This window comes from Labrus mixtus, chromosome 18 (genome assembly GCF_963584025.1).
Source record: "Labrus mixtus chromosome 18, fLabMix1.1, whole genome shotgun sequence".
Lineage (NCBI taxonomy): Eukaryota > Metazoa > Chordata > Actinopteri > Labriformes > Labridae > Labrus > Labrus mixtus.
Window position 1 is genome coordinate 16,079,770 of NC_083629.1, and position 271,949 is coordinate 16,351,718.

The 271,949-nt window shown below is 40.0% G+C and overlaps 9 protein-coding genes and 1 long non-coding RNA gene across 16 annotated transcripts; 3 read left to right on the plus strand and 7 right to left on the minus strand.

The window, feature by feature from the left end:
• Positions 1 to 206: 206 nt before the first annotated feature.
• On the plus strand, positions 207 to 16,733 carry keap1a (kelch-like ECH-associated protein 1a). 2 transcript variants are annotated; one of them, XM_061062600.1, is made up of 12 exons: positions 207 to 548; positions 6,582 to 7,491; positions 8,459 to 8,658; positions 8,945 to 9,101; positions 9,697 to 9,789; positions 9,970 to 10,116; positions 10,264 to 10,370; positions 12,187 to 12,316; positions 12,580 to 12,776; positions 14,747 to 14,952; positions 15,602 to 15,778; positions 16,523 to 16,733. In XM_061062600.1, the coding sequence occupies exons 2-12, from the start codon at positions 7,279 to 7,281 to the stop codon at positions 16,699 to 16,701; spliced, it is 1,806 nt and encodes a 601-aa protein (XP_060918583.1). In that variant the 5' UTR covers positions 207 to 548; positions 6,582 to 7,278; the 3' UTR covers positions 16,702 to 16,733. The 2 variants fall into 2 exon arrangements, with proteins under 2 accessions (XP_060918583.1, XP_060918584.1); XM_061062601.1 differs by lacking the exon at positions 207 to 548 and adding an exon at positions 5,281 to 5,299.
• Positions 16,734 to 42,750: 26,017 nt separating this feature from the next.
• zgc:110158 (uncharacterized protein LOC553590 homolog) lies at positions 42,751 to 80,950 on the plus strand. Of its 5 annotated transcripts, none has more exons than XM_061063884.1 (18): positions 42,751 to 43,005; positions 51,436 to 51,508; positions 52,196 to 52,257; positions 57,427 to 57,511; positions 69,583 to 69,672; positions 72,428 to 72,511; positions 73,610 to 73,669; positions 73,767 to 73,833; positions 74,177 to 74,241; positions 74,534 to 74,595; positions 74,719 to 74,764; positions 75,076 to 75,111; positions 75,236 to 75,326; positions 75,515 to 75,585; positions 76,287 to 76,365; positions 76,467 to 76,495; positions 76,636 to 76,737; positions 77,777 to 80,950. In XM_061063884.1, exons 1-18 carry the CDS (start codon positions 42,950 to 42,952, stop codon positions 77,804 to 77,806), a joined length of 1,188 nt encoding a protein of 395 aa, XP_060919867.1. In that variant the 5' UTR covers positions 42,751 to 42,949; the 3' UTR covers positions 77,807 to 80,950. The 5 variants fall into 5 exon arrangements, with proteins under 5 accessions (XP_060919867.1, XP_060919871.1, XP_060919870.1 ...); XM_061063887.1 differs by having other exon boundaries at positions 42,752 to 43,005; positions 75,236 to 75,287; XM_061063885.1 differs by having other exon boundaries at positions 42,753 to 43,005; positions 75,236 to 75,290.
• A 2,595-nt stretch (positions 80,951 to 83,545) lies between these two features.
• Positions 83,546 to 85,642, minus strand: LOC132993407 (psychosine receptor-like). The gene is made up of 2 exons (XM_061063241.1): positions 85,486 to 85,642; positions 83,546 to 84,804 (listed from the first exon to the last, which is right to left on the minus strand). Coding segments are annotated over exons 1-2 (981 nt in total). The 5' UTR covers positions 85,488 to 85,642; the 3' UTR covers positions 83,546 to 83,825.
• An 822-nt stretch (positions 85,643 to 86,464) lies between these two features.
• Positions 86,465 to 87,953, minus strand: LOC132993574 (ovarian cancer G-protein coupled receptor 1-like). The gene is made up of 2 exons (XM_061063477.1): positions 86,852 to 87,953; positions 86,465 to 86,820 (listed from the first exon to the last, which is right to left on the minus strand). Exon 1 carries the CDS (start codon positions 87,855 to 87,857, stop codon positions 86,895 to 86,897), a length of 963 nt encoding a protein of 320 aa, XP_060919460.1. The 5' UTR covers positions 87,858 to 87,953; the 3' UTR covers positions 86,465 to 86,820; positions 86,852 to 86,894.
• A 1,703-nt stretch (positions 87,954 to 89,656) lies between these two features.
• On the minus strand, positions 89,657 to 95,705 carry LOC132992924 (B2 bradykinin receptor-like). 2 transcript variants are annotated; one of them, XM_061062510.1, is made up of 3 exons: positions 95,649 to 95,705; positions 93,419 to 93,532; positions 89,657 to 92,455 (listed from the first exon to the last, which is right to left on the minus strand). In XM_061062510.1, the coding sequence occupies exons 2-3, from the start codon at positions 93,436 to 93,438 to the stop codon at positions 91,468 to 91,470; spliced, it is 1,008 nt and encodes a 335-aa protein (XP_060918493.1). In that variant the 5' UTR covers positions 93,439 to 93,532; positions 95,649 to 95,705; the 3' UTR covers positions 89,657 to 91,467. The 2 variants fall into 2 exon arrangements, with proteins under 2 accessions (XP_060918493.1, XP_060918492.1); XM_061062509.1 differs by lacking the exon at positions 95,649 to 95,705 and adding an exon at positions 94,037 to 94,128.
• A 911-nt stretch (positions 95,706 to 96,616) lies between these two features.
• Positions 96,617 to 99,698, minus strand: bdkrb1 (bradykinin receptor B1). Its single transcript, XM_061062508.1, has 2 exons — positions 99,540 to 99,698; positions 96,617 to 98,902 (listed from the first exon to the last, which is right to left on the minus strand). Exons 1-2 carry the CDS (start codon positions 99,561 to 99,563, stop codon positions 97,808 to 97,810), a joined length of 1,119 nt encoding a protein of 372 aa, XP_060918491.1. The 5' UTR covers positions 99,564 to 99,698; the 3' UTR covers positions 96,617 to 97,807.
• A 3,112-nt stretch (positions 99,699 to 102,810) lies between these two features.
• Positions 102,811 to 105,520, minus strand: bdkrb2 (bradykinin receptor B2). The gene is made up of 2 exons (XM_061063143.1): positions 105,364 to 105,520; positions 102,811 to 104,135 (listed from the first exon to the last, which is right to left on the minus strand). The coding sequence occupies exons 1-2, from the start codon at positions 105,402 to 105,404 to the stop codon at positions 103,088 to 103,090; spliced, it is 1,089 nt and encodes a 362-aa protein (XP_060919126.1). The 5' UTR covers positions 105,405 to 105,520; the 3' UTR covers positions 102,811 to 103,087.
• On the plus strand, positions 105,512 to 106,071 carry LOC132993347 (uncharacterized). Its single transcript, XR_009676456.1, has 2 exons — positions 105,512 to 105,740; positions 105,874 to 106,071. It is a non-coding gene; the product is annotated as an uncharacterized LOC132993347 (long non-coding RNA).
• Positions 106,072 to 126,062: 19,991 nt separating this feature from the next.
• LOC132993478 (uncharacterized protein C14orf132) lies at positions 126,063 to 158,652 on the minus strand. Its single transcript, XM_061063346.1, has 2 exons — positions 158,294 to 158,652; positions 126,063 to 128,319 (listed from the first exon to the last, which is right to left on the minus strand). The coding sequence occupies exons 1-2, from the start codon at positions 158,318 to 158,320 to the stop codon at positions 128,083 to 128,085; spliced, it is 264 nt and encodes an 87-aa protein (XP_060919329.1). The 5' UTR covers positions 158,321 to 158,652; the 3' UTR covers positions 126,063 to 128,082.
• Positions 158,653 to 191,080: 32,428 nt separating this feature from the next.
• LOC132993436 (protein TUNAR-like) lies at positions 191,081 to 201,399 on the minus strand. Its single transcript, XM_061063283.1, has 2 exons — positions 200,618 to 201,399; positions 191,081 to 194,469 (listed from the first exon to the last, which is right to left on the minus strand). Exons 1-2 carry the CDS (start codon positions 200,687 to 200,689, stop codon positions 194,284 to 194,286), a joined length of 258 nt encoding a protein of 85 aa, XP_060919266.1. The 5' UTR covers positions 200,690 to 201,399; the 3' UTR covers positions 191,081 to 194,283.
• Positions 201,400 to 271,949: the final 70,550 nt, after the last annotated feature.

Genomic DNA, 271,949 nt, shown 5'->3' on the forward strand with positions numbered 1-271,949 from the left:
GTTCTGGTGTCATAAAAGGATGTACTGTTCCATGATAGATAGGATTATCAACCTCAGGCGTGATGATTCATCGGGACAAAACTGAAATAGGGCAGATCGAAAGCCGGTTTGAGTTTTCCCTCCATGAATCATCGATCAAACTTCACAGGAACTGATGGATTTCCTTTTCAGTCAATCTCCCCAGTGTGTGGGCGTGTGTTTTGTTTGGACGCGTACAGGGAAGACTTTCTCGACTTGACAATGCGCTAGTGTGTTTTCAGCTGTGTAACAGTTATATAATGCCCGCTTAACGCCGTCCTCCCCTGGCCGAGGTTCAGTTTCAGTTTGAGGAATGCTGCTCCTGACTTGTTGCCATATAGGTCTCTGTACATGCGTATTACCCTCATAGTGTAGGCTGTTTGCGAGTTTGCACAGTCATGTTGGTGTAGAAACCCCCCCCCCTTCCCCCTTCCCCTCCCAAACACCCAGCGGACCTGGACGAGTTACGCACCACCGCGAGTGTTTTCTGTACGGGGGTGAAAACAGCTGTCGTGTAAACGCGGACTTTGGTGAGTAAATCTGAACATTTTAAAGTTTAAGTAGGCTACACTGTAACGCGCTACATTGACGCACCCTTTGTTGTGGGGGGAAAAAAACCCACAGAAATACTCGAACATGGTTGTCGTCAGCAGAACTCGTGACATTTGTTATGTTACTTCTTTAGCATTTCGCCGTGATAGCAAGAAGGCTATTTCTCTCAACGATACGCTAACATATCCGGAAGTTTCAGAATAGTGTCGACCATTCAGGTTCCTCCGCAGAGCTCAGATTCATACGAGGGGTTCACATTTGTGCTCATTGGATCTTTTGTGTCTGGTTGCTTTAACACATTGAGCTGAGTGATGAGTGGAGCTAACTGTGAGGTAGTTTTGGCACAGTTTAAGCTGCTTTCAGTCATTTGCTACGATATAAAAAGTCCACTGTCAAATGTTGTCATCGGTTGTCAAAGTTAGGTTTTCTATTATTCCCCCCCCCACATTATATCTCGTTTGAGTAGCTATTTGATATTCCTCAAAAACAACAATCGAGGATAACGATTTGTTTCTAGGATTTTTTTTTAAATTTTATTTTGAAAAATGCATGAATCGATTAGGCTTACTCAAAAATGTTATCATAATGGAAATGATAGTATTCTGCAGCTCTGGAAGTATCGTAGTAGTACACAGTAACAGTTGTCTTTAATACGTTTCTTAAGACTTAGTAGGGTAGTTTTTTTTCTGCCTAAAAATACCAACCCCAAAAAAATTCAGTTCACCATCATTTTGGTAACTTTTGATTGATATTGAAATCAAAATGATTATTTTTGCTAATTGATTTTTACAACATCTGCATCACATCATTGACCAAACTCTTTAACACTCAACCATCCTGAACACTTTGATAAACAAGCAAAAAAGAAATTAAATATAAATATTTAATATACATTTATTTGAAATAAATAATGGTAGGCTATATAATCATAATAATATAATCCAAAAAATAAATACCCCAAAAAACAATGAACTGTTTTTTTTAAGGTAGTTGTGATGTACTTGTGTTGCCAAAATATAACAACAAACAGTTTAAAACATTTAGCACACCTGACACAACAAGCACAACAACACATGCTGTTAGCTCCATACAACATACAATTTGATAGCGATAAAGATGCATAATTTGTCAATGAACTAAAATTGGAAATATATGGTAATATCCTTCATTATCAACGAAGAAGAGGAGAAAATAGCTGCCTCGTGCCTTAAACCAAGGAAAGCATATTTTAATTGTGTGTGTGTGTGTGTGTGTGTGCGCGCGTGTGTGTGCAGACCAAAATAAACACAAGCAATAACAATAACAGCAACATGTTGCAATCAGCATTCTGCATGTTCAGGGTTTCTGACAACATATTTGCTTTAGGTCACAGTAGGGTGTGCTTGGCTGTTTCAAGATCAACACAGTGCTTTCATTTATAATTACAAACATATTACATTGCTTACACAGTAAGACTCCCATGAAGTGTTTTCTGTTGTATAATGAAAGGGCCCTTGGCATCTTCAACCTCTGATCCCAGTCAGCGTTGGCTCAGCAGTTTAAGGATGAAACAGCAGAAGAGCTTGTGTCACAGCTGTTACAAAACTTCACCAAAGACGTGTTGTCATTACACCTCAGCACTTTTTACAGAACATTTTTTAAAGGTTAATCGAGGGCATCTTGGTGAAGACGCCACAGTCCTGTATGTCATATACGCTCAGGTTTATGCTGACTGCTCGGACTAATGTTCACAGACTGCCGTGCTGTGCTGTGCTGTCTCCCATCTGCCGGCAGTAACAGTCTGTAAATGGTTAACTCTCCTTCTTCAGCCTCCTGTTGTTCCTTATATAAATCTGCCATATAGGCTAGGGCTGCGACCTATGAAAAACAAACACTCTTGATGCTAAAATCATCAATTAAAATGACTCTGTTTATTTGGGGTTTCAGAAATGTCATTTTCAGAACCGCAAACTGTTTAAATCATCCAAAAGCTGACTCATTTTAACAAATGTGACCTCTTTAATCTGTTCTTCCTTCTCAGCTCTAGAAGGCCAAATTTGACAAAACTAAACAGTTCAACAACCTGCAGTCATGGACCTTGTCATTGCAGTGATTTCATAGAGATCTAAAGCAATACTTCATACAGTAACAAGCTCTGCTCCCTTTTATTTATTGAGTAATTCACTATAACTCCCCTTAAATCCTGATCAGGGGAGTAGCGTAGGCTTATATTTCAAAAAACAAAGGCCCTTTATTGAACAGACGTGCTGAATGAATAAGTCAGGCTTCCTTTCTCTCATTCCCTCCTCTTGACTGGTCCTCCCTCCTAAATGTTCCCTTATCTTACTACAGCCATTTCCCTCCTCTCGTACATTGTTTTTCTCTCCCTCAAAACCTCTTTTTTTCCTGTGTTACCCCCCCCCCCCCCCTTTCCACCTCTCACACTTTTAGTCATATGACTGACTGCAGGGTGAGAGGTGAGGGAGCTTGAGGCTGAACAGATTTGATTGTGCAACTCTGCAAAGCCTTTAGACCAAACTTTCATTAACCGTCTTGTGGCCGCTCAGTAAAACACGTAACAGGCAAAAAACAGTATCTGATGAAAGCTGGCAGGCAGGAAAAGCTAATTAAAACCACCAGTTACAGTAAGTAGTTGGAGTGGTCGGAGTGGTTTTATTACGAGATGGATCAGGTATTTTTGTCTTTAATGCTTAAAATGAACCTATTGCGATTTATTCCACGGTGTAGAAAGTGACGCAGTGAAATGCAGAGATTTCATGTTTGCTTGGTGTCCAATGGCTTTGCCTTGTTGTAATGTGTTTAGAGATCTATACAAGAAATATTTGTTTCAATAATCTGCATCTCATGCCAAAGAAACCTTCTTTAAATTATTTTCAAATATTCCAAACTATTTAAAAAAAAAATGGACTGATCTACACTGTAAAAACAATTTAGTCACGGTAACTTATAATTCATTGTCAGCTTAACTAGAAGTGTGTGTCAATGTTGTGATAACTCAATATTTAGTGTTCATGTCATCACAGCTCATTTTCAGGTTCTTCTAACTCGCACAAATGAATCAATTTGAATTAAGAATATCAGTCAAAAGGACAACAGCTAGTGGTGTGCGATATGACGATCTTAGATCATGAAGGATTTTAACGTGCTGACGATCTGCCAAAGCAGGGAGATCGTAGAACCGGGCTAATGTGTTTATTCTCTCATGCTGCAGTTTATGCTCTGACATAGACGCGTCTCCCCCTCCCTTTTTTTGCTCCGCAGCAGTGAAAACGAAAACGAAACTTAAGAGTAAAGTCCGCAAAAACAACTCCATCCCGGTTATATGCAACTGTTGTGATATTTTTCCAAACTGACACGGCGTGAGCAACAGTTAACTTATCTGCATAGTTTGCACAGTTAAGGTTAGATCGCACGACGCAAGACACCGTTCAACGAGCCGGAGAGACGTTAACAGTCTGCAGAGAGACAGACGGGGCGGAGCTCAGACAGTCCGTCAGTGATGGTGGGAGATAACACCCCGGTGTTTAAAATGTTGCTGTCGGTGTTTTCTGCTCTCTCTCTCAGTTTTTATCAAGTTATTATCAAGCGTCTCCGCCAGTAGCTCACCTGTTGTGATAACCGAACTTATAGGGATTAGGCTAAACGACGTTACACGTTGTGTGCAGCAGGCAGGTGAGAGTGAGTAACCATGGTGACTGTCTGTCTGTCTGTCTGTCAATCAACAATGTCCCGCCCCCTCTCTGAATTAAACTCTTCTTTCAGTAAAACTTACTTTGATCACGTGTTACAGAATGAACTATGTATTATGTTTGATTATATATAAACAGTGCGCCTCTTATACTTGATTCAAGTCGTTTTATGTTGGTCTTCAGAGGAACATAACCTTTTGGCCATCGCTGTTTTCTCCTGCTTCAGTGTCTTTCTGCTGAGCTAAGCTAACCTTTCTTGGCCGGGACTCAAATAGACACACGTGGATAGTATGAATCTTGCATTAGACACCTGACGGAAAAGCTTATTAAAAAAATATGAACCTAGTCTTTTGAAAATCCTACGCTGATATCTGATTTTATTGTATTTACGATCTATTTCTTATCGTTACTGGTCACAGGAATCAGTCAGGCTCTTTTCATTAGTTTATATTAGCCTGTATGCTAACAGCTGAGAGTATTACAGTTGTACCGAGGGGCTTATTAATTGAAGGAATCTAATGAGACTCTTAATTAGCTCTTTATTGGAGACAGGTGCACCATTTCAACCTATATACAGTAATTACATTCAACTTAATTACTGAGCCTTTGTTGTCTACAGTCACCTCATTAGAATGATAAAGATCTTTCAATGAAACTGTCAAAAACACATCTTCATTCACTGATACTGTTTCTTTACTCACAGTTAGTAACTCAAGAATGATTGGGGATTAATGGAGAAATACAGTCCTTGACATCTGAGATGTTGAAATACCAAATCCTCTAACTTGTTGATTTGTTTCCTTTTAATGTAACTGCTCTGCTTTTTCATCCGAGTCATGTTATAGTCATGTATTTGTTCTTTCATTTAGCTACGGTCAAACTGGTTCAGTCAATATTCAAATGAGCTGGAATGGCGACTCCTGCCTGCTCCGTCACGAGGGAGTGGTTTTGCTACATGCACAGAAAATAAGTGTGGACATAGAAGTAGTAAGAATTGAGGAAACATTGGAGTGTTTGGTCCGAGGCAGCTTCTGAGTCAGGTAGGACTTAATTCATGCCTCTTGTTGCTTTAAGTACTTTGAACGTGTGTTCTCTTTATGTTAATCAGCTGGCTGCCGTCTCATTCCCTTCTCTCTACCAGGTAACAAACCAACTCAATGTTTGATGTTCTGTCACCTGAGGCAGTAACTGCCAACTACCCAAAAATGGGTTGAGACAATTTCTCAACTTTCCCAATTTGATCTTTTTCCATTTCCTTTGTACTTAACTAAAAGTTAAGAAACAGTACTGTAAGAATCCAAATCAAACTTGTGACCCTATCTCAGATGAATAATTACACGGTATTATTGGTAAGAAGCCTAGACTGTATTAAACATGGAGTTGTTGTGAAGCCGAACGATGGCGGTTGCCATATTGGAAATGCTATCAGAGCTGAGGCAGCCTTAAACACTTTTTTGCACTTGTACGTCGGCTTCATTTTTTCAACACCTGCTCAGTAAATTGGCAGGTTTTATTCTTTTTTATTATTAACTTGTCCAACAGAGAGAATGCTTGCAAGCGAACTGGTTCAGATATCACCGATTCTACCGGTCGAAAGCCTCTGCATTTTTCTAAAAAGCTCCACGACCAGAAACATGGTAAAACTAGGATAAAGATTGAAGATGCTTTTGAAAAATGGAGAGAGGTTAGACCGAAGTTTAGCTGGCTAAACACTGAAGCTTCAGTGTCTGTGACATGGCAACCATCGTGCACATCAACTCTAGTGAAGAGGGGAGACTGCTCTCTCTCCAAAGTTTTGTATTTGGACCGAAGAACCCATTTTAAACGCTACATGTCAGAGTTACTGCTCCTTTAAGTCCCACAGCTCTGTCCATGGAGTGATTGCCCTGTTTCCTTAGAGGCGACACCCAGTAGCAGACAGGATTGCATACTGGAAGTGAGAATATAAGAAAAATACAAATACTCATTGTGGCATTATTCTACAGTTTATTCTTTCTCCAGTGAATACTACCTCATGATAACAAGGTTATCCTTTCTATTTGTTAAAGTTGTGTACATAACAAGCCTCCAAGCTAAAAAAAGATCTATTCAAACAGCTCATTAGCCACGAGCTTTGGGGAAACCTGTAGCATAAAGCAGAGATGTTCTATCTTTTCTATTTCAGATGCAAGGAAGTGAAACTTGACGATGACACGCACGCACACACATCCGCACACCAGTGAAAAATAAAATATTCACATGTTGCCATAAAAAAATGTTTTAATCCACTAAAGGTCTGTAAAGAATATCAACTTAATATTTTTCTCTTTTCTTTTTTTGAAGGATAAGCATCAAGAAAGGAAGCGGTCAAAGAACATTCCTGCCAGGAATACATCACAGTGTGCTCTTTCACACATCTGCCAACCACTTCCTCTTTTCCTGTGACTCTCTAAAGTGCAGAGGACTCTGACATTTCAGAATGGATTACTTTGAAAACCCTGAAACCCGTCGAAACGGGACAAACAACCATTCGGCGCTCGTGGTTTGACCCGTGCCGTGCGGGGGGGAAACTATCTAGTCCCGATTCAAACGGCATGAAGGCAGCCATGTTGGAGCCTGGATCTGTGGACGGGGGACGAATCAGCAAGGTTTTTTATCGACTATATTTCTGCAGACAAACACGTGAGCTGGACATATTTTATGTTGCATCTGGCTTTGTCACTGGACTATTTGCTCTGCCAGCTGGCTGTGAGTGGGATCACAGACAAATAGTACCATTAAACTGTTCTCTTCCCTAACTTCTTGGGAAATGCGGTGTTGTTGTTGAAAATATTTTTGAGTTACAATTGAGAAGAAATGGAGGAGCTAAGGACATATGCACATTGTAGCTTTTACATGAACAATTTAAAGACCGAAGGAGTTTCCTCTTAAAAATCCTTCCTCCAATGGGATAAGTGGTAAACACATATTGAACTATAAAGGACTTAAATCTAAAAAGGTTGATCCCGAAAGAAGGGTACTCCGCCACCTCTCTCCCAGGATGCATTGCCAGTCGAGGAAGAAACGCCCCACGCGTGACTCAGATTTCTCAGCCATCGCGGTGCCCTCCATGCACGGCTCCGGCTGTCTTGACTACACGGTCGAGACTCACGCTTCCAGATCCCTCCGAGTGATGGAGGAGTTCCGACAGCACGAGATGTTGTGTGATCTGGTGCTACATGTGACACACAAGGATAGGACGGTGGACTTCAAGGTGAGACACCCTCGAGGAATAAATCAGAGCTCGGCTTTTGTTTCATCTTTTACTTTACAAAGTTAGAAGGTTAGCAGACAATTGCTTATGTGAAGATATTAAAAGTGGATGGGAAACTAGTAGTAGAAAAATCTTGATAGTAGTTAATTACTTCTCTTTTTCTACTAACAATCTGGATGTATTTTTAAACTATATCATTGAACTGATACAAAATGATTAAACTTTATACATTTCCATTACGGTCTGAGACATGCATTTAAGGATGATATAGCATTAGCTAGCATTTGTTAACCTTGTCTTGGCAGCTGACATGCTTAAAAAGTTGCTATGACTTCTACAGTATACAGTACAAGAACATAATTATTAATTTAAAGTTGACCTATTAGGCTGATCCCCAGTTTTAAAACTTACATATAGCGTTACAATGCTGGACGACCATACTAAATGTGGGCGACGTTTCAGATCGTGAGGTAAATCCGAGATGAAACCACGCATTTTACGAGACTCTGTAAGCCGCAGGAAACTTCTTGCATACGCTGTCTTCTCCAAGCACCTGAGAGCAAGCCCTCCCCTGGCAGCCCTGCAGCGATCTTCCCATATAGGATGTATGATAGAGTGGACACAGCATCGGAAGCGGAGCCCCGTTCATTTGTGCATGACGCATCGAAAAAAGGCAGAGTTCCGAGTCTAAAAGTACCAGCATCTTCTGCGTTACTTTGAGCCATTTACCATTGAGCATGCTCACTTGGCGTCCCAGTCCCGTAGCTCTGATCTGCCATCATAATGTCACCTGAAATATCTCTAATTTCTTTAATTGCATTTGACAACTTTTAGGTCCTACATTCTAAAAGGCGTTATTTTAGTGTTCGTATTGGGGAGTTCAGGTACCTCCAAAAAAAAAAAAAAAAGAATCCCCTGATTTATAAATGTCTCTTCCTACTAAATAAATCAATGTCTCTTGTTCCAGGTGCACAGGGTGGTCCTGGCCTCCTGCAGCCCTTACTTCAGAGCCATGTTTACCAGCAGCTTCAAAGAGTGTCGAGCCTCCGAGGTCACACTGCGCGATGTCTGCCCCCAGGTGGTTGGAAGACTCATTGACTTTGCATACACTGGCAACATCACCGTGGGAGAGACGTGTGTGTTGCATGTTCTTTTGGCTGCAATGAGGTAAACATCCAGTGTTGAAAGATATTTGGTAGAAATAATATACCGGAGTATGATGTGATTTGATTGTGATGAGAGGATCTCTGAGCTTGTAATGCATGACAAATTTCTGTGCAAACAAACTATTAAGTCTTATCTTATCTTAACTTAACACAGCTGAAACCTAAATTCAGACACAGATTTATATTCCGTATTTGAAAACTCTTTTTATTTTAAATGTTTTAAGAGTTAAATGCATTACATTTAAAAAAGGAATACACCCTTTCTTTTCTTTTCTTTTTTATAAAAGGTATCAAATGGAGGATGTATCCAAGGCATGCTGTGATTTTCTCATTAAGCACCTCGAGCCTGCTAATGTCATCGGCATCGCTCGCTTTGCCGAGGAGATCGGCTGCACAGAGCTGCAACTGCGAAGCCGAGAGTATATCAACACACACTTCAATGAGGTGCGATGCAAAAAAAAAAAAAAGAACTAATCAAGTCCACCAATTTGTGAATGCTTATGTGAACTACAGGAGATATCTTGAGCGGAAGCTGAGTTTTTTTTTTTTTTTTTTTTTTTTCTCACATGATAAAAATGCCTGCACTTTAAAGGTGGGAGTTGAACCTGCAGCCTCTCTATATAAAGTACGCATGCTTTACTCACCGAGCTAATCCCTGTAAAAGGCTTTTATTAAAACACAATTCAGAAAAAGACACATCAGTCTGAATATGTCTGTAATGATAGACACGTATAAGCCAGATCATGCTGTCTGATATGATGCACATGGTCCAGTTCTGAAATCTGGACATCACATTACATTACAGCTGCTAACTGACTTTACTGTCTCAAGGACTGTTTTGCACTTTTGTTGCATCCACGTATCAGTAACAGAACATTCACATCATTTTTTTTTTTGTTAATTTAAAATTCATTGTTACATTTGTGTCTGTGTCTGTGTCCGGGTCTCTCATCTGTAATGTCTGGCTCTAACATTAATATAAATATGCAATAGTCAGTAAGCCTTTATCTGACTATACTGTGGTGTATTGTTTTCCTAGGTGACCAAAGAGGATGAGTTCTTCAGCCTCTCTCACTGCCAGCTGCTTGAGCTCATCAGTCAGGACAGTCTCAAGGTGCTCTGCGAGTCTGAGGTGTGTGGCATGAAGCAGACTAATTGAAACATGACTGAAAAGGAATGCTAGAAAGATTTTTTTTTTTTTGTCATTTCACCAAAGTTTCAACATAGGTTAAAAATGGAAGACATACTATTTGTCAAAGAGAATATCTGTATGTGCATAACAAACTTCACTGCTGTGTCTGAATTCTGTCAGGTGTATAAGGCGTGTACGGACTGGGTCCGCTGGGATACGGAGGGTCGAGCTCAATATCTTCATGCCCTCCTGAATGCCGTTCATATCTACGCTCTGCCTCCAAAGTTCCTGAAGAACCAGCTTCTGTCCTGCCCCATCCTCAGCAAGGTGAAACACAGTCGAGCATTATGTTTTCTTGATATGGAAATGAATGGTCACATGACATTTGGTCACACAAGCATTAACTGTTCTTTTACTAATAACAAAAAAAAGAAATATTCATTGTTAATTTTCTGCACTTTCTTTTAACTCCAGGCCAACTCCTGTAAGGACTTCCTGTCTAAAATCTTCCAGGATATGACTCTGAGGAAGCTGCCTCCTGCTCCAAACCGAGGAACTCAACTCATCTATGTGGCTGGCGGGTAGTTATCTCATTAGTTGTATTTCTAACATGTATCCCCCACGATCAATGGCTACCCATTTATTGTAAGCAAAACGTTAAAACAAACTTTATGGGACCTTTTTTTAAAAATATTGATTATCAGTGAGGGATAATGAGATTTTTTTTTTAAAATGTGCTGGTTAGTTTAATGCTCTGATGTCCATACACATAAATGGTTAAGCTGTGTTCACAGCACCACTAATAAAACACAGCATTTGTGTTTTTCCTACAAAAGAAACATGGCAGTGACTTGCCCTGTTTTTGGTGTCATGTCAAAATCAAAGCATCTAAGGCCTCCAGAAAATTGTCCCTACCTGCCACCCAGTGGCTGAAAGGAGGCCAACCACTGCACGTTTACAAAGGTTCCCTGCTTCTTGGGAGGGACTCTACTATTTTAAGTCTTTTATTTAGAGTGAGATTCTGTTCATCAACATACCGTCTGCCATAAGTCAAGGATGTTTTCTATCCAGAGCCAGCTTTGAACTGACATTAATATGTGTCACTTGTACACTTTTGATTTTGACTACAGAAAATTTGAATTGTGCTTAACTAAAAATGTACGGAAACCCCAAGCAGAGATGCATCCATATATTTTATGTACTCTGTTGTTGTGATTAGGAGTAACATCATATTGTTTTCCTGGCTGCTTGACTTACTTATCTCATATCTCCAGAGTTGCTAAAGCACAAAGCAAACGCAGAAATCGGTGTAACTTCCCTCATTATTGTGGGATATGGCAGCATGGCATGTTGTGGTCTGGCCTATCAGAGTGACCAGTCTAATGTCTTCTAGATCACTAAAAAGGATCCTGCTATCAAGAGAAAACAAGCTTTGTTATCTGGTATCTGTTATGGTGGGAAAAAACAGCCTTTTTACCTTAAGACAAATCAGTCAAGATCTCAAGAAAACAGCTGAAATGACCTTGTCATCAAAGGAAAATATGCGTTGTGTCTGTGGAATGCGATATTAATAAGTTGAGATCTTGAAAAAAGTCATTAGTCATTATTAGGGTTGGATTTTTGGGGCCGATACCAATATTACTAAGAGTAAAATTCTGATACCGATATATCGGCTGATATCTTTCTTAGATCTAATTGATCTTCAATCTTTAAATATAGATATGGATACACACATTTATAATTTTGATCCCTCAAATGCACTAATCACACACTTGTGGAAAAGATATATTATGAAGACAAGATGATCACTCAGCTAGAAAGTAACTGTGCATGTACGTGCATCACCGCTTGACTCTCTGGAGAGTGATAATGCTTGTTGTAATCCATAAATCACACACTGCTGGTGAAAGAGATCTTCTATTTTAATGCAATAAAACTCAAATAAAACGATTTACGACTGGTGAATAAATCTAGTAATATCGGCACATATCAGAAAATTAGCCGATCCAGATTGTCACTTGATTAGCTAATATCGGCCAATATTATCAGCCGGCCGATAAATCGATCGGGCTCTACTCATGACAGGAGAATGCTTAGGGGTTGGTCCTGTTATCTTTTTTCGGCAGGAGGGTGTTTGGACCTGTGAAAGCAGCGTAACACATTTAGATAATTCAGTATTAGTAAGCACAGATGTAAACAGAGTGTGCAGTGGACTTCTAAAAGGGGCAGGAGTCTTCAGTTTCACATGAACACATCTTTGCTGCTGAATTTCAAGCCCCTCTGACTGCATATTAAGCGATTTAGCTTTTCCTCACCGTGTACTCTATATGTGTTTTGCATGTCAAATCGAGAGAACATTAAGTGTAACGTACATACCGTTTGCTTATCTCTGTGCAGATACCAGCAGCATTCACTGGCCTCCATGGACGCTTATGATCCCAGGAGGAATGTCTGGCTGAAACTGGCAGACATGGGGTCTCCATGCAGTGGCCTGGGAGCCTGTGCGCTGTTTGGACTGCTCTACACTGTAGGTTACACAAGTGATGTAATACAACCAAAGAAATGTCATTATTACGGTCCTGAATGGCTCTAAAAGACTGGAAAAAGATCGCAAATCCACCAGAACAGCACTTTCCTTTGAATATTTGACAGTTGATGTAGTTATCATTTCCCCCACTTTCGCTTTCTCACTCGTCTCCTTCTGTCTGGCAGTCCAGCGCGGCCTTGTGTTTTGTTTTGAGACATTTAAAAAAAGATCAGCTCTAAATCCTTCTCGTGCTGTAAATCCAGGTCGGGGGCAGGAACCTTTCGCTTCAAACCAACACTGAGTCAAGCTCTCTGTGCTGCTACAACCCAATGACCAACCAGTGGAGCCAGCGAGCCTCCCTCAACATCCCCAGGAACAGGGTCGGCGTGGGAGTGGTGGACAGCTGCATCTACGCTGTCGGAGGCTCCCAGGGCTCCACGCATCACAACACGGTGGAGAGGTGAGGCTTTGCTGACGCTTGTGTCTGTGTGTGTGTGTGTGGAGGAGTTCTTCACTCAACCAGACACTCCTGAAGTAATTTGACTGAATGACATCGTATTCAGTAGGATGAATGTAACGAGTACAGATCTCCCTCAGTGCATTCACCTGAGCGTAACTTTGCATAATGGCACGAGAGGGCTGAAGTGAAAAGCCTCCATTCAACTTAAAGAGCAGTCGAGAAGTTTGCAGGTTTTCCTCTTAACCTAATTAGACAACAACAACAACACACACTGCTCTAAAAATATGTTGAAACACACATCCCAAGAATGTCGATCCCCTTGGGAATGCTTTTCTCCCACTGCGGTCAAGGAGGAGTTTTACCTAATATGCTTTAAAATCAGTTTTAATCAAATAAATTCAAACAATATACTGATCGCTTGCTTCACTTCATATTAGAATTACCATCCTTCAAATGTAACCTCAGTCCTTTACTTGTATTTAACGGTATAGATGCTATACACAGGAGGATTATTTTTATTATCAGAAGTCATCAGACGCCACTTTGAAGTCTTTTCACGAGAAGCTGCTGAATATTAAGAAAGCTGATCAAAGTATTGAGATGGAAATTCAACGCGAAACACGTCAGAGGAGATCAGAGCAGTTTCCGGCAACAACTGTTGGCAGAAATGTCTCATGAGGACGCTTCCTAATTTAATCCAAGCAACATGTAAGCGATTCAACAGGAAGTGACGGCCTCTTCTGCTTTTTCTTCTAATATACAGTTTTATATTTTATCATTGCAATTTGCCTTGCGGTGGTTTCACGGTTTACAACGCACCCTCGGGTCTCCACACAGTGACCCATGGAGTGACATGCTCAAGGGCACCCTGCCAGTGTTTTAGGGGCTGCTGGTGTAATATCAGACGCCTTCCTATCATCAGTGTAGAGTGTGACTACACCTCAACACACAATCATTTTAATCATTAACCAGACAGATAACAGCCTGCCTTATCTAGTGAGCTCTTCCTTTATTTGCTTTGAACAGTCGAACAAGAGGTTTTCAAGATGTATCTGTGTGTAAAACACGGATCTACAGCTAAAAGAAAACTAGATTAGTTTAGCATAGCTTAGCATAAAAACAAAGGCCAAACGAGTCAGGCTGACTCTGTCCAAAGGTAGTAAATACAAATGCCAGGAACACACGTGGTATTTCTTTTATTTAAGCTGCGCAAACACTGAAGTGTACAAAATGTTCCGTTCCAGGTAGGTCAAGCCCGCGGGCAAATTGTGTTCCAACATAAAACCATATATTTATTTTTTAAAATAGTTTTCAGAGCCCTGTTTTTGAGCAGATTGAAAGGAGACTTAGAGTTTGTGAGCTCCAGATTTCTGGTTGGCAGATTTTTTTTTGCAACCTTTAGGCACGCTGGTTACCGGCTGCCTTCAGTCTGCTATACTAAGTTAAGTTAAGCTAATCTACGTGAAGCAAAGCTAACGGTCTCCATGCTATGGCTTAATTGACGGGTATGAAAATGGCATCACTCTTGTCATCTGACTCTCAGTAAGAAAGTGAAAAAACATATTAAATATGAAATCCTACCTCACAGTTTGATAGGATTTACTTGACCTTACACCTTTAAAACGTCCAAGGCGTTATGGGCCCAGGGTAAAAACTTAACCAACTAAGTATTTATCAGCTGTTGGACTACAGTATAATGTAGTCTTCTCTCAGCCGTGGCACGGTCTCTTTGGCTTCAAATTAAAGCTCGTCAATAGTTGCCAAACATGGTTGCCAGCTTATCCTAATCCACTTAAAGTTGACCGGCTCGTGTAGATTGAGGAGGTTGCTCACACGGCCGCTGCCCTCTGAATGCTGTAGAGTTTGCAGTGGTCATACTCTCCCCTTTGGTTGTTTTAACTGACTAATCAGAAAAAGTTACTTCGACATGTCTGTGGTTTATCACTTCGTTGACTCAGTTACGTTTGCAGATGGGACCCCGAGTCTAACCGCTGGTCCTTTGTGTGCCCGATGTCTGTGGCTCGTCTGGGTGCTGGAGTGGCGGCCTGTGGGGGGGTCCTATATGTGGTGGGGGGATACGACGGGCAGAACCGCTGGAACACTGCTGAGAAATACCAGCCTGACACCAACACCTGGCACCAGCTGGCACCCATGAGCACTATACGCAGTGGACTAGGTGAGGGCGTGTGTGTGTGTGTGTGTGTGTGTGTGTGTGTGTGTGTGTGTGTGTGTGTGTGTGTGTGTGTGTGTGTGTGTGTGTGTGTGTGTGTGTGTGTGTGTGTGTGTGTGTGTGTGTGTGTGTGTGTGTGTGTGTGTGTGTGTGTGTGTGTGTGTGTGTGTGTGTGTGTGTGTGTGTGTGTGTGTGTGTGTGTGTGTGTGTGTGTGTGTGTGTGTGTGTGCGCGCGCACTCCTGTCTGTATTATAAGAACAACTTTAGGACCTGATGATGTTTCCACTTCTTTAGGATGATTTGGAAAATAATTTTCAGTTTCTTATGATCTGTGAATTAATTTATGTTTTCTCTCTAAACATCTAAATAGGTGAGTTCTTGTCATCCTACTGACTGCATCCACTAAATCAACACATCTTGAAACTAACTGATAAACATGTTATTCATGGAGTCGCCACTGCACCCAGCCAAGACATAGTACTGTTGAAAATACGTTTTATTTTGTTGTCTTAATATGTCTTTAGAGTCAGATATTATAACCTCAGACAGAAAGGTCAAAACCCCTGTTTTTATTCTTTATGCTAAGCATAGCAACATGGCTGCTGTTTCCACTAACATGTCCTTTACACTTAGTTTTTTTTGTCTGTCTCTACAGGATTGGTGTGTGTGAACTCCTACCTGTACGCAGTAGGAGGGTATGACGGGCAGAACCAGCTGTGCACTGTTGAGCGCTACAATATAGCCAGGAACCAGTGGGAGCCCAGGGCCTCCATGCAGTACTGCCGCAGTGCTTATGGAGTCACCGTCCACCAGGGCTGCATCTTTGTCCTGGGTCAGTCAAATCATTCTTTTTTTTTTAAATGTCGGCTCGGGGCCCAGGTGGCTTATGGTTAGGTCGCACCTCATGTTACGCTACAGAGTCCTCCAAGTGGGCAGCCTGTGTTAAAATCCGATCCTCAGTTTTTCTTTCTGCATGTCATTCCCAACTCTCTCCCCAGTTTCCTACTCTATCCACTGTCCTCTCAAACAAAGGCATAAATGCCCAAAAATAAAACTTTAAAGAAAAAATAAGGCTCAAACATAAATTAAATATAAGGTCACACATATTATGAAAAATAAAGTTTAACATTTAAAATTTGGCCCTGGCCTGTCGACAAACCAGTTATGAGAGAAGTCCATCCTCTCCGTCTTTTACCTGCTCCAATTCTCAGAAAATGAGTGCCCAAACAGGCCGTTTGGAGATTTTCCCTTCATGACATCACAAAGGGCAGTAACCCCTCCCCCAGGTGGGTGACACTCCCACAGCTAGGTGTTTATTCTGCCTTCTCACCTTATTACACGATTGGGCATGGTGCAAAAAAGCCCGAGCCACACAAGCCCTTCCAGAGAGGGGGCGTGGTCGAACACAGCTCATTGCATTTAAAGCTACAGACACAGCCTGTGGTTAATTCAACTCAAATGATTAATAGAAAGTTCAATTAGCCTTTTAAAAATGACTATACCGATCCATTTATAAATAGATATATTGAATGGATCAAACACAGAATGATTTAAGTTTTGTTTTGTGTCTATCCAGGAGGTTTTAACCAGCACGGCTTCCTGTCCAGCGTTGAGTGTTACTGTCCCGAGACAAATGAATGGACGCGTGTCACAGACATGCCTGTCGGACGCAGCGGGATGGGTGTCGCTGTTACCATGGAGCCCTGTCCCGGCAGCCTGCCAGAACAAGAGGAGGACGAGGACGGAGCCACATAGGAAGAAAACTGCGCAAACGTCAACAGTTTTTTTTTTTTTTTTAAACGGTCGTAAGTGGTGCTGCTTTTCATCAGAAGGGTGTTTAGTGCATTGAGAAATAAATAAAAAAAATCACTAAAATATCAAAACTTGAACTTGGATCTCATTTGAATCTCACTTCGGAGTCCTCCAACAACAGTTCGTATGAACCCAATGACGAGAAAGGATCAGATCTCTACATGGGCTGTGGAACAAACTATGCAAGAACAAAGACAAAAACTGGAAGCAAGACGGTAACTTTCCAATGGAAAACGGTGCTATTGCAGAAATCTGAAAAACTGGTACTATTTAAAAGAAGAAAGTTCTAATTTTATTCCACAGCTGTATGTAATCTTAAGTGTTCAGTTTTAATTTTACACATTGAACTTTTAAAGACATCCAGTGTTGCAAACTTTAATTCTTCTGCGTGTTATATGTCTACCTCTGTCCGTGTCTGAATTAGCACTTTTCGAATGTGTTCATTCATTATATTGTGCCAATGGAGTTTCACTCAAAACTGCCATTTTTTTTTTTTCGATGTCATTGATTTTTTTTTTCCACGGGTGCACGCACTGTATTAGTATTTTATGTTTTGAAAAATAAAGTTAATCAAGTGTGTTAATGATAGAAATTTCATTTTTCCTCATGAACACTTTTGTTAGTTTTGTTTGTTTGTGTTCTTTCTCACCTCTTGTGGTGTCAGGGATTAGGAACCAGCCACGGATGTGCTTTGTTCATGTATGCAACAGCTCATGCACTGCCACTAGATGGTGGAATAAGTCCAAAAACAGATTTATGCCTCAACATTACGATGTTTTTTTTTTGTTTTTTTTTTCTTTGTTAAAAAAATTAAAAAAATAAAAAAATCAAGAGAACTCCAGCAACACTGACAGTAAAAGAAAAAGGCCTCCAAATCTGCTCACTAAAGCATAATAATTGATTAGATCTGTTTGGGTACAGAATGCTTGTCCAGAGAGTGATTAAAGATTTAACGTCAGTCTTCATTCCAGCAGTCCTGGAGAAACACGGAGGAGACTGGAGTCACTATTGTTAGTCACAAACTGCATGCATCACTTGTGTGTTTACTAATCTCTCTCTCTCTTTCTATCTCTCTCTCTCTCTCTGCACTGTTGTTCTCCATCTCCTCCATGGCTCAACTGCAATTATCCCAGCAGGACGCCAAAGAAGACAGAGCCATTATTCAAATTCAGAGCCCTGAGTTGCCTCATCATGTCGTGATCTCTGACAGAGAGGAGAGTAGCGGAGAAGAAAGAAATGTTTGCTTTCTGGCTTTTAGAATAATACACAGGCACTTGATGGTGTTCATATGTTTGTCTCCCTTTTAAAGGATCTCAGATTTCACACTCGAGGACATAAAGTGCAAGGTGTGTTCATTATTGACAGAGCAACCTGTTGGGCGATGATGATGACAGAACAGGAGATGTTGCAGAACAGAGCTCTGGTCGTGTGCGTTGAAGGGCCCCGGAGACAAAACGAGGGCTCTTACTCACTACTTAAGAGCCGAAAAAAAAACGAGAGCGAGTGACTCACACGGCGGACGCGTGACGCAAGCATCTCGCACACGTCCGCACGCGGATGCGCAAATACTTGTGTGTCCGTACACAAACCCATTTGTTCATGCGAGTGTGCGCCGGAGACAAAGCCGACTGTCTTTCTCGTTCGCGGGCTCTGGAAACAGATTTGCCACTGCCTTCGTTGTCTCGAGAGGAGGAGAGAGGAGTACAGAAAGAGATGTAGCACTGTACAGCGCAGAGATTCGCCTTCCGTAGAGAATCAGTGGAAGAAAATCAGCACACGTGCAGATGTGGCTTTTGTACAAGTACATCTTTTGCATGCTTGCTGCGCTAATGCCGAGCAGTTACACAACCCCCGGATGGAGCTGTTGGAGGAGAGAGAGCGGTCCTGTGACGGAGCAGGAGAGGTGCAGGGACTCAGAAACGCTCCTGCCTTCTATGAAATCTATAATTTTTTTTTTGTTATTCTCCTTTCGTTGGAACACTTCCACTTAAGCATTTTGGTGCACGGGTGTTTCTCATGTTTGGGCCTGAGATTTGAAAGTGCCCAAAATACTTCTGCATGTGTACTGACAAGAACTAGGTAGAGATCATATTTCTCCAGCATCAGCTGCTCTGCACTGGCTCCCTGTAAATTCTAAAAAAAAATCCTTCTTCTCACTGACGAGGCTCTCAATATTCAGTCACCATCACGTCTTATAGACTTTATCATGGCCTGTTACCTCTCTTGAACATTGTGCTCCCAGAATGCCCTCACGTGGTACCTCAAGTCTCTAAAGTAGTATGGGAGGTAGAGCCATCATTATTAAACTTCTCCTGTTGAATTATCGGGTCTGGAGGCGGACACCCTCTCTACTTTTAAGAGTGGGATGTAAACTTTCTCTCTTGATTAAACCTGCACTGAGGCCTACCCTCGCCTTGCCTTGGACCAGCCTCTTGTTATGCCGCTATAGGCTTAGACTGCCGAGGCGCTCGTCACACCAAGCTTCTGTCGCTTCCCTTCCTCTTCTCTATTTGTATCCATCCATATCCAACACATGCGTGTGAGTAACGTCATATCTTTCCTGACGTTGTCGTGCTCTCTCGTTTGAAGAATATTCCAAAAAAAAAAGGCTGATCTAACCATTAATCATTACATAACACGACTACAAACTACGCCGCGCATTGAAAAGTTCATGCCAGGATTAAAGAGTCTGCAGGAGCTTAGAAATACTGTAAGGGACTAACAATATGTTGTAACACAGGAGCTATCAAGTCTGCACAAGTCTTTTCACAGGGCGGAGGGGGCCTGGCGGGGCCGAAGCTGCCTATTCTATCAGTTAGAATTACAATAAAGCTTATCCTGTTGGATATGGCTTATTCTGCCTTATTCAGGTCTGTATGCGGGCGGGAGGTTGAATCCAGCCTCTATAGGATCTGAAGAGGTGGGAGGGGTGGGGTGGGGGGGGCTTTAATGCCCTATAGCCAGATTTGTGTAGGTGTGACCTTGGGAAGTGATGACCTCATCAACATCCATGCCTGCAAAGCTAATCTGTTACATTCTGAAGGATGCTCCTGCGATGGAGCCACCCATGAAGGTGACATTGGTGAATGGTGCTGGTGGCGTGGAAACACACCCTTCAACGAGACACGTGCAAACACATTCAAATGAAGATGACATACGCGCGGATGCAAGGGAGTACTGTACCATGCATGCAAATACCGCACACATGCAAGCCATGTGTTACATGAACACAACGATTCACAGGATACGGTCGTGGCGGAGGGCTGTAACTACATGAAAGTTGCTGTTAAAACCCTCTGTTGGCATCGGTTGATCACACAGATGACTGCAGCAGGTGTTGCCACACATTGGAGGTTAAAGGTCAGACTGCTTTCTCTAATCTGACCCTAAATCACGACCATTGTTCTGCTCGGTGGCCAATACATGAAAGTCATCAATGTCATTTATTTTTCCTGGAAATAACTTTCTATTTTTTTTTTTTTTGTATGCAGTTGTTTTACTCACATCTGCAGCACAGGTCTGACTCAGAGTTCCCAATGATGCAGAGATGACACTGTCAGTTGATAAAAGGTAGAGGAGCATCCTTGCCCTTGAGCAAGGCACCTCCGGTCCATGCAGTGAAGCAACAGAAGGCCGACCGGGGAAAGATGTCATGAGTGAGTAAGGGGAGTATGCAATAATATTCTCAGTCAGTTCCCTGCATTGGGTGATTTAAAAATAGATGTCTTTGTCTTCCAGATGTTGAAATCTTACACAGGATTCACACAGGTATAAGTGCACGCGCAAACATTCATGCGCAAGACGTCACATAACCCTATCTTGAGCGTCATGTAAAGCTTTAAGTGTCAGGCTCATTTACAACATCTGCAGGAGGTTTGTCAGAGCATGACTTCAAAAACTGACACGTTCCAAATGAAATGCCATTTCTATAATATGAAATGTAAAAACAAAGGAATATTCGCTCACAGAACAAACGATACAAGATAACAAACTAAGTATTTAGGACTAATGCGTTCCCTTAGATGCTTACAATGTCTCTTCTGCACTCTTTCTTGACTTCAGTGACCTTCTACCTCCAAAGATAATCAATAATCGTCATGGATCCCTCTCTCATACCTACCTGTGGACAGTGGCATATAGTTTGATTGTGAAATGTCTGCACACTATTTCACAACTACACTTGTAAATATGCAAAGAGACTGCTGTTATTTTCGTTAGTGATCGGAGCCTGCCTGTTGTGGGCATGTAGTGCGGCCGACTGGTCTGTGTGTTCACTTCAACTGTGTTTCTCTCAGACTCGGAGGAAAGCATGAGTGGACGGTTTCAAGCTCCCCTCTCGCTGAATTGATTCTACTATGGGTCCTCCAGAAACACAGCGCCGAGAGACGGGGGAGGTGTACTTTAAACTATACCATATGTGCACACTCTTTGAGACATTAAAGACGTTATATAGCACGAATTCAGGTGTTTAATATTATGACACGATGTGTGCTTCGGCTGAAACGCAACCATTTGCTAGCAACGCCCGTTTTCGTGAAAATGCACGTTTCCAGCTCCCCCTGTACCCAAAGATAGTATATTCCACAATTTATTCCAGGGAAAGACTGACAGTTTTTTGGGTCATGAAGCAGCTGTTCAAGTCAGTGGTTCGCCCTCCCTCCGCAAGAATAAGGAATTAGTACATTTCAAATTAGATAACGACAAGCGTTGGTGCAAGAAGAGAAAAAGTATGACATTGTGTCCGTGGCTCTAAATAACCCATTTAAATATGAAGAAAAAAAAATGTTTTTATACTCTAAACAAATAAACATTTTTATAACGGTGCATTTTAAGCACATTAACATGAACAATGTTGTTTGTGTTGTCTATATTTTGCAGTTGTTTTAGTGCAGTAGGGTTAAATTTCTTTTTAAATTCTTGTGATATTACAGGTGGGGAACTAAGATCTCCGTAGCACACACACTTAACATTGACACACACACACACACACACACACACACACTTCAGCAGACCTACTGTTGATAGTGGAGTTGAACAATGGGAGAATTATCGCTGACCCCTCTTCATTACATCCGGTTAACCGTAGTTTGTGCCCCAGCAATCAATCAGCTTTCAATATAGGTCTCATTTAAAGTTTTCATTCTGACCCCTCTGTCGTTCATACACTAATAAAACATCATACCAGATTTGGCTACTTTAAAAAAAAAATAATAATAATACATTTAATTACTGTTTCATCTCTTATTGCCAAACATTTCAAATGTGTGCATAGATGATCCGCCATCCATTTGTCTGCTTTAACCTTAATACCATGTGTGAAAAAATATTCCTTGTACGCATTCTGAAGGGAGAGACTGAATTTGTGCATAGTGCTGCATGTGTGTACTGCCGATTGTTTTTGTGCACGTGTGTGTGTGTGTGTGTGTGTGTGTGTGTGTGTGTGTGTGTGTGTGTGTGTGTGTGTGCGCGCGTGCGCATGCAACATGGGTCAAGCCCCTTGGAAACAGCAGCAGAGGTCCTCTGCTTTTAAGTGGATTAAAACTCCAGCACAATCCCCAGGGCCAGCAGGCATTGGACAGACTGGGTGTAGTTTAGATGAGGATTTAAGACTGATTATCTCTCATGCTGCCTTTGTTTTTACTGCTACTGTTGCGTATATTGGTAATACTGTACAGTGCATGGAACTCTGTATGCTGCACATACAAGCAGTGAGACAGGTAAAAGCAAAAACAGTGTGGGGGTGGGGGGGGGGGGGGGGATATTATTTAAATTAAAAAAAAATCTGTGTTGAATCTTTTGCTGCGTTTTAAGCCAGGTCCACTTTGAACATCAGCTGTAAGAAACTTTGTCGTGGTGCCCAAGAGGAAAGATTCCTCCGCTCTGAATGTATACCTGCAGAGTGTTTATGTTTAGTCTGCCGAACATGCAGCGTGTCTTATCTGCGCTACACTATTTAAGCTCCTGTTATGGTTTCCCTGAGACCCAGTGCGTCACTCCCACTCTTCTTGCAGTGTGTCAGCACCAATTAACCAGGTCAATATTTCTGTGCTCCAGTTGTTGCAGTAGTGACTCTGATACAGAACACACTTCTGACTTTAATGTCTCATAATAATAAAAAGTCTGTTGATGCAGCGTTGTACAGTTAGCAGTCTAGCGCTTCCTTATACAATTTGAATCAGTATTTTCCTAATTTGAAGCAAAAGCCTGGAATCCTTAATTAGTATGTCAAATGCACTGTTTAAAATACTATGATAAAAACCCTTCTATAATTACATTTTCACGATGTAGGCAACATTTTCCTAAACGTAACGTCTCACAATTTGAGGCATCTCAAATGTTTTTCCAAGCGATATATTTGTTCTGACCTCAGCCTTGTTTTTTTTCGTTTTTTGTGACCCCTCATGATCTTCATAACCTTTGTAATCTTCTTAGGATTTATGCGGCTTTGAGGCAATGGAACAAATGAAATGATCCAGCTTTTTTCACTGCCACACGTGTTGGGACAGAGAAATAGCTTGTTGTTATGAAGTGAGCATCCCCAGGTCTTCAGACGATAATGAAGCAAATGAAGTCGTACATTTTATAGTAGGATGCTTTGTATTCAGTGTGGCTCTGCTGCCAGAAATCACATTATCTTCTCTGTCTCCGTCTCTCTTTCTTTTCCTTGCTACTGTCCACAGTATACAACCGCATGATGCTGTAAAATTAAGTCAATGAAGTAAACAGCAGTGCTCAGCGCTTGTTTTGTGTTTGTTGCTTTTTAAATAAAGCATCGGAATATTTCTTGGACATTGGCACAAGTGGTGCTTTCACACTTGCACAAACCTCCTGAAAATGTCCTGAAATTTTCATGGTGAGCTCAGTGGCGATTCTAGAGCCTGTTGGGACCCCAGGCAAGAAATAATTGGGCGCCCTGCAACCCACATTTATCCCCTTTATGTCTGCCATTGTCTTCACGCTTAATCCTCTTCCTCTATTTTCCTGTTTCTGTTTTCTCTTCTATAGACAGATAATTCCTCTTAATTTTTCTTGGTTGACTTTCATTGACAAACTCTGGTTTTTCAAAATATGTAATCCATGCAACACTCAGCAGGGCCACGAGAGTGAGTGCTGTCTGGCGGGGCCCCCTTAGGGAGGTTTCCTACTGTCATTGCAAAATTTGCACGTTTTTTGCCGCTGCTGTGGTTAAAAGTTTGTGAGCCCCCTACTGGTCGGGGGCCCCTAAGCAGCTGCCTGCCTTGCCTGTTGACAAGAAGCACCTCCGGGTGAGCTGAATGCATCACAAAATACTCACTGCTAGCCAGTCTGAGGGGGTGACGACTTGCACATCCTACAACGGGCGCACAACGACAGTGCAATCTCTGTGCACAAACTGAAACTGCTTAAATATTTGTTACTGTCCATATGTTCCTCTCTGCCCTTTTGTTGATACCATCAATGTGTTGGACTACACATGGCTCTGATAAACGTGGCATTATAATTATAAAAATGGCATTATAGCGTCAGACTCTGTTGCTTCATCTGCCCAAATTCATCTCGTTCTTTTTGGGCCGCATGCCGTGCCTCCTCAGACCCCCCTCTCACATCCTACAGGGTTAGCCTATCGCTGTGAAGTTCATGTGGGAACCAGCAAGTCAAGGGCCCTTTCCGAATAGCCACAGTTCAGTAGGCAGTACGTACTTTTCAGTAGGGAGTTTCAGGATACTGAACTTTAGTGGTCATTTCGAGTATGCATTTTTTGGGTCCACCTCAATATACTGAACATTTCAGCATGGATACTAACTTCCGGGTTTTATGCAGTATGGATCTGCCTACTGTGCGTGCCTACTGAATAGTAGGTACTAAACAGTATACAGCATGGATAGTAGGTACTGCCTACTGCCTACTGACAGACTGAGTAGGTACTTGGCAATTCGGATACAGCCAAGCAGATTTCAGTGGCAGCCTGTGTATATGTGAAAACGTAGGTTTTTGTTGACGTCTAAGCATTGGATTCAAACAGTAGTGTTCATATTAGAGAATAAAATACATAAAATACTGGCAGATAAATGCCAGTTTGTCTATGATATGTGTCCTTGTATCCCCCCCCCCCCCCCCCCCCGTATATCAAGGGACAGCTGTTTTTTTTTAAATTAAATTTACATGTCTTTTCTTGTTGTTCTTTCAGGGAAATTAAACAAAGCTTAATGTTCTCAAGCTCACAATGTCTATCTAATTCCTCATTATAATTCATATTGAAGATGAATGGAGGGAAGTTTTCTTGTATGGTGATTGGTGTTCACAGTAGCGTCTGGCCTGTGGATTGGCTGGAAACCATTACCTGGATGTCTACCTCCAAGTGTATTCTACCAGAAAAAACATGAAACTATCATTTGGTTCATGTTAATGCTGCTGTTGTGATGTTGGCTAAATGACATCCCGTAACATTTCATTGATTTTCAGCTAATGTGTCTGAATAATTCCATGTGGGATGAGCCATGTAAATGACCAGACACGAAAAATAAATATTCATTCATTCATTCATTCATTTATCCATCAGAATGATGGCATTTTCCTATAACTAGCCCAACTGCTTCCCTCCAACAGTGTTACTGCTTACTTGGTTGATTTGGGCAGTAAAACATTTACTTGTAGGAAAAGATTGAGCAGAAAGTCCTACACTGTCTTAACACACCTAAGTGCTCCGTGCCAGAATGTTCTTCTGCTTTGCACATTTTCACTTCAGTGAAAAATGCAGATGTGCTAGAATAACATGTTCTATGTTGATCAATGTTGTCATTTGCAATTAGATACTCTGGTAAAAACTAAGCTCTTACGTAAATGTAATTTCTGTTATCATTCCTAAGATTGAAGTTATGGTTCTTTTGGTGAAACATTGTTTGAAAGATAAAATTTCAAACAGTAACACATCATTCAACCAATAAATCAATCATTATTTGTGTAGCTCGAATTCATAACAAGTGTTATCTCGAGACGCTTTACAAAAGAGGCTATGGGATAATATGCTTGTAGGATTTGTCCTTTGTATTCCTCGCCTTCCTATTGTCCACACTTCCTTGCCACTGAGGTGGAGTTTGCAGCAGGCTGAGTATGAACGAGGATATGAATGTGTATGAATGGATTAGCCGATGGAAACTTTACAAAGCAACCTCTGACATCTGTATGTGAATGGGTTGGTGTGACCTGCGCAGTAAAATCACTTTGAGTAGTCAGAAGACTAAAAATCTCTGTACAAGCTCCAGTCTGACGACAGTATCAGATAAATAAGGAATGTTTTGAACTACACAATGCTACTCAATAGGTGTCCCATACTGGCATAACTAATGGTCAAAGTGAGTATAATCTAGTATCTGTGTTACTGTGGATTAAATGTGATTGAAACATGTTGGTTTGGCTGCACTCCCAAGATTGAAGATTAAAAATATTTAGATAAGAAAATCGTGTGTGTTCAATGGCTTTAAAGATCGAAATACATTATCCTTACATACCCGTTTCTTGCATGTGATCTTTCTTGCCAAATTGCAAGTTAGCTCGAGGTGGCTAACTAGCTGCAGCAAGATGCCGCCTTCAGTATCAGTTATGACGAGGGAAATGTTTGACAAGTACTGTGTGGTTTAAGGATGGATACGTTTTCTCTAGAGTAAGTGTAGAATTACAATCAATGCACAGTGACCCTATGCACAAAATGCTGTTGTAATGCCAGCAATCATTGCCGCCCCCCCTACCCCCATTCAAGCAGTTTGATAAGGCATCATTTCCAGAGTAGTTGTTTCATTGTTACACCCACAAAGACACTGATTGGACAGACCCTAAACCTGACCCTGACCCTCACCCCAACCACGAGCAGTCATTTCTCTGTCAGCTATTGTCACACGTCGAGCATTCAAGTGCAATCAATTGCAAGAAATGGTGAAATGGTGAAAAACCCAAATGTTCCTCTGATACCCAAAGAAAATGTTCCTACATTGTTTAAGACTCAACTTTTGTGTCAAACATATTACATTTAGTCACGCAGTCAATTTATCTTTGATCTTTTGGCCACATATTCTTCTTCTTCTTCCATTATTTGGTCCGGCACATTCAACAGTCTTTAAGATTTCTCCCAGTGTTATGTTTCCATTAAGGCATCGTCTTCTCCAGCTGACTGGTGAATGACACCTTCACTTTAAATTCATTAGCTTATTGTATATGTGCAATATTTCCCCAATCCCTTTAGAATCATTCTGATTAAGGATTCCAACTTCACTGTTTATATGGAAGTGAAATAAAGTCATCCAATTAAGACGTGCATATGCATGCATCAAGCGTTTAGTCCGGAAAAAAAACAAAAAAAACATCTGCTCGCTCCCTCGGTGTGCACCAGAGATTCCATTCTCCTCCTCTCTCTCGTGTTGGTGTCTTTGGATGTTTGAATTTTTTATTCTTCATTCAACTTTCATAACCTCGTTTGAACAACATAGCGTTGCTAGCCGTTTGACCATCGACACTTTCCACAATCCCGAGTTCTTATAAAAGTAAAGCAAAAAAAGTTTTTCTTCACCATGTTTCTACACATTCCCATGAATACAGAAAAAAATCAAACTAGTCAAGTGGGGCAGACAACCAATGAGAAGCGATCACATCAGGTGTTTGGATGGATATTGAGCCGTATAACAAACAAACCACACCACCCCTCTCAACTGGAATTAAATTGTACGGGCCGCATCAAACCAGCTTCTTGTGATTAGAGTGTGCACATGAAGCATTTGTATTCTCATCAGGCCATCACTCTGATTATTTGTGGTCCATGCGAACATAGCAACTGTGACGGAACTCAGCCTCAAACTCTCCTTCTTACACATCTGGTTTCCTTGGACACTTGTGGTTGCCTAGGAATTATGTTTTACACGGTGGTGACATCACTCTACACCCCCCCCCCCCCCCCCCCCCCCCCCCCCCCCCCCCCCCCCCCACCACCCCAGATCCTCAGCGTTAATGCGGCTCTAGAAAAGCAGGTTTAAGTGGCCGGAACATGATCAATTTCAATGTCTGCCAAATAGCATTTTGCGATGAAAACGCTTCAAATTTTGTTCAAAAACCAGTTCTTACACTGGTCCCTTGTCGGTGGAAAAGCCTCAGGGGTAAAATGAGATCAGGCCCCACAGAACCCCACTGTGTGAGTGCGTGTGTTTAGGTGTGTGTGTACCTGCATGAACATGTGTGCATATCTTTTAGTGTGTGTGTATGTAAGTGTGTATTATGAATTTTTGTGTGTTGTGGATGAAAGTGCCTGTACAGCGTGTGTGTGAGTGTGTGTGTGTGTGTGTGTGTGTGTGTGTGTGTGTGTGTGTGTGTGTGTGTGTCTACTCCAGCCAGCCTCTAATGGGGATCATGTGTGGAGTCAGCAGCGCAGACACACAAAAACATGCTTACACCCACCCCCTATGCACGGTCCGCATTAACAGGCACACACACACACACACACACACACACACACACACACACACACACACACACACACACACACACACACACACACACACATATATGCACGTCAAGACACACTCACAGTGTGCCTCAGTCAGCGAGTTAAGAACAACTCCTTGGGGAGATAAAGCACCAGTTTCTATGTGTGTGTAAACGTGTGTGTGTGTGTGTGTGTGTGTGTGTGGGTTTGTGCGTGGCGGAACACACTCTCTGTTTCAGAAGGATGGGGGTTTGGTTGTGGTGGTGGGGGTGGGAAGGCAGCGGGGGATGGGAGGTAACGAGAGGAAGGGGGGGTAAAGAGAGAAAGGAGAAAGATATGGGCAGTGAGCACAGGCAAAAGGATGGAAGGGGTGTGTGCATGCGTGAGTCAGTGTGTATGTGTGGGCAAGCAGGGAAATAAAGGAGAGCGAGTAGAGAGGGAGAGAAAGTAGGAGATCGACAGGGAGGATAGAGAGAAATGCTGAGAAAAGAGAGAGAGAGAGAGAAAGAGAGAGGTTGAGGGGCCCGGCGCAGGGAGGGAGAAGAGGCCCTGTAGTTTCAGCCGAGGGGTGAGACAGTCAACAACACATGTATCCAAGCCTTCAGACAAACCTCTTCATCCACGACAATAGCAGAGATCCAGAGCGGTGACTCTCACAAACGTTCCCCACATGTTTTGAACCCTCAGTACGTCCTCTTTTGGCATTTCTGTGCAATTCTAAGGATGTAAGTGTTTGGGTTGACCCCTAGAAGAGTAAGTGTTGCAATGTTATGACGCTCTGAAAATACTGTGATTTATTGGGGGTCTGATAAATTCACACTCTCTGAATCAAAAACAGTCAGCCAAACATCATCAATGTTGAAAACAGTGCCAGTAGAACGTTTTTTTTTTTCAATAACTAATGTTTGAGTAGGACTTAAAACTTTGCTGCAAACACAACGTTGGGCATCCAAAAAGTCTACCCCCATTGCTTTCAGAAATGAAAGCACTGTACAATGTTTATGGCATGCAACAATGTTTAGGATTCTCCAAAAACATTAGTTTAACTTAAGATTTAGTTATGATATTATCCTATAAATTACACACATTCTCCTTCCTTGTCAAACTCTGGCATCTACATTAGCCACAAAGTAACTGTGATTGGTGTGTTAAGCTAGCAGCTTATGGCCTCGAGCCATTAGCCTCAAGCAGAGTTGAGACTGCAAAAGTCTGGTTCTATATACCGACAGATTGTGTTTCATTATCAAACTGGTAGTCTTCACACCAAAATGATGCTGACTTCACTTGAGGCAATGCATCAGTTCATTCGTCCATCCATTTTTTTCCTCCTGTCTGAGGTCATGTTGCGGGGGCAGCAGGCGAAGTAAGTCGTTGTCTGGACTGTCTTCCTGCCGTTCCTCTTGTAAAATTTCCGCAAGAAGTTTTGGGTGAGCACCAGGAAATATTCTGGAAGATTCAACGGTGCCCATCTGTTACCATCTTTTTGCACAAAGGTCTACTGGAGCTGCTTCATATTCTTTTTATGTTCATTCCACTCATTTGTTGATACTGGGAATGTGTCCAGTTTGCATTGATATAATGGCAAAAGCTGTTGTCACAGTGTATAAGTGTGTTGCTTTGGCCTTATTATGACAGACAAACTCACCAATGTCTTCAACCTCTCCTTACATTGTTTTTTAAGTGGATGCTGTCAGTTGGATTTACATACATGAGCCTTGATGCTTCAGCCCATTAGACCTTAGAAACCTGTAGTGGTGAACCACAGGGCTAGGAGGCTTGTTCAACATCCAGTTCATATTTCTTCTGGTAAAACATAGTTAAACTGCTACAGGTTCAACAAAAAAACACTCTTATCTTAAACAGCTGACCAATTTTCCTCTTATATGATCATATTGAAAATGTTCCACATCATCTGCAGCCATCTTGGTTGTTTACAAAAGCCGATCAATAGAACCTAAACCTGCCCAATATTTGAAATACTTTGTGTTAAAAAAAAGTCAGCTTTTTATCAGGATAAAACTAAACGAAGTACGTTCAGGCATGGCAAAGCACCTTTTTCTGGGCATTTATAGTGAGGTGTAATTATCGACATCTAATGAGGACCCCATTACAGTTGGTACTTTCTGCTGGTTCTTGTGTTTAATCGCTGCCTGTTCACTCTCATTTTCAGTGTTGTCTGTGCGTCAGCATAAGTCACTTGGTTATTCATAATTTGAGTGTTGTACTTGATTCTTTCTACATGTTTTGTTGTCAATAATGATTCTGCAAACACAACATTACCTTGACCTTTCAAGCTTAGTATTAGTTATCGCAACAGGTGATCGCTTTCGCTATGTGATGAGTAACTTGTATAACAGTGGTATCTTGTTTTGTGTTCATTGGAGACATATTTAGAATCAAAGCCAATTGTACATACCTCTGAACTTGCTGTAGCACTAATTTATTTATGTTATTATGACTTCTTGATATATATCAATTTTATACTCTCTATTGGAACCACACACATTGTCAGTTAGCATCTGGGACAAATTGAAATCTGAATCAGGATGTATGAAATTGACTGGAGTAAATAAACTTGAGCTCATAGATTTTTCTGGTTCCTGTGTCACAGATGCTTCAAGTGTCTGACTCCTTTGAAATGGCCGTAATTATCAGGTGTTTCAGACACTAAGGAATTAAGAGAAGGAAATTGTTGGAATGGGAAGTTGAAGTGGCTAAAAGTATTTTGTTAACAGACATCTCTTCCCAATTAACCACTTTGTTTGTGCTTATTAAGAAAATATATATTTCTTAACTTTGAAAACACAAGGCATTCACAAGATAGCTATTAAATCATGAACACACTTACAGTAGCAGTTGTTAATACATTGAGAAATGTTACAACACTTCTAACTACAAGACTGCCGGCCATGGTCATGAGAGAACACATTGTACTCAATCTTAGAAGGTGACAGCAACACGGCATCTGAAATTACTCTGTGAGTTAAAAAAAAAAAAAATCACATCTGTAGACTGTCTGTGCAGCCAATTATACCACCACACTCATGTTCGTGTCTCTGACAAAAAAAAAAAAAAAAAGGTCTTACAACTGTTCAAACGTTTTCAAGAAAACTTGCAATCTGGATCCAATTTGACATCCTAGTCAACATATGTGTCTGTCGCAAGCTCTCAGGTCAAACGTAAATAAAAGGCTGTGAGCACTTTATGTTTTGAATTCTTGACAAAAAAGAAAAAGACAAAAAGGAAATTGCCACATTACTGAATCCATAGCAAATGTTTTTCTTGTGCTTATATGGTGTAAAGAATGAAGTGTAGCCATCATTTTCAGAGAAAAAAAATATCCCTTCGTATTTTTTTCACAAATGAAAACAGTTGTTTCTATTTGCTTCCCAGGTGGACTGATCCAGTGGTTTGGTACTGATTGCATGTAGTGTCAGATTAAAGCACTAGATTTGTTTTCACATGAAAATAGTGTAAAGATAGATGAGATCAGTTCTAAACCAGAGATGGGTCACACAAACACACTAAAAATCAACAATAACTAATTAATTTACCATCATTTAGGTGAACATAACCTTATGTATGACTCACATTAAACGAAGAATACATCATAATTTTTATATCTTATCTTAATGATACTGAACATAATGTGAAAAGAAATCACACACCAAAAGTCAACATTGACTCAGTTACTATGCGGGCAACATACTGTAACAACCGTTAAATAAATATAACACAACTAACATAACATAACTAACATGACATACATTACATGTAAAAACCACAACAACAACAGAAGGTAACAAAAATAAGGTGACAAACCCAACATACCACACATAACATAATGAACATTACGTAATGTAACACCACCTAACTTAACATTACATAACTCAACACTACATAACGTAACACTATGTAACATAAACCTACATTATGTAACACAATGTAATGTAACACCAAATGATGTAACCCTACATAATGTAACCCTACATAATGTAACACTACATAATATAACACAATGTAATGTTATACAATGTAGTGTAACTCTACATTATGTAACATTACGTAATGTAACACAGTATAATGTAACGGTGCGTAATATAAAACAATGTAATGTAACACTAAATTATGTAACACTACATAATGTAACACAATGTAATATAACACAATGTAATGTAACACAATGTAGTGTAACTTTACATTATGTAACATTACGTAATGTAACACAGTATAATGTAACGATGCGTAATATAAAACAATGTAATGTAACACTAAATTATGTAACACTACATAATGTAACACAATGTAATATAACACAATAGAATGTAACACTACATAACTTAACACTATGAAACATAACATTATGTAACCTAACACTACGTAACATGAAACAACACTATGTAACGTTACAATGCATAGCGTTACACAATGTAACGCAACGCAACACAATGTAACGCAACACAGTGTAACGCAACACAGTGTAACGCAACACAATGTAACGCAACACAGTGTAACGCAACACAGTGTAACGCAACACAGTGTAACGCAACACAGTGTAACGCAACACAGTGTAACGCAACACAGTGTAACGCAACACAGTGTAACGCAACACAGTGTAACGCAACACAATGTAACGCAACACAATGTAACGCAACACAATGTAACGCAACACAGTGTAACGCAACACAGTGTAACGCAACGCAACACAACACAACCTAACACAACACAACCTAACACAACACAACGTAACTCAACACTTTGTAGTACTCAGAACTGCTATACACAAGTGCTTTGGAAAAAGATGCTTGATGCAGCACTTTCTCTCTAGATGGCTGCATGCTTCTAGAAGTGTTGCCTTTATCATCCATTTTTTAAAATAATTTTCTGTAGCAACCCTGTCACTGGCACTAGAGGAAAAACAACCAGCCCATCACAAGGGAATCTGTGTGTTAATCAAGATTATTCACCCTGTACGTGTAAAACATGTTTCCAAAGTATGGAACTTTTCCTTTGATGACATGTATTATATATTGCAAGATTCCACAGGTAATCCACATAACTAGAGGTAAACAGGCTTTAACTGTGATTAATTATCTTCTTGGTTTTCCAGGCTCAAATTAGTTTTGATTCTCTAAAAGGCTGAATAAGGTAACCAACATGACTGTGTCTGATACTGACATACCGTGTGTGTGATTATTTTCTGTGTGTGTATGCGTGTGTTTCTATGTGTCACTCCCAAAAGGCATGTCGCTGTCAACCCAGGGAACTTGTGTGTCTGACTGTAAGTTCACAGTACTGCCCTGTCAGAAATAGGCCGGGTTAGGTTAGAAAGTGTTTCATAAGCTTAGACTGACCTCTTTACTCTGTGCTTCTCTCGCTCTCTCTCTCTCTCTCTCTCTCTCTCTGCCTCCCCCACTCCCTCTTCTCCCCCTCTCTTTCTCTCGGTGTCGCTGTCTCCCTCTAACCCAAACATTAAAACAGTCAATACACAAATCCTATTCCTTCATGACAACACACACACCGATAACCAAAACCTACACACCTTTTTCTCTTCTCTGCTGAACATCCCAAGTTATTCAAAAAAATCCCATTCTTATTTTTAATCTTTAAAAAAGTCTCCTTCTCATTAAGATGTCCTGCATACTATTTTCTAATGGCTGTTGCAAGAGTATCTTACTTACTAAAGTGACTGTGCAGGCGACTGAAAGACTTGAATGTGAATGACCCAATACAGTTTATTTGTAAAATATTAAGGTTCATTAATGTGCATGAGTGTCTGTTCATGTGTGCAGTTGCCTGTCTTCAAATGCAAGTGTGTGTAGGTGTGTGTGTTTGAGCATTTAATTGCATGCATGTGTCTCTGTGCTTGTCTCCGTCATCCATTTGACTACCATCTGAATCTGTGGCACGTACAGCAGAGCTACTAAACAGCCGATAGACAGACAGGAGAAAGAAAAAAAGAGAAAGGAGGAGCAGAGAGGGGGGGTGAGAAGGAGTGAAGAAGTAGTGGAGAGAACAAGTTGGGTGGAAGGAGGAGGGAAGAGGGGGAGAGATGAGGACAGAGAGCAGAGGAAGAGAGACAGGCAGAGAGACAGTCAGCATGAGAGAGTTAGACAAATAGAGATACAGCAAGAGAGAGAGACAGGCTCAGGGAAGGAGGGGGGTGGGGGTGGGGGGGGAGGTTGGGGGGGCAGCATACAGAGGGAGGCAGTCTGTGGTCTTCCAAGCAGCAGCAACAGCAGCAGCAGCAGTAAAAATAGGGGAGAAGAAAAACAACGATGGCTTGGAAGATTAAATTCCTGTAAGAATAGGAAGTACGGAGAGAGGGAAGGGCCGAACGTAATGATGGTGATGGAAGTTCTTGATGCCGCCTCGGTAAAGGTCCTGATTATGGTACTTGGTATTAAAAGGAAAAATGCAAACAGAAATGTTCAAAAGGAGGCCATGAAAAGAACAAATGAAGGATGGTTGCATGGCTACATTAATTTGAATTTTTTATTTCAAATTTTTTGACCAAGCGGAAACCTCCGGTAATGAAAAATGAAGCCAATGAGGAAGTGCAAAATCCTGCAGTTTGCAATTGTCCGCTTAAGGCTGGCTCAAAGTTAGGCTGAGACAGCATTTCCAGTGTGGCGGCTGCTGCCGATGAGCCTCCGGAGCCCCCTGCCGTAACAGATGGCTGACGTCACTCAGGCTTCGTCCAGTAATATCTACAGTGTATGCTATTGATACATGCTATTGATACTTTCTGTCGGGGTTTTGTTGTTAGTGGTTGGGTGTCTCTTCCGTGGGTTGTCATGGTTTTCTGTTGTGGTTTGGGTTCCTATGTTTTGTTGTTATGTTTTCTTCTGCATTGTCAAAGCACTTTGTAAAACCTTGATTTTAAAAAGCGCTACACAGTCCCATACGCAACCAACGGCAAATCACTGTGTGTTCTGGTAATGCAGCATTACGTTGTTTTTTTTTTTGTTTTTTTTTAGCAATTGAAGCTCTGTGGATCAGACCACACCGACCAGTCTTTGCTCTCCCCAGGCATCTATTAGCCCTGGGGACCCATTACATTGTCCTTGGTTCATTGGTTTTCCTTCCCTGGACCACTTTTGGTAGGTACTGAGCCCTACAACTCAGGAACATCTTACCAGAGCTGCTTCAGAGCTTCACCTCATGTGTCAGTGGTCATAATGTTATGACTGATTGGTGTATATACAGTCATGCCAATGCACACACTCACACACCAAGCAGACACAAATAAAACAACCCTGCAGTTTGCAAACCAGTGGGGACGGTCATGGTGGCCTCGTCCACTTCTCTTAGAAGTCTAAAAACATAGTCATGCTGTGTCACTTTCTTAGAAAGTTCATGAGAAACTTACCAAGAACCAGGGATCATGATATTTCTTTCCGAATCTCTCTCCTCTAAAGTGTTTTTTTTCTTGAGTTAATGCACAATTTTGCATCATCTGGTCAGACTTGTTCCTATTCATGCCTATATTTTATGTAATTGTCTCATAGAGAAATTAATTTTCTGTCATTTGAATACACCTTAGAGTCATATATTTCAAGGGAATGAGAACAAGAGAATGATCTTTTGTTAAATGGCTGAATCGATGCTTTACTGTATTTTTACAGTGTTGATGCCCCATAATCAGACACTGCCTCTATAAGTGTTCTATGTTTTACAACACTATTTGGCATTGACACAGGCAGAAGTCACGTGTAAAACAAGCAGATTCATTGTGTTCCCTGTCAGCCCCCAGCATTATATCCTTATATAGTGCCAGAACGTATGTTGTGTTTTCAGTATAGGCGGCACACCTCAACAGGAAAAACATGTTTTCTGCTCCTACAATAAGACAGTGCTGTCTTTAGATGCACTGTATGTGGCAAGTTACAGCACATTGCCTCCAATTTGGCAAAGGACTTCTAGGAAATCTAGAAAAATGACTCAATGGAGTACAAGCTTGTTACCAGGTCACCCCAGGTAGCAAATGTCTACGGGTTGTGACAGGTTCTACTGATGATTGAACTTGACTTCTTCTTCCCTTAGAGGTCAAACTTAATCCAGAAGTTGTTGTAATGGAAGATTTAGAGGGCAGTAGGAGAAAACCAACCAAAACCTGTTGAAAAAAAAAACAAGTTTCTCTCAAGCCCCGTTACCACTAAGCAGTTCGGTTTGGTTCGGTACAGTTTGGTACAGTAAACCCTGAACTTGCTTGCGTTTCCACAGCCAACCGTATGCGGTATTGTAAGCCAGATGGAGATAGCCGCGTCAGCTATGTAATAGTCTGACATCATAACAGTCCAACACATTGTGGCCAGCTATTAATTAAGTTAAGCATTCAAGAAGAACAGGGACACAGTAAACAAGGGACCCTTTAGGGTTGGATTGGTACCCATGGCACCCCAACAGAAGGGTACCAAAAAAGTAGGACGGTATGGATCCCTTATTCTCCTTCCATTCCCAATTTTTGACGGTGGAAACGCCAATGAAGTGATTTCATGTGGTATATTGAGACAGATGTATGTGTTTGAGAGGGGAGTAGGGGAGCGATGGCCGTCGTCTTTAAGGCTGGTCTGGAAGGTTGATCAGAGATCGGGGCGAAGGGAGACACCGAGTAGGGGTTCAGTCTCGGGCCCACACTGTACCTGGAATAAGAGAGAGACATGGGAGAGGCATGCACTACATTGAATAGGAAGGGGTGAGGAAGGACGGTAAATGGACGAGAGGGAGGGAAGGGAGGGTGGGTTGAAGGTTGTGGTTAGGTGACCAGGTATAAGTAGGATTGTCAGGTTATTGAAGGTGTGGTGTAGGCGCGGCCCTGCTCCCGAACCAAAGTTAATACATCTAAAACTTTCTTTTATCATCCCACAACCCAACATTTTTATTTTGAGACCCCCTTAATTTATTGCTATCCTTGAAAGAAGCAACCTCTCTGCTGACTCATCATGCTGTCAAAGTGTGTGGATGAATGTTTATATTAACAACCTGACTAAAGACAGAATAATAATCATTTTTATTCACTTCTTCGTGGTGCGATGGATAACAAACTCCCCAAATGTGGACACTGCTCTTACAACTTCTCATGTCCTGAAACAATGGTTTGGATTTCAGCTTCACATTGACATGAAGCAAACCTCTTTTTTTTTGTGTGTTTTTTTTTACATTACCCCTAACTTCAGCGGGAAAGCCTGTTAGAATACAGAGGAGGGGATAGGAAGGAAGTGTTTGCTGAGTGCTTGGAATGGGTCCCACATCTATCTAAGAAGCCAATGAGCTCTGATAGAGAAACTCCAACAAACCGACTGATTGGCACTGCAAAGGATGCCATTCAATTAGAAATGAACATGTGAATGGGAAAGCTTCTGAGAGGGATCTGGAGTGATGAAAAATACAGGTTTGCCATGATTGAGCTCAAACCTGTTTTGGGAATTGCTCGTGTGTATGTGCGTGCTTGTGTGTTTGTGTGTGTGTGTGTGTGTGTGTGTGTGTGTGTGTGTGTGAGAGAGCACACTCTCTCCCTGATAGGATGGGGCTTCGTTAGGGTAATTACAGCTTTGCTATGTAAATAAGCCTGTCATGGAGGAGAGAGACACACCCACCTCTTTTTCAGACCCAATTAACCTAACTCCCCTGGAATTTTCATACCTTACAATCTTCAGCACACACACACACACACACACGCATGCACACACAAAATCAATTCCAGGACTTTGAAACACTTTATTAAATTGCAAATATACTTATTCCATGCGTTTGCACATCCCCCATCCACAACCACAACCACAGAGCCAGTGCGAGACACATGGCTGTGAAGTGAATGTGTCCCAAGTTTAAGAACTAAACTACCGCTACCCAGGTGGTATCGAAATGCACAAGGCATCACCGGGGGCTAACTGGCTGCTGGGCCCGTGGTAAGCAGCATCTATCATCTGAGCCACTGATGAATGTCTGTCCTGAGTGTCTCTGTTGCGTAGTGAGGGGAGCACAGAGTGCACGAAATGACTCATGGTGGTGGTGGTGGAAGGAGAAATAAGGAAAAGGGAGGAGGAGGAGGAGGAGGAGTGAGAGAAGCGAGGCTGGAAAGAAGGGCATAAGGGAGAGCGAACAGGGAAGGAGGAAGCTGCAGGAGTATGATGATGAAGAACGAGCAGACAGAAGATAAAGACAGAGAAAAAAGCTGAAGTTGGAATAGGCTTCATCACTGTAAGCATAGACATGCAATGGAGAAGAGAGGAAAAGCGGGTGCAGAGAAAGAAGAAAAAAAAAGAAGGTGAGGTGTAGCGTCAGAGTAAGCAGAGGAAGGAGAAGTGTGAGGATCGAGACGCATGAACAAAAGCAGGACACAGAATAAGAGGAGGATCGGGAAAGAAGGAAGGCTAGGAAGGGGGGAGGAGGGGAAGGAGGTGGAGGAGGAGGAGGGGGGGGGGGAGAGAGAGAGACAGAGATAGAGATGAGGGATGTGGGAGCAGGAGGAAGAACAGAGGGAGATAGTAGCAGGAAAGTGGGTCAGAGGAGCGGACGAGGATGTTGGAAGAGGAGGAAGAACAGAGTGATGAGGCAAGTTGGAGAGAGAGAGAGGGGGGAGAGGGAGAAGAGGGATGGAGAGGGGGGTCGTAATGAAGTTTGGTAGGAAGGACCACCAGGTGAAGACACTTGAATTATTAACCTTAACAATTTTCATCTTACAGGTCAACTATTATCATTCATACAATTTGTGTTTGTACGTTTCTAAAAACTCTATGCAGAAAGGATACTTACACGTTTGGCATTAACGCACCATGAACCACATCTAATGAAGCTGGTTGATACTTTAACCATATCAAACACATTTCTTGACATATATTACAAGATGTCAGGATATTTCAGCGGAGATTTGAGTGAATTATTTAAAGCAGATCCGGGGTCAGTTAACATAACTCTCATACATTATTTACACAGTTCAACCTACAAGGAATAATGGCTCTAAATCAGTTCCACGTGATTTCACTCCCCAGGAATGAAATTGTAACATATTCACCCAAACGCACATTTTAAGTCATTTTCCAGAAAATTGTCAGGAAAAAAAAAAAACAACAACAATGGTGCACCTCCATCTACAACAAATTATACTGGTAGGCCTCTGTGGAAGATGAAGCTATGGTAATGCATTTACAGGAGTGTAAGTAAAACCTCAAACTGTGGGGGGAAAAAAAGAAACAACTTGCTACTTCTTTTTCTTTATTTTCTTAATATGAGGAAGCAAACCAGTTTCAATTGCAATACAGACACCAATTGTACTCAAGTGGAACAAGGGGGTTGTGGATTTAGAGCAGGAAGTAAAATTTAAGATCCTAAAGAATTGCTCACAAGTGTGCCCAGGTTATAAAGGTTTTTTTTAAATTATTATTTAATATGCACTTGAAACTGTTCAATTAGAAAGCATGCCAGTTCACTCACTGTTATTTAAAACAATCACACAGGGTTTGTGTTAAATAAAGTAGTCAAGTAGTCAAGACCACACTAACCGAGACCAAGACATGGTAGACAAGGCAGGCTGAGACCGAGACAATACCAAGACCATAAATATCAATGACGAATCATAATCCAGTGTGCGTCACTCACTTAGACCGTGACACCAGGAAGGTTGCGGTTGTAACCCGGGGGATAAAAAAATCGAACTAAAAATGGATTGAAGTCATTTGTTCTGTTTGAAACGGCTCACAGTAATGACACGCAAAAAATATTCTATCAGTGGTGGTCTTGATGGTCTTGATTTAAAATCTGGAGTCTACCCAGTCTGAGGCCGAGCGAAGGCCGAGTAAAAATGCTTTCAATTCCGAGACGAGACCTTCAAAAAGTAGGTCTTGGGACTGGTCTTGATACCGAGACCGGTTTTGTGTACCACTACACAGGGTACAAAGGGCAACACAACGCGACAAATACATCACTGACGTAAAACTGACAACTGCTGTTGGAATGGTTAGGTGAAGGACAGATGGAAAGGTTGAACAAGGGGAAGCTCAAAGATGTAGCACTTTTCTGCTCATCTGCATTTGATAAAGGAAAGGAAACATCATAAAAAAGACAACAAGTGCCCGGAGATTCTTCTTATGTTTATTGTGTGTGAGGGAGGAAGAGCTGGCGACCCTGGGGATCACTGGTTACTCAGATCAATACTGCATCTACGATCAGGCAGTGATAGATTTTGTTTTCCAGAGCTTAAAAGATACGTACACCATCACCTTCCTTCTTTCTCTCATCCTCTTTCTTTCACAATAAGACAAATGAATCGAAGACATTTCTTTATATCTTAATGCTTTATTTCTCCTGTCCATCGTCAGATTTCTCACATTTTAGCAAATTGTGAAAACACAACTTTTTGGCAAACAAAAGAGCTGGCCTCTTCCTGACCTGTCATTATATATCATTTTGAATGTTCATATTTTGTCACACAACTTTGCAATCATGAAATAGTCATTTGATTGACAGCACAGTAGAGGAGAAAGTGTGTTGTTTGTCGGAGATTTTTTGCTGGGGATATTATGAACTGCATCCAATCACTTTGTTGCTCATCCAGTTTTCTGTCATCATCCACAGAAAATGTACAACAACCGAAATGTAGGTGAAGTTTAAGTTACATTTAAAGGTTGTCATCTCTTAAAATAATAATGACCAGCAAACCAGTTGCTCAATCTCTGGAACAACCAAAAACGCAGGAAAACAGCAAACTCCTCGCAATTTGATTCATTTGTGAATTAATTAAGATGGCAATGTTGATTACACTTAGTTAAACAAAAATAAAAGGCGATCAGTTTTATAATGTTTTTGCTCCATATCTATATTGCATTTTCCAGTTTATCTTTATGACTTTACATTACACACATTTGTTCAGCGAAATCCAATTCTTGCTGTTTGTACAAATAGAGCCCCTGTTCCTCTTCTTTCTCTTTCGTCTTACTCCTCTGCTCATCATGACGTGTTTGTATTCTCATGTAAAAAAAAAAAAAAAAAACAAGCTCAACCACACTCACACAGATTGACTCTCTCTCTCTCTCTCTCTCTCTCTCTCTCTCTCTCTCTCTGTCTCTTGCACTGACACACAGACACATCCACACGCACACACAAATGCATGCGTTGTCCACACATACATCCACCGGCGCGTGCGCACAAACACACATGAACACAGACAGTCAGCTGTGCCCTTCCCACAGCAAGTAGCACGAAAACAGAACACACTGCTTGTCCCTGCCTCACACACAAACCGCACGCACACACTGACACACACACACATACACACACACACATACACACACGTATACACACAAACCCTGCAACTGCCCTCTACACACTCTTAAAGGGACATGATGCACATTCAAACATTGCTACAGAGAACGAACAGCACATCTGAACACCTCGTAAACATAAAGGATAAGGCCGATTATCATGAATCATAATAGGAGGATTGAATGTTGTGTGATTATGAACAACATACTGGCAAACTACCGAGGATTAATATGAGCGTTGTGTCATTTGTTTGTATTGTTCGGGAGTGGCAGGCAGATAAGGATTATATCACTATTAAAGGAGCTGGATCGTTTTAAATTCTGACGTTTACAAAAAACAACAACCGTATGCTCGCGTGACACTGCAAGCACTTTTAAACTAACAGCTAATCAGATCCAGTATTCATAGTTTGGATGAAATGTGCATTGATAGTTTGAAGTAGAGGAGATCGTAGGAGTAACTGACCAGCAAATAGGTTCACATCTCAATTAAATGTCTTCATTGAGATTATGGAAATGGTAGGATCATCCTGAAAATCATGTTGCTCTACGTTCGCTCTTAGGTTAAAAGGGGAATTTTTATTGAACAACAAAACATCATTTAGAACCTGGATAGGTCAGCTAACACAAGAATGTTTAAGCTCATGAGTCAATTTACCTTTTTCTTTGGGCTTTGGGTCCTTGTTTGGGAACCGATGGCACTAAATTGCACGAAACCCAGTAAAGTTACTTACAGCCTCCTATTAGGGATTATATAATCAGGTCACTAATTACCTCAAGCAGCTGTGTGCCCAAGTTATTGGAGGGTCAGGGGTGAAAGTTAATGGGAGGCACCTCTATTCTGTACAGAGCAAGGGTCACCCTTTATAGTTGTCCCAATGTCCCGCTGCAGGACAGGTACTTGCGCTGAAAAAGGGGCACTTCACGTCTCACACAGATTTACCAAGGTTGACATTTGGACCACTTAGGAGTCCTTTTGGTTTGACATTGCTACACAAACATTTAAATGTGCAATTTGGATATGCTTCTTGCCAATAAATACAAGTTTCAGAAATGTAATATGAATCTGTATTCCTAATTTGGCTCTTCACATTACCACAAATGCAGAGTGAGGCCTGAACTTGAAGGCATCCAGGAGAGAACTTGAACTTGAGCGAAGTCGACTAAAAACTAAGACACTGTACCTTTAAGAAGCCCCCACCGTCGCACAACGGGGGGGGCGTGAGCTGAATCCAGGAACAGCGATTGAAAAAAAAAAAAGCTCCACCAGTGGACGGTTTCAAGTTCCCCCCGGCTGAAACCCTGCCTGATTTGTGGGCAATGTTGGGGATGTAGAAAAAAAGGAAACCGGAGCAAAGAGAGCGCAAGGGAGAAATAGGGAGACAACACTAACTGGGTAGCTATGGAGATAGTAGGTTTTCCTGGTAGCTTTCTTTGACAGGTGTCGAGTGGGATAAATTAAAGTATCAGAACAACTTCCAAGATGTACGGCAAGGGTAAAGGAGCTGTGGTCCCCTCCGATAGCCAAGCAAGAGAAAAGTAAGTAAATTATTGCACTGTCACAACACAGAGAGCGAGCCAAGAAGAATGTGCTAGGTAGCTAAACTTGCTAACTGATGTAAACTTAAACAGGGGGCACACGGGTTCAGCAAGCTGTTTTTGCGAACATGCATGCCACAAAAGTGATGTTTTTCTAGTCCTGTTGTTGTGTTTTGCTACTTTGCGTGCCTAGTTGGCTCTTTCATCACCCCCCAACTACAACAGGCATGGCTGCTAAGTTAGCTGAAGCTGTTAGCTCCACAACCAGTTTCACTCTTTTCTTTCTCTCTCAATGCAAGCAACAAAAAAAACTAACTGGGAGTGTTGAGCGACTAGAGTTGCAATACTTCTACGAGGAGGGAGAGTTGCTGCACGTGTTTCCAGTAACAATGCATAGAAAATGTGCACTCAGTGCTGAATTGTCTGTGAGGGAGCATACATGGGGATCCCTCTTCGGTTCCATCTCTTCCCCCAGTGTTTTGGGAACAATGCATTTGTGGAGTGACGCTCGGCATTTGTAGCTAGCTGGCTTTTTTGTGTCGCCCCGGTGGAGCGGCGTGTTAAAAATAGAATACAGCTGTTTGGGGGGGCTTTGTCACAGAATGGCTCAGGAACGCGTTCTAGAATGTCCCCCCGCGTTCCATTCTGATACTGTTCCACCGCACACGGGAACCCTGGGCTCTTGTGTTCGAGCCGCCGCTACGAGCTCCGCGCTGCGCCTCTCAACTTTTGTGGCCCGTACCGATTTTCCCAAAGTCACCCGAGTGTTTTTTAAAACATGTTCTGGATATAAACCGCTTGCCAATGCCACACAAGCGTGCTAAAATTGCCTCTTTTTTTTTTTTTTTTTTAATTAAATGGTTTCCTTTCCACTCGTTTTGTCCGAAGCTTAGGTGGTGTTAGCTTGGGGAGCTTGTAGCCCTCCAATCCCTTTGTCTGCATGCCTCCGTCTCGCAGCCTGTTGTTCGCTCAGGAGATAACATACCGCACGTTCACCAACCAACACTTTAAGATAGTCTGCAGAGAATTCAGGTGAAACTCAAGATATTAATTGGAGACATTTTTTAAACATTAAATGCAGTTTTCTGCAGGGAACATGCTTTGCTGGTGGCGCAAGCTAACCACACAGTTGCAGCCCTTTTTTTTATTAAACTTTGTTAGATGTGCTTTGTGTGAGGCTCTATGGGTGTTTTGATGGGAGTTCCTGTTTAACTACGACTGAATTACCTAACAGGTGGATTTATTCTCCTTCACCTGGATGGGCTTTTTGACACCAGCGAATGCTCACTCCCTGGCTGCTTGGACCAGTCAGCATTTAGGGTGCTGAAGTGGGACAGAGTTGTCAGAGACACATGTGTATGTTTGCGTTAAGATCAGCAGGCGCCTCATTACCTTCAAGCCCACACCTCGCTGTGCTGTGTGATGATCCCATATTCTCCATCCCTTCTCTATGCATTGCTCTTCTAATGTCTGTCTTCATCCGCCTCCCCTAACTCTCACTTCCCATCCTTTCCCAGCCGCTCCTCCAAGTCCTCATTCCCCGCTTCACTGTTGAATTATTGAGACAGACTGAAGCAGCTGCTCTCAGCTTTGCGTCAGAGTTAAGAGAGACAGAAGAGGAAGGAAGGCGACAAGGAGAGAGAGGGATGGTGGGCAGACTCATCCATGTTTAAAGACGAGGGTTTTGTCGGGCATCCTCGGGTAGGATGTCAGGTGTGCTGGGTGGTATATGTGAGGGACAGTTTTTCACCCTGTGGGGAGCACATGTATGCACGCACTGACGTCCAAGAGGCAAGAGGGTATGAAGAACAGAAAGGTCAGGAGGTCACCTCAAATGGTCTTTTTAATTTCAGGAGAAGATAAGTGAGATTATAAATCAAAAGCAAGTTGTAAAAACGTGTGCCACCACTGTACTGTACTAACTCAAAAAATGTGGGTTGAATGGTAACGTTCAACCTTCTGAAATTAACTTCATATTCTGGCTGTCAAAAACACAGATGTCCTCTTTCCTCCCCTTAATGACTTAATAGCTCCTCTGATGACTGGTACCATCTACTTGTTTGTGTCAAAAAGTGGGACATACCCACTCTTATGTTCCAGTCAAAACACAGTTCTATCCCCATATCCCCCCCCCCCCACTATATAGCTCTTCTGTCTCCTCCTCCTTCTCCTCCAACTCAAAATTGTCTTCCTGTTCTGTGAGCAAGCTTCTGAGCTTTAATAATGCAGTAGGCCAGGTGCACGCACACGCAGCCCCTTTCGCATCCCACACAAAAAGACACATACACACACCACACATTAAAATTTCATTGAAGGCCTCTTGGGTTGGGGGGGGGGGGTGTTCTGCGGTGTGATCCTCCTATCATCCCCAGACATAAGACCAACTCCTAAACTATTCCCTACTAGTAAAACTCCTACAAGGGGCTTCACATGTGTTAAGCAAGCTAGTAACCCTGGAGTTTACAGAGCGATGTTAACAGTGTCAACATTTGAAGCGCTAACTCTCTGCATCCTGAACCTTCCTGCAAGTCTTTTCCCCGCTTTTTCAATACTGTTAACATCAGTACACATGCAGAGGAAATAGAGGGATTAATGTTAAAAGTGTAGAGGTAAAACTTGTCTGCTCTGTGTAGGTGTGTGTGTGTGTGTGTCCCAAAGACAAGCTTGACCTGCGAGTGGCAGTGACTTACACTCTACACCAGCGGTCACAGAGAGCTTTGTGACCTACAAATTGGTAGGAGCCTCTGAAAGTGGTCAGATTCCCCTGGCTAGAGTGGTCAAGAGTGTGTGTGTGTGTGTGTCTTAACAGTACTGCAGTCTTGAGTCTCTTAAGAGCACCGGCTGAACAACAACTGTTCTGTCCCTATGCCTGTGTTAAAATCAGCACGTGGCTCCAGCCACGATGTGTTTATGCTGTCAGATATGTTACTGTTGTGAAGTGTGTGATACATGTATTTAGAGCTGGACAATAGGAGTGCAAATGTTTGTTCATGTGGATGTCTGCCTGCTCATGTACGTTTTCTTATCTGGGTTGCTATCTGCAAGAAGGGAACTCCCTCGGCTATTTATTACCTTCTGAGCAGGATAGCTTGCTGTAGGGAGACAAATGCATTTAACATTGAGATTTTAACCGCTCTTATACAAGAGCCACAGGTCTACTCAAACCATGTTCAACCTGTGATTGACCCGGTCATAGCATAAGACTTATACAACTCTTTAATCTGTGTGGTCCACATTTTTCAGCAAGACTGTCTGCAGCTGTGCTTCAGGTCATACTACAGAGAAACTTTACAATTACATACAACTTTATTCCAAATGCACAAAGTATAGTCTAGATATCTGGATGGCCCTTTTTACACTTGGCCATTTTTGGCATTTTCAACAAGTATGGAGAATAAAAAAAAATAATTTCAAATAAAGTTGTTGTGGTACAGATCCCAGTATCAGCACCCCCCAAAATGAAACTGTACTCACCCCAAAGTTTCCTTCTCGCTGCTACAAAACAGTATCAGACGACACAGCAAGTTGCACTGCTCTGCCACTGTGGATGAATTACTATGGCTGCCACTGGCAACTATACCTTTTTTCAAGCAGGGAAAAGCAACTGAACCAGACAATTTTTCATGTGATGACAATAAACAACAACAGTGTGGTGCTAGTGGAGAATATAATGTTTGTCAAAACAGTATGATGTAGAAGTTTCAGCTTATAAGTGATTGTTTCTCTGATGTCAGGGTGAGTGGCAATGGGTTGCAAGCCAAATTTCAGCAAACATGAGCTTAGCTTGTCCGACAGGGCTCTGCCTGTTTTAAGGTTAGGATGCCTTCAGTCAGTGTTTTTCAGTGACAAGCAGAGTTCAGGCAAAGGTCTCCATGCAGATATGTTTTTATAGTTTTCAGTGATACTTTTTCAGTTATGACTGCCAGCTGAAGTGGGTTTTAAAGCACAGCGTCATCCTTCATTATTTACTTGAACGTGTTACGAAGAGTTATACTTCAGCCAGGCAGACAACATTGAGAGCACATGATCACATCATCCTTTAGGTACAGAAAATAGCACTCTTTAAAAGCTGTCACATCACTATTGAATCAGTCATTGGGAGCTGGTTGGTAAAAATAGGAAACAGAACTGCTATTGGGAAGACAATACTGCAATTCATTAAACAGACTCTTTTATCCAAAGTGACGTACATCAAAGAGTAAGTACAACACAAGTAAGGATCTAGACAGGAGGAAACAACGTCAGAAAGTGCAAATGAACAGCTTTGAATTTGATTGGACACTCAGGTGCTGACAGGCAATGCACAGAGGCGGAGCCCAACACCGACAGCTGTTCTTGAGACTTCTAATAATTATCAAAACCATCGTCGTCATCATTATGGTCCTCATTAATATCATGTGTTCATGAAAGAGCTGGGTCTTCAGCTTTTTCTTAAAGGTGCAAAGGGTCTCTGGATCAAATGGACTTCGGAGGTTCGTTCAACCACCAGGGGGCGACAGAGGAGAAGAGTCGTTAGAGACTCAGAATGCTGCCGCGAGGGTTAGATCAGACATTTTCATTGGCTGAGTGTAGTGGGTGGGAGTGTAGACCTGGATGATGGAGTTTAGGTAAGGAGGAGCTATTTTATTTTAAAATCTCAACATCTTTATTTTTAAAAACCAATAACTGCATTGATCTTCTTGAACAAAACCTAGTTCAGTATAGTGTCAACATAAAGCTTGGCCCGGGTCTGACACTGCTTGTTGACGTATACATCCACTGGGTCAGTCATATAGGGGGTTAACCGTGTGTGAAGATCAGCTGAAGTCTAGGATGTCTCTTTCATTGTTGTGTATGGGATGTGGGGAACAGCCTTGAAATTTTATCTGGAGTTGTGTCTGAATTATGAGCTTTGTCATACATTTGTCATATGTACAAAATAAAACAACATTCAGCATTAGTGTGTACCCTTAGTGTGTGAAGAACTGATTGCTAAGCTAAGCAGAGCTGTTCTTGTGTCACGGCACAAAAAGTTTGGATTTAAAATCTTTGGCCATGTTAAAAACACGTTGCATCATAAATTCCTTAAGGCACATGTATTTAAATGCGCCAGCTGTCATCCCTTCTGCTGTTATGATGTTAGAAAATAACTCCTGTGTTGTGTCTACGTGAGGGACAATGTGTGATCATGTAGTGACCATCGTCTCCAACCTTCTGTTATCATCCATTTGCCTATTCGTTCCTCTTACAGACTACATTTGCATACTAACAATGCATAAATTAGTCTTTTGCATTACATTATTATTAAGAACAGGTCGTGCACAGATAGTATCTCCATCATAACACACCACAGCCGTTGTTGCTGTTGCTCCCATATGCAGCCCGATGGCTGATTCACAGCATTCAGCAGAAAGAGGAACTATATAAATAAATTAGTTTTCTTGACCCTCATACTGCAAGTCTGGAGTGCAGTAATATGTCCCATGTGAACATGTATTTATTGCCATTATTCATAGCTACACACACACTTAAGTTTAGAGCACTAACTCAATAGACTTATAGCATTTATAGCCTGAAGTGACACTTAAATCTGCGTTAGTTAAAACTTAGCAGTGACATAAAGGATGGATGATGGATTAAAAAACACTTACTTCTAAAATATGAAATCTAAACACAATTTCAGAACCACAGAATTTGGAAAATAACTTCTGATCATAACTTGTTTTTGTAATTTTAAATAATCTTAATTGTTTATGTAATGAGTTCATCAGCTAATTTTTTAGACAATTAGTTTCTCTATTGCCTCCAGGAAGAGCTGCACATTTCACTTTTGATAAATGGGAGTTTTTAATTCTACTTCAGAAATGACTGAAATAATACCCAATGTTGTTGCCATCTCAACTTCTTATTTTTTTGTTGTAGTGTTCAATTGTTTGACTCAAGTTTGAATTCTTTCATTGTTTGAGTTCCTTTTATAAATAAGCAGAATCTGAAGAAGTTGTAATGTTCTACCTAGAGGCAGCCTGAGGTTTCAGCCAGTGGTTGAGCATGTAAGCAGCATGATAATTCAAATATATATATATATATATATATATATATATATATATTTTTTTTTTTTAAATATTCGTCAGGGAAAATTCAGAGCAGCTTTCACAACAGACTCCATTAAGCTTCTTTTAAACATTGTGATAGTTACTTTGAACTCATCAGAACCCCTATCCAAACTTTTTTTTTCTTCAATAAATGATCAGAAAAGTCTAAAAGAAGATGTCTGAGTTGTCCCCACGTTCAGCCACAGACAGCATTGGGAAAGCAAATGAGCTGCTTATGGTTAAAAAAAACCAAAACTGCACAACAGCCTTATTATCCAAAAACCATGTTTCGTTGATCATTTCATTGACTAATGATGGGGACAATGACACTGAGCTACTGGCCCTCTCATTAGGACCTTATTGGCCTGTCAGAGGACTGTCTACTCTGGGCATGCGGGCCACTGTCATATCCACGCTGCCGGTCGATTGATGGTCCATTAACAGCCTATTAAACAGGACTAAGTGACGGAGTTGGAGTACAATGTTGGGCCAATGGGGGTTTCCCCACTCCACAGCATGGTTCTTGTGTGTGCTAATAGACCCTGGTGGATTGCTGTTCTCATGTGTAATAGCAGTGATTTAAAAAAAAAAGTCTGTCTGGAGCGTTTAAAAAAAATTGAAAAAAAAGAAGTGGAGAATCCTGTTGTACCAAGTGCTTTTCTGTCAGTATCTGGTGTGTTCAGTCATATTCTTGTTTTATTAAGACGGCTCTGTAGGTGATTCTTTAGCTTCAGGTAGGATAAAAGGACTTTGGCTGCTTGTATGATGTGATGTGGAAGAACACCACAGATGTGATGCTCAGATCATATAGCAACTTTATTCACAACATTTACAGGAACCCAAAAACCTTCAATCACATTTCAAGGGCTCGGACCTGAAGCCAGTTGTCGTTTGTGCCGTGGTTGTAGTTTCTAAACCTTATAAAGTCCCTGCATCTGAGGTTACACCTAAGAGCATCCCTTTGTATCAGTGTGACGTTAACTGTTGTGATGGTTGCTCAACACAAGCATTGCGACTGAAACAACTTGTGCACAGCTGTCATTTATACTGCAGGGAGTAGTTCTTTTTGTTTCAGTTATGTTTAAATAAGATGAATGACCAACATACTTGTATATGGTAAAAAAACAACAGCAACCTTTTCCATTATTTGCTAACTGATTGATTCAGGGTTCCTGACTTCCCTGCAGTTTTCAGTCACTTTTGTAACCTCATCTTTTTAAGAATACATTCAAACACCTTTGTAACACATAAAAAAGTGTGACTTTGATTTGGAAAGCAAACGCTTGATGATAATTTCTTTTATCTGTTGTTGGTCTTTAGAACCTCATCTTCACCTTTTTTTTAAGTTTGGTTGAAACTTAAACATTAAACAGCTGCTCGACTCTTTTAGATATTTTTGGCTGCTTACTTGAAGTGTCTACTTGTAAATGAAGTGGTATACCCAAATGCAGTAAAGCTTCAAAATAGGGAGCATTGAAATGAAATTGGTTCGGTTTCTACCAGGATGACGATCAGAATTGATTGTTGATGTAGTGAATTGAAACAATAAATTCCTCATTGCAGGCTAAACTGCCTGGGAACGCCTGGGAACGCCTGAGGTCTTTTGCTTGCAGAGCGGTTCCAGCAGTGCATACATATATCAGGATGAACTGGGCGGGCGAAAACGTTACACATCTGTATTTCCTCCCACCATCCAAATAGAGAGGCACAAAATTTGTTATTTATGGAATTTTTGTGCACTCGTTTTATTTCAGCAGAGCATTAACGTCTTATAACTTATTGTCTCTTCCCTCTATTTACAACAAAATAACGAAAAGTTGTACCACCCCCAATTTCAGGGAGCCAAAGACCAGGCCATCACCCCTAACAGATCGACCTGGGGGGAACACTGCTCATGCACCTGACATTTCTTCAGACATACAGTACATTTTCTCATATAAACATCTCAAAAGATACAAAGACAAGTACATATTACTTTACTCTGTTTCTATGTGTGTAGTGTAGTTGGGAGCTAGTTTTTAATGACAACAAACCAGAGAACTAGAAATCATGTAGTTTTTCTGGGCCCGCATCAACTGTTGACGCCGGTGGCTGTAAATCAATACGTTTTCCAACCATTTTGAGATATAAACATAGTGGACATCAGCTGCATCTGCAAGCATTTTTTTCAGCTTTACAACTAACTTTTAGATAAAGATTTTTCCTCGAGATTAATAAAAGTCTGTCTTATTTTATTTTCTCTCAGATGAGGTGTCAGAAATGCAACATGTCAGTCTAATGGGAAAATAGAAAGAGTCTGACTTGGGAGGTGATGAAGCTGAATGTGGTAAACTAAGAGATGTTTTTCTTCCTCTTTCAGGTTAGCGTTATATGTGTACGAGTACCTGCTACATGTGGGAGCACAGAAGTCCGCACAGACCTTCCTGTCCGAGGTAAGATGGCACCATGACTCCAACGAGTTTGAAGCATGTTTAATGTTTGTCTAGATCAGAGAAGAAAAAACTAAAATATCTCCAGCAATTAAACCCTACGCATGTCACATGGGCCTTGATGACCTATGAGTGGACGGCAGTAAAAACTGGGATTTTATTGCAGTAGTGGATGCTCACAACAACTTGTATCATCGGTGCAAACATGCTGAACAAGATGACCGAGTGTTAGGTGCTGCATCAATATTTGAAAAGGAAATCCGGTAAAGTTACAGCAGATCATGCACACTGTCTGCCACAGAGAATCTTTAGTGTAAAACCAACTGATGCAGCATGGAAACACAATGTTGTTAAACCAATACTTTTCACGTTCTAAAAAAAACAGCCTGTTTGGTTCCAGACAAGCGAATAATAGTTTACAATTGAGCTATAATTACAATCAAAGACACTTAAGATGTAACAGAAAAATAACGGAGAAGCAGGACAGAGACACAACAGAAGGACAGCAGTCAGGAAGATGGAGATTGACAGAGCAGGAAAGATGCCTATCTTCACGTCCGAGGCCATTGACAGTTTGAGACAGACTGATTATATGTTCTTAACCTCTGGACCTGCAGACATAATCCTCTCACTCTCTAGTGGCTGCAAGTGACTTTTCTCCTCTCTCTCGTCTCCTCCCGTCTCCTTCAGATTCGATGGGAGAAGAATATTACATTAGGGGAGCCTCCGGGATTCCTGCATTCATGGTGGTGGTGAGTGTCACATTCACTTTTTTTTTTTTCCCTGTATGAAGAGAGCTTGTATTGTCTTGTTTTTTTTGATAATGTATGTATTTCCATTTTATTTGCTATGGTGTTACACTAGTGTTTGTACAGAGTGTGATCCCGTCCCATACAAAGACTCGTAGAGCTCTAGTTTCAATCCTGACCTGACATCATTCATCATTCTCAAAATCACAAACAGGAGCTTCATTTCAAAGTCAGTGTCTGGTTAAGAACACAATACAGCAGAACTCCTTTTGTTAAGGAACTTAAAACAAACACAATAGAAATAAAACTATGAAAACACAACATAAAATATGTACAATAGGAATAATGGAAAATCATTTTTTATGTAGTAATGAATAAGATGATGGCTGTGTCTATGTTATCATTAGTCCTTTTTTTTCATCGATGATTAAAAAACGACCTCCATAGACGGGCCTATGAGCAGAGCCTCTGCCTTGGGGTTGACCAGACTCAGAGGGCGTGATCCCTCCCTCCCCTCTCCCCTCCTCCAGCTCTCCATCCTTCACCCCATGTTCCTGAAACAATAGATCCAGATGGTTAGGGAATGGACCCCCACCCTAAATTCTATGTCCCCCTCCCCCTCCTCACCCTCTCGTCACCCTTTGTGTGCCCCCCCACCTCCCACTTTTCTTCTTTGTTCATGTGGAAGAGGGATTCTTAGCAGATTAACCCTTTACATTCCATCTTCCTTTGTGCCACCTCTCTATCCGCTGTCTTCCTCCTCCCCCTTCTCCTGTCATTTTTGCCCCTGGCTAAGATTTGACCTTTAAGGTCATCACCCTTAACCGTGATCTGCAGTTTCACTTGTTTTTTCTTAGGGTAACTGTTGTTTTTAACTGTAATATTCAACTTTTCCTGTAGCTAAAGGTCAATTGTAAGATATCATACCCATCTTTATGCCATTTTTAAACTCTCAAACTTTGACCTGACAGTAGACTAATTCCAGTGAAGAAGATATTCTGTCAGAGAGTACACTGTAACATTTGTATACAAAGAACTTACATTTTCAAAGGAGATCTTTTTATGTAGAAAAACACTTTCCACTAGTTTCCCACTTAAGACATTTTCTGTCACATTCCAACAAGAAAACAAATCAGAATCTGTCCAAAAGGTGACTTCTTCTTCCCAATGAAAATTCCTTCTCTGATTCAGCAGTTAGGTATGCTAGCTTTCCAAAATTAACTTGATGCCACAGATTGTACACATTGGCAAAATAATAACAGGGGTTGACATTAAGTCAAATTTGCCAGTCGTCGCCCAGGAACATTAGGCCTACTTTTGATTTGAAAAATGACAGTCACCAATTTACTCTTGAACCATTCTGATGCAAAAGTAAAGTACAACTTTTATTTAATTAATTGAGCTCTAATTATATCAAATATTTTGTATTTTTCTTATATTTATGTGCTCATGTTTATTCACCATGCTGGTAACTGTAAGAGTCTACTTAATCTGACTGATATTAATATGAGGCTGTGATAGAGCTGGAATTGATCACTTTTCTCTCCTTCTTTCTTCTCTGTGAGAAACTCTTCATCCTTAGATCTTTACATTAGGAGCTCTCTTAAGGGCTAAGATGCTTTGTGAATAACTTTTATCTTTACATGGATCTAGTCTTTAACTTTAAGGGGAAATTGTGTTCCAGCTGTCTGTCACTGTGGCTGAAACTTTTCTCCGTTCTGTTTTCGATATGCCCTGCTGTCACTCTCGACTCTTCCGGTGATTTTTTTCCCCCTTTGAATGCTGATTTAAGCCCGGCTTTTGTCAGGATTGCAGAGCAGTTCATATTACGTTTTTATTGATCCCGGGATCTGTGGACTGATTCTTCTTTTATGTAAAGATCGGTTACCGACTCAAATCTGTGAATCTTTATACCCCCCTCCAATAGATCCTATAGTTATCGCCATGAAAAGACATGTCAATAAGTGTTACAATACGACTGTTATATGTTTTTAGGACGCACTAGGCAATCGCACCGTGCCCACGCGTACCACTTCCTCAGCCCTGGCACGGTTGGAAGAGGTGTACTTCGCACAGGTACACAACATAAAGTGTAATTGATCCCAGCCTTCTGTTATCTTTGAACGCAAAGAATGTAAAAACCACCGCCAGGGGGCTTTCAATTAAAACAATAACAAAAGATGGCGTCAAGGCTAGCGGGGAATCATGGGAGTCCTCTCTGCTACTCCCTCAAGTTAAGCTCCTTCAAGAAAATTACAGCACTCTACAGAACTGTACCACTGGATTCATAATAGATTCACTGTGTTGCTGAAGGACACTATTGTGAATTTAGTTCTGTACATATTACAAAGGAACACATATTTAAAAAGCGGTGTGTTAAATTACAGAATTGTAAATATAGCCTTAAATGCACTTAAAAAAGTACAATGTCTAGTGTAACTTTTCACCTCAGGGGGTTAGTTCTGCTGAGTCTGAGAAATGAGCGTCAGGCCGGGAAAGCACCATCAGCAATATTAGACCAAGGGCATGTTTTAATAAAAAGAAACTGAATGAACAGAATAGTAATATTTAGAATCCAGGGTAAAACTAGAGAACAAGTTTGATCGCCCTTTTCTGTTAAGGCTTTAAATCTAGATGTAACTTCTGTCTCTGCACAGATAGGAGTTATAATAGAATTTACACATGTTAAATGATGGCTTATTTGAGGCTCATACTAATGGAGTGTGGCCTTTTGAATAAAAGCTTTTATATCTCTAAATTAAACAGAATTTATGCGTTTGGATTCAGGCAAACCTGTCCAGTTTTATCATGAAGGAAACTACTTCTCATCTTCTCTTTAAGACTCACAAACTTAGATATCTGTTTGGGTGTCCAGAACGAAACCTTAGCATTCTTATCATGGGATAAGATGACTTTGTCATTTTGTCTTGGGACTGTACTACGCCTCCCAAATTACTCATGCAGTGCAGAGGTGCATGAATTGTGTTTTGGATTCAACAGGATGAGTGCTGCAGATTGCTAGGACATGTGAATCTGCTGCCTGATTAGTCCCATTGTTCTCCATGTTGATGTTTCACCAGGATTATAGCACTTTCTTTAATCAATACACACAAACCGATTCAATAAAGACCTCTGAGACAGGCTGCACACACGCAGTAAGCATTGACATTTGATATTTGTATGTTTGTGTTTCTAAACTGGCAATGTTCAAATAGTCTGAAACAAAAGCTTGTATGGAAGAAGGTTATTTATGCTTCTTTAAAGCTGTTGTGACTTAATTTACGAGTATTCACACAGTGGAAACCCCCACTCCAAAAGTACAACTACTGGTGCGTTCTTCACATGGGGTAGCATAAAATCACAACATAGCAGCGAGTCTCACCCAATGTTCCAGATGTTGGCCAAATGTCGTTGTCCTGCACTTCTGGTGTGGATCAACCAGTTTGAAATGGCTCCGCCACTCACCTTTATCAAAATTGTGGAGGACAATCTTCCATAAAACAGGCCTGTTTGGTCTTGCTCTCCATTCTCCTTTCTGAAACCTGCTCTGTCATTTCTCCTACATTTCTTCTGTACAAAACATGTTGCTCACTTGAGTCTTGCCATTATTCATATGATGTTTGTCAATGAATCTGTACAGTGAGAAAAAGTATGACTCAGCCATCATTGTTTCGATAGCATTGGTGCTGCCATCGCTTATTTCTTTTTAGAAAGAGTAGCACACAAGTGAAGAACATATACAGACATCAATCTTACCACAATTTTTTTTCTTCTATAAACATAATGTTGTCGACGGGGAGCAAACAGTGGTAACTTACGGAAACCATGCAGGCACTTAAAAGACTTACCATCCAAGCTTTATAATCAGTCACTAATGTTGAAGCAGTGGTCCTGCAAGATCACAAAAGTTGTCTGTAGCAATACGAACAGTCTTGAACAGTTTAGTTTACACTTGACAAATTCTTTGAGAATTGAAGGGAGTCGATATATTTAGGAGTTGGTTCCTGAATACTGGAAAGAATGGATGGCTGACAGTGATTGAATTCACTTTAGTGGATGGGACATTTTACCATTTAAAAAATATTATTAATAAAGATTATACATTTATCATCTGTCTTAAATTAAAAAAACGCAAAAGAAAAAAGTTTGTGATGAATTATGTTTGGAGTGAAATTCAACTTATTTGACCAAAACTCTCTGTAAAAAAAAAAAAGATGTCAAATGGTTCCTGCTGACTTAGTCCAGAAATGAGCAGTTGGAATCAATGTTTTGTATATATCTCTGAAGGAATGAATAAGTAGAGTAATATCTATAAACCAATTTAAGTGACATTTCTCTCACTTTGTTGGTCGGAAGGTACTTCGAACCAGACTTTTCTCCAAGGAACATTCTCTTCATTTTGGGTCCAGAAAAATGACTGAAGTGGTTGTTAAAATGTCTCTTTGGAATAACCCTCTGAATTTTGTGTGAATATGCTGAGGTTCTTCTGAGAAGCACATACATCCTACCGCAGTGTCATTTAAGGGGACAGTGTAAATGAGCGTCCAGGGGAAGCCACTAGCACAATGGCTCCAAAGTGAATTGTATCAAATACAATAGCACATTCTTTTACTTTTACCGGGATCTGATCTTTTTTCAAAAAGTCTGTATATCCACAGAGCCTACTACCAGAGTAGCGGAATCATTATGAAAGGACAAAGGTGTATTTGTGACGGCTTCTTTAAGGCGCTGTTGCGGAATTGCAATCTGAAAAGGTCTTATGAGTGTGTCGGGATGAAATGATGAGAAGATGCACTCACAATGACGCCATCTCCAAACCAACGCTTCTACAAGAGGCTATCTTAAAGCTCGAGTGTAGCCTTACTTTTGTCCTCACAGCAATGTTTAGGGTTCCGAAATAGAAGCAGTCAATGCATGTATGAATATGTAAGTGTGTGAGTGTATGTGGGTTTTGAGTGAGTGCGAGGTTGATTGAGGGGGGCGTTGTGTCTGGCATTGTGCCCCTCTAACTGTGATGCTCAAGTGTGTAAGAGTCGGTTTAAGAGCGCTGGGGAGATAGTGAGAGTGTGTGAATGGCTTATGAATAGCTGTTGTACATTTGCCTCTATTGCTCTGTGTAGTAACCTTTGGCCTCTCCTCTGTCTTCCCATGCCCCTCCACCCTCCATTTCAGTGTATTCTGGGATTTGTATTGTGCGGCTCCAGACCGAAGGGAGACATGCGAACACTCCAGCGAGGCCAAGGCCTTCCATGACTATGTAAGTGACGGACCGGCTCTGCAGCCACTTCTTTTTCTTTTTAAAGCATTCTGTCTTTACGCACTGTGGGATCAGGTGTTTGTTTGTCCTCTCAGGACACACGTACCCACCGTACATACTCTAACACAGAGGTCAAGTGTGTATGGAGGAACTTGAAGTGGGACTCATAGCAGAGGATAATGTGCAGGACAAGGACATTAGGACAGAGAATATAATGATACGCTACATGTTCCACTAACAATTACAAACACCATCTGATTTCAAACTAGCAAAAGCTTTTCTTATTAAGTTAATGTGCTGATGATGTTCTTGATCGTTTAATTGATTGATTGGTGTACAAATTGTAAAAAAAAAAAAAAAGTCTGGCACTCCAATCTTAAAACAGTTAAAAACAGAAACCATGTAGGTATGGAATTTAAGCTTGACTTTTTTTTGTGTGTTTTGTGAGCTAACTGTTAAATCAAGCTGGAAGAGTAGTAGCATACGAAGAAGAGCTTCTGGTTGCTGAAGTGGCACCAGCAAGTAGACAGAAATAAAAAATAAATCTATGACACAGGGAAAAAAGTTAAATAAAGGCAAAGCTGAAAACATGTAACATATTTAGAAACCGAAGTGTAAGGTTTGGATGCTTTTTCTTCTTTTGGTTTTGGACTGTTCGTTGAACAGTAGAAGCAACTTAAGAACATTCAGGCTCAAGAAACATTCATTGAGCATGCTTATATTTTAAAGACAAAATGATTTTCCTCTCCTTTCACAGTCTCATCAAACCTGACTTGTAATAGAAACATTATTTTCAAATCTGAAATGTGATGTATAGTTGATGTAGCCACTTTGGTTTATTCTGCAATCCAGTTTTGATTTGAATTCTATCATTAAATATTGCACGAGTTTCCAGTGTGATATGTTTAGGTTTATATCGTGACCTTCAGCTCTTATTATTTCTAGAAATATATATACAATATATATGTGTGTGTGTATATATATATATATATATATATATATATATATATATATTCTGTTGATGGCCCTGAAGAAAAGAATATCCACCATCATTGGGTATTGGCCACCATTGCCATGGAGATGAAGCTAGTCAGTGTTGTTGCATGTTCAATAACAGGTTGTTGTTGTCGCAGTTAGGACTGAAAAACGGCTTCATAAATGCTGAAATAATCCAGAAAGACCCATATGTGGAAGTCAACAGATTTAATCTGCAGATTGTGTTAACAGTTTTCTCAACAGCGTAAGCTTTGTGCCTCATGTCACAGAATTTGTCTCTTAGCACAATGTATCATGGGAATTGTAGTTAAATTTATACAATGAGTTTTTTTTTGCGTACACATGATTTTCCCAGTCTGTAGAGCTGAATACAAATGTCACTTCTGGAGACTGAAATGGTTTCTTCATGGATCATTTGATCAATTTACATTTTGATCGACATCACTTTACTTGAAAGAGAATTAGAAAATGTTCATGATTTTGATATAAAATTGTGGTTAACTGTGCATTCTTTGCAAATTTGAAAAATGATTTGATGCTTTGCGGTGCTTGAAGGAGAAATTCCTCTTCCTCCCTGTCCTGCTGCTATCAGAGGTCATAAGTCAGGGGTTAAGGGTCAGATATGGAGCAGCCTTTCTGGAGTTTGTAGGGATTCAGTGTCTTGATGGAGGACACTTCAGTGGGGCAGATGCCTGCTGCCAAATGGACTCAGGTCCAGGTATAATAACAGCTCCACTGTACTGCCTAATAACACTGTAAATAAGTGTAACTGTATCCACTTGTGTTTAAATGTCGTGTTGTGATTGACACTGTGCGTCTGTCTTCAGCCTGTCCTCTCTGGCCAAGACAGTGTGGCATTGTGTGTGTGTGTGTGTGTTTGTGTGTGTGCTGTATAGTGTGGGGAGATAATGGAATAGAGTTCTAATCCGATAATCCCAGCACTGGGCCGAGGCTAAGCCAGGGATTTGTGTGTGTGTGTGTGTGTGCGTGTGTGTGTGTGTGTGTGTGTATGTGTGTGTGTATATGTGTGTATGTGTGTGTATTTTTGGACGGGGGCATCTTTGGCAACCAGCCCGTAGAGGGAGGGTGGAGGGGCTCTCACCCTCAGTGCCAGAGTGCCAGTTAACCCTGTGTGTGTGTACATAAATGTAGATGGGTGTGTGCTACATGGTTGCTTGCTGTCAGTGATAAAGCGAAGGAGACAGGAGCGGTTTAATTTTGGCTCCAGCCCCCCGAGGCGAGTCTCTGAGCACAGGTCCTTTTTCTACTGCTTTCAAAAGAAGGAGACGGTTTGAGACATTGGAAGGAAAAAAAAAAAAAACAATATTTCACCTCACCTCAAAGTTTCTCGGTCCTTTGAGGATAGCAAGATTGCAAGCCAGCATTATACATGCATTATCACTGCTTCCTCTCCTGGGTGCAGGGACCCATCAAAGGTTTATGGGTACAGTAAAAGCTACTTTTACCCCAAGTTCTGACACCTTGGATTGACTCTGTTTTGGATTTATGTGGATTTTAGCTTCAGGTTGAGCTTGGACATACACATCTACAGTAGTTGCTTTAAGATCTATTTCACCAAAGAGGCCGGCAGTCTGATAGTTTATGTTTGGAGAGCAGATAGTCCATTTGCAGTCTTCTTGTTTGTGTTGATTATGTTCACGGATTGTAATCAATACAAAAAGTTAATTTGGTTTGTTCTTGATGTTCTCTAGCTTCTTTAACTTTCACCAGCATGTACCTTGTCTGACGCTGGCATTATTATATTTGTATGACATTAGTAAAACATCATGTTTGATTTGAATCATTTTGCTGCTTTAATGAGCTGCTTTTGATTATTCATGGAGTAAGTATTTGATCCACATGAGTTTCTTAGTTTTCTGAAAGGTATGTCATAACACTTATATTTCTATTTGATGTGAGGTGTGTGTTAGGGAGGTGGAGTGGAGGCTTTTTCAAAGTTTTTTAGGATTTCCCTCATGAGTCAGTGTGGTGATCAGTGATTTAGGCACCAGGTGATGATATGAACCTTCATCGCACTCTTTCAAAATGTGGCCTTTGCTTGTATCTTCTTGTTTTCAGTATACCTAATATCCTTCTTAAAACGGATCATTACAGGTGATCCACCCACCTTAACATTTGTTGTAATATCCGAGCCTGCCTTCCAAGACCAAAAAAAAATATGAAAATGACTATATCTGATTGGCCAACATCCGTCACTTATCCATTTACAGCTCATTCGCTCTAGGGGTTGTCATCGTTGAAATAAACAAGTGGTGCTAATGCTGACGTTGGATGCCATAGATTAATTGTAGAACAAGAGGCTGCAACAAAAGAGTTAACAGCTTGTGTCATGTAAATCACCAAAATTAGGGCTGCAATTTATTCAAATGATTAATTAGCCATTTTTCATGATGAATGAATTTATTAAGTATATGAGATGCTGAAAAAGTAAAAGGAACATTACATTTTCCAAAAGCCTAAATGGACATCTCCACATTGCACGTTTTGACCAGCCAACAGTCGAGCACCCAAAGGCCCCTAATGAACGATAAAGGTAGAAGAAACCATCTCTGTTACGTGAAAAAAGCCTGAGCAAGCAGAAGGTTCACACCTTTGAGTGATTTAATAACTTTAAACAATTAATCAATATCATTAATAGTTTGCAATTTCTTTTAGATCGACTTCTTGCAGCAGCTCGATTGCAAATGTTTGAATGGCCCCGTCGCTCATAACTCTTTCTCTACACACCTGCCCATGTTTCTCACTTCCTTCACACTCCTTCCCCACTTTCTTGCTGCATGTGGTTTCTCTTCAACACCCCCACATCTACTTCTTCTTTCCTCCCCTTCTTGACTTCCACTTTCTTTATTATATCTCTTACTCTCTCCTCCGCCCAACACAGCAGTCTGTCTGCCCCTTCGCATCTCACTCTTCTTATCGCGCCTTCCTTCCCCCACTCTCTCTCTCTCTCTCTCGCTCTCTTTCTCTCTCTCTCTCTATCGTCTCCCTGACTTCCCCTCCCTTCTTTCCCTCCCGCCCCCCTTCACCACCATTACTTCCTCTGCTCCCGAGAGAAGATTGATTGGCTAATCTAGCTGTTTACCCACAATGCCTAGTAGTGCCGTGAAGGAGAGGGCAGTGAAGACACAACCAAATGACGGTTAAGGTATTTGAAAATAGAGCTGAGTGTGCAGATGTAAAAACAGAGAGAGGAGAAAGAGAAAATGAGTGCTTTAAACGTGTCTCTAAAACCATATTTAAAACCAGCATATACATTATGAATATTGCTATCTTTACTTATACGTTCATGTTCTTTTAAACACACTACAATGTTTGTTTCCACACGATAAATCAAGGATGAATCATCTTCTTTGCAATAAAAATCAAAACGAGCTCTTATTTCTCCCACATAGTTTCTGCCCTAAAGCTCTGCCTTGCATTATCAATGCAATGGAATGGAAAAAGTGAAAAGTAGCTCCATTAAAGTTGATAATTAGCTGGGTAATAAAGTTAGAAAAACCGCAATACATGTGTAAACATGAGCGAAGGTTGTAGTCTGTCTTTTGGGAATTTGAGCCTGGAAAGGTAACGTGAACCTGCAGTGAATCAGACAGAAGAAGAGCATCTTCTCACAGTTAGAAATGCTTGAACGGTAAAATAAATGAATGAATGTGTATATCACCATGACGGTTCAGAGAGGCCCTTACAGGTATAGCTGAGTGAATCATTATGTATTTGTTTGACATACATGATAACCTCTTAATACTCATAAGTTGTCAAATTCATTTATGACACTGCTTATATAAAAACGTATATCAATGCCAAAGCCGTTAACTTGATTATGTAAATAATACATGTAAATATTTTGGCCTGAACTATTTAAATCAAGGTAGTGATATCTAGTAGTAAATATCTATGAAGATAGATCTGAGAAAGATATCGACCGATACCTTGATATCAGATTTTTTTTCTCTCCCCAATCTTGATATCGGTAATAGACCCCCAAAATCCCACATTGGTCAGGCCCTATTGTCAACTAATACAGAGTAGCTCTTCTGAGACCTGTGTAATTGAAAAAATATAAAAATATTTTATGTACAAAATACTTATTGCCAGCATTTGGCCAGTGTTGACAAACTCTTCGCTCTACTAGCACTGCGCTGTTGTTATGTTAGCATTAAGCTACTTCCCCAAATGCTGCCCCCTAACATTAAAACAGAGGTAGAGGGAGGGGAAAGGTTCAGGTTTAGAGTTGGGATTGACCTCCTGACTCTGAGTCACCTGTTTTCATCATCTTCTAAATATACATGTACAAGAAGGAGAGATATAACATCAGCATCTCTGCCTTAAGTGTTAATTGAAGTTATGTTATTAGTTTTCCTCCGGCTCCTCATCTTCTCTTTCATCCCGTCTTCCTCCTCTCGGGAGTGTTGGCTAAGTGGATGTTGTGTCTGCAGCTTGTATTAGTGCTGTCATCCCGTGTGTGTGTGTGTGTGTTTGCGTGTGTGTGTGTGTTACTGTGTGCATCAATCTGTCTGTCTGGTTCAGTACTGCTACCTTGGCAGCAGCTTTAGGGGGAGCATGTGTGTGTTTGTGTTTACTGTGCCAGTTTCGAGGACCAGCTGGGCTTTCAGAGAATGTGTGTGTGTGTGTGTGTGTGTGTGTGTGTGTGTCTGTGTGTGTTTCATTTGTTTGTCAGACATGTTGGTAAGAGTTGCAGCCGTATCCTGTTGCTCCAGAGTGAAACACACTGTTTTGACGGGGCTAATGAATTAGCAAGATCACTGCAGTCAGCTATTTTTCGACCCATCTCCACACCCTCGTGCTCCTCCATCGTTACTCCTTCACCTCCCCCTCTCCTCCCTTTTTGCCTGCCTCTCTCTGCACGCTAAGGACACCAGGTCAAGGAGACAGTGATGAGGTACATATCAGTGTGAACCAGAATGTAGATTAGTAGCCTCTCCAGGCAGGGACACACATAAATACACGCACACACAGATACATTCCCTGTCTTTTTTCCTACCTATCCCCTTCTCTCCACCCAGTGTTTATGTCTCTGTCTTTATCCCTGTGAAAGGTATCAGGCGGAGGTCAATAATGTGTTGAGCACTATTGATCTGTCCGGTAGGTCCTATGGGTGAGGCAGAGGGAGAAGGAAATGGAGAGGGAGGGATCAATGCTATTCTGTAGAGCACATCTACGTACTGTACCCTACCGACCAATCAGATCATTAGTCTTTTGTTCTGTGATGGATTATTCATCAACATGGTGGGATTGTACTAAGGAGGAAAAGCAAGACCCGCATGCTGTCCTCACAGAGGGTAACGACTGGATCAAGGCTGCTAAGTTATAACATTTTGTTGTGAAGATGTAATGGTAGTTCTTCAGGGGAATAAAGCTGAGAACTGTGAGTGTTGGAAAGAAATTTCACAACACTTCTCGTAGTGGAGTATTTGTTTTGGTCATTGTATAATCTTTAAAGATTTTTATTTTTGGGCATTTTCTGCCTTTTATTAGAGAGACAGGACAGTGGATAGAGTCGGAAATCAGGGGACATGCGGGGAAAGGAGCCACAGGTCGGATTTGAACGCGGGACCACAGCCTCCACACATGGGGCGCATGCTCTAACCACTGCACCACCAGCGCCCCCATTGTATAATCTGTGAACAAAGATATGACTGCTCCAGCTTCTCTAAATTCCTTAAAATTGTAATTACTGCTAATGAGACTGTTTTTTTTTTTCTTTGTGAAGCAGCATCGTCTTTTCTGCTTGTAAGCATGCTCCTCACTAGGAATGTGTGCTAACATCGCCAGCCTTCAGTCCTTCTTCAGGATCAACTTCCACATGCCAGTGTACTCATTCTTACATTCAATATACCAGAGTAACCTGACACAGCCTACATGCATTTAAATCTCAATTTTCTACATCAAAATACTGCCAGAATGTACCTGTTCACTTTGCTTGTTTACATCTGGGCAGTAGAACCACAAGAGAATTCTCACTAACCCAGGCTACAGCCAGTCTATGGCAACCGCCCCAGCTCAGTGCAGCTTTTAAGCCTTAAGTGAGATCTCAACCTGCTTTATACAGATCAAACCTGGAGAAAGACGGATACATCATCAGGATGTCTTTGCCTGTCCGTTTGTATCTGTGATACTTTTATTCTAACTGATTTTTAGACTAATATTTCTTTCATGATTATTTGGTCTGAAATGCAACTGAATACACTGGAAGAATGCACATCATCATCCCCAAACCAGATATCTGAGGTCCAACCATCACTCTTAAACTCAAAGTAAAAAAGGAACTAAACAATTCAAATCTTTATAAATGATAAATCCCTTACCATTGTTGTTGCCGTTTCATTTCCTTTCAGTCAACCTGTAGAGCAGGGGTCTCCAATCTTTTTTCATCTGAGAGCTACTGGCCAAGGGCTACTTGCATCAAATCGCTTGCATTTATTTACATAGCTCAGCTGAATTAAGCTACTGTTTGTACATGTGTGAAATTGCAATAAGCCAATGCTTATCAATGATCTTAAATTCACATCAATGTCCAAGAAAACATTAGTACTTCATACTTGTTTTTATGGGCCAAATATATGAATAGTGGGAAGAGGTGCATTTACCGTCGTCAGATTTTAATTTTAATTTTTAACACAGTCGGTCAACCTATAGGCGAGCTACTGAAAACCTACCAGTAGCTCCCAAGCTACCTGTTGAAGACCCCTGCTGTAGAGTAACAAAGTTATTTTAGTGGTTGATAATCAAGTTAAGTTGTCAAACCACGATTCCTGTTGAATGTTTTATTGCTTACAGACAGTATGGGGATTGTGTCTGTCACATTTGAGAAACATTGCCACAATCAGCATCATCTTAAATATACCTTGCAAGAGATTTTTACTGAATATATTTTGTGTAGATAGTTAGTTATTGAAGACATTTTAGTTGGTTATCAAATACATTCATTACAAACAGGACCAAACGCTCTGCCTCTACAGGTTGAATGAATTAAAGGATGTTAACACATATAATCTTTACTTACTTTATGTTTGCCAAAGGAAATAATTTGTCTTATATACACAGCCAATTAAATATCATCTTGGTTAGTCATCCAATAGGTAGTTTGTCCTGATAGCATTAGGAGATAATATCTAATTATAGTTTGAGTTTTTCAAAACAACACAGGTTTCCATAGGTACAGAGAATGATGATGATTTTTACACATGAAAAAATGCTGAAGTGATCAGTTCTCCATCAAGAACTACTGAAGCCGCCTCACCCATGAGCTACATTTCCAGTCTTTAGTCCAGATACTTTAGAATTCATGGCCAGGTAACTTAAAAACGGAACCAATTTGATTTCTGTCTAAATGTGGCTCTGAGATGCTTTGCCTCTGTGTTTGTGTAACGCTGCTGAGGAGAGCCATTAAAATATGGTTCACAGTTTAAACAGTGTAAATATTCCCAGACATTTGAGAATGTGTCCCGTGGGTTTCGTTGAACTTTCAGCCCGCTTCAATGAAAGAAACATATTCTTCTCCTGCCTGCTGCACGTCAGGCATTGAAGCCCTTTCAAATTCTGCTGCCACCCAGAGCTTCTCCTGCACACTTGTTCATTTACAGATGTTCTTCTCCATACATTCAGCTTGGAAATGAATAATTCAACCCAACTTAAAGAACACATGTTCATTATACTTACTAATTGGCTCAGCAATGAAGTCTGTTGTGGATTGGACTGTCTGCTAGGTTTTCTAAGGTGTCTGTTCTCAAACCTGCATTTTCTCCTGAATAAGCAGCCATCGTTTACCTGCACTAATGTCAACAAGACATATCTGTACATTGACCGAACAGAAATGCTGATTCAGAGAGGGTGGGTTTTGTGAAAATGATTCTTGAGAGTCCTTCTGAGAAGCGGGTAAAAATGCAACGGTAGATATATGCGTCTCTATGGGCACCACAATAATAACGAAAACAGAACTGTTGAATCCTTTTTTGTGTTTCCCCAGGCTAGTTGGTTTTGATAAAAAACCGACTGAATACTAAATCTACCTTTGCTGGTGGCAACTGCACTCGCTGTGCTTTTAACTTGCTTTCAATTTCGGTCAGCAAATTGTGTAACGCTAAAGCAGATAGTAGATCATTAACAGTCTATAGCAATATCGTGAACAAGTGATTGATTGTGAACACAAATCTCCCTCCTGGAACCGTTTTCTTCTTAGTTATTTTTTCTCCTCCTCTGCCTCTTTCTTGTATTTTCTAACTCATTCTCCCTCTCTCTTGCTTCTTCAGATTCTCGCTCTGTGTCTTTCTCTTGCGTCTTCTTATTTTCTCTCTCTCTCTCTCTCTCTCTCTCTCTATCTGCGCTCCTGGAGCGGGGGATGCCAGGGGGACAGAGTGCAGATAGGACCTGTCTCCATGGCAACAGCTTCTGCAAGCTGCTGACATCCTACTGGGGGGGGGGGGGGGGGTTGATGGGAAGGAATAGTACAGGGGTTGGGGCAAGGGGAAGGTGTATGTGTGTCTATCTCTGTGTGTGTGCGTGCGTGCGTGCGTGCCAGAGAAATAAGTGAGGGGGGTCACGAAGAGGAGAAAAGATGGAGAGAAAAGTGTGCAAGAATAGGAGAAGAAGTGAGAGGCAGGGAGGAGAGAAAGAGGCAGCCGACCCTGCTTCTTCCCCAGGGACTCAGTGGCCTGCTCATGTTCACTAGCAGAATTAGCATAAAGATGGGGGGAGGTGTGTGTCAGTGTGTGTTTGTGATTTTTCAGTTAATGTGTGCGTTGGTTTCACAAAGGAGAAGAAGGGCAGCGGGTGTGTTTGTGTACATGCGTGTAATTGGCAGAATGCGTCGTTGTCCAAGCATACAGTATTTGTCACATGGATGTTGTATGTTATCGGGTGTGTGCGCTGATGGAACTGCGTGTGTGTATCTGTGTTTGTGAGAACCCCTCCCTCCCCTGGGTCTTAGCCCCCCCTGCCCCCCTCCTCCTCCTCCTCCCTGTTCTGGTCCTGTAGCCTGCGGTTCTCCCCTGTCTGCCTCTCTGTACTGAAGGGTTGCACTTTATGAGCCTGTGATGCAACTCTTTGTGTGTCTCTGTTTGTGTGTGTGTGAGATGTTTGCGCGTTGGTGTGCTTGCGTGCATGTGTGTGTTTGTTCCGGCGTGCTTATGTAAGCACTCTGAACACGCGTCTCCATCTATGTGTGTTGACAAGAATACAGTTATATCATATTTAACTCCCGGGCTGAATCATTCAGCCCCTCTCCTCTAGCGTAGATTCTGCTTTAGTTTTTCCATATTGTCTGACAGACAAGGAGGAGACTGGAAACAGAGAAATTGATGATGAATGTGGTGATCATAAAACCAAAAGTTGTCCTCACAAGGTTTAAATACCAGTTGTTGATTTGATTTCAGACATATTTGCTCTTTGGGCTTCCTAGAGGTTGCCCTGATCTGGTTTTTCTTCTTTTTTTGGGCTACTCAATCCTGAGCTGGAATGGTTTGTGCAGGCTCAAGCTTAGAAGTGGCTTTCTGAGTGCTGTTTACACGTCATTTTGCAAACTAGAGAAACACTTTAATACCTGTACTGTTTTTGAACGATTTCACCTAACTGGATGTCAGAGCAGAGTATCACTTGTTCAATTCATTCAGGCATAAAGAAAAAAATGTCCACGCTTCTGAGTCGATCGACTTTACTTGAGCCAGTACTTATCTATTCAAGTTTGCACAAATCTCTCCTGCACTCAAGAGTCAGGACAGCTCTTTTCAAAAAGAGTCCAATACTCCAAGTATAAGCAAATTCAAAGACAGGAGTAAATTTGCTTTAAATAGTGTGTTCTTAAAACTGTGAAATAGTGAATTATGAACTGAAAATAAAACAAGTTTAAAGTTGTCCTTATTTTTAAGTACCATATAATAGGTAAGAAACACTACAGACTCAGCTTATTTGCTGATTACTTCTTACTATATAGTGACTCCTTTGATTGTCTTAGAATATTTGATATCTATATATCAAGATATAATGAAATTAGTCAAAACATTGTAATTTAAGAAGTGCTTACCAATACTATAAATCTTATGATCAGGGCTTTGTATTGTTCCAAAGAGGGTTAGGGTTAGATGAAGTAAGGTGTCACATTTTATGATTTGCATACAACAAAATAATATCAGACTTCTATGGAAACCGGGTATTTGTCAGGGTTATACCTCAACTTGTTAGGGTGCAATCACATGAGGCAATCAGCCCAGTGCCCAGGCACATTCCACACCCGAAGTCCAGTTTGTTGGACCAGTGTGAGTGCTCCGTACTGTGCTCAAGCATGGTACACTTTCTTGGCCCTGGCGCAGCTGGAAGAGCGCAAGCACAGGTATGCATGTGGACATGACATGTAATCGAGAAATGTTCACTGCGTTGTTCTCCATTGCGCTGACTCTGACTCTTCTATGATGTAAAGCCACGTGTGTGTCGTCGAATTAAGAAGTGATGAAGTATGTACAAGAGGTAACCTTGCTCAGGCCCGGTTAGGTCTGGAGCAATGTGAGTGCAGGCCACCGGGGGAGGGAGGACAGTCGTGAGCTGGCACAGTGCGGAGCAACTGAGCCTAGTGTGAGTGTGATCTTAGAAGGGCAAAAAAATTGAACAGATCTTTGTTTTTTCTGTAAGAGATTAACCATAACAACGGGAGATCCTAAACGTTTATGAGCTTTAAACTGAAAAACAAAAAAACAACAGATCTCATTGGTCAGTGCAGTAAGTACTTTTCTTCTTTCCTGAATGTCTAGTCTTGTAGGCCGGACTCTTTTAGAAATTATAACGATGATAATCTGTCCTTCCTTCTCTCTCTACCACAGAGATGAGTGCACAGTTTATGGTTTGTAATGGAGACACTTTCTGAATTAACCTTTAAACTGTAGAGGAGAGGGGGGGGGGGGGCAGGAGTTTGTAGTGATTGCAGGCGCAGACACTGCCCCCTGTAGTCATTTGCTGGCTAGTGCATCGAGACATGCACAAACATTTCTGTGGGGTACACCATGCTTTAATCATCATGCTTTAATCATCATGTTTGTGTGTTTCAGAGTGCAGCGGCAGCACCCAGCCCTGTGATGGGCAACATGCCCCCCAATGACGCCATGCCAGGTGGTCCCATGCCCCCAGGATTCTTCCAGGTATGCTTTACCTCTTCTATCACCGTCCCTTACACTCCTCCATCTCTCTTCATTCTCTCCAAAAGTCATTTTTCTGTCCCTTATCTCCACCAATGTATCCATTGCTAACTCTCTGGAGTAAAGGAAGTACACTTCCTTTGCTTTTTACAGCTTTGTGATGATGAGTTTTGGAGCTAATATGTTTCTTTGAATTGTTTATTACAACAGAAAAATGTAGTTTCTCTTTTTCCTAAACATAAAATAACCAACTTTGTAGTGAGGTGTTTTTCACCAGTCCCAATACGTTTTTGTATTATTGTTTGAACTGTCATGATTGATAGAAAGTCTGTTGTTCAACAGTGACAGCATGTATACAGTTAGTCAGACATATACCGATCATTAAGTGGTTGTTAACTTCAATAGTATTGTAAGATATATCATCAGACATCGAGCATTTGTAGTTTCCTGGTAATTAAGTGAAGTTTGATCAGATGACACCTCCATTCCAACTCTCCCACTTGTTTTTCCTTCTTCCTACATTTTTCAAAACATCATTTATTCCGCTCTTGATATTTACACCCACCAGAGCCTCTGATGCTCATGTCGTTTATTCATCTGCGGCTCGCCCTCGCCGAGCTTCTGTTTGTCCGATTCATGATTCAGCCGTCCCCGTTTTTTCATCCTCTCTCCGCTCCTCCGTCTCCATCTCCGTCTCCGTCTCTGACCCGTCTCGGCTCTGTGAAGGGAAAGGTTTTAGTGTGGGAGATGGCTGTCTGAAGAGTGAAGAGAATGAGACACACAAACACATGCACAGGCTGTCACAAAAAAACACACATATACACACACATACACACATCCTCTGTGATGCAGTGGTGTGATGGACAGCACTGGCATTTGGCAGGAGGCACGATAAGGTGGTGGAGGAGAGCAGAAGAGAGGGGAGAAGTGAGTAACAGGATGGAGAGGGATGAGGACAAGTGAGAAGAAGAAGAGAGGGAAATGTGAAAGATCAGTGCCACCAAGATTGTGGCCCAGTGTTTGTTGCTGTGGCGACCTACCACTCCATTGTTTGCTTACTGATCACGAGGAGGGGGGGGGGGTTGTATTACCAAGGGGAAGGGTGAGGAGGAAAAAGCGTGAGTAGAGATGCATAGAAATGCTATTTATAACATTAGGTGAGATTGGGAGAGGGTTTTTGTGTGTGTGTGTGTGTGTGTGTGTGTGTGTGTGTGTGTGTGTGTGCATGGTTGTGTGTGAGTGTGTGTGTGTGTGTGTGAGATGGGTTCACCGGACACTAGTATAATGGGAACTTTGTTCTCTGCAGCTATGGTTTGTGCTTCGAGGTCATGTACGACCTTGGTTGGTTTTCAGTAGTCTCATTATGATTTTGAGGTTTCAGACACCTTATCAATACGTTTCATACTTTACTCTCATAAATATAAACCCGAATTTAATAAGAGACGTAGCGGCCTCTAGTGGTCAAGGATTTTGATACAATAACTTTTTCCAGATATGTTGGAATTCATGAACTATTGGCTCAAACACTAATTACAAATGACAAATAAGGCAACAATTTTCTCTTCAGTTTTCCCCTTAAAAACAAACACCATGGTTCATATGCTTGGATACTGTAGTAGTAAGAAACCCTCATGAGTAAAACAAGGAAGCTTTTAACATTGAGTAGATTAATCTTGTTAGTATTTAAAAACTTCTTAAACAATCAGTGTGTTTAATTTACTGAATCAGTAGTAAAACAAGTGAAACAATTGGATCAGATGTCAGTCTGAAAAGTCTGATTATCAAAACAACACTTAACTAGTCAGTCCTCTTTTTGTTAAGTTATTTAACTTTGTTATAATTCATACAGTTTTTTATTTGTTTGTAAACAGTAAACTAATCATTAGTTGCAGCCCTGGGCTCGGCATCAAATGCCAGTTTTGCTAATTGACAATGTTTGAAACTCAGTGCTCACAAAGGTCATTTGCAGACATTTGATACTCAGCCTCACACTTATGTTCTACATTTCTATCTGTAGTCATTCGTTGAGCTCAAACTGAACACATGCTTGCTCTTGCTAACTTAATGTAAAAAGTGAAACCCACTGAAGCAAATCCTGACCGCTAGAGCAGATACATGACAAGAGAAATGGTTGCAGAGTTATTTATTAGGGGTCATTCACCTCTTGTCTTAGTGTGAAATGTCAGCAGTAACACAGCAGTGTGCCCAGAGAGCCGGCGTTGTTTTTACACATTGTAACTTTAAAGGAGCCTCACAATAATCTGGAAGAATTTAAGCTTGTTTTTTTTTTGGCATTGAGGTTTTAAGTCAACAGTAGTGCCTGTCCTGCTGCTGCTGCTGCCACTGCTGCTTCTGCTTGTCCATTGCAGCGATTCTTCTGCAACACTGCCCCCATGTGGCTGACAGGGAACCTACATTTTGTTCTCTGACTCAAGGGTCCAGAGGATCACGTCTTAGTTAAGTTACACTGCTTGTTTGGGCAAAATAGTCAGATTCAGACTGTTATCCTGTTGTGCTTTGGCTTTTAATTCTGTGCTTCATCTCTACGAGTTACATTATTTGAACTGAAGATTTCCCCAGCTTTACCTTCTCCTTGCTTCTCTTATTCTTCCTCAACCTTGAGACCCCCCCTAAAGGTCCCACCACTGTCTTCCTCTTTCTCATGACTCTGATCGGGTAACTTCTCCAGGTGTAAACCCCACTCTCCCCCCACCTCTTTGGGCCCTCCCCTCTCTGATATCGCTCTTCTTTCTTAAAGGGACCACCCGGCTCTCAGCAGTCCCCCCACGCACAGCCCCCCCCACACAACCCCAGCAACCCCATGATGGGACCCCACGGTCAGGTAAGATGCAAACACTTTCTCTCAAACACCCCTCTCTCTTTCATTGCCCCCCTCCCCTCGCCCACACACAATCTCTCCTTCCTTTCCATTCACTAACTCGCACACTTCCTCCTCTCCTTCACCTCCTACCCTCAAGCTCGGGTAGCTCCTGTTATGCTGTGCCTAACCCCTCGTAGACCCCTCAAGTCTCCAGCTTCCTTTTTTTTATGAAAGCTGAGCATCATGAGGCAGCAGGGCCCGCTCCTCACCGAGGTTCAGCGTCGGCTGTGTGGGATGAATAATTCACTCCTCGCCCCGCCCCCGGAGCAGCTTGTGGGGGGTTGCACGCTTATCTGCTCCTCCACTCTTTTAACACACACACTCTGCTCTGCCTGCTTACTTCTTCTTGTGCATTATGAATAAAACAGGGGACCGGCATTACGGATATATCACATATATGTACGATATGGGTAGGTTAGTGGAGAGAGTACTGACGTATTTACGCATATTTTAATTCTCAGGCTTGGTATGTGTTTCAACACTTATTCAGAACAGTAGCTACACATGACACATCGGGAGGAAAAGCCTCTGCCTATTAGCTGCGGCTGCCCGGCTCTTCATTCATGTGGTTTCTGGTTTCAGTCCGGTGTGTGAGAGAATGTGGACATGCTTTCTCTAAGGTTTTGGACAGTGTTGTTGGCCTGAGGTGTCTCTAACTACGCCAGGCAGACCACAGGCCGAATCAGCTTACACCACAGTGAGAACAGGCAGGGAGCTGTGTGAGCCATGTCTTGACACACACACAGAGACTGACACACACACACACAAATCCTTGCTTTGAGTGTGTGTTTAAGCATGCATTCATGATCTAATTAAACACAGACTTTAGTGTATTTTTTGTGTGTTATCAGTCGGATGTGTTGATGGATTTCCTTCAGTGTCATTCATTCTCCCACCCCATCGTGTCCGGCTGTGTATCCTCAGTGCTGCCCCTGTTTGAGGGCTCCAGGATGAATCAATAATGAAAATGTTTTTGTTTGTCTGTGTCCCTTTTCTCCCCACATGTTTCACCCCCATCAACCCCTTATCTCCCTCTCTTTCCCCCCTCTCTCTCTGCAGCCCTTCATGTCACCACGGTATCCAGGTGGACCCCGTCCCTCACTTCGAATGCCAAATCAGGTACTAATGCAGTGTGTTTTCCCCTTTTTTTAAAAAATTTTTATGGCATAAGGGGAGTCAGTATTTTAACCATATCCCATGTCTGTTTTCCTCTCAGCCTCCAGGGGGAATCCCTGGATCTCAGCCTCTCCTGCCAAACAGTTTAGACCCGACAAGACCGCAAGGTAAAACATTTTACAGAAAATAAAGTTTCTGATTATCATCATTTGAAGGATTATGATTGTTTCAGAATACTTGAAATCTTTTTTTTGTTGACATTTCTTACAAGATAAATGAATAAATTAAAGATTAATACCATGATTAACATCCACCCTTTATAGTTAAGTGTGTGTGTCGGGCTCCTGAAGGGGGTCTGTTGTGGTTTAAGTCATCTGAATAGAGCATTGTCTGTGACACGTCTTAACTCCTGCTTTAAAGAGAGCAGCTACATCAGGACTTAGACCAGCATTGGTGTGTCCTGTGCAGTGTGTAGTTATCAGAGTTTGACCCTGGTGTTTGCTCTTGCAGGACATCCTAACATGGGTGGACCAATGAGGATGAATCCTCCTCGAGGAATGGCCATGGGCCCACAGGTACGAACAGAAATGACACAAACAGATGTATTATAATTTTAGTAGAATAGAATAGAATAGAACTTTATTTGTCCACAAAGTGGAAAATTAGCTTTTAATGTTTAAATGTCGATGTAAATCTTTCTGCTCTTATAAACTTAAAATGTATCCTTTTGTTGAATTGCAATTTCTTCATGCTTGTATCGTTATAGTCCAGTGATTTTATGTGTCATACTTATTTATACTATATTTATATGTCATATTTAACTATCAAAATCTTACAAAAAAGTTCTAACAATGTATCTTTTTTCAGAATTATGGAGGTATGAGGCCTCCTCCTAACTCCATGGGCGGCCCGATGCCAGGAATGAACATGTAAGTTACAACATCTTTAATTTTTCTAATGAAACAAAATGACTTTCGATCAGGGTTTTGGTGCGCATTAAACCATGCTTTTTTATCCTTAATGTCTTCTTCCTTCTCTTCTCTTTGCCTCAGGGGTCCTGGAGGAAGAGGGCCTTGGCCAGGACCTAACGCTAACTCTGTAAGTCATAAACCTTTATCCTTCTGTACATGAACATGTACACTGAAGGTGAAAGAAACACTTTTAATGCAATGAAAAACTTCTCAGCTGCTCAGAAAACTGTTGGCCTTTTGGAAACTTAAATTTGAAGTCTTTGTATAACTATCAAGATAACAGTGTGAACATTTAAGGTACTTCTTGCATCAATCTGATTGTATAAGCTATGATAGATTTAATTGATTTGTGAAGATTTACGCACATGTTGTCCCCCCTGTACAGGTTCACATTCCTCTGACTCCATCTAATGATCTTTTTCCCCTTCGTTCCTACAGATAGCCTACTCCTCCTCATCTCCAGGAAACTATGTGGTGAGTTCAAATCTATCAACACCAAAGAAGCTCTCCTGCAATCCTGCAAACCACCTCACATTAAGCTGATGTATTAATGTCCTGACCATGAAAACGTTAACCTCAATCATGTATTGTTCCCCAGGGTCCTCCAGGAGGAGGAGGTCCACCTGGAACTCCCATCATGCCCAGCCCAGGTGGTGCGTCACCTAACTATGTCCCCAGCGCAAACACTTGTAATAAAAACAACTCCATCTCTCCGCACTAACCAAGCATGAACGTGTCCCCTCACCAACCAAACAATGTTATTTTTGAATATTTTCATTTTTCACCTTTATATTGTACATAACTCATAAAGTATTTGCATGATAAGAGTCGTTCCCTGTATTATGATGTCACTAAAGGTTATTTTTTTTCACCTTAGATTCGACTAACTCAAGTGAAAACATCTACACGATGATGAATCCCATCGGACCAGGAGGCAACAGACCCAACGTGAGTCTCTCATCACATTAGAGTTAAAGCTCCTTTTATGAGTTTTTAACTACTAAAAAAAAGGCTGAAATGAACCTGATGCCAATTAAGATTGATTAGTTCTATATGGTTATTTTCAATGCCTGGAACAAGTGCAGCCTGGTCAGTGCCAGATGAGACGATTGCAGCACAACCCCTTTGCTGAAACAGCCTTTGTTTACGTTTTCCACTGCAAACATTCTCAGTGAGTTGTATGTATGTACAGGACATATCATCAAATAATTTTGAAGTACAGCTTTGTGCACAGGGGTCATCAAAATTGATGCACATCAAAAGTTTCTCACAACAAAATATTTTCACCTAAAAACATTTTATTTTGAAGGTTTCACTTTTCCAGGTTCAGACTCTGCATAGTCGGCTTAAAACCATTGCAGCTGTTGTTCTAATTGAAATTGCACAACCTTGCCCAAAAGATTGAACCCAGCTCAAACAGGCTCTGTAGCCACATGACTGGGCACCCGTAGAACTCGGCGTTAGAGAAACATAATGGTCCCATGCTGAGCTCAGCAAGAACAGAGTGGAAATGAGCCAGGGAGAGTAAATTAAGTAATCTCTTCTTCACCCTCAGCTGAAAATAGCATGGCTGTATCAAAGAGGTCAAACATGAGAAAGTAACGTGTGAGTCATTTGTAAGGTTGGTTTGCGCTGCGTCTTTGTTCCAGTTCCCTATGGGACCCGGGCCTGACGGGCCAATGGGAGCGATGGGAGCCATGGAGCCACACCACATGAATGGATCACTAGGTGGGTTTTAACACAGTGCTGTTTCATAAGAGTGAACTAGAACAGTGCTTTATTTAGGATTAAGATTAATGAAAAACAACCCTCTCTGTTCCCCCCCTCAGGGTCTGGGGATATGGACGGGTTGCCAAAGGTGAGTTACTCGATCCCTTTTTTTTTTTTTTAGCTGAGTGATTTTATAAAGGAGAAAATAAAGAGAGTTCACTTTGCACAACATTAAACGTTCTGTTTTTAAGAAGCCTTCTCATCAGTCTTGTTCTTCTTTACATCCAGAGCTCCCCAAATAACATGGGGGGCATGAACAACCCCCCCGGGACGCCGAGAGATGACGGCGAAATGGGCGGCAACTTCTTGAACCCATTCCAAAGCGAAAGTGTGAGTAGAGCGAGTGGTTGACATCTCACAACCCTTAACAGTTATCCTTGATGTCCATACATAAACCAGTGGGTAAATGCAAGCAGAGGGTTAATGATGCTCTGATCAATCTGTGCCATGTCACCTTTTTTTTTTTTTGTTTAATCGTTTTTTTAACTGCAAGGTTAGCAAAGCGCTTCAGATTAATCAAGGTGGCAGTGTAGTCGCAGTTGGGTACCTGTTTTTTGGTTCTTCACCAATTTTGCTTATATCAAGTAAAAAAAAAATCTCTCTACCTGAGCTGCAGTCTGTGCACTGCCTACATGTAATGCACTTCCTAGTGTTCTGCTTGCATTGTAACCGCTTACTAATCACTTAGAAGTTCATTGTTCACCCTCTGTATCAAAGATTCTTTAAGAAACACAGAATGTTTACGGACATGTTTCACATCTGGACTACTTTCATGGGAAATTTAGATATACTAAACAAAGTAATGCTTAGTATCTTAGTTGAGTTTTGAAGTAAATACCGGTTTATGGGTGTGAGGGTTGGGGGTCGGGGAGTCTGTTGATTGTATGGTGTACATATTGATGGTCTATTACCCTCCAACTGGAGAGCCACAGAGTGCACAGACTGGATCTTTTACATTTTTTGATTTTCCTGATCAGCAGCAGAGCTGGGAGATATTAAACATTTTAAAGACGAGCAAAGATACTTTTCTAATGAAAATCATTTATTCTAAAAGAACTAAAGGATTCCACATGTAAACAAAATGCTTACTGCTGTTGTGGAACATTGTGTTATAGAAATCAGAAAAAACTTCAAATTTAAATCTGACAGTGTAGTCCACGTTTGTATTAAATATGCTCTGCTGTCTGTGTTGAGGTTGAACATCCAGCCTTTATTATCACTAATGGGATTACTTGAGCCTTTGCCAGTATCTGTCTGTGCCTCGGTAGCTCTGCAGCGCTGGGTGTGGGCGCCCTGTGGTGTTTAAAGGTGGTCAGTGACACATCCACTCATCTGTGCCCTCCTGCTCTTTCCCTCTCTCTCTTTTCAGTATTCACCCAACATGACGATGAGTGTGTGATTTTATTTTTCCTCTTTTTTGTACTTTTGTTCTTTTTACCTTCCCTATTTTTGACTCCCTGCACCTGATTTTTTTTTTTTTCTTCTTCAATTCAATCCGTATTTTTCCCGGGATTGGACCACCTCCCCTCCTGACTTACACACACACACACACACACACACACACACACACACATCCTTTGCCTCCTGAATCCTCCACATCCTCCACGGGATCCACAATTCCCCTGCTCCTCTCCCCCCTCCCCCCAACCCCCCACCCCCCCCCTCACTCGGGACCCTACGGCCACGCAGACCTCTGGGACAGCCCTTGAGCATGCTGGGACTCTAATTAAGACGGGCCCTCCTGGAGCCTGCAAGATGGCCGCCGCTCTGAACAGGAAGCAGTCGCAGAGCAACAGGAAGGGCCTCCTCTCTGACTCCGGCCCCAGCCTCCCTGGCTTCCTGTCAGGTTCTAGACAATGAGCGAAGGGGAGGAGGACAAACAGAGAGAAAGGTAGAGAGGAGACTGATAAGACAGCCCTCCACAGTGCTGGATCTTTTTAGCCGCTGCCTGGAAGCTTCTCAACAACCACTTTGGACTTTTGAAAAACTGTTGTCTCTTTTTTGTTTTTGTCATTCTCCTCCCGATGGATTCAGTTGTGGGTCAGACAAACGGACCCGTTTACCCTCCATGTTGTTTCTGTGTGTACATTTTTTTGAACAGAGGTGTTGTGATGATCAGTGAACTTTTTTTTTTTTTCATTTTTGTGTATGTATTGTATCATTGCTATTTTTATTATTGTATTGTTATTAATGCTATTTTTATGATCATTTTAAGATTAGGGTCTAATTTGTGTTGTTTCTAAGGGCACATTGTTATGATGAAGACGGCATACGTGCACACAAGTCCGAAATAAACCTGCTGTGACATGCGGCTCCACGTAAACACAGTGCCCCCTGCAGGTAACCCATCACGGTACTAATTGATCGTCCCTTTTCGTTTATCTCAAAGTTTTTTTTTGTTTTTTTTTAACCAGTTCAAATTCTTAACTTCCAAACCAGAAGACGAAGAAGAAGCAGCTCCTGTTTTTAGTAGCTTCCATGCAGTGATATGCACAGCTCTATTTATTTATGTACTTAAAATTTGTCTCATGACTCGTTGTTACCTTTTTTTTTTTTTTTTTAAGTGTTATCCCTGGGTTGTTGTTTTTTTCTTAACTGCAGAACTAGTAGCAAGTGTGTAAATATGCAGATCCAGACAGCCGCGTCTCAGCCTCTCCGTCTGACAGCGTTAGACTCCTTTTTGACCCCACCTCATGCTGCTCCAACTACAGCCACCCACTTGGCTTGATGTTCACTCCAACGTGTAGTTAGGCAATGTTTACAATCTGCCGACCTTAATGAACTCTTGGATTGTCTCTGGTAACTAAGAAGTCCTCAACACACTGTGATGTATGTCTGTACTTTATGGAAATTTGCTTTCACGCACCGGTCAGTTTAGCTCCCAGACTTTAGTTGTCATACATACAGTACATGCAGCGGTCGCTTCTGGGGAAGGACTTCAGGCTCTCTGCTGACTTGTTTAACGTGGGAGCAGAGCAGGACAGGAAGTATCAAAGCATTGCTCTGTTGCTCTGTAACTTATGCCCCCTCTCCCCCCCCCCCTCCCCCCTTCTTCTTTGCTCATCAAGACCTCCGTCCTCCCTTTCCTCTCCTCACAGACGGGCCAGAATCCACACACAATCACACAACCCTCTGATTGTTTTTGTACAACCCCTCCATCTTTTGATTTCATTGTGTTGTAAATACTGTAAAATGCATTTTGATATCATTGACATGTTTTGATATTTTTCAGATCACGACGACAGTTGATCAGAAAAAAAGGCAGATTCGGGGCGACTGTGTGTATTTGTGCAGAGATGGTGTGTCTTTTACTCAAGAAATGATATGAATGATGACAAACACAAACTGGAGCTGCTATAGACTATTATGCTATTTCTTCTCATCACAGACAAAAAAAAAAAAGAAAGAGGGTGGGCTTAATTGTGCATCAGAGAGGATGAGGAAGGGATCTTTTTTAAGTGTTTTTGAACGCCTTTTAGGGAACTCGCTGTCACACACATTTCCTTGAGAAATCGTATAAATTAAACAGGAGTCTTGTCCAACCCCCCCCCCCCCCTCCCCCGTCTCTGTTGTTGGTAAATTATTAGCGAGGTGGCCAGAAAGCCTCGAAAAGGCTTATTTTCATCATTTGACAGGGATTTTGGAAGGAGAGAATGAAAGAGGCCAGTCTTTCCCAAAATAAATCTCCTTTCCTTCTGCCTCAGACGGATTTTTTTTTTTCTGCTCTCATGCTCGACAGCAAGAAAGAAACAGAAAGCAGGACACACAGGACGCTGTCTCTCAATCTGACACACCAGGGACCAGAGTACTATACAATACTTAACTATGAAGGATTTTTTTTTTTTTTTTTTACTATTTAAGATGGGGAGGGAGAAATGTTTTTGAGAACGTGAGGAGAAAAAATATCGGACAAATTTGTTCTAATTGGTAAAAAAAAAAAAAGAGAGGTAAATAGAGCAGGGACAGGCGTTTCTTTCATTTTGACTTTGAACAGCTGTGGTATAAAATGCAGTGGAACTTCTATCTTTCTGTCCTGTAAGTACAGCCGTCACAACGTTGATCATTTCTGTATTTCTATTGTGCTGATGTATAATACTGTAACATTCAGGGGAAGGGAGGGTTAAGAGGAATATCTTTTTTGTTTGTTGAGGGGAGTAAAGTTTTTCTGTTCAGTTCCTCACTTTTCCTCTGATGACAAAGCAGTATTGAATATGAGGCAGTCTATCCTTGGGGGGTTGCTTTGTATCTCATGTTAGGGTAGTTTCAGATCCTAAATGTCTCGTGTAGTAAAAAAAGAAAAAGAAAAAAAAAAGAGGTTCCTTCTTCGTATGTTTCTTTATATTGTAAAGTTTCTTTAGACAAAAAAATTGTTGCTTATTGGAAAAAAAGGTGGGAAAACTGCATTGATAATGTAATTTTTTTTTTTTTATTTTGGTTTCGTTTTCAATTTTCATCAAGTTGTCAGTCGTTTTTGCCTGTGTCCCCCTTGTTGTAGATACATATTAAAAACAAATAAAATGACTTCACTCCTTTTGCCATGAAATCTGCACTTTTTTAACCGGGTTTTAGACCTTGATTTGACTCCTTCAATGTTCTACTCCCAGCTGGTCTGCAGAGTGATGGACTTCTTGTGATCAGGATCATGGAATAGATTCTTCGTTACATTTCATAGACCAAAGGAAGAATTCACAAATGTGTTCTGTAGATCTAAAGTGTACCGGCATCCTGGAAGTCATTGCTACATATTACTAAAATACAGATTCAATTAACTCTTTGAGGACCTGATTGAAAAACAAGGAGTCAAAAAAAAAACATCTGAAGGATTAGGTTGAAAAATGATTTACAATGCAGTGAGGAATAAAAAAAATAATTTAATGGAATTAAAAGTATTTCTGTAGATTGTCAACAGTGTGTTGTTGTTCCTTTCCTAAACGGAAATGATGTTATCATTTAGACCAGTGGTTCTCTGCTTTGTCTGGTCTTGTCTCAGGACCCACCCCCAACTCCTTCATACAAAATTGCAACCCAAATTTCTGATATTTTTCAACCAATCAGATTCCTTAAATGAAAATGCGCAGTTTGGATCTCAGAAGGTTCAAAACACGCGACGGAACAAAGAAATGTTCAAACATGTTTAAAAAGCGAGTCATTGACTGTTTGACACTTTATTTTGCCAGGCACACCTTCACCACGACCCTCTGAAAACGGCTCCGCAAACCACTTCTGGGTCCCGACCCACCAGCTGAGAACAACTACTTTAGACCCCTTTACACAAACAGTTGTCCAACTGTCCACTTCCTTTCATGAGCATCGGAGCACTGGAAAAAGAAAAGTGTTCAGGAGACTACAGGTATTAATGGTGTTCATACCACACACACACAAATACACATCTGTTGTAAATAAGAGTACTGCATTGAAACGGACATATTTTAAAACAGGGGAATATCTTTAAAGCAAATTTATTAAAGGAAAGAGAACTGTTCAATTTTATTTTTTTTAAACTCTACCACTGCTTTTTAAATAAACTTTTATCTTTCTTTTATCTGGTTTACATTCGTCAAGCGGAGCTTTTTTTTTATTCTCATGACTGCAAATAGTTTCTTGTTCCATCATTTGTCTTTTTTCTTGGCACTATTTACCGATAATAAACTATTTCAGTTGTGTTAATAGCCTACTGTTTATTGTAGGCTACTCTTATTGGCGTAACACTGGACTTGTTTTTGGACGCAACATGAGCGCCCTCTACTGGGGCCCCTGCAGACTCGCACCCCATGATGTGTTGAAAGAATATGCTTTTTGTGTTTTAAACACGTTTTTCTTGGTGAAAGTGCTCAATCCCTTATGCAGCGATTTTAAATTTTCACTAGAATAATTTTGGGTCATGTACTTTGCTCACTAAATCCTAGCTTCATAATGATTCTCTGTGGTTTAGCAAACACAGTTAATGAAATTATTTCTGTCCTTTAGTCATTTCTGGATTCATTTCAGGAATTTAGTTTCATAAAAACATATTTATGCATAAACCTTTAAAGCCCTGCTGAAAGAATGTTGTGTAAACAAAAACATCTTTAGAAATAATACAAACCAAAGGAAATAACGCTGATGAAAATGCACGTAAACTGAAAGATGTAGCTGTAGAATGAGCTACACTATACCTGACAAAATGAGCTACCCTGCATAAAAGACTGAGTTACCATACCTGAAAGTTTAAACTAGCCTTCATGACTGTTTGAGCTGCCCTGTCTGATATAAAGAGCGACTCTACATGTTCGAATGAGCTACCAGATGTCATGTCAGATGTCAGTGTCAGATTGACCAACCCTGTCTGACAGACAGAACGAGAAACCCTGCCTGACAGTTCATGCTACCCTGCGTGATACAACAAGCGACCCTATATGCCAGAATGAACTACCCTCCCCCTGAATGAGCTACCTTGCCTGACAAAATGAGCTACCTTGCGTGATCATTTGAGCTGCCCTGTCTGACAGACTAAGACCTCCTTCCTGTGTCAGTTTGAGTTATCCTTGCCGACACTTTGAGCCACCCTCTCGGACAGTTTGACCTACCCCGACGGACAGAAAGAGCTATACCCTTCCTGAAAGAATAAGCTACCCTACATGTCTGGAAAAACTACCCTGAAAATGGAAAGAAAAACCAAGTCTAAACCTAACAAATGTTAGTATTAGAGTTAAATTATCCAAATGCTGACACTTATATGCAGTACTTTAGTTCCTTGTTCTGTGTTTGTTTACCAATTCAAATGTTATACTCATGCTCATCTTATCATTTAAACTGCAACATCATATCCATTTTTAGTTTCAGCTATACACATGGACATAGACTAGAGCCCGACCAATTAATCGGCCAGCCGATGTCTATATTTATCTCTACAGATCGAAAATAGATCTAAGAAAGACATCGGTCAATATATCGGTACCAGATTTTTTTGTCTGCCTAATATCGGTATCGGACCCAAAATTCCCATGTCGGTCGGGCCCTAGAATAGACGTGTTTATGAAAACTCTGGAGCCTATTCATGGTTTGGGTCTCTAATTACAATCGACTGACAGTTAATGTAACTGTTGTTTCATTTATCATACTTAGTTTAACTGGAAAGAAAATGCCCAGGAGACATCAATGTCTTACACAGAAGTATTTATTGAAGCTTGGAGATTAAAAAGCAAAGTGTTTCCTGCATTAAGAAGATTCTTCGCTCGTTTCAGTTTATTTGCAGTAATGGACTTTTTTTTTTTATCCAGATCTGACCACAGTCATCAACTCTAAGTATCTTACTCACTCTAAAATGTAAAACACATCGGCAACTTTAATTTACACATTTGCTCTTGGACAGCTCTTTCGCAGTGTCTGTGAATGTGTTGTGAAAAGCAGTTCTACATTTGACTTGTACTTTATTTAACCTACACCACACCTTCATCTTTGTTCCTCTTCTTTATCTGGAACAGGAGAACAAACTGATTTACATTTTTTTTCCCTGTTCTAGTAATAAAGCAATAAAGGAGAGGGTCTGCGAGGCAGTTGAGGCTTGAGACAGCTACGCTGATCTTGTATGGATAGAGGAACCATGCTAGATACCGGCAGTCATTCACAAACGCACGCACAAGCATTATGATGTGGACAGGTCCGAAGAACAACACAATGCAGAGCAGGATGACCGTCAGCAGCTTTGACACCTGTTTACGTTCCTGTTCCTCTGTGGACTGGTTGGTTTTCAACGCCTCACAGAGCCCCCTGGTGAAGAACACGACGAGGACAACGGGACAAATGAAGCCCAGGAAGAAGCGCGCTAGATTAGCCCGAAACATGCTCTCTGACAATGGGCGGAATATATCAAAGCACTGAGGAAACTTGCTGTCCTCATAATAGGAGTCCTCCCAGGTGATGGTTGCAGCATTGAAACAGACCACCAGCACCCAAATGGCAATGCTGACCCCCACTGCAGTTTCGACTTTCCTCAAGAAAGTGTACTTAAATGGGTGAACCACCGCCAGGTAGCGGTCAAAAGCAATGCAGCAGAGGAGAGCATCGCTGGTGTAGAAGTTGGTGTAGAGAGAGTAGACGGACAGCACACAAACGTAGCCTCCATGAGCCCACACTCCTCTCCACAGGAAGTCCAGCCACAATGAAAGGCCGATGGAGAAGGTCAGGTCACTCAACGCCAGGTTGAAAAGATACACGCCGAGCTCGTTTTTCTGTCTAATGTGCTGCAAGGACACGTAGAGGGAGAAAGCGTTGGACGGGATGGCAGTGATGATGGTAGCCACATAGAACACCAGGAAAGGCTTCCTCCTGGACGAGCTGTCGACTGAGTAGAAGTCTGAATGATTGGTGGCCACGGTTAAGTTCTCCATTGCAGACGTGGTCGTCATGTGATCACACCTTAAGGAGAACAAAATAAAGGAAAAATGAAGAAATACAATGATAATAACAGATTATTATTATTTTTTTTAATTAAAGGGCCAATGCACTCATTTTTCAGCCTTGAAATGTGATCAATGATTCCCACTTTGGAGGTAGCTATTTGATGTCTGAAATGAAAACCTGATGTCAAATTAGAAAGATACTTCACCACATCTATTTAATCACAAGACAGGTGCATTGGAGAGTTGTGCGTTTTTTCACATTTCAAATATGATAAATATTGCCCCTTAGTGGAGACCAGTTGTATTATTAGAATTCTGGACAGAAGTTGAGAAAGCGTTAATGATTATCTTTGAGTGAAATGAACAGCTTGAAGCAGGAAATGACCAGAATCTATGTACAGGAAGCTTTAAAGTCTGCTGATATCTGAAGCCAATTACAATGACATGGAAACAACAAAATCCACCTAAACTTAAACAAAGTTCACAACATTAGAAGTAAGTTCAGACATTGAAAAATAACCATAAGCATTTAGAGAAGACAAACAAAAAATGGATCAAGTAGAGTTGTAATACTCGAAAATGATCTTAGTCTCATGACCGGTCTCGAGACAACTTTTTGCTGTCTAACCTAAACCATTAACAACTACAACTTCCACTCAGGATGGAGTCAGATGAACTGATACGAAGGTCTACTTACATTTATTCAGTTTAGTTCTCGCTCCTTGTTCTTCCCACAAAATGCATCATTGTTAACATACAAAGAAGCAGAGGGAGTTCATTCTTTGGCTGCCACATCAGTTTGTTAAAAGGAACAGGAAGAGTCAGAAGCTGCCTCCTCGTCCTCCCTGATCACCACACGTTATTTACTGGGTGACAGGCCACGGGCGGAAACAAACTTCCTGTGTCACAGAATCGTACAGCAGATTTAATTGACTGTCTAAACAAGACTGCCTGTCTCTCTGTTTGATGTGTCAATAAAGACAGACAGTATAAGTAATGCTTATTCTAATCAGATAAAGGGGATACTTATCTGCTTGTCTCATTGTTTCCATAGGGTAGTTATATTGTTGTAGCTGGTCCTTAGTGCTGCTGGTGGATACGCACAGAGCTGCCATGGAGGAGTTTTTTTTTTCATGGTTAAAAAACAGAATAAAAATCAATACTGATGCCTCTGTATGAGCTACGAAAGCAAACAAGTCTATCAGCAACAATATTGATTATTTGTTCATTGGTATTTCTAAATGCCTGTAGGTGTCAGACTCAGTATATTTAACATTTTACTTTTTCCACAGCAAAGATTCGCAGTGAGTGATACGCCTCACTGGTCAAACGAAACACATGTACAGGACAATATCAGCAAAGCGAAAAGACATATAGAGATTGACGTTTAAAGTCTAGCTGGATAATATTTTTTTCAAGAAGATTCAAAGTGATGGTCGCTGTTATTATTCATTCCTATACTGGTCATAGAGAGACATTTCTAATATAAAGGACGGGGGACAACATCGACAGTCTTTGTTTTTGTAAACAGAACGTTTAAGGTTTCAGGAGAGTTAGACATCAAATAGATACAGTGACAGACTCGCCGTCTTTTTTTCTGCTACATATACCTTATTTTACAACCCTTCTGAGGCAACACAAACACCGTCTAAGCTAACAAAAGAGGGCTCTTGCAATAAAAGGATCAATCAGTCTTTATTAATATAGCACCTTTCATACAAATCAACTGCAATTCAGAGTGCACACATGAACAGAACACATAAGGCAATAGTACAAGAGAAAGACAAACCATAGGAGGCTTATTTAAATGCATCGTTAACAGTGACTCAATCAAAGTTTATCAAGATACACAATAACTAGGATGTCATTTGTACAACACATTGTCTACACACAGGAGCAAAAGTTAAGTTTCAGAAGTGATTGGGTCCAAAATGAAAATGGAATAAAACATTATTGAAAAAAATTGTTGAATTTACATATAATCATCACCATTATAATGCAAGTAAAAATGTATCAGTATATAACAAACTTACTATGTCACTGTATTGGCGGTAGGATACTACACAGTTTGAAATATTGATTTGGTTAAAATGAACAATGGAGTTTTTAGGAAATTGTCTGAATTGCACTCGAGCTCTCAAACAACTTACTATTCTTCCAAACTCCCCTCCCTTTCTCCACGGCTTTTCTGATCTCTTTTTGAGCGCTCTCACTGATCAAGCAGTATATGATAGGGTCTAGTGAACTGTTGATGGTTGTCGTGGCAACACTGACCAGGTAGGGATCTCTGAGCCTTGCTGCCCAGACGCAGGCCCCCGGCTCCAGCACGGCCCTGAGCAGCATGACTGTCTGGAAAGGCAGAAAGGACACTATGTAGGTCAGCAGTAGAAACAAGAGCAGCACGCCCACTTTCCTGCGCTCCCCTTCCAGGATGGACGGGCTTTGACGGAGGGATTTCATGATCTGCTGGAAACAGAAGGCCATGATGAAGACAGGCACCAGGAAGCCCAGGACGACTCTTGTGAGGTAGTGGTCAGCATCTTTAAGCGTCATGGGTACCGGCTCTTGACAAAGCAAGCTCGAGGAGAAGGTTCGCAGTGCCCCCGTGTGGTGGAGTAAGATAATGTGGATGCAAATTTCAGAAGTCCAAACAGCAATGCTCACGTACACCGCGGTCCGTCTCTCCCGGACCCAGTTGAAGTGGAGAGGATAAACCACGGCAAGGTAGCGATCAACAGAGATGCAGCAAAGGAGGCCTGAGCCCACATAAAAGCTGTTGTACATGATCACAGACACCACACCGCACAGACTCTCATCCACAGGCTTCCGCAGGGCCAGCTCGATCCAAACGGGCAGAGAGATAGTGTAGAGCAGGTCAGAGATGGACAGGTTCAATAAGTACACTGCCATGCTGTTTCCATTTCTTATCAGCATCCAGGCCACATACAGAGACAGGCAGTTCGCTGGAAATCCCACGATGAAGAACAGAGAATAAGCAGTTGGATACATGTTCCTTTCCACCGAGGACACCACAGTACAGTTTGTCTTGTTGAAAAAAGCTGCATCCATTGATAGTGATGGTGTCCAAACCCCCGAATGCTTTCGGTAAATGGAGAGCTTTCTGTTTTGTTAGAAAACGAGATAGGATCAGCAATGCAAATACTTTCCAGCAAAACATGCTTGGCAGCGTTACAAATAAAAATAGCATCGGGTGTATTTGTTTAATTTGTGCATCGTTGAAAGTCATCGCAGGAACTTCCAAAGGTGAAACACTGTTTACCATTCAGTAAAAGTAGTGTACTGTGTTGTTATCCATAATAATGGATATTGATATTCTTCTGGCATTAATGAGTAAGTTTTGTCCCTATACGTCTGATGATCAAAGCATTGCAATCCTTTTTTCCCTGTTACCAATGTGTGAACTAATTCCCTTTGCTTTTGTCTATTTTAATATCAGTATACTCAGGGATTACAGCTTCCAAATAATTATAAGTATTGATGTAGGTTTTCAAGCTGCGATCAAATGTCAAAGTAAGAAAGATCAACACACTTCGCTCGAATCAATCATTGGTCATGTGTTTTTTTATTTGTGGTTTTTAAAGAAAGTTTAAATTCAAAAGCAATTCAATAAATGGTGGGCTTTAATTTCCATTTCATCAAAAATGTAGTGTTTTGTGGTTCTAACAGCACAATACAAAGCACACTGCACAAACAGTTCTGTGGTAAACACATGAACACATGAATATGGCTCGGTGTGAATAAACAAAGCTGTGACTCTGATCTCCTCTGTGAACATTGAAACTGTCACAGTACCTGCTCCATGACTTCAGTTTGTGTGAGGTGTGTGTGTTTTATTTAACGGCAGTGGAGTATTTTTGTGTGAGTGCTGAGTCATTGGTGTGTTTTTCTTCTCCCCTCCGCCCCTCCACGCCGTCCTCTCCCCTCTGCTCACCTGCAGTGGATCTGCCATCAACACACCTGCCCGCAGTCAGCTTCACCTCCAAGCACCCTGCGCCGCCAAACACTCACCAGTCCGTGCTGCTGGACCGCTGTGCCTTTCAAGGACCTTCTTCTGCTCATTCTGCCTCACTGCCAACAAAGCCTGCCAGACAGCCACCTCACCCATGCAACCCATGTTATTTTTGACACCTGGTCAGCGGCATTCATGACAGAAACAGTATTTTATCAAATTAGTGATGCACTTCTTTAATGTTACCCACGATGAGAACCTTAATTCTTCTGACTGTGGACTTTTGTTTTGTTCTTCTAAAACTACAGCTGTTGTAGCCATTACATATTGCTCCCGGATCTTAAATGGAGGCCATGGAGGTTAGCAAAAAAAAAAAAAAATCATGGTTCATCCTATTTTTAAGCAACAATGACCACATTTTATTTAACACCTACATACTCACCATTACTTCTTAAAGCAAAAAAAAAACAAACAAAAAACACACATTTTATTTATTGTTGCCTCAGTAAAATGTTTCAAAATGTAAACCCCCCTCTTCTTAAAAAGATATGAGCCTTATTTTTCTGTAATGTTACCGACGTAAGCGGGCCCCAACTACAACAACTTGTAAACCAACTTATTTCAGTCAGGCAGAGGGAGCTAACAGTAATGATAACATTTTTACATGATGATTTAAATCATATCCAGGGAGGGCCCATTCCCTGTGCCTTTTAGGGGCCCAGACATTTCTGCAGGACAATGGTACATTGATGCCCATTAGGCATTACAGGCACTACACAGAGTTCATTAACAGTCACACTTTTCACAGTAGAAAACAGGATGAAAGTGTGTGTGGCACTACTCTTCGGGAGAATGTGATTGCATACAAATGTGTATTTGTAAAAAGCAACAGGTTGCATTTTGGTTTTTAAAAATTTAATATCACAAGACAGCCGTTGTAGTACAATGTGAAAGAGCAGAGAAAAAAAACACAGTTCCACACAGGCACAGATACACTCAGGAACATCTTACCATGAAAGAGTCATACCAAGGGGTTAACCACAAACATTAAGCTTCTTTCCTAATCTTTCCTCCATTAGTTCCATTAACTTCTGCAAAAAAAAACATCTATTGGTGCTGTTTAATTATGTAGCAGTGGCATTATTGTGTTACGTTTGAAAAGCTTATTATGATGGAACCCAAGAAGCAGATCCGGCAATAAGAGTCTTTCACCAGAGAAAGTATTCCCAAAGACAAAAAAAAAAAAAATGTAAACAGGAAAGAGGATTGTTGCAAAGAGTCAAATCTAATCTCCCATTAGACCCTTGATTGATTCTGGTCATGTTTAAGACATTATCAGATACATTAAAACCTCAACTCTTGTCCATCACAGAGTGAAGATTAGACTCTAAGGAAAACAGTGTGACATAGCAGAATTCACAAGTGTTATAGTCTTTATGCTGTTAGAATAATATGCAATCCAGGAGCAGTAAACATCTAAAAAGGAATAACAAACCAAACCAAACGTTGCTTAGCTTGTGCAGGCCTCTATTTGTAGTTTACTCTTGTTCTTCAATATATTTTTAACATGAAGTACAAGGCAAAATCTGCAACATTTGCTGTCGTCAATTATAACTGCATGAGACTGTTTGTAATAACTCAATAAGATCTGGATCTCTTTCAAAACTAGATCGCTTCTGTTTTTCACCCTTATTTTCAACAAGATTTTTCGTGTGAAAACAGCAACATGCTGAGAAAATCAGGGAGTTGCACAATTCTTACACAGCAGCCACGGACACCTTACTACAAAATACAGTGTAGCACAATTCATGCAATGTAATGGCAAAAAAAACAAACATGATTACATTCTATAATTTACTTTAAATTACAGCAATGGTAATATACATTAAGATAGTTGGCATGCACATAATATGAGCACTATTGGTAGTGCTCATATTATGGAAAAAATGCTTTAGTTTATGAAGCGTTTTTTCCTTGACTTGTATTTGCATGTCATTAAGTGTTAGCCACTATTCCTGATTAGCGGCTAACAGTTAATAGCATGCATGCCATTTTTCAAGACGAGCTTCCATTTGTCTACAGTCTATTATTTCAGGAAATATGGTACTCCGGCAACTTAATAGTAATATGCATATAATCCAATATACCACAAAAAAATGATTTTTGTAATCACAAAAGTTCAACTCAATGGCGAGGAGATCACACGAGGAAGACTAGTGGGTCAAAACATTGGGCCTCATTCACTAACAGCGCGTACGCACAAATATGTATATATGTTAAAATCGGCTAGTGTGTGGCCAGCTTAAGCCCACAGACACACCGATGTTTTTCTCCTTTTGGGGCCATCTCCTAAAAAATTAAGTGTCTCCATCTCATCGCACTCATCCTGATACACCAATCGGACGTCCCTATATGGAGAGATGGGGGCGTGGTAGTATGCTGATTGCAGGTTGCGGGCACGCCTGTGGATTTAGAATGATTCTGATTCACTAACTGATTTTGCGTATGCACTCATTTTATGCGCATTCACTTTTTTGTGTCAATACGCAAGTGTGCAGGTTTGCCTTCTTGTCTTGCTTCTGTTTTTGAAATGCCCTGCAACTATGAGATGTGCATATAAAAGGCCTTCTTCCGCTTCTTAGCTTTCTTCTTCTTTTTTGCCTCCTTGTTCTTTAAAAATGAAGCCATAGCTTCTTGAACACATTGCAATCATGTGGATGAATTTGAGACATCCTGAGTGTTCATACTTCTCAACACTTCTGAGCTTGTATAGTCGACGCTTAAAGTCACAGGGCTCCATTGACCGAACAGCTCCTTGGCTTTTTCACGGAAGTTCTTTCCTACGATGACGTACAGGACAGGGTTGAGAACACTGTTGAAGAAGCCTAAGTAGAGAAAGATCATCCTGTAGGTGCCTACAGCTGTTTGGACATCTAACTGTTTTAAGACTTCAACAAATTCTACGGTCCTAACCAGGTGGAATGGCAACCAGCAGATCAGGAACGCGATGAGGACTGCGAGCACCAGTGTGGTCGCCTTCTGCTCTGTTTTCTGGGAGTTTAAGCGTGCATTCAGACCTCGGATTATCTTGTAGGTGCAGAAGGAAATAATGAAAATGGGAATGATGAAGATGAACAGAGATATAATCCCCTCATGGAGCAGATATGCAGTGCAGGTTGGAAGTTCAAAAGCGCATAATGTATTATTACCGTAATCAACTAACTTTCGGTATATTAGCATGGGGATACTCAAAAGCAAACCAAAAACCCAAACCAGCAGACAGCCAAGTTTAGCAAATTTTGGCCTACGCATTCCTGTACAGGACAGTGGGTGCACCAGAGCGACGGAGCGATCTATGCTAATCAGAACGAGGAAGTAGATGCTGCAGAAGGTGTTCATGGTGATGGAAAGGCTAACCAGTTTACACATGGGACCGTTAAAGGGCCAGTCGTAGTCTTTGATTACATAGGCCGCCCAGAAGGGCAAACAAGCAACCAAAAAAAGGTCAGCAGCAGCCAGATTGCTTAAATAGATCTCAGCCACAGTGCATGCCTTCTTGTGGAAGCAGAAAACCGTCAGGATAAACACATTTAACACAATCCCAAAGATGGCAATGAGCAGAATGTACACAGGAATCGCAGCCTTGAGCCATTCGGGTTCATCTGTGGAATTTTGCTCTCCATTTGGAGTTGCATTGCTGTAATTACCAGGTGGACTGTGGAAAGAGACAAGGAAATACAAACAGGAAATACAATGTTATGGTCAACTTAAAATATTTCTTCTAACTCTGTTATAATTGTAATGTGTAACGCTCAGGGAAAATCAATTCACACATGTCACACATGTGAGTCATACTGAATATTGAGTGAGTGCTGTGTAGAGTAAAATATTGAATACTGGAAAAAGGCCAAATCTAAGCTTATCATTTTTACAATGATCTTCAAAATCATTCATAATAATAAGGCAGTCATTGCGTATGAATTTGGAATACCTGAGAATTTAACCTGGTCCTGACTTGTTTTTGGATATTGACTCATGTTATTTGTATAAAAAGTTCATCCAATTTACTTGAATAGATGGGACAAATTTTAAATACTTTCACAAAGGTTTTTTTTTTTTTTATCACTTTATTTTATGTTTTCAAACTGAAACATTTGTGTTATCTATTAAATTGCCAAAGACACAATTTTAAAAGCAGTTTCCCACTTGTGAGCATGTGCACTACAATGTTGTTTTTACTTTTAAGCACCGTCTTCACATTTTACTCTCTATTCTACATTAATGTAGATCATTATGAACAGTGACAGAGTGCTAAATGCTAGTCGTTTTGATCTCCATCTGGCAGAGCAACATCCGTCACTCAACATGTTGACACAATTATGACAGCACAGTTGAAGTAGTTCAAATGTAACAATTCAAAACCCTTTTGCAAAGTCTAAATATCACCCTGTTCTGTTATTTGTTCCCCACAATACATAGATATAACATGACATTCATTCATACTTATAAAACGTACATAAAGTGTCATTCACAGACATTGTAATAAAGCAGAGAATATGATGTATGGTGAAAATGTTGATCAAAGTCATACTCTTCCTTTTTGAGTAATTGTTATATAATGACAAATACAAAATACAAATCCAATAGAACTGTAACATACCTGGTTTGCAGAAGACTCATTTTTCTTACAGACCTCCAGGCTTAGTTCTCGATCCACAGATGTACCGCACAGATCAGCTGCAACAGTCCGCTGTCGGTCTCTGACTCTCCCTCTCTTAAAGGAGATGATTTAGAATTGATGTGAGTCTAATCACATCACAGTTCCCACACAGATAAAGTATCAGCTGCTACGGTCCTCTGTCGGTCTCTGACTCGCCCTCTCTTAAAGGAGAACTGATTTAGAAGTGATATCAGACTAATCATTGGAAACCACAGTTCCCGTTCTACGTTCAAGACCATTTCAGATGTTTTTTTTTAAATAAAATGTCCCACTTGCCAGTCTTGCGCGCTGCCGAAAGTGAAAAGATTTTCTACTTGCGCGCATCGCCCTGTGACTTCACCTCCGCGCGTCCAATAGGAGGGGAGCTCAGATCACAGCAAACTGTGTCTCACTTTACTGAGCTTTGGTTTATCGGCAAGAAAGATCTGGTTTGAGAAGATATTTCCAACAGTTTGGGCGTATCAGAGGCCTGTGCTACGAAGCAGGATTTGGGCTCGGCGAGGTAACTTCAGGGTTAGCCCTGAGTTTTGAGTCCTGCAAAGGTCGTTCACTTCTTACCTGGGTATATCGCCACGGTAACTTACGCTGAACACCTAACCTGCTCGGGAGCATGTGAACCTGTGAAAATCTCCGCCCACTGACCAATCAGATCTTTTGATCGTGGAGCTCTCGGAGCTGATCGAGAGGGTGGAGGACACTTCATGTGTCCCGTATAATTTTCCTTGAAATAGTCTGTAAAGTTAATGGTTATTTTTTACTGATATCCTTCATCAAATTAAGCCTAAAGTCTAAAGTCTATCCTTCAGACACTTAAAAAGCACCAGAGCCCTTTAGTTGTGTATTTAAGATGTAAAATTATGAGTAGCCTTCTTATGGCTTTGAATTAGGCTATATCTTCATATGTGTAGTGTCTAAGTGCCACTGTTTGTTATCATTAGAGCTGCAGCTGAAATAGAACATCTAGGAGTCAGAGCAACACATTCAATTAAGCGAAAAAAAAACAAAAACAGGAGTGATAATCGTCAGTTCTAAGGTGAACTAATGATGGGAATAAAATATAATAAGCTGTAGTTTGCACATTAATACTCGCTGATTTCAATTATTTTATCTGCCAATTCCTGCATTTGTTCCTGCAGCTGTATAACTTCAGCCTGTTTGTCTTAAACGTCTTGATGTCATTAATAGAATTTGTTGAGTTTTTTTTTTAGATATGACCATCTGCTGACGGCACGCAGTTATGATTGATTGTGATTGGTTATGTGAAGCATATACTCCACATCTTTGATGTGAACGTGCTCTTGGAAACTCTGGGTTTACCTATCAGGTCGATAACCAGCTTCGTACGCACGATCTCTTATGTGGAGCCAGATAACCCAAAGATACCCAAAGACACCCTGGGTATGTTGAACTAGCATCGTAGTGTAAGCCCCAGGTGTGTTTCAAACAGAGCAGTAATGTGCGTCGTTTTAGCCCCGCAGCTCCTGGAGGAACCGAAACTACCCCCAAGCCCTGATGTGCCTTGATCATTTCATGAACACACTTCCCTCTTTTTCTCCCCCTCCACAGTAGAAGAAAAAATCGGGGTTTCTTTCTCAATAGGCCTACACATGGCTGCGGCAGAAGATACTTTCCCGAGAGACTTTCCCGGCTATTGTTTCGGTAACCTCTGCTCTGCGCCCTGCTCCGCGGCGAGCTCAGCGCGCACCGCGTCAGATCCGAAAGGCCCTTCAACCCCGTTTCTCTGGTTCTATCCCCAGCAGACTGTAGAGATCACGCGACAACTTCTCTCAGAGTCATGGCATGTACTTGTCAGCAACAGCTTGTCAGCCAGACACAAAAAGTAAGATTGGCGATGGTAAAACGCGCAGCACAGCTCCAGCCCCGTAGTTGGTCAGCCAGCAAAGGGGGAGCTTACAGTACTTTTACAATATGATCAAGGTCAGAAAAATAAAGTCCACTAATACAAATGTGTGGATAGCTAGATAGATAGATCCTTTATTAATCCCGAGGGAACTTCAAAAAGTATTAAACACAAATGACAACCCATCAACAGCCACAAAACATGACAAGACTACTTATGTCACTTTATATGCACTTTGATTTGGCTAAAGTTACTTTAATGGCTAAGTATTAGGCTACAAGAAGTCACGACGCTGTTTTTAGTACTTACCGTATTTGAGATCATCAGCCAGTGAAGGGGGACGGAGCAGACAATCTCAGATTTCTATAGTTACCACCACCGCCACACGAGGGCGCTGATGTCACACAAAAGAGGAGCCGTGCATAGTTGGAGATAAAAGATACAACTGTCTTTTAAATCTATATCTCAGAGGAATGAGATCACAAGACAACTTTACAGAAAATTAAAGGGACACTGAGTGAACACAACAATACATTTTGACGAACTTCAATAATCTACAATAAGCCTGTAACACACGGCGCTTCTCTTTATTTAATGTTGACTTTCTGGTGTATGATTAATTTAAATCACTCCTTGCAATTTCCTTTAGCAGAAGGATTTTGTCCAATGTAAGTCTAAGGGTTAGTACAACACAAGCATTGTTTTTTTTTATAGCCTAAAAAAATGTACATTTTTGAGAAATTTTGGTTGCAGAAACTGCAAGTGGCAACCTCTGGTGTGACACATAAAGCCGATGTGAGAGTTCAAAAATGTCGGCCAGTAAAGAGAAACTGTGATTTCAGTTCTTCTGCTTATCATGTCCATTGTCCCTGTTTGTGTCAATTTACTTTTACAATGAGCATGATGAACATGAACATGTTAACATCCTGCTACAAAATCATTTTGGTCTAATTACTTTCAGCACAGCAGTGCTTTTTAGATCAGTGCTTATATCCATGATGCTAACCTGCAAACAATGAAATGCTTTCATGCTTATGTTTGGCTTGCATGATAATCTCCATGTTCACCATCTTAGGTGTAGCATGTTAGCATGCTAGCGTGATAAGATTGTCTGATTGACTGTACTTTGTGCAGCTCAAACTGATATAATAGGCATATATATAGTATATATATATTTTAGTTTCCCTTAATAAAGTCACAGTATCAACAAAGCTCTGAGCACCACTACAGGGAACGTCAGAAGAACATTAGAATAAAAAGGTTTAATCGTTAATCAAAGTTAACCATCTGTCTGTCACCTTGCAGCATACACATTAAACGTTTCATTAGTTTATACATTGTGACTTTCAGAAGATATAATTTACTCCCAGCCTTACAAAAGAAAAAACACAATTCATCTTTCTTTTTACTTAAAACATGTCCCTAAAATTAAGTAGATCATGCTGGTCATTTTATTCAAAGTTATCTAAAGACATACAGACAATTGTCTTTACATCAAATGCTAACTTGACCTGCTAATCACTAAAAGCATACTTCTTTGAAACTTTGTATGTTTATATTTCTTTTTTTAATATTGACGACATAGTTTTTAACGTCAGCACTATTACAATTCTACAATTCACTTAGCAGACACTGAGAAAAAAAGGAACCAATGTCAGTACAAACGATCAGCTTTGAGTCCGACTGGACACACAGATGCTGACAGGCAATGCACAGAGGCGGAGCCCAACATCGACGGACAGTTCTTGATAACTCTAATCAATTTAGAAACCATCTTAAAAACATCGTTATCAAACAAAACCATCGTCAACATCATCATCATCATCAATAATATCCAAACCATCGTCATCATCATCATTAAGGGCGTAGGTATTCATGAGAGAGCTGGCGCTTAAGCTTTTTCTTAAAGGTGCAGAGGGACTCTGTAGATCGAATGGAGTTTGGTAGTTTGTTCCACCACCATAGAAATTGTGGTAGGTAGACTATAGAAAACTAGCTTTAAAAATGCAGAAACATCTGCATATGTCCACTACATAGATGCTTTGTTTTAATATGGTGTAGGCTGTGTGATGTACACAAAGTGCATGTGGAGACCGTTCTCCCACGTTAACCCCATGCAAAGTGTTTTGTGGATTATAAACAAAGAATGACAATGAAGAAGAACACTAAGGTAACAGCTGAAAAGGATTCAGACACATTCTTTTTGACAGCAGGGAAAGAAGTGTTCTGTTATACGTTATATACAGTATGTAATTTCAAATAAGACATGATCTCATTTCGAGGAACTTAATAACAAGGTTGCTTTACTCTCAGCAATTATTACTAATAAGGCCTTACAAGGAATTACAAGGAATTCAGGCCTTTTTTGAGGTTGTAGTAGTTTTAAGGCAATTGATTTATCTGGAGTTGACATTAAGAGTAATAATAAGATATAATCGTAATAAGTTAGACAAAACCACTCCATTGCGTTAAAAAATCACCACAGGCTTAATCTGCTCCGGTCTGTTGATGTAGGTGGACACGACTGAGCGTTGGAATGTGGTCATATCTGACCCTCTGCGAGTGTGTCTAGTCCTCCTGTAGATGGCGCTAACTTTCCTCCTAAAGTACTGCCCTGAGAAGACGTACAGCAGTGGATTGAGGGTGCTGTTGAGAAAGGCCAGGTACACTGAAACCTGGCCTCCTATATCCAGCGTGTGGAACCACAGCTCCTCATCCACCACTTGGATGTCACAGAGTATGTCGAGGAAGGTGAACACTTGGAAGGGACCCCAACAAATCAGGAATAGTAGTGTGACGGCATACACCAGCAGTGTGGCCTTTGTGTCTTTAATGTCGTGAAAAGCTACACGCTCCCTCCGCTGAGCCAAACGTATGATTATTCTCCCGCTGCAGATCACAATGACCAGGACAGGCAGGACAAAGCCCACCACGTTCATCAGAATCTGATGGGCCAGCTTCAAGGAGCTGCGGTGACTATATTCCAGTACACAGGCTGTCGTTTTATACTCCTCCAAGAAGATTACCTTTCTGTGAACCATGGTGGGAGTGCTCAATATGAACCCAAGTATCCACAGGATGAAGCAGATGACCTTGGCGTAGAGCGTCCGTCTCAGCCGTCTTGCCTTCATGGTTCTAACTATAGCCAGGTAGCGGTCCACACTAATCATCACAAGGGTGTAAATGCTTGTGTAGATATTTACAACGATGACGGAGTTGACCATTTTGCATAAGAAATCCCCGTAAGGCCAGTTGTATTGGTTGAGGATGCTCATCGCCCAGAAGGGGAGGCTACACAGGAGGATAAAGTCAGCCAGCGCCAGGTTACTCAGGTAGATCTCTGCTACAGTCAGTCGATCCCTGTGGGCGAAGAAAACCCCCAGGACGAAGCTGTTGAAGACGAGGCCTAGCAGGGAGAGGGTGAAGATGTACGGGGGGATGATGGTGTGGACCATATCCCAGTCAGCTGCGATTGGAGACTCTGATGCGTTGGGTGGCAGAGGCGCACTGCTGTTGTCAGACCACAGCGTTGCCATGAGTACAAGCTTGACTTCCTCCATGTACTGGAAAACAAAGAATACACATAGTTCTTCATTAAATTTCTATTTTTGATCGCAGTCTGTGACTAATTGATGATCTGTGAAGCATATTATGTCCAGTTTACAGTATTTCTTTCAGTCCCTCTGAACCTTCGTCAAGTGTGTTCAGATGGACTGAAACGTTGTGATTTTTTTCCTAGTAACTTGTTGGTGATGCCAAGCAAGACTAGTGTGCAGGATTTTTTTCTTTTCAATGTGATAGTTTGGTGTCCTACGCACCTACTTCATGAGATAATTGGATGTGCCAGCACCTCCTTTAAAAGATTATTACACACAATAAAACGTGTTTTAAAATGATAAATCAACGATAAAAATGTTGCCAGTGACCTGTTTACAGGCTCTGAATTCCACTGAAGAAAACTGGAAACCATAGCAAGTATTTCATAAACAGTTTATTATTATAGTAGGTCTGAACTTTTGGTTTATTGTATCCATGCATCTAAATCATTTCATGGCAATTATAATATAAAGGCTGGAATCCACCTTCATTATTTCTCAATGTTCTGAGTTCAGGACTACACATCATAAGACTATATCATACCTTTTTTGTACGCCTGAAAAAAAAACAAAAAAAACAGGCCGTATGATGAAAAGTTCTTACCTTGTATTGAGTGAAAATGTTCATCCTATATGGTCAAAATGCTACTGAAAGGAGGAGAGAGGAAGGCAGAACTGCGAGGAGCCTTTTTGTATACACTTCCCTCTTCTTCCACACCCTCGTACAAGTAGCTGAATCTATCAACTTGTTTATGAAAGCGTCAAGTTAAAGCCCATGCTCATGCAACGGGACACTGCAATGCACACAGTGTTTTTACATGATCATAACAACATTCCTCGAGGTTGAAGTTCATGCTCTGGTGCAGTTGATATGAATGTGGAACACATGGTAGTTATTTATACAATTAACAGGATCATACGTATCCCTTGTATGCCTTTTTCCGGTCAATGATACTAGAACACATCAAGACACATTAAAGCGGTTTTCACTTACGTACTCCTGAAAATATCTCGATCATTCCAGGAAGACTGCTCTGGAGATTCTCCTGACCTGGTGCTATAATGCACATAATGCACCTCACAGTGGGAGACTATCCCTGTCAGACATTAGGGGGTGGGGGGGGAGGGGGGGTCTGCCGAGGTAAGATGTGACGTAAAAAAAACAAAACGATGCGGAAATAGCGGCCAAAGCAACGGAATCTGCTTTAAGACGCTATAATGAGAATATTTGCCTTTATATCAATGCTATGTGTAGTCCAATGGAATGACAACATCAACACAAGAGCAGAGAACAACATACTGGCTAACTGAAATCACACTGCAGCTGCTGTGGTGTTGGCCTACAGAAGAAGCTGCAGCACCTTCCTTCTTATTCTCTGGTGAGTTGAGGAATTTGAAGCTCAGGAAGCCGTATAGAGTTTTCTGCAAGTGTAAAAGCCCTAGAAGATATTCTGAGAGGAAATCTGGCTTTTACTCATCCTTGTCATGATTTGTCCTTGTTTGGATTTATACTTGGTTAATTTCGGTGCTTAGAATTCATTTCCTGTTTTATTTTTTATTCATCCCTCGTGTTGCTTTAATCCCTGTGTAATCTCTGGCATCATTTCTAGTGCTGCTTGTTTTGTCATTTCTTATCCTCGTGTTTCTCTTTTCCCTGTGTTTGTGTGTGTGTGTGTGTGTGTGTGTGTGTGTGTGTGTGTGCATTTCTAGTCTCGTCTTTGGTGTTTCCTGTCTTATTTTGTAATTCTTGTCCCCAGTTTTCTTCTCTTGTCTTACTTCCTGTCTAGTTTCCCGCCGCTCTGATTGCCCTGATTGTCTTCACCTGTGTCGTTAGTCTTTCTTATTCATTTCATATTCTAATATCAATTCCTTTATTTTATACCACTCTGTTGTACAGGAGCAACGGTAACATTAGTTAGACGAATGATCCCTCGGTACACTGGGCTCCTTATCTACCATCTAAGGCTAAACCAGCACCCCAACCCAACACTAAAACTCTGATGCAACACTAAAATTTACTAAAATGTACTTTTTCCCAGAAATATCACTCTTGAGATCTAAACAACAAAAACATGTAGCATTTTGCATCACAACAGATGACTGCACAGTTTAACCTTTTTTTTTTTTTTTTTTTAGCTTTCTTGATGAAGAAGGAATAATATTGTTATTACAGCTTGTCTTGCAGTCTTGTCTCGAAGACTTGAAAAATAAAAGAAAGAAGGCATTTGTGTTCAAAAAAATCCTTAAAGGATGTTAAGAAGAAAAATGCTATTGTTCGTTTTTTTTGCTGGAAACTTGCCTCTGTGGGTGAAGATGGACTTGAACTCGCTGTATTCTCATTTTATTTAGTTAAATAAAAATTGGCCAAGACCAGACTTTCCTTTTTTTTGCAGTTTCCTGCAGCATGGGTTAGATTAAACACGTACCCACAATCACATATACAGGAAAGGATTCAATGAGCTGTAACTAGGCTACATCCAAGGTAGCTCCCTGGTCGCCAATGGGTAATGCATATGCATAAGTACACCCAGAGGTGATGTCACATTGATGAGCAAATGAACAAAGCCACAACAATTTGAAGGTACACTGTCACGCTGATGCTTTTTCTCATCCTTTGGTTGCTCCGAAGGACTCGGTGTCTTTGCTTCAGACTTGTGAGTTGTTTCTCATGACAGCAACAGCAGGTGTCTTTAATGCCTTGATAAAAAGCAAACACTCGCATCATTGGGCTGTTGCTTCGTCCTACATCTCCAAGTCGTCCTTTTGATGTCAGGTCCCTCCGAAAAAAAATCTCCTGCTGTGAGGTGCATGGACAACTGAGACAGATTTCAGTGGCAGGCTATTCTCCAAATTCCAAGAAATGTTCTGGAGTTCATTTGTAAAAAAAAGGCTATTGAAAGACATAAGAAATTAAGCATTGACTCTAGGCCAAACTTGAAAATAAACCAATTTAAAACAAAAACTTTTAACTACTTCCTTTAGTAATCACAATTTGGTTTTAATAATTAGACTAGAAGAAAAAACACAGAAGATAAATAACCTATTGTATAGGCATAATGACTCCTTAAAAAGTGCAAGTTTAACTTCCATTTTACTGTTAATTTTGTGATGCATTGTGCAAAAATCTGAAAGGCAGACTAAAAAACATGAGGCTGAATTATATATTTTCGGAATGCATTTCACCATTTGAGGTGACTTTGTCTGCTTGCATGTTTTTTTGTTCCACAACAATTTTCAGCCTTGGCATTGGTGGCAGAGCATGACTCCTCACAAAGATTTCCTGTTTGGCTCGACATGCCTCTTTTTTCGGGACAACTAGGGGTGTACACTCGCCCACAGCCCACAATGAGTCAACACTGGGCCATTAAATTATGGTGGTGTGGGTTGAACTGTATAATGAGACGACCCATGCCCATGCAGCCAACAAAAAGGAGCATGTTTGTGTGTCACCGCTGGAAACTCTTTGACAGAATCCTGTTTTTAACCCCGCAGACGATGAGTCAGAAACACCAGAAAACACTTAGCAAGCAGTTGTCGGGGCTTTCTTCTGGTTCGGGTTTTTGTTCTCGACTTGCATTATTAAATGCATTATAAAGATTCAACGAGACATCCATTCAAACCATGTGTATATTTTATTTGACAGCTATTTATAGTCTGAGTAATTAGCAAGCGCAGACAGAGTATGAAAACTGTACAAACCTGTGGAATCAATATAGTGATATCATCATTTTTAACAGGAGACTATGCTGTACTAATCAACCACATGTAAGAGAACTATCTTAAGGAGAGAAAAAAAGTTGCACGTGGCAAGGTATTCCAGCTTATAGGTATATAGGTATTTAAAATGGTTAAGACAGTTACACGTTCGTTAGCAGTCTGTAACACCTTCTCCATGGGCACAGCCATTCAAGGCTTGTGAATCTCTACATTGATCTTTTTTCTTGTATATATACATGAAACAGGATTTTAACTTTTTTAAGGCAACACATCACAGATTGATTTGGGGAACAATGATTTGGTCAAATCAAACCATTACATGTACTTCAATTCAAATCATGAATTGAGCCTATCATTTGAGTCATTTACGTCAGTGCAGAACTGCATAGAGACGATAGCATCAGAAGTCCATATTTGCCTTCAAGGGCAATCATGTCATACCAAAGTCTTCAGTGTAGAGGACTGGTTTGACCTTGTGGACTCGAAGGTCGTCACTCTTTTAATGTTCCATTGTTTGAAGAGTTCTAGGGCTTTTTTCCGGAAGTTTTTCCCAACAATGACGTAGAGGATGGGGTTGAGGACACTGTTGAAAAAGGCTAAGTAGGTGAACATCTGGTTGCAAATGTCAAGGACATCCTCGAGGTGGCACCCTACCAAGCCAACGGCACGGACCATCATATCCACAGTGGCAACCACATGGAAGGGCACCCAACAGATCAGGAACGCCAAAAGGACCGCCAACACCAGTGTGGTGGCTTTTTGCTCTGTTTTCTCAGCATTGAACCTCTCCATTGCCTGCATCTTCAAAGCTTGAATAATTTTAACAGTGCAGAATGTGATTATCGAAATTGGGACAATGAAGCTGAAAATGACCAACATCACATCAAAGCCAATCTGTAGGTAGGGAACATGTTTTGGGTAGTCCAGAAAGCATGCATGTACGTCATACTCAGGGAAATGTTCTACTTTCCTGAAGACGAGAGTAGGGACACAGAGCAGTAACCCAAACCCCCACACGAGCAGACAGCCCAGTTTGGCATACTTTGGCCTACGCATTCTGCCATGGGACATTGTATGCACCAGTGCCACATAGCGATCCATGCCTACAAGAACAAGGAAGTAGATGCTGCAGTAGGCGTTCATCTTAATGCCAAGGTTGATGACTTTGCACAAAAACAGACCAAAGGGCCAGTCGAACCCATTGGAGATATTCACAGCCCAGAAAGGCAAACAACACATCAGAACGAGGTCGGCAGCAGCCAGGTTGCTCAGGTAGATCTCAGCAACAGTGCAGGCCTTCTTGTGCAAGCAGAAAACTATCAGGACAAACACGTTAAAAACAATCCCCAGCACGGTGATGAATGCAATGTACACCGGCTGCCAGCTGTAGAGCCACTCCCAGGCATCTGAATCTAAGCATCCAGTGCCATTGGTGATGTTTTGGTCTCCATATGAGGCTGGGGTGATGTAGTCAGCAGGGACGCTGTCAGGAATAAAACAAAGAATTAAAACTTTATTTTAGAGCAACCGTTTTATATTCTGACATTTCAGCTGGTTAGCCTATAGTTCCATTCAAATTTCTAAACAGCATGCTCACAGGATGTACTATCATACCCAGGGTATCAGTACAGTGCACAGCACTGTGCACTGCAGTGCTCCTATAACTATTAAACAGTTAAAGAAAGCATTTTGTAAATCTGTCAGTGAATATTTGCATTTCATATTCTGTAAGCAACTGTCTTATTTCTGTTGAGATTGTTTTGGTCCATATCACCCATCAGGGTAAATACTCCTTTTTTGGGTCATGCAACTTATTTAGCCTTTGCTATAACCAATTCTGCCAATGCAATTTCTTTTCAAGCAGTAAACTTGGTAGTAAGCACAATGACATAAGCCATAACAACAACATGAATTAGTTATTTATTTGGAATTACCCTTAACAAACATCTGATAATGAGCTGAGCTCTTAATGCAAACCGCACACCTGAACATGTGTAACTCTGGCCATGTTTACTTTAGAAGGAAAGAAAAATCTAATTTGATGTGCCACTGCAACTTTGAAGCAGCAGCTCTTGCATATGCATCATCCCATAGATCCAGATATCCAATGTCAACTGCTTATCATGTTCCAATAATGAGCAACAGACTGGACTGGGCTCTGTTCACTCTATTTTCCCTTAGGGGTTTAATTTTGGACTTTGCAATATAACTTACCTTCTACACCAACAACAAGACTCACAAAGAAAATGTTGAATTTAGAAACAATAAGCTGTCTTTTAACTATATACTTGTGAGCTAATAATCAAGACAATTAAAATGGTATTTTTAATAAATTGCCTTAATGTAAAAGATTTATTGTTTATGCACCAAAAAACTTCTGACTTAAAAGTAATACACATGTTTTAAAAAATGGAGAGGTTGTTAAAAGACAGATCTCTATTGGTAGATAAGTTATGGTTTATCATACTGAGGTGTTTTTTTAGCTTTATTTAACCATGAATATTTACTGTAACAAGCATTATCATAATGTATACTAGTTTATAACTCTCTTTCCACAAAAAATACAAAACCACAAAGACTTCTGTACATTGCTGTTTCATATCTAATGAATATGAAACTCAAAACATCTGTAAGTTGTCATTCTTAAAGTTTTGTAAAAGAAATCATATGAAATATTGAGAACATATTAACCAAATGCAGCTCATACATACCTTGTAGGTGGAAGATTCATTCCTTCTGAGTTATTCCACATGTGAGATCCCCAGATGCCTGGCTATACTGCTCGAGTGCTGTCCCTTGCTCTACTGACTCTGTGTCTGACTCGCTCTCTTAGAGGAAACTGTAATTATAGTGATGTCAGCCAAAGGGCCAAACTTCAGTCTGAATCCTCTGCTTCTCCCTCTTCTGTTTGTCCTCTTAGTTAGATCACAGACCGCATGTGTGTTTATCATCTTGTTTTGTTAATGTTTACTTCCTTGTAGTTTTATGATTTACTGAAGACATTTTATAGCATTAAAGCACCAGCTTAAGTTAGACAAGTGTTGTTGTAAAGCTATATCTGTATTAAGCCTTAATTGGTTGAAACAAAGTATATCGTTTTGGTCTTGGTATCAATACAATGTAAGATGTAAGGAATTTAAGTTAGAAGAAGTAATGGTGATAACAATAATTTCAAATTAGTTTCCCATCATATCTGTTTCTTATGAGCTCTGTCATTGTAGGTTCTCAGCTTTAGAGTGGGGTGGATATGCACTAATTGTGGACTGGGATGATAGCCACTTAATGTGAAAGAGCTGCTAATGCACTGCTTACAGTGCATTAGCCAACAAATTAACCATTTATCCATTGGACTGTATTTATTTCAAGTTTCTTGTTTCTGGTAATGTTCTGTTTGAGTCGTGAATAAAGAAAATAATTTTCGGCTTCTGATCAGGACTCTGTTACGCAATAAAACGGAAGGTTATAATTGAACATCTGACACCAGTGCCACCTTTTCACACGTCTGTTTACCTTGTGATCACTCTGAATGACAATAAAATGAATGCATGGAAGAGTATTTGCTACCTGGGTGGCGGCAAATTGGGATCCAATATAATGAATGAATGAATCAAATATGAGCTTGGTTAGCCTAAAAAGCTGGCAAGCCACGAGCATTCCAATTTCAAACTTTCACTGGTTTTCAAGTTCTAACCATCACGACACCAACACTGACCTACCAGCGTGGAACAAATAGATTGTTGATTTGCTTAAGATTGGACTGTGTGACAGCAGCCGTTGTGAATTCTGTACTCCCCTTCTTTCTCCCCATACCATCTACCTGGTTTACCGCCTCCAAGAGAGATATTATACAAGTTGTTGACGATGTTCACACCATTGAATTCCATTGTTTGCGTGGGCCAAGACTTATCATAAACTAAGAGTTTTTTCCATCTTATACCAAACCATCTGGGTTGGCAAAAGTCTGGAGAATTGTTGCAGAATGTACAAAAGCCAGGGCAGAAAATGTCCCAACACATACAGTAAGAACCTGGCCTTTCACGTTTGGTGTGACGATTTTCCTGTTTGTTTTCATCGTGAGTGGGTTTTAATTCCTCATGTCTGACTCACCCGAAATCACAGGACTGGACTCCAAGCAATGATTAGCATCATGTAAGCAACTGGACAACTGATGAAGTGTCTAATAAGAGGCCTGTCCTGCCGTCTCCTAACCTAATGTAGGAAAAGATGACTTTATGGAACTACTGCAGTCTCTGCGATGAGTCTTGTGCTCCAACATGAAAGTACTTTGAGTCTGAAACATTTTCTCTAGTCTCATAAGCACAGCTGTGTTCTTATCTCCTTGTCTTCACTTGTTCTTTGACTTGTCTGTGCTGGTACATCAGCTCTTTCTTTCTCTCCCCACTGCCCCTGCCTCAGATTCCAGATGTGTGGATTCTTATCTTCATTGGTCAGCAGACGGGATCAACATAGAGAATGTGTTGTCGGATTTAATCAGGTGATCCAGTTTTGGTTTTGATGGATCAAAGCGCCATTATAAAATGTTTGGGTTGTATTGGGATACTGTCACTCCAAAAAAAAAAGAGGAATGTCTTGATCGAAGAAGGAGGTTCAATTTAGAGTAGATTTTAGATAAAAACTGGTATCAAACTTTTGAATTTGGTTTTCTTGTTGTTTTATATTCTTAATGTATTTAAATCAATATCAAGGGGCTCAGGACCTTTTCATTGCCACCTGTTTCTTGAATTCTTCCTCATTCCATCCTTCATAGATGCTTATCTGAATCCAAACTTTCTGTACATCATTCCACCATTGCCTTGCATATGGCTTCATCAATTTTGTCCCCAAAAAGAGGTCCTAGGGTGTCGGACTGTACAGTTTTTTTTTCATTGAAGCAAATTTGTGATTTATATAACTGAATTAGTTTTTTCCTTCAAAAATTGAAAAAAAAAAGTTGCAAATCAAACAATTCACGTTTTCTGCATTGTTTTTATGTGGCACACTGGTCTTCCGTTGATACTCTCTTGCTCTCCTGTATTGTGTAAAAAAGACCCCCATCCCTCCCCCCTGGTGATGTCAAAATTAACCATAAATTGACCTAATATACCAAATTAAGATTAATGACAAAAATAATACAATAAGCTTTGCAATATTGTACACAAATGACATCTGAGTAGGGGTCTGGTGGCGCAATCATCAAACCCGTTACCGGTTCTTATGTCAACACTGAGATCCTTATTCATCTTAGAAACAGCAGTTGTATGAATAACAAGGCTGTTTGGTGTACATTAAGCTCTCACAGCACACTTAAACACGAAGAGCCCAGAGGCCATTTTCCAGTTAGCATTGATTAGAGTAGACAGAGGGTTTTAATGCCATCATCTTGTGAAAAATGATCTGGTTTGTAATACTCACATGATTACCATGAGGTAAAAGCATGACCATGATGAAGACATTTTCTTTAAATAATGTTGTAATGTTGAAATTCTGTATTTTCACTTCCTGTCAAGTGAACATCACTGTTTGTTTTCTACTTCAGTTTTCAGGGCCATTTAAAAAAACAGCCTTTTTACAGAAACTAAGACTCACATGAACAGATAAACAGACCACCCTCAGATGAAACTAACCAACATTTTGATCATTATTCATTTTGATCAGAAAAATCTCCTCCAGGAGATCTATGGAACCAAGAAATGGCAGCTTTTATTTTGTTGCTACCTTTAGGGCTGAACATTGACTTTTGGCCTAAATAACATGGTATAGCATAAATGATCACAAGAGTAACAAAAGGACAGTATTTTCTTCACTTACACACACCTGAACAAGGAACTACTCTCTAAGAGGCACACCCCCTGCCCTCTTCTTTACAGATCACAAAGAGAAGCTCCTGCTCCTCGTTTACAGACAATCAAAACAAAGTAAGCTAATAACTTATTTAGTATATTTAGAATAACGTTTCATAGAAATATTAACTTTCTACCGTTTACTTATCTAGAATGAAAAAGACTGTTCTTTATAATCAAACACCCCCCTGTATTCCATCCAACATGGTTCTGTCTAACCCCCCTCCTGTATAAACCTCAATGGATCCTTTCACCTCTTGTTTGGCATTTGGACCCATGACCAGCAGGTAACATCATATCTGAATGAACAAGTGCTTTGGTTATTTTAAAATGAATACAATTAATCAATTTATTATTCATTGTGTACACTGTAAAAACAAAATAGTCGTTATAACTTAAAGAAGTTAGTGCCCGGGCTGCCTTAAAATTTTAAGTTAACTGAACTTAAAAAGATAATTTGAGATACATTTGTGATTATTCCAAAGAAATAACATTTTCTAGTCAAATAAACTTGACATCAAGTCAGTTGTACTTAAGGCAAAATGGTCTATCAATTTCTTTTGACTTGAAATCAAAAATTTAAAATACTTTAACAATAGTTGTATCCACCTAAAATATTGAGAGAAATGAATTCATCAATTTAAATTGAATATATATTTTTATTTTAGTCAATTAAAATCAGTTTAGTTTATACATTTCTAGTGATTCTCTTTGCTTTTGTGGAAAAAGGAGGTGAAGAGAATGAAGGGGGGAAACATATACGCATTTTAGCAAACTGACATTAGCATTAAGCCAAAAGCAAACATGAAGTGCATCCTAAAGTTCAGCTAAATCTAATTTAAGGGTTCAACTGTCGAGTTTAGACCAATCAAGTGGCTTTGGTCTCATTTAAAAATGCAATTTTATCATGAGATCCAATCTTTTATTTTCCAGACAGTGATACTCTCAACTGTTTGTATTCATATAGGAAGATTGGTGATAAAATATGTGAGTCATAGGCCACTTTATTTAGCTAATTCCAACTACTAAGCCTCATCTTAGCTAGCTGAATTTCAAAGGGAGGTATTTGTCACGTATAAGGTTTATTTATCAGCATCTCAACCTCCACGAGTGATCTATGGCTCAGGAGATCGTTCAACTCCTGTTATGTCTTCTCAAAGTAACCATTAATATTTACAGTCTTCACTTAGCCGCCATTCTTTCTCATTTTCATTTAGCTGCCATTCAAAGAGTGTATGCATGTAGGGAATTGGATAATGATAATAATTCCCTGCTTTTGAATTGTTTAGGAACTAAAAAAACACATATGAACAGAGGTGCTTAAAAACAAAAAGGTTTCCTGAAAATAAGACGACAAAGTAAGGCTGTGGCTGATTAACTAGCAGCTATAATCAGTTTATACTAAATTTGATTACTGCAGATCATTAGCTAATTGTTAGGCATTTAGAGAAGTGAGCATCTTCATTTGAATAAACTCCTCAGCCTTAATGAGTAAAGACTTCTCCATTGTCCCTTTAAAGAAGAAACAGACACAGCTGAGCATTTTCCAGTCAAGTTTATTTCATCTTTGAGAGAAATAAAAAGTCTATAACATTTTTCATGTCAAAACTTTTTTTTAGCTTTTAAAAATACTTTACTCTTTACTACCACATTTCCAACCGCAACACTGTTTTCAGAATGAGTTTAATTCATGCAGCGACACACTCATGGATGGAATGATCGAAAGAAATGAACACATCCACACACACTCACTCTCTTCTACTTTCATACACAATAAAAAGGATAAGAGCACACTCTGAAAATGTTTACTATGCTAATCTGTTCTTATTTCTGAGGACTTTTTTTTTTATAGAAAACAAATCACCATAACAACACAAAACAATGAAAACAAATGCAACAAAAATATACAATATAATCATAATGATCATAAAATGAATAAAAAAAACCCCACCAGATATTTATATCAAAAGCACTTTGTGACATCATAAATAGGGCTATATGATATATTAATAAAATGAAGAGTAGAAAAGGATTAAATATATAAATATCTAGGTGGTAGTGGCCAATAGCAGAGTGAGACAAGGAAAGAAAAGAAACACAGCTGAATGTATAGTGGCTAATACACATAAGTCTCAGGGTGTCAGATTCACTTTTTCGCTCTCAAACACAAACACAAATCTGGGCTGCAAATCCAAATCTGCAAATGTGACAAATGTACGAACACTGAGCTGTATGGAAATACTGATTATTTACTTCTAGTATGAATTTTGTGTTCAAAGCACAAACCCTTCAAATTTAACTGAACGTTAACCAAAGCAGCCATCATCAATGAACAGTTTTGCTTTTTACTGTGAATTGGAGTATGGAGCTGAGGAGAGGTAGATCATTTAACTACATAATTAAAAAGAGATAGGGGAATACTTTTGAGGGACTTTTTTAAAAATCCATATTTATCAAGGGCGTGACCAGAGCTGTGGCCATGGGTGTCAAGGCCCCCCTCAGAAATATGATTAGCCACCCCTGGTGCCACCCCAAAATTCTTAAATTGCAAATTATCTTACTTGCAATGAACTACCTGACAATCTGTCAGGACCAAAACAAGTTAATGGGCTGGAGTTTGCATGCACTTTTTTAAGTACTTTAAATTGTGAAATTGAAGATACAATGATTTCAGTGTCATTAAAAAAGTTTCGCTAATGTTGCCATTATCTCGTTTTACATAATAAGATGTGATCAGTGAAATTGGAAAGGGTAAATAATTGATATTTATTTGTGTGAGTTTGTCACATATCACACTTCAGGCCACCCCTGTATAAGTCAGTGTCACAGTTGGGCCACCCCAGTCAAAAAAGTCTGGACACGCCCCTGATATTTGTACAAGGATCTGAAATCTAAGATACACTATGTTTAAGATGAAGCTTTACACTGATGACCTTTCACTCGTGTATGTGTAAAGATTTAAAACTAGTAAAAAAATAAAAAATATAAATAGCATTACCATTACAGCCAGCCTCCAAGTTCAACCCAACAGAAATAATTTATCAAATAATTTATTCATGTCAAACTCAGGAAAGAAGATAACTATGCCTGTATACACCCCTTGCACACACTCATGCGAGAGACTTTCTCCTACATTGTCAAATGTTTGATGAAATGAGGAACTTCTATTTTAACAAGTTTAACTCTGTCATCACAATTTTCTTTCAACATAGTCCTTTTCCCCTTTCATTTTTCTGAAGTTTCATGTTTATGTTTCTGTCTTCTTTGCTCTGTCTATGGTTCTCCAAATATTCTGAAGGATAATATACTAAATAACTTAAAAATCAATAAAGCAATGAATTCTTTATCATTAGTGTGTACTTATAGAGACGACTCCTGCGATCCAGAATTTCTCTTCTCCAATAAATTCTTGCAGAATGTTGATTTATAGGATCATGAATAAATGTTTGATAAGCATCACTAAACAGCCAATGAATAACAGCCTATGAAGTGATCCATCTAAATGAACTTAAGTATTTGAATATGTTCAGATAGAAACGTCATCTATAAAGCTATTGGTTATCTAATTGAAACCTTTCCATAATAATGGAATTATAATTAAATTTTGATGTAAAAACCGAGGCGGGTATTAAAACAATGTCTGCTCTGATGTTTTTGGACTGCAGTGTAATTAGTGCATGCATTCTGAAGGCAGATAAAATATAAGCAAAACATAAAACAAAGCAAAAACTATGATGAAATGTCAACCCAAACAACTGAGAAAGTTTTTATTCTGGCACTTGTAATTTCTGCACTTCTGATGATTTTTCGTTCCATGTTGTTGTTGTTTTGTCAAATTCTTTTGAGCCTGAAAAATCTTTTGCCAAGAGAAAAATAAATGAAACAAAAAGCGGTAACCGTAGTGACTTTGCTGTGTGTGTTTTTTTTTTTTAACTGACTGTTGTTTCTATCTGCTCATGTTTGTGTTGTTCAGGACTTGTCTGGACAGGCGGAGAACTACATTTGAAGTCCATTTGTGTGTCTTGTCCATAGACTGTAAATATGGTCTTGTCTGGGGTTTTTTTTGTGGTCAAGAAGAGTTTTGTTCAAAACAACTAAATCAAACCTCCAGTGTTGACAGTTAGGTGGTCTGTGTCCAAACAATGCATTGTTCCTGTAAAGCCAAGCTGTGGTTATGTTTGATTTGATCATCTCAATTGTACAAGTCTAAACACAAGTTTATAAAACTAACTAGCAAGATGGGGGAAGTGAAAGTTTATTTTTTTGGACAATGCTTTTATAGGCTACATTTCACAGTATAAAACAACCATGTCCATTTAGCCTCGTCCTCATGCTCAACTCTTTAAAACTTCATGGCTTACTCTGCCTCTAAAGTTATTAATCATTTCATAAGGTCCTTCAGTAATCAAGCCAGACTTCAACTCTGTCTGACAGCTGCTATTAGTTATGTCTCAGTGGTGTGTAATGAGCTATGTAAAACAATGTCTGGACGAGGGGGCGGTGAAGCATGCTCCTCTTTGAAAATACTCCGCTCATTTCCTGTCTCTTTCTGCCTGTCTCTTCAGGTTTTTTTTTTTTTTTTTTTTTCCAGCCTGTGAGCTCCATTTCTCTACGCTGGTCCCGCCTCCAGTGCCTGTTTCATAACTCCTCGCAGACCGGACCCATCAGGGCACAGCTACTCTGGTAAAGTTAAGATTTTGTTTTGACAGCTGTATCGTAAATCAGAGCGTCTGAAAGTAGAGTGAGACCGAGTGAGGGACTAGAAGAAATGGTGTCAAACCAGTCTGACGCTGGTTGTGGCCTCAGGCGTCGGCTCTGAAACCACTAATGCAACTTTGACGAGCACTGGGTGTTACCACTAATACCGCTGAGGGGTGGAACACGCAACAATTTCCACAGAAATCAAAGTAGAATAAAATATAAAACCCAGGTCTGATGCCAAGAAGTTCCTGCCAGAAATTGGAAACACCGACAAATATTATTGTATTTTCTGTCAAAGTGATGCGAGGATGAAACATGCTATGGATGCCATTTAGTTCCCTGATGTGTCATTTTTATCGTCCTTGAGAAAGCCAAACAAGAGAGTAAAATAACAGATTCACTAACACATCCCCTTGTCTTATTTATAAACCAGCCATCACAAGACATTATGCAACACATGGCTGCAACCGCAGTCCCGACGTCTGTTTTCTGAATTCTGTGATTTAAACGTCAGCAGGATTAAAAAAAAAAAAAAAAACACACTCTCAAAAAAATGTGGTGTAGCTAAAAAAACGTAGTCAAAACAACAGAAAACTTGCCATTTATGGTAAAATAAACATGTTTATGTTGGGGCCGTGGATGCAGTTTAGAGAACAGAATGAGAGGTAAACTATGAGGGAGAGAGCCCCGTGACGAGGTCACTATTAGATCATTCAGTCCCTCACGGGGTACAAATGGGGAAAACATGGTGCTGGAGCTTAACTTGCATAACTTCCAGGTGTGCGTCAACATCTTCATCTTCAATTGTGAAATTGAAAAACTTCCCAATATTATGAATCACATAAACTACTGCAAGTTAAAAAAAAAAAAAAGAAGGTTTGCCCAAGTTTCATTTTGTGTCTCCACATGTTACTGTGATGACGAGTGACAGACTACATTGCCAATGTGAGCCTCTGAGGGGAAAACGAGACCACTGCTTGTTTCACAGAATGGCTTGTGACAGTTGGGTGACTTGCAGAGAGTTGAGTGACTGTGTGCCACTAACTTGTCTCCTCTAGACCCCTGAAACATCTCCAGAAGGAGAACATCAGAAGCCTCATAGAATAAAGAAATAATAAAGGGAGCTATGTTGTTTGAAATGTCACTCTTTGAATCCTCATTGAAGCAGTTAGGAGGCCGCTTCATTATATAAAAAAACCTATTTGAAAATGTTTAATATGGAGCCCTCTGCTGGTTGAGAAATAGAAGTGTTCTGAGCCTATATGAACTCAAATAGATGACTTATAAGAATTGTTTCTTTTGAAATAAACATTCATGTACACACAAAATGTAACTTGAGTCTATGTAACTATTATTAAAACATATGAGTCTACTAAAGTAGTTGGTTGATGTTGATTTTCTGATCTTTGACCATTTACCTCTCTTGGCCTTTATAATCTGATGACACATTGCAGGTAGTCACTCTGTGCTTGACATCAGATATGAGGTGTCTGTACTTGACCTGAGTGTTTCCATGTATTCTCCTCCTACTTTAAGGACCAGCTTGTCTCGGGTTTTCCTTATTGTATGTTTATTGGAGTACAAGTATAGTACAAATAAAATCAAAAAACAAAATTTCCTTCACAACTGTGCAAGAATTAATCTCCTTTAATATATTTTTTTTACAGCAATAAGAACATTTTTACAGTAAGAACTTTTACATTTTGAGGTCGTAAAACACATTTGATTGTAATTTATAGCGTAGGTAATGTTTACAATGCAGATCACTTACATTTTCCTCCTATTAAGTCACTCATAAATGACCTTTCAGTGACATGACTCATAAATAACCAGGTAGATAGGGAAAAATGTTTCTGCGTAGGCTCGAGATGACAGAGATCAGCATCGATCAATCTCCGCTCTGCTCCGAGAGAACACCTGTCACACATTCATCACCTCACAGAGAAATGGACAGAGAGTTTCCACTGTTAATCCCGATCCTTTTCCTTTCCATTCTCTTACATTTTTTCTCTTCTCAATCATCCTGTCGTCTTCTGTCAGCTTGTGCATCCGTTTCTTCACTCGCGCTCGCTCTCTGTTCTATCATGGCCCCTCCATTAGCCCCACGGAGAGGTTTCAACTTTAAATTTGGCCGGCGACCGGGGAAGGGAGACACGGCCAATTGGAGCAACTGAAGTGATACATGTCAGTCTCCATGGTGACAGGCTGCATGTTCTGCATGCTGATATCCAATCATATGCAATGAAGTGACAGAGCTGTGACAGTGGTCTGCTGAGGGATGGGAGGTTTATTCGTTGGACTTTTTCTGAGACCTAAATTAAATATTGCTGCACAGACCAGGTGCCTGCTTACAGGTCTAACATCATGTCTGCTTTTTGTTAAGGATAGAGAGGTTTGTTTGACTTCCAACTATTTCTTTGTAGCGATATTTATACGTTATATCTTTGCAGAAATACATCTCCACAACTGTTGGATTGATTAGCCTAAAATTGCTGTGTCCAAATGTGACAGATCTTATTGCAGGGCTGTCGACTCACCTTGTTTCAATATGAATCCAACTCTGAATAATGACAGACTCATTTTTTTTTTTGCAAAATTTTTTGTAAGGCTCATCTCTATAAACATACACTGTGTTTGAAATAGAATCTATGATGGATGGGAACTTGGGTGTCACACGTGAACAAGTCTATAAACAGTCGTGTTGAAAGTGAGCGGCAGTAGCTTGGTCCCTAGGGACTTGGGTTGGGAACCGAGGGGTTCATGTCCTGATGCAAACCATAATATGGAAGTTGTTCTGGTAGCTGGAAAGGTGCCAGGGCACTTCCCAAGTACTGCTGAGGTGCCCTTGAGCAAGGCACTGAACCATCAACCGCTCTGGTGCACTCGCTGTGTAGCAGTGTGTAGCAGCCCCACTCTGACATCTCTCCATTAATATGTCCACAGATCCTGTTTGTCCATGTGTGTGATTCGGGCCTATGTGTGTGAGGAGCATGTCTCTCAATAACACAGTGTAAAACCAGAATTTCCCTCAGGGATTAATAAAGTAAAAAAAAAAAAGACAAACTTAACAGCTGAATTGCAATCCTAAAACTCATGGGCAATCATCAGATAACAATTGAACTTGTTGTTATTCTCCATAAATTAAGTAAAGAGGACAATGTTAATGAGTTCATCAGCACAATAAAAAAAAAAAAAAACACTGTCACTGTCTCGCCAGATGCCGATGATGATCTCATCGCTGTTGCACTCTTAAAACAAGCTTTTAAAAATGGGCAGGGGATCACTAATAAAGAAAATCAATAGTAATAAAAAAGTCAACAAATATTTAATGATAGTTAATGAATAAATCCATGTTTGCTAAATTAAGGAAGCTTTGGAAAAAACAGACTAAAAATATAATCGCATGAATTTCACTGATATATAACATTCTGAGTCTATTACGACAATAATTCAATGTAATAAATCTGAAATACTGTTTTTAATAAAAATTTACCCATATGTATACATCATATGTATTTTAAATATATGTATTTCATTATATTTGTCATGGTCCTTGTAGGAGCCATGTTTATGAAGTGCAAACACAAATTGTTCCAGCAGGTGTCACCTTTAGGTTAAGGTGAAACTCTATGTAGGTAGGAACTATCACTGGGGTGTCAGGTGTTGCTAGACGGGGAGCAATTACACTTTTTAAAGGGATCATCTTTGTCTTTTTTTTCACCTGGGTTCAATATTCCCCTCTGACAAAATAACTGGCCCCAGTTTGGCCCCTCAGTAAAAGTGGTCTAGAACACCACTGCTCATACTGCTTACACGCTGTGCATGAACAAACAGGAGCAGGAATAAGAAAAAAGCATAATAACTGCCCCTTTAACAAATGAAAAACAAACAGTATACATTTGAGGCAGATATAGCTCTAATGAGTGAATCTTTCATTTACAACTCGGTACAGGGCTTTAATCCTCCGAACCATGGTGTGAGTGTGCTGGGCCTGGCTGAGAGGCTACTTGTGTCTTCATTTTGAGCAAAGGTGCATTTTAAAACACTAGGAAGCTAAAAAATCTGTGCATCTTTTTCTGTTGCAATAGCACGAAGCAAACCCAAGCTGATATGTCAGGATGAATCGATGCTAAATACTGTCGAGGAATGATTGATCAGCTGAAGAACAGGTGAGGAGGAGGATAAGCAGACACTGCTGACACACACACATAGAACAGATATGAGAAAAGGAGCAAATGAGTGTGAGGGAAGATTAGAAGAACCTGAGGAAAAGCACAGATAGATACTTCCAGCCATGACGTTAAAATAGTCAATGAATCTATATGTGCACCCCTTTGATAGACAATGAAGTGTAAAAGAAATAGTAATAGTAAGCTTTCTATGTAAGCGATCTCACTCAGGACAGAAGTAGGCAGGGCTAAATCCATCCTGTTCAATGGGCATCTTCCTCATAAATGATCTCTTACGAAGGATGTTTTCTATAAGAGATGACAGGCGCAGATAGATCTGTCCTCCAGGCCTCATCGAAAAAGTGTTTGCACAAGTGTGTGTGTTTGTTTGTGTTTGCTTGTGTGTGCGGATGTGTGTGTGTGTGTGTGTGTGTGTGTGTGTGTGTGTGTGTGTGTGTGTGTGTGTGTGTGTGTGTGTGTGTGTGTGTGTTAGAGAGCAAGAGACTAGTCATCCACTCAACAGCTTTACTAAATCAAAAGAATAGGGCTCCTGCCTTGTGGATGACGGGTGAAGCTGAGCTCCCATCATGGTGTTACAGTAATGAAGCATTTTCAGCGAGGCGGCGGCAGCAGCATCAGGGGGCGGTGGAGCTCCAGGGATCACATTAAAAACTCTCTGTTCTCTGTCATACTTGGCACCCTGTTTACCATCCCTCCTTATTGGAGAAAGAAAAGTGAGATTGTTTTTTAAAAACATTTTTTAACCTACATCTTGAATCCTAATGACAACTACAGTAAGCTTTCAAATACACCTCTGTTTTAAAGGGAAATGAACAAATTCATCTCATTTGATTGGTCAACTGCTCGGAGTCAATTTTTGTGCTATGAAATTGTCAATTTCATAGTACATACCATGGCATGTACCATAGTACATGTGCCATAGTGCATACTATAGTACATACCATGGCATGTACCATAGTACATACCATGGCATGTACCATAGTACATGTACCATAGTGCATAACATGGCATGTACCATAGTACATGTGCCATAGTGCATACTATAGTACATACCATGGCATGTACCATAGTACATACCATGGCATGTACCATAGTACATGTACCATAGTGCATAACATGGCATGTACCATAGTACATACCATGGCATGTGCCATAGTACATACCATAGTACATACCATGACATGTACCATAGTACATGTACCATAGTACATACCATAGTACATACCATGACATGTACCATAGTACATGTACCATAGTACATACCATAGTACATACCATGACATGTACCATAGTACATGTACCATAGTACATACCATAGTACATACCATGGCATGTACCATGTAAGTACCATGTTGTCCTAGCTGTAAGGCTGATAAAAAGGGCCATTGCTATGTAACAGAACATATTATGTGAGGTACTATGGTATTTCCACGAGAGAGTGGGTGCGCTTCAAGCAAACATAGACGCAGTGTAGGGCGGGCTGTGATTTTGAAGCGTTTCTGTATAAGTAATTTCAAAGTAAAAGCTATCTAGTGCTTCATACATGGATAGGTAACAATTTTTGCTGTCTTGTTTTAAAGTAAAAGACCAAGGTCCAGACCTCGTCCAGGTGTCCTCATAGCTGGTTACGGCCATGGTATTTATGAAGCCTATACATGTACTATGGTACTGTCAAAAATACCATGGTTGTACACCAGTAATACCCTGGTACATGTACTATAGTACCCCTATGGTAGAGTACCATGGTGAACTTTCTTATGGTTGACGCCTACACGGCTTATCTTGTTTAATCGTTCTGATTAGTCAGAGTAGTAGTTGATACTCTGTGAGCTCCTCTTTACAGTATGGGTTTTAGATAAGTACACATTTGACATTTGACACCTGTGAGCAGCATCATTACAGGCTTGAGCTTGTGGGTGTATTTGTTGGTGAGAAAGACGGAAGGAAAGAAAAAGAAGACAGAAACAAGCAAAATTGAGCTTTAGAAATGGAAGCCAGAAGCCAAAGGTGGTACTAAATTTATTACACCCTGCTGTTGCCATGGTAGCAACACATTTTGAATCAATTTCTTCCCCACCAACCACTTTTTAGTCCTCTTATGTGTTATGAAGAGGCGATCCCACAATGCCAGTTGGGGAAATTTCTGTTAGTGTTTTGACAGCTGTCAGTTTTCTGACATATCAGACCAGAGAATAAAACCCCTCCGTGCTTGTGCGCTGTAGACATCCATCATTGTAATGTCAGAGTCGATTACAGATGATGCAAAGACAGCATAATTTATGTTGTGCTCTGATACCTTGTGCCAAATGGACGCCCTTTTTAATCAGAGTTGAACAAATGGTTTTGAGTGAAGGCAGTCTGTTGATCTTTTGAGAACAAGCTCTCTTTCTTTGTGTCTGAAAGTGACTTCAAGCTGGAAACAATCTGATCAAAAGCTCAGCATTGACTCGGTTAACAACCTTATCCTATGAGGCAGAAAACATCAACATGAAGAAAAGTCATGCATTTCCTCCCTCTATCATAGTCTGCTGCCAATAAGCTCATCTACTTTTGGATATGCATTAAACTTTTAGCTCCAGCTTTTTGATTCACAAGCCTTTAGGCTATATCCTGAACCCTTGTTACACCACTTTAATGCCTCTAATATCATTTTAGGGCCTAAAATAGACCAAATACCCTTTTAAGTCATTGTTCAACATTTGGGTCAGCGCTGTAGGTGTCAATGCTAATGCTTAAGCTAAAATATGTGAAAGTATAATGTAGTTTGTAGCAGTCCAGATAACAGAGTAGACATTTTTTGCTTAAATGTAATAGGTAGATTTCTATGACAATGTTTAAATTAAAATATCGGGAGTGGAGTAGCAGAGTAGCAGAGAGGACTCCCATGATTCCTCGCCAGCCTGGAGGTCATCTTTTGTTATTGTAGTATCAATTAAGAGCCGCCTGGCAGCGGAATCTAGATATTGTGTCTTTTATTTAATCTACTTCCAAATAAATTGATAAATTAAATAATTTTAACCGTTAACAAATCTTTTTTTTTTTTTTTTTAAAGAAAACACATATAAAGAAAAACGCGTCTTTGAATTAAACCTATCCACCTCTCCTTTGTTATCTTAGATTTTTGTATATTTGATAGTCTAGTGTTACTTTTATTTTGTTCAGTAACGGTAGAGTAATGAGAGAAAAAAGCCTGTCCTAACAGCAAATGAAGCAAGTGAGCATCTGTCACAAAAATCTGCACAATTTTACTTTTTCCTGTTCGATTGCCCTGACAGTTTTTTTTTTCCACAATTCCCCATTTCTAGTTTCCTCTCTGTTGCTCGTATAGACATGGACGTGAAACGAAGCAAGAGGGGGCACTTCAAAGCACTGGCACTAGCTTTTCTTACTCAACAGGGCCCGTTAGCTTGTTTGACAAATGCAGCTAGTGGTGCATTTCTTACACACATATCCACGTTGAAATGTAGTGCTTTGACTTGTGTCAACACCCCAACAAAATCTTTTTTGTGTTGTTCAGTTACGAGCCTCTGAGTGTCGGGATTTGAGTAAGCACCTCATCAATACAAAGCACAACCCTTATGTTTGTCTGTTGACAAGGAGAAACAGAAACTCACAGAGCAGCAAATTAAATATTTTACGTCTGGTACGTTTTGACTTCTCATGTGTATTCAAATACTTGTCACAGGCCGTGATCTTTAGCTGCAAAAAACATACAACAAAATGAGTAAACACTTCAATATAACATTTATAAAAAACACATAGTTTTTTATAATGAAGCTGTAAACACATTAGATTTTTAAGTGCTGGTTTAAGAACATCATTTTTTTCCTCCAGGTTCTCAGTCCAAAGACATACCAGGTTATCTGAGGTCTAACTGACCTGACACCTTAAAGGTGTGAATGTGAATGTGAGAGTGAGAATGATTTTCTATCTTTGTGTCAGTATCCTGTCCACATGTACTCCGTCTCTGGCTGAATGTCAGCTATGATCAGCTCCAGCTCCTTGTGCCCTTCTAAGGATATTTGGGTACAGCTAATGAAAGTCTACATTTTTTGTAGCTGTTGGACTTATTGTAAGAACAGACTGTCCAAGATGTCTTTGCCCCAGCTTTTTCATTGAGCTTCTTCAGTGTTTGGACAATTGTTTATTTTTTGAGGCGGCCACTGCACATGTTTCATTAATGTTGTTTGCTTTTTCCCATGAAGAAGAAAATGGGCCATCGAGATGACAGGATTGGTTCATTTAAGTGACCCACGTGACCTTTAAGGGGACATTTTATGAAAAATCCACTTTTACAGTGTTTTTGAACATATATTTGGGTAACCTGATTGTCTACTGACCCACAAAAAGTGAAATAAATCCACCCAGTCCTTTGTTTCTGCATAAGTCTAACAACACAGAGAAAAATGCTCCATTTCAAATGTGCTCTCCTTGTGATGTCACAGTGGGATTCTGGTAAAAAAAAAATACCCTCCCCTCCTGTGTTTTTTTCCGGCAGCCCTGTTTTTCCAAGGGGGCGCGCTGACGAGTTGCCATGGAAGCTTAAAGCTGAACTTGTGTCGGCACACCCCGCGGGGAGAGGGGGTTTCATCGCATTTAAAGAGACACACACCAAAACAGAACGTTCTGAGAGAGCTGGTTTATACAGGGTCACAAACCTCCTCTCGTGTTTGATTCATGTTTTATTTTGACCAAAGCACAGCACAGATGTTTAATTTAGACCCGGGACTGTTTTTAATGGTACAAAAGGGGTACAACATGTCCTCTTTAATATGCGACTTTCAGGGCAACTTTTCAGATCAAAACAATGCTTTCTTCAGACACACCTTCATCTCTCAGCTCTCCCCTCCCCTCCTTTCTCTACACCTGCTCCTTCCTGCTTCACTTTCTGGGTTCTGTAAGGCCGAGACAGCAGCAGATGAGTGCTACATGTAATAAACATCTGAAAATCAATTTCAAACAATGATATATATCTCAAATTTGATTAAGGCATAATATTGTCTTTTTAGGCCATAGAAAGTTGTTTTTGGTTTAAATAGTCTGTTGGTTCGCCTTCAGTTATTCTCTTGCAATGACATTTCATTATTATGCCTCTAGTTTAGCTCCAGCTTCCTTAAATGAGCGAGGCTTTAGTCTTCCCTCACGTGGTGGCAGGGCTAACGGTTTGGGAGGTAGGGGTATATTTTGCTTGAACAAGAATTTTAAACTAGTAAAGCTAAGAGAGTAAGGTACACTGAGACATTGACTATATTGTGTCTTTTTTGTATTAATTTCTGCATGATTCTGTCTTTATCGATGGATAAGCGGAACTTTACGATACTTGAAAAGTGTTATACAAAAACACTAACATACTATTAGCACAAATTCTGAACTCCCTTCCTGCGATTACCACACATTAACTCAAATAACAGTGATAATAAATAGATGCTAATGTAGAAGGCTGGGAATAAAAATAGTACCACACTGTCTCTGCAGAAACAGTTGTTCAAGAGAAACTTGGTATGTATCGGCATACCCAGCACCTCATCACCCAGCTGTCACTCTCTGCTGGACAGAGGTTTGGCATGAAATGTTACATCCTGTGAGACTGGGGGGGGGGGGGGGCAGCAGAGGAGACGTAAGGCAACCTCACTTTACAACGTTTCTCCTCCTCACCTCTCTTTTCTTCTCTTCTTTTCTTTCAGACTGATTAATCTCATCCTGCTTTTAAATAAATTACATTAGATATTACGCACTGGAAAACCCAGCTTCATCATGTACAGAACATAATCTTGGACACGGTAGATTTCTCTTAAAGCATCACCTGAAAATCTTGTAATTAGCATGCATTAGCATAGATTAGCATAGGCAAGGTCAATAGTTATCACTTTCATCATGCTCCCTCAGAGGGAGACTCCCTTGCCTCTAGGATTCAGTTGCTGTATTGACACTTAAATGAATTTTTTTTTAGAATTGAGTTGCTGGACAGGAAAGCTGTGACAAGCAGTGGGCAGCAGTAGCTCAGTCTGTAGGGACTTGGGTTGGGAACCAAAGGGTCACTGGTTCAGGTCCCAGTGGGGACCAAATATGGAAGTTGGTCTGGTAGCTGGAGAGGTGCCAGATCACTTCCTGAGCAGTGCCCTCCCCACCACCAGCTCAGGAGCGCCCGCTGTGGGCAGCTCCGTCACTCTGACATCTCTCCATTAGTGCATGTCCATAGGATCCTGTGTGTACATTTCAGCCTGTGTGTGTGTTGCATGATAAACAGAGTGTAAAAACAGAATTTCCCCTTGCGGTGATCAATAAAAGTAAAATCTTAAATCTGAAACAGAAGGCAGGTTTCAGGGTAGCTGATCCAAATATTATCAAACTTGTCAGTGTTGAAAGGATTGATGTGGGCTATAAGGCAGTGTAAAGATTGAGCAGTAGAGTTTACTAGATTAGTGGGGATTTATTATTGGTTTGACATGATTTCACCTTAATCAGAAACTTGTGGGAGTAAGTATGACAGCTATAAAAAGAAAAAGCAGCTGTGATGCAGTAAAAGTGTTAAAGGCAAGAACTTGGTTATGGTCAAACATTAGATTATGTCATTTCTGATCCAGTAACAGTTACTTTAGCATTCATTTTTGCAAAACAACCTTGAGAAATAGTTATGAGGAACTTAATGAAGTTTTGAAGCTCCCGTTGACAGAAGTAATATGCTAGGAGTTACATCGGTTTTGATCAAGCTTACAAGCATATATGTTTTCACAGCATTAAAATACATTATGCCAACTTCTTTGATACAGTCATACTTTATTATTTTTAACTGAGTTGTTTAAAGGATTCATTGTGATTTGGTCATTTATGTTTATTTGTGGCTATTTCAGATAAATCCATGTAATATCATGATGGTCTATAGAGAACATAGCAGCTTTCACATTCTTTATTTAACTTAACACTATACATTCTGCTGCTCAGCAGTCATAATTTGTTGATAAATCACAAGTTAATAATATTGACAAATGATGTCATGTTATGTCTGCATGATATTATATTAACAGCAAGACATAGCCTGGAAGCAAATACTGTTTAATTAGCCATATTCTCTGTTACAAGCCTCGCCTTTAAAGTATTTTGTAAGTAAAATAAACTTGCTAAATGCTGAGTAGGAGGAAAAGTACATATCCACGATCAGTTTTATATCCAAAACCAGCAATTCTTTGTGTGCCGCCAGCTTGGAGGACTCTAGCCTTCGTACATGGAGTGGGACGTACCCAATTAGGCCGTCAGTGCCCCGTCCATTCAAGTTATACTGCTTTTTAAGTCACTGTTGATCCTGCCTCGAATGTGCCTGCTTATTATTCTCTACTTGCTTTCTTTCAGCTAAACGTTATAGTCACTGTGGAAATTAGCAAGGGAACATTTTTTAAATGTAAAAGGCTTAGTCAGAATCTGACAGCAGCACCAAGAATAAAGAATAATTATATTAAAAATATTTTTCTTTGCTGATGACAGTGGCCGCCATCAACATTAATTGTAGACTGTTTCATAAAGAGTTGAACACTTCTTGTATTAAGTCAGGTAGGCTACGTAATCTTAGCATATTGATTTAGCCATGCAAGCGTCTCAGCTCTAGGGACTGCAGTGTTAAGTCAGCCATCTCGTTACTTGTTGGTTCCACTGTTTCTGTCCAGACTGAAACATCTCAGGAATTATTGGGTGATTGCATTAAAACTGTGTACAAAAGTTGATGTTCCACAGAAGATTGCATTGCTCCACTTACCCTTCTCCCCTTTCCCCCATAGGGGTTCATATTTTTAGAGTAATGTCTCAGCAACTGAGGAAAAGGATCTCTGCAATATGTAGCACAGATGGTGCCAGGTGCAGTGGTGGGCTTAATAATAAAACCACAACTTTCAAGAAAATCCATGTTCCCTTCAGGATGAATTGTGATAAATTTGAGTGTCCTGTTAATTTTACTTTGACTTTTGTGCTACTTTACAAATGTCTGATTTCAAACTAAGAAAATGAATGAAGATGAAGCTTAAATTTAGCCTGTGAGCACTATCATTGTGAAGATAATAGCATGGTGATGTCAGCACTCAGTCAAAAGCGTGCTGTGCCTGAGTGCAATCTCATAACCTCACATTTAGATTTGACAGGTAAAAAAGTGGAGCGCATCTTATCAATAAATGTAGATACATGTATCAACTGACATAAAGTAAGTACTTTTCTTTTGTAAATATCCTGCACGTCCAGAAGTAGAAAAGACTGTTTTATATGACACACAGTCCCAGTTTAGAAAAAAAGAGTTTGAAACAGAGGGAGGAGGAGGAGGGCTGCAGGGATCCACTAAATCCAGGTGGTTTTAAAAAAAACAACTTGTGTCTGTGTCAGGATAACAAATGGGGCCATTTCAGCTTAGCATCAATCTCACCTGAGTTCTCAGCAGCGACTGTTGTTGCCTGTCAGTCGGTTCACCTCACCAGGAGCAACGCCAGGTGATTCAGGCGGAGAGAAAAGATGGAGCTAAAAACACCTTCTCGCATGATCAAGCACTGCGTACAAAAGCCTAAAAAAAAAAAAAAGTTTGTGTTTCGCCAAGAACGTGTCCAGTGAATCATTCTTCATTTGACACTCGGGTCCAGAGGAACTGAGTATGAATCCTGATGTGGACAAGTTAGCTTCTTTTGGCGATAGACACAAAACTGAATGTTCATTCATACAGAAATTTTAATAGTATATATCTTTACAAAAGGAGCATTGTGTATGTGGATTACAACATGTCTACATACAGTATTTCTACATCAACCATTTATTAAAAACAACAGGCTTGAAAAGTCCTTATTTAAACATTTGAAATGATAAGAATAGAGATAAGTGTATGTCTATTTCTCCTTACTGTAAATTGGCACAGCTGACAAAGTGAGCTACTATGGTAACTCCGTGTTTGAACATTTGCATTGTTAAAGTGTTTACAGGACAGCTCGATATATGTCCACCTAAAGCACATTGATGCTACCTTCTACATCCCATGAGAAGCAACAGAAAGTATTGAAATAAAGCTTCCTCTATAATTCTGTCTTTCCATATAGATGATCAGGTAAAGAAAGATAAGCTGACAGAAATGTAAAAACAGTATTTGCTGACCTTCAATGCATATTCAAAAAGGCTTTAACATTGTTATCAACTCTGGTACGTGTGCTGCTTTCTTAATTGAAACAGTGTAAGCAAAAGCACAAATAACATTCAAAGGCTACCAGACGCAATATGTGTGTAAATTGCCGTGTTGTGTTTTCTGTGATTTCTAATGCTCGGTATAAAGAGCATAAAACGCATCCGTGGCTGCAGGTTAATGCCTGAGTCTCAGAGTAGAAAGTCATTGCTCCCAATTAGAAGAAGGATTAGTTGCCATGGAGACGGCTGCCTCCAGATTCTACGGTAACAGAAAACCAAATGACTGAAAAGAGACATATTTAGAGGGGCAGCTCATTTAAAAGTAAGGCCTCCTTTCCCGCTCAGCATTCACAAGTATGTTCACTATTAGAGGTCCGACACATCTACCATCACATATTTGTAATATCAGGATCTTTTACACCTTCTGTTGCTGACAATATGATGTCTGAGTGACTAATACTTTACAATCTGTATTTAAAACAAACTACAAACAATAATCAGGTGCAGGAAGTAAAGTAGGCTACGTCATATGGCCTTTAAATTTGTGCTTTAATCGTATTAAGTAAGCATGTGTAGATAATATCCAAACAGAACTAAACATACCATGACATTACACTTTATTTTTCAATAACCCCAATAACAAGAAACCCTTTCATTTCAGCTGGGTGACTTAGTTTTGCATTATATCTAACAGCAAGGTCACCACCCATAGTGTATAATTGAGTAAGGATTGGATAAGCCATCTTTATTAGATTTTAAACGTGTATTTCAATGATAGTCAGTCCATAAAATTGTTTAGTAACACAATATAGAGCTTAAGGTTCAGCGCCCATACTGTGTTTCATTCACAAATGAGTCCTTAAATGAGCTCCAACATGGTGCGCCTCAGGTCTGCCTTGCATGAAAGTAATCCCAGTACTTTCTAAATGTTTTAACATTCAGCGTCTCTATTCAGCCGCATAATTAAACAGCTCTGCCCTAAATTGCTTTGAAACTATCTGGTGGAGGTTTAGGATGGCCTGGATCAACCCGAATCTTAAGCCCCATTTAGTCTCTGTTCCCATCTCTGCATTACAAGTGAGGGTGTTGTCTGAGGAGAAAACATGGAAACAAACTTAAGCTGAAAAAAAAACAAAAACAGAAAATCAAAAAAAAAAGGTTGATTTGATTCTTGCTTGCAGGCGCAGGTTTAATGTTTCTGTTTTTAACTAAAGAGCTGTTGTACACAGAGGCCTCTCCTCTAACTCCCACATGTAGCATCCAATCCATCCGATCCAGCGTTTGATGCCAACATATGCAGCCAAGTCACAGTCTCTCCCTGTGATGAAGTAGAGGTCCATATGTCATTGTCGCGTTCCACAACTTCCACACTCTAAGGGGGCCAAAAGTGATCTAAAAAGCCAGGTGAAAGGGAGAGAGAGAAAGAAAGAGAGAGAGAGAGAGAGACATAGAGCAAGTTTGCGTGGTTGTCTACAAAGCCTGGCCGTGCGCCTGGGTCCAGAAATCTGCGAAGAGCAGAACATGTAGGTGTGCATTTGTCTTTGTTTGCATCTGTTCATCAGAAAGTGCAAGCGTAGACAATCCCAACCACAACAATGTTTCCGATAGTGGCGATTATGGCAATCCACAGCCAGATGGCATCGCTGGACATGGACTGCGACTCATCCGGCTGTCCGTGTACTGACGCGGCCGAGGCGGCGGCGTTGACGCTGGCCGACGAGTTGAAGAGGGAGTGTTCGCCGCTGTAGTCGTCATTGGGTGACGAGTCCATGAAGGCTCCCGTCATGACAGGGATCTAAAAGAGAGAAAGTTCAAAGTTAATATACGTCTCGGAGATGCTTCTACTGTGAGATAACAGAATTTGTGTGTAAATGGTGAATGGACTTGAGCTTGTATAGCGCTTTTCGAGTCTTTTGACTACTTAGAGTAGTCAAAAGACTCGAATCGATTCTCCCACTGATGGCAGAGGATGCTATGTGAAGTGACCTTCAGCCAAAGCAGCGAGAGCAGCTTTGTGTTTAGCGTCTTGCCGAAGGACGCATCGGACATGTGGCTGCATGGAGCTGACATGTGGATGAAATCCCGGACCTTCAGGTTGCGAGACGACCCACTCTACACGTTGGTAGGTGTGTATAAGCACCTTGGAGGACTTAACTTTTCGAAATGTAAAACGTAGTTTAATCACTTAGGTTTAAGGAAACAAATTGTCCAGTCACTCTGACCAATCTTACACATTTGTGTTCCATTTCCTCAGTTTGTCGAGACAGTTCTTCTCAGAAAGTTCCCGAACAAGTTGCTAAAAAAAATCAACTTGCAGGGCTTCCTATATTGACTCTTTAAAAAAACAGTAGAAGAGCAAAGGGACTGAATTCTAACTTTCATCATTATGGAAATGAACAACATACACTGCTTTGCTTCAGTACAGCCTCATGGAGCCGCTGGCGTCCTGATCGTGTTTTCAATGACTGCATTTTTTAAAAGTCTTCGCTTGCTCCAAAAGGACTGCCCATTTTAGCTAGATGAAAACATACACATCATTTAAATGTCCCTGATTAGTGTGTCAAACCTTCAAGAAAAGCTTGCCATTCATGACAATCACAGCACGCCAGCCTTGTTCCTATCGGTCATGCATTAGCAAATCTGAGCGCTATAAGATACAACTGCGTCACGACATCATTAGGAAATAGTTACAAGGTTTCTCACACAGGCATGCAGGGTCCCACTTTGTCTCACACACCTCTGCGTGTGTGTGTGTGTGTGTGTGTGCATGTGTGTGTATTTAGGAAGCAGAGCTTGATTAACATGGAATGAATATTTCAGATGTGGAAAGTGAATATGATTTATTGCTTGGGACAATCAGAGGCCTGTGCAGGTTTGCCATTAGAGCAAACTGAATGCTCTTATGTGTGTGTGAGTATATTTTTCATGTGTGTGACTCCATATCCGGCTGTTTAAAAAGGAAATGCATGAGAAACCAGTATCAAGCTCGGTATGGGAGGAACGCTCTGCTGAAGATACTGAAAAAAAACAATGCTAAAAATACCTTGCAGGGATTTTGAACACTCGCACACAATGAAATTCTCTCTTGCTTGCTCATTTGCTAACCTCCCCCATATCTCTCTCATGCACACACAGGCTTGTGCCATAGATGTTAACATGCGCACACACACTTCAGGTTATCCCTTGCACCATAAAAAGACAGTATACAGAAAACTGTGCTGCTCTCCATTCATTGGCCCCTGGTGGTTAATAATGACATGACACATCCTGTGGAGCGCCTGCTGTTCACATGAGCATGATGGAGGCAGACAGGCATGCATGAAGTCCAGAAACCTTGATCTCCCTGCCCCCCACTCAGTCACAGTATCTGCTGATTCCTTCTGATGCATATACTGTATGTACTTCTAGTCAAAGTTAACATTAACAAAAAGGCGGATTCATATCAAAAAGTGATTCGCACATCACATGAGGGTGCAAGGCAAGCAAAAATAATTATTGTTTTAAAAAATGTACACACTATTTACACTGTACCAAAAACCCTTATGACTGCACAAACATTATCAAAAACAACCATTCTTATAGACATTTGAGTATTATAATAAAAGAATAACAATGAAAGGTTCAACAACCAGAGGTCACGCATAAAAACATTTTGGGGGTTAGACTCTTGCAATCTAGTGGGAACAGAAGCGCAATATGCTTATCAAAGTAAAATCATCATGGCTGCCATTTCTGACAAAACAGTCCATCACAAAACAAAAGTGAATAAGGCAAAAAAAATATAAATTTTTCACCCAATATTTACTTGGCCAATAGGTTACCCCGTGCACAGCCTATCCGTTCTGAGGTGCGCAACATGGTTCTCCTGTAGCTACAGGCAAAGCGCGTTGTTCGCTTGGTACATTGTTGGAAGAATCAGACAGTTCGCAAAGTTTAGGCATTGAGTGCTATAATTAGTTTCACACTGATACCCTAATTTGCCAAATAGTAAAATAATTTAAATTTGCCCTTACAAGGGGATCCTTTTACCCCCCATAAACAGCCTTTTGTTCAAAGATAAAACTTTGATTTTTAAATTTTCAGGCCGTACTTGTAGTTACAATCTCAGTTTTGTAAAGTGAATACCAATCTCAGATTTTTTTTTGGGTGTACTTGTTGCACAGAGAAACTCATTTGATCCCTCTCATCGTCGTACTAAAGATTTAACTTCTCTCTTTAAAAAACAACAACAATGCGATCTCTAGTCACCACGATGTTGACCTTATCTTGCATTCAAATCGGCATCTAGCTAATCTAAGGCTGAGTTGGACCATAACTAAACCTCTCAACCCTTTCTGCATTCTTTATATTTATATTTTATTTATGAGAATCTCATTGTTCACAGGAGTGAGCTGTTTGCATAAACGGGGAAGTGTACCGGATAAAATGAAGTGAATTCTGGGAATGTGCACAAAAATATGCTAAAAGTTTGAGTCTAAATATTTGATTACCGTGGTTCACTATTCTTCGGCAGAGATGGTGTACTTATGTGCACACATGTAGAGCTGTGTTTCAAAAACATTAAAGTAGAATATCATCCCATTATTCAAGGGGCTTGCTCCTCGATCCCTAGCTCCCACAACTCCCAGGTGGATCAAGCGCGAGTAGAAAAACAGCATGTGGTTAAGGACTAATGGAAAGGAAGGAAATAGAGATCTTGAGGAGGAGCATCTCAATGCATCTGAGCACTTAAATGAGCAGTGAAGGTCATCCCCTAAGCATTACTGACAGTAAACACATGCTTGTTGACATATATGGATGAGCCTTTTCAGTAATGACATCATACGTCAGACCAAAGTTTCCTGGAAACAAGACTCACCTCTGCAGCATTAACGTATACTACTGTCTAAATTTCTTCAACAAGCACATATACACAAAAACTTAGAACAAAATTAATTAAATATGCGTTTTAATTGACCTGAAACTCTCAAAGTATTGGCTCAGATTCTAATCATTAGTTGGTTTCTTGAGATTCACCCATTCGCGTTAAGCTTTGTATCATTAGAAACCTGGTAGTATTTTGAATGGTCGTGCATCCCGCCCTCATTTTCCCCTGAGACGGGAAAGCTCTGTATTTCTTGTCTGAAAAGGAGCCTCCGATGACGCAAAAATCGTAATTTTGCGTCACAAGAGTGAAAACAACTTTTCTTTACCAAATGGCTCATGATTGGTCAAAAACAATGGTTTCTTGTTTTTCCTCTGTTGTCATCGGCAGCACTGTTACAGCTAATCTCTGTTAACTCTTATTTAGCAGTGCTGCTAGCAGTCAAGCGGCTACCCCCCATTTTTGAAAAATGCAGACAATGCAGGAGTCTAAACAAAATTGCAATTCCATGACTGTCCAATAGTGTTGTAGTACTCAAGTCAGGGCTTGGACTCGAGTTCAACGTGAGTGACCATATTCCAGACTTGAGTATTTACTGCAATCGGCTTGGAAGATAGAGAGGAGGACTCAAGTTTATTTTCTGACAAAGACTGCATTATTGTTTTTTGGAAGATTTTGGTTTAAAATCCTATAATGATTTTTTCTGATTAGAGCAAGGGCTGACATGCATGTTCTCCTCACTACACGCTCACGTGGTCGCTCGTTTAGCAACAGTTGGCGATCAAGTTTAAAATTGTTAGTAATAGCATTTCTAGACACGCAGTGATCCCACAGTGGCAGAAATGAGCACTGCTTTATGTGTAGTTGAAATCCCCAGTTAAGCCAACAGGCCAGAACCTAATGTTAATAAATGAGATATATCTCCAACACAGAAGATTCCACACAGTCATTCAAGGTTCACACAGTGAAACAGCAGTCTTCTTTATGAATCCTGAGCTCTCACCAGGTCTGTGTTCAAAATCTTATTTTAGATGCTTCAAGTTCATTCAGTCCTCTCTGGAGAGTTTCCTCTGTCTGGTCCAATTATAACAGTTAAAAACAGATTTGAGTTCTGCAGCTTAAATATCCCAGGATATCAGTACACACAAGAAAACATTGCTGTAGACAGCCTTTCAGATTTAAAAAAAGTAAATAGTTGAAAACATTCATACATCAATATAACAAAACACAATTTTGGTTGAAAGTTTGCATAGCATAACATAATTTATAATAATTTAGTGACAACTTGACTGTGTTTTACAATATCACCGTGAACTCTCTGAGTTAATATCAATGTAAACTCAGAGAGGTTTTTGTATAGGTCTATCAACCCACTTTAATGGCTTAAAGGAAGTATGTGCAACTCCTTAATCCAGTAAATGTCGCCCTTTAGCCAAACATGAAACCTAAACAAACTGCTGTTTGGCTGCACCTCCGCTCTCCTCCAGTGACACACCTCCAACCCCCCTGCCCTCACGTTCGCACTAAGGAGTCAATCGCAAGCAGCGGACAAAATAGTTCTTTGCTTGAGCTACAATTGCCTGTGGCCTGTATTGTTGTGTTAGCGGACTAATGTTAGCACACTTAAGTGAGCTCGTAGCTTCACATTGAGTGTAAATTTACACGGAATGACCATGATCTAAATACACTCACGTGATATTCAAATAATCAGTGAGTGCGTTATTCTTCTTTTCTCTAGACCTTCACTAAAACAGCTTCTATAGGCAACAGGAGGAGCCGGCTGGCCATCCCACCCACGTAAACCTGATGTAAACATGGCTCCTAAAAAAAAAGGCCAGCAAGACAGTCATGACTCAGAGAGAGACATTTACTAGGATATACTTGATTTCTCCTACAGTATGTATTAAATTGTAAATTGTCACACATTCTTCCTTTAAATGCAACAGGTAAATAAATAGAGGAATACGAGTGAACAGAGCAGGATTAATAAGGGTAAATAACTGTTTCCTTCCGTGATGTGATATCATCAGGAAAGCAACGTCCCTCTTTTAACCAGAACCTGATAAATCTCCTGCCTTCTGTATTTCACACCTTCTTGGCTTTGAGAGATGCCTACAACCTGTTCAATACTCCACACCGTAAAACCTCAATCTATAGCAGACGATTCAGTGAAGTTCCTTTCACTGTATTCCACCTGCTCTGCTCTCACAGCTTTGATTTATTCGCCCCAGCTGTTCCAAGAGCTGTGCCATCTACACGGATGATCACAGTAATTGTGAAATAGAATGGGCTGTAATTGCCTCCTGTGGGATGTCTCCACCAGTAAGTGCTTCATGAAACAGCTTTAGGAACAAACAAGCAAAAACCCTGAATTGATGTCTTTGGATAGTTGGAAAACCGAAATAAAATCCTGACCACAAAGGCACACGGCCCGATGAAACAAAATTAGAGGGAACAAGTTGGTTTTCTGCAAGCTGGTCTTAAATCTTAGTCAATACTTGTGTCCTTCTGGAGAAAAATCTTCAAGGTGTACTCGAACAAACTGCATCGGAGTAAACAGGCACAGGGGCGGACCCCTGCTGGGTAAAGAATGGACTTTGAGTTTGTCATCACACGAACAATCGATGAAACCAAAACACTGTTGATTTGTTCAACTGCCTCGACCAGCTCCTCTCCATTACCACTTCACTGCTCAGATGGGTGCTATAGTGAGTGTCACACTTATCTCTTGTCCGAGGTCACACTGCGCCCATTTTCCTCGTAACTGTTGGAGTCTGTTGACATTTTCTACTGCAGAGGAATATAGCCGACCACTAATGACAACGCTTGGCATATCAGAATCAGGTATTTAACAGAGTCGTGTGGTGAAACGATATAAAAGCACCTGTATTATCCATACTGAGTATGAAGTCAGAGGAAAATAGCTGCAATGTGAGTGATGAACATCATGTCAACTTTGTTTTTTTCCAAATTCTAAAGGACTTCGTCTTGAATCACACTGATTCCGGGACATTGACGGACTTCCTTAAAGGAAGCTACAGATTACACATGAAGTGACATGTTTTCATATTTGATGTCTGTATTGGGTTTTAATATAAACAAGATACAGAGCTCTTAAAAAAGAAAGAAAGAGAGGAAGGCTTTTCAGTGACATGATTGGTCCTGTTGAGAGTTGAGTTCTCACTCCTGGCCTGGATACAAACTTTTCACAGCACCACAGAGAAGTATTAATGTCTTATAGATCGGCTGTATCTGTTTTGTTTTTTTCATCAGTGCCGTCCGGGCTCCCCTGTCGAGGGATATCAGCGCTATAGCAGAGACTTTGGGGAAATTAACTGCAGCTCATTTATATTGGAATACGTTTTTGATTCCTGAAGCAGTTTTCTGAAAAGCTCTACCCTTTTGAGTTTTTTCCACTCTCTGGACATCAACATGATTCAAAAAATTGAAATTGTTTAAATTATTCAGTTGAATATATATTCATAACACACATATTTATTTGCAGCAATATGCTCCCTGTTTCATATACTTCGTTGGAAAAGCTTCTTTTTTGCAAAGATGTTTTTGTGTCATTTTTGTCTTTATTAGATAGAACTGAAGAGAAACAGGAAACGGAAAGGAGAGAGCGATGGATGACATGCAGCAAAGGTCAGAGGCCGGATTCAAACCGAATGCCAATGCAAGGAGGGCCACAGCCTTTGTACATGGGTCGCGCAACATAACCACTAGGCCATCCATCGCCCTTTGGAAAGGACTCCAAACATTTTGTTGCCATATCAACACAGTGAGTTGTTTTCATAACATCAAATGTCATTTAAAAACAGTATTTCACTCCTTTACTCAAATACACTGCATGGTTTGAAAATTTAAGGGCAATGAATTCACTTAGGAGCTATGAAAGTATCTTCTTAAACACATCACACTAAAAAATTAATAGCCCTGATTCAAAGCAGCCACTTTGACTCATCTCAGCTCTTTATGAGAATACTGAGTTGCCCAGCTCCAGTAAGCCATAAAAGTGAAATTAAGCCAAGATACCCTGATACCAGGGACCTGTAACTGAAGCAGCATTCAGCCATCATAATGTAATCATTCACACCTGTGCTTTTCAAACTATCATATGTCAAAACCCCACTCTGAAACATGGCTGATGATGTAAGTCTTTTGTCAGCCAGCAGTGGCAGCGCACAGAGCCTCATTCACAACAGCATCAGCCAGTGAAACACACACAGATTTAATTACACACAGATGTTTCTTGACGTTCGGACGAGCTCACCGCCTCCTGCTCAATCACTTCCCTGCTGCCACAGGTGTGTCGCAGCATGTTGATTAAAACATCTCTGATTAAACGTGTAGTGTGAGGGTTTCATAACGGCTAACTGCATGACAGCACAGTTGGTAAAAAGACAGCATCGCATTTTTATAATCTGTAATAAAAATCCAGAATAATATCTAACTGAGAAATCAAGGCGTCGGAGTGATGACATAAGTCAGTTTGGTTAATTGTGGAGACATGATGACATGATGTTCAGTCTTCTGTTTGTCACCACAGTGCTTTGGTACCACAGTGGTGATTGTAAGGGACACACTGAACAAAATATCCCATATTTAATTCACGAGTGGACTTGACGTGATATAAATAACTCATTTAAAAAAAAAAAAGAATACACAACATTCAGATGGTTGATGCTTGCCTGATTTTTTTTGCCAGGTGTACATGATTATTCTTTTCCATTGAAGACTTAAATTAATAAAAACAGAAATTATTAGTCTGGGCATTATAAAAAGGAGTAGGCTAATTTCAGACAAAGCCTTACATTGTGCAATTTACCTTTAGCAGAGCTGTTTGAGCTCTGTGCTCAGCTGTACGCTGGAAGTGACCGCTAAAATTAACCAAAAATTACATCGTTCACAAAATCTATCAAAGACATTTTGTTACACCAGCTTAGATGGGTCACTTGTGACTTTCTCTGTCTTACAGGATTCATCACTTGTGAGCTAAAGTTAGCAACAGTTAGCTTGCATCTTAGCTGACCACTCCACAACATGTGTTGGAGAAACACAGATTTTTAACTTTAAACTGCTTTAAAAAGTGTTTACCAGTCTTTCTAATGTGGTCAGTCTGTTTAGGAGAGGTAGGAATCTCCTTGCAGGAATTTGTCTCCATGTAAAAAGCTTATAACAATGAACACGAAAGAATCAAAACCTGAAAACAAGCTAACACTGTCTGATACGCGAACAAGAATGCATGCAGACCCTCCTGATTCCCTGACCATTGGCTCACAATGCAAGTCGTAATGCTCATTTCTGATTACTTGCTCGGATCAGATTTTTTTTGTTCCACCGTTTATGTTACTTTTTCAATGTGAACTAACCCACATGCTGAAAAGAACAACTACAAACACGTCACGCGCAGCACATGTAAGCCCTCCTCTCGCTCCCGCGCTGCCAGTGAGTGATGTCAAAGACGCATTCATTCTGACCTGGCTTTCAGACTGCATTGCTAAAGATCCGGCCTGTATCTGATTTGAATCCACATATGAAAGTGGCCAAAATCGGATTTGAAAAGATTAGATTCCATGTGACTTGTAAAAGAAATTAGATCTGAGTCACACAGGAGCCAAAAAATCAGATTCAGATCACTTTAGCCTGCAGTGTGAACGCTCCGTCAGACCTCTGTTTCAGAGTACGTCTCACCAGCGCTCATTGTTGCTAGGCTACGAAAGTTAACTTCTGTTTCCCTCAGTAATGTCCGTGAGGTGTGTTTTAGATAGCTCTGTGTGCTTAATATTTGCTTTAATTCAAGGAAATGTCACCGAAAAACATTAAAACAATGTAAAGGAGTCATGTCATCAGCTGCAGCTCTACACCTGGAAAAAGTACTCTCAAAAAGGCGAGTCATGCTAGCGTCTCATTCACCATTGTTGTTGACAAAGCTGATGTTGTTAGTGCCGCCCTATCTTGATTCTGATTGGTCGGTGAGGGAGAAGTGACATTAATGAGCGTGACCTGGTTCCAAAAGTTTAACTGTTTTCATCTGTGAGTGCTGTGAGTGCAGCAACAAAGAACAGCTGACACCGAGGGTGTTTTTGCACTCAGGGTGCTGAGCGCTGAAAACACAGAACTTTTATATCGAAAACGAGCACTACCTGCGCAAAAAGCGCTGTCTCTGGACACAGATACTTATTCAGTGTTTTAACCACTTGAGATCACCTGGACTGTTTGTTTTTGAGAGGAGGAGACCTCTGTAAATGACTTAGCTACCAGTAAAAACCTTGGGACCACTAAAGGGTCATCTTGAGACTAATATTGTAAAGTTTATAGTCTGCCATGCTGTTGCTCCTGCACCACTCTATACACAATGACACTGCTGAAAACAAAGTTCAGAAATGTGGCTCACAAAAATGGAGTTGACTCAGGGTCCTTTGGTTACACACACCTCAAATTTCCCCAAGGGCCTTTAACAAATGAAGTGGGCTACTGAGAAGGTGTCCTGTATAACCTACTTCTTGCTCATGTTTGGACACCCCCAGTTCAAGGAAATAAATTAAATGGGATACGAGTGTCGAGGATTAGGTGCTATCATGTAAGTCTGTGGTCTGCAAAAAAAAAAGCCAATCCCTTCTATCAGCCACTTAGTACAAAACAATACATTAGGTCTGAACCTTGCCATGCTCTAACATATTGACCTTGTCCTGCCATTAATCTTCAGTGAGATTTCCAGAGGTTTTCAGTAGGCTTGTTCACCCGCACAGAAGTGGTGACACCTCTAGTTTCAAAGCCTGGCTCCTGCTGGTCAGATTTACAGCTGTGCTCTTATCGATTTTACCCGCCTCTGGAGCCCAGCAGCATTTTTTAATAAATCTCAGATCTCAGCAGAACAAGTGAAGCACAAAGTGATCCTCGCTTGACACCCTGGTCAGTCTGTCAGTGCAGTGGAAAATGTGCAGCACAGGAGAGATTTTCTTTTATTATATCATGAATGAATGGATCACCTTCATGGTTCCTTTCTTGCTAGTGTATTTGAAATACACTAAAACCTAAATATAATTTTCTATGTATGCTATCTGCATTTAGAGCCAATCAGTTCTGTTAAACAAGTGCAGGGAGGACTGCATTTTCATGTCTGGAACTGTGTGTCACTGATGTTGCTTGAGCTTAAAACTCAAGATGAAAGTAAACATCTATGAAACATTAAAATCCGCAAACAAAGAGGGATTTCTCAGTCCTGCCAAAAATAAAAATAAAAAGTGAGATGGAGACAAGATATTAAAGTGATGCAAAATAAAAAAATAGACGAAAGAGAAGACACAGTTGCTACTGTCTGCGAGTGAAATCCTAAAAAAAAACTACCTAGCCATTGCAACTGTCAGCACATTTAGAATAAAGATGGAGAGACATCAAAGACAGAGGAGGAGGAATAAGTGGAGCAGGAAAATTAAAAGACTGAAGATTTTATCTGTAATCTTCCAGATGATGCTCTGACTCCAAAGCATTTTCTCCCCCAAAACGGGTTTAAAAAAAGATCAAATCTATTTAATTGTCTGTGTGATAATTGGGATGTACAAGTCCTAAGGTTTAAGATTAGACAGCAGAAATTCTATTTACACTCTATTCATTCATCATCAGCACAGCAAAACTTCAACCTCAAAATTCTATTATTTCCATTAACTGTGTCCAAACTTCTCAGTGCTGAGCTCTAACCTTTTTTTTTTTTTTTAGTTTAGATAAGTTTAAAATATCAAGTAAATGTGTTATATTCGAGTGTTCAGGCTGAAGCAGATGGGTAAATGTCTTGGTTTCAGTAGCCAAAATGGCTTTGGCACCCAGGGTTGAAAACAGGGCTACAGTTGAAAGTGTGAAAATAGACTGTGGTCAGCACTAAACCTTCACGTGGGAGAATTCTCCCCTCGGGGGGCTTCTACTTGAACTTACCAACCGGAAGACTGTTTGTGTCATGTGTGACACCAGTAGTCAAGGTCATTTCATTTTAGCCTTCTTTAAAAAAACAAGTTACCAAGTTGTATTGCTTCCAAAATCAATGCAAACTGTATCTGATACTTAAGCTCAATGTTGATAGTTGAAGAGCTGCAGTGTGATGGTTCCACCGGGGTCCAAATAGACTGTTATTTCTTTCCTTAAAGTTCATATATTCAACAAGTTTAAATAAGTCTCAGAGGTCCTCAAAACATGTTGCTTGCCAAAATCCAATCCTGTATTTGAGCATGTTTATTAACCCCTCTATTTCAGCCCTGCTCAGTTTCTGTGTCTGTAGCTTTAAATGCAAATGAGCTGTGTTCGACCACGCCCCTCTGGAAGGGCTTGGGTAGTAGCTTCTTGCACCACACCCTGTTGTTTACTGTGAGAAGGCAGATTTAAAGGACAAAACAAACACCTAGCTGTGGGAGTGTCACCCACCTGGGGGAGGGGTAACTGCCCTTTGTGATGTCACAAAGGGAAAATCGCCTCACGGCCCGCTTGAGCACTCATTTTCTGAAAAGTGGAGCAGGCAAAAGAAGGAGAGGCTGGCCATTTCTCAAAATTGGGGGTTTTGTAGACAGGGAAGGGACAAATTTAAGTGTTGGACAATCATGTTAAAGTGTATTTTTCATAATATGTGAACTTTAAGGTCAGCTAGTAAAAAATACAGGCACGTACAATGACATCAATTTAGTAGCACTTTTCCAGAGTGCTTGTTGGGGACAATCATTTTGGCTCTTCACCAGAAGGTTAGTAATTAAATGTACATAAGTGAGTTTGCTTTTATGGCTTTATTTGAGGGAGAAACTGCAGTGTAGAAAACTGGCAGTTTGCTTTATTTTCAAAATGCTTCATTTACAATGCTTAATTCCTGAACTAAAATATGTATTATTTTAATTTTGCTGTTTTTAATTAAATCAATGAACCTTTCACACCTTTATTTTGGTAAAAATCCCGGCTGACTGGTCCCGTGAATAATTCACAGGACAGATATTTTAAATATGCACATACTGGATGATTATGTGCAGCATGGGTTTTCATGGTGCACATAATCAGATAATCAGATATTTCTTGCCGCATGTGCAATGCAGCACCCCTTCAGAATCTCAATGCACAGCTTGGCTCATGTATTTTACATTGTGAGCATTTTCACTTAAAACACACCCGGCAGAGTCACGTGTTAGGCTTTTCATGATGAGCGACACTGGCAGCTGCTAGCTATGACGGGCCCCCGTGGAAGACTGAAGACTTTGCTCCCACTTGTGCCAAGAAAAACATAGTCATGTAAGCCTATGATGAAATGTTGTATCAGACAACGTTCTGAGTTACAAATGAATCCTGACCGTCTTCATTCATTACAAAGACTTTACTTTGCATGTCAATTCTTATTCAATTTATTGTTAGCTTGCAGCTCGTTGAGTGGTTATATATAAAATACTCACATGATTTACTCCTTGACTAAACATTCCTAATGCAGAATACAGGTTTTCAATAAGTGTGCAGGTGTTTGTAAAACTTTCCATTTATTTTCTTGCTGAAAATGGATCTATAGTACATCTATCTTACCATAAAGATGCATTTTGATGCATTTAAATGAATGAGGTTCGACTTGTTAAATCCAAATCTTCTTTTGTAGCAGAAAATGTTAAAATCTTACATAACAGTTTAATCAGGCATATTTTTTCAATAGCAGACGATTGGTTACGTAAAGGTGTAGTATATAAGAGGAGCTGTTCACTAGTTTTAGAAACCAAATAAGCTGCCTTGGTGAAAGTCAAACATTACCAATGCTCTCTATGTAACTGGTGCCAACGTCAGCTGCCCCCTTCGGCTCCATCCATGCCTGCTACGTCTCTGTGCAATACTGAGAAATCTCCAGCGAAGACGTGGAAGCACTTAATTGAATCTCCACTCATGTAAGACTCGGTTCAGAGCGAGGAGCAGCAGGGGTGGCCCTGCTTTGCTCCCACTCTAATTACAGAAAAGGCAGAAGCACCTCATTCCACTTTGATATCTGAAGCATAAAGCAGACAGCATTGAAAAACAAGGAATAAAACGTCTTTTACAACTATCTTATACGTAAGGAGTGTCTTTTTCTCAGAGTCGCAGTAGCTCAGTCATTCACTGTGGCTCTCTGGGTTCATGTGTACACATCCTTTAGATTACTGCCATTTGTGAATAACCATTAGTCGAGATAATCATCTTGACAAATTGGGATGTTGTTCTAATCGCCCTCATGGTGAGCCACTCTGGAGATAAGAACCCTCTCGTTTTTGTTCCACAATTGACAAAATCTCTTGTTTTTGCTACTAACTAACAGGACAAGAGAACATTTTAAAGAGTTAAAAAAAAATTCAATTCATCGCCTATAATACAGGAAAAATAAATACATTTCAAGGACCAATATGAAAGATATCTACTGAATTAAATCATAAAATGACCTTACTATATCATCACTTTTAGGAAAAGTGCAGGCTTTTCTGACAACAATGCAGCAGCCAGTATGTCCTCCTTCTAAGTTTCGATTCCAGTCAGGAATGGACTGCATTTTTTCAAGGTAGACGGTTTTAAGGCACCACCACACGGCCATTGTGGAAGCCGCTAGGTTTGCCAGGCAAACCAACAGGTGTTGCAGCGATGGAAGCGGGCAAGCAAACTGGTTCAGATAGAAGTGATTCTACCCGACCTATAAAGCATTTTTCTAATAAGCTCCACGACCGCAAACGTGGTAAAACTAGGATCAATATTGGAGATGCTTCTGAAAAATGGAGAGACGTTAGAACACAGGAAGGTTTCAAATTGATGCAGAGCTGGCTAAACACTGAAGCTGCACGACAACCTGCGTGCACAATGACTCCAGGGAGTAGACAGGGGGGAGGCAGCTCTCGCCAATGTTTTCAAATTTGGACCTTCAGTACCCATTTTCAATGCTACATGTCCGAGTTACATATTGCTCCTTCTGGCATCAAAAGCAAGTTTCAGCATAGATAATGTCTCTTTTAATGGACTGATTTGCTGCTTCATCTAAAGATATAAAAGACAAATGTATATTAAACAGAACTTCATTTTGCAAACATGTATTCTAGCATCTCAATGCACTTCCTTTGGTTTGGTATTTGTATAGAAAAAGCAACTGTTTGAAATATTACAAAGCTCTAATTATGTACATGAAGTTACGTAGATTTTACAAAACAGAAGTGTTTCTGTGATAAGATCATTGCACCACCTCCTCAAATTCATCTCAAAACATCGTCACTCACTTAGCACCCTACAAGTCAAAAACTAGATCTGTGCTCCCTTTCCAACCACAACCAAGCCCGTGGGTGTATATCCTTCATTCCTGGATCACTCCCTCTTCTCTTCTCCCTCCCTCCACTCTGACCTTGTTATTGCTGGTCTCAAATCTTTCTCCCTCCTCTGCTCCCCAAGGCTACAATGACCTCAGAAAGGCAGAGTCACCCCTCATCTTATGTAGGCTGAGAAGTCTTCTCCTCTCGAGATATACCACCACATGTCACACTCCTTTCTAAATGATATCTATCATATCTATTCACATCCCTTTTTAGCTCTCACTAGCTGTAAATGTTTAGACAATGGTAACACTGTCTAAAGAGTTTTACTACAGTGATTAAACTACTATAAATCCATCTCTGTCACAATATCTTTATCATCCTCTCCTTCTTAAAATTGGAACTTGATATCCCTGCATGATGCCCTCAGTGTTCTGTAAGATTCATTTCTGTATTGCACAGTTACAGTGATGTCTAAGACCCCTGTATCATGTTATATTTATAGCTGTTGGCAGATTCTCTTATTCATGACAACTTACACTGTAGTGCAGTGTCAGACTCTTCTGGGAAATGCGACGGATTGGCAGAGGGAGTTGTTCAGATACGGCAGCCATATGTAGGGATTTTCTCTCACTTGCACATACAGTAATAGCAAATTTATTTATAAAGCACATTTCATTACAACTAACTCAATGTGCTTTACGTTGAAGTTATAGTATACAACAACACCGCACTTTATAACGACTCCCCTTTATTGCACTTTATAACGACTCCCCTTTATTGCACTTTATAACGACTATCCTTTATTGCACTTTATAACGACTCCCCTTTATTGCACTTTATAACGACTCCCCTTTATTGCACTTTATAACGACTCCCCTTTATTGCACTTTATAACGACTCCCCTTTAAGTAAGGACAGAAGACATTTAAACTTTTAAACTTTAGCCTGAGTTGCATATATCATATATCAAACTGTATTGTGGGCTCATGTTTTTTTTTTGTATGGGTGGGATATGTATGTATATATGTGTTGTGTTGTGTGTTTGTATGTATGCTGGCTGCTGGAACACCTAACAACAAAAATCCACAGTCATGAATAAGATACAGAAGTCAAATCAATAAAATCATACACACCTCAGAGCAGAAATCAATAACCACACAAGTGATGACATTCTGTATACACACACACACACACACACACACACACACACACACACACACACACACACAGTAACTATTCGTATGCTTGGGAGAAAAGAAAGGTTTTGGGTTAAGCTTTAAAAGTAGAGGCAGTAGCGATGAACTTCAGGTCAGCAGGAGTTTTGATCCAGAGAGAAGGACCGCAGTAACTAAAGGCCCCCTCTCCAGACTTAAGTCTAATTCTGAGTTCAGCTAAAAGACCTCTATCAGATGACCTGAGGGGCCGGGTCGAGTTGAAGTCTGTGAGCAGGACAGAAGTGTCCTGCAGGAGCTGAACCATTGAGAGCTTTATGGACTTACAAAAGGATTTTAAAAGTGATTCTGTATTCTACAGGGAGCCAATGGGAGTGTTTTGAGGACCGGAGTGAAATGTTGAAATACGTGTTAAGACTCTGGCTGCTGAATTTTGAACAAGTTGAAGTCTTCCTACAGATTGACAGCCCGGCATACAGATAATTTCAGTAATCTAACCTGGTCGAGATGAATGCATGGACTAATATTCTGTGTCAATTTTGGATATAAATGATCAGCGTTTTGATATGTTCTTTAAAGGTCACATATTATAATCCTTTAAATAAATTTAAATAAGTCTCAGAGCTCACCAATCAAGCTAAAAATCAACTTTGATCATGTATTTTATCATGCCTATAAATGCCTCTATTTCAGCCCTGCTCAGAACTAGCTTTTTCTGTGCGTATAGAATGAGCATTTACAATCCTTACAGATACAGCGTGACACTTTTTAATGAAGAGAAAATATAACTTTGATTCAAACATTGAGAAAACCTTCAATATCATACTTTTGTTCTCTTAGAGGAGTAACTTTAAGAATCAGCAAAATATTTTAGCGCACTTCTCTATATTCTGTTTCAGTCCCATGTGTGTGGCACATGTCCCCAGAATAGCACACCGTTGCTATGTTATTAATAAAAAATCACACTTCTAATCAGCCAAACAGCGGTCTCTTTTGTTGTGCGCAGCTTCTGTAGCAACCCTCAGCTCTGCAGGAACACTCTGAACCAGTCTCCTGTCAAATATAAATTAAGTATAATACGTTTCTATTCCTGAGAGCCTTTGCTCCCTACATTGTTTTTTCTTTCTCTATTTTTTACATACAAAAGCACCCGAACAATTATCCGCCCCTTGTTCTGTTCCTCTCATGTGTAATTGCCTTCTTGCGGCCGTCTCTAACTGTCTATAAGAAACATGATTAATTGTCCCCCGTGTTACTGTAGAATTTAAAAATTGCAATATTAAAGCTGTGTCCCATTTTCATACTAATACCAAGCAGGTTTTTTAAAATCTATATCTGTTCACACTGGGGAAGAGACACATTTAGCTCTAAAGTCTGTAGTCTATATGCATACTAAACTTAGCTTTATTTCTGCACGCTGAAAACAAATCTACAAATCATTTTGTCTTGATAAGAATTGTCTGAAAGAAAACACACGGGTGCTTAAGAACTGTTGAATTGGTCACAAATAGGAGGGGAAAAAAATCATTATCTGAATGAACAGACATGAAAGATTAATATCCAGTTGTATAGAAGTGTAATAAATTTGACTTGGCTTTGTTAAACATTGTTCTTATTGATCTGCTATACGTCTGTGAATGAAGGCTTAAACAGAGTCCCATTTATGTGTTCACATGCCCGGCCAATAAAGATGAGTATACTAGAACCTACAGTTGTAAACCATGATCATAGACGAGGCTTCAAATATGGACATTTTAATGACGAAGTTAAAAGTTATACAAAAAGGAGGCTTTGCACACGCTTACATGCCACAAGCAGCACGAAAAAACCTCTTTACAGTGAACACAGTATCCCGGTTGTTACACTCTATTAAGCCCTGAGTACACTTGCATTTAAATATGCGTATGCGAGCGCATGACATCAGCTTTGCATATCCTGCGGTGGTTTGGGGCGTTGGCTGTCCACTTCCTCAGAAATTAACACTACGCGAGAACTGATGCAATAATGGTGGAAAGTTTAGAAGAAAAGTTAACAGATCGAGTCCGCAGCTACCCGCACTATGATGTGTCATTGTCGTAGCATAGCATCCAAAATGCGTGCTAAAATAGCTAAATCTCTACTTTGGTGTTTTAAGCTGTGTGATTTATATGGTGCTCCCTCTAGAGGAATCCTCCAGTAGCACACATTGTATGAAGGCAAGTATGTGAACATTGATGCTCACGACGCAGCAGGTTGTCAACGCATATGCGAGGTTCAAAAGCAAGTATATTTGAACCCTTCATCCTAGTGTGCAATAAGGTCACAATCTCTCTTTGACCTTTCTGGGATAAAATGTCATCTTTTCATGATTAATGTTGTTAGACGTTAGCGTGAAACTTTGTCTAAATTGACAAAATAATTGTTGCACATGAGGCTCAGCTTGACCTTTTACTACACTATTCTGCACAGTACCATTCGAAGTGTTTGTGCCTGATGTATAAAAAAAAACAAAGTCCGACCAGGAAACCCTGAGATTGTATTAATCCATCCATCCATCCATCTATTATCCATACCACTTTTTCAGGTACAGGGTCGTTGGGGGCCTGGAGACGATCCCAGCTGTCACTGGGCGAAAGGCGGGGTTACACCCTGAATATTTTACCAGTCACTCACAGTGCTGAAAGATTGTGTTACTGTATTATATAAAGAAATGATGTGATAGTAAAGTTCATGAGACTGCAAACAAATGACAAACAATTAAGGAACATGAAACATATTGCCCCCCTAAGGCTGCCGACTGTGTGGAGGCCTAATAACTAAAATATGCTGAGGCTAACAACATGTTAGTACAAAGAGGTCTAATGTCTTTGTCAAAGTCATAACAAATGCTAATGTTTCAATAGAGGCTTAATTGCCATCAGCATGACAACATGACTGCTGTAAAATGAATTTAGCATGTTCCTGCCTCCCCTGGTCTTACTGCTGCAGGTTGGCATCAGCATTTATGAATGGATACTGTACGTATTTTCCCTATGGGACGAGGGGGTCGGTGGGGCTGTTATGAATTTGTCACGCAAGTTCCATGTTGGCCTAGTTACAGTGTTGTCAGATACAGTAACAGTTGAGCTGTTCTCCCTGACTACTCATGCCCCAAGCATTGAATTAATATGACTTTAACTGTATGTGTGTGTCAATGTGTTCATGTCAGTGTGATGTCAATGTGGTTTCAGGCATCAGGGAGACAAGTTTGTTTAAGGGTTAGGGTTATGCCTGTTAAAATATGTGTTTATAGCATGGTGGGGAAAAAAACAGTATGAGGAGCAAAGTTATTCTACCTCAGCTGATTCAAACTGTTTATTAGTAATTGGAGCAATAAACAATGAAATTGCTTCTAAATGATACAAAAAGCATTTCAATGTTTTTGTTCTTGTCACACACAGCAGCAACAACCTGGTGAGCATTGTGTATTGCTTTACAGAGAAGCTGTAATCCCAACTGCATGTAGTGTTTTTGTCTGCATGACAGGCTGCTGTATTGCACTACAGGTTGCAACATACTTCTTCATTAATATTATATGAACGCTTACAGGGCACTATATTCAAGTGTTGATGTAATTTTAAAAATTTAAATAAAAATGTACATAAATCCAAAACTTTCTTATTTTTCCACATATCTTGTAATTTTCGGTGACATGTCAATGTTACTGCAGTAGACCGATGCTTTCTTGCTAAAAGCATTTCTATATTTTTGAAGATAATGTGAAGTGAAGCTACTTTTCAATTTCAAATTATCAGTAGATATCGCCCTTGAGCACCAGCATAAAACCGAAACAAACTGCTGTTTGGCGACACCTCCGCTATTCTGGAACGCACCATAATGAAGCATCATTGAGAGCAAGTGGCAGACAAAATAGTCCTTTGCTCAAGCTGCAATTGCAGTGGCCTGCATTGTTGTGTTAGCACGCTAATGTTAGCACACTTTGGTTAACTCATAGCTTCATATTGCACATAAATTGACGCAGAATGACCGTGATCAAAAGACACTTTTGACATCCAAATAAGCAGAGAGTAGGCTACGCTATTCTTCTTTTCTCTAGTCCTTGACTAAAACAGCTTTATGAGCAAGGACGCCCCATCCATGAACATGATACACACACGGCCCGACAACAATAGACAGTAATGACTCAGAGAGATATTTACATCGGATATACTTGATTTCTGCTATATTTATGTGAAGAATGTCACACATTCTTCCTTTAAATTGATTTACATTTTTCAATATTAATTTTAATTTGCAAAAACCATAGACAGTCCACACGAGTAGGTTTTGATAAAAATGAAAACAATAGTATTGTTTTTTTTCCATTTCTAATCAAAAAACACATACAAACACTATGCAGGAAATGACACTGCTATTGAAGAATTATGTTTTCATCTCAAGGTACCTTGAACATTTTTTAGTCCCCTCTAGACGTCAATAGATTCAGCTTCTCCTTTGGCCCTCGGGGTGTAACAGCAAAACAAAACCTTAATGAATGAGTGACCATGGTTCTACATGGACCTCTGAGATTGCTGAATAAGAGCTACAAAATCAAAGTGTTCAGCTCAAACACATCACAGCAACTGTTAAGAACAGCTTGACGTTCAAGCTGTGAATTGATTCACAACTCCTTGTAAGCGTGTTTAAAAATTCAACATTTAAAGAAAAATCTAAGCTTGTGTACTTCTCCACCACTCATGCATACCAGTGGGCATTCCAAATGATTTCCATAAGTAATACAACTGACTGTAAGTGCCTGATTCATCATACAGGCATTAAAGTTGCATGCATTTGGACTGAGAAGGTACCAGTCAGATTTGCTTTATATGAGACATCATGGGAGCTGTGGAGCATTAACCTGAGCTTTGCAAAGCCTGTATGACAAAAATAGTTTTAATAAATCTGAGGATGTCAAATATCAGCATCTGGTTGCAGAAAACAGCTGCAACATGCATTGTAGCACAGAGGTAGGGTGTCATTTCGCTTTTGAGGAGTTCATCAACAGGGAAATTGAAACCAGTCCATTTGTGGCCTATATTATCTGATGCACAAGACACAACTCACTCACGCCCATCATGGTGATAGCCATGGTAGTTATGTTTCATGTATGTATTTATGTCATTGTGCTGTTTTTATGGATGTATTGACTACCTCTGTTGCAAACAAAATTGCCCCTCGGGGACAATAAAGATTTTCCAAAAATGGGCTATGGGAATAAAATACAGTTATTGAGTTCTTATGGAAAGCATGTTGCATTATCTAGGATAATGACATAGTGTAAATGATTCTTTAGCTGAGGTCACAGACTGAGGCTGGCACTTCAACCTTAAGTCCTGCCTTGGACTCCCAAGTAAAGATTTTTCTCCTGAGGCAACAGAGTTTTTGAGAGGAAGTGAAGGTACATGATGTGCAATCGGCTTCTTTGCAGATTGAACAAGACATGGCTGTGTCCGGTAAGAGAATGGAAAAAGGCACGTTGGATCATTTTGCTTTTAGTTTCAGAGCAGGTTCCTTTGAAATACCCCAAGGTCAGAGTCAAAGAGTGAGACCCAGTTTCAGTACAGGTGTCTTTGAACAAACTCAAGGTAAGACTCAAAAGACTCAATGGAACAGGGGAGATTAAAAGCATGTTTTCCTTAAGGTATTATTAAAAAAGAAATTAAACTCAATTGGGCTTTTGAAGCCAAAAAATAGGCGAGAACCAACATTTAGGAGAGGTTACATCCTAAATTCTATTGCCCCCTTTTAACCTCTTTTAAAGGTGTAATTTATTGATATGGCACCCAGCGATGAAAGCATTTTTATTGACATCTTTTGGCAAAATAGAAGCTCTGCTGCAAAATAAAACGCATTCAACGTTTTATTGCATAATGTTAAACATGCTAATGTTTCCGTAATGCGTAATGGTCCTAATACATGAATGCAGCTTTGGTGATGTTTAAATACAATAATAATGAATCTCTGCTTCCTTCTTTATAGTGTGTAATCAGCTGCTGCCATTTAGCATTTTGGCAGCTTTCACTAAAGCAAGGCAGCCACCCACTGTTAAATTCTCATAATTTATTCTAATGCTTCGTTTCTATCAAAGGAACTCGTCATGAGCTGAATTTGAATTGTATTGGTGCTTAATAGCAAAAAATGTCAGCAAGGAGGTTTTACTATTTCAACATAAGCAGGCTGAGGCCAGATGGCATCAAAGGTCCACCCCACATCATAGCTCATTTTTATTTCGGAAAAATGTCAAAACAAGGAATAAAGCTTCTTTGAAATGATCTCAGGATGGGTGAGGAATCGATTATTTATGTTGGACTACATAATTCATACCTGCTGAATATCAGAGACTGTTATATAGGAAGCATCATGCAGTTAGGGGAGTAAGTTCTATCAGGGAACGATGTTATTACTTCATACTTGGTTGTCACAGTCCATTAAGTCTCCCTTTATTCTCCCCAGGACTTCTTTCAATATGCAATCACTCATCTCAGGTACAGAACAGCTGGGACATGTTTGTGCCTGTAGTGCAAACATGATTTAGGATAACATAGCATGGAGACACTGGGAATATATGCACAGGAAACATTCATTTCATCAATCTCTGTATTCTGACAACTGCTGTGCTCTTCAACCAGTCGATGATTGTTTGGTTAGCATTTTTTGTACAGCCCGTGTTACAATGACAATAATCCCAGATAAAGCTCTAAATATTAACGTTACCTTTCCGGGTATGGGTCTTTGATTTCAGACAGATACAGACATTTGAGGACCCTTTTACCAGGCATCAACTTTTAAATATTCAAGCTGAAATAATGCCTTGCAGATATAGTCAGCTATAGACAATTAAGTATTCAACATTAGTTAGTTGAAAACATCCTCTACTTTTGACCCTTTAATGTTTTCAGCTGACTCATTTGGAAACAACAATCATGTTTAAAAAATGTCTCAATAATGCACTGGTATTGTATTGTGCTAACTACACTGAGCTAAATCTAACAGGTCCAAACCAAAATGTTAACATCCACCTTTCCATTTTCACACATGAAGTTTACACTTTAAACATTACAAGATACAAATGTTTTATGAGGATGACTTTGTTATATTAAGCTAAATCAGATAATATGATTTGATGGCTGGTATGACTGCTCCAAAATCCAACAAAAGATCAAGCTGCTGTTAGCCTATGTTAGCTTACACTCTGATAGCATTTGAAGAATAGATGACATGGTCAAAGATTTAGCTTAAAATGTCAAATACTGCAATAAACTGGAGCATCAGGTATCAGCGAGTACAGTACCAGTCGCTACATCGATTCAATACTGTTATTTATTAGCACTCAGGACCTGCTTCTAATACTCCGTAGCTTACATTTCAATAAATTTACTTTTTTTTTCTTACCGCTAAAAGCTGTTTTACACTACATGTCACAACCCATTCACACCACACTTGCACACATATAGCGGTGGCTTCTACATAAAATGCCCAACTGTCCATCAGTACTTTTCCATTCACACGCATTATGCTGCTGGCATAGCAGGGCGAGTAATTTGGGGTTCAGTGTCTTGCCCAAGGAAATCACTTGGCTGGATGTGACTGGGGATCGATCCCACAACCTTCAGGTCAAGAGTTGACCCACAACCCCACAAACAGTCTTTAACTCCTCAAACACTTCAAGGAAATGTGCTGAAATATACCTGACAAAGGCAGAGTCACCTGCTTTTCATCTATTTAAAGTATTGATCATTCATGTCTATACAGCTCCCTGCAATTGGTTTAAGGTTAATGTTATTTTCACACTCTGTTTACGACACTGCAGGGTCTTTAAAAGTGGAAAAAGACTGAAAATTGTGGGCTTCTGCAAGTTTGCACTATCTCGAGACTACAGCTTTAATATGAAACCAATTGCTGAAAAAGCAGACAAAAGACCAGAGGGGAAATGAATTCCTAGAGATGAAAAGCCTGGTGTGCCATTATTACACTTTTTAAATAAGCCTCCATTATAAAGACCAGGAGATTTATTTTTTTTAAAGGAACAATCTGGGAGTGAAGATCCCACAGTGGATACATGATTATGTAATTTAATTAAAGGGATTAGAAAGAACAAAGTCCCACAGTCTGAGAATAAAGTAACTATTTTAAACTGGGATTCAGTTGTACAATCATGTGATTTAAATAAAATGTTGTAATATTTTGATGGACTCATTAAGAAAAGAAAATGAAACATCTAAGGGCACTAAAATATGACAAAAAAGCTCCATCTCTCCTATGTATTGACAATGATATCAGTCAACTAGGGAAGAAGAGGGTCCTTACTTAAAAAAAAAAGAAATCACTCTCCACAAAGTTATGCATAGATAATTTTTTTATTTGAAGATCTCCAAAATAAAGTTCAATCCATCATCATCATTTGTTTAAGTGTTATCTCCAGATGCTTTACAAAAGAGCAAGTCAAGGACCACAATCATTGTTAATAAAAATGGGATAGGGGGGATGGGACAAGATTGGGTTGTCAGCAAACTGAGAAAAGCAACTGTCTATTTTACAAAGTTAATCATATGTTGTTTTCACATATGCACTCCGGATAATATCTAGATATTTACAGGAGGACTTCACCGGAGATTCTCCCGAACTAGCCGTTCACATATGCTCCTCACAGCGGGGGGCTATCCCTGTCAGAGGGGAGGGGGATTGGAGGATTTCCCGATGTTAGATGTGACGTAAATAAACAACGCAGTAGCGGCCGAAGCAACAGAGTCCGCTACACACTGTTATAATGAGAATATTTGCCTTTATATCAATGCTATGTGTAATCCAATGGAATGACAACATCCACAAAAGAGAGGAGAACAACATACTGATGAACAGAAAACATAATGCAGCCGTTTAATTACGTGCACGGAGATCGTAGTGGTCGCATGCAGACACTTTAGCCGGTCACTATATAAACGTCATTCTCTTCCTATTGGCTCAAATTGAAAATCTCCGGAGTATATTCAGCCGCGTTCAGACATCAGCTCACTCGGATAAAATACTAGAGGTCTGGCCGGATAAACTCTGGGTAAAGTCCGCGCGAGATTTCCGTATGTGTGAAAAGGGTTATACAGTCAGGGGGAATAGCTTATCTCTATGAAGACATATCAGGCTTACTAAGCGAGAGTCTAATCAGAGAAAGGTGTAATCCAATCAAATGTAAACAGGGTGATCAGCTCTGATAGCATGAAAGTTGCAAATGCATTTAATACCTACTTTGTACAATCAGTGGAGGAACTCGCATCAAATTTCCAACTTCTAGTTATGTTAGACATCTCAGTAAATGATACACCAAACTCCTTCCTATTTCATTCACAGACTGATTAAGGTAAAATTAAACAAATAATTATTAAAATACACAACTCTAGTTAAGGTAAAGCTATATTTGGATTAGATACTAAATTTACAAATAAGCATTCTACTTTATAAAACCTATAACACACATGACAAATGTATCGATTCATGCTCGAGAATGTCCTCAAATATTTAAACAAGGAGCTATAACCCCAATTTCAAATCTGGGGACCCAGACAAAGACTGTAAATACAGGCCAATCTCAATTCTTCCTGCAATCTCGAAAGTTCTCGAAAAGGGAGTGACAACTGAGAAAAGAAACCAGCTTCTTCACCCCAAACAATTTGGGTTTCGACCTGGTAATTCAACAGAAATGGCTACATGTTATGTCAAAGAAACCGTTAAGAAGTCATTAGATGAAAATAAAGTGGTAGGAGCAGTATTTCTAGATCTGAACAAGGCCTTTGATACTGTAAACTATGACTTACTTTTAAATAAACTTAAACGCTAAATCTTTCCAAACAAGATCTTAGCTGATTTAAGTCAAATCTTGATTTTGAAAAGCAACATATTAAAATAAATAGTTCAATAGCATCCCTTCAAAACTGTTATGTGGGCGTACCACAAGGCTCCATTCTGGGACTGTTTTTTGGCCTATACGTTAAAGATTTGTTGAATAGGCTACTGGTCGTGTTTCACAGTGGCTAAACCATAACTTCTAAACTCTAAACTGTGCGATAACTGTTTCCATGTGCTTTTAAAATAAATATTGATCAGAAGGATACATGAAGTGAATGAGTTTACATTTCTAGGTATGGTCTGGGATTCCCAATTGAAATTAGTGTCTAAGATTATCAAGAGTTAGTTGAATTGCTGTAGAATTCTAAGATCTTCTTTACCAATAACGGCAGCCCATCTACACAAGATTCAACAAATTTGTAATTTATTAAGCATTGACAATTCCATAAATTTCTCACTTAATAAACTACTTTTAAGTGTGTGAATAGTCTTGCCCCAGAACTAGTCAGTCAAATGATTCAATACCCCAGTAAAGGAGCCACTACAAGAGGTGCAGTTAGTGGAGACTGTAGACCAGCAGGGCAAGACTGCATTTGGCCAGTCCTTTTTCTCAGCTAAAGGCCCACAGATTTGGAATAGCATACCATCAGAAATAAAAACATTAACTGACTCCAAAGCTTTCAATAACAAGGCTAAACAATGGCTTAAACAAAGGCAAATCTATGAAAAATAAGTTACATGTTTTAAATAGCACTAGCACAGCCTATTGTACTCCTCTTTCCTTTATGTTTGTTCTTAGTTGTTATTTCAGTTATAGTTCTTAATTAATATTATTAGTCATTATCATCAATCTGCTTGTCTGTATCTTCTTTACCGTTAGCTTTTACATATGTATTTAGCTGCCTGTCTACATCTGCTTTACTGTTACTTTTCATGCATCTATTTTGCTGCCTATGTCTGCCGCAATTGTGAGTTTTTATGTCTATTTTACAGTGTTGTATTATGTGTGCAAGCCTAGACATGGACAAGAACTGCAAATTAGCCATGGCTAGAAGTCCTATATATTGCATCGGCTGCACTTAAACAAGACAAAAAGTTATGTATTTTCAGTGACAAAGAAACTGATAAATAAATAAATACATTTAAAAGCAATTGATAGCAAAGGTGGTCATAGGGCCTAGTTTTCTTAAAGTATATTTAATTGGAAAATGATTTTGTGTCTATATTATTTAACCTTAATAAGCATATCTGGCTTCACATCAGGAGTAGTGGTAGCACAAAAACTGGTTTGTTTAGTCTCAATTCAATCGTACTCCAATTATTGGTCACCTTTTTGGTTATACTCAAAGTCAAAGTCATCACTTCAGATTGTATTGACTCTCTGGCACTTGTATTATATTTTCACATCATTTGGCACCAACTTGTATTTGCCTGTCTTGAGTTCCTGGTGCTGTGGTTAAATACAGATGGCTCTGTTTGTGTTGGGGGTGTCTAACACTCCCATCATCCTCACCCATTCACTTTCATATATCACCCAACGAGAGCAGAGATGGACATCCCTGTCAGGTAGAATGACAGAGCGAAGAATGAGTAATGCAAAAATAAAAATAAGCTGATGGACTGTCATAAACAGAAAAAAACATCAAAGGTAGCAATTGCGAGACTGACCGAATTGTCTGTGTGAACATTCCTTCTGTTTCTACTTGCTGAGATCAAATGTTGCCTTTTTTACATTTTTAAATGTCCATGTACGTGTATGTGAAAAAATGTGTAAAAGGCCAAGGCCAGTGGGTCTCTCTGTACTGGATAGACAGAGCCTTAAGGGTTCTGCTGCCATGTGTGGCAGATCTGTCAGCTGAAGCAAGTCTAGAACTGGCATCGTGCCCAGGATGGCTCTGGACCCTGTCTACAACATGTCAGACTTGACCTAAACATGCGTTAGTAACAGATTGGCATACCTTTATGCCTAAGCATCCATTTTAACTACTTTGACAGTGACAGCTGGCACACGGTGCACAGATGAACATGTGTTTAACATTCTAAGAAGACTGGAAAAAGGGATGTATAGACATGAGTGCAGGTTGAAAATAAATCCTTATTTTAATGTTTAAGCTGTAAGAAGTGATCTGAAAAAATCCTTGATCGTGTCTATTTAAAAAGATAAGAAACAACTCGCTTCATTGACCTCAGATTAGTATTCAAATGCTTCATTGCGTTACCACCTAATCCATGTTTTGCGTGCTTGAGGATGCCACCACTTCCAGCCTAATGAAGTTTGTGCTTTTTCATTTCAAACCAGTGAGGCATTGCTGCCAAATGCAAATCACACACCAATCACAAAAGAGCACAATATGTTATGCAGACAGCTATTGAGTATGTTTCTTTGATATGTACAAATCCTTTTTAACAAGCAGGAAAGCGTCAAATGCAGCAAAACAATAGTCCATTATGTTACCAGTCTGAACTGGTTTGATGTATAATTATAAGACACACTTCATGTTATTGTCTGGGAGGCTTATTTGTAGCTGAATGCCAAGCTTACTCAAGGAATTAAATTCTTATATATATATATCTACAGGTAATGAGTTCAATGTGTTCTCTTTAAATACACGGCAACACTAATGATCATACAGCCTCCAAACAGCCCATTCGTCATCCTCTGTAACAGGAAGAAAACAGTAACCACCTTCTTCTTCTGAGTTGGTGTTTTTCAAAACTTTCCCTGTCTGAAGGAGAGAACACTTATGTTGACATCCGTCATGTTTTACAGACGGAGTGATGGCAACGGTCCAATGATTCACAGGCAGCGCAGCAACTATGAGATGGATGGGCAAAAAATCATCCATTGAGAAGTCAATCTTAGAAACTCCAGGGACATTTGCCCGACTTCATTCACAGTCACCATTACAGAGCAACTCAGGGCATTGGAATGAATTTCACATCAGTAAAATTAGCCATTACCTGTCTGAAAGGGCTGCTTTGTTGAGAAGTATATGGGGTGCTGGGGAAAAAGGTGAACTGCCTGAGCAGCAGGTAGTACGTATGAGGTAATGGGGTCATTGGGAAATGTTACAAATCAGACCCTCACTTATGCCAAGATATGAGACACAAAATAGCTGTATCACAATGATTGCATATTCTTGACCCAGTTTTAACTGTAATCTACTTTTAAAGCTGTAGTTGGTTGGACAAAACAATGCAAGTATAGACAAGAATCTTTTATCTACTCTTCAGCTTCTTTTTTTTTTGGCGTGCCCTTTGTCTTTTGTGCCATATTGCAATGTTTTTTATATTATTTGTTGCAAACATTTGAGTGATAGAGAGCCATTAAGCTAGCTGATCACACACTAAAAAGCTATATATTTCCTGTTTAAAGCTACTGTAGTATTTAATTTCTTCTATCGTCATTGAGTACATTACGGTAGAACTGGGACAAAAAGTGTATTGTTTTTTAATTCCTTATCTCATTCACCTGAAGATTGACTTTCTTTTTGTTTCAGCTATGGCTTTATTTTCTTGGGCCCATCTTATAACAAGTCCATTTTCTGGTCAAAGAGTAGACATAAAGCAGCCCTGAGTTAACACAACCCTATCCACAGGTGTGACAGTAAAATATCATTAGTTATATAGCAATAGCAATATCAAGAAGTTTGAGACACTTTGCTCAGCATGATGCTGGCCCCAGCAAGGATAAGAGAATCATGGAGTAAATGTCCAGTGGGTGTAATCTAGTTAAAGGCTCATCAGACAGTCAAACAGTGGCCATCACAGGATTGAACAATAATCGTAAAAACAGTACAATTAAGTCATGGTCATGTCTAATGTGAATGAGTATGATCCTCATGATTATTCCACCCACAAACATTTGGAAACACCTATGGATTGAATAATGCTGACACCTTTGTTAAAACTGCACCTCAATTTCAATATTGACAGAAAAAATGTATTCAGAGGCGGCTCCATGCTTGAAAGCTTTCCTATTTAGAGACCCTTGATTTTAAAAGATTTTTGGCTAAGTCTGGCCTGCAGAATAGCTGTTGGCTGCACAGATAACGCTCTAGCTGTTGCACAGAAAATGGCAAAGTAGAAACCATATGAGCGGCTCGACACTGAGAGAGGAGAAACAGCAAACCAGATCAGCTCCTAATGAAAACAAATGATGTCTCTGAAACAGATGCACAATAACACTTGGTCTCTATGAAACCAAATCAATTTACATATTATGATATAATGTAAATGCTTCTTTTAAATGATGTTGTAATTTTCTAAATAATTGTTGCACTAGATTCAGACACAATATTGAATAAAAGTACAGTATGTCCGAGTCAGACAGACTTACTTAAAGCCTTTAGTTTTAAAAGGTGCAGGAAAGGGTAAGGTAAACAACAAGCAATTATAGTATGACAACACACATTGTAAGACCCATTCACGGTATAAATACTTATTAATTCTACAGGTAATGGTAAAACAATGCCTTTATGCATTGCTTCTTGATTAACAGTATTAAGGTGTGTAAAAAGTCACGTCACGGACTCCTGACCATCCACGCCCATGAAATAAACAGGAAACTTCAAAGAAAAGTTCAACACATTTAAAGTGTCTCACCTGCGCAGCCATGAATGACAGATCCATACTGTTGCTCCGTTCCAGCCAAGGCACTCAATGAAATATGCAAACGTGCGTAGTTTTCCCTCTTATTCCACGGTGGAGCATTTGCCTGCTTGTTTCTGTTTTTGTTTGTCGTTTTTTTTTTTTTTTTTTTTATCCACTGGCTATTTAAGTTGGCGGACTTCACGTGGGCAGCATGTCGAAGATGAAGGATGAAAAGAAATTGAGCGAGTGGGGAAAATGAAGAGAGATGTTACAGAGAGCAGGGAGAGAAGGCAGAGGAGCTGAGCAGACGGAGAGATGAAGATTTGCACCGAGAGAGTGAGAGAGGAGGAGGCTGTGGAGGAGGACTGTCACATATAACGAAGGAGGTGCAACTACTCTCTCTCTCTCTCTCTCTCTCTCTCTCTCTCTCTCTCTCTCTCTGTTCCCTGCCCCCTTCCATCTTTGTTGCTTTTTCCTGCTTCTTTTTTTGTTTCGCTCTCCTTTTTTTGCATATCCATTTATAACTCTTGAGATGTTGTCTACATTATTTTTAGGCACATAAATGTTACATGTCTGTTTGTTTGTGCATCCATGTGTTTTTGAGACATTGTTACATGCTTTTTGAGAGAGGTAAGCCCCTCTCTTGTTTTGTCATGAAATTTAAGACATGTTCAAATAAGAAATATTTCTTTTAATTTGAGAAAATATGCCCACATCCTGTTTGCTATAAATATTAGACGCTTTAGTTAAAAAATATGAATTGAGTAGCCTAAGGAATAGAATATTTAGTGCGAGTGCCAATATAGTACAGTGTCAATAGAAAATATTACGAGTATTTTTAAAATTATTCTAAAAATTGAATTTCAAATAACTGTCTGTATCCTGCATGAAACCAAAGGTTTACATAGATGTAAAAGCCAAAGTTCATGTTTTGATCTGAACCTCATCAAGTCATTTTATTGTTCGAGGCCAAGCAAACTGCAACCATTTCATGAAGTCAACCGAATAACGCTAAATGACCTAACACTTTCAAAAGCAGATATATACTGTATATATACACATGTTTTTTTTTTTGTTGGATCACAGATAACACTGATGCTATTCTCTGTCAGTGAAACATAATAAAATATGAGACGTTCAAACGTCCAATTTGGCAAGTCTTTTTTTTAGCACTTTAGGCAAAACCAGTTTGTACGGGTAGGTCAGTGTAGAGTGTGCAAGGGTCAAATTGACAATCATTGTTCATTGTGGTTGCCACCTATTAATCCATCATTTGCTTGTGTCTGCTTGTTCTTGTTGAAAAAACAAAGTTCTGTATATTCATATTTGACAAACAGTTACTAGGTAAGTGTCAGATAATCCTCATACAGCACAGCATCAAAGACAACTATATGGTTTTTTTTTTGTGGTTGGAAGTTTTACGTTCCAACATTATGTTGGCCTCATGCACACATCCAGGTTCATTAACACATGGGTTTCCTAGTTGTCTTTTGGATAACTTGACTGACCTGCACAGACCCCTGATACTACGCAGGTTGAACAATCTTGCAATGAATTGACACTGACTGTGAGAGAGTCGTTTGGGAACAAATCCTGAAGCCATGATGTAAAATCATCTGCCCAGTCTACCCAGAAAGAACTGAGGATTTCATAGCAGAATATTAAAGGACTTGTTTTGATATTCATGAGTGTCATGTTTGGATGTCCATATATTAAGACCATGTAGTCGGACAACTTGTTGCTCTAAAGTCAGTCATGAAATTATTTTTAATCTATAGATGTGAGCACAGACACTTGACTCTTCATAGAGCCCTTACAAGCGCTCTTTGAAAACGTGGTGACCCAAATTAATGACATGTTTTTGAATTAACTAGGCCTGCGGAATGAAAGATTGCACTCTAATTCACTGGAGAGTCTCTTCAAAAAGCCAATTAACAAGCTTTACTTACAGTGTGCGGAGTGATTCATTTAAAAGTGACCAGGCCTCCTCTGTGAATACAGAAACACTACGGTTGAGAAAAGTCTACAAACAAAGCAGTTTCAAAGAGCTCAATCACAGAAAGCTTGCACTCAGATTTTCACATTTAAGAGATTATATTTCAGATTAAGTGAATTTTTAATTTTTCTCTGAAGTTATTTTTGGGCCATTTTTGCCTTTATTGGATAGGACAGCTGAAGAGGGACAGGAAACGTTGGGAGGAGAGAGTGGAGAATGAGGACAGACCCACGGCCGCTGCAAAGAAGACTATAGCCTCTGTACATGGGGCGCGCGACATAACCACTAGGCTATCAGAGCCCCAGACTTAGTTACTTTTTAATACTTAACCTGAAGCATTTGGAAAGAGCTATCATGTTTGTCCTTAAAGCTGCAGGAAACACTGACGTGTCCTCGCTCATGTTGACATCCTCAGATTCATCCCATCTTGTTTTTTGAAACTTTACCATAGCCTCTACCATGGAGGGGATAAAGCAGATCTCCTGGATCAGCAGCTTAGACATCATCCTCCAGTCTGCTTTCCTGCTGAGAAAGACATTCACATCTTCCAGTGAAACACTCAACATGGGAAATGTTACGTTCACAGCCTCACTTCCAGAATCTGAGACTACGTCTTTCAGTTGTTTTGTAAAATTACTCATGGCATTATATCTCTCTCAAACCACCTTCATACTACTACAGTCATCACCCTGGTTTGCCTTGCACACTAATACTGATATTAAAGAGACGGCAAAAACGACGACTTGCTGCATTATGTAGTCAAATGTTTCGGATTTCCTGTGGCTCAATGGTGGAGTTGGTCATCTTTCAAAAATCAAAACATCTGCTTAGGCTTATACGAAGCCCTGACAGTTAAGTGATGCCAGGTCTAACTTTCAAATTTCAAAATCACTTATAATTTAGTTCTTTGCACACTCAAGTTTCTGATGATGTAGTGATGAAGTGGCAGTGAAAGAGTTTGAATACGACCCAACCTCCTTTAAAAATATAGACCTAAAGATCTACACTTCCCTTGTTGTGTGATACCATTACCTTAACCGTGGAGTTACAATAATTCTTAGTTTTTAAGGACTTAATAGGCATCAAATTGCCAATTCAGATCTTTTAAGATCAAAATGTTTTGTTCAATAATCTATTACAACCTCAGTGATCTCAAGCCTCTGTTGAAGCTTCTCAAATGCAGATAAATAAGAAATCCTCTAAAACCCCTTTTACTGGTCAGAACTGTCAGACTGCCTACATGTCCACCAGTTTGTGTCGTGGTGTATATCACGTTTTATTGACTGTATCTCCACCTGCAACTGAAGAAGCCAGTAGTGCAAAACTAATTTCAGTTCTATTGGAACTCATGGACAGCAGAGTTTGTGATCCTTTTTATCGCGAAAAAAAATAAAAATAGATAGGCCTCTGTGACTGAATTTTGTGCACTTCCTATGTTTGAAAACAAGATTTATAATGTGCTGAGCGGCATCAGAGAAGTTCATTTCTCAAAACTAAATTCATTATGGTGCTGTACACAGCGCAATGAGGGGAAGATAGTTTCATAAGGCTTCCTTTGCTGTATCAAATTATAGTTGATTGTTTTTGTGACAAACGATTTCACTCTTAACTCTTCAGTGGTATTCTGTCACAATGACGATTGTCATATCTTTTTAAAGAAGGTGCTGGGACACTTCGAGTGATTCAGTAATCCAGTAAGCAAAGCGGCATGTATTTATTTCCTTATATACGCTGTGATTTAATAGTCAAGGAATTTCTCAGGATTGAGTTTATTGACAAATTACAGAAATGATGCAATGCTGGTGTAATGCATGACAGAGACACCGCAATGTGATTTAAAAATGATTACCTGTACACTGATCATTTGAGCCTGTCTTTAAGAGTGCTTTCAGATTTTAATAGCGACATTTATCCCAGTGAAAAGTTGTTTGTTCCCTGTCAACTATTAACAGACAGCACTAAATAATTTATTTTCATGCTGCATGGCGCTTTGATTGTGTTTTTTATATTTTATAGGGACACTGTTAGGGGGAAAAAAAGATTGATGTAAAAAAAATATATTTAGCAAAAGATAAAGGGTATGCAAAGAGTGTAGAAAACTCATATTTTAAAGGTTATACAGTTCAAGTTAACAGGCAAATGAGAGACGTGAATGACCTGAAGTCATGGGTTTCAGCTATAGGCAACTTATTAGAAAAGATTTAGGGGAAGTGAATAGAGAGTTACTTTATGTTAAAAATCTCAAAACTCTTAACGGTTTTGATACACAGACTATTGCTAATCTTTTCTCCCAAATGTATTTGCATAGAAACATTTTTGTAACCATTTGGCCTTGGCTTTTAAAATACAGCTTTGCTTCATAATTTGATAAATACTGTAGGTTGAATACCTCTCCTTGAGGTATTTGCAAAACTGATGACTACAATAACAGATTGACCAGCTCCCTGAAGTAATGAAAACAGCGTGTTAGCACTGTAGAAAGCAATCCCTTATTCTTTATCTGTACAGCCTGAAATGACTAGTTAGCTCATGACACTTATATATACAGTGGAATAGGTCCAGACTGCACTCTCTATAATATAATATTTAGAGACCAAACATTGAGTCCCTTTATCAGGCAGAAAGCTTGAGCAGGACCAGACTCATTGGTGAACAGCCATCTGTAACTACTGGAATAAATATTGCAACAATAAGACTTAAGACTTCAAGCTATGTTGAGTTGGTTACCATCACCTGTGAACACTGATGTTGTCTTATTTAGTTGCGGCAGCAAGTATAACCGTAAAACATGGAATGTAAATCACACTGGTATGTGTTTGTCTGGCTCTGGGTCTGCCAGAGCGAAAAACCATCTTCCTGATTGCCATTGTATTCCGTTAAGTCCACAGCAGTGTTGCTATTTCTAGCATCTTCTGTTTGCGCCATGTGGAGTCCGGAATCCTGATAGTTGCTGGTATGGTAGTTAACCTGCTAGTTGTTGAGGTGGTTGAGCTCTCAGTCCGTGGTAACGTCGATAGTTGTGAAGTGCAAAACCACAGCCTACGACCAATCTGCCTGGAGCTAACTCTGCTGGTCTGCTGGTAAATTAAGAGTTTTTTAAATCAAACCAGCACTGCACTCAGTATATTTACTTAACAGTTCACCACAATTTTCTTTAAATGCAGTATTATGACCTAATAAGGGAGAAAAGCTGTTAAGAAGTGTCTCTACGAGCTTAGTCCGCATCGCTATGTATCCCTATCCACAGCGGCTGACCCAATTCAAAATGCAAATTGTCAATCGCATCAGGTCACATCCAGTGAATGATGGTGGCAGCTTCACTTGCATTCATGACAGATGTAGGTCTCTTTTTTCATACTGGTATTCTGGTCCACTGGTACAGTATATAATTAGAATTGGTATTAAAAGTGCAGAATAATTACATTTTGTGGTACATTTGTGTTCCTGTTGATGATGAGTCAACATTTTTGCTACATCGCCCACAGCAACACAACTTAAACAACAGCCCCATTAGAAGCCCTTTTACCTTAGTGCTCCTTTGATACAAGAAATATGACCCCCTCGCCTGTTGTGTACCTCTATGGACCTTCCAATCTGTAACTACCTTGTTTGTTCTGCAGCCTCTTTCATTTTGTTATGGACACGCCACTGGGCATCCACCGACCCAGTTTCACAGCAGGATGGCCTCGGTAAAAATAGATTATTAACAAGCATCAAGATGTGTCTTGTCATGTTACAATACTCCAGGTTGATGATAATGAGTTGGAATAATGTCATGCCACCTACTAAGTTGGCCTGCTCAACATTTCTGAATGCCCGTGGTGTGACTGATGTGCTCTGTCACTCAGGTCTACACTGCCCGGAATGTGCATGTGGGAATTTATGTATTTATGTATACTTATGTGTGTATGAGTGGGGTCTTGGGGGATCGGTCATGCTTTTTGATGATTCCTAAATCTCTTTTATCATAGCAGGGACTTTTATTGTAATTTTGGCTGTGACAGGTGCGTGTCAGAACCTATGGATTACATTTCTGCCGTTCAAAACCTGTGTAATCAATCAAAAAGCATTGAACCAGGCATGAAATAGGGGGATTTTCTACTCAAACCACAGGGGAAACCATACATAATGAGAATGACCCCTACATTCGGCCACCATACAAACGCACACCCGAAAAATAAACAGGGGTTTATTATTTTTCACAGAGGATGGAGTGCCATTCATGCGCCTCCTTCCAACATGCCGACCTCACACTTTTCATGTGCTGTATAAGCGCTTTTCTCGGCTTCATACGCCCACCATGTACTACGTCTTAGTTTGCCTCTACTCAACTGATGCATAGCCAACAAGGCATGTGATTCATAATTAATGTTCAGCGGCATACGTTGAAATTCATCATGTGTGTTTGACCATGCCTAACCCACAGAGATGCAGTCTTTACATTGCTCTACACACATGTTTCTCTGCACATTTCTCACGAGCCACCAGCGAGTTCATACTCCAGACATTCAGTCAAGTTTCTGTCTCCCTTTTGAAACTGAGAGCTTATACATTTGCCACTTCTTACTTGAAACTCCTGTGAGCGGAGTCATATATCATCAAGCTCGGCAAAGTGGAAACTAAAAATCTTTTCTTTTTTAGTTTCCACTTGGCCGAGTCACTTTGCCTTTCATCAACCGCCAATCTGGACAAAGAAGCCATTGTGATAAACTCCTCTGTGCATCTGCGCACCACATCTGCTGTGGCTAAATTAATGCTTTTCAAGCATATCACCGTCCAAAATTGCAATGGCCTCTCTGGCTTTGTGTCTCTGACTGTGGCTGTTATTGAGCACTCAGATGTGATAAAGCACTTTGGCACCAGATCTACAGTATATATGCAATGACTCTGGATAAAAAAAAAAAAATAAACAAAACAGTGGTACAGTCCATAGCAGTATTTTCCGATGCCCAAAGGTAAAATAGAGTATGTGTGTGTTTTCATAATGCGCATATACGCTGCATGTGACGATAGCATGTACAAGTCCCTACAGTATTTATGAGTAATGTGCTTGTGAATGTTACCTTGAGCTAGAGCGTGAAGAATTTGTGAAAGGATTTCAGCTTCTTTTCTGATATCTGTCTTTTTTGTGTGTTGAAAACTCCTCGGTATTTGTTGCTTAAGGCTGTCTTTTTGACACTTTAACCGAGGGCCCAAAAGTCCAATATCTACCTAAATATGCACTATAAATGTGTGTTTTTCTGGTTACAGCTCTATAACTCAAAGTAAGCTGAGTATACTCTGCGGCATTTGCGGTATACACACTTAAACATATATTTATGTTTATGGATTTTATAAAAATGACGATTCACTTTTTTGGTAAAGGCACAATTTTCAAAGTGACACCATGGTATTTTAACATCCTCAGCTGTAAAACTGTTTGAGTGCTGCATGTCTCTTTTTAAATCGGTTATTCTAAATATAGTTAAGTCTATATTTTCAAATGAATGGAGGTCTAATTGTTCTTTAAACAGGAGTGAGAGCTGAATTTGCTGAATTAACTTCAGTAATGAATAATGTATGTCACAGTAACGAGGGAATATTTGTCCCCGAAGGGCGATTGGTTTTGCGGCAAGGCAGAACAAATCAGTCAAAAGACAAAAGTGCATCCAAGAAGTCAACACGGCTGTTAGGTCTACTGCCCAGATGTAAACGAGCACAGTGGACTGATGATCCTGTAGGAGCATCATGGTTTGGTCGTATTTTAATCTAGAAAATGTAGATCAAGTTGTATGATGTTTTAGGTTAAATTGGCATATGACCACTTGAATGGATCGATGCGTAACCTGCACAGGCACGTGGACATTATTAGTTCAGCAGTGATAGCCTTGTGTCTGGCAGGCGGATTTCTTTCAAACCCCCACAAACTCTACATTAGAATCAAGCTCAGAACTTTTAGCTTTTAACTGCATTCATTTTGACTAAAATTGGACTGCTGGCTTAAAGCTTTTATTAACGGCGGTAATGAAAGCCTCAAGTCATCTTATGTCTCACTGAATTTTGACTTAGCTTCCAGACAGTTCACGACACGTTTGTTAAAAATAAAGAGCAAGAGAGAAACAGATTAAATGACAGTATGAGGAGTTAGAAATATGTTTCATTATTATTTATAGGGTAATAGTAAATCAGTTTGATTCTTTGAAGGCGCAACAACTGCACTGCCAGAATAAAGATTACTTCTTTTAATCTAATTTTCATTTGTATTTAATTTCTATTCTCATCCTTTGCGAGACAGCTAACAGTAAAAAAAGAAAAGAAAAACATGCCTGGGGTAAGCCACACCAACTTCAGTTTTCTATTCGAATACAGATACAGATCGTTTGTAGGCTATCGGTTACAGATACAGATAATGACGTCTCTGCACAGCCCTATTGAATAAGCTACTACCAATAAAAGTTGAGATACTGTAGTGTTCAGCCATGTCAAATAACATTTGGGCTGTTTCCTGCATGCTCTCCTACCCTTAGAGTCAATTAGTCTAAATTAAAATTCCTTTAATCAATAGGGATATTAGTTGCTTAGAACAGTCCTTAATAGTAGGCCTGTATCCCACAAACATACATCTTGCTATTTGCCTGAACTTTTCGACTACATACATGTTCCTGCTAGAAGTTGTCAGTATGTACATAGGGTGTGAAGAAAGCAAACACTTTGTGCCCTTTTCTACTTTGAGTAAATGAATCTGTGTATCACTATGAGTCCGGTGCCTTGTGTGCCACGGCTGCTTCATTGTGTTTTTAATACAACCAGGCAACTTCTCGGGCATGAGGAAGTTAAGCAGTCACATCAAAAGAGCCGGCTGTCAATCGCAAGCTAATGAGAACAGAAGAGTTTCTCCATTTTACTTGAAGGATTCCCTGAGGTAATCCTCCAACTTTCTATACGGATGCCGGATCAGAATACATTTAATTCTTTATTTACTGTTACAAAATACAATTATGCTTAGGCTTTTTGTGGCTCAAAGTGATGCATATGTGGTCCAAAAACAAACCGAACTACACCCGACATAAATGATTTCACAATGTGGTACTTTTTAAGAGTTATGTTGCCCTCAAAGGAAATCAAATGTTTATGCCCTTGGCCACCACACACCCATGCAACATCCTGCTGTCTGTATATCCCATGGTGCACTTTAGATGGAGGAGGAATCAGCACTGTGGTTTGACCCCCGACCGTATACATCCTTCAGGTCTCATTGCATCAGTCCTGCCAGAAAGACTCCTTTTGCTGCAGTAACAGCATCAAGGTCCAACATGTATGACCATGGCCTTTGACAGCTGGGGATAGAGCCAAACCCGCACACACAAACCCATAAACTCACCTGACCAGGGTGAAATCATGGTTTTAATCATTGTGAAATATGGGTTATTTATCCTATTAACTATAATTCAACTGGACAAAGAAAAAAAGCAAGAAATAGGCAATGAAAACTTGCAGGAAAAAATGGTTTTGCTGATCTAAGTGTCAGGTTAAACCACTCGGGAGTAAATTTAAAGCTTTCATTGTTACACTCAGGCTCTAAATATGCCAAGTTGTTCTTATTTACTCTCATTCTCAGCGGTCGAACATGAGTGATAACATCTTCTATTCCACATTCAGCCTTTACTGTATTTGTCATCCAGTAGATGAGTCCAGTGATGAAATAAGGCAGAGAATGATGTGACAGCCCTGTGCTGTATAAGACTGATGAGTTGTAAAGCCTCAGGGTGACAGGCAGCCGACCAATCAGAGCATGTAAAAAAAGCTTCCACGTGCTGAACTGTCAGTGTTACATCATCAAGAAGAGCCTGAAGATGTCAAGAACGATTGGCTGAGGATTTAAAAGTGATTCCCCGTTGTTGTTGTTGTGACTAAAAGGATAGTGAAAATCAAAACAAATAGTGTAGAGAAGGGGAAAAAAAACACCTATCATTTTTCATTTGAGCTCTTTTTACGCATACATGTTGCCATTGGATAATGTCCTTCTTTTCCTTACCTCGAGGTGCCATTCCTTAGGGTGTTGTAGGGCCAGGATATGAGGAAAAAAGACCCCTCAACATCTAATCAAATCTCCCAGAGATGAGTCCAAACCCTATTTTCCTCCTCTGTCAACAGAGGAGCCACAGGCAGTTGCCACATAACGACTTAACCCTCCCAACCGATCTCCATTTAACTTTTTATTTAACCTCACATGCATGACGCTAAATCTGTTAACCCTCAACTTTAATCACCCACCCAGATCTGCCAGCTGGAATTGTGTGCCCAGTGTTAGCTACAGATAAAGCATGCTAATCCAAATAATAATTACGAGTCAGCTGTAATATGCAACTGTGACTCAGAGGTTTAGGTAACCCTCCAATTGTAAGGTTTGACTCCCAGCGTCTCCTGTCTACAAATTGAAAGATGCTGAACCCCAAATTGCCCACAAAGGCACAGCCAACATTGTCTGAATATGTGGGAATGCTTAGCTGATTTGTGGTCTTGCACGGCACTGCATCAGTGTGTGAATGTGACATGCAGTGAAAATCCCCTCAAATGGCCGGTCAGATTGGAAAGATGCAATGAGAGTGCGGTTCATTTACCTTTACTGTCGGAGCTCTGTCCCCAAATTGTTGCTCCGTGGCTGTTTACTCCTCTGCAATTCTTAAAAAAGTGTTTAATTTGTTCAAATGCAGAGCAACATTTCCCTTAAGGGATCACTTGAGTGTAAGTTACTCATAAATGCTCACTTTTAATCAATATTCATCGTCAAGGCTAAGGACGATGTCTATATTTGCTTTTAGTGTCATTAAGGTGCTATCTACTTTCCCCTGCCTGAAAAATTGCCAAAGAGATATCTTCTTTCATTAGATGTAAGGCTCATGACTTCTCCACCCTTGGGAAACGACGTGACACAGCAAAACTCGTTCATTTTATTTCTTTGTCTGGCTGTCTACTCACGTCCGCTGTGTGCTGTCAGCCATCCTAAATGAATGGAAATAAAATGCTCCTCCAAAATCTATTTTCATGATCACCTGATAAAACTATTTTTTTTTTTGTATGTCTGTCTGGGATATTTATCTTAGCCTACTCACCCTGTCCTCCACTGGAAATAAAATTACAATTGACTTTCAAATGTCCTGCCATTTTTCTGCTTTTCCTGGCACGGACTGTTTATTCAAAGCAACGCGGTCCAAAACAAATGACACAAACAAGCTTTTGCAACAGGTTCAGTTGCCGGCACAGACACACACACACACACACACACACACACACACACACACACACACACACACACACAAAAAGAAAACTCAGATGATCTTTCATGCCTGAATGCCACAGCACACTGCCACTATGCCAGCTTGTGGAAATGTGCACACATCTGACTTTTAGCGGCCAACTGACCTTTGTGACATCGCCTCCGTCTGTGGGTTTAGTACGTGTGTGTACAGAGTGTTTTCAGTGTGAAGTGAGTTAAATGTTGAACATTGGACGACTTGGAGGCTCAGTCGGCTCAGGTGTTTGTCATGTAGTTGAGGTGTCTTGCGTGTGAATCCCACCTTGGATCAGTGTTGCATGTCAACCTCTCGCTCTCTCTCTCTCTCTCTTTCTCTCTCAAACTGTTTTACCCTTTGTTATTTTAAAGATTACAGAAAGCCTCATGCTTGCTTTTTGGAAGGTAAAATGAACTCAGGACCATAGACAGTATAAATCTTTCCAGTGAGACCATTGATATTTCCTCAAGCCTCCATTATCGCTAATAGCCAACAGGGTGACTGACACCACGTCTCAGTTGATTTGTATACTTATTTACCAATTGCCTGGTGAGTTTATGGTGATAATTGATGGTTGAAAGTCTTCTTCAATACAGCCTCATGTTCATTTTGTAAATAAAGATTGTATTAATTTAAAGATTGTATTGTGTCACTGCTCCAAAAAGCCATAATAAACAAGATGGCCAAGGCAAAAATGCTTCTACACTTTCCTCCCCCTCTCCATCCACATCCAGATGTGCCAGACAGCTGTTCACCAATGAGCCTGTTCAAAAGAAGTTTTCCTTCCACTGTGCAAAGGGCTTGCTCATGGTGGACCAGGTCTCTATAATTAATATAGACCCACTTTATACTTACTTGAAGTATCACAGGATAACTTTTGGTTTGATCTGATAAGTTCAAATGGATTTATTGATGGTCAACATACCAATGGGTTATGATGGCTGATAGTCTACTCAGAGGACAAAGTGTCCTTTGTAAATAAGAACAGAAATGTTACATATTTATAAAGAAAGAGCTTTTATTTTGGCAACTGTCAGGGTGAAAGTCTCCTGTCAAGTTTTACAGTCAATGCTCTTTAAAAAACTTTACTAATTATTATACTATTTAAAAAATAAATGGCTGAGAAAGTGTGAAATCACGACCTGTCTGCACGGGATAATGATAGCCTTCACAAACGGAGATCCAATTACAATTGAATAAAACATGAACAACAACTGGTTTGAGGTTGATGTGATTATTAGAGCGAACATCAGGTGTCAGATTTGATCAGAAATCTGTCCAGCAAAGCTATGAAATTTTTACTCTGGCTTCTTAGTTTCAGAATATGCAGTGCTGTGTCTCCGCCTGTGACTCAAAGCTCACGCTCTGGCTCTAAATGTAAAACTGAGTGACAGGCAGCAGCTCCTGCGCTGCCTTCTGCCAATGTATTATGATGATTTTACACTCTGCTGGGTTTGTTGTCGTGAGTCTCGCTCTCCTATGTGTTTGCTGGCCAACAATACTAACAACATGTTTATGGGCATCCCTTGTGACCTATAGAAAATGTGCTCGCACAGTACTCCCAGGTCAGAGGTCACTCTGAACCACAAATTGCATTCAAGGACAGCGGATGATTCATCTCTGTGCTCATGCCTCTAACAGTAAATGGCATCTGATGTTTTAAGATTAGAAGTCCATTTTGGTATCAGTTTATTTTATTGCTCTGTGTGCAGTGAGGAATAAACCTGATGCAACAAGCTCAAGGTCGTTTTTACTGGAGCCAGATTTTATTTAGAAGCTCCCCCATGAAAAATCCCACTCATTTTAAAAAGTCATATATAGTAAAACAAAACAAAACGAAAAAAAGACAGACACTAATCTCGAGTAATTAGCTTGATTTAAATGTTTGCAGATCTTATGTCAGGATTAAATGAAAGGTCTAAAATTAGCCCTTTGTGGCACCTATAATGAAGTTGTTTCCAAAATAAGTGAACAGCTTTAAAACAATTCTATAAAGAGAAAGAGAACAACGATAAACCAGAGCCATGCTGCACAGTGAATCGTACGATGCCACATTTGATGCTATGTCTCTTTTCCTTGCTGTGAGGAGTCTGGAACTATGAAACAGTTTAAAATAAATACGTTTTACTATATATGGCCTACAAAAAATGAGACCATCAGCAACAAGCTTGACTTTTTCTTTTTAATTTCTGAAATCGCCGCCACATTTTGGGCATCAGACGAGTTGATCCACCGAAGCACAATTTTTTTTTTTTTTTTTACATTTTCCACGGCTAAGATTCTTGATGAGTGTTACATTTTCCTGTTAAAAGAAAGCAGGCTGCTGTTTTCAGTGAAAGAATAATTACACATGTACAGGGCACGATTATCAAACAGATAAGAGGTACCGCCTTGTCCTCATGGGTCGCCAAAATTGACACAAACCAAAAGTTAAAAATGTTAGTGTCATGCTATTGTAAGCAGTTCCTGAGAAGTAAACAAACAAACAAACTATAAAGGACATTAGTTCCTGTAAATGGGGCGGCTGTGGTTTAGTGGTAGAGGACGGTTGGGGGTTCGATCCCCAGCTCCTGCAGCTATGTCTGATGTGTCCTTGGGCGAGACACTTAACTCCAAGCTGCTACTGTACCGCTGCTTGGCCAGAACTGTATGAATGTGTGTGAATGGTATTAGTTAATACTGATGAACTCTTTACAGAGTAAACTCTGCCATCAGTGTGTGCTTGGCAAGGTGTGACCTGCAGTGTAAAAACGCTTTGACTAGTCCATTTACCATTTACCATACATATTTATATATATATATATATATATATGTATATATATATATACCATAACAGTTAACTGAAAGACTGTTAGCTCTTTATATTTATTATCTAGAAGGTGCAGGATACACTTTAAATGAGAATAAATTAATATCTTTTAATAAATTGTAATCCCCTTGAGAGTATTGAAGGAACAACTTTGTATGGGCAGACCAATATTTGCTTAAGGGTCATGTGCCTGTTGAAAGAGAAACATATTATGCTTTTTCTGGTGCATGTTTAGGCACATGTATGTGCAAAAATTCATAGTCCGCGGAAACGCAGCTTCTCCTACGTCTTCCTGTTAGCTGCAGCATTAGCTGCATGTAATGCTTGGTTCTAGCCCCCCCCCCAATTTTTTTTTTTGCCAGTGTGACGTCTTGTCAGTGTGAGATCACTGATCTAAGCCCATTGGCTCGTTGTGGCAAGCCCAGCAGCTCATGTTGCACGCCCGTTAACTTCTGCACACGTGGGGACTCTGAACGTGGGCACTTCAGAGCCTTAGAGAGAGAGTCAGAAGCGAGCCGGTGCATGGAGCGGCAGTACATGAAAACAGACACTTTTTTCGAACTTTAGCTATTGTGAACATACTTTCGTAGGTACATAGATTAAATATACGAAACACAAAAACTGCATAATATAACCTCTTTAAAGTTGCATGTTAGCTTCAACATGAGTTTTTTTGGTTGTCTCTCCAAACACAGACTGTGCCGCTTGACACTTTTTGCCATTTCCTCACTACAAGGCATCAGCTTTCACAATCTAGACAGCCAGTTTATCCCACTGAGTCACAATTTTCCTCTGTGATGTGATCCAAATAACAGAGCCTGTCCATCAGCTGGCGCCCCATGAGATCTTGGACAGCACTGCTTTGTCCTTATTGCCTCCTGTAAACCATAAACAGCAGGCATTTCTCAGAGCTCAGCCGTGTATCTTCTAACATGCGCACACATGATCCCGTTTCTGTGCTGTCACCCACAGCCAAAGACTTAACCTTTCACTCTCCATTCTCCACAGACGCCCCAGTTCCTCTTTCCATGCATCTCATATTCAGATTGTTGAATTTATAATGGTGAATAGGGAGGCAGAGGGTTGCGTCTGAGCGAGGGATGGGCTGTGTAGAGTGTCACAAGGCATCTATTGAACATCTGGAGGCAGAAAGTGACAGGTGCGATGTGCACACTCTCCAGGCAGCACACTTCAAATCTTGTACAAGGGTCATCGCTATTCCCTTCTATTTTTAGATGGTTTTTTTTGGGTTTTTTTGGTACCAGGAACATTTTTGTCTTTAAACCTTTGAACACATTTGACACAACACAAGGCATACCGTTTGTTTGCTTTTTAAATTCAGATGAAATGCATTCATGCTCAAATGTGTGTGCGCTAACATGTGCATGACTGTGTGAGCACTCGGGTCACTGATGACAGGGGTCTTATCCTCCCCTTGAGCTCCCCCCTTCAGCAGATTTCCCTGTGGAGCCACCTTCACCTTTACACACTCTTTACACACTTTTTTCCCTCCATTTATATCCAGGCCTTTCACTTTCACTTTGAGCTGCAGGATTTTTCAGCTCCATTGCTTTGATCTGTTTGGCCTGCAGGACTTTGGCGGAGGTAAGATGGAAAACTCCTCAGGAATTGAGCGTAGTCCTTTTATCATTCCTTTGAATCATTTTGATGAACAATTTCAATGCACTTTTGCTGTTTTACAAAAAGGACTTACAAAGAAACATTGACATTTATTTCTGATTGTGTTTCAGACTACATTATGAACGTAGGTCGTATAGTCGCTCTTCTTTTAGCTTGTTTTGGTCTATCTATCAACAGAAATTGCCTGATCTACATGTGCAAAAATGCAAAACCAGCTAGTCCCAGGCAGTGCAGGAAGTGAACAGCTGATCTAGCTTTTTGGATGAAAACAGCTGGCATCTTCCACAATGACACTCTAGCCGCTTTGAGACATGCACTGAAAATGTCATGACATTATTTGGAGGGTCTGCATGTGAGAATGCAAATGAATGTCCGAGTATCCTGACCCCGACATTAAGTGGATATTAACCTAACTGCTCCCCTGAATAAGCCGATATGTGAGCACATCAGGTAATTGTAACACTGAGTTGTATATAGATCAACTGGCAACCACAGGTGTAGAAAAAAAGCCAATGCAGAAGTGGGAGAAAAAAAAAACGCACTTCCTCGAGTGTCCACTGGAGGCTGGTTGCAAAAGCCCCGGAAGTCCATTAACAGCCATGTTAAAATCCACAATTTGACAGCAGAACTAACGGCACACATGGTACAGGGGGTGCATTTCTTTAAACTCATTCATTTTGATTAAATGGAGGCTGAGAGTTGTTCATAAATAGGGGCGTGGCTGATCTGACCGAAAGGCGGTCATGTTTAAGCTGTTTGTCAGGAGGCTTAACGCCCACCTCAGCTCCAGCCCTTTGCTAGTCATTAGGTTGACCGAAAGTTATTTTAAGACAGCATTTAAAATACGGCGAAATCCATTGATGGGCTGCTAAAAGTCCTCTTCAGAAACCAATGGATAGCATCAATGAGACTACATTCTTCTTTCATACAGTCTATGATCACAATATGGATGGCGTGTCTCCATCTCCTCCCTTTGTACAAAAATGAAGCCAAAATGCGCCATGACAGGCACTGACATATTGCTTTGCTGACCTACTGTGGAGCAAGGATATGTGTAGAAGGTGGAGCCTCCGCGGTATTACAGGTTACAGATAAAACAGAACTCTCAGGTCAGTAGAGTCCCACAGCAGGACAGATTCTTGTGAAGCAGCCACTCGCAGCTTTGGGAAGATTAATGTTGTGTTAGAACTCTACGTTTCCTTTCGCTGTACGTCCTTTACTCTGATGACTTGACAAAACAGTGCCACAGGAGTTGCATTTTGTCAACAGGGCTGTCAATCATGACATCACCATTTGCTTGTTTGTTTTGTTCTGTTTCTTTGTTCTATTACATTTTGTACCATCTGAGGTCCAAACTGCACAATCATTCATTAAATACATTCTGATTGGTTGAAAAACATCCGGAAATTGGGCCGTGATCTTTCATTAGGGAGTTGGTGTTGGGTTGAAGCTAGACCAATTGAGAACCACTATGTTAAAGCACTTGGCAAAGACAGACATCTATTGAAGTTAAAGTTTTGGATGACAAAAATCTGTCAGTGAACTTTAGTGGAGTAGAAGTGGTATAATTTTTTAAAAAGTATAATCTAGTATATGTTACAAACCTCTCAACAGAAATGCTCAATATTTTGAGTTAAAGCTGACCTAGAAAGTTTTACACTTGACTAGTTCTGTTAATATTACATACAGAAATGTGTGTGTACTAGCACGCCGGTTGTTACACAGCTCTTTATGTTGCTGCTCCACCACATAAAGTAATAGCATTTAAACATTGTGTTTAATTTGTAGACATAAAATGCTCTCCTAGGATCATTACCACATACCATAAGAGAGAGGAAGAGATTAGAAGTTAGTGTGTAAATTGTAGGAGGCTTTTCTTCTGGTGATTTCTGTGGGTAGAGCTGTCCTATTTAGCCTTTAATTAAGAATCCTTCAACCTCAAATGTTGAGACATTTATCTGCACCTTGGGGTCTCTGATGCAGCAACTAAAGCTCAGCCTTCATAATGTGCGGCTGGTGGTTCCTTCATGTTCCCTCCCTCTAATTTATCACATCAATCAGGTAGTTACTGTAAGTATTGTTCTCCCAGTCACAGCAGCGACCCTGCAGAATGAGTTAGGATGCAATCGTCTGGAGGAAGCAGCAGAGGCCAATAATGAGCTTGTATGTCAGGCATGTAATCTCATCTAGATGTAAATGTATTCCCATACACGTTGGCCCACTAATTTATTCATCCAAGTGTAACTTCATCAATTCATCCCTCATAGTTGCTATCAACACAATGCGAAAGTCAGGAGGAGAGGCCGTCTGATTTCACCAAGAGAGGCTGGTGAAGTTTTTTTCCTCCCAGCACACTGTAAAAAAATACCTAGTTGTTATAACTTAAAGAAGTTAGTGTCCGGGCTACCTTAAAATTGTAAGTTAACTGAACTTAAAAATATAAATTGAGGGTTGCCAGGATGTCTCAGCTGCTGAGACATAAGGCCTGCCTGTCGGCGGCGGTGAGGACGAGGAGCCGGGGCGGACTGGTAGTGTCTGTGCTCTCACTGTTTGCCCATGGACACAGACATAGAGTCCGTTTTCTGCCAGGAATTTCCAAGTTACCAATTCATTCTGGAAGAAATCTCCGAATCAGTTGAGGAAACGGCCTTTTGTGTTGAAGTAAATATGTCTGTAAATCTGACCTTAGTGGGAGTGGCCTGCGGTGCTGTGCATTCTGGGATTTGGTGTCTTTCATCCACATGAGCCAAAAAGACACTTTCTGCCTTTTCTCGGCCAAGAAGGCACCAACTTCAAAATGTATTTCACATTTCTACTACATACATGACCCAATGTCAATACAGATTCATTGTTTCAACGGGTGAAGTATCCCTTTAAATCTTCATTTGAACATTGGGGTTGCTGATAATCTGCCTTTTGATGCTGTTCTAGAAAGAGACATACCAGTTGTTTTTGATTTGTTGGAGCCAGAACAAAGCAGAAAGTGTAATGCTGTGGTAACCAGAATGCAATCCAGTGAGCCCTCCGCAATTCTCAGTGCCCTGTCCCTTTTCAATGAGGTGTTGGAGACCACACCTGGGAAGTCTCGGGAAAACCCGCAGACAAAGAAGGCAGGAGAAAATTCCAAATGACAGTAGTGACAACAGAAGGCAAAGGAGAAGGAGCCAGAGTTAGAGTAAATCCATCAAAATAGCATCCTCTATCATCAACAAGAGTCAGCGTTGCAGCTTGTGGTTCCCCAAGCAGCTAGAAACACCATACTCGCCTTGAGGCACGCAGTTCCCTGGGCAAACACAAAACCACGGCTCGCATTAAAAACCACTTCCACTGGCCTGGCCTGCGCAGAGTTGTTGCTAAATTTTGTGAAAGTATCCCTCAGTGCCAAATAACGTCTGCTAATCTGAAGTTTGTAAACAACACTGGTACAGACTGGGATCAATGGCTGCCCTACCTCCTCTTTGCATACAGAGAAGAACCCCAATTCTCCACTGGTTTCTCTCCATTTGAACTTTTCTATGGACATGAAGTTTGGGGACACAATTTTAAGAGAACAGAATAAGGGGTCGTGTGTGTGCTTGTGTGTTTAATAGGCTCTCTGGTGAAGGCTTTGGAGAAATAATTAAAATAATTATACATTATTATATCACATTATTATAATAATAATAATAATGAATGAATGAATAAGTAATGTTCCACAACATCATCATTCGCGTCATCATTATTATCGCTACCGTCATCATCACTACCAGCAACAACAAATTTGCGGTTTTATTATAATGCCAATGGAGACGGGGGATGTTCCACAAACCCTCCCATAGAAAAACCTTAATTCAGAGCCTCTCAGAGAGCTGGGGCTCTAATTGACTATGCACGCATATGAAGTAGTAGAGGTCCCACGCTTCACATATTTTTTAAAAGTGCTCAAGCCTTGTGACAGTGTCCCATCCCATGTGCAGATAAGCACAAATAACAGCTGCGCCCTCTGTTGCACTAACAACAGAGCAAGGAGGGTTCGACAGAGCTCGCCATTTCTAAGTTAATATGAATCACTTTTCAAAGTTAGAAAAACTTTCAATTAGTTGAGGTGACATAAACGTATAATATTGAGTTAACGCAACATTTTCATAGACTTGAAGAAAAACTAACTTAAAATGTTATGTTATTATGACTTTTTGTTTTTACAGTGCAGGGAGGTTCACTAAGAAGAGAAAGATTCTTCATTCATTTTGAACGCGAGATTGAGAAGCAGTGCGGCTGGTGTAAGGCGGTGTAATTGCTTCATATTTAATATGACAAACATGCAGACGTTAGGGTGAGTGTTTGCGTGCCCCGTGTTGGTGCTCTTGCTCTTATCCTTGTCGGCCTGTTTCCGGTATGCACTTCTCGTGTTTGCTGCAGCGGTGCATGAAACGTGTCACCGGAACACTGTGGCCGAGCACTCACAGTGAACCTGTCTCACTGCCATGTTTGCGTGGACGTGTGCGAGTGCGTTGAGTGGTCGTGGGTTAATCATGTAAAATCTGTCTTCTGTTGTCGTGCTTTGAAAACTACTTTGGCTATTTTTAGAAGACGTAATGAAAACATGAACATGAACTTATTTTCTTTCTGAATCTCAGTTTCTTGTTCTTTTTTTTTCCAAACCCTGGATGTCTGCTTGAAGCTTTTTGTCATTCATCTGTTAGAAGCACTTGTGCTTCAAGCACGAGGCCCTTCATTCTCTAAACTTTGAGTCTTTCTTCGTGAGAGTTCGATAAGAATGCTGAGGAAAGTGGGGGGGAACAATTTACAGTTTATCCGTCAGCCCAGTGACGGTGCAGAACCCTGTCTGGCTTCTCTGCGACGTTTATTAAAATCAGCCCCAGGAAAGCACGGCACCCAGAAGTTGTAAAGCAACAAATAGCCACAATATGGAACTCCAGATGACGTCACAACGTGTCAGTATTTGCACCAAATAAGAAACATTCAGGATATTAATGAGATTTAGAGGTGCTGGTACGCTAAATTTTAGACACCCCACACCGCCAGGATTACTTTCATCCTCTTCTTTGTAGTGTTAATGTTAAACTAAGCTAATAACACTTTGCTCCAAACTTGACACTGAGCCAGCAAAGGCATATTCCATTAAGGTGCCCAGGCCATGACATTCTACTTTACATTAACGTTAGCTTACTTTCACTTACTCATCTTCATCATAAACCCCTCCATCTGCTGCTCTAGCATTCGCCTCTCTCTAAGTAGAATAAAACTACTTCATCTTTTTGGATATTTCCAAAAGGAGGGTAAGGGTAATAGCTTAGCCTCTTTGGTGACCTTTTATGGTTGAAAGATAAAATACTTTTTTTTTTTTTAAATTAGATTCTTAATCATGACTGTCGGGTTGATGGAGTCGTGACACTAGCTTACATAGCTGTTAGATGTTTCCTGAATATGTTTCAAAAAATCCAAACTTGTAGAGTGACATTTTTTTTTAAATCAGACCAACAGAGGCCCTGAAATGCTTTCTCTAAGAGTCAAGCTCCCTGCAACCCTGCTGAAACATCTGGGTGTTTCGAAGCTAACCTCTGAGCCCAAGCCATGACGTCATAACAGTTCTATTTTCTGACTCAGGTTTTGTTTTTTGAAATACAGGAGACAGCTAATTTCCGTTTGTCCTCTTACAGTCTGGTGTCCTGTTCAGAATGTAGCCCACCTTCTTCCAAAATGCATTATGGAGTCCGACCCCTCCTGACCCGCATACTTAACCAGGTAAAGAAAAACAAATTGATGGATGGAGGACTGTTGCATGTCGCCTTCAGAATTCCCAAAATATGAATCCTCACCACTGAAATATTGATTTTTGTGTTAGCCTGCTGTCATTTTGCCGGCGGGGGACAATGATTCGATCTCTGTGTAGTTTCACTGCGGGGTCTAATCTTGTAGACCAGATGAATGGTAAGTGGTCTCTAAAAGGCTGTCAGTGTTTATTAAATGATAGCTCTCTGAAAAGGTCGTCAACCCTGTCCGTCCACACACACACACACACACACACACACACACACACACACACACACACACACACACACACACACACACAGATAAAGACCACCCTACGGTTCCCTCAGGCAAAGAAAGATGTGCAGTGTGAGACAACATGAAGGGATAAATATGGAGACAGTAATGAGCTTAGAAATCTCGCTTTCATAGAGAATAGTTGAGCTTGAATTAGCTGCTTTGATGGACAGTAATCATTTAGCTGTTCAATAAAAACGTTTTTAGTTGACGTTGACTTAAGTAAAGCCAAAAGTAACTTAACTGTGTTGAAAATAATCTTATCAGAACAACACTTTTATCTTGCACCTGCAGAATGTTTACATTTTAGGAAGTGATGGTCTTGGATATTCTGTTTTCATTCATGAATTCAAATTTAATTATGTATTTAATTAATTTGAGGGCTCATTGTTTCTGTTGTTATCGATAAAATCCTCTAAAGAAATGTTTTAAGTTTGATTAGGAAAACACCAAGAAAAGGGAAAGGGTTATAAAAAAGTGAATATGCTGCCAATTTTATTTGCTCATTTTGTACTAAGGATGCTCTCTCATATCTCAGACATATTCTTAGCCATCATCAATACGAGCAAAATCTCCTACGCTTTGATGTAATTCTGCCTTTTTTTTATTTTATTTTTTTACATTTCTCAGTTTTGATTCTTGGGATGATAACATATTTGATTGGTTCATCCGTTTAAACTGATCTGAGGTATTACCTTTAAGGGATTTTTTTTTACATTGGCATTTTTTAATGAAAAGCAAAAAAAAACAACTCGTAAAATTCTGCCCTCCAGAGCAGCAGAGATTTGTTTGGTGTTAAGGTTGTTTGACTTTAAGTGACCTAGAAGTACCTGCACAATGCTGATAGAAAAACTAGATGGATAAACATCACATAAATGTGGCACCACAGAGATTAACAGACGAGAAAGCTATAGGAGAAATAAGTGCAAGAACATCAATTAGTAGCGCTGTGTTATAAAGAGGTCATAAAATATCTCGTCTTTATCGGATTTTCCCAAAAGAAAAATTGGGAACCCAGACAGCTTTGGTACTCCTGTTATGTTTTACAGTTTAGATTGCTTTTATGAAGAGAACAAGGCCGTGCAATGGCTGCAATTAACGATTATGAATAATTCATGTACACAAGGAGATGCAATACATTAGCCGTTCACCCCTAGAAGGTGACACATCCTCAGCCAAAGCTAATGGAATAATTGTCTCCTCTTATCTCATCTTGAGTCAAATGAACACTTGAAAATTAACGACTCCAAAGGTCATAATTCAAACCGGACTCATATTTCACCAAAGAAACGTGGGACGGCTACAAGGTCACGAGCGCTCGTGTCGACTCATTAAGAATTTGATCAGGTGCTACACAGTCTGAAGTGATGACATATTTACTGTCTGCATTAATGTGCCAATCCCAACGACTGTCGCTGCTCATGAGCATTTCATGTCTTTATTTTCATTTGTACTCTGCAAAGCATTAAGTGGTATTAACTTGGCAACTGATGTTAAACAATGTTTTGGACATGTGTGGTAATCCTCAGCGACTAGATTAGCATAAAGAACGCATGGCTTCTGACCGTTCATTGTCGTATGAGGACGTAACTTTAAAGATTGAACCTGTAGGCTACTTCTCATTATATCTTGTGATATTCTGTCTCCTGAGTTCTTAATACCCCTCATTGTTTTACCTTTAGTGTCAGCTAAATGTCAGCAGCAGACAGTGGCGGCCTGGTGGGGTCACATACTTGAGTGGGGGTCCTACAGAAATACAGCATAGCAACAGCTGATGCCAAATATGTGAGAAGCATTTAATTGTTGCTAGTTGAAGTAGCATCATTGAATGTCTCTGTTTTGTTCTTTTGGACCACAGTTCAGTACACCAAGTGCTCGTTTTTTTCTGTTATAATTGACCATATGTTGGAAAATCAACGCGTTAAATCAGTGGTTCTCAAATCAGTGGGTGGGGACCCAAAAGTGAGTCGTGGAGTTGTTTAAAGTGGGTCTCAAATTGTTTCAAAAGGTCTGTGAAGCGCTTTTTAAGTAATCCTATGTTTTTTGTGGGAGGTGTTCACACATCCAACTATCTCATGAAGAAAAATCCTGCACACTACTCTTGCTAAGCATCACCAATTTATTAGAAAGAAAATCACAAAGTTTCCGTCTCGCTGAACCTCTGTCAAGTGTGTTCATGAAATAAATTGGTGATGCTTAGCAAGAGTGTGTGGGATTTTTCCTTTTCAAACTACATAATGCTATGTAAAAAAAAACAAGAACCTCTAGGCTACCTTTTCATTATATCTTGTGATGTTGTGTCTCCCGAGGTCTGAATACTCTATGTTGTCATACCGCCAGTGTCAGCTAAATGTCAGCAAACAGTAGAAGTCTGGAGGGGAACATACTGGAGCAGAGTTCTTCAGAAATGTCAGGAGACCTTCTACTGCATGACATGCCGGGGTAGAATGAAATATCAGAAACACTTTAAATCTAATGCTGAATAATCTTTAAAAAAAAAAAAAAAATCATGAACAAAACGTTTTCTTTCTTTACTTGTGAATATGTTCAATAGCCTTTTTCTTTTGTGGTGTTAAACTCAACATTGATCATAGGTACATTACACTGTATGTTGCTTTTATTCTTCAATGATTAAACTATATTGATTCAATTGAATTCACTGAATAAATTAACCATTCTCACTTAGAACTGTTTTAAAAACTCTTCCTTGCACTATAGATATACAGAATATCCCAAAATACTGACAGGTTTCTCCCTCTCAGTATCCACCAGCAGAGGGCAGTGTGTGTCTTCTCTCCGTCTCTTTTCTCCTCTCTGTCTTCAAAAGCAGAGTGGTGATTTCCAGCGGCTCATATACAGACATCCCCTCTGTGTTTTGGCAGTCATGTGCATGCTTGTTTTGTCTGCCTTTGTATCCTCCGTCTGTCCTTACAGCAGTGTGGCGCCAAAGCGACGGTGTCTCAGTCTGACAGAGGAAGGTGCTCACGTCCAACAGGCAGACTCGGGTGTGACGATAGTGACCTCATTAAGATGTGGGGGTGTGCCAAAGCTGGACGGGACAGCTATACAGCCATGCAGACCGGCTGTTTGTTCCACATAAATGAGCTGATGTCAAGAAAAAACAAATTAAAACATCTTTTGTGCACTACTTTGGTACATCATATAAGACTCTCTAACAACAGGCACGTTTTGATCAGGTAAACATAGAAATCAGAAAACTTCCATTCAGCTTTTCCGGTTTCCAATTGAAATCGTGAAAATTGAAGCAAATCCAAAAACATCAGCTTTCGTGTGAGGCAGGTAACTCTGGTGAGCGCTGCAGACTGCAGGCGTATGTGCGCCCGCCAGTATCCTCTGATTCAGAGGGTCCTGATGTACTGTTTTTTACCAAGTCTCACTGGTAGTCGACATGCGCTCACAATTTACACACCTGCACCACCAGGTAACTTGGGAACTCTCCTGTGCTCCAGTTTACATAGAAGTCCCCCCCCCCACCCATCTCTCTTTCAGACTTGTTGAGTCTCCATCTCCTCTGTGTGCTCTTGAGTTGAATTTTTTTTTTAGTTTGGTTGTATTTGTTTTCACTTTCGTAATGAAAATTCAAAAGAGACCTGCACATCCCTCAGTGGTTGCTGGATCCAAAGAAAAACACAAATAGGAAAAGAAAAGCAAAACAAGATCCGCACACGCTCTTCCTCAGACTCGTCTGTTGGCTCGAAACGTCACTTCACGTTCACTTCACGTTAACAAATCCTTCAAACAGGGGGGGGGGGGGTTCTTGGTGTGCAGATCTTGTTTTGCTTTTCCTTACCTCGTCGCTTTCGAAACCTTTTCTTGAAATCAAATAACTTACGTGGAACAAATGACCTTCTCTGCACAGCCGTAGCTTCCTCTAGCTGGACTCTCCTTAAAGGGGCCGAGCTGACTGGCATCCTTTGTGGACAATATATTTACTATTGACAAGAACCATACAACCCTACTTCAAAATACTGAACACCTTAAGCTGCCTCCGACACATAAATGACATGTCCAAAGAACTTGCATTGCAGATTAGCCGTTATTTGAGATGTTTTATGTACTACACCAATAATAAATAAAAGAGAAAGGATCACGATGAAGCTATCACACAAACCCCCAAATCCATCCTCCTCTCTGTTTTCCTCTATGTTTATGTGGAGACATTGCAGCAGTGCAATCGTCATACAAATATAAGATGCTCCCTTGATATACCAGAGATGTGCTTCAAACAGCAGGAATGAGCAAATGTACATTCAGCAGCTGCGCAGCATGTGTGCCACCTCAACAACTGGACTGATTGAAGTGCACTGGGGTGTTTCAGCCCCTGAATATGACTCTGTCTCCGCTCTCTGGATTTTTTTTTTTTTTTTTTTTGCTTCTGCTTAAACCTTGCGTCTGCTCACCCTTTATCATTTGGCCAAGGGAGTCATCCATTCCTCTCCTCTGGGCACAAATCAGACTCAAAGTGAGAAGTACAGTAAGAGCAGACCCCGTTCTGCTGAGCTTATCCACTACAGTCAAAGTAGTTAACAAGCATTGATTTCACACCAGATCACATCTTTCTCGTACTCTCTGACCAGCAGTCTCTGCAGTTTAATGCGTGTGAAGTTACCACTGCAGGAGGAGGATTTGATTTAGATCAGAAGTTTTTTTCATACTGTCCCCATAAAGAGACATTTTTATCGTTATGGTCAGTATCTCAGAAGCTCCGTCGTCTGCACTCAATCGATCAGCTCAGCAGTCTTTCTTCAGACAACAGTGACAGATACTGGGAGCTGAGTCGTCCACTCTCAGCTTGAGACAACACAGCTGTCCCCCCCCCCCATCCTGCTCTGACTCTTCTCGTCTGCCCATTAGAGAAAATGCTTGCTGTGATCGGTCCTTTCCTATACTGGCATCCTTTATTTTATATTTACTCCAAAGTTTACATCTTGTGCATTTTTCTTCAGTAAAACCACCCTCGAGAGGATGATCATGCAGTCAGATTTTAAACAATGTATTAGTTGTGATTGATGCTTATATTTAAAAAAAAATGACGTATTGCACATTATGTAAGTAAAAAAAAAAAAAAAAAAAACCTTAAAAAAAAGAGACTTGCAGCAGAGGAAGCTGAGGCAGAGAGTAATCTCCATACCACAAGTGAAAATCTCCCAACTTCCTCTAAGACTTTCCAGTCGGCTAACTCAATACTTAGGGAGATGAGCCTGGATTTAAAAAGGGAAAAGATGGCTGACAGTTGACAAGTCAGCTACTTAATCATGCTCCTCTGTAACACCGGAGTAAATATTAACATAATTAATCATAGTCAGCACGTCACTTGTGGTCAAAGAGCTGCACTGAAATGAATGTAAACTGTACTCTTAGGGAGATTTGAACAACCTGCCTGTGTTAAAGGCAAGGTCAGTTTACCCTGAGTAAATATACTTAACCTCTACGTTAGGAGAAAATGTTTTAATGCCTAGTGGTGTCAATACTCTGTTTTTTTTTCATTCGATCATGTCTTAAATGATAGCGAAATTCCTTCTATGACTGATAAATACTTTGTCTTGTCTTAAGTTTCCAAACAGAGGCTTGTATAGCTTCATGTTCCTTTCTCTGTGTTTAGAATGCTGACCCACTTTCGAAGGTAAGAATGACTACAAAGCATGTTTGCTCTGTCAGCTGAGCATCCTTGGCTTGTGTCCTAAATGCAAGACAAACTGCTTTGAAGCATCTTTTCCTTCTAATGACTTTCTTTTCCTTGTCTTGTCTGCTGCTAATAAAGCTGTGTGTGTGTGTGTTTGTGCGTGTGCGAGAGTGTGTGTGTGTGCGTGTGTGTGTTCAAACGTGTGTTTGACAGTGTCTGAAAGGGAAAGAGGAGACTGGTGTGTGGGTAGTTTGTGTGTGTTTCTATTATGATCTTTGTCCAATATGAAAACACAAATAACTAACTATTAACTCTTATGCTCTCTATTCTGGTTTTAGCAACTAAACTGTTCAAAGATGGCAGACACATCAATAATTAAACTGTTTATAACCTCTCAGATTTGTGTGTAGTTTAGTACAAGCTAATACAGTAAAACACTTTTTTGTCATAACTCTGGAACAGTGTCAAAGCTGGTCGCTTGTGTCCTTCCTGTTTCCATTTACAGCAGCTGTTGGACGTCCAATTGGACCTTTTTCGCCATTTAATACATTATTCTTTGACAGTGAGTTTTCAAACTGAACTCCCTTAGTCTGCTTCAAGCTTTACTAGTTAAACACTGCTAATCAGCTACAGTATAGTGCCCTCTTGCACCAGTCATTATCTCTGCTCTGATACAGTCAATCAATCAATCAATCAACTTTTATTTGTATAGCGTCAACTCATAACAAGTGTTATCTCGAGACACTTTACAAGAAGCAGGTAAAATACCTTACTCTTTGTCTGTTAACATTACAAAAGAGCAGGTAAAAAGACCTTACTCATTGTTATGTTACAAAAAGCAGGTAAAAGACCTTACTTATTGCTATGTTACAAAGATCCGGCCTATCCATCATGAGCACTTTAGCAAAGCAGCAAAAGTTACAGTGGTAAGGTATACAGTGCGTTCCTTTCTTATTGAAAGAGTGTGAAGAATAGGCAACGTCTAGTCATGTTATCACAGGAGAAAAGACGTTATTCAAGTGACGGAATGAAAAAAACAAAACAATCTGTGCTGTGGCCTGAAATGACTGATGGGTCAAACACCTCAGCACTTACACGCAGCAGACCGTCCAAGAACCATACGTGTTCTACGTGTAGATATGAGGCTGTTTGTATGCTATCTGTAAAGACACTTAGTCAAGGGAATCTTCTGAAGGTCTTATGAGAGGATAGGTAAATGACCAAATCCACATTGATTTTCCACTGAACAAATCCCAGTAGAGTCATTTTCTTTGTTTTCATTTTGAAAATATACGCCTTGTCGAGAGTTGGCATTATCACTGCAGTTACAGTATTTTAAAAAATAGAGATAGAGGCTCACATTTACTTTGAATTCAGAAGCTATTATTAGCATAAAGCTCGTATTGCAGCGGGGCCTCATTTCCTTCATTACACAGTTTGATTTAGTAAAGTATGCCTCGTTCAGCATCTTGTTTTGTTCAACTTGTGATTAACCAAATAAACTGAAAACTTCTTCTCTCTTTCTATATTTGTTTAGTACCAATTAGACCAGAGTCCTTCCTGTGGCTGAGTCGGTCGAGTCGGTCGTCTCACCTGGAAGGTTGGAGGTTCGATCCCCAGCTCCTGCAGCTTCGTATGCACTTCACCCCGATTTTCTCCCGTTGCTCCGTCAGTGGCATTTTCCATTTACCATTCCTTTGTGTACCATAAATTTGAACTACCTGAAGTGAGTTGCGAAACTCCTTCATGACACATGAACTGTAGCTCCTGCCATTTTCTGTTATCTGCAAGCATATCAAAAATACAGATAGTCATAATATGAGATATATTGATGACTGATTAAAATGAATGTATTTTCTGCTGAGTTAGAACCTACATAATATGGAACCCACAAGTTCTATTTATTCACTTTTTTTTAATGCCAAAGGTACTGATTTCATTCCTTGACTAAAGGGGAAACAATCCACGATCAAAGCCTTTAAAAAGTATCTTCGCTGCACCTTGTTATTCCTCTTCACCTCACCAGTAGAATAAATTCTCCTCTGAGAACCCAAAACATCTGTGATCCTCAGCAGCCATCTTGGTTGATCTCCAGCATAATACGGATGAAAACGTTTCCCATGCTGAAAAAAAAAAAAAAAAAAAAGGTTTGTAATCTCTAACAGTCGAGCCAAAACCTGACAGTTTCACACTTTCTCCTCTCAAGTTTTACATTTATATCAGGATTTGTCACGGCTTTCAAGCCTGCTCCCCGATTTTGATCACAGGATTTATTTCTCTGCATGAATAAAAGTGGAGAAAGGCAGCTGGATATGTGCACCCTTTGTGACAGGAAATCTATGTAGGACACATCTGTTGGGGAAATCCTCTCAGATCTCTAATTGGGAGAGGACTTTGGATTCAGGGAAGTCACGACACCAATACTCTGGAGTGAACTCTGGCTGGCTAGGTAGAAAAAAGCGTCACTTTTGTTTCTCCATTTTCCTCAAGCTTGTGAACTTTAACGTAGACAGTCAGTACGAAAGGTTATTTGAAATCAATACGACCTACTTCGAATATGTTGTTTTTGAGTTGGAGTGTTTCAGAGGGAATAATGGACAAAAACAACACTTTTTCTTGGAAATATAAATCAATCCTGCCTTAGGTTAACCAATGAATGCCCAAAGGAAGTGCTGTATTTCATCTTCATGCTGTTTCCTCCTTTCCTACATTTCCCAGAATGCCATTTGACAACCTCAGATAATGTGTTTTTGAGTACATCCAGCTGTTAGCCCTATTCATCTCTAGGAAGAGAAAACAACAATGACATTATTGAGGAAAAAAGGGGAAAAAAAGCATCTTGCAGGGGAAGAAAAAAGAATCTGAGCGACTGACTTACAACTTCAGAATGTACATTTATCTATCCGGAGCCCAATTGTATGTGCTGTTATTATTTGTGCAAAAGGAAAAGTCTGAAAATAATTAGTGTCACACAGAAAACTGGGAAAAAAAATCTTGAGAATGCATAGAAAAAGAAGATTTTTTTGGAACAAAACAGGAACCCATGCAGCCATTTAACTGCATTGATACAATCTTTTTTTTTTTTTTTTTTTTTTTACAATTTGAGGTTGGACTAGCGCTTATTTTCATTCAGCTCTTTGCACCCTCCTCTTCTGCAATTAGAGCCACCAGATGTTTTCAGGACAAACTATCTCTCACCAATCACATGACGAGAATGGAAACATGCTTTAATTCACATCAGCTTCATAAATCATTCTGAGATGCAGTGACATTCTGTACTACATTTAGATTTGAGCCTAGACAATAACTTCAGGAAATATTCTATTAGTGGCGATTATTAGACTGGACAAAGGTACACTGTCTCCGTGCTTTAAAATGTATCCACAATCTGATATATGACAACGTGCTTTAACTAAGTACTGTAGCTAGCAGTAAACTGGCTAAGCTCATCAGTAAGAATGAAATCAAGGGAAAACAGCTAGCCTTGTCTTGAAAATACTTTTCCTGAATTTGTGATGTCCAAGACATTTTGCAAGAAAAAGTGCCAACTTAAAACATACAAGTGCATGTTGACAGTGTAACTGACCAATATTTGTAGGGCAAAAATGAGCTGCTACCAAAATTGGTAAATTGTGTCAACCTTTAAAGTTTAACGTCTGTGTTACAGTTTATTACTTGAATGAATGACGGAGGAAAAAAGAAGGAGAGAGCAAATCTGATAATATCTCAGAGTCTTCAGAAGAAAAGTAAACACTCGGTAGATCTGTTCACTTAGCGCTAATATCTGTTTGTTTGGGTTTTTTTTTCTTTTATTCATGACATAACACAACATGAGAAACAGTGACATAAAGGACAAAAAGAGAAAAAGACAAACATATTACAAGCATACAAATAGTGCATTTTTAAAGTAATGGAGCAATTATATTCATATTGTATAGAGATCATATTTTAGGGTACATATTAGTAGATAATGAGACAAAAATGTTTTAGCCATGAAAATATGATCCTTTTTTTAATATCTGTTTTTGGATCTCTTGGATTCATATGAAGGCATACTGTTTGAAAAGTAGCATGTATGCTTTCACATTCTTGCTGAATCTCTTACTCTAACTGATTTAATTACAGTAAAGCTTGTTAATGCCAAAAACAGATTACACATTTGACCCTTTCTCCTGGCTGAGTTGGATTGTTTTTGCATGGTGTGTGATCATGCGTGAAGGTTGGTGTTTTGTTGTGAATAATTATATCTTCTCTTGGTATGATTATTGTTAAAAAAAGAAAGAAAAAGAACACCTACTGGAAACTGTGCTTTGCAACGTGGCATTCAATTTGAATGCTGCCAAGGCTTGAGTTACCTTTGAATAACAGAAGAGGCAGCCTGAAGTTGCCAGCCGCGCGTATGTCTTGTCGATTCGGTCGGGGGCTTGTGTGGTAGGACGGATTAATCGCCCGCACAGCTTTTCTGTGAAACCATCAAAACGATGTCAGCTCAACTAGATAGAGATGGAGCGGCTGCACGGACAATCTGCTCGGTTGAATCATCCATCTTGAATGCACCACAATCTCCTGCACAATGCTCAGCAGGCATCATTCAGCTTCAAAAGAGAGAGTGATTTTGAAGGTTGTGCTGTGCTGCCTCCTGGATCCAGGTGAAACAATAGCTTAAAGCAAGCTTCTGGTGAATTTGCACAGCTGGGGTCTCTCCAAACATAACTGTTTTCTTGGTTCATTGCCCTATTCATTATATTCAGCTCAAACATGCAGTAAAGCTGTGTTATGTCTCGTTTTTTTTTCTCCCCCAACGGGATTATTCCAGTATGTTTCCAGTCATAGAGCACTATTAATGGAGTGGGAAATTATTCTGACACATGTATGACCAAAAAGACACACACCCACAGAAGATGTCGGCGAAATAAATAATTTTCAGGGTGATTTGGTTGCTGTGGCTTTGTCCGTTTTTTTTGCCATCTTTCAGATTGATTTGAAGCCACTGAGACAGATCAGTCCTGCAGAATTTGACGCTGTAGACCATTTAAGGGTTGGTTCTTCCATTCCTACTTGGAGCTCTTTTTTTTTTGTTATCTGACGCAGCTGTAGGCTGCAGGAGAATACACAATTTTTTAAAGATTTCCACTCCACAGAGGGAACGGTTTCTACCTTTGCTGAACATATAATTGATGTTTTGTGTTTAAAAACTGAAGCTTACGTCTAGTTGTCAGAGTTGTTTTGCGAAAGAAAAAACAGCCAAACCATCAATCTCAACTCGTCTCCTTAATACAAGCTCACACATGGCAAAGAAATCTGTTTCAAGAATTCTTTCTTGAATGTCATTTAATCAAACTGTGGGCTGGAAAAAAATGAAACCCTTCCATTTGTGTCACCAGCAAGAGAATATTAAATTAGTTTATTTGAAATAGCATACACATAAATAAATAAAACATGATAATAAATATATATTACATATTAAGAGAACATAAATAAACCATAAGTATAATCCATTTTTACATTGAATATGAATACATTCGTAAGACTTGTCCATGTGCTTTCTAGGCCTTCGTTTTCCTGATACTGTTGAAAAAGCCCCTCACCAAGACAAAAAAAAAAAGCAATAATTGATTAACTTGATTGTGAAGTAGAAATCAAGTCCTTTTATGAATGAATGAATGAATGAATGGCAAGTGGATCAGGGGGCAGGTTTTTCTGCTTAAGTCTTCCTCTCACTGGTTAGTTTTTCCTTCACCTTGAGACAGCTGAGGTTGAGACGCTTTGATCTTAGGCACTTTCTGAAACAATGAGGTTGTTGACCGATAAAAACAAATATTATTGTGAATAGCCTGTTGTCATGTAGCCCTACAAGCTGTAAATATGGCACATTAATAATTAAAGACTTCCGATTGTTTGACATTTTAGAAAGTATGCTTATTGCATTCATACTGAGTCAGATTATAAGTTTGAAGCCAAAGCCAGTTGTTCATATGAATCCTAACACAAATAATACATTGTTACACTGGAAAATTGTGAGTCACTAAGATACACAGAAGTTCCATTGAAACCATTGACTATTTTCTGACGATGATGATATCTGCTTCTGTTGACTTTTTGGGGCGACTGGTGTAGCTAGCGGTTAGTGATAGTCAGGGGTATTATAAGCAGTAAGACCTTTTCTAAAGGCTAATTGTGGTTCAATGATTTAATTCCGGGTGATTGCTTTGCGCCCAATTTGCTCTCCATATGCCCGTTTTCCTGCAAATAACCAATGTCCACTAAAACACCAGTGGACGATACTTCTCAGACTACAAACATAAACCAGATCACTCTGATACAAAAATCTATTCCTATGCCTACAAATCTGCATTTTCTTGAAGAAGCTGTAAAGAGAGATTGACTGTACTGTAAAAACTGTGGACAGGAGGCATGTCCAAGTTGAAGTTGCACAATGAAAACTCTATTAAAAGACTTAATTGAGATGTTTTTTTAATTAAGTTTGGTAGGATGAAGCAACATGAAGGACAGGTTTTTTTGGATTATCTTTCCAAATGGTCCACCATCGTAACAATAGTGATTTGACCACCGTCATGGTAACAGTAAGCAGCATGTAGTTGATGTGAATAGACGTCACTCAACTGTGAACTGCAGGGGGCTTCGGAAGCCCGTTGATGACAATCAGCATTCTGGAAATGCTGTCTCACTCTAACTACAGTCCAAGAGCAGAAGGTGAGGAGGATCATAAGCCTCCTGACAAACAGCTACAACTTGCCTGCCCATCAATTAGGTCAACTACACGCATTCTTGTGAATAATGATTATCCTTCATAAGGTCAAAACGGATGAGTTATCACAATCTAATATTGGACTTTAGTGTTTGCAATGCATGCAGGTACGAAGTCCCATTACTTTTACATCATTTGCTGCAAGTGGGCTGCCAAAGACGATCAGCTTAGCGAAAAGAATGTAAATGGTAGAAATACCTAGCATAGGTCTGTCCAAAGGTGAAACATACGCCTATCAGTGCCTTAAAAACATACTATTTAATGTACAATGGTTGTAAATTCATGAAAAGTTCACAGAATTCAACCAGCAGAGACTCATAGTGCATTTCCCAAACTGTTGAACTACTACCGTATCTAATTAAAAATGGAACCTCAGAGCCTTTCAGATGGACAGATTTTTTGACTTGAGACCAAAAGTCACTCATAATTCTTCTGTGATTACATCAATTTAACAACATTCACAGTATTGCCCAGAAATAGTCAAAATGAATGAAAGAAGTTGACCTAGTTCTGGAAATTTCATATGGTCATGATTTAAGAAATCAAAGGGTTTGCAAGTTGTTTTTAGGCAAAGAAGTATCATTTAAGAATTACCCAATAAATTAAAACATACTTTCAGAATTAAAAACATGTCATAGGCATCAAAGAACACATACATACAGCAAGTGTTTCCTTTCACGAAGTAGCAATTACCTGATAACACATCATGGAAATAGTTATTCCCTTACATTTTAAGGCATACAGTATATTCATTGTACACAAGTCAACATTTTGAATATTGTAAACTGATAATAATAGATACAAATGGAGACTATCCTTTGCTGTCGTGTTGTGTAAATTCTATATAGACCTTCAGGTGAACAGATGAAAGTGTTACCCATGATCTGAACTCAAAGTGAACCTAGTCAGTCCTCCGCCTTCCGAGCTGAGACTTTACCAAATGTTAAGATAAGTTTCTCACCAATGAATGACGCTGAAGTAATAAAAAGTGAAGTGAAACATTAAACTGTGGCATGACATAGCAACTTAATTAAAACCACTCTTTCTGATCTTCCATTTGAACCACATTTTCAAGTGCACATGTTCATGGATAGCACTTTAAAACAGACTGAATGCCTGTTCAAAACACCATATTATGTATCACTACAGTATGTGCAGGTTAAACTACTTAAAACCATTTGAATGTAACCCATTTTCAGTTGATTAGTCACCTCTTCAATAATCTACTCTCCAAAGTCAATTATTACAGAAAAAATATAAATACAGTATAAAAACATGAAGTCAGTTTTGATCTTGTACAAACAGATTGACATTGTGTTTCACTGAGATATTCATTAAGAAAAACCGACAAACACCAAAGCAGATACCTGTGTGTACCTTCGCTGTACATCTTCTCCTTAACCCATGTCAGCAAATCAGTAATATTTCCATTTTTCAGTTAATCATTTGAGGAAAAAAACAGTTTCCAAAAGTATCCATGCTTTCTTTGCAGCCTTTGAAGTCCCTCTGTTGGTAAAAAGCTGCATCCTTTAAGCGTCTCTTGCCATCTTCATGCGTTAATGTACAAGTGTACAAAAGGTATTCTGGATATTTCTAGCTGTAAATCGAAGAGGTACAAGCTGATTTCCCATAGTCTTGGCTGTTTGAAGAGATGCAGGATTGATGCCATTTGGCGATCACATAGTCTTAGATCCAGTTCACCTCCAGGGAAGGTAGGCGTTTTTATCGCACCTCCTGTCAACCTCATAACTAGATCAGTCAATATAGCTATGCAGCAGTGGCGCGGACAGCTCTAATCTGCTGTGTTTAAAGTACTGTAAAATCTACAGGGTGGTGTAAATGTAGACAAAGATAATGACTACCAAGTTGAGGACAGTCCCAATGATGCCCAACATGGCCAAGATGCTCTCCTCCTTACTTTCCTTGTCTTGGATTCCCTTTTCCTCATCACTGTGTAGATTGTTTACCATTTTCCCAGGAAAAGTCTGCAGTTTCCGTCTCTGACCAGTCTGGAGCGAGCAGATAAGACAATACAAGAAAAGAAAAACACAAACCATGTGTTAGTAACTGCAACTGGTTAGATTTGTCTTTTTAAAAAAGGTCGACTGTAATAATGGAAATGAAAGAAAAATAAAAAGTTATGTGTTGATGAAAAGCAATTATTGAAGGGATTATATTGTTTTTGGCAATAATGGTGATATTTTTGCCCATTTTAACCTTTAAATATAAGTTGATTTAATGAAACGAATGGAAAGCTGCCTTCAGTTACAGTGTGTTAAGTCACAAAATGCATCAATTTCTTCGAAATTATTTACAATCTCTTCTGGTCCTGACAACAGTGCTTAAGAAGGAAAAACAAGAGTAAGAGTAATCTTTAAAACTCTTTTTTAAAAGACACAAATATACACTTAAAAGTAAATTACAGAGTTTTAATACAATGTCTGCAATTTTCCCATTTTTACAATTGTGTTTGATATCTTTATGTATAAGTGCATTTCTCCTTTGTGTAGCATATTGACAGTAAATATCAATCTGAAATGTTTTCTTGATAAACAACAAACAAACAAACAATAGCATGATAGACGTTGTTTGGACAGAGGATTGGGTAGAGGGGTTTGTTTAGCAGGCCGTCACAAACAACGTGCCAAACAACACACACATAAGTCCTTTACAGATTGTCATTATGCAATAATTTAACAGAATGACTTAAGAGCCACACAGACCCGGGCATACAATCACACACACATACACACACATACACACAGTTGCACAGTTGTTCTGCCCTGCTGGCTTCAATGTTACACATTGCCACCGTCTCACCTGCTTCGTCTCTGTTAGTACCTGTGGAACAACCCAATAATTCCGCCTCCATGTGTTACACGCTGCAGAAGAGGCGTCAAAGGGGAGTACAGATCCTGCTGTAAACTGGCTATGTACTGTAAGGGCTTTAGATGTATGCAAACATTAGGAGATCTCAGAGTGTAAATGTGTGGGTACTCTGATGTACTACTCCTGTCTACATGTTTCACCTATAAGCCTCTGTTAAGCTACAGTATTTTTAATTCAAGGATATGGGAAAGATTTTCCATCTAAAAGCAAATGACTTCATTCCGTCCCCTTCAATGAATCCCTTCTGAGCTTAAATGTAAAAAAAAAAACAGAAGTTAGTGAACACACAAGATTTAGTTTCTGGTGTCGAACAGCTTAAATGTTGCAATTAATATACCTTAAGGAATAAAACACTAAATATTTAAATCAATTTGCATCCACTGGGTTATATAGAAAGCAACACAGTAGACATCATTGGTTTGAAATGGATTTGCAGCTATTATGAAAAATCCACTTTTACAGTGTTTTTGAACATATATTTGGCTAACCTGAGTGTCTTCCGACCCACAAAATGTGAAATAAATCCATCCAGTCCTTTGTTTGTGATCTGCATAAGTCTTACAACACCGTGAAAAGTGCTCTGTTTCAAATTTGCTCAACTTGTGATGTCACAAGCTGGATTCTGGTCAAAAAAATACTCTCCCCTCCCCTGATAGCTCCACCCGTGGACTCCACCCCCAGCCTAGAGCAAAACATATGCGCAGGTCCGTAACTTTTATTCTCGCTAGCGAAGGAGTGATGTCTACCGGGAAAACTCAGGAGGGGCTCATTGCATTTAAAGAGACACACGCACCAAAACGGAGTGCTCTGAGCGAGCTGGTTTATACAGGGTCACAAACCTCCTCTGGTTCTTGTTTCATGTTATATTTTGACCAAAGCACAGCACAGATGTTTCATTTAGACCACAGAGGACTGTTTGAAAAGGTGGAAAAGGGGTATAATATGTCCTCTTTAAATGAAGGACCAAGAATACTGTATTAACCATCCAGTTTTTATTGAAGTGCACTAAGGACAGTGATGTACTGTGGGTCAAAACCAAACTCACAATTTGCATGAATCTCAACTGGTTGATCTATCTTTACAACAACAAGTCTGGATTCTAGAGACTTGTGGATGGATGGATGGATAAATAGATAGATGTTGTTAGCAGGATACCTGGATTTTTAATTAATCTTTTTAATTCCAAAGTGGAATTTAACTCACCATTTTATTATTTAAACTTTTCTTTCAGTCTAGTGAAAGTCTGGTTATAACATGACTGAATGGTGTAGCTGTGTTAATAGTGAACTTCTAAAAACATATCTCAGCTCTTGATCGACAAGCTGGACATCAGACGAACAGTCTTGGCAGCCTTCTGAGGCTGATAAGTGGAAAAAAAAAAAAATCCTGCACTAGCCTCTATCAGCTGAGGTATTTCTTCAACTCTGGGACTTTTCAGAAGTTTGTGTGCGTATTGATTTGTGTAGCCCAGGGTGGAGTATTAGAAACTATGGTTTTCAGCCTGTGGACACAGCAGCTCGTGTAAGTTGGCATCCAAACACCTCTCAGGAGAAAATAGTTTATTTTTGTTGTGGGTCAGTGGGTTCTGTACAACAAATGCTAACAGTAAAGTGTGTAAGCTCATACAGACTAAAAATAAACCATCTAACAGGGAGCTGTTCCTCTTCGTAAAGGCTTAGATACAAGATAAACTGCACATTTTTGCCTTCCAGCAAAAGTTTACAAAAAGAGGATTCCTGAAGTGAAACATGTATACAAAAAGTTCCTTTCAGGCTGATGTACTTTCTGAAAGAGAAGCTGAGTTGATACAACAGATACAATCTTTCACTTGGACCGTTGATAAAAAGACAAATCAAAATAATTTCACTATTTATTTGCTCTTTAAGCCTGGCTCTTGCTTCAAAATAATCTGGCTCATTTGAGGTCCAGTTCCCCCTTCCCAAAGACTACAGGGTTTTCCCGACTCGAAGCTGCTCAGAATCTGCCCAGATTACTTTATAGTGTGAGTGGTATACAGATCCAATGTTGATCCCCTAAATTTGCTAAGGGTGCACCAGGGCTGTCCCGATTTATATCAAACATGTTTGATATTTTGGATTTATAATCTTGTCGTTTACACCATAAAAGCTTCTGGTGCAATGCATGGGACAACTAAAACAACAGGAGACGAGGGAGGAGGGTTGAAGGAGTTCTGCCAAAATGGTCATTTTTAAAAACCTGTGCAGAAATTCGTCCCTTTCACAGATAGTTTTCTGGGGACAGTTTGGATAAGGATATAGATATAAAAAATTAACATGTAATAAAATGCTTACAGTTCATCAAAATCCAGGTTTTAATTAATCACAGAGAGGGAAAATAGAGGAGATACATAGAGTTAGTTTATGACAATTAAAATGTTATACCGAGAGTCAAACGAGGGAGAGTCTCAACATAATTATAGAGCAACCACTGTCTATCTCTGGCTTTTGTGCTTTTCAGTGAACTTTAAGTGAATATGAGAGGCTTCATACTAAAGAAGTCAAAGACCTATTGTTCATGTGTGTTTATGAGCTTAAGTACAGTGGTTGTCCTTTTTAAAAGACTAACAAACCGCACACTAACTCTGAATGATAGTGGAGTCCTTTGAGATGCATTGTTCTCTCGACGTACATAAAAACCCCATCAGGCTCTGTTTCTGCGTTCAAGTGCGCCCTCCTCCTCCTCCGCTCCATAACAAAGGGCCTGATTGTCCTTCCTGTGGAGAATTACACACAGGGCTTCCCCCTACCTGAATGAAAACCTTTTGTGTGGTGCACTGGATGTGCCCTCATGCATGAAGACGCCTGCTCGCTGCTGATTTAAACAAGCAAGCAGTAAGCAAAAAATAATGTGGGGGAAAAAGTGCCTGAGGAAGTAGAGGTGGATGGAGGAGGCGGAGGGGGAGCAGAGTGCATTTACTTAGGTACTGTACTTAAAAACAAACTTGAATCACTTCTACTTGAATGCAATTCAGAGGTATATATTATATCCTTTTAAATGTAACTATCTAACAGCCATCATTTACTGAACGTTTTAAGAAGTGATGAACTTCTTTTTACCTCCATCAATTGCTTCACATCCCCTAAATTTAATAGCGACTGTGTCGGTCCGGCAGCTATTGGACTACCAACTTTATACAGTATCAAAAAGTTAAGCCAAGGTTCAACTCAGCCAGCAATATCATAGAATGGTATTTAAATCAGGAGGTAAATTATACAAATAATTATGCAGATACTGTTACTGTATTTTTAATGCAGGACCTTTCCTAAAGATGGAATACATTTACAGTACATTATTGCACTTTCCTTATTTAAAGGATTTTGATACGTCTTTCACCCCTGAGCAGGGATTTTGGTAAAAAAAAAAAAAAAGTGCTGTTGTGGGAACATCGAGGTTCTGCCAAAATCAGAGCGCTGAGGAAACAGCTTAACCACTGAGTACAGCTGTGTGCTCGCAGAAAAAAACCTCCTGGATGCCTTCCAGAGCATCCTCATCGGATGTCTCCCGTGTTCAACAGAGAGTGTTCTGTTTCAAGTGGCAGAACATGTAATCTTTCATAATTATTTACCAGCTATAATGACTCTCTCTGTCTGTTTAACACTCAGTGTGGGCAGTGTTTAATAGAGATCAGAGCTGTCATATTCCAGGACAATCTAGACAGGGAAGTCGATTAAATTTACCATCACTGACAGTGAAATGATTATAAATCCAGTAAAGATGCAGTCCTCAGTAACCACTTCTCCACTTCTCCACCTCTTATTGATTAGTTGTTTGATTGTTCTATTCTAAGGTACAGAAGATTAACTTATCTCTGTATTGATTGCTGTTGTCACTCAAGAGCTAATTTTCAAACGATTCCAACGCGTTTGAGCCTTACATTTCCCCTTAGTGATTAATCATCTGCATGTCTGTAGATGTTAGGGCCACTCAACATTTTAATATGATACATGTAGCATCGCCAGATCCACAACCTTTCATTCAAAATGAAACACCTGTCCTCAAGGTTTTTGTCGTCTCTTACAAGCGAGCTCACACCTGGCTCTTCACTTATACAGCAACAGCCAGGAGTGTTTTTTTGTATGAAAGAGTAGACAACGATAGAGAGAAAGAGAGTGAGCGAGAGAGAGAGAGTGAGAGAGAAAATTGGGATCGCCCTGTGCCATACCTGGGACAACAAATCACGACTCTTCCTCTACACCTAACAGAAGCTAACAACCTCGGATCAGATGGAGAGTGGAACCTCTTGCCACATGAATAATCCTGAGCATGTCAAGTGATGACCCAGATGCTAACAGAGTTTGACAGGCACCGTCGCTTTTGGCATTGTTATTAAATGTTATTAAAGCAAACAGCTCTGTGTGTTTGTATGCAATCACACGTAAATGTTGACACCCATCACACACTGACATTGACACACACACACACATTCACAGAATCATTCACAGTATGGTATGTAGAGAGATGAAAAGAGAATACAGGGAAAAGGGCATTAAGATCGTGATTTCTAGGTTTCAGTTTTTAGGGAGCTGAGCCAATCGAAAGTGTGACCTATTTTTCATAACCTGTTCTCATTGTTCTGTCAGCGAGAGGAAAGAAGCAGATCAGTTTTGGTTTGAACAAAAAATTGCAATTGTCGAGTTTTTGGTTTATTGATCAAAAAATACATGCCACATGAATGCAAAGTTCAAACATGCAGGAAGTTACCGATTATTGTCAGACTTTGAGTTTGAATTGGACAAAAAGACAAGTTGCGTATACTTGAAACGAATTCCTGTGGAAATATCGATTAATGTAATAAGTATTTTAAAAAGAAGGCTTGATTCAGTTTTTGTAACAGATATTTAAGCTTTTAAGGCTCAGGAAAAGGAAAAGCACCGAATTAAAAAATACAAAGAAATACAAAAAAGTTCAGTTTATTCAAACTGTACTCCAAGAATGATTAAAACTTGGCAACGACATGCGCGAGGGGGAAAAAAAAACCCTGCCAGCATCATAATCTTAAAGTGAAGACAAAGGGGAGCATGGATAAATTGTAAGGCAACTTTCAGGGTGCCTTTTCTGTCTTAAACAATGATGAACCTGAAATACCCGAACATTTATCATGAACGATTTGTGATGCATAAAAAAAATCAAAGGTGTCATTGCATCTAAAATAGGTAAAAGATTCAAGAAGTTTTTGCTGCTTAAATGATGATGAGATTAATGTTAAAAACTGGATGTGTCGTGACTAAAGCACTTTAAAAAACCTACCTTGCAAAGCATCAGGAATAACATAGCATTGGGCATGCTGGAGGGGGATGCCTTTCCGTAGTGCACAGACATCCCTGGCAACTAAGGTGAAAGTAAACCCCTCTCATCCTTTGGCTGTGGAGGGGCACAGGATCCAGAGAGGGCTGGCTTGTCTTCCAGGCAGTCCAATTTCAGGGCTCTCAGTGGATATCGTACCCTGAAGCGCTCCAGCGTCTCTTCCCAGAATTTCATCTCACTAGTGGCCAACTTCTCTTTGTTTTCACTTTCTCCTCCTCAGCCCTGTGAGTGCTGAAACTGTGCTGCCCACCTCCTCTTTGCTCTTCCTCCTCTTTCTCTGTCTGTTTTGTTTGCCTCCCCGACACTGCTTCTCCTCCTCCTCCTCCTCCTCCTTCTTCTTCTTCTTCTTCTTGTCTGTGGAAGAATGATGTCAAGTTGAAGAATGGAGTCAGTTGATAGGCAGATGGGGGTGGGAAAAGCTTTTCAAATGTACATTTCCATCCTCCTTTTGTCCTTTTTTTCCACAAAGCTTAACAAGAAAATAGAGATTTAAGTCTTGTCTCTCCTGAGGAGACACAAAAAACAACTCAGTGAAAGGCTTATCTCCTCTATTAAACTTGTACTTCTTTACTATTTTGGCTATAAAATATTTAAAACTGAAATAAATAAGGGGGGAAAAGGCACCCCTGCTTAAGTGGTGGAATCCCCTGCTTGCTCTATATGATGTTGCAACCTGACATACCTTTACATGCGCTCCAGTGCCTAAGCGTGTATCTCTAACTAGCTGTGCGGACTGCAAACGCTATGGCCATATATAGAGAGAGAGAGCATGAGGGAGAGAGAGAGCGAGAGAGAGAGGGAGAGTGAGAGTGAGAGAAAGAGAAATGGGAACTGTGAAGGTACCCGTCGCCTCACACACAACCTGCCGTGGTTGCTTTCACTCCACAGCCAAGAGGTATCCCCTTCTCCCTCTCTCCAGCGCATGTAAATGCAGCCATGGTTGCCTGGCAACCGACTCAGGGGAGTCACACTGAGCATGGCAACAAGAAGCTTTTGTGACAGGGGCCAGGATAAGGGGTGTTCTCTCATGTTTTTTTGAGTATTTTGTGTGTGTGAAAAATGTGCCACTGACCAGCTGACAGTCAGCACAGGTACTGTATGTAAGTGTGTTTCTGTGTTTGTGTTTGTGCACAGTATGTGAGCTCAAGTTGATGGGATGTGTGTAAGAGATGTGTAAGCTTGTATTCATTAAGAGAGTGTGTGTAGGTGTGTGTGCGGGGGTACATTACAAATGTTTATGGTTTTTTTTATGTCACTTGATAATATTGTTTCATTGTTCCCATTCTAGGATGGTCCTTTTAAGTAGCCTAACAAAAAGAAGTCATGGACTCCACATGTAACAAAAACAAGAGTGTGTGTGTTCAAGCTAGTTTGACGTGAAACAAAAGTTTGCAGCTTTTTCTGTTCAGATGAACAGAAAAGAAAAACACCTTTACTGTAAGTAGAAAAAAACATGTGACAACTTGCTCAACCTCGCGGGCACGTAGATAACGTAGCAGAGGGATTTGTGTCAAATAATAATCTAAATTGAATCGAGTTGTATTGAGTCTACTGCTTGTTTTGCTCTGACTTTTAAGAGCAGAGTTAGGCCGTTTTTACATAAGGCACGATTGTTTCTTACCATGCCCGAGCATGATTGCCCCCCCCCCCCAAAAAAAATAAAAAATAAAAATAAAAATAGTGCCCAAAGATGAGACAAATTTGTCATTGGAAAGAAGAAGAGACCTGCTGTCAACAATTAATGGTAGCCTATAGCTGTCTAGTTAGTAGTGAGATAATGTCTACTTTCAGATTCTACAAATCCAGAGTCTAAATACAAATAACATTAAGATTAAGATTTACTTTTATTGATCCCCGCAAGGGGAAATTTCAGTTTTTACTTTTGGTGTCAGAGGTTCTGTTTTTTGTTTGGTTTTTGTTTGTTTGTTTTCTGTTTGTTTTCTGTTTGTTTTCTGTTTGTTTTCTGCTTGTAGTCTCTGATTTTACCCAAAAAAAGTTTTGGCAGGCTTTTACTTTATGCAGGAAAACAGTCAGTGTGAATTTGCCAAAGAAACTGAATGAAGAAGGCAAAATGATTTCCCAGAACCCACGGGCTAGCATCTGACAAAAATGTAACTGTTTATGAATCCCTTGAATAAGATACCTGCATGGACGAGCAGCTCTTTTCAAATCTGCTCACGTCGTCTCTCAATTCCATGATCACTTCTCAAGTTGCTATGAGGAGTGTAAATAATGGCATCAGAATGAAAAGGAAGGTTTGGCTGGAATGCATGTCAAAGTCTTTAGGTACATTGCCTTTTGAGCCTTTCCATTGTTCAATCTCAGACATGACTTCATCCAAATATTGCTGTTCAGAAGAATGTAGTAATATTGTCTTAATATTAATGTTGCAGTATTTTAAATGATTTTTCAGACTTTCATCTTCACTGAGGCTGCACTGATGAAACTGAACTTTGCTAAAACAAAGGCAATTGTCCGCCCACATTTTCTCATAATATTGAACTTCCATATATTTGGCTCCACGACAAAGCACACATCAGTGCAATACATGGATGCACAAAGTAGCTACACTGCTCAAACTTGAAGTAGGTCCTGGACATTGACTTCTGCAATCTGACAACAGGAGGAACCCTTACAGAGTCCTCCATTACATCCAATCCTCTGCTTGTGATCCTGTTGGCTCTCTTCACCTCAGCCAGAGGGAAGGACACAGACACTCAGTGTTTGAACTCAAACAGAAAGACCTGTCTTTCTGTCTTTGAAAAGAAGTGACTCACCCAGACTGTGCTAACCATACTCCTTCAGAGAGAGAAGCAGAGTCATTACTTGAATATGTAAAGGTTATTCATCAATTCACGTGTTTGTCTGTGGCTTTCTGCAAGAGATACGTCTTTCCAGTAAAACGGGAAGCATCCAGGCTGCATATTAATGAGTTTTGTTGTCTTGACTTCTGGGGCCACAAGTTGCTTGTGTTTTTATCACCATGGACAGAAAAGATGTTCTTCCTTCCCAGGCTTCGGTTAGTTTTTTCCACTTCAGTGATTCTTGAAGAAATTAGACATTTTAAAAAGTAGTCTGGTTTCATATTTGGATGCAGAGTAAACAACGGAGGGTTATATCTGAGTAATGCTGATAAAAACTTGGAATCTGGGGCTTTGAAATTAAATAAAACACTTTCCAAATGGACTTTTCTTTGAAAAATATTTCATTGTGTGGATGGGTTCGGCTACTAATGGAAATGTTTTGAATGTGAAACAGATGCCAACACATTAGTTTAGGCTTGATGTTGCTTTGCGCATGAAATGACCTGGAATGGACAGCAATAAAAATGGAAATGTAAAGGAAACATTGCATCCAGACTGAGATCACCAGTGTGCATAATTTTATTGCTGACTTCCTCCATCCCTCTCCCTCAAGATTAACTAACCTGGACTGTCTCTGCCTGCACCAGCATTTATAACAATTAATCAAGGTGTCCATTGAATTTGTTCTTGTTCTCCCCACCAAAACAGTGTTTTCTCGACTGAATGTAGATCATCCTTTGGCCCCTCGAACAAGCCTACATCAGTCTCAGCACAGCCTCAGCCATTTAGTCTCATCTAATTTGTAATTAAGCAATGTGTGTCTTAACTGTTTAATGCCAACTACACAGTGTACTACCTATGTTTTGTCCCACTTTTATGTCCTGTTGTGAAAGGTACACTTATCAATACATTTACGTGAACATTGGAACAGCTAAGCATCTATAATGTCGAAGGGGTGAAAGGAAATATCACAGAGATTTTCCAAGCATTTTAGCATCTTTTAGCCTATGTTTTGGTTGTAACGCATGCAGCTTTTTTGTTTTATTCTATTACGGTATCTTGAATCAATATTATCTGAAGCAGAAGTACACATTTTTTTAAATTTTACGACAAATAGCTCTGCTCATTTATTTATTTGAACAACACCAAACAGAAAAATATTACGAGCGGGTGGGTTATGTAGCAGCAAAAGAGCCATATATTTCTTAGCAGGTTGTAGAGGTCTTAATGAATATGACATAGGAGAGTAAGATTTACATAGGTTGGTTGGCTAAAACACATCCCACAATTATTTTAATTCCGCTCTTTCTGGTGGATATTTTGACTTTTTGCGAACTCATTAGCAACAACAACTTAAACAAATGCCTAAGGTGTAAGGTGTTTAGCTTAATGTGCCGTTCCCAGTAGGCAAAAAAAATGAATTGAGCTTTAACCTTGTAAGCATGAATTGGTTTCAATGCTCTAACAGTAAAAAAAAAGAGGCCTAGAAGTAAAATTGGACGAGGGTATTACAGAAATATCGTTCATGTGAAGTAAGCTTAAAAGAGCTGAGAGGGTGTTGGATTTCGCACTGTGAAGGCCTTGGGTGTACTTTAATTAATTTCACAGGGTAAGCTACTCTAGCACACTTTTCACGAGGTAAATCTAAGGACACAAAGGCCTTCTTGCAAATTGGGGTGAGAGAATCACACACACAAATCCCAGGTATTAGTATTTTGCTTGAGAGTCAAGGGTAAAGCTAATGGAAACGGAGGGTTTTAGCAATCTAGATTAGTGGAGAAGTAATCGGCAATTAATGATCTTGCTTTTCTCCTTCACATCTGCTCCCTTTGTGTGTTTGCATTCACTCGTCCAAACTGTGCTTTCTAATTTGTCCTTCAGAGAACACAGCTCAATAATGCCACCTCATTAATTATTGAGAAGCCAGAAAGTTGTGCCTTACACTAACAAAGTTTAGCACAAAAACACCGCGCTCAACACACTGGATGTCGGCCAACATCAAGGCCCTGAAGTTCTGTTGATTTCAGAAGGAACGTATGAAAAAAGTTTTGTCCGTAAAACCTTTTGAATTGGCATCAGGAACCTTGAAGAAACATCAAACACCGCCTGTTGGCCGGCCTTAAAAGAAAGCTGTCTAAATCTTCACAACACTTCGATCTTCACACTGCCTTTTTTGTTGTTGTAGGGATAAATAGACATGGTTGAAAGTTAAGTGAAGGCCATAGAGGGGTTGTGTGAGGCAGAGGAGTAAGACAGTATCATGGCTGTCATTAATCCTAATTAGTGAGGAACATGACAGCAGCATATGGGTGTCATCCAGTCAACGACTGCCAGACGACTGCTCTCCAAATCTTGTTCCAGTCAGTAATAAAAATGCCATGACAAGGGAAAAAAAAGATCAAACTTAACAAAACGTTTTCTTACTTGATTTTATCAGAGTAAAATGGATGGGGGCAGGGAAAAAACAATGTAAAAGCATTCCTGTTGATCCTAATGGGATCCTGGTAACCTCAAATTGCTGCTGTTGGTGGCCTTAAGAATGTAAAATACCCATAAAATATTTAAGAATTATTCAAACAATTTGTATTGTGTTTGTGTGATGGTGTGTTCATATGTGCTTTGTTGCTCAAGTAGCTTTAAGTCTAATAGAATGAAACAATTGAAATCGCATGACCTACAGAAAAAGAAAAATCCCTCAGAAATAGTCGTAGTAATGCTTTTAGGCCTGATTGCAGACTGCAGTGCGCCAACCTCCAACTTGGCTTCTGATTGGCATTTTTATTCAATTATTGAATTGTGGAGCTTCATAATCAAATAAGATACATTCATTCGTTCACTGGAAATCAGATTTGACCCCAAGTTCAAGATTTTAGCTGTATTCTACATGTGGCTTGATATTGCACAGAAAATGATACATTCCATTTCAAATGATGGATGGAAAATGACTCAGCGCTCATATTGAGATCAGGAATGTGATATTTCAAAATGAATGAAAAATTAATATTTGCAATGGAAGGCTACAGCAGACTTCATTTGTTCAGTTGTTCATTTCATTACATATTTAAATAATGTGCTGTGGTGACAGATGTGGTGTCTGAGTGGGAATGAAAGCTACTTGTTCAACATGTAATTTATTCTCGAGATAACCAGTCATGACAATGTTTAGGGCAGCAACACTAAAAAAAAAAAGAATGTCTTCAAGAGTCTGTCTGTCAGCTGTGATGTAAGCTATAGCCTACATTAGCATGTCTTATGCACACAAACTAGCATCTACCATAGTAACACAATTGTTACTGAAAAGGTCAAAAGGTCAAAAGGTCATGACTTGTTGTTAAGAATGCAAAGTAAGCCATTTATTAGCACATCAGCATGTCGGGCTAACTAAAATAACAGTTAGCAAACATAGTAAACAAAAGTTGCTTCACATACAAGTAAATAAACACTGTTTAACGAGGTTGTGTTCAATACTTGACTCTGAGCAACAGACAGTCTGCTATCTCTCGATAGATCATTTCTCTGTCTTAGTGTAGAGTATTACCATAGGTGGCGCCAGGTAGGTGCTTGGGGGTCCTGTCTTCCTGGCTAACACTAGGATAGCCAAACCCAACTATCCTTTCTTTACATCTGATCCCTTCACAGTTCAGCTTTAACAAGTGTTTTTTTAAACTAAAACGACTTCTTTCTGCAGATGGATATGATTACAGTTAGTCCTCCAGATTCTGTGATTTGAGCTACATCCCCAGCAACTGTGTGCTTTCCTCAGTAACGGTCTCTTCTTCCTAACAATGGTAATCTTTTGAGGTGTAGCAGACAATTACTATGCATAATTGGCCAATAAGGTACAAGTTTAAAGTTTTTATTCAGTTAAAGAAAAGTCAAGTATGCTTCTTTTTTTGCCAGTAAAACTTAAAATCAGTAAACCCTCTTACAGGATCCCACTTTTAAAATTTAAACTTAGAGCAAAAAAAAAAATCTGCCAGTCTTTTACACTGTTAGGTAAACAAGCGATCTAATGGGTTACAGTAAATGAATAAATACATCTATGATCAAATGGTGCCATATAACTGGGAGCTTGCTTTGTGTTTACCTCTGTACATATAAGAATCTTTTGTTTGAATATTACAGATACTGTATGTTATAGCTTACATCATCGACTGTTATTGTTGTAGCCTGGCACGAGCTTAGCTTTAAGGGGGTTGAAGCCCTGAATGGTAGATGTTCAAATTCTCTTATTCAGTTCACCTCTCATCCATATTGGCTTACAGAGAGTGAAAAAAAAAAAACTGCTTAAAAAAAAGTATTTCATTCAACTGCTGTGAAGGTCAAGAACAAACAATATTCCCCTCAGTATGTGAGGTGAGAACAGAGGGGATGACTTGGCTTGAGCTTGTAAGCCTTCCCTCTCTGAGAATGAAGCATTAGAGATGTTCAGACTCTATCTCTCTCTAGAGATACTGTCTGTATCTTTTAACTTAAGAGTGAATGATTGTAAGTGTGTCTTTCATTATCCATTGTCTCTGATTTGTGTTTATACCCATCACAACTCTACATATAAAGATCTTGAGTGAGATCAGTCAATGTTTAAATGTTTATTTTTAACATGCAGTTTTAAACATTAAGTACACCAACCCCTTTTCCTCTTTGTTTCTCCTCATTTCTCTTTCTCTAAAGGCCGGCCTGTTATCCTCCAAACCTGATCTCAGACTCTGCTACTTACATCAAAAGCCTGTCAGCCTGAGCACATGAAAGCCTGTTTTTCTGAGCGCTGCAAGTCGTCCGACTGGAACACTCGACGCAGCTTTAATTCATATCCTCGGAACATTCGACGGAGGAGCTGATTCTGAAGCACATTGACATCAGTGGGTCAGCACACACTTTTTATACTGACGGAAATGCATTCAAATGTATTCCCATTTATTTCTATTCCTTTGACTGTATGCAACAGAAACTTTAAAGACTGACCTCCTACAGCACAAACAAAACCTCATCATTCATCACGCTGGGATGAAGAAAAAAAAAGAGTCAGTCAGCTTTGATGTTCAATGCGTTAAATATCAGTTTTGGAGGCCATCTTTGTTTGCTTGCCTGCATATGACGTGTGTACGCTGAGGCTTTATATACAGTAAACAACATCTGGCTTTGTTGGAGCTTTTTTGTGACATTTATGTACGTGTGAAATATTGCACGCGTGAACCGACAATAAAAATGGAGGTGTAGACTGTGTGAGTGTGAACAGTGCGTTTGTTTCTGAGTATAAATGACTAATTGAATTGAGAAGGTGTCTCAAAGTGATAAAATGTCACATTGAAAGCAGCTGCAGGTAGCAAACAACCTGCAAATGAATCAGTCTCAATAGAAAAAAAAGGAACAAAGGCAGCTTGAGTTTCTCTATCAGCACGAAGTCTTCTGAGGCCCTGATGGTACAACAGAAGGTGCAGTAATAAATCATGTGTTGCATACGAAAGCATCATAATAGCTCACGGGTTATTCATTCTGAGACGCAGAGGTCTGACTCCGAATGGAGACCACAGCCTTTTGTCTGCTTCGTTTTGGAAAATTATTTTCTGCAAAACATTGATTTTATATTTAGGTGGTTTTCTCCCTGGACTCTTTCTTCACCAAGTCCACAACAGCACTGTGTTGTCTCAGCTCAATAAAGCATCCAGCGGATAGAATAGCAATACAAATCCCGTCCTTAAGAAAATTGGCCTTAAGCTATTATATAATAAGGATAATAATCAAGGACAGAGGAGCATTAGCAAGGCAGAGGAGCATCCTCCACATCAAATGATTATGTTTCTCTCCAACTTAGATAAGTAGGCTAAGTAGGACGCAGTGGAACTGAGAAATAGATCATTATCTCGTTGAAAAATAATGTATTGAGAAATGATTCTGGCAATTCAGACATACAAAAGCCCCTTTTATGTTTAGTCTTCAGGGGTAGTGACGATGAAATGTTCATCCTCTGCTGTGAAGCATCTTTTATACGCCTCGGTGAAATATCTAGGGTAACTTCATGGGTGCTGCTTGTGACAATTTCTCTGTTCTTTTTAAATACACAAATTCATGTGTTAATTGTTGTATTGATGGTGAGTCGACTGTGCAAAAAGCACACCGAGATATTAACGCGGCGTGTTTACACATCTGTCTTTTTTGAAACGGCTGCAAGCCCATCTGCCAAGTCTCTCTGACGAATGATACATTCTGTGGGAGACATTAACATATTGAACATGGGGGATATCGAGCCAAGGGATTACAGCAACACAATCCTGGATGGATCCGATACTTGTGGTATTAAAATATGAAAAAGAAATCTTGCAGCCTTCACATCGGGCTGTTTTGTTCTGCTCCGCTCGCTGCTGGTGATTTAGGAGGTTTAACAATAGTACTGATCCTGCCAGGAGATATGTCTCCCACTCTCCTACCATCACTCCCTTTTTTCACACATAGGCAGATGATGAAACACTAGGTCTCGCTCAAATATTAGAGATTATTGGTCACACCTTTGGGCTGAGTTCAAGCCTAAAACACAGATATCTATTTTCAGAGTGCAGCCTCTGTGTTTTTCAAAAGCACATGCCACGAGTATTAGTAAAAGACTTCAAGTATTGAATTCAATGAGTCTGCTCTTTTAGTTCCCAAAGTTATGCTTTAAATTATTCAGACGTTCCAGATATCTTTACTTTTTGTATTTGTGAATTTGCAACTGGAATGTTTACTCTTTAAATAATTTAATTATTCAAGAAAACCTGATAAGAAGCTAAATAGAACTGAACATCAATTAGAGGGAGTCATTTGCCAAGTCTGACAAAATTACTCTGAAAATCAGTCCATCAAACATCAATCAAAACACATTATTTTTCTCTATACATTTCTTCATTTCTCATTTAAACTTATAGTATCAATTATTTTGAAGTGAGTTTTTAGTACAAGAGGAATTATATATCGGCCTACAGTCAATAGCTTGAGGCCGTCCCAGTGAAAAGGGCTGTCTGACGTCAGGGTCAAGCACGGAAATCATTAAATTAGTTAAAATACATTGAACTGAAATGACTTCTTTTAGGAGGCTAAAATGTGTGTTTCTAGTGACCCCATCCACAGCAGACAGATCAGCTTCCATGTGCTCAAGCCAACCATTGGGACAGTGCTGAATGTTATCTACTGAACATAGTACACTTACCATTAATGGATACCTGATACAACAGAACTGCAAAAAAAAAACAAAAAAAAACAGGAACGATCCCTTTAATTAGAATTTTGTATCTGAAAGACCAGCCCATGCATAAAATCCAGGGCGTCAAATACCAAGGCATCATATAGGTAACTTGTCATTTGAACTTTGACTTATCTAACCACACTCCTAAATATATATATACTAAATGTATAGATTCCCCTGTGGTTGCAACCACAAAAATAACAGCACCCCATTCTTCCATCCATTCATTTTCTATACCACTTTTTCCTGTTCGGGGTCGCGGGATGCTGGAGCCGATCCCAGCTGCCACTGCGCGAGAGGCGGCGTACACCCTGGACTGTTCGCCAGTCAATCACAGTGCTAACATATAAAGACAGGCAACCACCCACACCTACGGATATTTAGAGTCACCAATTGACCTAACAAGCATGTCTTTGGACGGTGGGAGGAAGCTGGAGTACCCGGAGAGACCCCAAGCATGCACAGGGAGAGCATGGAAAACTCCACACAGAAAGGCTCCTGTGCGACGAGGATTCTAGCCACGAACCTCCTCCTTGTGAGGCACCCCATTCTATTTTCAAAAAATAAAAAAGATATGATTTTAGAATTTGGAAGCAATTGTCCCCTCTGTATTATTTTACTCTGTAACCCAAATGTTTTAAAACTATCCTAACTCTTATTGTGATTTTATATAAAAATGTCCACGACTAACAATCTCTTCTTGGATCAAAACTGTTCCTTAGTAATAAGGTTTTGAAGATATTTGCCCGAGTAGGATATTTTACATTCTGGATGATTGCTGATAGCTGTCTCATTTCAGTATCTCCATGATAGGCGAAGAGCAGACTCGCTGTTCACTGGCCGCTTAGTGAAAAAGGCTGATAGGGAACATGTCATTTTTTAGATGATAAACTTGTTTAATTCCAATGTGCTCGACACAGCCCTGAGAATATGCATGAGTGAGTATGCATTATTAAAACAGCCTGTTCAGGCAGCCCTAACGCAATCAGCAGAGGGGTCCTCCGTGTTAATCTTACAGGCGTTCCCTGCTGCTGACTGTGCGTGTATCAAAAGTTAGAGGCTATGTTTCCGGTCTTATTTCATAATCTTGTGCAGCGTTTGCATATTTTAACAAAGATCTCAGAAAAGGGGGAATCCTGACACTCAGGCTTCATAGACCCCTTTTACAGCTGTATGCCACAGATGCCAGCGGAGATGATTGAAGATTACAGGTGAGTCGATTAACAGGAAATAAGCACAACTTGAGTCAGGAATCTCTTCAGGAATTTGAAAAGGAATCTCTTTATAAAGTCAAAGCATGGATGCTGTTTCAATCTAATATGGCCCAATACTGATGTGCGATCAGATGAATGGCCTCATACTTATGCAATATTATGCTAATTAGGGGGAATTGAGGGTAAAGAATCCGTTTCTAAAGCTGACTTCAATAATTGAAATCCATTTTCATGAACATTAGCGTTAGCAGATCCATAAAATACTCAATTAATTTCCAAACATCTGCAGCAGTGTCAGACAGTAAATGCTAAATGGAAATTGCACTCTACATCTTCTCTTCCTCTTGTTTTGAGTTTCTGTGAGTCTTCCAGCTACCACTTTATACAAAAAGCTATTTCATCAGCACATATTGAGAATTCATTAGGATCTGTGGGGGGGGAAAGTATGGCCATCAATATCTTAGCAGTCCCTGATGACAGACAAACCAAGTCAGAAGTGGACATGCAAAAAAATACCCCAGGAAAAACATTGATCTGAATTGCTATTGTCACCCCTCTTTTAACCTCATTTAATTCAGCGAACAACCCAGTATCCCAGCCACAGCGCAGACCCTTGTGTGGTTCCAGGGCAAGTCCAAGGAGCTGAGGGAAGCACATGTCAATAACAGTAAGCCAATTCAAATCCCTCTTCGTTTAGGCTGTGATCTCCATTGATTCGCCTTTCAATTCGCATCCATCAGAGCAGCAAACTGCCTTGAAGGATCGAGGGCATCTGTCTGACTGACGCAGTTCCTCAGCTGCCACTTTGCCAAACGTGGAGCAGCTTTTACAGAAAATCGCGGACCGTGACTGGTTTACTCAAGCAAACACAGGACGCACAATAAAGAATTAAACAAATTCAGAAATCAGTATGAATGCAGCTTCCTGGCTTAAAACGTACACACTCAAATACTTTCAAAATAAAGCAGTCAAGTTAGCAAAAATATATATACCAAAAGAAAAAAAACCCCGTTGAGTATCGGATATGGGAGAGATTGGGGAATGGCATATCTTCAGATCTTAAGCCAGTAGCAGATTTCCCTATGAAATCTGGTTTAAACAAGATTGTAATCAAAGTCTTTAAAAACAACGTACTTCACTTTTAAACCATAAATAGCCCATAAATATATTTTACATGGGTTATAAAAACATCCTTCCCCCATAATTTAATGTATCACATAGCTTTAGTTACAGTCTGGTAGGTTTATTCTTGCAGCACAGTTTCTCAAGGCCACGATGAAACAGCACGTTAATTGTATTATCGTCTGGGATCCGTCTGAATCGGACCAGTAGCTTAGATGATTTCGAAACATGTTCCTCAATGGAGTCAAAGACGGTCTGCCTGATGATCAACTTCATTTGAAGCTCCGATGGAAGACGTGCATTGGCCCTGAGGCTCCGTTCTTCTTTCCTTCTTTTTTGTTCTTCTTCTAACGCTGTCTCTCTGAGAGGCAGAGGGGGGGTCAAGCAGGAGGGTGGGGGTTGGTGGTAGTGACTTGACATGAATTGTAAATGAGTGAATAATAAAAGTGTGGATGTGAGCGTCCATCTACACAGCACTGCTTCAGCCCTTTCTTCCTCTCTTTTTTTTTTTTTTTGCTTACTTTGATTTAATACTGTCTTGTAAGCATACCTAAATGTTAATAATTCCAGTGCTTGCAGATGCATTTCTAGCAAGCTCCCTGTTTTCTTGCAGACTCAATAGGCCTTGAACTGTCAGTGTCTTCCCCCTCGAGCACATACAGCACACCGTATCAACTTTCAGGTTCAGCAGCTTTGATAATAATCTGACCTCACCTGTTTGGTTGACTTAGGGTGTTATAATTTTTTTCATTCTGTATGCTGTTTGAACACCACAAAAAAGAGGTGGGTATTCATCGTGCTGCTTTAGCACTCTTTTTGTTTTGCAAAGGTTATTCTTATTTTTTAGACCACCTCTGATGCAAAGTCGCATGAAGCAGCTTCATCCTGGAAGGAGGCCGTTGTTGTTTTTTTTCCTCACAAATCACTGCCAGTTAGCATTAAAGCTTGCAAAAGATGGCACCTTCATTTTCATTAAGGTCCTCTGATGAAGAGAACCGCCACAAACACACAGGGAACAACACATTAAAAGGTCATACTGACAAGGTGACAAGCTAGGTGTAACTGTGGGATTTGGCCAAAACAAAAGCTAAATAATGCTGGATTTTATTTATATTTGATGCAAAATATGTTCAAAACCTGCTCCCGTAAGACCATATACATTACAACATGTAACTTACAGAAAATGATGATGCAGTTGTGGGGACGGTCGCTGTTATGCCTTTGATTTATTCATTATGGCATTTCTGAAAATGTGTGTACAGCTGACAGCTCTTAAGTAGGTTACCTGTTCTCCTGCATTTAATACAGCCTGAAAGTCCGGGGCACATCTGGCTCTCTTTCAGCCTTTTTTTTTTTTCCTGCCTGCAGGCTGTGTTTCCTTCTGCACTGTATACTACTCTGAAAAGAAACTTGATGTGGAAAGTACATTAATCTGCCCTGTTATTTATTACATGTGTATTCAATGCACTTTAAATGTATTTTTTGTGACGCTTTCTTTTTTTTTCCTCTTCAAGATGTCACAACACATATATCAAACAATACTTAATTATGAAATGCTTCTACTTGTATCACCGATCGTTTTATTTTCACATTTATAATTTCATTAGGAACTGATAAGACAGCTGTTGATTAAATGCTGCCACAATCATTTGAAGTGAACGTGTAGATGAAACGAGAGTTGTACAGTTTACGCCTACTGATATTTAACTTTGAGGATGTATACAGGTTTGTTTTTTTGCCATATGCATGGGATGGTTTCCTTATATGCTGTGGTACATTTTTAATCAAACTTCTGATTAAAAAACGTAATCATAAGTTTTAATATTGTAATTATTGAATGAACCTAGTTTCAATTAGCCACATTCTAGAGAGAGAGAGAGAAAGAGAAAGAAAAAAGTTGATTGCTTTGGTTTGAAAACAGTAATTTCCATATACTGTAGGTCTTGAAGAGGAAGCATTGTAATTTGGTTTACAGAAATACTATTCTGAGTAATAAGTTCTAAAATAAGGAGTTTTTGCAGAAGAATCCCCACAGTCAAAGATGATAACTATCTTTAAACTGCACTAGCATGAATCTTACTACATGGCCTCAATAAATTGCATTTGATATAGGCTTACTGATTTTCACAGAACTGAGTGGTCTACTTTGCACCAGACAGAAATTTCAGTTTCATCCTCAGTGTAGACAAGCAGGGGGGCTGGACACAAGTGCAGACACCAGGTGGGCAGAACAAGTCCAGAGGGCAGCCATGGGAATCAGGGACAGGACAAAGATCCAGGCTAGATGTCGGCCAGACCGCCATCGGAGAACGAGGTGTCAGCCAGGCGACGACTCTGGACTCGATGAGACCTCTGACTGGACTACCAACTCTGTCTGAACACCCTTTTTCCTCAACAGAAAATGGGAGCCAGTGACGCTTTGCCTGGACAGGGGTCAGCTGGACTGAGGTTTAGGTCCCTGGGATCTTGGCAGCTCCGCCTCAGGGAAGCCGGGCAGCTCTGCCTCTGGGAAGCCAAGCTACATAGGCTCAGGGAAGCTGGTCTGAATACTAGCAGAATGGTAGCTAGCTTGATGCTAGAATGCTAGCTGGCTGTGAACTGACTGATAGCTAGCAGGCCCATTGCTAGCCAGCTGTAAAATAATTTGATGGTTAGGTGGCACGATGTTAGGATTCTGGGATATCAACAAGTCGTTCAGCTATTAAGCTACTCAGGCCAAGAGTTCTTTCAGAAAGGTTTCTTGGACACTTACCTGAGTGACATCAAAGAGCAGCCTTTTTGTAGTCCTTGTAATGGTCTGTCTTTTTCCACATACCTTACTTAATATAAATGGGAATCTAATAAAACAAAAAGGTCATCATCATAAGAAGTGCCTACTGGGTCCATAATTGGCCATTTCATTCTGTCACAAGTTGCAGGCAAGCTTGTAAACTCGACCCAGAGACCCTGCAGGCAGGCAGGCAGGCAGGCAGATGCAGTAAAGTGAGATATATAAAAAGTGTGTTTATCTGTAGTAACTTCTGACTCCTCTCGGCTTTTTGTCACTACCCACGAGCCGGGTTATGACAGAGATAACAGGCAGGTGAACATGTGAAACAAATATCCCCCCTCATTTGTTTCACATGTTCAATCAACCAGGAGTGAACACACAAGAGAAGGAGATAAAACAGGGCATGACATATTGTACAAGAGACAAGAACAAAATAAAACAGGACACACAAAAACTAACCTCAGGACTATGACAATAGAAATACACAGACAAGGAGTATCTTGATGACCAAATAACATGTACACGATATAACATATATTCATGGGGCATTATACATGATACTATAACAATAATGATATTTTAAAGCTCCAGTGAGGAACTTTCAGTTTGTTTTGATTCTATTGACATAAAGGTACCTCTCACCTCTCTGCTGAGTCTGACTTGTGGATGTGAAGGTAGTGTTTTTGACCAAAAATCTCATCATCACTGTGAATCTTTGCTGTGAAAAATGTAAACAAAGGATGTTTCTGCCTGTTTTACATCTACCACACAGCAGGGGTTACAAGCATGAAACCTACTATATATACTGTTAATAATCAATCATGATAATGATGGTCTGGTTTGTTTATAGCTTATAAAGCTATTTGGTAACCAGCTTAAAAAATCCTCACCTCATATCGTCTGAAAAATGTCAAGAACACTTATTAGCCAGCAGGCCTATCTTCACAGTTAATGACAACTTTAGTTAGTTGAAGTATTTTTATTTAAAACTGGTCACTGGCATCATTTGTGCAGACACGGAGCAGCCAGAGTATCTCCTGCTCATAGGTTAGTTTTGCAGACTGTGATTGCAACAGATGTCACACTGGGCTGATGGTCCTGGCTGATGCAGCCAAGGCTTCACCATGGCAACGCCACACTCAGCCTGGTGTGTGCCAAGGAGGCCCCTGGCAGCACTCGCTCTCCTCCTCAGCGCTGTAGCAGCCCCCATGTTCTTGGCCACCACATTGTTTCGGCGATGATTAATTACGGCGCTGATGAAATGTGAAGGCTCTGGAAATGTCACAGGGATGACACAAGGCTGACAGTGTGGGCCAGCAGGGAGGAGCATATTGCACACAGACATCTGGAAGGATAAGGAGCATCAGCCAATCTGTCTTTTTTTAGTAGTAAACTTACCTGGGCTGGTTCCTGTAAGATTTTATTATAAATGTTTCACCAATTTTATTCTATTTTTACACTATGTGCTACCTGAGTCTGGATTTAAAGCTGACGTCTTAAATCATCCCGTCATTGATTTAATAAAAGGCTAACCCAACTCAACAATCGATACCTCACAGTGAATGAGAAGTAAACACCTGGTTATATCAATTATTCTGATGCCTCTTAACATGCAAAGGGCTTCCTGCCTGTTTGCTGTCAACACACAACAACTTCTCATGCAAATGTACTGTAAGTTGGAGATGTCTGCATAATTGTTTAATCCATTTTTGTTGGTGGAAAAAAAGCGGAGGACGATATCGCTTGATGAAAAACACAAATGACATTCCAAATTTCCCTGATGAATTGATCCATTTACTGAAATAAATTGAATTGATGCAAAAGTTCCCAGAGGAGCAGAAAATTGTTCAGCTATGGATGAAAACCCTCTCATAGCTACAGCACCTACATGCAGACGGGCTTATTTGTATTACACATAAGGCTTGAATAGATGTGCTGACAGGCACTGTTTATCCCACTTAATAGGAGCAGAGTTTTTTTCCCCCCTTCCAGCTAAAATGTTTGCTTATTAACCTGGGACAAAAAAACAGAACAAATGCAATTATTTAAATGAATAAGTCTGATTTCTTCTTTTTTTAAAAAACAAGAGATGGATGTGTTGGAATTTGAAGGATGAAATTGAAATTTGATAAAAAAAATTCTATTTTATTCTTCAAATTATATTAGTTTTGTTTATCTGTTATGGAAACCTTTCAAAATCTTAAACCACACCTCCAAATACACATTGCTTTAAAATCTTAAATCAATTGATTTTAGGTATTCATTCTACATTTTCTATTTCCTTTATTCGTTTGTTGTTTTTATACCATATCTTTAATTGCCACTGCACAAACTCGTCAACATATCGTCCTTCGCTCTGCTGCCTTATTATTTTTAAACAATGTCAAAGAACAGGTTCCCTGCATGTTCGAGAGGATTTGGAGCTCATTTAAGTCCCTTCATTATTGCACAGTTGTCACATCAAGTTTAACCATACGTTCAAAAATGATCAAATATGTAAGTTCATGCTAATTCCCAGTTAAGTTAATGGAACTTTCAAAGTCACAGTCGCGGATCATCTTTTTAGGATGTATATTTTTAAGCCTGTGGGTGAAACAACATCAGCAGAATTAATTGATTTCAATCTTTTCTGTGAGTTTTCTTTTCCTCTTTGGAAGCAGATCATTGCACATCCGCCTCTTAGTCATCGGCACTTTGAGGTTGCGCGACATCTGGCGAAGAACCAGAATTGGCTGTGTGAGCAGATGTTAAAACTTAATTGAAATGCATTTGATCTTGAATGATTAGTGTCCATCAGAGCATTTCCTTGTTTGTTGTCCTAACGATGGGGCTGCTGTGACAGCGTGTTTCCTCATGCTGGTTTTATCTGAAACTTATTCACACACCATTACCAGCTGTATATCACCGCTGTCAGCACTATAGGTCAATTTGTTACGTGTAGTAAATATTATCCTCTCATCTGGATGCACAGAGAACAACGTCATTAATTCAAGAGCATCAGTATATTTACAAGTGGCATTTTACCTGACAGTAAACACATGTCCAGTTTGTAGCCAGTCTTTCTATACATCCAGCGGGTGGATCTACTGAGGGACTGGCAATGAACACATTCATGGGACTTTGCTTATAGTAACCAACTGAGACCTGGATTGTTGCATTTAATGTTCCTATGAGGATTTTTTTTAATCTGGTAATGATACAGAATGGAAGTAATACTGATCCCTCTTTAAGATCCATTAAAGCAAAAAAGTCCATCAGTGAGAAGACTGATTGTTCCTATGTAGCCGGTACACATTTATTCAGGGAAGGTGAAAGATCCGGTGATTTACAGCACACTGCCAAAACAGCCTTTATCTAAATTTTCCACAACAAAAAAAAAATAAATCTGGGTGATACGTTTTGTCAGAAAACCATGCTTACACATGTTCAGCAGGCAGATAAAGATACTGCCTTGTCCACGTGGGGCGTCAAATGCCACACAAACGCAAAAGGTCCTCACAGGAGCCAATGATGATAACAATAGATAATGACAAATCTAAACATGCAAGGCTTGAGTGGGAAATTCAGAATTAAAGGGGGAAAAACGCTTAAACTGCCAAACAGTGTATAGCTTCTTCCCTGTAGACAAGATGAGCATGATTTATTGGGCTCTGTAAGTTAACTTAAAAAAGGAAACAAATGAATAAAATCAACCAAATATTTAAACATGTAGGCCTATGTGATGTTGTTCGGTAATTGGCTCCACTTATGATGAGGATTCAAATGTTGTTTTGAAGATCGTGAATCTTTAGGCTATGAAATAAGCCCTGTTTTCAAATGGAATTTTAATTGATTTGATGGAACCATCAACAACAGTAACGTATGAATTCATCGAGCATGTGAGTGTGCTGCCAAAGCCCTATTCAGACTGCCCATTAAAAGGTACAATATTTATGTCCCTGTGACGTCTTGCCTTCAGGGTGAATGCTTCAGAGGCGAAACTGGGTGATGAAGTGATCGGCGGAGAGGGGGAGAACATGTGTATGTGTGCATGTCAAAGTGTGTGAATGTGGCGCTCCGGTTGTTTTTCTACATGTCGACCTCTTGCACACCACCATGCAATGTAAAAAAAACATGAGACATCAATATTACACCATCCTGCACTGTTGCAGAAACGGAATCCTAAAAATTCAAAAAGATAAAACTGATCCCAGGCCAGTGTGAAAACTTTTGAATCAATACTTCAAAAACACTGAAAATACATTCACAGAAACACATTCACAGAAACACATTTACAGAAAAGAACGAGAACGTAAAAGATTAGTTGTTCTGTTTCGATTGTTTATGTCTTTTTGTTGGTCTTTGTCTCGGAGAATGTGTTACATTTTAATCACTGTAACTTCAACCTTCTCCGAACATCAAACACCATGTGTGGGGCAAGAAGTCAGACTGTCTCTTACTGATCAGAATAGAGCGGGAGCTGATTTAAAAGAGAAATATTCCTGCTGAATGGTAATTTGCGGTATCAGCCCCGTACTGGAAGTGACCTTTTGGCTCTGTATGCTTTTGAAATTCTCATCTGATCAGGACGGTCTTGTACAGAGAAGCAGAGAAGGGGAACACAGAGACAATTATGCAGACTTCCTGTTTAATCTGCAAATGAGAGGGTCTGCAGCAGATTGTGGTCTCGGAGTTCTGTTTTTAAGTGCATGTCTCTTTAAAAAGTGTAATTCAGAATGTGAAGTTTTCTCTGAAGCACAGTGGTCGTTGGTTTTTCGCTCTTTTTTTACTTTGACATTGATATTCTTTCCCTAACAAAACATGTTGCGATCAAAAAATTCAGTTGTTATAGAACACACTTTAAAGTGTTAAAGCATCGGCAAACAAACACCAGCTATGTCAATTAGCTGAAGAAAACAAACCCAGATCTGTCCTTGGACTTTGTTTGGGCCGGGCAGAGGGGAAACCTAAAGACTCAGAAAGTGTGTAATGAGGATTTTACTTCACATGGGGACTGGAGGGACCAGTGGTCTGCTGCTCTGGTGGGTTGTGCTCAGGATCAATGGTCATTAATCTTTCCAGAGAGGCTCTGGCTGCACTTTTTTTAGGGGGCAGAAGGATTGCTGACCCAAGAACAGGACGTCTTTCTGGGCCCAACAAGCAAGGTTTTCTGTTTGGATGCCACAGCACTTCTCGTGTGTTACAGTATGTCCTGCTCTGAGGCGAGCACACACACCCACGCCTATTAACTAGCTCACCATATGGAACTATTTGGTGGAATTACTTAAAACATTCCTTCTAAGGCACTTTAAGTTTCTCGGGAACACAGCATTGTTGGCTTTAAAACACATGAAAGTAGGCATCACTTCATAAAAAAATATAAATATCAGTGGTTCTATTCCAAGATGTCTCTGGATATCTGAGCTCCTCGCAATATTTCTAAGGCTGAGATGAGCCACCTAGCAAAGAAACAAGCTCATTTACACAGATGAGAGTTGGAACGGAGATCTAGAGCCAATCAACTAAGAATATGTTTGGTGGTTTCACAAGTTCCTAAGTACTTCCCATCCCTCAACAATATCCCCAATGAGGGTCAGCAGCTCTCCTAAGCCAATGGCCCTGAATTTGCTAAAAGCCCACTCAAAGTTCTCTATAATCTTCCCTCTCCACATGAGGGTTTTCTGCTTCTATGACATAAAATCCACTTCCCATCTGACCCCCTAGTCATATACCTACCCAGACAGACAGGACATCTTATGCTGGTTCATTTCATATGATAACACGTGAACAACAGAACACACTTTATCTTTACAGTCTCTACTCACTGGTGATAACTATCCACACTGTAAAACCGGCAGACATTTCAGTCATTTCATGTAAAAATATAATTCTTAAAATTGAAAGGCTAATATTTGCTGTCAAACGCAACTTTCATGCTGTTAATTCTCTTCTCCGAGGTAAGAAAATTACCCTATTTACCACCTGGTGAGGAAAGAGAAGACCTCCCCCCTGCTGTGAGAAATATTTTGAAGGTACTTCCACTCTCCAGCGAAGTCGTGAAACATAATGACATACATGTATGGTTGAATAGTTTAATGAAGCTGCACGTATAATCCCTGTGTGATTCAACCGCCCACGTGAGACTCTCGGCGAGCAGCTAATGTTACCTTAAAAAGAAATTGAGTCAGTGCTCTGAGTAAAGTAAAGTTGCCAACACACAAGACTTAAGAACAGTATTTTAGACGGTCTTCCCAATATTAGTTCAGTGTACCGTGGGGCATTATACTGTATATCAGATTGTACTTTGAAAGTAGGCAGACAGTGTTTTCTAATAATAAAAAAAAAAGAAAAGAAAATCACAATTTCTTTTCAAGATTGTTTTTCTTGGAGAGGTTTTAAAGCTGGTACACACTTCATAGCTTGAATAACTAAACCCAACAGGAGCAGCTCTGCTCGACTGGAGTCAAGGGCACGTCGTGTCATGATACTAATAGAGGTTGGCACAGACACATAAAAAATACAAACACATTTAGTAAAGAGGGCTTCAAGGATCTCATAGGGCAAAGCTGTAAGTCTTCTCACCATGACAACAGCAGCAGGGCTTTTAAAGAACCATAAATATGAGGTTTTAAAGAGGAGCTGTTTGACATTCCTTCTACCCTCTAATCGTCTACTAGTGCATTAAAGCGCATAGCCTCAAAATACAGCAGAAGCTTTGACGGTCTTTCGACCCTTTCTCTGTTTTCCCATCCAGAGGCTTGGTAAAAAAAAAAAAAACAGTGGGGAAAATTGTTGTACACCTGTTTTCTTTTGCCTATAGCTCCAGTGATCGGCTCCTCCGGGTGATGTCGTCTTATATAAATTAAAACATTGACGTGTTCAGCCGCACTGTAAACCCAAACTGTTTTATGTTGCTGCTGTATATTACTCTTCTTCTTCGTGTGTTTTGTTGTTTCTACTTCTTCTTATTCGTTTGTTGTTAAATTGTGGTCAGCAAACAGTTACGAGCAGATTACCGCAACCCGGATTGGTGTGTATAGACTGCTATGTGGGATTTCCTTTTTTCTCCACTTAGATGTTTTCGGTGGTGACTGCATGCACCGAACTATGACACCCGTCCCGTCACGGTTTAGGGACAAATACAAAAACCATTACAGGCGTACTGCATACAGGCGGTCTACATTTACCAAATTATTCCTTATTATTTCAATGGGAAGACACAACAGGCTCCTTAACTGCTTTAAGAATGATATAATGTGTGACTGGGGTCATGATTCATGCTAGTGGCTCTGTTCTGTTTCTGTTCCTCTTTTACACACTTTGGTGTTGATTTCAATGTTAACTTGCAACACCCAATCAACCAACCATCCATTGATCCACAAAACCAGATTGTTTAAAACATCCAGTCAAACTTCAAGTTTCCATCCGTCTCATTTCTCCTTTTTCTAAAGTGTCTTTAAATCCAAAGCAGAATGCAGTTTAATGCCCTCTATTGACACAATGGCAAATGTAATTCCTGATAATAGAACAAAGCTGACTCATTAAAAATTCCCCACATAGAGGCAGCAAAAAGCTCACCCATACACTAGCTCTTCATTTAGACAAAATGGGAAAGGAGGAAAGGTTATTTCAGTTCATACAATTTAATATTTGACTCCCATGCTGCCTCCATGTAAATGCATTCAGAATGATTCTACATGCAAAATAACCCTTATCATTTCCTCCTCTCCTTTCCTGTTTTTTTTTTTCTTTGGTCAGTATCATGACAGCACTAAAGGAATTATTTTATACATTCAGCTCATTATTCACTCTGTCTAATTAATGCTACACTCGGAATAGGAAAGTGCAATTTAGCATCTCCTGCCCGCCCCTGTAGGGGAATCCATTTAGGTGCAATGTAAAATCCTCTTTGAAGTAGAATTTATTTTCATGGGTATCCAGAACTGTTGATGCGCAACACAACAACTGACCCCTCTACTTTATATCCCAAAAGGAATTCATTTTGCTGCAGCCCCTGTAGCTATTTATACTTTGTAATTACAATTTCATTCTGTTTTTCTGGGCTTTAATTGAATGTTTTTCCTTCCGCTCTGTCGTGCATTTTACCACACCTTGTGCTGGTTGATATTTGTCTGACGTGTGTGAAGCAACAAAAGGTGCTGAATCTACAATGAAAAATTAAACAGCCATGTTGTGTTAAGAAAGCGGAAAATCAAATCAAACCCTTTTATTTTGATTCTACGAAATGGTATTCTTTTCAAGGCCTTAAAAAAATAAAGCCTGAAACATCACATTTTTTAACATTGTGTTTATCGTTTAGTTGGTAGCAATCCAAAAGCTGTAATTTAAGACAGTCAATCGTAACAGTGATTAAAAGATCCTTAATTTTAAGTACCAATGAAAAGGTGTAAAAACACTTTCTGACGGAACCTTAACAGTAATATATCCAAAACCCTAAAAAAAGGCAAATGAACTTAAAGGCAGAATAACCGATTTTCCAATCGTGCTTCAGTACAGCACAGTACGAACTGTCAGTAATCATAAAAGACAAACGCTCAAATAAGGAAACTAAAATTTCATCCGGGTTACTTCAATATACCTGAGCAGTTATTTTTCATCACAGAACAAAAACTTACATTGTGGCTGACACTCAGTAAGTCAGCTGAAAAATCACAGATATTTTATATGAATGGTGTATCACAGCTTTTTTAATTAATGTGACCCACTTTTATAAATGTCTAATAGCAGAAATATTAAGTCCTCAACTGTGAATAAGGATAAATAAACAACTTTCTTGTTATTGCATGGGCAGAGCTTTGCCCTGTAGCAGGCTGTGGTGGGTTAATATTTAATGATCTTTTCTGAACCCAGCAACAAACCTTGGAGAACTAACTATGAAGAATCCTTATTCTTGTTTATGAAAACAATGTTGTTGGATTCTTTAAAACAGTGTCATTACTGATGTAGTGATTTCAAGTAATTCTGGCAAGGTTAACGACTGTCTCACATTCAAAATTATGTGTGTTTTGGGGTTTGGATTTTTTTTTTTTCCTTTGGCCCACAGCCGTCCAGTGTAAGGTCGAGGTGACCCAGATCAGGGCCAGTGTAACTGCATAAAGCAAGGAATCACTGTGGATCTCATCTGGACTCAAATGTAGACACATGACCAACCCCAGCTGGATCTGAGTTTACCACAGCACGCAGTCACAGCAGCGCCAAATACACCAATTAGTTACATAAAGAGTCACTTTCTATAAGTAGATATACTCCATCATGCAAAGCACCGTTTACACACTAAAGAAAACGATTGCTGGCATCAAAGAATGTCTCCCTGTGGAGGTTAAGAGCATCAGCAGATATCTGCCAACAGAAAAGTGACATTTGAATATACTGAGTGTTGATATATTCAGCAATTAAACTACTTTCTGGGGCTCATGATAGTAAGAGATGGAGAGAAATGTGGGTGTCTATATGTGAGTCTTACCATATGTAAATATATGTGCAATGTATAGTCTTTGTGTCAGTGTGTATTTATTAGTGGGAATTAGCATGTCTAAGGCTTTACAATCGGCTATAAAATAGAGCTGATTTGCTGTCAGAATAAGTGGTACATCTGCATTTTCTTGTATGGACGACTGTTTTGCTGTCATTTTGCCCACCTAAGCAATTGAAAATCCCATCATAAATATCTTTATCCTTTATGTTAATGTTTGAGCCATACCGCAGGTCCTGCCCTAAATTCCCGACAGCCACTATTCCCAGTAATTAGGCTGCAGCATCTCCCATAATAGTCAATCCTTGAGATTCCCTGTGACAGAGTGGTAACATTATACTTACAATAAACTCCAGCCAATTGACCATATTTCTCAAAGCATTCCAGCCTTTCAAACAACATCATTCATTTTACACTGTGAAACATGCTCTCAGAGCCATCTTCCTCTTTACTTGTTTTTGATGTATTGAGCGTTCCTTCTTCAGAATAAGTATAGCTTTTTTTAACGGATTATTATTAATGCTTTACAATCCATACTTCATAATTACAAGCAAAAGAAGAGTGCACAAACTTTGATATTTACTTTTGCTTAAAAAAGTAACACTTAAACGTCCCCAGTTCAGATGTTGACTCATTTTGAATTCAGTATTGTTGCAAAACATTAAAATGAAAAAAAACATGTTGTGTAGATTAAAGCCAAGCTTCTTTTTTTAAGGTATTTGTCACCCAAACTCATCACGGCAAAGCAATACCATTTATTAGCTCACCTTGGTTCATGCACACTTGTCTGCAGTCCTCAAATTCCATCATTATTACACAATAGCTCGGTGACATCTAGCCACAACTCTTGAGTATTTACAATGCCCTAAGAGCAACGTGAGTGATCTGCAGCTCTGACATGCACAATGCAGAAACATCTATGGGGACTGTGCTCTGAATTTATGAAGGGAGATCCAGTTAATGAATAAAGACTTGCATATATAATCAATATAGAAAAATTGACTGATTGGAAAGCCAATGAATTTTGGTTGGATAAAAAAAAAGTGTTGATGTCAAAACTCAACACTAGGTTGACATTAACCTTCAATATTGGAAAGATGTTGAAAAGTAGAATACATATATTGTATTTTGGTTTGACATGGAAGATGGGTTGAGTAGAAAAACACTTGTGTTGTGGATGTTGACCTCCATAATTGGAGTTACGTAAATGACTGTGATATGAAAATTTAATGAAGTCAAAACCCAGCAACAGATTGATTCAACTTCCAACACTGGAGATACATTGTTTTTTTATATGAAAATTGTGTTAATTTGAAAATTAAACTTTGGGTTGACATCAATTTTCAGCATTGGACTGAGATTGAATTTAGCTTGTAAATGCACATGTGAATGCTGTCGCAGCCCAATGTTGACTTAAACATTGGACAAATGTTGAAATTTGATTGGATGTGAAATTGGGATTACGTCAAACCAAATAATGGGTTTACTTCCATCTCAAACACTGGACATGCATTGAATTGACATGTAGAGACAATGATGCTGATACAATGTATTATATCTACTAAATTCAAAATGTCATGTATGTTAAAATCCTTATTTGTTTACATCAGGTAACCATACCTCATGACGAACTGAAAGTATTCAACTAGTTAAAATGAATGTTTAATAGATGCTTAACACAACTTAAAACCAATATGTGACCGTCTTATCAAGTCATCAGTATTGTATGACAAATTGATGTTGGAATTAGACATCTTCCAGACGCAGATTATGTTTCAGTCATCTGGCATTGCAGACCAAATACACCTCATCAACATCTAATGAGGTTGTTGGCTAGCTGCGTTTACATTCATCTTAAGTTTTCAGACTGAATAATTTCTTAGTATTTAGATATTTGAACATCTTATCAAATGTGACTAAAGGCTTTATTTACATTTATTCACACAAAATAAAATGCAGTTGCTCATCAGTCAAGACTTTTGTTGAAGTGGATGTCTTGCTTAACACTGCAGAATTTCAGAGGTGGGTGGGCAGCAGTTACACAACAACAATCCCCTCTGTTCTTGCAATGAAGCTGAAAGTATGAGTGTCTGCCAAAATAGGAGAGCCTGGCAGTGTTTTCCTGGGATTGATAACTACAAGCAAGTTGTTAAAGATAAATGAGAAGACCCAGTTAGGAGCAAATAAGTCAAGTCAGAGCTCAGTCATCACAGGCAGATTTGGTCTCTTGTCTTTCTTTTTTAAAATATGTATATCACTCCCTGCTTCTTATACTATGTCTCTGTGTGTCACTTTTTAAATATAAAAGTGAAGAGTCAAAAATGAACACAGACTGCGTGATTAATATACTGCACAAAACATAGCCAGGACCTCATGATGTAACCTCATCACATTCTTGCTAAGTGATTGGTGTTATCCTGCGAAGCGACAGACAGTTAAAGGTCAACCACGAAAAGTCCTAGACAGCATGCAATACTAAAAGGCTGCAATGACCTTCAGGCAAATGTAATGTGGGAAGAGGAGAGTGGCGTTATGATGTGGGAGTAATTGAAATACAGTGCCGTGATAAGTGGAGATTTTTTTATTCCTGACTTCAGGGTAGTGAAAGGTCGCAACAAAGCAGGGTTTTTTTTTCGTTTAGATCTGATGCCTTGCACTAATTTAAAATTTCATGTACAGCACAGGCAATGAAGTTTGCTAAAAAAAAAAAAAAAAGATTAGAGTGAAACACAGAGGGTTCTCAAGAGGAAGAAAAACCAATGTCCATTGGTCCATTTTAAATTGCATTTAAATCATGGTGTCAGTTAAGATCATGGTGTCACAGTTAAGAAGATCAATAGTTCACAGCTTTTGTATGCATGTATGAGTATGCGACAGAATTACTATACATGATTATTTGTGATTGTGAAAGCCTTCTTTAAAAAAAAAAAAAACTTAAAAAAAGTCAATGTGTGAGCTTTCATTCGGATATCTGCTGTATTCACAACAAATTAATAATGTGAGACAATATTATCATGTTAATGTTATCTTTATATGCGATTTTTCACACTTAAATGTAATAGAAATCAAGTATATCCTCTGAAAATAACTGTGAGTAATGACTGTCTACAATGGGTGTAACACCCGAGTCCCACTGTCTGACGTTTTCCGAGTCCTATCTTCAGTTTGTTGACATTGACGGGACGGCGGCTGACTCCTCCCCTCGCGTATAAAAGTTGTTTAATTGAGGGACTAGAGAAAAGAAGAATAACATACTGTACTCTCTGCTTAACTGTGTTTCTAGACGCTCATTTCGGGTAAATTTACATGCAGTGTGAAGATACGAGCATAATAAAGATCGCTAGCATTAGCATGCTAACACAACAATGCACCGCGAGTTGTTTTGGTTTCATGCTGGTGCTCAAGGGCGACATCTGCTGGATCAAAAAATCACATATAAAGCCTTTAACTTAAAAACGGCGAGCTCTATTTTCGATTGAGAGGAGTATTTCTCTTACCTCGGTGCAGCAAGGGGGATGGATGGAGATGGAGATGTACCTGTGCTGGGCAGAGAGTGTGAACGTGCTCTTTTGTAATCTGGAGAGTGGCTGGATTTCCCGGTTTTCTTGGTGAGTGAAGTTGCCGTGCTCATGATGCCCAGTCTTTTGGAACAGTGGTCGAAAAAGTTGTCGAGGTCGTCAAAACAATTCTCCAGGGGATCCAGGTCAGTTGAAATTGTATTCCGATTTTAGAAAAAGAAAAAGGAAATGGAGTTTGTAGAGAGAATACAGAAAAAAAAAATGCTCAAAAGTCCTTTGTTCTTTGCTGTCGTCTAGCAGCTGGACGCCGCCATCATGGATCTCGCACTGTCACGTGAGAGTGGCGCTCACAGTGGCATTGGACTCCCTCCTCCGAAAATAAACTTAATGACACCTGAATCGCACTGATTGAAGCTGTACAGCAAGAAGTTGCCAAAGCCTTGAATTCAGCCAGGAACAATGCGTGGAACATAACTTTCCACAAAACAATAGTAAGAGAGAGACAGAGGGAAACTAACAACAAGCAAGAGGAAGGGAGGGGCTGCTATGGGTTGAAAATTGACACACCCACACTGATGTTTCCCACACACCCATCTCGAATCTCGCGCAAGACCTCCCGAAGCCCCCTGTCTCTCATCAGCCTCCCTGAGACCGGGGGGAGTCCCTCTTTCCCTCTTTTGTCAAAACCCATAAAAGAGCAGAAAAGAACAGCAAAATGCAAAAACATATATTTTGTGTGTTCATTTTTGGCCACGAAGGTGGAAAAAAAAAAACTAATGCAATCAAATCAACTGTCTTTCACAGTTGTTGTCTTTCACATATCCAAGACTCTAATCACCATTCAACAAATAACCTTGCATTTAAAGGGTTACAATCCTGAAAGTAATTTAATATTTGGTAGTTTTGAGCAACTCAGAAGTTGTTTAACTTCATAGCAGAAAAATAGAAATACATATGAGGAGGGTTAATGTGGTGTTGTTTTACCTTGATATACAGTAGAAGAAGCTCGTCACGAGACAGGATTCTGCTCTCCACTGTGGCGGCGATCAGCTCTGGAACCAGCTCTTTGTCCAGCATGAAGAACTCCACACTCCGTACACTTCCCTGTCAAAGTCAGTTCAATTAGAATGATTACCGCCAAAAAAAGCTTAAAATGCAGTCGGACAAACTTCAGTGATAAACGTATGAGACGGAAGAGGCAGCAATCTTTGACCTGGCGCTTTGCATTGTGGGAAACAGTCATCGAGAAGACTGGTCTGATGATCTACTGAATTTTTGGCCAGAGAAATCAGCACATGCTCAAGTATAGTAGATTTTTAAAAAAACAGCCTGAGAATTCGTTGAACCTTCTTTCTGATACGGGAGCCGGACAGATAGCGAACAGTGAGTCAGAGACGAGAGGAACTTACTGAGCTGACTAAAGTGAAGAAGCAGCAGGATGGTTTGATAACTCTGATCAAAACAGGATAACCGTCTTATCAGCAACAACAATACTACAGTTTGAACCACTGGAGGAGGAGAGACTGGGATCTGCCTGAACCTGAAAAAAAACAACAGCATTTCCACAGTTACAAATCGGCACACTAGTGTTCACATTGATCGATTGCTCTTTATTGTCAGACAAAGTCGGAGTCCCTGCAAACCAAAACTTGGAATTTGGAGAGGTGCCATGTCACTTCCTGAGTACTGCCAAGGTGCCTCTGAGCAAGGCATCAGCCCTCCCAACAGCTCTGGCACGCTCTCTGTGTATCAGCCCAACTCTGACATCTCTCCATTAATGCATGACCATAGATCCTGTTTCAGCATGTGTGTAATGCGGTGTGAGAAGCTTGCTTCTCAATCACACAGGGGGATTAATAGAGTATGTAAAAGTAAATAAAACATGTGGGTGTAACATTGTATTGTACTACAGTAGTATTTTTTGAAACTCAGAGGGAAAAGATGCCCCATAAAGTCTTAAGTTATGTTAATATTGACATGCATTACCTCAGTGGCAGTGGAGATTTTGACCAGTGTGTCCACCTGGTACAAGCCACTCCCATTCTCCTCCCTTGACACAACGCTGAGACAGACAGTGTTGGTGTCCTTGTTGGTGAGAAGCCCAACGTTGCTCCACATCGCCATTTCACGGAGCTAGATACATGGAAAGAAATGTCAATCTCAATGTTTGTACAGTAGTTAGCGCATGTGTCCAGGAAGGTCGTAGAACGGCAACTCAGCAGTTTTTCCAAGAGGTGAGTATTTATTTACAGTGATTAAACCAACACGTGTTAACTTAACAAACCAACAAAAGTTCAGTGTAAATAAGGCAACTTAATTCATAGTTAAATCTTCTTCTTCTTCTTTGGATTTTATTGGCAGCTGGCATCCAAAAAGTTGCATTACTGCCACCTGCTGGATTTAATTATTACTCACATTCCTATATCCTCCTCAATAAACCTGTTCTCAAGAGATATTTAAACAAGCATCTTCGTCCGTTCCCTCTCTCCCCACACTCCAGAATACTTTTGAAATCTCTTCTTACGAGTCCCTCTCTCTCCATTTCTGACATCATGTTATGTCCATGTGCTTCATACTTTCTACATTTAATAAGTACATGTTCAACTGTTTCTGCTAGATTGCATATCTCACAAAGACCGGATGAATGTTTTCCAATGATATGTAGAGTGCTATTTAAATTACTGTGATCAATTCTTAACCCGGACATTAGGACCTCCTCTCTTCTGTTGCTCCCTCTGTATTTTACTTTATCTGTTTCCCTCTGAATTGAATATAAATGTCTTCCCTTTGTCTGATTGTTCCAATATTGTTGCCATTCCTCTTTAATTTTACTCCATGTGACTCGTTTCCCCTCTGACTTAAATAATTTGATGTTAATATCAATCCTCTCTTTCTTTACAGCTTCCTTTGCCAACCTGTCCACCTTTTCATTTCCTGCTATGCCTGAATGTGCTGGAACCCACATGAATATCACATCTGTCCCTTGTTTAACCACCTGGGAATGTGTAAATATGATTTCATATAATAAATCTTGACGACTGTGAGATGATCCTGATTGAATACTGTGTAAAGCGCTGACTGAATCACTGCATATCAGCACTTCCCTTCCTTTAATTTGCTCAACACATTCTAATGCAACTAAAATGGCGTACAACTCTACTGTGTAAACATTCAGGAAATCTGACATTCTCTTCGCTACTTCAACCTTGAATTTTGGGATAAACGCAGCTGATCCTGTTGCATTTGTCATAGGGTCTTTAGATCCATCTGTGAATACTTGTACATGATCTCCATATCTCTGTTCTATGTGTTCATAGAATTCACTAACTAAATCAACATTTATTTTTCTTTCCTTTATCTTTAGTAACTCCAAGTCTACTTGAGCTGTCTCAAGCGTCCACATTGGAACTGGTGGCCATAAAACAGTTGGACTGATATCCTTGTCATATACTCCCATATCTCTCGCCACTCTATCCCCTATCCATCCAAAACTGGACTTAATTGTTCTCTCTTTTTCCCAGCAATCCTTTAACACTGATTTTGTTGGGTGACTATCTCCATGCCCTCTCAAGTTCAGCCAATAATTTGCTAATAGCTGTTTCCTCCTTAAACATAGTGGCATCTCTCCTACTTCTACCTGAAGTGCACATATTGGAGATGATTTCACTGCCCCAATACATATCCTAAGAGCCTGTGCCTGAGTCATTTCTAACTTTGCAAGTGTTGTCTTTGCTGCAGATCCATATACCACACTCCCATACTCAGTCCTAGTTCTAATTAACGCCACATATATATATTTTAAGGCAGCAACATCAGCTCCCCAATCCATTCCTACAAGACATCTCATTACATTTATTACTTTTTTGCATTTATCAACAATATTCCTTATGTGTTCCTTCCATGTCAACCGGACATCAAAAAATACCCCTAAAAAACGAAATGAGTCAACTCGTTCTAGCTTATTTCCATACGATGTCAACCCAATATTCTCCCCAATTTTCTTTCGAGAAAAGAACATGACCTTTGTTTTTTCCACAGAAAATTTAAATCCCCACTTCTCAACTAAACTGATCCCTTTCTGAATTTTATTTACAATAAATTGTATATTCTTTCCTTTTTTCCACAATGCTCCATCATCCGCAAACAATGACCTTCCTATATCTGTTGGGATATTATCAAATACATCATTTATCATAATTGAAAATAAAATCGGACTTATCACACTTCCCTGTGGTGTTCCATTCTCTACAACATACTTTTTAGATATTTCATCACCTATTTTTACTTGAATCGATCTCTTGTTCAGAAAATCCATTATCCAATTAAAAATCCTTCCCTTGACTCCCATGAGATGTAACTTAATCAAAAGTCCCTCTATCCAAAGCATATCATATGCTTTCTCAACATCAAAAAACACCGCAACTACTGTTTCTTTTGTAACCTGAGCTTTTCTTACAACGTCTTCTAAGCTTACCACCGGATCCATAGTGCCTCGCCCTTTTCTAAACCCACTCTGATATTCTGCCATCATCACTCTTTTCTCTAGATAGTACACCATTCTTTCATTTACCATGCGCTCCATCAGTTTACAAACATGTGATGTTAAGGCGATTGGCCTGTAGTTTGCTGCATTGCTTGGATCTTTTCCTGGTTTCCTTATAGGAACAATCACTGCCTCCTTCCAGCTAATTGGCAACCTCCCTCCTCCCATACCTTATTATACAACATTAACAATCTGCTGCCTCTGTACTTAAATGCTTTAACATGATATAACATATCTCATCTTTCCCTGGAGCACTCATTCCAAACTTAGCCAATGATTTTGTTAGCTCTCCCAGTCTAAAAGGTACACTAATCTCATCCTCAACATGATTTTTCTTGCTCAGTGCTTCAATATTTTCAAATTTTGTTTTGTCCCTGTACCTTTTTGCTTCCTCACTCAGATTATTAGAACTGTTTATTGTCATAGGTAAATCAGACTAAGAACCGTGTTAAAGGCAGCACATCCTCACCTCTCCTCATGCAAGAACAAATGTCTCCTGGCTTTATAGACCGCCCCATTAACAAAATGGCCGCCACTGGGTGCAGCACAACTCAAATGGTGGGTTTACACTTTTCTATTAAAGCAAAGAAATCTAAATAAACCCTTAAATTAACCTCAGATCATTTACTCAACTAAATGAACGTTAAATAATGAAATTACATTCTACCAGTAACTTAAACATGAAAACACTTATTAGAAAGAAAACATTTCTCAGACATAAAACCCCTTCAGATGGTCTGCCCCTGTGATGTCAGCGATGACATCATCAATCTGATAAATACCCAGGAAGTGCTGGGCTGGCCCCTTTTAGCTGCATGGGGCCACATGAGGAACTGAACAAAATAACAAACGTAAGTGAGTATGGATAAGAGACAATGATATTTTGAAATTCAAGAAACTAAATAAAAAAGACTGAACTAAGTCAAGACTGTGGGTTTGCTTTAAGTCAATTTATACTTTGATGTGAACTGTAACTTAATGCTAACACAAACAAACCCAGGATAGTAGTGCTGCAATGATACACAAGCAAATACACAATTGTAATTAATAATGTGATTTGATATCAAATGAAGATTTAAGTGACAAGTGATGAATAAGAGAAGAGCTTCTCACCCACTTTGTTACAATGTTAAGTTTTTTTATGCGCTGATTCAGCTGACTAAACTCCCCTCAGTGTTACCATAGGGCTAATAATGCATCAAATTTAGCCGAGAGTTATGAGACTAACACGATTAGCTGCTTATGTCTACGGAAACATTTGTAGAGTCCGGGGGAGCATGCCCCCCCTAGGATGTTTGGATCCATGTCACCTTTTTCATCCCTGATGAGTTTGCACCCCTGTAACACTACTGACAACACTGATATTCACACTCTATATTTAAAGTATTTAGTTGATCATTTAATATTTTGACATTTGTTTAATAAATTACTTTTTGTTACTTCTTAAAATGGTGTGTCTCCCATATTTGTCATGCCCAAAGAGCCAGGGTGTGACACTAGCCCAGTCAGTTACACTAAAGCACTTGACCAACCCTCCAACAACAGTCACATCTTCACCAAGCTTTCGGTACCTTTTTTTTTTTTTTAAACAGACATCGATTCTGCTTTACTTCTTTCTTCCCTACTTCACTTGACTTTCAATGTTATTAAAACCAGAGCAAGTTATTTGATTGTTTGTCTGACATGAGTAGTTTGAAAAGTGAACACCTTTTATTAGAACCTGACCCGTTCATCCAGTAATGCTTGCATGTCCAATAAAACATGCAGTCTTTTTTCTTTTCTATTTTCTTTTCGTGTCAACATGACAAACCTTTTGAACTGCATTTCCAAAAAGTATTTTATTTAATGATCAGGTTACCACCTCTGGTTATAAAAGCAGATTTGCATTTGAATTGTTTTGTATTTCATCTCTGAATGTCCAACCACAGAAACCTACGAACAAATCAACGGCTAGATGAGTTGAACTATAACAGAAGGCCAACTTGCTCCATCGCTGCTGACACTGGGGGTAATTGCCCGGCTCCACTGCTGAAATGTCACGGCTCTTATCCCAGGTGGGCTATTCCATCAACTAATAAGTGCCACTGCCACTCTCTGGGCACCAAACACCGTAACATTACATGGAACAACAGTCATAAAAATCAGGGAATGACACCCTGCTGCAGATGTAATTAGTAACACTTATATAGCTGGAAGCTTGCTGCTAATGTGGAGACTCATTAGGAAAGGGCCTGGTGTTTCAGTTTTCTTTGTAATCAGAAAGCTTTAAGGGCATTGCAGAAATCTTGATAAGGCAGTTAACCCATATAACCCCCCCCCCCCCCCCCCCCCCCCCCTTTTTTTTTAGCATGTTACATCTCTTTAGTCTGCCAGGACAAATAAAATCATTTGTTTTTAAATGCCTTGCAATAGAAATCATTTAAGTAAATAAAAATGCCATGATACCTTCCGAGTAAATTACTCCCTTAAAATAGGAACAAAGAGGGATGATTATCATTTAAAATACAATACCTGCAAAAAATCCCAACTGTAAGACATCCCATTTTCCTTCTTCATGCAGACAAAAAGTGTCAAACTCCTGTTACTATTTGACTTTAATTTCAGTCAGCAATTACTAAAGACCTTATCTCATTTATATGGTAATAACACCTCGGATGTCAGCACTAGCATTGCAGTTTGGGAGTTAAGCAGGGTTGGCCTTTTTGTGGCTGGGGTACGTTTACTTCATTCTCCAGCCCGACTGCACTGACCAGCAAAGGGAGGTCAGTGTCTGACAGGATCAAGCAGCAGTTACAGCTTGTGTACAGGGGGGTAATTTAATCTACTGAGGCATAATGTTGGTAGCACTTACAGAGGTAATATGTAGTCTTTTGTTTAAGGTACAACGACTAGCTTGACCTTCATCTGTGAATATTTTGAAAGGACTGTTGTTATTCATGATATACAAATCAGAGTCAAGTGAAAGTGACTGCCATAGATCTAAACAAACAAAATGTGTATTTTATACAAAGAATAATATTTGAGATGTTCTATTTCGTCGATCTCAAACCTACTGGCTTTTGTCTGATGATGATATGTGCCCCTGGAAACAATCCCCAACTTCCTGGTAATTCTGGCGAAGACGGTGCTTAGCAATGAATGACTTCAAGCCAACACGTTTTTTTGATTGGTGTCTTTGTGACGGTGAGGGAGGGAGTTCTTTCCTCTTTGCATGAATTAACAAAAAAAAATTGGGATGTAAAGCCAAAAGGAAAAGTCACATCTGAAATGCGATTTGAATATTGACCTGAAGCAGTGATACCTACGTCAGACGGCGAAGGCTCTTACAAATGGTGGATCTGCCAGAGGTCAAAAGAAAGTTGGGAATGTACTGAGAAGTGAGGGTAAATGTCTCTAGGTTGTTTTGGCATTCCTCATGTTTTGTTTTTGATGCAACTTATCGTGTGTATGAATAAAACAAGAACCTTATTCAAATGTCTCCACAGACCTAATACTGACACAGACTTGGCCTCTCATTCATTTAGTGTTCCCTACATGTTGAAACATTGGACCTGTCTTCTACACAGCAGTATAAGGACATTAATGAGAAGCACAGTATTGATTTTCTATGAAACCACTGCACTGCTTTGTTGCATTTCCTTAACCTTGGCTTCCCTAAACCTAAGGCTGCCCAATTCAATTTTTGTTTATTGTGTTTTTCTTCTCTCAAGGGGAAATTTCATTAAGTCTGTACTTTAGTGCTTGGCATCTGTTCTTCCACCAATATAGAGTAGTTGGGGAAAAAAGGGTTGAAACATGGGAAGAGTCAACCCGCACTATAGGAGGGAATGATGAAAAACCTATATTCATAAAAGTGCTGCATTTAAAAACTTGGATTTTGCGTAACAGATCCGTACTGTCACCTCTCAACAACCCTTGAATTCAAAGCTTGAGGCAGCGGACGCCCACTCACAGACGGGTGTCGACAGCCTGTATTTCATGCTGCGTTTAAAGCTCATTTGGGCTCCCCTGTCTTGGCAGGTCAAAGGAGAGCTATGAGCACCATCAGGCCTGCCACAGAGAGTGCAGCTTTTTGGGTGTTGTTGGTCTGTTTAACAGGCGTAACATCTCGACATGTCAGCCTGGCTGGTGGTTGAACTAACACTGCGTCTCTGGATGTAGCTCAAAGTTAAGACCTAAAACCTTTTGGGCTTCTGGACTTGATTGGCTGTGGACAAATGTGCAACTGTAATAGCAGAGCATATTTAAACAAATATATTTTTAGGTCGCAACCGAATGGCACAGATATGACGCATTGAATTCAATCTAATAATACATTTAATTTCCATGTCTGTCAGGCTAATCTGTGTACAAAGGACCTTTTTCCTGGTGAGGGTTGATAGCTATGCTGCCAGTCCCGAGACCCCTGCCCATCCAGTAAACTCCTGCTGTAAACTAGGTCGGTGCAAACAGAGAGTCAGAAAGAGAGAGAGGTGCTGCTGGGAGCATTGAATTATTCAGCCCAGTCCGCTGAGCTCTGATAACACAAGCAGAACAACAGCAGCGAGGAGCTCCCTGCAAGATAGCAGGAGCTCTGAATCAGTACATATGGGCAATCGTTCCCAAAAAGGAAAACAGCCCTGAATGGTTGAGCATTTCAGAAGGTTGCACAGGTTCAGACAGTCCGCTGCTCCTCAAAAGTAGAACATTCTAGTTTGGATTCATGTAAAATCTTTCAGACATCTTGATGTGATGCAACATATTACAGAGTACAAAAGCCCCTATTTGTGACATTATAAGCTATTTAAGAAAATGTCATAATGCGGAAATTTCAACCCCTTCATTCTTGCCCCTCAACTAAACCCCATTTCCAGACTTTGATCAGCATAACCTGCCATATGTCAGAGTATGTTTACATCTCTCCTTTATATGCAGAGTTTGTTCACAACCTCTGCACAACCTTTTACAACCTACTTTGAATGATGGGGAAAGTGCATACATCTTCACAAAAAACTGTCGAGGAAATCTCCTTTTTTTCCCCCCTCCTCATCACGGACATTCTGCCATGTCTGCCAGATCCAAGTGGATTAGATGCGGATGCAGACATGCTCATAAATCTTCCAAACACTGAGGTAACGTGTTTTAGATTTGCTTACCAGGTGTAATTTGTCAAGAATGGGTTAGTGTTTTCCTCACAGGGGAGGGTCTTCTGCTTCATATGCAATTGTTAGGGGATGGTGTTCAGTGTTCCATCACTAAATCAATGCAACTGAAGACAGAGATACAACTATTCAAGATCTCTTAAAGGTCCCATATTATGCTTTTTCTGGTTTTATATGCTCTTTGGTGTGTTTTCCAAGTCTCCTGTGCATGTTTAAGCACATCTATGTGCAAAAATTCAAAGTCTGCGGAAACGCGGCTTCTCCTACGTCCTCCTGTTAGCTGTAGCATTAGCTGCATGTAACGCTCAGTTCTAGCCCCCCTCGATAAGAATTTGTCAGTCCGACGTCATTGTCAGTGTGAGATCACTGATCTAAGCCCATTGGCTCGTTGTGGCAAGCCCAGCAGCTCATGTTGCACGCCCGTTAACTTCTGTAGCATGCCCACGATATGCCGTAGCCTGCGGTAGCACAGTAGTGCTAAGGTGCTAATGTTTTTGCTCCCCTCGGATGGAGCCAGTGGCTACATTCCCAATATGGTAAAAGAGGCGGGACATTTCCGAGAACCGTGCTGAGCAACTGACCAATAACGACAGAGCGGATCGGCAGACCAATCAGAGCAGACTTGGAACACGTGGGGCTCTGCAGTGGGGGCTCAGCAGAGCGTAGCTGACGGACTCAGAGCGTAGAGGGAGCAAGGAGGAGCAGTACATGAAAACAGACACTTTTTTCGGGCTTTAGCTATTGTGAACGTACAAAAGTAGGTACATAGATTAAATATACGAACCCCAAAAAGGGCATAATATGGGCTCTTCAAACATAACTAATATCACAGAAGCAGAATATCTTAAAAGTACTTAATCTGATTATATAAAAAGGTGTGGGATATTGACAAATTCACATTCAAATCCTTATCCCTAAATGTCAATTCCTATAAACTTTGAAATTGTCATTATCAGCCTTTGTTTGTAAGGTTTGGTTCTGAATTCAGGAGAAAAACTGAATGGAGTCCTGGCAGAGAGGACGGTATCAGCATGGGTTAGACATTTTACAGGTGGAGTGCTTTGAAAAGTTTTCTAAAAGTAGGCATTTTTGTCTTAAAACGGTAGTAACTTGTTCCCTCTGAGTGGGGAGTGAGTCTTTGCCCCAAATGGAGGATTTGAAGTTTCTCTCTGTCTTGTTTACAAGTGAGGGTAAGATGGCCCATGAGATTCACAGGCAGATTGGTTTTGTATCAGCATTGTACTGGACCGTTGTGCTGAAGAGAGATCTGGGCCTGGAAGCAAAGCTCTCGATTTACCAGTCAGTCTTCATTCCAACCCTCACCTATCTTTGTGAGATATGGCTAGTGAACAAAAAAATAAGATGGCAGATAAAAGCGGCTGATGTTTTCTTTGGAGGGTAGCTGTGCTCAGCCTTAGTTATCAGGTGGGGAGCTCATACTTTCATGGAGAACTTCAAGTAGAGTCACTACTCCTTTGCACTGAAAGAAGGCAGTTGAGGTGGTCTCCCTTTGGACCCCAACATGGTGGAGACCCCATAGATCAAGAACGCACTGGAGGGATTATATATCCAATCTGGACTGGGAATCACTTGGAATCCCCCAGTAGGAACTGGAAAATGTTTCTTGGTAGAGGGAGGTTTGGATGGTCTGACTTCGCCTATTGCCACTGCGACCCAGCCTCGGCTATTTAAATTTAAAGCTCCATCAGACTGGAATAACCTACCTCGCTCACTTAGATCTATCACCTCTTTTCATATCTTTAAATCATCTCTACTTACTCATTGTCAAACATCCTGCTCTTGCTTTTGATTTTCTTTCTCTGTTGGACTTAGTTTGCCTGGACCTGCTCCTCTTGCTTGTGCTTGTGTACGTCATATCTACATGTATGTACTGCTCTGTACCTTGTGCCTTAATGTTGCGTACACTATGTGTGTAAGTACTGTATAGTGTGTATGCATATATATATATGCAGAGGTTTTCCTTTCTTTTTTTCTTCTTCTTCTTATTATTATATATATATATTTTGTTCTCTTCAGATTTTTTCTGATTGTGTAATACTGGCTGGTTGGTGGGTGGCTAGGCTTGGGGGAGCATTAAGTGTGAGTGTGTGTGTGTGTGTGTTTGTGGTGTGGGTGTCTCTGTGTTTAAATGTTTGGTATTATGTTTTGGATTTACCTTTTATTTTGTATTGATGATGATTAATTTATGTTTTGTAAGGACCCCTTGAAAATGAGATGATGCATCTCAAGGGGCTATCCTTGAAATAAATGACAAATTACAAATATTAGGAAGAGAAAAAAAAGGGCAAAATTTTGTTGGTGAATCTTCTGGCAGCTTGATCTTATCGGTTATTGCATGCTTGTGTCCTCACTGTTATATCGTTGCCCCTTTCACAGTACATATTTTAAAATCAGGGAGAATCAAACAAGTTAGTTAGATTGAGATTATGTCCTGTAACCCCAAACTACAGACTCCTTTAGGCTGATTAGGTGTTTTTTTATCCAGTCAAAAAACATGTACTGTACGTTCCTGTGGTTGTCTGGGACAGGCAAATCAGACACACAGTTTGCTTTAATTTCCATTGATGGAAGGCACTAGTTGGGGCAATTAATTACAATTGCCATATGTAATGGTTCAAAATGCAGAAAGTCCATTATTATCCACCATTATCCATTATTCTTAAAAGTTTTAAGTCCTTCATCCAATAGGCGTAATGAGAGGTGGATTAGATAAATCAGTACCTCATCAACTAACACAACTATCTCTTTTTTTGTACCTATATCTTTTAACATGCAAGATATCTGTTTGAAATATACTAATTTTGACTGTAGTGTGATTACTTGCTCCTCAAGCGTATTAGAAATGTAGGGAAAAAACATCAGGGCGTATGGATGCAGCAAAAGATAATGAGGTCTTCCCTGTTTTACTACATGTTAATTAGGGGAAACATTTAGCCAATATTGCCGCTCTAATCACACTCAAGTAGATTCCCTCCCCAGAGTCTGATCTGTAAACAAGGCATGCTGCAGAGGCAACAGAGGATACGTCACTCTAAACAAGGCATTACCTCAAAGCTTCCACATGCAGCTACCTGATAGTAAAGGGTTATGTTCAATGTTAACAATGTCATAAACTGTGTGGAGATTGCCTTTCTTTTTGTTCCAGAGTAGTAATCAAAAAGGACAATGGGCTTCTCCCCCTGAGATACTTGAAAAACGTGATAAACAGGGACATAAAATGGTACAATGGTACATTATGGTACTTATATCTCTCAAATATGGATTTTTTGTTTTTAAATGACTTTATAATTGGATTTGAAGCACAAGTTTTAAGAATTCAACTTAAAGGAAGAATATGCAACTTTTTGATCCAGTAGATGTCGCCCTTGAGCACCAGCATGAAACCAAAACAACTTGCGCTGCATTTTTGTGTTAGCATGCTAATTCTAGCGCATTATTTTGCTCATAAATTCACACAATGTAAATATGCATGAAGTGACCGTGATCTAAAAACACCTACGTGACAATCAAATAAGCAGTGAGTACAGCAGTACTCAGTACAGTAGACAAGTCCTAGATACGCCTCGGAAAGCTCGGAAAACATCCGCTCGTTGTGGCAAGCCCAGCAGCTCATGTTGCACGCCCATTAACTTCTGTAGCTCGCCCATGATATGCCGTAGCCTGTGGTAGCACAGTAGTGCTAAGGTGCTAATGTTTTTGCTCCCTTCAGAGCCAAAGTGGCTGCATTCCCAATATGGTAAAAGGGGCGTGACATTTCTGAGATTGTTACAATGCACTTAGCAGACACTTTTATTGAAAATGATGTACATCAGAGAGTAGGTACACCACTAATCTATACACCGCCCTAGTAGCAGCGGGAGCAATGTGGGGTTAAGGACACATCGGACATGTTGCTCAGCTGGGGATTGCTCAGCAACCTTTCGGTCGAGAGGCGACAGCTCTACCAACTGAGCCACAGCCCCCACATGAGAAGCTGTAGCACACGTGGGGACTCTGAACGTGGGCACTTTAGAGCCTTAGAGAGAGAGTCAGAAGTGAGCCGGTGCATGGAACTTTAGCTATTGTGAACATACTTTAATAGATACATAGATTAAATATACAAACCCCAGAAAGGGCATAATATGACAGGTGGGCCTTGAAGGGATATGGGAAATTTACCTTGTAATGGAGCTGAGCTATACCTCAACCACCTCCACACCCAACACACTTACCCAACACAGTCTGGTTCTTTTTTTCCTCGCTCGCCCTCTCTGTCTCTGGCTCTGGACTGTCAAAGAAACAGCTTGTGATCCTAACCCCTCTCCTATTCTCCTCGGTTAGATAAATGCCACATACTGTTGGAGTCCTGAACTATATTTTTAGACTGCCATAGACAGGGCCGATAATGATGCCAGCCATCAACAGTGCCGTTATATGACATGGAATAAGGGAATGTGCACATGCATCTGTTCTATTTCCAACAGCCCACTATACCTTCCCCCCTACCTGTCAGGCTGGTTTGAGGACAGAAACAAGCATTCACACACACAGTAAACACTAGGTTGTTTTTGTATGTTGTGCGGCGTTTTCATTCGATGTTTTTGTAGGGGAAAAATACAATGTGAAAATCAATCTCTCTACAACCCACCACAGGCTCTGTTGTCTGCTAACTCTGCAACACAACAAATGTGTGTTATTGGCTGTTCAGCCGCCTGTGAAGGTTGTTTTATTGCAGAAATGTTAAAAAAAAGAAAGGTTGCGTTGCACCTTACAAAGCTGCTGTAGAAAGTTTCTACATTTGTGATGTGTTACATTTTTGGAACGCACCTCGATTTGAAAGGATTTTGCAGCGGGTTGCAAGTCTACAGGCTTTTTCTTTGCAACCAAATCTCTGACATATTTTCTGACCCCCAGACTTTATCGACTATATTGTAAGGTTTATTATAGTTCAGATTTTCACTCAGTAACATCTCTGTCATGTCGGCCTCATGGACAGCATCATAGTGTTGTTTCCTCTGACCTGAACAGACCAGACACTTGTCTGACACATTAGGCTGCTGACAAACAGGCCAAGTATAATACAGGGATTGATTGCAGTGAGTTCCTCTTCAAATTAAGCTTCTTACCTGGTAGGTAATTAGGAAGTGAACAGATACGAGTATTGAGTGCTTTGAGCTCCCGAGAGAGGCAGTAATTGTTTTCTGTTGATTACATGGCCTTTTGACAGGAAAATGGGTCAGTGTAGTAGTGACCACAGGCTGGTTAGAGGAGACCTCCCAGTTAACAGTGTAAAAGCAAATACAGTAGTAGCCTATGGGAAGATGAGGGGCTTCCCAAAAAAGCCAGTGCCCTCATTTATCAACAGTGTGTATATAGATTTTTTGAATAATGAGTGCATAAGAACATGCCCATTCAAAAGCGAGGTATTTATGGACTAGCCATCAAGTAGGGCCCCTCCAAGCCGGTAGCCAGTCAGCAGGCAGTTCCCAGGCAAAGAGAGAGCCCCCCCCCCCCCCCCCCTTCCTTGGGAGTGTGCCCAAACACGGCCATGTATTTAATTTCAGGATTTCAACAGGAGATGGCGCTTCCCTCACAAGAACACATCAACCTATTTATTTGCACGTTATTCTCATTAAAAAATAAAAAAAACAGTCAGTAAGAGATTCTTGGCGGTTCTAGTGTTAAAAAGTCCAAACGAATAAATGTATTCAAAAACATAATTCTAATCTAATCCAAAAGTCACATTACTTTTTTACCTGACGAAAAAATGAGGCAGTGTTCTTGTATTGCTTGTTTTTACTCGTGGGTCTTGTTTTAAAAGCTGCATACTGAGAGACTGAAATGTGTCATAGTTCTGATTCATTCTTTCTTCACTCAACAATTGAATTTTAAAGTACAAACTCTTTACACATTTTCTTTTTTTATTTTAGTGACCATTGCTTGCATGTCGCTGTTAAAATAACAATGAAAGTCGTCCTCTTAATGAGCTCACTTAGATAGGGCATTGGGTTGTTTTTGGGTCAAACCGCGCATATCACTTTCACTGACGCGCGGATCAGTCCACTCACAGTCAATACAGGTAGCCTAATCTCCACCTCTCAGGTGCAGCCCTCACACATTACATTGTGACATTTGTCACAGCGGTGTCCTCAGTTTATCTTTTTGTGCGGACTCGGCTGCTGTCTCGGCCGCGCAAGTCTTTTAATTTTTTTAATTTAATTATGGCTGTATCAGAATAAAATGACTTAAAATAAGCCGCAAAGTCAGTAAAGTAGCTCTCTGTGTTGTTTCCCGATGCACACGGACTCGACTGTGTGTTCCTTTTTTTCTTTTTTTGGAGTCCGCCCTGTTCGTAAACTGAGCACGCTTCATAATAACATAAAGCATGCATGTGTTGTATTACGACGTTATGTACAAGAGGTAATCGTGCTTGTGTGAGGAACACAAGTTTATTTACAGTAAGCCATCTTTTGATGGGTAGTGCTGTACTGCAGAGAGATAACTGTGTTAGTATACTTAATGTCACTTGGTTATTTACCTGTGTTACTATCCATATGGCTGCTAATCAGCAAAAGTGTCAGAGTCTTGCTTGGTGTAGAAAGCTTTTGGTTTTGTCTCTTGTTTGGGTATCTTGTCTTGTCTTGAGAGCCTCTCTTAAGTGTTCATAACGGTCACAAAGTGCCTAATTTTTTTCATGAATTTGAATACAAATTCAGTTATTAACACTGATAATGTTTGATCATTCTTCACTTAGTATACAAGAGTATACAAAAACAACATCTATATTTTTTGTGCAACATACCTTCAAACGAGGAACTGTCTGGGTTTTTTTTTTTTAAGTTGCAAGCAGACGCTGTTTTGTGCATGTTAAACATGGAAAGCAACGTTGCTCCTGCAGATGCAGTGTGATAAACTGCCCTTGAAAATAACCTTTTACTTACTTAAGAGGCAGGACTCAATGGTGGAGATACTGTTTGGTTTGTTGAATGCTGGCTCCATCTGCTGGATGTAACGTTACATTTTATTTAATCATGATCTGCCACAGCAAAATAAATAAAAAATCATGACAAAGTTGACTTATCTTTTACAGCATGCATTAAATAAGAAATATATAAGCAACATCAGGTTAACAGTAAGTTGGTTTACCACAAACCTGGTCAAGAGTTTAGCTCTGTGGTGCACTTTGTCTTTTTTTAATGTGCAAATGTGAAAACAGAACAAGTGCAAGACTTTACATAGCAATTCATACAAAACATTGAGTAAGAGGCCAGTAAAGAAGAAACATACTACAAAAAGAGACATATATACTTCAACAATTAAAGACATTACAAAAAAATATGAAATAATAAAAAAATAAATTAAATAAGGGGACAAACAAGAAAAAGAAGATAGCAGGGGTAGTGGTATTTTCATGAACGTTTCAAACCGGTTTACACAAAAATGTTCAACTTTTTTGAAGCCAGAATTTTTGATTAGAATGTTTCAACATTTATTAAGCCAAAAAATTTTCATGAAAAATTTAAACTTATTTGAAGCTGAATTTTTGACTCAGTGTTTGCACAAAACCTGCTTACTGAAACGGGCCCCTGATTGTCTGTTACAGTCCAAAAATGACATCAAATCACAATCTTCACTAGTTTAACATTAAGGTCAATGCAATATATTGACAGTATTTAACTATTTTCAATAGAATAATGGCAGTTATGTTGTAAGGACTACTCTTTTATGGTGCACTACATTTTGGCATACCAACTCAGTGTTTCATTGATTAGGACAAATGAGGACATATGAGGACTTCCAGTGCAATGTTTTACTCTTGCAATAGTTTAAACTGGTGTAGAATGGTTATAACCGAAAAGGGTATCAAATAAATTAAGGTAGATTACACATTATTATTCCAAAGCAAAATTCAGATCTAATTAAAGCCAATTCTTGTAATTAAAATCAAAATGACTTAACCACAACAGAGACTAAATCAGTGCATTAAATAAAGCATTAGCTATTTAAATGTGACTGAAATTTTAAACAAAAGAAACTTAAGCACACAATTAAAGCTAGTGGTGGTGATGAGGCAGCCACATGAAGTGAGCCAACTACATTGTATGACTTTTCTATTTTTTTTTTCATCTTTGTGATGTGCTCATTGTGGATTAATGTTGGGTCTTTGTAAATACTATTACTACTACTACTACTACTACTACTACTAATAATAATAATAATAACAATATATAACAATGATACGGTCTAGACCTGCTTTTTTGTAAAGTGTCCTGAGATAACATTTGTTACGAATACATTGATTGTTCACAAAAAGTTAGCAATGGGTGAGCTAGCTGCCGTTATTGGCTCTGAAACTGAGAGGAGGGGGTTGGGCGGGTTATTTCAAAATGACAAAATTAAAGGAAAAGAACAAATACATTCTTAGTTTTAAAACCACCTCTGGCTCAGTCTGAACCCAGCTGCTGTGTCCTTTAAACACCACTAGAGGTCGTCCTAGAGTTTTAAACGAGACCTGCTTCTTATCTGGTCTGACAAGGAGTTTCAGGTCAAGTTTATTTAATGGACATATTCTTTCCAGAAGTGAACATCTTTCATCATGTACATTAATGGTCTCAGTTTAGTTTTTCAGTTGAATCTTTTTGCACAAATAAAAAAGTACACAATTAACAAAGACATGTTATATAAAGTGCAGGAAGATGCAGAAAACCCAAGAACCTGGAGCTTCTGAAACAAAGCGTTCATGACAAAGCCTTAAAGTCATGGCATTTTCGTAATGTTTTGTCAGGTTTATATAAGTTTATAACTTAATACCAAGCAGATTTCTTTTAGGGGGGAGATGAACAACACATATGCTAATATCAACTACAAATAATTGCACAGTTTGAATTAGAATAAACATTTCCCTGATTAATAAAATGTTAGTCTCCTTTTTCCCTCTCCAGTCTTACTTAAAGGAATACTTCACCCATTCACGTTAAGCTTTGTATCATTAGAAACTTGGTAGTATTTTTGAATGGTCGTGCATCCCGCCCTCATTTTCCCCTGAGACGGGATATCCTTGTATTTTTAAGCCGATGACGCAAAAATCGTCAATTTGCGTCATCGGCGGCTGTTGTGGTTAGCGGGGTGAAACTACAACGCTAGTTCCTCATATTTTTCGACCACTGAAGCTACAGACCAATCACAGATCAGTGGGTGGGACCTCACTCCCAGAAACGAAACTTAACGTCCGCCATATTGCTTGGAAGCTATGCTAACAGGCTCTATATGGAGAAATCTGATAATGGCGAAGAAATTATGTTTCAACTTCAAACCGATATGGATGAAGGGGATTTTGAAGGTCTTGTGCTCGAATCGGATGTTCGTGGCTATCTCTACGAACCGCAATATAGCTGCTGCTGCCGACAGGCGGGTGTTATGCGGCTGCTGTGAGGGAGCTGGGGCGGACTGGTGATGTCGGTGCTCTCACTGTTTGCCCATGGACACAGACATAGAGTCCGTTTTCTGCCAGGAATTTCTAAGATGCCAATTCCTTTTGGAAGAAAATCTCGGAATCAGTTGAGGAAACGGCCGTACGTGTTGTAGTAAATGTCTGTAAATAAAGCCGAGCTACAGTGGGAGTGGCCTGCGGAGCTGTGCATTCTGGGAGTTGGTGTCTTTCATCCACGAGCCAAAAAGACACTTTCTGCCTTTTCTCGGTCAAGAAGGCACCAACCTCAAAATGCATTTCACATTTCTACTACATACATGACCCAATGTCAATACAGATTCATGTTTCAACGGGTGAAGTTTCCCTTTAACTCATCTTATTTCAATAAAGAGGACACAAGTGGTCACTTAATCTTGAAGGCCCCCCCCTCTCTAATCTGGGATCCAGGAGGCAATGAGGGGCCCCTGAAGGAGGCTTGTCTCATCTTTTTCCCCTCTTTGAGTCAGGCTAATCCAATATGACAGCTAATTAGATCATTTGAGTGTCTGCCACACTGTCTGAGGCCCGATAATGGATTACCCTAACCCTACCCTATCCACCCTAACAGTTAGGATGAAGAACCGCTTTTGTGAGAAGACAGGAAGAAGAGGAGCTGAGGGTTTCTTTGAAGCACATTAGGATCTGAAAAAGAGAAGGAGGAAGACATAAGCTTCTTAGAATTAGATATTGGTGAAGAAGGAAATCAGAGTCACACAATGGTGGGACGTTTTTTGAGTGAATTGAGGCTTTGTGTGCATCACATGCATCAGATGCTTCGTGTCAAGATGACATTTAGTAATCTGGCATTCTCTTTTGTTGTCTGTTATTACTAGGGCTCTGCTCAAAAGTTTGATATGGCAATACACTGTCATGTCCTCCACCGATGCAGGTGTTAAAGAATCGTATCGTGAGGTTTTGGGTCCTGGTTATTACTTATTTCACCGCATCTACGTATCTCCTCCGTTAGTTGAGCTGATTGACTGATTAGTGGCTTTACTGGCCTGACACACACTTTTATTTTTAATCCTAAATAGCCAATTCTTCTTAGTCGTGTACTGTTCTGAGATTATCATATCTTTTCTGTGAGGGCACTCACTCGTTCTGCTCAGTGAGAGCGGTGAGAGTGTTTTTGGCACTGATTGGCTTTGAGTTAGCTCAGGTGTGGGGAGCTTTTATATACTCTGAGTCGCCAGTGCTCTGTGCTGACTCATTGATTATCTCACCTTCAGAGGTAGTGAGAGAGTTTCTCGAGTTGTCTGTGTGTATATAAACTCCTCAAAAACAGTTTGGAAACGTTATTTCGGTCACTTATTTCACCCCTTTAATAACACTAATTGGTGTTGTGTTATATATCGTTGGAAAGCCTGATTAGTCACCTTTACAATGAAATATAACTTGTAAGGATCGTGCATTCGTGGAATGAGCAACAAAGCTAAACGTGTGGGTAGTACCCAAAAAAATGTGCCAAAATGTTCTTCTGGTATTCACAGCGCCTTTCGTTTCGTGTCTTCTGGGTCTCCTGGTCAATTTTGGTTTTGAGTCAGCTGCTTGGCAGCAGTTATTTAGTTAATCATCTTCGGTGCATTATTTAGTTTAGGATGCTTGTTGTGACTCTATACAGTTTTATTGTTTTTTCCCCCTTTCCAATCTATCGCTTTCAATTTAGTGGTTATGCTCTTGGGGTAACTTTGAGACACCCGTGGCTCCGCAGCTGCATAGTTATCTTAAACTGAGTTGTATAGGTTATGGGATTTCTTTAAGTCAAAGAAAATTATAAGCAGACATTTTTCTCTTCTTGAAAACATCCAAATGATCTGTTCCAGGTTAGAAACGAGTGTCCTTGATACTCTTTGGGTGCGTTCGAATTGTCATTTTTGCTCAGGAAGGTTCCCAGCTGAGTGAAATGACCCGGAAGCATTTAAGTGGTGGCCAAGATAAGAGTCGTTCGAATTCTCTAAAAGCTAAGGAAAGGTGGGTCAATGCTTCCTTTATAACCTCCTTTAGCATAGGATACACCGGACCATCCTTTACAAAAGGAGATGAGAAATGCCGCCCCACATTTCCTTGCGGCCGCAACATTTAAAGCGAGTCGCACATCCGACCGTTCACGAACATTAACGATGACTGTAAAGGGGCTCAGATGATGTTTTATTCAACGTATTTCATTCACTTAAGAATGCTTTGTGCAGTTGTACATTTGTATGCTTAAAACATTATGTCTAGGCTATATCTTGCATAAATGTAACAATTAATTTCATACAATCATATTTATTTTGATGTTGATTTCTGAGTGGACAGGAATGTGATGGTTTCACTTTTGTTACTTGTAGTTTGGTAATCTATATTGCTTTTATTTCAATCCCAACCTTGTGGTGATTAGGATTATTTCACCAGCAAGAAGGCACAGGGGAAAGTTTTTTAGATGCACTTTTAGTAGTCCATATTCGGAACATTGTAGTTTCAACACGGCGGACCCACGTCATTAACCTCCGCCGGCTCGTCGCATTTAATGACGTGGCCTAGTGGAAATGTGGTCGGATTGTCAGAGCAACGAGATCGCCTTTCCCTAAATCCTTTATGAATTCTCCTAACATCTTTCCTTAACCTCATGACGTTTTAAGGTAAAGTGGATAGTGAAAGGAGATAGGAGGGACATTTCGAATGCAACCTTTGTTTGCAGACACAAGAGGTCAAGACATTAGGAAAGGCTTTAAGTTTAGCTGCAGCTCATATGTCTTTGGGTTTCAGTTTTTGCAAGATTTTGAACCTGGAGCAGAATTTATCCACAGAGCGGTCTCCTTCTTATATATATAAAAAAAACAAATGTAAATCATGACACACTACAGAAAGCAGTTTCACTGTCATGCAATCCACTGCAGCTGCCACCAGGTGGCACTGTTGTCAAGCCAAAGGCACCAGAGACATGTGAAGCTGATGGAACTTTTACTTCATTCGAGTTTGAATCTCCGTTACATTCACACACACACGCACGCACGCACACGCACACACACACACACACACACACACACACACACACACACACACACACACACACACACACACACACACACACAGCACTTGCTTGTTGTCAGGTATCAGGTGTCAAACTACCATCCACACACACTTGAGGGAGTGTCGCCACAACACCTGAGAAGCTGAGAAACCCCCTCAGAGCTCGGAGAGAACATGACAGACTCAGCTGAGTTAATATTTAGAGGGGAGTAGAATGAAAGACAACAACATATAGACTTTTTTGAATACAATATTTCAAGCAACAAACTTATAGCTTGCATTCATTTTAGTTGTAGTTTAGTGAGATGTCGACATCTTTACATTTAACTTTTTCACTTTGTGTCACTTATTTATTGCTGCAGATGGATATGCAGAAATATTAATTTGACTTTTCATCAGAAGAGAAAACAAATAATAGGGCACCTTAATATGAAATGCAATAGCCAGTTTCACAGATAAAGCGATGGGCATTCCAGTGTGATTGAAGAGGTTAGGATTCTTAACAATGCTCTGACCCCAAGTTTAGATTTTCTGCTTATTTCTTTTTTTTTTTACAAACTAATCCAATATTCCAACATATATCACAGAAGACTAATTTGTTCAAAAGTTTACTTAACATTAAGTTAAGCAGTTATAGCTTATCAATTAGTTGAACAACATCTCTATTGGTTAAGCTCTACATCTGTTTTATGTGTTGTATTGTTCTTTGTGGATGCTGTGCGGTTCACACTGTAAGACTAAATATTTTTGACGATACACAAAACAAGCCCACGTCTGGCGCAACCTGAGAGCTCACACACTTCAAGTGAAACCGGAAGGAGCTTTGACATTTTCATTATATTCCTTAAAAAAACTCCATTTACAATTGTTTCAAATGCATGGCTCAAAAAAAAAAAAAACAAAGGCTTTCAAAAACCCTCTGGCTATCTCACACACCTGACATCACCAACTACCCTGGCAGCTGGAGGTCCGCTGCTATTTCTTGCCAACGTTTCCCTCATTCAGATGTTCAGTGCGGAGACACAGACCACTTGCTTTTGCCTAGGTGCTTTAAATCACTGTACGACAGTCTAAGTATGCTTTATCAAGAAAAAAGCCTTGTAGTTAGGTTGTAGCTCTGCTCTCGTTTTTTGAGAATATGCAGTCGTGAGACAACAGTTTTAAACTACCAGAGCTGCCGATTGGCCGTCTTGCCCCCCTGTATACTGCACAACAAATGACAAGCGATTGGGCTGAATTTTGGACAGACTCTAGAATCAGTAGTGTGACACAAACATTTTTGACTAAATTAGTCTAAAATTGTACAGTGTATGCCCAGCTTAACCCAGAAACAGAAGCGGACTAACAAACTAACTAACTTATATCCAAAAGTAACACCTTAAAATTTGATATGAAACTTGAAACTTGATATGAAATCTTTAGATTTAGGGAAAGTATTACCAATAGAGAAATTTGACATAAACGCTTGAAAAAATGACTTTAACGTTTAAATGAAAGTAAAAAAACATTTAACAATTCATGAGATTTTAATCGACTATTTAAAATAATTGACTTATTTATCTCTGTTGTGCTATAAGCTCACAGGTGCATGGCGGTATGTTTTTTTTAATGGTATGAATTACAATAAGTGTATTCTGTTTGATGTTCATGAAAAGTCGAATTTCTGTCACTATTTTAAAAAAAGAGTTAATCTCACCCTCTCAGGCCTACCTGCTGTCGCTGAGCTAACGCAACAGCGAACTTACTGATTGGCTGTCGTCCTCTGGTTCCATTGTCGTGGCCGCGCTTCTGTTGTCTCATACCTCAACAGCTGTAATGAGAGAGGGGAGGCAGAGAGAGGGGGGAGGTGGGGGAGGCCTTTTTTCCCCTCCTGTAGGGAAGCTGTTGAGCTGAATGTTTAATAAGCCACTGGACAAGGAAGGAAACCCGATCCTCTCCGGAGAGGGTGGCGTGTGTGTGTTTTTGTGTTTGTGTACTTGTGTGCGTGCCCTCTCTGTGCATTTGTTTTGAGAGTATCCAAGCATGCCTCATTATGCTCTGGTCAGTGTGTGAATCAGATGCACTGTGTTGATTGGGCTCTGTTGTAATCGACTCTTTACTCAACTCAAGGCCGGTTAGTATTACTCCTCAGAGCTTCTGACCATACACAAGACTCCTTCTACTTTTTGCCTTGTAAAGCCCAATCGATGAATATTGATATTAACATTTAGTCAAATGATCATTATGAAGTGAAAGCTACAATAGCTTGTTTCAAGTATCATGAACTCTGCAGCTTTTTAGCTTTCTTGTCTATTGGAGTTTTGTAGATCCTATTCTAAAACGCATTTGTGCCTACCTCAATTAAAATTTATGTTGAACATAATAATAAATAACTACTAAATGCTGTTTGAAGTTGCCATTGGAATGTGCTTCTCTGTTTACAAATGGGTTGTTTGGCTTGTTTTTCCTTTTTATTGTTGTGAATTTAATAGAAATGATTTGGAGCTGTGTGACGCAATGAAGTCCAATCAGATTTTACTTCATATTGGGACTGGAAATTGCATCTATTCATTGAATCGTGTCGTATGGTATAGTGTATTGTATCGTATGAAAGCACGTCATGTCGTAGTGTGTTTCTTCCTTTCTATTAATATGCATTCTATAACTGGATACCTTATCTACATAACACTAACCCTAATTTCAGAAACTAACTGTTAATTAAATATGCAGAAGAAGAATGAGAGGAGCACATCTGGAGTAATTATGACGTGCATTGAGAGTTAATAGTCCTGTTGAGATTTTTATGAATCATAGTAACTGAGTCTGAAGGTATACAGTCGGTTTTTCCAGAGAATATTTCGACATGTAGCCACAGAGTACTTGACATTACCAATAATTCCAATTTCCCATGTACTGGCCCTTTAATTAATTTTTTTCCTTAGATCTTCATAACACGAATACAGAGGCACATGTTGGTCTCCTTGTTGCTTTTTTCTTTTAAGAACAAACTGACATCCTGTTGAGGAAAATGTGAAGATTGGTGTTCTTTTCCAGCAGGTTGACTCACTGTGTTTATTGTCTTCACATTCACCACATCCCTGCTGTACCTTTTAATTTGTATCTTACTGCAACATCTTTTAATGTTGCATCCCCTAGAACAAACCTACAGTTGAAAGAGTTATGACTCCCTTCTCCTGTTTTCTGATCAAACATACCCCCCCCCCCTCGTAATGATGCCCATCCCGTCCTTTGCACACGTTTTTTTTGGTCCCGTTTAGGGCTGTCGTGATAACTGCCAAAATGAAATATTGCAATATTAACTAGCCAACCGCAGTGAACGAGAGTAACCGTCACAACTGCACGTGGCGTTACCTTACCCCACGTCATGTTTACACCGAACGATGGCAAATCATCTTGTACCTAAATCTAATGTAACTTTGCCCATTTGGGAACATTTCAGCTTTCAGTCAAATGTAAAAAGGAGAACCAGCTAATTTAGAAGAAGCAGTTTCTAAGATCTGCGCCAAAACAATCTCTGTGAAACGAGGAAACACAACCAAATTGAGGTCTCACCTAGCCAACAACCATCCAGCTATCGAGGCAAATCTGCCCGCCTTTTCTGCACGGAGTAGTGGAGCAGCTCATGCCGGTGCCAGCCAACAGTGTCGGGTAGGTGAAGCCTTTGCCCGAATTTGCCAAATACAACATTGAAAGTGACAGGTATAAGCGCCTTACATGCGCTATTACACAGTATCCGGTTCAGGAAATGGTGCCTTTTTCCACGGTGGACAAACCGGCAATGAAGTCAATGGTTCAAAAATTTGACGAGCAATATGAGTTACCCGGTAAAACTTATTTCTCAGAAACTGCTGTCCCGAAAATGTACAACACAGTTAGGGCAGCGATTCAAAGTGAGCTCGTTAATGTGGACAACGTCTCTGCCACCACTGACATGTGGTCAAGCGTAAATACAACTCCTTACATGAGTCTTACTTATATGAGACTTATAATGGTAAATGACAGAAGTTATGGTCAAGTTGTATAAAGTTTGTAGCTTCATACAGATTCTTCACTACAGGTATAAATTACAAGAACAATGACAGTTCATAGCGTTGTAGCCAATATGCTGGTGCTGATGCAAGGTCACGGCAGCCAGCAACATTGCAGAATCACCTCCTAGACAGCGTGTTGCCTACCAAAAAAAAGGGTATAATATAATCTGTACAGTAGGAGTTGGCTACAGAATAAATAATGACAGGCTTGTTTACATAATGTGAATACTGGCCGAAGAGGAAATGTTTCTTTTCCTGCAGGTTGCTCACACACCGTTCCCTGCATGTTTGCGTCTGTCACTGATAACTATGGCGTTGTTAATAATAAAATAAAAAAAGCCACAATTGAAATAATCTAGATAGAAATCATTAAAATATAGTACGCTCTTAAGTGCACATTTGTGCCTGAGCTGAATTTGCTGCAAAATCGTAAATAAACATAATAGTGCTGCAAGGCCGTGGACAAAAAGTATATGTAAAGTGCACATACATGTGATGTAGTTACGATAATTAGCATATAAAGTAGAGTCAAGCTATTTCCTGTAGGGTAGGCTTGACATTGTTATTAATTATATTTGCTAACGTAATTGCAACCCGCATTGTTGGGATCTAATTTTGGACCCTGACTCCCTGGTGTAAACAGTTAGCTTGCTAAATAGTTAGCCTAACCTAACATCCACTGATATACCTTCAGAGTCGTGTTAAAAACCTTTTTTTCCCCTCAGTTTCAAACTTCAGGTTATGGGAAACATGTATGCGATTCTGTATGTTGACATCAGTCGTTGTGTCGTCGGCAGGTTGTGGAGAAACTTGTTGGATTCTTGTGATAATTAACCAAACTTCATTAAATCCCAAAACGGAAGGAAGGCTTCCAGAATCTCAAATGGCTGCATCTCAAATCCTGAATTAAATCCAACTTCTTATAATTTTTAGGTCCTTCCTACTAAATAAACAAGTCCCTTAATTGCATAGATGTAAGGCCAATGTAGCTATGTTAGGTTCATGTATCCAGTGTCTTTAAGTAACAAACATTTATTGAATCAAAAGGTCAAATGGCAACGGATACCTCACATGCGGTCTGAGCTTACAGCTAAAAGAACAGAACAGAACAGCCAGCAGCAGATCTCCCACATCGCTCTCCCTCCACAGCTGTGTGCAACAGAGCAGCTGGACGCACACTGAGGCCACAGTTGTTGGTTAAGCGTTTATATCAACCACATGGTGTTTGACTGGCGGTAATAATACAACGTTTACTCATCAACGGTCACACTGAATGGCTATTCTGCTGTGGTCACGTGCCCTCTGTTGGCTGAAGCCGCTGGCCTGCCTCCTGTCCGGGGACGCGGGTAGAGTTACAGGGCAGCTAAAGCCTCTGATCTATTATTCATTTACTCATGTCAGATATTACAGGGGGACAGGCTGAAGTGGGGAGGAGGTGGTATGCACTGCTGCACCACAGGGTCAGGAAGTGGACACAAACAGACCGGCAAGTGAGCAGGCTGCCAACCAAACACACAAACAGGCCTGCAAGGCAGAGACTGTAGGGCTCTGTCTGTTATGATGCATCTGTCACAGTGTCCTCAGAAACACCCCTTTCTGCAAACGTCCTCTTCTGTTGCCCTGCTTTCTTTCTCAGAAGCACCTCTGTAAACTTCTCTCTTAGTCTATTACAAACCAGATCAGTTTATCGTATGTTACCATAGCTGTCTGTGTGTCAGTAGGTCTAATACCTTAACTGATGTGAGTGATCTCGGTGTCATGATCAGTATCACCTCTATTGAAAGAAGGGCTGTCAGATTATTCATTTTAAAAATTGTGAATTGGGGGCTGATTTTGGATAGTTAATAGCAATTGCATTTTTAATTGCATGTTTGAAATTCTACTCAATGCACACAGCAGCTTGTCCCGCCTCTTTTAATTATCCCTCTGCCTGTATGTGTCTGCTCCTTTGGGAATCCTAATCAGCGGTAAGTATTATAAAGTAGCCCAAAAAACAGAAGTAAAAAGTTTCACTCACGTTGACATTCTCATAAAAAGGTAAGCCTCCTTTTAGAAGAGGTTGTTTCCAATTGATGTAGCGGCACGCAATGATCCAAAGCTATGTCACACTTGCCCTCTCCATCATTATAAAGCACAAAATAAGGCTCTTCCACTAGCCACTGGATGGTGGGAGAGCTAAAGTCACCATCATGGATCCTTGGCTAATAAAAAAGAAATGCATTGTTCCAGACAAGACAGCTACCGAAGCATGTGGTGAAACTCTGTAGGGGAGGTGAGGTGACCCCTTTTGCGGCTCGTAAACCAGACGGTTGCCAAGTGACGACCAGTGTGAGTCCAGCATTAACGTCAGCCACGCTAGCATTAGCCACCGACTCAACCAACCGGCAGAGGACCGTACGCAGTGGAAAAGGATGTCACTGACGCACAAATGAAACATCTGACCGGACTAATTCAGACACAGCTGGGTGCACTCATTAATAACTTTGATAGCTATTTTCCAAAAGAAAGATTTGAAATGTCGAGTGATAAAAGGTGGTTTCAAATCCCCTTTGAGTTTGAAAGTCCGGAGTCACTGCTGGATTTTGGACTGGCGCCAGCTGCAGAAACGGAGCTGTTACAGCTGTGCAGTGATGTCATGCTGAAAAAGAGACATGAACGCATGCCGCTATCTTCATTCTGGATAAGCATCGCATCTGAATATCTTGTCCTAAGTAAGTCTGGTATTTTGCTTCTCATCCCTTTTCAGAACCACAAACAAATGTGAAGTGGGATTCTCTGTGTAACAAAAAAATTAAGACAAAACACAGAAGCAAGCTCACCTGTCACACTAAAAATGTGCCTAAAATAAAAAAATAAAAAACATGTGCACAACTGCACAATAATATATTTGGAGTAGGCCTAAAAACATAGGGAATATTTGACATAAATAAAATCCAAAATGGGCCAAAAGTAATTTGATGTGGAATAGACGTGATGTTGAATTGATTGTCTGTTCTTAATTGTTTGATGTTTTGCTGAATGAGCTGAATTTATTCACAAGCTAGTAAATAGTTGTGAATGTAACGAAAATATTGTTTTTCATATTAGTCAATGTTTGCATTTATCTTAGAATGAAGCGAGAAACCTAATTTGTTAACTATGCACTTTTGTTTTGTGATTGTTGAGTTTTAAAGTAGGCTACACTTAAAAATGTTTCAATAGTTTTTGGTGATGGTATGAAATCAAATCAGGGGACCTGTTAAATGCATTTATTCCATTGGTGGATGAGATCCATGAACGAGAGACTGTAATCCTTGAGAAGTTTCCTGACTTTTACCTGATTAGAGAGGAGTCCCCCGTCTTTCACTTGTTTCCCCCTCTTTCCCATTGACAGAGCCCTCTGTGCTCCTGCTGCTGGCCAAAGCAACATGACGTGTTTGCATGGGCGTAATATTCAACTAGCAGGGCAGCAGCCAACAGTAATTGTCATACCGTACATTTTGCGAACTAACAGCTGTGCTTGCGTCATCTGTTTTGTTTGCTCAGGTATCCTTTAAACCAAAACAGATAATCACAATGCAACGCCATGATGTCTCTCTGATTTGTAAATAGGGTGACAATTCCAACAGTAGACCTTAAAAAAGAGAGACGTTTATTCCATTTGCATCAACTTATTCAGCATTGGAGTCAAGACTATGGACCACATTGGGTTGAACACCAACCAGACGCCCTCTCTGCCCCCAGTGAGACCTGGAATTAGTAGAGCAACCATTGCTGGTGTGATCCATTACTCTGTACGCAACACATGGAGGAGGGGTCGAAAAGACAGTTCTGAACAGGGTGAAAAAAAAAAAGTTAAAACCTGACCCTTCTCCTGCACACAAAGCCCTAGGGGTATGTGAGGGGTATGGGAGCAATAATAGCCCTGCCTAAAAATAAAAGGGGCAAAATGACAGTGGAGGATACCGTTACAAAGAGCCTCAGTGGACAAATAGGAGGGCCAGTGCTTTGAAGAGTTTCTCACAAAAGACGGACCACACACTACCCCCGCCCCGCACCCAACCCACCCACCTCCGCTGCCCGCTCTGCACTCCCTCCGATCAGGTTCCCATTATCGGCGAGGCCACACGGCAAAGAGGGCAGGAGGGGTTTGAAATGCCTGTCAGAAGCCACTCGCCTGTGTCCATCCTGCACAGCTCATGTGAGGCGTGCGTGCGGTTGGATGACATGAACACGCTCACTTATAAACACGTTCATACATGCCCAAAATTAAACGGACGAACAATAATGAGTGCCTGGAAATACTTAATGGTGGAGTAGTTCACCGACAATAAACATTAAGCAATACATCTTCTGATGATTTTCTTGGCACTGAAACATCTATGTTTGATGGTGCAGTGAATCTACACTATGCTGAAGAAGTGTTGTTAGATTCAAAGGCGAGCGGCACTAGGGTGTGCACCATTGGTGTTGTTCACCTATCGGGCACGGCTATTGACTTGTACAGCGATGCGCGTGTGAGAAAAGTAATTGTTTTTAAAGGAATTGCAGTTTTTAACACAGAGGCGGTGCCGCTTTCAAAGTTTGCACTTTTGACCCGTTTTAAAAAAAAACGTTTTTAGGCACCAAAACGCCGTTGTCGAATGGACGAACAGCCAGAATGCAACAAAAGGTGAAAGGCAGCTTACTTTGCAAACAGCCAACGCCCCCCAGTGAGCAATACCTCAATTCAAAGCATAAACCACATACTAGAACACTTCCAACACTTGAAAAACGTATCTGTTGCTCACTGATTTTGTGTTTGTATGCAGACTCTTTCTATAGACATTGCCCTTGTGGAGACATATCGTTCTTTGTAAGTGTGGTCTAGCGGTTTCACAGGTACCATGTAGTTTAATTCTAATAATGAAAAGGAGTTCTGTTCGACTAGTTTTATTGTCACCGCCCCTCCCTAGAAAAGAACAGATTAGAGCTACAGTAAGTTTGCTAATGGGTGGACATTTACAGCTGTCACTCACAGGAAGTGAAAATGAGCATTTGTGAAACAACATTTTTCTGTGATTAAACACTTCACGACTCATTGTATTCTCTAATGTGGTTAACCACACCCGTTTAGCAGTTTAGACTTAACCCATAACATTTTCTTTTCTTTGTCAGTGACAGAGGGCCTTACAAAGTGGTTGAATAACTTTAGTGAGGCCCCATTACGTGTGTGTGTGTGTGTGTGTGTGTGTGTGTGTGTGTGTGTGTGTGTGTGTGTGTGTGTGTGTGTAGATGTCAGGGTGCTCCACATGCCCGGGCATGTCCCCAGTTTTCTTTCGTCCACATTTTACCTCTATAATTAGGACCTCAGGGGGGCAAAGGCCCTGTCCTCTACTGTCCAGCACTTCCACCAATACATCTGGAGGTAACTTTATCCTCCTCTTACATGGGGATAAAGTTGCGTCCAGATGCTGACGAAGTCCAGTTATAAATGAGTATGCAGGTTTTTATCTTTAACTTCCTGTAGTAAGTTCACAAGTAAAAGGATAAAGTAATGTAAATAAAATAATAGATACAATATATATATAAATATAGATAAAATGCACGAGTACTTCATAAGGTTAAAACACCTGCTCCCATTTTTTACAATTGCTTAATCATCCACATTTATTCTAAGGTTCGGTCACTTCTTTGGATTATTGTGCTGTCTTGTTTATTCCTACATTTAAAGCATGCATTACAGGGGATTCATCATCTCCCCTACATTTTCTGTCTCCTGTCCCTCCCTGTTTTCTTCCTGGATGTTACTAATCTTGAGGTGAACAGTCTTTGCTGCACTCATTATCCACCTTCAATGAATCACTTCTCTTCTCTGAACAAGTTTTTAACATTTCATCCCTGGAGGATTTGGTGGTGACAGGGTTATTCAGGGTGTTAATCAGAACAGTTTGCACCGCAGCGCTCCCTTCTTGCCAAAGCATCATCGCAGGTGCTTATCAGGCCTTACAGCTGGATCACGCCTTCTGCTCAGAACCAGGCTGGCCGGGGGAGCATAGCGCGGCCCACTCCCATTTTCAACACCGCATTGTTGTGCCTGGCAACGGACTCCACCAGATTGAGATCTTGCGGGAGAAAGTGTCATTTCCTTGAGCTTTACCCACCCGAGTGCTGCCCGCTGCCACCTTCCCAAGAAAGCCAGGAACGTACATTTCCAGCCTGTCTGTCAGTCAGTGCTGCACAAAATGACCATGTATTAACAATACCGCTACACCCTCCTGAGATCCTTACCGGCGATTAAAACTGTACACACCCTTGAACACATGAAGTCACACAGATTTGGCCTTTTGACCTTAACTCCCCAAAAGTTTCTCAAATGGTGCGAAAATGACTCTGCCATTAGCTATTCAAGACATAAACATAAAAATTGCTTCATTACAAATGTATGTTTAGTTAGGTTATCTATTAATATTACGTCAAGTTATATTTCGATTTTCAATATTGGGCAGCCCGACCACGTATAGTCCATGTGTGGGACCACAGTCTCTGGTTTCTAGCTGAGTTGAGCACAATTTCAGAAAAAATTCTAGACTTTTCTTGGCTGGCCTTTTAGGACCAAATGTTACCAACCTAAGGGTGATTTATGGTATTTCTTTAGAGGTTTTTAGAGTGGAGACTTTGTCCAGTTTGTGCTGATTATTAAAGTCAGCAGCACTCACGCCAGCTTTGGACCAGTGCAATGTAATTCTGTCCCTAAATGGCTCCTGTGGTTTATTTTAATCTGGCAACTTGTGCCAAATCTAGGCTGCTGTTTGGTTAGAGAATGCTCAAAAACTGGACTATTTTGTTGTATATTATCCCTGAGTGACGTCAGCCATCTGTTAAGGCAGGGGGCTCCGGAGGTTCATGGGCACCCGCTGCCATGCTGGAAATCCTGTCTCAGTCTAACTTTCAGCCAATTTAACGACAGGCTTAGAGCCGAAGCAGGTTTAAAGCCTCTTGGCAAACCGTTTCATCACGCCCACCTGTCAATCATGTCAGCTACGTGCTTAACTTTGGATAACACGTATCGCTTTCAAAATCAAAACAGAGCCGTTTTAAGAAATTCACCCCCCTTACAGTGCTTGTCAATGGTGACAATAACTAGTCAGGCCTTTTTGGTTTTTGTACCAGGCTGTAAACATGTTTATTTTTGCTGTGAAACGTTTTGTTTTTTTTGCCAGTCATGTGTATGCGACCTCCGGTGTTCCTGGAGCCAGCCTCAAGTGGACATTCGACGAACTGAAGGTTTTTGCACTTGATAGTTTTCCATCAACACTTTGCTGAAAATTTCAGCAACCATTGTCTTGCCTTTACATTGATTTTTTTTTTTTTTTAATTTGCAGAGCTAGTAAAATGTCCCTTGATGAACATACACTGAGTCAAGGTTAAATGTGATGAAGTTGGTGCTTTAATCTTTTCATTGAATTGGGCATCTGTGTGCTCATAATTCACTCTTAAAACTCTATTTATGTTGTTTTAAAGGTTTCCCCCTTTCTTCTTTGTCCAACATTTTACATTTTTCAATACTCCTCTTATTTTATTAATCTTACGTTAAGAATACAAAACTGAACTGGACCTACATTTGTTGACATTTTGTAGGCATGGTCCTGGACCATCATAAGAAGAATATTAGTAAAGTAAAAGTAAAGATGGCAGTCGGTGCATCTCTTCCCTGATCTCTGTTTTGAACTGATGCAATGCTATGAGCCAGCAGTACCCAGCCCACACACAAAACACATTCTGAAAAAACTTAAACGATACTTTTGCATCTGGAGCTATGAACCACACAAGAGGACGCTTTTAAGAAAAAAAATGAAATGCTGCATCCATCCTAAATCAAATTCAAGCCACTCTCTTATTTCTATGCATGCCTTCTGTCTGTATCACAATCTAATGGGGGTTCAAAGTCACAATAGGTTGGAACAGGCCTTTATGTGGGTGTCCCCTCCCTCTGCACAGACATATTAACAGGCTTCTGTGACTAATGGATGTAGTGGGATCTAATTTAAAGGAGGGAGGGTATCAAATCCACACGTGCACAAAGACATTAAAGGAAGTCCTCCGGGAGGCCTCAGAGTTTTGATCCCTGCCGCCCCTCATGGGACGCCAAGCTGTTCATTATGTCGGATAAAAACCAGGACAAAAAAGAAGAAATTACAGTATGCTGTTCTTTTATTGCCTCTGTAATTTATCCAACAATGCACAACGTTTGGAGGCTAGATGGCCATCAAGTATCATGTCTCAGACAGGAAATGCAGTGGTTGAGTGTGCCATTTTGTTTTTGATTTCTGGTTGGGCACAAAAACTTTGAAAAGTAATGGTACCTTTTTTTAGCTTGAGCCCCCAAAGTATCTTCAATAAGATGGTTAAACTTGGGGCCCCTCTATAGAGAGGATACCTTTGCTAAGGCCTTGTTCCATAGTCAGATGTGAATCTGACAAATTAAATTGTTTCATACTATAACCTTCTAATAAATGTAATAAAATAGAGCCAGTAATTTTCCCTAGGAAAACAGAAACAACAAAGCACACCAACATGGTTACTAACCTCCTGGGAGTTAATACAGAAAGGCTTTGTAAAAAAAAAATATATGCAGACTTTGTAATGGGATAGTACTTGGCTGTGAATGAGGACATTCTGAATTGAATTTTGGAACGATTTGAACATCTCATAAGTCTCACGTTACATCTCTTCCTCTCATCATATGACTTAATCTTCGGTGGTAAGAGGAAAAATATTTGCCCGTATACGTTGTCCATTTAATGCCTCCAAAGTGAGTTTCTCTAACTATCTTAAATGCTTTTGTAAATGAAAGGAACAAGACAAAGTCTAAAAACAGCAGGATGTCACTTTTGAATGCTTTGTAATGAAAATAACTATGAAGATTCCAAACACCTGCGTTCAGCTGATCTAAAAGACTAAATCAGGGAGGACTGCAGGCCTCCACATGCTGGCGACTCCACCTTGCAGCTACTCATCCATCCAGAGTTTTCCTCCGAGGGACCATGGACTGGCTTAGTATTGCCAATCTGTCAAAAACAGCATCTCTGACATAAACATCCAATCAGACTGTAACATCAGGTTACAACACATGTCTTTGCTTGTGTGACATTTTAGAAAATTGCCTTTACTGGCAATACAGTTTGTAAGAGCAGTGATGGATTTCAGTGCTGCATTCCAGCATGAAAATGACATGTTTATGCAGACTGGCTGCATAGTAACTAAAGTTTTTAGGTTTCATTATTGAGTTTATCACAGGCAGACATTATCATATGAAAATTAAGATGATGAAATCAGCCTTTGTAGTTATTTCCTCAAGTGTTCGCTGACAGAAGTCGCAGATATGCAGGTTTATTTAGGATATATATTTGACTTTAATTACAGTTTTTAAATTGTAAAAGCAAATACTGCTTTTGCAATGATTTTTAATCGGTTGTGGGTAACATGAGAACGTTTTATGTTTCCTTCTGTTGGTCGGCATTTGTTATCATGGCTATCATTTCAGAGTAGTTAGAATGTTAGTTTTAGAAAACCTGAATATCTGCGGTCACCAACGTCGGATTGTCAAAATGCAATGTTAGCTTGACATCATCCACCACTATTGGTGGACAGTTCTCAAATTCAAAATTGGATATCTGTGAAATTTCAACATTCGTTTGGATGACATTGACCTCCAACAACTTTTGTTTCTGTCCCTTATGATGACTCGCCGTGACAATTCTGAGACCTCAAAATGTGGTAAAATGGAGCCACAGGAGACAGGACCAAAAACATTGAGAGTTGTCAGACAATCAGAGTAGAAACTGTGGTCAGATGCTAGGACTTACAGGTAAAACCAGAAGTGAATGTACTGCTAAGGTTGCTTATCATTGCTAATTGCACAGGGAAGCTGTAGGAAGTATTCCTCAGCAAGCATATGTGTCTCTGCATGCAAGGCCTTTCTTTTGTTTTACACAGCATGGGGTTGAGGACAGTGATTTGTGGTGTGGAGCAGTTATGACTTTATGGTTTAATTGCTCTTCTGCCCCGCTGCTGCTGTCGAAAGCGACACGCCTGGCCCTTCCCTCTGCACGTTGCAGTAGGATATTTTCACAGGAGGTGGGCACCTGCCTCGGCTTCCTCGCTGATTGTTTCCAGGACTGTGGGCCTCTATGGTCCTGACATTTTTTGCACTGAGGTAACATTTCCTTGCATTATAGTCGCAGAATAGCTCCCCTTGTCCATTGTGCTGCACGTTAAAACTCCTTATGGATTTGTGAACAGTGATGGGGGAAAGTGGAGGGAGGGTGGGGGGAGGGGGGGGGGGGGGGGAGATTCCGGGGAATTCCAGCAGCATTCCTATCAGATTGCCTTCCTCTTTTCTTTTTTCTTTCAGTATAATCAGTGCAGCTCTGTGGTGTCAAGGCCATGTCAGAGCTCTGTGCCTGACATATATTATTAACTAGTACTTAAAGCTTGATGAGCACATAAAAAGAGATTAGGTTGAAGAAGTCAGAAAGAATATTAAGAAGGAAGAAAAAGACATTTTAGTGTTTCGTACCTTTTTTTAACAATATGGCAAGTATCTTTAAGAACTAAACAGCAGTTAAAATACATTTATTATTTTCTCATCCTTGTGGGAGATTTTCCAGAATTCATTTGAAACTTGAGCTCTGAAAGTGATCCTACAGGCAGAGTATGGGACAATTAAAGACTTTGAATAAGAACAATGATATTTGGTTTTCCAATCCCAAACACTAAATGTGTTTTGCAGCACTCAAACACTTTCCCCACTTAAAGTATTTCTAGGCAGCTATGAGAGTACCTGCCGAATTAAGTTTCAGATGGAGTGGACAAAGAATCATCCAACACAGTGCCCAAAACTATCGCTACCCCGTTGGGGTTAGTACTTTTCAAAGAAGATCAGGGACAAAAAAAAAACAACCCACAAATAAACGAAATCAGAGTCTGAGGAGGCTTTTCATCTGTGCTGGCAGTAAACAAAGAACAAAGAGTTCGCAGGAGGAGGATAACAGTGATCAGGGGTCAAACTGAGAGCTGTTGGTCTGATGATGGAGCAGCTCTGAGCGGGTCGGTGAATTTACCCCGGTGCTGCTTGGTTTCACTCGAAAGCCTCAAAGCTGAATCTACCTTTCTGTCACTGCTTTCTTATCCTCCAGCCATCCATCCATTTTCCACGTTATCAGTCACAGAAAGCTGCAGGAAAAGAACTCACTTCAACCATAGTATAGCAGTTAAAATATTCCTTTTAAGTAGATGGGTAATGTGTTTGAACTTTTCCTTAAGTATTAGCATCACATAAAAAACGCAGGCAAATTAGGACTGCCTAGAAAAAACACAAGCCAATACAAAAGCTCTGTGATTCAACAACAATACAGAACTTTGTCCAAAACAAACAAGTATGATAAATGTAGTTAGTAAAAAGCAAATTGTAGGATTATAGACTATATCATTACTGGTGTTTATAAATTAATTGAGAAATAAAATAAATGTTGCCACCACATTTTTTCACTCCAGTGTGGCCAATCCAGGGATTTATTGCCATTTCAGTAACATGGATTATCTACTTTCAGATCTAAAAACTTTGACATGAGCATTACCTCTTGTAAAGGCCAAATAATTCTCCTGAAAAAAACGTGACTTATAAGAGGAAGTAAACTCTATACGCTGAAATGTCATAAATGTGTTTCCTCCAAAAGAGGAGGTGCTGTGAGAAAGTGTTAATGAGCAAGCGCTGAAGTCCCACCTTTAACTGCCAATATGTAAGCAACAAGTGTCAATCCAGGAACCATCAAACCTTTTCTCCAGCATTTACAGACTTTTACGTTTTTTTTTTGTTTTTTTTTAATCCAGATAATGTACAACATTAAATGCATAGTTTATTAAAAAAAAGTTCCAGATTACTTCTTCAAAACAATGCACCTCCTAGACTATCAAGTCATTTTTCCCCAAGTGCTTTCCAAAAAAAAAAAAACTAGAAGAAGCCTAAGAAGATTAATACAATGTTGTAAGGAAAAGTGTTCCTTTTTTTAAAACAAGAGTGGGATCACGTCCAAGTTTAGGAGGAAGAGTGGACGGAGGAAAATGTCAGGTGTTTTTTTTTTTTTTAGAAGAAATCCAATGATTAGATCAGCTCCATATAGCTTCAGGCCTTTACAATACCTCTGTAGCCTTAAATCATCTTGCCGTTGACTTCTTTGAGTACTTGCTGAATAAGCCCTACATGTCTCTGGTCAGCACAAAAAGCCATTACTTATCAGTGACATTTTGTGAATGCATTACTCTTTAATCCTCATTTCAAGTGATAAAGGCTTCTAGATTATGTGTTGTATTTTTGTTCAGTATCCAAAATGTATTAAGTATCACATTTGAATTGTACACCTTTGTGTATTTATGTGAGTTCTGGTGCTCCAGAGAGCATAGAGGAACATTTTCCCACTGCTCCATGGAGCCGCTGTTCTGTTGTCGTGTACCCGCAGCCGCGCTGGTCATTGTATTTGTGTCCTGTGTATCACTTCCTGCGTCAGATTGTGGATTGTTAGACAAACAATGGTGTGTTTCGCCTTGAAAGGACACCTCAATCATTTAGCACTAGGCTGTAAATGTAGCACTGTTGCACTGAGACAATATGTATTTTTCCCCCTGTGCTGTCAATTGAATGCAGCCTGTGTTATCCCAAGTTGACATAATGAATCATAATTTAGATATGAGCATAGCACTTGATTTGTTTTATAATGTCTGAATACAATACTACGAACTGCAACTGGCTTTCGCAGTCTTCACCAGCAGGAACAGGACGCCAAGTTTTCAACCTCACCCACTTGTGTTGATAAAAGACAGAAAAAAGCAAAAGAGAGGAGATCTTCTAAAAAGATAATGTTGACATGTCAATTCCAGAGACAAGAGAACATTAATACCATGCCCACCTCCACAAATATGCAGTCAAGCACACACTTGTTTCTCCTGATTGTGGTGATGGTGATGGTGGTGGAAATGAAGCCTCTCCCACATCTCGCCTCACCTCCCACCTACGATGTTGTGCAAAAAAAGAAGAAGAAATCAAAGCAAAAATGTGGCCAATCCATCTAATTGTCCAATTTAAAACACTAACATGTTAAGACCAAATGGCATTCTTTAGGTCAGGAAGTCAGTCTTTATTAGGCCCTGACAAGTTGATGATTCTGCAGTTAAAATAAAGAGTAGAGTTATACTACATCCCTTTTTCTCCAAGTACAATATTAAAGTTGAATTTGCTCCTTGGAAATACTCCTTCTTCCTTTTAAGTTTTTTTTGTGATATTGAAAGCTATAATGATATTTTTTTTGTGCAAAACGAGTGAAGTTTTTAGATATGGAGAAAGTGTAGAGAATTTTGAAAGCTCCTTTGAGAACATCTCTACAAGTAAGCGATCATTACTCTGCAAAAGGTTATACTTTAAGTACAGATAGTTCATCACTGAAAAGAAAGCGTCTTGATTATTGTACGATTTTCTAGAAATCTTTAAAGAATTCTGGGGAGTGTCACTTTAAAAAAAATAACAAAGTCACTTAAACCATAAAACATAAGACATCTAAGTCAGGACACATGAAGCAGTTACTCATTTTGTTGTTTTTTTTTGTTTTTTTTAGATTTTTTGGGGGGCTTTTTAACAGTGGAAACTTTCACCACACCTGGGCCATATCCTCTTGGCTCGCATTCTCAGCACTCCAATTATTTCTGGCACCGGATCACATTCCAGGCCAATTTCTAGTAGCTCTCTTACTTTTTGACTCAAATCTTCTCCAAACCCATCACAACGATAGACACGTTAGGGTCAAATGTATCGGTATGTTTAGTAGTTGCCTGTATTTTTTCCTCAAGCGTATCCAGTCTTGTTTTTAAGATGCCATTTTTGAGGTCCAGACTTCTTCAGCTCGGCTTTCATGTTTTTTTCCAGCGACGCTTGCGTGCTGTCTACTTTGCTGCCAAACTGTTTTTCAATATTATCCATCTTTGTTTGAAGTAGCTTCATCTCTTTAAGCAACACATTTGTTTCCTTGTCTTGCTCTTTGTCCTGCGCCCGGTGGTGTCCACGTGCAGAGCCTTCTGTCATAGTTGACCGTAATTAGTTTTTTATCAAATGGTTTTGTTTACCCCTTAACTTAAATGTATAACAGCCAGACCTTTGCTTGTAGTTCACCTTCTCTTCTGAAAACTGGATATTAGCAGTATTCTCAGGTCACCGACATGCAACATGCACCTCAACCCCGCATTAAAAGTTAATAAGTCGATCTGGCCAGAGATAATGTCTTAAGGGCTTGTGTCTGAAGAGGTGTCACAGTCCATTTAAATTGCAGATCACTAGTTTTGATAAAGTGCACAAAGAAATTCTTACTCACCTGTGAGGTTACCCACAGCAGCATCTTTTCATCAAAGAATGCCATGTGTGAAAGAAAACACACAGAGAAAGTGGTGATTTCTTCTGCCGCTATCTCCTGCAAGAGCAGCGGGCCATCAGATGAACAACACAAAGGCTGTGAAGAGATAAAGCACCCAAGTCTCAGTTATGAGGGAGATATCAACAACATGTGACATTAATGTGAAGTCCCTTGTCCCTGGGGAAAGTTCCTGCTTTCCCAAGTTCTGATCCCTATGGGCCAACACACTACCTGAACCTGCTAAAAAAAAAAAAGGAGCATTTATCTTTCCCTGAGTTCATGTTGAATGTTCACATGTTTTCTTTCAATCTTTCATTAAAAATTGGTCCACAGGCTCGTTGAGCTGACTTCTAAAGGTGTGCAGGATGCAGGAGGAAGTTTTTCAAAAGCTCCACAGAGTTCACAGAGCTCTTGCAGGTAATAATTTGGAGTCATTACGTGAAGCTTCACAGGACCCGCAGCACCTCCAGCCAGCAATCTCGTACGGGGGCCTAATTGACACTGTCTGTGGAGAGGGAGTGGGGCCTCGTTGCTGTCGTTTTGTTCCTTCCTTTATAGAGCTGAGGGCTCCCCACCCAGCAAGGTTTAATGAGATGTTTACATGGAGCTGGGTGTGGGAACAGGGGCCCATATGCTGCTGTGTAAGATGACAGGGACCGGCTTTGTGTTTGGCCTTGTTAAGAGGTTTTAGTGTTGAAATCAGAGCCTGCAGCCTTCATGGTTCTTCAGCTAGGTCAGAGACACTCGGCATAACATCTGCTGTCAGTCACAGTGCAAAAGGATAATGGAAGAAAAGCTCTTTCTTCAAACATTTAACCTATTTTTTCATTTCTGGTAAGAAGCATAAAGGAGTAGCCAGGTGAATATAAATGTTTGCTTGTTGTTCCCTTATCCTGCAATATCTGTTCATATTCTTACACTCTTCCTGGGCTCCCTTTCACAGATAGATTGGATATGCAATGCATGGTTATTCTTTAGAGGAATAAACTTGTATATGAGTTTGTATATATTGTCCCAAAAGCAATGTTTTGTAGTTGTCTGAAGAGCAAAAGGGAGATTGTCTTAAAGTGGAAGGATGTGTTTTTTTCTTCTTCGATTATTTAAATACGGCAGACTGTACACATTTTCAGACAGTCTAATTGGGAGGGTAATTGGAGAAATGATTGTGCCTTTTAAAAAAAGGGGGGGAAAAGCTTGGGGGGGGAAAGTTCACACTTGTCTTGCTTCTCGCCTCCACACAGCAGAATGTAAAGTGGATTCAACAATTGGGAGTTGACAATTTCCGGAGAGATAAAGAAATTGGTGGTTGGGGCTCAACTCAACTCATATGACATTTTGGTGACCTGGCTTGACATTTAACTCCTTGCTAGGACCACATTGTGGATGTTTGTCAATGTGGACAGGATGGACGGACGGACAGACAGGTGCTGGTTTCGGTCTCCATCAGCCTCTTGCTTGGTGCTGCTGATAAAGGCTGTAAACCATCATGACTCCACTGTTATCAGAGACACACCGTTGGATTAGAGCGACTGCACCTGCTGCTGCTGCTGCTTCTCACCCACTGACCTCAGCTCAGACAAACTGATTCCAGCCGTTGACAAACACCTGCTCACCTGCCCTGTATAGGCGCCTGTTTGCAATCTGTGTTTTTGTGTGTAGGCCTGTGAGTATAGACGGGTCGAATCTGATTTTTGTGAGTTTGCATCTTTTGTATGAAGACATGATGGATAGAAAGTGAACATTTGACATTGATTGAAGGTTAAAGGTTTTTGGATTTCAGAATCCTGCATATTGATGCATGTCAAATAGATATAATATTTTTTTGATAACAGCCCCCTGCAAGATTTATAAATTCGATATCTTCAAACACAGTGTGCAGTGTGTTTGCCAGTCTTGTTTCGGCAAAGGAAAATGACAACTAGTGTTTGTCTTTAATTTATCAAACTGTGAAGCGTCTCGAGATAACACTTGTTATGAGTTGACGCTATGCAACTAAAGATTGATTGATTGATTGATGGAAAGAAATATTATTCTGATACCATTTTCGTCTAATTCATATTTCTGATCACGCTTAAACGGTGGTCCATTCGGATCGGCCCCCAATTTAGAAACATCTCTTATATTATGTCTCTTATAATAAATACTACCGCCAAATCCCTGTGCAAAGTCTCAGTGAAAAGACGGCAGCGTTTCAGTAGTGCCATGTAGACCTGCTTTACAAAAGTAAGACATTACAGTCTCTTAAAGTGAATGTTATTCAAATTTTACCAACTTTGACACAGCAACGGGCAGTAAAGCGTTGATATTTCATTGTGTTTGGTTACTTTCAAGGGCTGCTTCGTCTTTCCTCCGTTCACTCCGGCTGGCCTCGTGTAGATAACAGGAAGCTGCTTGTGACAACACTCAGTAGTTCCATGTTAGTAATGTTACAGCCTCCTGTTGTCTGGTGCTGTAAACTCTTACAGAGCAGTTTGTTCTGTCCAAAAACTAGTTCAGTTCCTAAACGCACCATTTGTTGTTTATCCGACTACGTGCTGCATGATATA

Excerpts from the sequence above, each read along its gene's own strand:
- keap1a (XM_061062600.1), top strand. The coding sequence starts at position 7,279 with ATGCATTGCCAGTCGAGGAAGAAACGCCCCACGCGTGACTCAGATTTC. Across the intron at positions 9,102-9,696 it reads TCAACACACACTTCAATGAG|GTGACCAAAGAGGATGAGTT; the intron begins GTGCGATGCAAA and ends TTGTTTTCCTAG. Across the intron at positions 12,317-12,579 it reads TGTTTGGACTGCTCTACACT|GTCGGGGGCAGGAACCTTTC; the intron begins GTAGGTTACACA and ends CTGTAAATCCAG.
- zgc:110158 (XM_061063884.1), top strand. The coding sequence starts at position 42,950 with ATGTACGGCAAGGGTAAAGGAGCTGTGGTCCCCTCCGATAGCCAAGCA. Across the intron at positions 57,512-69,582 it reads CCAAGGCCTTCCATGACTAT|AGTGCAGCGGCAGCACCCAG; the intron begins GTAAGTGACGGA and ends TGTGTGTTTCAG. Across the intron at positions 72,512-73,609 it reads TGATGGGACCCCACGGTCAG|CCCTTCATGTCACCACGGTA; the intron begins GTAAGATGCAAA and ends CTCTCTCTGCAG.
- LOC132993574 (XM_061063477.1), bottom strand. The coding sequence starts at position 87,857 with ATGGATGCAGCTTTTTTCAACAAGACAAACTGTACTGTGGTGTCCTCG.
- LOC132992924 (XM_061062510.1), bottom strand. The coding sequence starts at position 93,438 with ATGAGTCTTCTGCAAACCAG. Across the intron at positions 92,456-93,418 it reads ATGAGTCTTCTGCAAACCAG|CAATGCAACTCCAAATGGAG; the intron begins GTATGTTACAGT and ends TGGTAATTACAG.
- bdkrb1 (XM_061062508.1), bottom strand. The coding sequence starts at position 99,563 with ATGAACATTTTCACTCAATACAAG. Across the intron at positions 98,903-99,539 it reads ACATTTTCACTCAATACAAG|TACATGGAGGAAGTCAAGCT; the intron begins GTAAGAACTTTT and ends TTTGTTTTCCAG.
- bdkrb2 (XM_061063143.1), bottom strand. The coding sequence starts at position 105,404 with ATGTGGAATAACTCAGAAGGAATGAATCTTCCACCTACAAG. Across the intron at positions 104,136-105,363 it reads ATGAATCTTCCACCTACAAG|CGTCCCTGCTGACTACATCA; the intron begins GTATGTATGAGC and ends TATTCCTGACAG.
- LOC132993478 (XM_061063346.1), bottom strand. The coding sequence starts at position 158,320 with ATGGATCTGTCATTCATGGCTGCGCAG. Across the intron at positions 128,320-158,293 it reads TGTCATTCATGGCTGCGCAG|ATCCCTGTCATGACGGGAGC; the intron begins GTGAGACACTTT and ends TCTCTCTTTTAG.
- LOC132993436 (XM_061063283.1), bottom strand. The coding sequence starts at position 200,689 with ATGTCTGTGCACTACGGAAAGGCATCCCCCTCCAGCATGCCCAATGCT. Across the intron at positions 194,470-200,617 it reads TATTCCTGATGCTTTGCAAG|ACTGGTCAGAGACGGAAACT; the intron begins GTAGGTTTTTTA and ends TGCTCGCTCCAG.